The sequence below is a fragment of the Rousettus aegyptiacus genome, unplaced genomic scaffold, assembly GCF_014176215.1.
Source record: "Rousettus aegyptiacus isolate mRouAeg1 unplaced genomic scaffold, mRouAeg1.p scaffold_m13_p_4, whole genome shotgun sequence".
Classification (NCBI taxonomy): Eukaryota; Metazoa; Chordata; class Mammalia; order Chiroptera; family Pteropodidae; genus Rousettus; species Rousettus aegyptiacus.
The window spans coordinates 11270026-11558383 of NW_023416307.1; the positions used below are offsets into that span (position 1 = coordinate 11270026).

The following is a 288358-nucleotide window of genomic DNA, read 5'->3' on the forward strand; positions in this document are numbered from 1 at the left end:
AGTCCTGGATTTGATACAGTAAACAAAACATAAACAAAAATGAGGGAGAGAGAGGGATGCTGCAGAAAGAGCTACTTTCTCTAAAATTCAAAATGCACCGTAGCTTCTTAAAAGGTTGTAGGCAATCTAAAGTAAAGATATTTGTTTAACTTCATTTAACTGCTTATTTCTCAAACTTATTTGATTACAAAACTCCATTCACGTGTGCATGTAACACTTATTCATACGCATAGGGCTCTGCTGAACACGATTTCACGGTACGTGGTTTGGAAATTGTGCTAGAAGATGTTATCCTTTGTTTTTCCAAAATTATCATTCTAAAGCATCACATATTGAAAAATAGCCTTGAGTAATAAATGTAACTCACTTCTTTCTCACACTGTATTTACAGGGGTATTTAGGGTTCATCTCACAAATGCTCAATCTCCAAGTGGCTATTTAGTTCTCATAAGTAAACACAAAATGTGTCTTCCCTTTTGTAACACCATGTTAACTTCACTCAGTAGTTTTTAACTCAACTGTTGGAAAACTACCACAGCCACACCTCCAACATTCATCCCTCATTCCCTTCCCGTCGGTCTGCACTCACCTTGCTCAAGTTACTTCCTATGGATTTCTGATCCCTAAATACAAACAAGCTAAAAACAGAATTTATTATTTTCCTCATTAAAAAAAAAAATCGTAATTAATGGTGTCCAGGTACAAATCCTCCCTCCCCCAGCCCTTTCTGGCTGAGTTAACCACGAATTTTTTCACAAACTGTTTTACAGATCCCGTTGTGTACGACTATACCTGGAACCTCCGGGAAGTCCTCCTCCCTGTTCTTCCCGATCCCAGCTTTTTCATCCTCCAAACCTTTCATTGTCCAAACCTTTGCCACTGACAGACCTTTCTCCAGAACCGTAAGAGTCTGTCGCGCAAACCTGTCGTGAGTAGCAGCAGCTCACTGCTGCCCCTTCCACCTGACCCAAATCCCACGGATTCTCCAACATTAGCAGGTCCTCCCACCGCTACCGCCCGCTTACTGGTCTCCTCACAACACTCTTAACGTCGTCATGTGGTCCTCTCTTAGAACATCCTCTTTCTTTTCTCTTTGAAAGTGCCATCAAATAAATCCCTTTGGGGGAGGAGAGGGAGAACCTCTTCCTCACATCACTAATTTACCCCTCCCAGTGCTATAGGTCTGTTACGCTAATTTTCTTCTGATGAATTTATATACATATATACACAAATGCTGTAAACTGAATTGTACTTACTGATGTACGTTTTTTCACTGCCCCCCCACCCCCGCTGCCAGATATTGGTCTCACATAAATATAAGTTCTTTAAAAGGAGCAAATGTAAGTTTTTTTTTTTTTACCCTGTCCACAGTGGAAGCATAAAAAAATTGGATTGACCCGCCAATATTAAACATTTTCATTTCTAAGATTAATATTTACTTCAACCAGATATAAATTCACATGAACGAAAAATAATGTTAACTAAGGGATATGGTAAAGTTGAGTGTTTGCTTAGGGACAAAAGTTATACACTGAATGACTATGCAATTTTTGTTGGGTTGTGTGTTTGTTTTGTCATTAAGGATGCTGTTTATTTACAAAACGTGTTCGTGAATGCTCAACACTTTCCTGCTGGAATGTTTCATTTATTTTAGGTTTAGGTAACACTCTTCTCTGGCTACAGCCTTCACCTGGATTTTGAAAATTGAGTCACTCATTAAAGACATTTGAACCCTCTCCTTAAAGACACGAAAGACCATTCCCAGGTATGCTTTGTGTAGAGATAACGTGATCTAGTTACCTTGGAGTATAACCTCCTTCGGCCTCCATGTTTGCCATCAGTGCTGAATGTTGGCGAATGGCCCCAGGGCACAGCAACTCCTGGTGAGAGCTGTGGCTTCCTGCAGCTGCTCTGGGGGAGGACACTCCTTGACCATGTGTGTGATCCTCCCTTCTGCAGGTGATCTGCCCCATCTAATCCTCTCAGCATCCCCAGCAGCCTTTCCGAGCACTGTGCCATCTGTAAACATGATACATATCTTTTACATACCTGGCACATGCCCTCGGGAGTGGTCAGACTTTTGTCTAATTCGTAGTATATTTGCCTAATTCTACAGTTCCATCCCTTTCTCTCCCCTCTAGACAGCATATTGGAATACGAATGGTTAGCCTGATATAAGGGTAACTGAGTCTGCTTTCATTTAGGTTCTAAAAAAAGGAAATCACTCACAAATTTGAAACTTATTAGCAATATATTACTTAGGTATCACCTAAGTAACAGTGGGTTGAGAGTCACTGTGCAAACTGGCAGCCTCTGGCAAGGCCAAGGCAAGGTCAAAGTCAGGACTATCAAAATCAGTTACAGCTACTGTGAATTTTTGTTCTCTCAAGGAAGAAGCAATTTCTATTATAAACCTGGCACCGTTCCACGTGCCTTCCCAGTTTGTCTCCACCACCTGATGAGGGGAGTATTTTGAAAACAGGGTGTGGTAGTTTCCGTAACTATTTCCAAAACTGATAAGTAGTTGTCAAGCTTTCTCAAAGCCTGAGTGTGTCCTTTCTCATCTTGCATATGGCTGCCCTACTATCAAAGTTCTCTGTAGAAGCCAATCTTGCTACTGGTTTGATTTTCACACTTTCTACCTCCGGGGTTTTACATACGGCCTTTTCTTTCTCCTCTTGTGTTCTTCCATAAAATATAGAAATACTTTTTTTTTTTTTTTAAATTAGTCTTTGTGGAAACCTTGGAATTACCATTATTCTTCAAACAAGTTATGTAAACCAGCTGCAAATAGTAATCCCTGGCTAAACTGGTTAAACATTTAATTTTGTTATCCCATAGAGTTACTACTGGATTATACTAAACCCATTTGTAAACTATCACTTATTTGAATTTGAAGGCTGTCTTTGAAGTAGTTTTCTATAGTGATTGCAGAGGACTAATTTTAAAAATGTTTGAAAATACGTTTATCCTTCATAGATGCACTACTGCAGTAAAGACCTAGGAATGAAGCTGTAACTTAAGAAAAAAAGCAAATGAAATGTCACATCCTCTGTCTATATTCAGGTCTATTCGATGTGTGTAGTTAATGTAGATATGTTAAGTGCTAACTATTCATTTTAAAATGTCTTCATCTATTCATTAGAAAAAGAAAAAATCTTATAATATGAAAAACTGCACCTATCATTGGAAGAACAATTTTATTATGAAAAGCTTGATTGCTTTTTAGTGTAGACTTCTGTAGATATTGACGGCTGCAGTCGAGATAAAGAAATTAATAACATTCTCGTGTCTTAGAGAAGGTAGAGATGAGAGAAAATGAAATTCAAGATCTACTTCTGGTCTACAAAGAGGAATCAGTACGAGGTTCTGGAAGAAAAGAGAAGTTCATAAGCATGTGAAACTCTCTAATACGTCACAATGTCTGCCATCACAGCTACTACTCAGCAAGGAAGCATCTCTATGAAAGGTAATTCTTAACACTATTGGAAGTCTGGAATAGCCAGAGGATCCAAATATTCAAACAGGAGGCAGCTGAGGAAAGCACTCTGGTTACCTAGAAAGCATTTTGGTTTCTAAAGGACTTGAATAAAAGGTCAAAAGAATCCGCTCTTAAGGATGTAAGAATAATTTTAGGGGTTCTATTATGGACTGAATGGTGTTCCCCCCAAACCTATGTGTTGAAGTCTAACTTCAACTAGCTCAGAATGTGACTGTATTTGGGGATAGGGTTTTTAAAGAGATTATTAGCGTGGACCCTAATCCCATCTGACCAGTGTCCCTATAAGAAGACGAGATTCGAACAGGCAGAAAGAGATGCCAAGCTCTCGCTCACAGAGGAAAGACCAAGTAAAGACATAGCAAGAGGGTGGCCATCTGCAAGTCAAGGAGAGAGGCCTTAAAGGAATCCAAACCTGGTAGCACCTTGATCTTGGACTTCTACCTTCTGGAACTGTGAGAAAATTAATTTATGTTGCTTAAGCCACTCGGTCTGCAGCATTTTGTTATAGCAGCTCTAGCAAACTAATATAAGTTTAGGTTCTGATAAACTTTTCTAAAAAAAAAATGTAACAGAGCTTTTACTTTATTTTCAGAGCTGAATAATCTTTGGAGGAATACCAGCTGCTGGGGGTCATGATGTTAATACATGATCGAGAGAAAGTGAAACTCTTCAGTTTCTATTTTTTTCTATTGAACTGAGTGATCTTCCAACTGGAAAGAGCAGACAAACCATTGGTCACTGGTAATAAAGGTTAAAAATTAGTGACCGGGTTATAGAACAAGTCCTAGTTAGTTACTCCATATGAGGGCCTGGTATGGGCTAAATTAGGCCCCTCTCCCAGATTCATGTATTGAAATCCTAATCCCTCCAAATATAACTATATTTGGAGACAAGGTCTCTAAAGAGATAATTAAAATGAGGTCATTAGGGTGGACCCCAATTCAATGTGACTGATGTCCTTACAAGAAGAGATGAGGACACAGACCCACTCAGAGAAGAGACCATGTGAAGACACAGAGAGAAGACGGCCATCTGTAAACCGGCACGAGGCCTCAGAAGAAATCAACCCCGCTGATGCCTTGATCTTGGACTTCTAGTTTCCAGAATTGTGAGAAAATAAATTTCTGTTGTTTAAGTCAGCTAGTCTGTGATATTTTGTTACGGCAGCCCTCACAAACTAATACGGGGCCTATCTTCTGGCTTAGATGGTTTGGGGTCATATTTGCAGGGCACAGATAACATCCTAAACATAAGATGACAGAGAAGTGGCTCACAGTACTATGCATAAAATGGATTGGCGAGAACTGATGGTGAGTGTGACCAATTTGAGTTGACAAAATCAAATGCAATATTAGGCTGCTCACTGAGATGAGCAACAGACTACTCCATGCTGCAGTGGTCAGAGCACTCAACAAGTATTGTAAACATCCCAGAGCACATTTAGAGGAGAATGGCCAGGGTGTAGAAGGAACCAGAAACCACGCCATCTGCACAATTATTGAAGGAAGCGCCTGTGTTACCTTGCAAAGAGGGGACACTGGAAGCAGAGGCAGCATGTAAACTGCTGGCAAATATGTGAAGATCTGTGGTGTGGAAAAGACTTATTCTGCTTGGTAATGGGGGTACAAACAAGGACATCTGAGTGGGAGGTTAAAGGAGAGGGAATGAGGTAAGGACTTTATAGAAACCAAAACCACCCAAACACAGAATGCACTGTCCGAAGAGAGAGTGAACATCTCACAGGTTAGGCCATTTAAGTGTAGGCTGGGAACGTTGTGGAGATTTCAGCCAATGATGGTTGGTCCTTCCCCCAGCGTTGTTGGGTTCTAACTAGGATGACTCATTATTTCCTGCTTAGGGGATCTGCGAGATACCTCAGGGCAGAAAATGGCATTAAATGCAGAACAGAGAGAGTGGCTGAGAAGTAAAAGCCATCAGAATCTGAGTGGGGTCTAATGGGGGAAAATGTAAGGGCTGTCCATCATTCCGACAGTCAGCTGCTAATCCTCTTCCCCAGGAGAACATCTCGTCCAGGAAGTGTGTGAGAGTGGTGAGTTTCAACAGTGGAATGGAAACTGCTAAATCTGAGAACTTTTATTTGTATAGATTATAGCTCTACTTCTAGATTTTTGAATGATGTGCTCAATAAAAGTCCCTTACTCTTAAAAATTGCTTCCTCTCTTCTAGGACTGGCTTCATGAGTATGCAACCTGCGCAGTCACACAGGGCCCCGAGCTCAGAAAAGCACCATGGCTGGTTTAACATTCTGCATCCTGAACTTAAAATTCTTAATTTTGGGAAAAAAGGGCCTGGCCTTTTCATTTTGTATTGGACGCTGCAAGATGTGTAGCTGGCCCTGCTCCCTCCCCATCTCCTACTAGTCATAGTCCTCTCGAATTCAGATGCCTTAAATTGCTCATACAAACCTGGGACAAACAGGAAATTGTGGTGCTGGGTAAATGTTTGGGAAGCAACTGGATTTTGCTGCCACTTAGGCTTTTCCCTGTAGTCTCAACCTCATGTCACTTAACTTGCTGTTCCTTTGCTTTAGTTTTGGGAGAAGTTCCTTAGATTGTTTCTTGACTTATAAATGTGAATCATAACAGCAAGGGCATCACTGGCTTGCGTAGAAATTAATGACATAAGGCATCTAAAGAAATACTGCATGATAACAAATATTTGTTACTATTGGTTGAGGACTTTCAAAGGACACTTAGGAGAAAAGTAGTCCACGGCCAGGATTGGATAAGGAGTGGAGGAGGGGAGATGAAGAGATCATTTAGGGAAGCTGGCAGATACATGCTGACTTCTCAGGAAGGAAGTCACCATCTCCCTGGCTGAGCCAAGACCCCATGACCATCGTCCCTGGCTTCATTCTCTCGCACTAGCCCCACTGTGGACTGAGGCTTGGTAACCTATGTCCCTTCAGGTCAAGGGCAGGGGATACATCTGGGCTGTTCTAGATTATTCTAGACACAGCGAAGAACAAGGACGGAGTTTGAGGTCAGAAGTTCTTAGTTACTAGGGGTCGAATAGGAATCATCTCTTAGACCCCTTTTCTCTTAACTTTCACTTCACTCCCATCTCAAACGGATGTTACATCCCTGCCTGAAAAAAAAAAAAATCCCTCCTGATCGGTCCCTTCTCTTAAAAAAAAAAAAAAACAAAAAACCACCCACAAACTCAAAACAAAACAAAACAAAAGAAATACAACAGATAAAATTTAAAAACCTTTCTTTTAAGGAGAAGTAAATGGGTCGCTAGCTTCTTCTCTACGTCCAGCTCCTTTCTCCTCTGGTTTGTTCTAAAGATAGAAATTCCAGGTTGCTCCTGGCTGCTTTTGACCGGAAAAAAAGAAAAGAAAAAAAAGAGGCGTTTGCTCTATTAACAAGCAAAGAAATTCTGTTTCCTTTAAGCTTATCTTGTTCCCATTCTCTTTCAGAAACACCTCCCCCACTTATCCAAACCAAGACAAAAACAGAAATGCGGCTAAACACGCACCCAGCAGCAGCCCTTTCTGTGACATCCCTGAGAGGCCTGCGGGGTCGGATGACTCAAGCTCACGGGGACGAGCGGGGAGCGCTCTCGACTTTTCTGGAGCCCAAACGTCCTACGACTCACCTTTCCCTGCTCCTGCACCTCCCCTCTCCTGGCCCCAGGTTCTTCTCCCTCCCACTGCTCCCGGGGTCCAGGTGGCCGGCGGCCCGCCACGCGGGGTGCGGGAGTCGCGGGGGCGCTACACCTGTGGGCGCCGGGGCGCGGGCCCCCGCCGGCCGAGCGCGCGCAGCTCCCCGGCGGCTCCGCTAGGGGTCTCTCTCGGGTGCCGAGCGGGGTGGACCGGATCAGCTGACTCGCCGGGCTCCGAGCCCCGCCGCCGCGCTCCTGCTCCGTCAGTTTCCTCGGCAGCGGTGAGAGAGAGCACCCGGAGCAGTGCGATCGCGGGCGCCACCACAAACGGCGACGTTGGCGGCGGCGGCACTGGCAGAGCAAGGGCGCGGCAGATCCCACTCGAACAGCAGCGCACTCGGTGCCCCGCGCAGGGTCGCGATGCTGTCCGGTTTGACACTGGTCCTGCTGGCCGCTTGGACGGCTCGGGCGCTGGAGGTGGGTGCCGCGCTTCGGAATGGGAGGGGCACGGTGGGGAGCCAATCCCCCCAAGTCTTCAGTCCAGAGGAGCCGGGGGCAGTCGAGGGGAATCCTCTTGCCTCGGCGCCCAACGCCCCCGCTCGCGGGCGCCTCGCGCATCCCCGCCTCCGGCCCTGCCCTGCCCCGGGGACGCGCGCTCCGGCCCGCGCGCGGGGAGCGGGCCGGGCGTCCGGCTCCCGGGTCGGCGCCAGTCGGGGGCGAGAACGGGAGGTGGCGATCCCGAGCTCAGACCGTGCGTCCCGGCCGGGGGCTGGAAACTAGGGAGGCGAGGGACATCCAGATGGGGGGGAGGTGGAGGAAGCACATGGGGGGAAACCGAAAACGCAGGGTCCCTGGATTCTGTCCCCAAATCGTAGTCGCTGCCCTTCCCTTTCTCTCCGGCCCTCGGGAGGTGGAGTCAGGATCGCTCGGGAAGCTGCCCCCCACCCCCCGCTTCCCTTTGCCTTTTCCGCCCCGTTTCACCTTCCCTTCGCCGCCCCACCGCCCCTTCCCTGCCGGATCCCCCCCGCCCTCCTCTTCGCGGCGGCTCGCGGCGGCGCCCTGAGTGCGACCCCTGTCAGGGTCGCGCACCACCTTCCGCGGGCAAACTTTGTACATTTCTGCGTCTCCCTTTTGTGTAAGTTCGAGAGATGGGAGGGGTCGGAGACCCACAGCTCTCTCACGGCTCCCCTAAGCCCAGACGTCCCGGGCGTTCGCTCGCACCGTCGGCTTCTCCCGGAGAGGGGGAAGGTCCCTGGGAACAAAAGCCGCGACACCCCGCCCTCGCTAGCCCGGGGCGCGGTGGCTTGAGCCGCGCTAGTCTGTGCGCCACCGAAGCTCCCGCCCGACTCCCTGGCGCTGCGCGTCTGTCCCGGAGGGGGCTGGGGCGCTGCTGGGGCCGCCCCGGCGAAGCCGAGGGGCCCTTTAGCTTCCCATCCCCATCACCTGCAAGGCTTGCTAATTCTGTGCCAGGCTGTGAAGTCCTTGGGGAAGTGGGGTGTGCGATGCAAAGGGCAGTGGCGGGTGGTGGGGAGGCACGAGCTCTCCCCTCCTGTGCATCAAAGGAGGCGTTTGTCTGATTAAGGCGCGGCCTCCTCCCCGGCAGCGCCGGGCACTCCGGTTTAGCCCCACCCTGGGGCCGCGGGCTGCTGGGGAGGGTCCTCAGAGTCTTTTTTTTAGGGTGCAGATAAAAGGATTGTATTGAGCAAAGATTAAGACGGAGAAGATGGCGCCTCTGCAGTGCAGCAAAGAAAAGCTGTGTGGAGGCTGCAGCCTGGTGGAATCCACCCACCACTAGGTGTATAACAAGTCTTCCCCATTCATCCAACATTCAACGAAACGCCTGTGCGCTATGGCTATTTTTCTTTTTATCCAAAGATGCTTACAAGTAATTTGTGTGACAGTCGGGACAGAGGAGGTTGTATTTTGCATCACTGGATTCCCGTTAGTATTTTACCATTTGCAACCTCCCCTCCTTATTTTTTTCCCCTACCTCATGGTAGTTTTCCAAAAGAGCAATTTCCGGACAAGTGTTTTCCTGTAATTCCACTGAGGCTGTACAATCACATCCTTACAGTTTTTTTAGTCCCCAATTTACAAGGTCGTTGAACTTTTTTCCCTTCTTGTTTTTTACCTACAAGTGGCTCAGGAATCACCTTAGAGCTAGTTAAGACAAACTGTTTCAAGAGTGGAAGAATTTGGTGGTCCGTATTTTAAAAAATACACATTTAATTAAGGGAACTCTAATATTCTCTGATGACTTAAATTTACTACTACGATTATTTGTTTTTCCGATTGTCTTACTGCACATTAAAAAACACTTAAGTGATTAAAATCATTTAACCTTTATATATTTGGAGCTTTTGTCAAAACGTTAATATTTAACTTTTTCGAGCAATTATTTTAGTAAAAAGAGGCAGTGTGTAGGCAAATATGATTCAAATTATTTTTTGGCTTTTCGGTTGCGCTTTGATCTTTCTGCCATCCTTTTGGACATTTTCACTGGTTATTGTCACCTCTTTCAAAGGGTGGAGGTGAAATATGCATTAGTCCAATTTGCAGTGGTTGGTGAAAGAGGTTAACTCACTAATGAGGTTAGAGGGGAATTTATCCAGCTGCCTGAGTCCCCTGAATATATGTAATCATGAGTTGACTAACTTTTTTAAGGGTTAGAAAATAGGTCTGCTTGCAGATGCCTCTAAAAAAAGAAACAAGTAAGGGCAGTAATAATGAGGCCTCGGCTTTGGGGGGAAGCATTATTACCTGGGTTGATAATTTTGCCTGGTGTATTGATAGAGTGTGAATTTCAAAAGCTCTGCCATTTATTTATTGAAATCTATTTCCTCTTAGATTTTATTTTCCCATGTTGGGGAGCGGGGGGGGGGGAGGGGTTAACCTAATCATAATTATTTGCTTTGATAGCGGTGCTAATTCACAGACTGTAGAAACTTACCCATGCTGACTAGTGCTGTCCTTCACTATTCGGAGAGTAGGCAGATTCCTACTCTGAGAATAGTGAAGCTCAGATATGATGGTGACCTGTAAGGAGTTTCTCGCTAATCAGTGGGAAGCCATGATAACCAGCAGGGCACAAAAGCATCTCTTTTGTCACCCTAACCAGCAGAGGCGCCTGATGGCACTTGCAATGTGGTTAGTACTACAGTGAAGTACTTAAGAGAGAATAAAGATCCCTGGTTCTGATTAAGGAAATGAAAAGGAACCTGCAACTAAATAGATCACAAAGTGAAATTAGGAATGCCTGTTTGAAAAAAGTTAAAAGTAGTGTGGCCCATTGAATATTTGTTTGAAGGAAAACAGAGGTTATGCTATGGATAAAACTTTCTCCTTATTGCTAGAGGATCATTACTACGTTAAGTTACTGTTTATGGCTTACTTGAGACTCCTGTACATATACTTGGATGAAGATGAGGTTGTCAGTCTTTCTAGAAATCAGCATATCTATTATGTGCCTTTTATATGACTACTGAACTGTCACTTAGGAAGTGTAATCAAATTCTATAGAAATGCGCATTCTGTTTCTGCAAATTTCATCTAGGTAGGGATATATATTGCCTTAAGAGACTTAGAAGCATCTGTTATTGATACATTTCTTCTTTGATCCGTCATCTCATTATATCAGTTATGAATACAAAGGTAAACCTTCTGAATGTACTTTAAACGTAAAGCTCCGGGATGTAAGATTAATTTGTGTACACTTCATTACCTTCCACCCTCACTCCCCACCCAGTTCCCAGGAAGTTTGCAGAGTCAGACAGGCACGTGATTATAGATGAAAATAGAAAGCAATAAGAACCAAAAGGAAAGTACAGATTAAGTGGGGCTCCAAGTAAAAGTATTAACAGTTAAATATCTATGTTTAAGGAATAAAGGAACAATGGGATGAGATAGTTCGTTTTAAGACAGGTTTGTAATCCAGGTCTGTGGAATGGAAGTTAAGTCATTTTACAGTATTTGTTTACATGCCTCTCTCTACGTTTTCTCTTCCAGACACCTCCCCTCCCTCTTCCCCTTCTCTCACTCACTTGGTGTGGGGGGTGCAGGGGTGCATTGTCTTCATCTTTCTATTCCCTGTGCCTGGTTTAGAGCCAGGAGAGATGAAGTTCTTAATGAAATAGGACCAAGTGTGGGATTTGATTTCATTAATCTCTCCATCTGCTCATTAGGGATATTTTTATTGATTCTCTTTTGGGGCCAAGACCTGTCCTGCAGCTTTAAAGATAGCGTGGTGGCATAAGTCTTTTCTTCGCGAGGCTTCCAGTCTAGTGGGGAAGACAGACCATAAAGAAATCGTTTAAACGTATGTTCATGCACTGTGACAGAAAGGAAAGGCTTAGATAGGGTACATTCTGGAGAGGAGTAGGGAATTTGAAATAAGGAATTGAGGGGCCGAAGGTAAGGGGCTGAAAGCAGAATATGAGAGCTCCGTGTCTTCAGTAAGACCGTGACTAAGGGGAAGGATGTGATGAAAAAAGTTTACTGGGCAGCGACAAGGAGGTTGGGGAAAATAAACTTTGATTTGTTTTGTGTGTGTGTGTGTGTGTGTGTGTGTGTGTGTGTGTGTGTGTTGCTGGTGGTTTCCTACCTCTCCGTGTTGGACTCCACCGTGAAAGGGTTTCCTTCTAATGGGATCCCAGACATGTACAGGGCGGGGATCGATGCTAAATACCCTCTTCTGCAAACCCGTGGAAGTGCTGTCTCTCTGTGGCACAGCCAGAATACAGATACTCACGAGTGACTGGAGGAAGACGGAGGGGTGGCAGGTGGAGGAAACTCGAGGAGAAGGAATGAGCAGCCCCCCCACCCCGCCCCCGCCAACGTGTGAGTAGGAAGTTTAAGCAATAGAATGTCTACTTCTTAAATTTTTCTTTTGTTGTAAAAATAAAGCAAACAGTACCTAAACCCTCAAACCGACTTTGCAAATGAAATCCAACGTGAAAGGGAAAATGTTATGTAACTGTTCCTTCAGTTTAATGTAGATAGCTTAAGAAATAACCGTTTCGGTGAGGACATTAGTGTTTTCCTTTGAAAAAATATTTGGTGAATTTTCCTCCGCAGTTGAATCCTGGTTAATATATAGACTTTACTGGTACTTTTTTAGAAGTAGAAATCTACCAAAAACTGGATTAGAATGATTACTCTAGGAATAAAGTAATTTCATGGAAAAGGAAAAAAAAAAAAGGCCTGGACATGTTCATCAATTATAGTTCTATGAACAAGCGATGCTTGATAGATTAGTTTGCTGACTGTTCTAAGTGGGATGAATACAGAGGACTCAGGTTCCCATGTGTGAGGTCTTGCTTGCAATAGGAGATAAGAGGCCAGTTTATTTAGATTCAGTTTGCGTGGCTACTTTTTGAAAAAAAAACAAAAACGTATAATATGGATTTAGCTTGATCTTTGTTAGAATTATAGTATTTTATGAAAGAAGGTAGTGGTTGAAATGGGAGAAGATGAGAGGTTTTTAAAAGCCCAGCTCTGTGGAAAGTAGTAGAATTGTTCCTACATTTGTCATATTGATTTCAATACCAGTGTGATGTCCCAGTCATTTGTGAAGTTTCACATATGTGAAACTTCACATATGTTCAAGGAAGAGTAGCATCCCACACATTGGTCAGGAACTTGGACTGGGCAAGGTTGCTTGGGCTTGAATCTTGGATCTGTTTCTTTTAAGCTATTGACTGTGGGCTAACTCTGTGCCTCAGTTGTTCCTTTGTAAAATGGGATTAATAATGCTTGTAGTTGTTGAGGACAGTTAATTTATATGTAAAATGCTTGAAATGGTACATGAGTTAGTAGCTCTGTAACATGATGGCACTGTGTATTAGTTATACACTCTATATGATGATGATGAAAAATGAATATACTTAAGTCACACGTAGTTGAAAGTTAAAAATCTATGATTTTTCACTTTTCGACTAGTGCACTTAATGACCAGCTAAGACTATTGCAGGAAATCGGCAGTTTGTTCTTTGTAAGAGCAAATGAACATGATTTAAATTGAAAAATGGCATACCACAGATACAAGGTTTAGAATACATGTTATAAAATTTTATTTATTAAATACATATTTTTTATATATTTCAGTTGGCTTTTTGTAAAACGTTAAAGTAATTTGTGTTATTGGAAAATTTAACAGCATGGAAATCTGTAAAAGAAAAGCATAAGCAGTTTTTACACAAATGGGAAAGACCTATTTTAAATGTGTGCATGCTGGCAGCTTGCCAGCATAGCTAATATTGAGCTAGTTTATTTGCTGGTTCGATTATTAACTCATCTATTAGTTGACTGTCAGCTTTGTGCAAGGAGCTGTGAACAAGCTTGTTTTAGTTTTTGGGAAAACTTTCTAGAAAAACGAATAAACGAGTTTTGCCAATCTGGGCAGAAATGGAAGATTTCAAATGCCAGCAAGAGATTGGTCTTAGAATAGAAGCTTGAAATGATCTTCACCAGAGAACGAGGAAACCAAAAGGCAGACTGCTTGAGAATGCAGCATTTCTGTAAGAAATCTGTTTTCACAATAAAATGGATGATATTATAAGTTAGACAATGGCTATCGCATCTTTAAAAAGAAATATACTACTTAATTAAAAGCCTGCTTTTAAAAAAAGCATATTTTTTCTCATAAAAAAAGAGGTTCATAATTAAAGTAAGGATATTTGAGAGCATGCAAAATTGGTATTACTGTAGTTAAAGTATGTGTGACACATTAAAGAATCAGTGAATCCCAAGGAATCTATGTGGGTTTTGTTAAACCAGTTCATGTATTTATCACTGTCCTGCTCAATCAAAAATAAGTGGGTTCAAGTGGGAGGATGTGATTTTTTTCGGCCATGTTTGGAATAAACATTCTGCTCGGAACAGATACTGTGAGGAATAAATGAGATGATATCACAGTCACATATATAAGGGTGAATGAGCAGGGGCAAGGAATGAGCAAGTTAAACATGTCAGAAGAGGGAAAAGGACAATAAACTTGTTTTGTAAATGAATAAATTCTAGAATTCTGAAGTTCTTATTAGTGTGGATCTCAGTGTTTATGTCTTTTAGTTTCCAGATGGTGTCTCTATATTTTTTCTTCCCAAGTTAAGATGATTTATAGCTGAGAAATCTGATTGAGCAAGAAGAAATGTTTCTTTTTTTCTGGTACTTTATTTTGTTGATATGAAATTGTTCTTTGCCTGATTCTCTTTCTTAGAGAATCTAATAATTTGTCCTGTGCTCTCTATTTGCTTCCTTAGAAACCCACATACTATCTTCATTGAAGAATGTAAGGCATCCCTAGAGACAGATAAATTACTTTTCAGCCTTAAAAGATACTTATGAGAATAAGAGAGCTTCTATATCAAGAAATGATTTTTTGTGTGTTAGGTGAAGAAATGCATTATATCTCAGTTGAACAGATGCTTTGTTCGATTTCAAAGCTTTAATGACTGCAGTATAGTTTGATCCTGTGAAGATGCTTTACCAGAAGAAAAAGAAGAGGTTTAATCCCATCCTTGAGCTAGATTTGTGTACTTTAGACCCAACTTCTTATCTGCCCTCACTATTGGATCTATTTTCAAAACATAATTATTGTTTTTATAAATAACACCACTCAAGTTATTTTGTAATAGAATTAATAGGCACACATGAAAAGATAAACAGTTTATTAACCATACTTATTGATTTTTTTTAATCTTTCAAAAACTGAATTTACTTATAAGGTTAAGCCTTTAAAACTGATGTAATTTTAAAAAAATCTTAGCTTGACTCTTTAGAGACTAACATTAAAACCTATCATATGAAAAGTGGTATTTGAGAGCAAATATTCCCAACATTGATGCTCTTAATTGCTTATTATGTTTTTTATTAAACAAATACAGTTTCATCATTGCAGTATATTGGTTTGAAAATATAAGTGATGAGTCCTCAAGAAACTCCCTCAAAAATTTGCAGATGTGCAGACCAATCATTCTAAGAATAATTTATTCACAGCTACTTATATATTAAATTAAAATTAAAACCAAATTTTTATAGAAAAGTTAATAGTTTACGGTCATATGCAGAGGAATTTAGCTTTTTATTGGTATACCCAGAAAAGGAAATTCATGCTTTAAACATATTTCTGAGGTTCCCTGCCCTCATGGGAGCTCACATTGTGGTGGGGACAGGGGGGAAGACAAAATAAACAGGAAGTAGTGGAGGACTTGGAAATTAATAGTAAGTTGGGTAAAGGATATGCTGTGTGGAAGTCTCTTGTGGGTGTGACAGTCTATGTGGCATTCTAAGAGAGGTCACTGATCTGGTCACTATCCAGTTGTGAACTTCGCTATTTGAGGGAGAGAACTATATATTCCCTATAATATACAAACATGACTGAGGACGGGGGACCTACCTTAGAATGGTTAAATATTGAAAGCAAAAAATGGTGAGAGAGAGAAGTTAATATTGATGGTGATCACAAACTGTTTCCTATAATTCGTTTCATCACTCACCACGTTTACTATTTGATAAATATTTTCAGTGACTACTGTAGAAATTTTATATCAATAAATAATTGTTTGATTCTTGACAGTTGAGTTAATGTCTCTTAAAAATTTGTGAATGCCACCTAACACCAAGCCTAGGGAGAGAAGTAAAGCCTTTTAGATAAGATTAATTTGTTAGCCTTTTCTAGAATATTTTATTTTGAAAAGATTGTATAAATGCTGTCAATAACTTAATAATGACCAGCCATTTGCAAATCTTTATTTCAGAAATTGAGTTGGTCCACCAAAAAAATGCCATCTTAAAATACTTCATCAATCCTCTGATTGAGACACTTTCAATTGAGGGTGCCTAGAAATTATTTTGTTTGAATAAGAAATGTAGTGGAATTTAGAAAGAAAATGTTGTGTATTGGACTTAAATTGAATGGTCATCAAAATGAAAATTTTATTATTGTCTTTTTTTTAGTTTACTGCTCTTTTGCCATTTTACAGCTAATATTTACTCTTTGCTTTAATGTGAACCAGGATCAAAATTGGCCCTTTAAGAAAAAAATTGAATTCTGTTACTTCTCTTCTCTTCGAATTGTACTTTTCAAGTTCAAAGGTTTGAAGCCAATGCCACTATATGCTGTTAACTTGAGAGACAATGAAAATCTAATCGAGATCATTATGATTAGCAAAAGCTAGTGTATTCTCGGGCTTGTTTTTAATGTTTTGTATTGTTAAATCCTGTTATACCACAGAATCTAGAACATTTAAATCCAATAAAAGTTAAGTCAATTTTTGAAATCCTATAGTTGTTTTGTGTTGGCGAGGTTCTTGGCTAACTGATAGGACGTTTGAATGTGAAGGTAGTTTACGCTATTGCTGTTAGTTTGAGGACTTGTTAAGGGCTCTGCTTTCAACAGTACGTTTGTGACAAAATTGTAGCTTTGGGATCACTGCATACTAGTTCAATGAAGTATGAGAGGAAGAAATTCTCTGAGGGTAAGAGCTACGTGACTGGGGTGGCTGAAACTGAGTAGAAGCAAAAGCTGCTGGATAGAGATATCATGAAGACAGCACAAGCCTTGGGAACTGGGGACCAAGTAATTTATCAGCATGGCCATTCAGAGATGTCCAGGACAAAGGTAATGAATTCAGTGGCAGGGAGAGCATACTTAACAAACGAGATAGATTGCAGACCTATCTTGTACCCAGGCAATTCCTTTCTTTGACTATCTTTGCCATTTAAATATTTCACTTCACTTTTGGGATCTGGACTCAGGTCAAATTGGTATCATTGCAAATTTTCTGGGTCATATTATAAGGACATAGATGGGAAGTATTCGGTGTGTTGGGAATATTTCTTGTGTGCATGTGGTTTTGGTTGTACTTATTTATTTTATAAATATAGCCAATAAGGAAATGAGAAAAAAAAAATGCTAGTGTAGGATGTTTTTCCTGCAGGAAAAAAGACATTGGCCAAAATAGCATTTTAAGATTTTATTACAATATGTTGAATTATTTATACTTTTAAAAAAATTTGACACATGACCTCATTGCTTGTTTGCTCGTTCATCTGAGTGGAACACACAAAACGTAAACCTAAGCCCAGATTTATTCTTCTGTTGGCCGTTGAATGGAAGGTTCAAATGAATCATGTTTACTTGGATATTTGGATATTTGAATGATGTCTTCCTCTGTTCTGTCTCTCTCTATTCCAAGTTTTCTCACAGCATTTGTATTGACTTCTGTGATATTGACACAGATGCGTAGTTATTTTTTTAATTAAATTTATTTCAGTAATATTGGTTAATAACATGAATTTCAGCTGTACAACTTCATAATACAACATCTGTATATTCAATTGCATGTTTTTTATTCCTGTTAATTTATTATCTCACTATATTTTTCTCCCCTTACCTTGAATTTTTAAAAACTTCATTTATTTTATGGACACATACTGGATACCTTCTGTGTTTCAGTTTCAGATACTTTGGTATGTTGGTGGTGCTGTGAGCAAATAGAGAAATAACTCAGTTTGTGCCTTAAAGGATTTTGTGGTCTGATGGGGGAAGAAATAAATGCAGAAATAATTAGGCACAGTGCACCAAAATCTGCAATGGAGGAATGTACAAAGTTTTCTTAGAGAAGGTAGGCAGTATTTAAACTGGTTTTCAAGGATGAGTGGAGGGTAACTGGGATATGGTAGGGCTTTCCAGAAGGAGGGAACAGTGAAGCAATAGAGATTCAGAAGGGAAAGCCGTGGGAATGTGGATGGGAGAGATGGTGTGGAGACTGTAGGAAATTAAGAACTCTGGATGCTTCGATGAGTTTGAACTTCATTTTCTCAGCAATTGGGTACTTTAAATGTTCCTACAATGGGGGTAGCTATTGATGACAGTGGTCAGTCATTTAGGTTTAGGAGCCTTTGCGGAAGTTCTCGATGTCTGCTTGATCTTATTATTATTAGCAGGATGGTAGGACCTAGCTGCAAAGGAGGCTGGTACACATGGTCTATTAGCTGGGAGTACTGCCACCAAGAATACATTCCAGGTTCTCTTCTGAAGGATAAACAAGAGGTGGGATGTTGAGTGATAACTGTCATTCTGGGATGTAGAGGAAAATGGGTAGATTAATAACCATTCTGGACCAAAAGAAAGATTCTCTATAAGTAATTAGAGTAGGTTTCAGAGATTTGCCCACTTTTGCTTTTCTGCTAGCCAAGCATGTAGGAAGCATATCTTTAGGGAGTGGTATGGCAGGAACACCCAAGAGCTGAATCTTGACTCTGGTTGATTTATGTACCCAAGATGGTTTAAACTTGTATTTCTGGGAAATGCTTCTAATCAGAATGTTGGAAAAAAAGGATCATCCCACTGGCTCTATGGATAGTAGTGGCATTGTTGGTTTACTCTGCCTGCTGGTAAACTATCCTTCATTTGATCTTGAGACTTCTATAAAGCAACTCTGTTGTGCTTGTTCTTTGAAAGGAATAGCAGATAAAACAAGCTTAGAAAAGCATGATGATGAGAGCCTCTGGTGAGCTTCGATTTGCCCACCGCCTTCAGCTTCTTCTCTGTTGCCGCACAGGCTTTCAAATCTGTTTATGTGCCCTCCTGTGTTCAAAACAGATTAGAGAGAAATATGGAAAAGAGGAAAATAAACCTTAATATATTTACATCAGTAAAAGATGGGACTTCCATTTTAAAATTCATTACTTATCTTTTTTCTTATTCATTTCAGTTATTCTAGAAACGGTCAAATGAAGGTATTTACCAGAAAGTAGGCAATAAAATAAAGATGTGGAAAAAACCTCGAGTCCTGAGCAGGCGTGATATAGTCACCAATGTTAGGGAGTGTTTGGAGTTGATGGTACCTAAAGATTTATGTAAAATATGTCCCAATAGTTTGACGTATTGTACATGATTCCATCAAAAAGGAAATGTCCAAAATATGGTTCCTCCAAAACTACTCTTGGTTTTAGTTTGTGAATTATTTCTTTTGAACCCTTTGTACTCTTTGGTCCAGTTTGATCATCTTAAATCTTGCCATTTGTTATTTTTAATTTGGAAATGTTGAGTTGCCCGATATCACTAGAATATTAAGGGTTGAAGCCCAGTCCTTGTCTTCTGACTTCCAATCTCTTTCTTCATCAACAGTTCTTTTTCTGTTCCATGTTGCTGTGTCCACGTCAATATATACTAATGTTGTTAGGTGTTCGCTGTCAGTTGAACATTGAGACAGGATCCTAAAGAAAATCTGACCCACTGGAGAAGGCATAGCTCGATCTGGACAAGACTCTGGGGGGCAAGATAAACAAAATTACCAGGCATATCTAGAATCTTTCGATAGGAGATGATGCTGGGTTCAGTGACCAGTTTGTCCTATTTTGATGTAGCCACTATCGAAGTAGGAGTTGTGGGAAGGGCGGGGGGACCCTTTGGGAACCAAGGTATGTGATGTGACTGTGAACACTGATTGAAATGTCAGCTGCCCTCTAAAGGAAAGGTCCACGGGGCGTTCATTACTTTTCACATTTTATTGTGTGAACGAGGTCTGTTCCCTGGGAACCCTGGAATTAAGCTTCCTTTCTTTTTTCTTTTTTTTTTTTGTTTTTGGAAGGCTGCCCCACTGTGCCTATAGTTCTTATGCATTTATACTTAAAGTATGACATTTTCTGACAGCTTAAGCCCAGTGCACTTCTGCCATGTTATTTTCAGAATGTAAGCAAATGTAGAAAACTTTCCACACGGCATGATGGGTTGGGGAAGGCCGGGATTGGTGTGTTCCTGGGATCGCTGCTGGTATAAAGTATTTACAATATGGAAATGCATGATGGGTGAACTTTTAGAGTTGGTAGTTGTTTTCACTTCATTCCTAAAATGTTTATCAGCCCGGACGTTGTAGATTGCGTTAAGAGTGCTCTGAAACAGGTGAAGGTTTATTGATGTCTGATTCAGGTTTAGTGATTTTTGATATAGTGTTAGACTTGACAGTGTTTCTGTTTAAACCTAGGGCTTCTCATCTGTGGCTAGGCTCTCCCCGCAAAGGCGCTCCTGATCTTTGAGGAAAGCATGTACTATATTTTCTTCATATTCTATGATGAAAATAATTACATTTTGCAAATGCTGGGACAAGTCTTAGAGGAGTCACAGTTTATAGGAATAAGTTAAAAGTTCAAGGATATCTGTATTTCCTTTGGCAGTTGTCGATTATACATTAAAAAAATTACCTTTAAACTTAAAAAAGCCACCATAATTTTTTTTTTAAGCAGTTTCCCTATATTTTTTCATAGTAAATATAACCAAGAGAAACAGAAGTTTAGAGCTTTAAAATGTTTGGGGCTGGAGAGTCATTTTTTAAATTATATTTAAATTAGATTTTTTTTTGAACTAGAAATGTATTACAGATGCATTGTAGATAGCTTAGAGAAAATGTAAAAACATGCATAATCCTGACACCCACAGATGTCTGTTTTAGGTCATTTTTTAAAAGTATTTTTGAAATCATACTATAGGTTCCATTTTCTAGCCTACATTTTATTTCTTAACATTAAATCTCATACCATCATAAGCTCTTTGTAAATATAATGTTAGATGGATGTACGAATCTGTTTAGGGCAACGGGGGCAATAAAATTGTAGATGCGTGCTTTTGTATTTGGCATTTTCAACCTGAAGTTAGGTTGGAAATAGTGATGTAGGAAAGGACTGTGTGCAAAATACCTGTTACTATTTTTGAGTATTTATCGAATAATCTAAATTGCTGCTCTCAAGTAGTGTTTCACATGGTATTCTTTCAACTGTAATGTAGTACCTAAAATGAGATGAACAGAAACCATAGATAAATAGGAAAACCTGACCTAATCATTCACACAATCTGTCCTTTTATTTAATAGTTCCATGATCACATATGTAGGAAGAAGTTTGGCTATTAAGAAGCTGGTAGACTTGACAGGCAAATGTAGCCAAAGCTCGATGTAGACATCAGTGAAATTGTGATTTTAGTTGATGAGAGCATTCGATGGGAGCATTCATTGGGTTATGTGGTCACACAGATGTAGATGAAACATCCTACTTCCCCTTTACCCTGCCATTAAAGGCACTCCTGATTTTACGTGACTAAAAAATAAGCCATTTATTTTATGAAGTTCCCAAAGGTAAGAATCTTTAGCCATAAAGAACTAGATTTGTCTTTAAATTTAATAATGTGTGATGAGATGCTGCTTTCATAGGACCCTTGTAGGATTGTGGAGCCTGACCCATATAATTTTTGATTATTAACTGCTATTTGCATGGCCAGTTAACCAGTTTTGTATTATTATATTTCATGTTATAGGCTTTTGAAGCAAATACTGTAGCTTATTCTTTACTTATTTTAAATAAATACTTTACCATACATTTATGGTGACTGGACCCCCAGAAGCCCATACTTTCTTTCCTTCATCTTCTCGTGTCTCTATAACTTACTATTGCTCTTTGTTAAAATGGACTATAAACTCTCGGGCCTTATTGCTTTTTGGGGGCTTTTACTTTTTTTTTCTGTGAAGCTCCCCTCACCAGGTAAAAACATTAACACCAAAGAGAATTTGTTTGCCTTTTTACCTGGTAATCTGTTTCTCGTTAGTTAATTTGTATGGCCCTAGTTCTGAGCCTAACAGGGTAGAAGAAAAACGTTTTTTTTCTTCTCCTTTAAGTCCTCAAGCTAGAAAGAATAGTAGATGCAAAGGCTGTGAGGTAGGAGCATGATAAGGTGTCTGAGGAAGCACAGAAACTGTTACAATCATCTCACTAATTATGTGTACATAATTTATTAATGACGGTTCACCTGGATGAATCATTTCTAAAAACCGATGGTGTCTACTGTACTGAATTTACTCATTCTTCGGAGAGGAATGTGTGTTTTAATCAAGAGGACTTTATGGAAAACATTCTGGATTCAAAACATTTAAAAGAACCGAGTATATAGCAATTCATCTTTGCCTCTGTATTTTAAATTTTTAAGTTGGAGAAATACTTTCTTAGAGTTATTTTAGGTTTGTTGTGTTTTTTTTTTTCGGTCCCAACTGAACTTGCGTTAGAAGCTTGGCAGTCAATCACGTCATATTGTGGTTTGTTAGTTACAGAATAAACGCCTCTTTCTGGAGTATGTAAAAATAGAGGCTTTCTTAAGCTTCTGTAGTAGTAGTAGTAACAACAACAATAACAGTAATAATAATCATCAGGTATATAGGTCTTTCTAAGAGCCAGGCACTGTTGGAAATGTTTTGTATACAATCCTCAACTGCAGCCTTAAGGTAGCTGCTATTAACCTCACTTCATGTATTAGACTGGTAAAGCATCAGCTGGGAGGGAGCTCAGGAACCAGGTTCGGACTCGGTCTTCAATGTCTGTACTCCACCTACTTATCTCTTGCCCTCCAGCAAAATGCAGTGGTGGGTGGAGTTGGGCCTGTGTTTCCTCTTGGACTGGGCAGTTAGCTTCTTGAAGCAAGCCATTACAGTTGCTGCTTGATAAGAAATGAGACTAATCTATTAGGCTTCAGTCCGGACTGCCGCCCTCCTGCCCGCCCCAGCCTCTGAGCACGGATGCCTCTACATGGTGTCCCTTCCCCCTTCTTCAGCCACTCCTTCCTTCCCAATTCCATTCCTTCCCTTTCTCTCAACCCCAAGTAAAATAATCCAGACTGTAGATGTTGGAATCACTCTTGGATTTGAGCCACAGCTCCTTCAATTATTACAGGTATGACTGCAGGAAAATAACTTAACTTCCCTTAAACTTAAATTTCCACATCTACAAAGTATCTGGAAATAGGTTGGTCAGGAGAAAAATGGAATTAAAACTATGGTACAAAGCCCAGAGTCTGGCCCATAGCAGGCCCTGAAAAAATAGGGGTTCTGATTTTCATTGTAAGCCACTTCAGAACTTGACTTTCAAGTGGGCCTCACTTTACCCCTGTGAAAACGCAAAAGCTGGGGGAGAGGCCTCGTTGCCGTAGTGCTGCCCTGCCTGACTTCACCTGTCAGTGCTATCAGATGGCCGGAAGGCTTTAACATCTCAACATTTCATTGAGGACATTTGTGATCATCGGCTTATTTAAAATTCTGCATAAACTTTGTGGTCCAGTCTTTAGACTTTAAAATGTCTTTGGAACCAGAAGAAAAACCACTTGGAAAGGAATCTAAAGAATGCGTATCCAGAATGCAGAGCTCCTGCTTGTTCGAGTTCCTGCCCCTCCAAGTTCTGCCCCTCCAGTGACATTTCCTGCAGTGACCCTGCACAAGTGACAGTCTTGGCTGCTTGGACCAGCTGGAGGCAGGCACAAAATTCCTGGCTGCCGGCTTTCAAAGATTTCTGCTAATCCCTTTGAGAGCTAAGGGATTGTTTAGTACATATCAAAAGGGACTGGGAAGGAGGCAATTGAGATATCTTTGTGAAGAGACCTATTGCATCTAGTACCTGTGGAAGCTTCCGGAAACGGTAGTGCCCAGGACTTACATCTCCTGGACCTGCTCGCACATATCATTGACTGTATATTAGAAATGTGCATTTCTATTAACCTTTTATCAGTATATTTCCCTGCTCATCTCATTGAGACATTAGATTCAAGAGAAAGTCACCATGTACCTTTGGTGCTTTCGAGTGACTTAAATTTCGTTAATTCACAAAGTGTGAATTGAATGGAGCAGTCTGTTTTTTGTTTTGGGGAGGTTTTATTTTAACCTGGATGGAGGAGGGATCGAATTTATCAAGAGACCGCTGGGCATTTTGATGTGTTGATTCTCGAAGGATAGACTTTCCCCTTCTCCATTTCTTCCTACTGACCCTGTGTAAGGCCCTATCAGGTGTCAGGCTGTGCGATCCTGTTACACCCACATCCTATAGCTCCGTCCAAGTGCTTTGAGGCCGACTTAACGTGGATTAATTTAACAGTTCCTCTGTGAAAACATGATCTCTGCTGGTTGTTTCTAATAAATTGATCAAGCCATATCTTCTTTAAGAAATCACATCCTCTGTGAAGCTGTAGACTGATAAACTAAAATGTTTATGACTAAAATTAGTGTATTATATTGAAAATCTTTTGCCTCAGACTGATCAAGACATGCTCCTTTATTGAATTTGTAGTCAGGTCCTTATTTACAAAAATAAGGCCTTAGAAAAAGGGTAGTGTTCAAATATTGGAACAGTCTTTTGGCAGTTCAACCTTTCACAATAGCTAAATAAATATTTTTTACAGTGAGAAAAGAATTATTTAACATTTGTGTGCTAGCTGTATGTCAAAATGAATTTGGAGTCTGACTGCAACAGATGATGTAAAGGAGAAAACCAAGCTACAGGCTGTGAGGGAGACGGCACTGCAGAGAGAGGACATTTATAGGTATAATAGACACTTAGGAAAATTAACACAATTATTTAAAGTCATCTGGGAAAATCATTAGGTAAGAATAGCCAGGAAACAAAATCTAAAGAAAATGTAAAGGTATAAAAACTAAAACTGCATAGCACTTGCAAAGGCAAATTAGTGGGACAAAATGGAAGTCCTGAAATAGACTTGTAGGTATGTTGGAAATTAGGATAAAGATGGTTTTCCACATCGGAGGGGGGGAAAGATGGATTATTAATGAATAGTGTTGGGATACCTGTCCATAGAAGGAAGCTGGAGGATTATAGAGTCTGTGACAAAAGGCAAATTTCTTTATTCCGCAAAGTATTCTTACAAATCAATTAAAAATACTATGAACATCTTCAGAAACATGAGGAAAGCTCTTTAAAAATCTTTTATTATGAAAAAAATTAAAGCATACACAAAAGACAAAATAGTACAATATAGTATGATAAATCCCCAGGTACCTGTCACCTAGTCTTGGAAATTTTAAATTTATAACCAGTGTTATTATCTATTATTATCTTGTTTTATCTGTAAATACTGCCCCCTCATTCTCTTTTTCCTTACTGGGTTATTTTGAAATAACTTCAGTCTTATAATTTTGTCCATACATATTTCATTATGATCCTCTAAAAGAATACAAAAGAAATGGACCAAAAAAAAAAAAAGCAAAGAATTTAACAGATAATATTCAGAAAAAAATAGACATAGCTAGCAAATTTAGACAGATATGCTCAATCTCATTAGTAGTCGGGGAAATAAAAATTAAAACAGTGAGATAACATTTTTTAAACCATCTGATTGGCAGAGACTACGCAGGCCTGCCAGTGTTGGCAAGAATGTGAAGAAACATATTTTCTTGTACTGTCAGTGGTACGACAGTTTTCAAGAGCAATCGTTCAGAGCTTTGTGTGCATAACTCTCAATTTAGCAATTCTAGGAATTAGTACTATAGTACTTTGTATTAGAGTGCCCACAGATGAGGACCTTATTGGAGTACCATTTGTATCAATTAAAATTTTTTTTTCACTATTTGTACCAAACCGGAGAATTATACCATCATAAATTAAACATAGTGTTAAGTGAAAAAAGGAATTTGCAGGAAGCAGGTATCATAAATTATATTAAGGAAAATTTTATATATAAGACAAAGTTTATGTACTTAGAACATACCTGAAAGATTCAAGTAAATCTAACAAAACTTGTCTGCGGATGGTGAGACAGTGGATTGGAGGAGAGGGTTGTACATACGTACTTTTTTTCATTATCGCTTTCTGTTTTTGAATCTTTTTAACTGTAAGAAGAGACTTGAGAGGTGTCCACCACGATGTCCCACCTCATCTTGGTTATATAACTCCCCGGTTCTGTCATTCCCGGTAGGTGATCAACCAGTTTCTATACTATGGTCCCCAGAGACTTCTTTCGTCACACAAGCCATTACCATGCAAGGTTATTTAAAATACGCTTAAGAAGACACATATTTTGATGTGATATCTAGAATACTTCCAATTGTTTTTCTAAGAATGTTACTTTTATTAAGTTGAAAATAGCAAGTTTTGTTGTATTGTGAAACTAGGTCATTTCAGTGAATTTCATCTCTTTTCATGGGTAACTGATTCTCATATAAAAATTTGCTTTTGAAAGTATTAGAAATGAGAATTATTACTTCAGGCTCATTTGCCCTGCATTGAACATCAAGAAGTAACTCCTTCAATCCAAAATTTCAAGTGTTGGTGCTAGTAATATTGCTTCTCAAATCGACACCAATGCCGACTATGGAATTAACATGCTAAAGCAGGGGAAAACAATTTAATGGACATATTCTCTCCCTCACTGAACTTTATACTGTGATTTGTTATGTTTTCTGTATTTTTACCCAGAAAGTTATTGAAAAGAATTGACTGTGGTAAAATATTTGTCTTTATCTTATATTTTCTTAACAAATGGAAATTATAACTGACTCTTTAAGGTTGAATGTAAACACTCCTAAGTTAATAACAATTCTATCTCTTAGGTTCAGCGAGGCTGCATATTTTGCTCAAAATCATAGTAAGCAGCAGAGCTGAGGTTGGAGCCCAGGTACCTGATACTTGATGTAGAAGTGACCTAACCAGTGTGCATCTCTCTCTATAGCTCCATAAAGTCAAAAAGGACAATGGCCAATAATTTTTGATTTTCAAAATGTCATTATTTTAAAAAACTTCTTTGTTACTTACTTTTTGTTGAAATATTAAATATTTAACATTTAAGCATTTTTTTCTCTTTTAAAATTGATTATCTGACTCATTTTATAGATCAAAACTATTATCGGAAGTCATTCTCATTCCACATTGGTTTAAAGAAGGTTATGGCAAGTAAAGTGATATTGAATTTTTCTAAAGCTGTCTTTGACCTTGAATGAAGATATTTAAATTTCTTAAAACTTAAGTGATTTTTTAAAAAATTTGACCTCTTTTTATAAAAATCAAGTATTGACTATTTCACCATGTTTTCCTATTACTAAAATATGGGTAGCATATGTTTTTTATTATTTTTCTTAAGTGATGCTTAATGACTATCTTAATTTTGACTAAGGGAACATCTAATAGAATTGAAGGAGTTCTGCAGAAAAGTGAGTTAAGTATGACGTTTGGTGAAAATGAGCCCATGATATGGCCATTTTAGAGAACTGTTAGTTACTGCGGTAAACCAGCAGCGACATCTTAGCCTAATGCCCACTGGAGGCATTGGGCTAGTGATGTCTGGTGGTGCAGCTTTTAAAATTTCCCTTGGTCCCCTACACGTTCAGCTTGGTCACCAGCCTATTTCTCCTGTTCAGCATGGATCCTGCCAGCTTAAAGAAAGCCCCAGGGGGTGTTTATCAAGCCACTTATATCCCCAAACGTGTTATAATGAAACCTCAGCGTAATCATCTTAATGGTTGCAGAAACTCCTTTTGGTGTACCCTGTCATCCGACCAAAAACCCGATCCCACTTCTTAGCCTTCCATCTTGCAGCCTTGTCCATAGGTTACACAGTGTGACCAGGAATCACACATGTGTTCCGGGCACCCATATGGAGGGCACTAACTGGACATCGACAATTGGTTATGAGGTGTCAGCCTTCTGCAGGTCAAAGGCCTGTCACAGGTCTAGCAAAACAGCCCATTGCCTTTCTGAATTCTTGAATGTTTTATTTGTGAAACTCTTTCTGTAGTAACCGTGTATATTTTTCCTTTTCAAAAACTCACCTTACTCTTCTGTTTCTTTATCTATAGAATGGGGCTTATTAGAAAAATACTTAGGTTCTAGGGTTTCAAGGATTAAAAGAAAAAATATAGCCTGTAGGACATAGTGTATGCTCAGTAAATATTATTACTATTGCTGTAAGCCATCATCGGTGATTGGCTCATAACATTTGTCAGACATTTTCAGTGGCTCTGCTTATGTACATACTTACCTGTGTTTATAAGTGAGAGCGTGTAACCTTCCAAACCCTCTGCCATGTCCCCAAAGTAAAAGAACTGAATCATTCACAACCCTGTCTTGCAGATCAATTTTTTCAATAAAAGATTAGAAGCAGTCTTAATTTCTTTTCTTGGTTTTGTTGCTTGCTTTCTGGTAATGCGGCTGTGCCCAAAATGTAGGCAAAACCAGGAAATTATAAAATACCCTCTCAGGCTAGTCATTAAACATTAAGTTAATTTGTGGCTTCTACAGACTTCCAAGGTTCCATGTGAGAGACAAATGACATGTAATTTTCTTACGGTTTTGATTAGACTCTATTGGTATTTGCAGCTTCAGATTTAGTATCGTCATTAGCATCCCTACTTTTGCTCCTTAAACAATTTACATGCTCATTTAATTCCTACAATGTTCCTATGAGGTAGTACTACTATTTTATCCCCTAATTTACAGATGAAGAGCCCAAAACATAGCCTTTTGTCCAGGATCACAGTTAGGTGTCAGAATTAGAGTCTTTGCATTCTGATTCCAGATCCCCTAGCTTTTGTGCTCTAGAATGTCTAGTAAATGAGTTGTTTGCTTAGACTTCTAGTGTTGAAGCTGGAAAGGAACTTGAGAACCTTTAGCCCAGCCACACCTCATGATGTTTGCAATATCTGTTGCCATTCTTTCAATGGATAATTTATTTGCGTATAAACTAAAGGAAATTCAACACACCAGCGTCAAAACCCTCGTCAAAAGGTATTGTAGTCTACTACTATTTTTTTTTAAGCAGATTTTTAAGGGTGTTACGCTATCTGGCCACTTAGTAGCTATGTCAGGTATCATCTGCTTAACAGATTTCCTATGATTGATTAACTTAAAACTATTCTCATTCCGGTGCAGATGCAATAGACTGAATTTATTGAAATCTGAATTGTCATCTCCAGCTGTTTTTTAGAGGCCTGGTTTGGAGGAACCAGTGACTGGAGATTAAATTACTGGTAAACTTAGGTGGAATTCTGACCAGTAGTTCTTTAAGATCTATTCTCCTTTCCCACTTGACACTGGGCTTCATTCATATTAAGAAATTTACAAAAGGGATTTACTGCATTCAGGCTATCGCTGTCCATTGCTGCCTCTTAATTTGGCCCCAGTGCCAGTGATCTAGGCCTAAATAGCATGACCTTGCTGTGTCTAGTCGTAGTTGGGTGAATTCAGACTCCGTTGACTCATCCAGCCAAAGATGGAAGCTCTGACATGGGTCCCCTGTGGCCGCTGCACCAGTGGCTTGTTGATGGCAGGAAGCATTCCACAGCTGCTGATGTAAATGAAGATGAGTAGAACCCCAGATTCAAATGGACCAAATAGAGGACTTGGCACTGAGTTTATCAGTTTATAAGTGAGTTCTGTGAGGGAGGCACTGTTTTAAGTCTGTGTTTGGGTAAGGTGAAACTGTTCTTAGATAGTGGTATCTTTTTGTAAGTTACAGCATTATAAAAGTTTGTAACTGCCACAGTACAAATGAAGTTTCCAGATTATTTTGTACTTACTTAATTTGTTGGTCTTCGAAATACAGTTCTCTAACCAGGGTGATAATTCTCTTTGTAAAACCATGCTCTACCTGTAAATTCAGTTTAATAAAATGTTTCTCATAGAATGTGTATTGAGTTTTTAAAAACTGTGACTGCTTTTAAAATCTGGTAATTTATAGGAATTGATCATGGAGTAAGCCTGTAGCTCTCAAAGTGTGGTCTTGGGGGAGTGTTGGGGAGAGAGGTGGGTCCAGCAATCCCTTTAACAATCCCTGTAGTTGATTCTGATGAAAATTAAGTTTGAGAACCCCTAAAATGTTGACCAGGCTTTTCCAGCTTCTAGAGGAAAAAACCCTTTGTGTCTTTCACAAGGTAAAGGATGATTTTTGTGCACCATTATTTCCTAATGAGTTACCTTTGAAATGATGGTGTGTCTGCATGCTAAAAGGCACTCTTCCTCAAGATCAAGGAAGATACACCTTTAGCTTTCTATTTTCTCCTTCCCAGTTATTTGGTTTTGTGCATTAACCCACCTTTTCCCTTTACTTATTTTTCACTCTTACTTACCTTGCATCCCCATGGTTCTTGTAACTGCTGTAGCGATACTGACCAGCCTTTTCTACCATATTAAAATGTACAGACTCCATCTAAAATCATGATTCAGAGTAATACAATATATATACAAAAGTAGAAGGATCACAGTCATTTCCCCTAGCCTACGCCTACATAAAATTGCAAACACCTCATTGCTTGCCAAAAAAAAAGAAAAACACCTTTCTTTTTTTCCCCCTTTGACCAGTCAATTTGTTTTTTCAGTCACTTCTGTTTTGTGTTGCAATTGATAAGTGTTTAATAACAGATACTGTATTTTTGCTCCCAGTAAGAAACTCTCCACTGACAAATTATTTGTGAAACTGAGACAGTGTTGTTTCATAAATTCTTTTAATCCTTTGGCTTAATCTTGTATTTTGATTCTGTGACATATATATTTGTGTATACTTTACATAATCTGACAACTTTCCAAAGGGATTTTTAAAAACTTTTTTATTATGAAAAATTTCAAACATATATCTCAATCAGCTTTAACAATTGACTCTCTAACAATTCTTTATCTCTCTCTCTCTCTCTCTCCTCTCTCTCTCTTCCTTTTTGTTTTCTGCAGTATTTTAAAAGCAAGTTAAAAGCATCAGTCTTATTGTTTTACCTGTAAATGCTTCTGCACATAACTCCTAAAATGATTTGATGCAAAATTTTATAATTTTTATAAAATTTTATAGTTAGACAGAAAAAGGCCAGCAGATATTAGTATATGTTTTGGTATTAATTTAGACAATCTTTATAAAATACATTCTGGCTCTTATAAGTCTTCTAAAATATTCATTAGCGCCACAAATAATACATATCAGACAACTCTCACTAAAGAATTCCTTAGGGGAAACTTTGTTTATAAAACAAATATCTATTTTATTTCATCAGTAAAATCCTAGGGACAACGATGACTCATCCACTAAAAGAAAGAACAGAAATAGGATCCCCTTGCTTTTTTATATATCCCTGGGATGGGTTACCAGAATATTTTTATTTTGTTGCTAAGTGATTGTTTTAAAATTCTGACTCGTATTATTTATCTGTTCTAAAGTGTGCGTGTGCGCGCACGTATGTGTGTGTCTATAAATTCTATCTAGAGTTTCTAGATGAGAGGTTGCAGGCCCTAAAACATCTCTGGTTTTGGTATCTGGGGATACCCAACAGGGACGGGGACCTGCTGGGAATGTTTCCTGGTCATAATGCTCAAGCACCTGTCAGCAGCCCATCCTCCACCTACTTATTTTGTGATAGTGAAAATTATCTTACTGCAACTTGAAAATACTTGGAGTGTGATTTCTACTTTTCGTTGTAACATTTCTGATCAAAAGTATAAGGCACAGGTTTTCACTTGGATTAAAAAAAAAAAAGGAGCATAACTTTTTATTTTTTTCCAAACAAAAATATAAAATGGGTAGGTCCACAGTCTGTAAATATATTAAAAACCTCATTTGCTTTCATACTTTAAAAACCTACTCCCTTCTTTGGCCTCCCCTCAAATACTGAGGCATTGCTAAGAAACCCCAAGGTTCCTGAGGACAGTTTGAAAACCATTGGTCTAAGAGGGCTAGTTTGTGCTTTTGCAGTGGGAAGGTCGTTCTAGTCTCTACAGAGTGGAAGATAGCTTTGCATTGAAGTCAGGACCAAGACTTGAACCTAGGTTAGAAACCAGCTTTATTTGTTTCAGCAACCAACCAACCTGTGCTCTGGGTCCATTGTCTTCCTTACTGGTTACCCAAAGCTTAGATAACAGAGAGATAATCAGCACAAATTTTTATAATAGCATTTCTGAAAGAAAAAAAAATTAGATGGACTGAGGCAAATAAATTGCTCTTTAAAAATCCATATTTTAAAGTTATTTATGAGTTAAAGAAGTAAGACTTCAGTCTTATAATTCAAATTTCCATTTTTCTTAGGGGGCACAACATTGTAGTGATCTTACTGAGAGTACGTTGACTTGTCTGAGCAGTTTGCACTTGGTACGACTAAGAAATATAAAATGAAAATCTGGGGTGGTTATGAAAGAGGTCTGTATAAAGTAATTGGATTAAATTTGCATTGAATCAAGGAGAAAACTTTAGGATTTGGGCATGTTTTTTCATGGTTCTATGAGTACTAGTTAGGAAAAAGTATAAATTAAATTATTTATGTTTGGTATGTACTTGAATGTCAAAGTTACGGAAATCAAGCATCTAATGCAGCTGTTTGTTAATCCCTATTTTCTGATAGATTGGGAAGGTTTTGACTTCCTAGTGAGAAAGTCTGGTCCTGTTGCAGAGGTAATCATTTGCCTGCTTTACCTTCTTGATGAGCTAAGAATTTAAGAGGGTAATTCTAATCCCGGCTTTATCTTTGGCTTGCTATCCGATTATGCACAAAGCATAATTATAATAAGGCGTGTAATACCTCTTGCTGCCTGTTCACTAGCAATATTGTGAGTACAGGTCTCCCTTAATGATAGGAGGTGGGCACAGTTGTATATACAGAGAGATGTGATAGAATGTTAAAAATGGTGGATGATTTTGAGTAGGAATCATTGAAAGTGGAGTGGTGAAAATCTTATTTTTAATCTTGTGGATACCCCAGATATTTGGAAACATTTAGCTTATAAGGAATACTAGATATCTTTCCTCAAAGGAAATAGCCGTGATTTGGGGGGAAAATATTTGTAAATCTTTTGTTAAAAACATTTGGTGTCTTTCTGAATTTTGACTTATTCACAAGAGATTTTTACAAAGTAATTATGGAAAATAATTATCATCCCTGTTCTGGATCAAGGGGTAGGGAACTGAAGGGAATAAATTAGTAGCTCTGTATTGTCTCCTAGAATCACACTTAGAAAATTGCTGTGAAAAGCAGTGTTTTAAAGCAAATTGTTTTTAAAAGAAAAACATTCACACTTAGTGTTAACTAAGAAAGGCTGAAATTCCCATAGGAAGAATTTCAAGATTGAGTGAATAATACACACATATATATTAATTCTGCTTTAGAAAATGACCTCGATCTTATTTACCACATTGCTTGATTACCTGTTTAATTTCTGCTTTTTTAAGCTGAGTTTTAATTGATTTTCAGCCAGAGTTGTCCTATTTGCAGATATTAATAATAGTGATAGTTTCATATTTATTATTCTCAGTAATTTTCTTTAACGGCATATGTTAGGATGATACTTTTTAGAGGGTATAAAATATGGGCTAGAAACTGAAGCAAATATGTAAATAATCATAGGTGTGAAAACATTGCTTTTTCTCTATTTTAAATACTGTACTTTTTAAAACACCTTTGGAAATTCCTACAAAGGAATTTCAACATCAGTGAAGTCTGTATAAAAGGTTCAATGTCAGGTTGGAGATGTCGGAAATCAGTCATTAACCAAGTTCTAGACCAGAGCCAGGAAAAGAGATTTATTATCTATAAATAAATCATAACAGATATTTGTTTTGATGGAGGAAATTTTTCATATATTCCTTCTTATTGGTTTGCGATTAAAAGAGAGAGCATTTTCCTTTATTCTGATAGTTAATCTGTTAATAGCCAAAAAGATGTGGAACAAGATTGAACCCTGAAACCATAGTTTAGTGACTCATCTCCCTAATAATTGTAGTGAATAATTAAGATATTCAGACTTAATCAGGATTAGCATCACATAAACACTAAGACCTAAAATCAAGATGTTGTGGTATGCTAATAAAAATTGCATATGCAGCATTAATAGGTTCCTTTTGATTACTCAAGAACTGTCAGATTTTTTATCTTTGACATGGAGTTTCAGAAATGAAGTGTATATAGTGAACTCATGTAGAGTACATGAACTAAGATGATCATGTATCTATTCACTTTCTTGCATCAAATAAAGCTAAATCTTAATTCATTTTGACTTTTGGGGTCTTTGCAGTTAGAATTTAACATAGACATTCAGATAGGGTTCTGTTGTGAAGCAACATAAATTCTTTTCTTTAGAAATGGTTTTAAATTCCAGAAAACTGTATTCTGTACATCATTTACTATTTTTTTTTTAACTGAATTGAAATAACCAAATATTTGTATGTTCTTTGGGCAAACACTATGTCAGTGAATTTAAGATTTACAGTGGTAAATATACAGTGTAGATATTAAATATTTAGGGTATAGGGCAGATATCATACTATACAATGCAAATGTAAAGTTATATGGTATTTCAGGAGTAGGAGAGTTTTTATAATGTAGGGTAAAGCTAAAATTAATTTCTTAAGGAGTGAGTTTAATATCTTGGAGTTTAAAAATCTAATTATACTGGGGCCTTTTTCTTTCTGTAGATTTTAGTTTGAATGAGTTTTAGTTTGCTGAATTATCTGTTGAGCCCAAGGTAGAGATTTAATTGTAAGGCTGAGCTAAAATCAGAATTCAGGCATACGGCATACATAATATCAATTTAATTTTCTCCTTTAAACTGAGTCATTTCGGGTGAGCCTCAGATGTTAGATATGAGGTATGACTTCTTACCATGGCAAAACAATTTTATCTTGAGTTCGTTTGTAACTGTCCCTATTTACAAAATTAATCCTTTATCTAGTGGCAGAGGTAGGTCGATTAGTGGTCATATATAAACATTACGTGGGCAACTTGTTTATTTGTAGCTGTTTAACATGGTGAGGAGTTTTTGTATTGTTTTTTCTTTTTTCAGAAAACAAGATCGGGGTGGAAAAACCTATCACCATGCCCTGTGATATGGAGGCTCATTTGTAGAAATTGAGTGTTGAATTTGAGTTTCTTGGTTTCTCATTCATAAGGTTTTGAGATTCCAGACTATGCCATCTTTCAACCATATTGTGTTGTATCTAACATTTATTTTGTATACCAATATTTCTCAGTAATGAGAACAATTAGTTGGATCTCTGGTGACTTGAATTAGGTATTAGTTCAGATTAGTTGTGAATAAATTAGGCTTCATAATTCAGAGGAGCTTATTGTGATTGGGTATTTTTCTCAATTATTACTGAGTTGCTCATTTTTGTTATAAAATACTGTCCTCCTATGCTTAAATTTTACTTAATACAGTAGAAATTTTCTTATTTTCTTTTCTGTCTAAGCATGCCTCTATTACACGGTTGATATCTCTGTGAGTTTAATAATCTTTGTTTTGGCTTAATAAAAAGAATCAACAAAAGGAGTCAGTGACTGACTGACTGTATTGCTCTAGACTCAGTTGTTTTTAAGGGAAAAAAAGTTTATAGAAGCATTGTGAACTATAAAATGGTTAAATTTGCTAGAAACCTTGGTGCTCCTTGGATAAGTAGTGAAGCATTTTATTTTATGTGCCTCTTTACTACTTTATTGATAATATAAATTTGTATTACCCAGAAATAGATATCGATATACTCAAAGGAAAATAATAGAATTTATTCTTAGTAGTGAACTCTCATCTAAAATGTTTTTGGCTGTGTAAGTACAATTTTTTTTTTTCCTGCTTTGTTCTTTTCTGTGGTGGTGAGGGAGGGAGGAAGGAAGGGAAGACTTGTAAAAATACAAATTGCAAAGTACAAGTAAAATCTTTGGGTGTTAAAGCTCACATATTTGTGCAGTCCAGACTTGACACATTTAGAAACAGGAACTTGCCTGAGGCGTAATTTTAGCCAAACAGTTGAGTCATTTCTAAGTATTTTAATGTTAAAGATTCATGGAATCTTCTGAATATCTAAAACAGATTTTCTTGAGGATTTTTTGAGTTATATAAAATTTAGGGACAATTGTTAGCTGGTGTGCTCTTCAGCAGTAAGCCACTATTGTCATAATAAAGCATGTCTGCTTATGAAGAAACTCTTTGTTTTTTTTCTGCAAAGTTTTCTCTATTTGAAAAGTTAGTATGATGCTACCTCCAGGAAAACACTAAGAAACTTGGTGATCTTCAAATAGAAACTTAAAACGAGAAAGTTTTCTTTCATAGATGTTTGAAAACTTTTGGTGAAATCTAATCTGTGAATAATTAGAAGGCGTAATTATAGCTTTTTTTTTTTTCTTTTTAAACAACAATAACATTGCAGAATGGTATGCTAGTGTTCTTGGTGAATGTAACCTTCATATGAATTGTTCTGTTTCTAACTGGAAGTATACCCACTCTGCTTTTGTGTGATGTTGAACACTTTAGCTACTCTATAGAGAAAATTAACATAGCATTTTAATATATTATTTGAGGAAAACAGTATTTTAGGAATAGTGAGGTTCCGGGTATTCTACTTATTATCTTTTACTTACTTAGTGCATTTTATTTATCACTATAGATGAGCTCTCCAATATCACGAAATGTATAAAAATCTATAAAGGGCTTTCCCTTTGGGGCGGGGGGGGGGGGCGGGGAGGGGAAATTTAGTGTTAGGAGTAGAGCTGACTTTTCTCTCACTTGTGTGAAAATGGGAAACTCAGAAGTAATTGGTATTCTCTATTGTGAAATCAGTAGTAGTAACGCATGTGCTATGTTGTCCAAACAAAAGCACTACATTTTTCTGCCCTCAGGTATCTACTTTAGTTTCGAGTTAGAACATCCATGTCCTCTGCCTTTTTTTAGTTCTTGTTTACTCATTGTTTTTACTTGGTTTCACTTTATTGAATTTTGCAAATGTGATTTTTGAATCCAGGATGTGATTTAAGTGAGGGTACCTGTTATTAGTCTTTTCACATTTATTTTCCTAAGTGAAAATCTAAGTTTTCTTTTAACAAACCACTTTGATTTAACTGTATAAGTTACAAGACAAAACACCTGGAATGTTGCATTGTATTGGGACCTTATAAAGTTCTTGATTCTTAATTTTTGCATGTTTTCTAATGCTTCTAATTTGCTTTTGAAATATTTTGGGCATTTTGGGAGCACATCGTCATTCTTACCATCTCTTTTCTTGCTCTGTCTTCTACACATCATATAATTATTTTGTCTAGAGGCAAATCAGTTCTGTGGATACCTGGTGATATTCCCAGACTGCTCTTGTTCCCTTTAAAACTCTTTTTGGTTTCATTTATTTTTTACTTAAAATGTTAAATTATGCTTGATATCCATTTCAAGTATCATAACATTTTTCAGATTATTTCCCACATACATTTAATGTTCCACAATGAAAGGGTCCCATGGTCAAAATATGTTCGGAAAACCCTTGGTGTAAGAAGAAAAAAAAAACCAGGCTTCATTGTTATAAGATTTTCTCAAAGCCTCCATCAATATCCATCTTGAATGATCCATTTCCCATATGTGTTTGACAGCAGAATTTTTTTCATTACCAAGAAATAACTGTTAACATCTTTTGGAAACTGTTTCTGAAAACACTAATTTAGGAATTGAGTGAGGTATATTAATACTTTGAAAAACAGGTCTTAAACTCCACTGGGCCAATTTTAGTATATATGTTAACTTAGTATTACATTTAATAATTGTTGGCATGAGCTTGCAATAAAAACTTCTTAGGTAAGAGAAACTCACTATAAGAAATGAATCTATTACTGTGGCTAAATAGACAAACCAAATAAGTCTAAACATCTTGAAATTTGCTACATCTCCTCGATGGAGGTGTGATTCACTGGTAGCCCTAGTGGACATCAGGAACCTTGGATTAGACATTTTGAGGAGAGCTATAACTGCCATTAAACCCGCATGCATTAAAATCTCTTAGATGGTTTAAAAATATTGTGTAGACCTGGTGAGTCAGATCTGCCACAGTGAGCTTGCAGGTTGTGGCTGGGAGTGAGGACACATGGGCTGCCGTGTCATTGCTCATTTGTCTCTCCCAGAAACAACTTGGCAGGCAGGCGTCTTGCAGATAAATGAAGAAAGATGGTCTATTTCAAGTGGCATAAGACATTTTGTAAACTAGTGTGTCATAGCTAGTTTCAGCATTTTCTTCAGAGCAGAAAATCTTCTCTCAGGATTCCTAGATACACAGCAAACATCTTTGTGAGGATAGTGTTCGGGAGATTTCAAGGGCTTTACATTCATTCATTAGTTCAGTCTCTCCAGATAACATGGGAAGTTTCTTATGTTATTAAAGTTCCTTTCTTCCTGCTTAGATACAAGCCAAGTCAATATAGTTAGCTCTTTTTGAAACAGATTGCTTTCTTTCCATTTTATGTATATCATTGAATTTTATATATATTAACCTGTGAGGTAGGGTGTTGTTGTTCATTTTAGAGATTTAAAAAAATCCAAGAGTTGAAGTTAAGAAGTTCCCCAGACAGTGAGTATATGCCAGACAGAATTTGATCTTTTCCTTTTAATACCAGAGTTTATTTTGGTACCTTCAGGTGTGGGTCCCCTCAACCATCACCTCCTACAGGGACCCTCAACCATTTGTAAGTCCCGTGAGGTCTGTAGTCTATAAAAAATAGACAAGTGATGGATTAGACCAAGTTCAAAGTTGCAGTTGCAGGACATGAAGAAGTTCCTGGAAACAATTTTTATAGTCATGTCTTTTCATAGAGCTTTTGATTTATGTAGCTTGTTAACATACACTTGTTATTCTGGTAGAGCTAATAAATTATTCAAAGGGATTTTAGTGGTTTAGCCTTCTACCCCTTTGTCTAAGTCATTCATTATGAGATGATTGGCTAGAACAAGAAAGTCTTAACCCAGGGAGAGAAGATCTGGATGGATTCTATGGTTTTAGAACCCTAGTTATGAGTATGTTTTTCTTCTTTCTTGTGAATTTTGATCAAAAGCAGTTATTGTGTGTGTGTGTGCGTGTGTGTGCGCGCACATGCACGTGTTGGATAATTTACCATCAAGACTTCTTCATTGATAGAATACTGTTATAGATTGACTCATGGGTAGTTAATACAATAGTTATTTTTTTATTATTGGATACAAAATAATTATAGGACAATCCTGAGGGGGGATAGGTTTAACCAACTTAATAACTTTTGATATCTCATGTACCTTTTAAAAATACATACACACACACATATATTTGCCTCTGTGGAAGGCAAGCTATATTTTATAGAATTTATATAGTTATAATTTTCACATTATTTTATTGAATTAACCAATATAGTGTGTTCTGGGAGGAAATCTATTCAGTTCAAGCAGTATTAGAGTGCCAGTGTTCCTTTGAGTATTATCCTTGAAATATAGTGATGAGTAATACCTGAGTGTCTTGCCTTAAGGAAAAAGTTTAAGTCAGGGTTTTCCACCATTTGGGGCCAGATAATTCTGGGAGAAGTCTGGAGGAGGTTGTCCTGTGCATTGTAGGATGGTTACTAACACCTTTTGGCTCTGCCTACCAAATGTACCACCCAAGTTGTGACGATTAACTTTCCCAAGAACCTTGAACCTCTACCTAGAAGCAGTTCATAGGGCTCATAAAGCAAGGTGGCTTATAATCCACGTGGGTTAACAAGCTTTCTTGGACAGAGAACCATCGCACACCTGAACAATCCAGGAGACACTAGTGTGGGGATAAAACAACTTTTGACTGGATTGGCTGTGCTTATAAAAGACAGCAAATGTGTGTGGATATTTGAGAGTTTATCTTTGTTAGGCCAGATAGGTGTTAGGTATTCACCTATGCCATTCCCTCTTCAGAAAAAACCCATGCCTATAAAACGCCTTTTAGCAAATCTGAAAAGGTGCCTTCATTGTAATTATTTAAAATTCTTATTACTTAGAATTGTATACCATGAGCAACTGCTGTAAGGTGGGAAGCCGAAATCCCCATGCTGTAAGATGTGTGCACGTGTGTAATTACAGCTATGTACTTTTTTGGTTTATTTGAACAAATTTGTCTAAAAAGTTTTGCTTATGTAACTCCTCCAGGTTAGAGTTCTTGGTAGAACTTCAGTCTTTCCAGCACAATATAATGCCTCTCTTCCTCAAGGGGCAGGATTTAGATTGTATTACAAACTCTCTATTTTAGGGCTTTTCCCAATGTAGACGTGTCATAAAGACACCCCTGCGGTTCAGGAATGGATTAGCAACGCAAGATTCCAGATCATTCTTCCCTCAGGTTACATAGGCACAGTGTGCCACGACAGAAGAGCAGCCCTGCACAGCTCCATTAAACATCTGCCAGTTTTGAACATTAAAATAATTTTCCATCACTCAAGGCAGTGGAATGTAGATGGCTTGATCTACCATATTGGCTACGAGAACTCCCGGTGTGACGCGGGGCGCACAGCAGTAGCGGAGGAATAGGGTGTTTGCTAATAAATCAGGGAAGCGGTGACAGATGACATTATGTTTTACCTTCTTCAGTGCCACTGGGATGAAATGCCAGTTCTTAGCCGATGTATTCTGACTCCTATTGCTGTTCGCTGGAAAGGCCCTGCCAACCATTCCCCATCGCCACCTCCATCCCTTGTGTTCTCATCCTCAAAATGTACAAGCCTCAGAATCTTCTCTGCTTCCATTGTCGGCCCTTGCTGCCGTTGTTCTGCTTCTGCTACGTTAGCTCATGCTGTGGTCTTGGCTGTGTACATCTCCCCTTGTCTTGTACGCCAGGGCCCACTTCTCCACTATTTGTCGTAGGTGCAACATCTTTACAGGCCCAAGAAAATGTTTCAATTCTAATTTCTTTTAGATTAAAAGAAAAAAAATGACAATAGTAATGAATATATACTAATGAAGCCAGCCTGAATTACAGTCATCTGTACACCAACGCAGCCCTAAAATACAACTTTTAATATTTCTTTTTAGAGAGGAAAGAGTCCACGAAAGACGTCATGCACCCCTGCGTTCCCCTCATACGCAGATGGGACGCTGATCTTGCTGTCTTTGAAATGTGGCAGTTGCTCCCCTGGCTTTGGACATTTATTACAAATTCAAGGTCATTCTCATCCAGCCTCGTCTCTCCTTTCACTCCTCCTCCCTACACTCTGTACATTTTCTGTTCCCCTCTTTGGTCTGCCGACTCTATGCAAACTCCCTCTCCCTCCCCCAAATCAAACCACTCAGCACCTTTTCCAGTGAGTGGGGCCTCCTTGTTTTTGTCTCCACCACCGGATGTCCCTTGAGGTCAGGGGTTCGGGTCACACCTGCATCTCTAGTTTTGGATGTGTTCCGTATCTGGGAAATGTTTATCTTAATATAAGATATCAATCCCGAACTTTCCTGAAACTTAACCCAGGAATCAAGCGACTCTGAAACCTCGTCCATTTAAAGTGGGAAGGACAAGTGTTTGATAACCATCAGCACATGCTGTTTGCCTTAGCTATTCAACAGTTACTTTCTGTCTCTTCCTCCTAGTATTTTCAGGTGTATTTTTTTTACACTAGCCTTCGCTTAAGGTGTTAGGTTACACTGACATCTCTGAGAATCAGTTTCATGCTGCTGAAGGCTTTTAGCTGCAGGAATTTTTTAAGTGGTTAATTGGATGCTATGTGAAAGAAGTCTGGCCGCCCACACTGTTTGTGCCATTGTTGGAGTCTAGTGAACTAATCTGATTTTTTTAATGCCGCCTGTCTTGCAAAATGATGCCCCTCAGGAATGTGTTATCAGAGAGCCAGGAAATGAACATTGAAGTTTATTGAGACACACAGATCATAATCTAACCAGCTCTTTACCCCTCGTCATTTCTTCTCACTCCCCCAAGAGGAGCCCGAGGTTCTTGAACAAGTTGAGCTGTGACTCGTATTTGGTTGGGAGTTGATGGAGACAGGGGTTGTGGGCGCTGCATTTTTGCGTATTTTTTTCCTTCACATTAGGAAATGATTCTCCTGGTGCCACAATAAAAAATCTCGCAGGTATGTAAGTCGGAATTTATTTTGTATTGCTCTACGCCTTTGTCAATAATTACATTTTCTACATTCTTGTTTATTATTGTTCTTTTTCATTCCAGGCATTCCTTAATACGTCCCGTAAATATTTACTGAGTGCTTCTGTGTGGGGGAGAGAGAGGACTCAAGTTGTGAAAGAGTAAGAAGGCTCTCAGGTGGACAGTGAAGTAGTAACTCATCTCGTTTGCATTTACTTAAAATTTAAAAGGCCTGGGAATCACCGTTTCACTCACCTGAAGTGTTTAGATGTTCTTCTGTTCTTATAGCGATGACACAGATGGATACTCAGGAGTGCTAACCAGCATCCGCTGCATCCTCATAGTAACATGGTCCCACATACTTGTACCACTGTCACCTTCATCGCTTTCATGTGGATCATATCTGGACCCCCCCACAGCCCCTCAGATTCTATTCTCAGACATAAAGAAACTGCGACTCAGATGTTTTGTCACTGAAACTGACATTAGAAGTAAATGGAAGAGTAAGACTCTTGCATTTTTTTGGCTCCTGGTCTTCTTCTGTTTCTGTGACAGTTCTTTAATGTAGCAAAGAAAGTAGAAATAGAGTCTTCACTATTATCTATCTCCCCTTTGGAATTATTTTCTCCTATGTATTTTAGTTCCCAATAGTCTTTTCCGATAGGAAAGGCAATTTGAAAAATTCTTATTGTATCTTAAGGCTAAAGAGAGGGAAAGCTTCTTTGAGAAATGCCTTGGTGCCTTATTTAAGAAGGATAATCTACTAGCGCTTATCAAGCAAATAGCCTGAAACTTGAACCTTGATTATTCTTCAATATTACAACTCTGGAGGGAAAGAAATAATCTTAGCTTACACTAAAAGTGACAAGTTAACAGAATGCCATTTGAACAATGAACAGGGATGCTATTTGAAAGTTACCATAGATTTTTTTTTTCACATCAACTTAGTATTCTCTCTGAATTTCTATTATGTTTGCAAAGCAGTTTTCTGCTACACCAAAAGTCCTAGTAATTAAAACACAATTATCTGAGAGTTATAAGCAGATGGGAAAAGTAGGTACGTAAACATTATGCAACTTTGAAAGGAAATTAACCAAAGGATATAACGTAAATATCCTTTCTGCTTATCAAAAATAAATACTTCCTGTTCTTTTCCTGTAATAGTTCTATAAATATTTGAAATTAGATAAAGTTGTAAGACTATGAATTCTTTGATGCCACTTCACATATAGATATTCAAACTCTTATTCCGTATAATGTACTTATTTATAATCTTTCTTGTTCCAGCGGACTGTAGGTAACTTCTTACTATCTGTATACATAAACGTGAACATGTGTGCGTGTGTGTGTACATAGGAAAAAATAAGAACAAGGAGTGAATGTTAAGTACCTGAATTCTCTGTCTGTTTTCGTGCAGTAAATTCTTTAATTTCCTCTTACCTTTCCCACTCTCCTGATTTCCTCTCAATGTGACTCGCTTTAAAGACTTTTCAGGAACTTTTTCATAAATTTTGTTAATTATCATTCTTCCACTTATGCTCTTCCACATACCGTTGTTGATTGAAAACAATCTACTAAAGGCACAGATGGGTTGGTACCATTTTACAAAACAGAAGGTCATGAGCCTATGTTAAAACGCACAAGTGCCTTAAATTTGGCATGCATAACGGCATGCCAGCTGATCCTCAAAGTGATCCGAGCTGCTCTGCCTCAGGCTAGTAGGAAATCAGATGGAAATGACTTCCTAGAGAGTTCTGTAGGGCCAAGGTTTATATGTCTGCCCCTCATCCCTGAGAGCTGCTCTGAGATTTTAATATGCTCCAAAGGACAATATTATATCTTACTAGGATTTTTATTCAATTTTAGTACTAGAAATTATAGAGATATTAAACAGTCTGCAGTATACCAGGCCCAGATATGTAGACTAGCTTCTTCACTGCAGCCCAAGATTAGGAATCCCCTTAACCACCGCTCCCTGTTCTAGCCCTAATTGTCTCTCCACCTACTTGGTTTCACTAGAGGCCGAAGCTTGATATGATACTCTGGTAGAGGCTAAAGGGAAATAGGTGAACTTCTGAGCTGACTAAGGGTAGGGAAAGAAATATGCCCTTTTTTCCTTGTCCAAGTAGTCTGGGTATCTGTAAGATGCAAACGTGTAAGTATGGCCCTACTGTTAATGTTCTAATTAAATGGTAAAGCGGCTCCATTTTTAAACCTGCTACCTCTTCTGGAAGCTTGTTTTCCGTATATTTTTCCCTGCCTGCAGCTTGTTCAGAGACTTTTTGTTCTCTTTATGTAATGATCCTTTAGCGCTCTGTTTCTTCCATGCCATCCATTGCAAGCGAGTGAACTCCGTAGTGGGTAAATGAGAAGATGTAAAGAGGAAAAAAAAACCTGTAAAATTTGCACTAACTTGTATCTTATGTGTGTCAGCATAAGCGTTGTGCTCTAAAAGGTCACTGTAAATGCTACCGATAAAGTAAAAGTAAAAATAAAGTAAAAGTCCGTTTTAGAGCTGTGTCATTGGCTAGTGAATATGATATTACATCTGCCAGGTGATGAGTGAAGTATCACAAATGCCATAGCAATATTCATAGTCTTATATTAAGAAAAGAAAGTCTCATAACAATTTAGCTTGCAAATAATGCAAAGATAGTATACTCCAAAGCTATAAAATAAATTATATCTTTAGTTTACAACTTTTTCACTTGGCTTTTTCTATGCATGAAACCCAGGTGATGTTGAAGCTTTAATTTTGGGACTCAGTTGGTGCCACACGGGTGAAATCTGGTATGATCTTGGTATGTGGTATCACGTGACTGGAGTACTTGACCCGATAACATCCCAGAACGCTTGTGTGTCCCCATTTCTCACGCCACCCTATTCCCTGCACGTGGATCTACTTCCTAGAGTGGGCTGGGCAGCGGCCGTGTCTGGCAGGGACCTTCGCCGCTTGTGCTCCTTGCATTTTAGCAAGCACATACGGCACGGAGGACCATCATGGTAGTAGCTGGAGTGCTTGGTGATAGAATGCGCATGTCCTTTGCTGGGAGAAGTGTAATTAGAATAAGATTTTGTATTCGCACAGCCACACGTAAACACTGAACAGCAGCATGCATGGTCTCTCTGAAAGCATCAGAGTTTTCACATTTCAGGTATTTCCTTTTAAAACCATACTGAGTGGAAACAAAGTACAGTTAATAAAATAACCCGTGTGTTTAAATAAGTCTTTTGTCATTTACAGGTGTATAAAAAACAAGGAAGGAAAAAAGCTCGCGATATCAGTCAGATTTAGAGACAGCAATAATTGATTGCTATCCTCTTAAAAGTGTCAGTGCATGTGTTTGGAGCATCATCTTATTTCCTCCCATGCTTAGTGTCTAGCGTTAGGAGTCAAAACCAAGAGAGTATGGCTCATGTGCCATAGATGAGCCATTTTCTTCATTTAATCCCCACTTTGTGTAATCCATTAAACATCAAATATTTATCCTGTTTCTGGATGTAAATGTGTTAGTCTGTACCAGCTGAACTAATTGAAGTCCTGACTTTCCAAGGGTTTATAAAAAAAGACCAAGAGGTAGTGACATGTGTACAATAAGATTGGTAAAAGACTAATGGGTAATAATGTTGTGAACAAAGTTTATCGTTATGTTGTAAATTTTGTACTGGCTTCGTTCAGTCTGCTGTGTTTAGGGCAGCACTGTTCGGTAGAAATATATTGTAAGCCACATACGTAGTAAAAATTTTTCTAGGAAGTTCCAGTCAAGATGACAGAGTAGAGTTTTAAAATCAACAGGAGCGCCTTGAAAAATAAATTGATAAATTATTTTTAAAAAATTTCTAGGAGCTGCATTAAAAATAGTAAAGATAAATAATTGGACATAATTTTAGTGATATATTTTATTTAACCCAGTGATAATCATTTCAACATATAAAATTATTAAGAGGGTATTTTACAACATATCTTTCATACTAAGTCATCACAATCTCAACATTTGATCTTTAGTGTTCATAAAATTACACTCACAAAAGTAGATTTACTTACCCAAGTTGTTTTAAACAAGCTTAAAGTTTTTCAAATAGTAGAATTGAGTAATTTGTTTTTAAATTTAAATTTACAGTAATTACAATTAAATTAAATGAAAAATGGTAGTTCCTTGCATGAACCAGCTAGACTTCAATCTCTGAGAACCGCATATGGCCATTTCTCCCTCCGTGAGACAGTACAGGTCCAGAGTGCTCAACGGTGTAGTATTTGCCTTACACCATGTGTAAGGGAGGAGAGTTTTTAAGAATGCAGAGCTCTGTAAGAATGCAGAAGGGAGCAGAGGTTTTTGAACATGAATGGGACTATGGTATTTAGGTGAACAATAGAAAAGACAGAAAAATCAATTTTCCGGGAGACCAGTGCTTCACCAATGGAAATGGGGGAGTGCCCAGCTGTGAGAGTTTCACAGAATTTTAGTTGAGCACAAGGTCCTACTGCTTAAAAACTTTTGAAAGCTGTTAACCTCATCTAACTTCCCAGGAGTGACCACTTCTGAAACGAGGATAGATAGATGGTTATCCCTTTAGTTAAGTAGCTCATTGAGGCTCCTTCACAACTGGCCTCCATCACCGTTGCTTATTTTTAAGGTTTTTCCTTGGGTTTTTTCTTCAGATGTTGTTACTCTTATTTTCTTAAATTTGATAAAATTTTTAAAAAGGTAGAGATTTACTAGCCAAGGAGGGAAGCCCTCAGAAAAACCGAACCCTGCTTAAACTTGGACTTCTAACCTCCAGGAGAGAGAGAAAGAGAGAGGGAGAGAGAGAGGAAAAGGAGCAGGGGGAGGGAGGGATTTGATAAATTTTGATTTGGTAAAATTAAAATTTGATGAAATTTGTCCTGATAAAACTGTTTCCCTCCAAGGTAATCTTTCTTCAGTTTTCTAGTGTTTATCTAAACATGTGAATTCTCCATCATTCTAGATGTGATTGGACACAGCAAGATTTCCCATGATCCTCTGGGGCTCCCTATTTATAAGTGTAAGGGTGCATTATCTTTCCTTTTTTTCATTTATTTTTATCTCTTAAAACCTTTAGAACTTTTTCTTATGGAACTGCTACCCAGTTGTGCCTTTCCTGTCTTGTACTACTTCAAAAAATTATTTCAAGCAAAGTACAGAATCTTGTATATACTTAAAAAATAAAATTTGAACAAGTTCCTACCTTCTGAAATAATTTTCAGCCCTGATTCTATCACTTTACTATTAGTTATTTTTATCAAATACATGCCTGTACTAGTTTCTCTTGCTAAAATAATGCTGCAAAGCTACAACCCACCCCAAAATTCAGTGGCTTAAAATAATATCTATTTATTATAGCTCAAGGCTTGTGGATCAGCTGATCTTGGCTCAACTTGGCCAGATATGATAGGAAACAATAGAACTTCAGAAATTGAACATATATAAAATATCTCTTGTATCTAAAACAGAGAAGTAATAGAACTTGATTTCTCTGTATTGCATTATATGTTGCATGCAAATCTGCCCTAGCTGTCAGAATTAGTAGAAATTATAATGGAAAATTCCTCATTTGTATCATCAAATTCCTTTACAATGAATGCCATTCAAACTAACATTTCTGAAGAGCCCAGTTTGCAAGTCCTCCCGCTTGTTAGCAGCATAACTTAAATGCAGTCACTCTAGAATGAGATTTTAGGAAAGCACTGTCATTTGAGATTTGCTCTAATTGACCTCTACCAGTAAATTCTGTGTGTGTGTGTGTGTGTGTGTGTGTGTGTGTGTGTGTGTCGCCGCTGTTAGCACTATGACTATATACTATACTGTAACTCTATATTAGGCATCTATATGTAGATATATGCTGACTATTGAAAAATTAGAAAATACAAATTAAATAAGCTAACAGGTGATAACTGTGCATTGACAGTTGGAATGTTGGGGGTTCTTGACACCTACTATTTAAGGAAGGAACTAATTTAGGAGAAAGTTTTGCATTTGCATTTCAGGGGAGATTTGTTAGAGAGGAAGCTACCAAAAGTTACTAGATGTTAACATCTAATGATTTAAATTTAAGAATTGCAGATTATACATTTAAACTGCAGATTTGCATCCTGTTGTATTTGTACTAAAATATATATATATATATACATATATATAAAAGCCAGTTACAATGAACTACAAAATATTACTATCATGGGGGGGGGGAAGTTATTCGAAAATAATATTCAAGATTTAAAAATCAAAAAGCATGAAAATTAGCAGCTGGATTTTCTAACTGGCCTATTATGAAGAAAGCAATCATGGGCTTTGCTTATGATTAGCCAAGTTTTGAGCCTTTTTGATTATCTAAATAGATGTGGATATACCTTATTGTGGTTCTTCTCAGAGTCAAATGAGACCATGAAGGGAAAGATATAAGTAGACTCTTCGATTTTTGCCCTTAACTTTTTTCTGTGTCCGTGTTCACAAGGTCAAGGCCGTTGAGATACAGCAATATTGGGAAAGTCAAAATAGTGTAAATATTGTGATATTGTACATTTTTGTATAGTGGCTATATGAAACATGTAAAATTTACAATTAAAGGCAGAATTAAAAAGATGAAGCATTCTTACATTAATGACACAGAAAAGAATTTGTTCCCAACATAAGAGCACATTAGACATAATTATACATAGCCTAGTATGTATCATATATATATATATATATATATATGCATGCAGTTAAAATATAGAACATTACCATTTAGGAATAAATGGACATTAATTGGATCAAAAATTATTTTTTAGGCAGATAGTTTGATTGCCATCTATGAGGCTCCTTTTTTAAAATTCCAAGTTTGTATCTGTTCTAGCAGTGGACATCACTATTTCTTGGGCCTGCCTACAATTCATGCTTAAAACACTGATGATTAATTTTATGGACCTTGAATAACACTATTGCAAGAACTCTTTTGATTTCTTGCTGGGTAGTAGCAGCAAGAATTTTTTTACTAGTCTCATTTTTGAATATCTACCCTTTGAGCAGAAAGAAAAGCTTGATATCGTCAAATGACAAAACCAAAACGATTTAGCAATGAGTTATTCTTTTAGTCAGGAGTAAACAGTCCACGGGTTGGGGGAGATACAGTGCCTCACAAGCAGCAGAGCGTTGCCCCCGAGGGATTTTGGGCAAGGGTGAGTTTTACACAGCTGTACGAGACGCAACGTGAAAACAGGCGTGTGTTGGCTAGGAGGTCACGGATTTTCCTATATAGCTAACAAGTCCTGTTTTCTAGGGTAAGGTGAGCTGGTTGAAAGCTAAGTTTAAGAATTGTGATTTTCTCTATGTCAGCTTTTCTTGACGGGTTTTTCCCTTAAGTGCAGGCTGACTTAGGTTTAGATCTGCGACGTGGGCCAGGCCACTGGCACAGCCTCCATGTGGGTCCCCCTGTGAGAGTTAACTTTATCTCTGTCAACAGAGGCCATGTATTCATCGAAGAGCAATAGCTTGTCATTCGTATCTGGGTCAATAGTACCTCCCAAAGAATGTCAAATTTCAAGGAGTAAAATATATGGATTAGTTCTCTGAAAGGAATTCTTCCTTTCTTTACTCATTTTTGCGGCAAATCATTTCTAGCCTGAAATTTGAGCTCTGAAATAGTTGTGCAGCAAATAATGGATGTGGTGAACATGGCCCACTCTGCACACAGGTAAATTGAAGCCGTGTACAGTTTCGGTATAACTGCATTTCATTTTTCTGTGTGCTTCGACTAGCTTCTCCATTTTTTCTCACCGCAGATACATGCACACACACACAGACATGAGCAAAACCTTGGGAAACTGCAGTTTTCTGTTTTAATTTGAGAGTCAGCTTGGGCACGTCAATAAATCTCTTGATACCACTTTATAATTTTGTGGCCTTGGAAAAATCCTTGCCAGATCCTTTTTCTTTTCCTTAGAGTTGGGATGGATGATTTTACAGATTCTTCCAGTTCTGTGATTCTGATTTTAATTTTAGTTCTCCCCTGTTAGAGATAAAATGGGCAATTGCAGATGTTCTGGTTCTGCTTAAGATTTTTTTTTGGCATTTAAAAGAAAACTGTACAGATAGTCTTTTCCTTTGCAGCATGAAAATTTATGTTAAGCATTAAGTGATGCTTACATTCCTCTTGAAAGGGGTTCACTCTCACATCTCCAAATTGTGATTCTAGAAAAGAGTTAATTACATCGAAAAGGGAAGTTTGTTTTAAAATTAAATTTAAAAGCATTTTTTGTGGGGTACAATTGAATTGTGCTCTGGTTAAGGGAAAACTGTATTTATGGGAGAAAACCACAGATGTGATAAAAATAGCATCACTGTGTTTTTAAAAAGATGCTGTACTCGAATCTGACCGAGGAAATCGTGAACTGCTTAAAAAGTAGCAAATTCTCCACTATATGAGGCTGGCCATTCCGACCAGTGAGAAATCTGTTTAAATGCAGACACCAGATGGTTTTCATTAGCTACAAACCTTAAAATTACATAAATCCGTGATGCAACTAAGCTATGGATCTGTACCTTCTCCTTGCCAAGCGAGACTTTGCAGCCAGGGCAACAGAGAGCTCCTTGTTCCCTTTCCCTTTTAGTTGGGACTGTGTGGGGAAGAATGCTGCCAAGCCTGCTCTAGAAGGAATTTTGATCTCCTTGATGATAATAAAGAGAGAAAGAGAGAAATTTGGGCAGGGGGAGACAGGAACACTCAGTTTGAAAGACAGCAGGAGAACCTCGTTTTGCCCTTGTAAATCGCAGCTATTCTAGCTATAGGTTTCCTAGTTCTTCTATGTAGATTGGCCCAGATTAGGTGTATATGTTCATATTTGTTCATTTTAATTTCCCCTTAAGTCCTTTTAAAGACAATTTTTGGCTGATTTTGGGAGGTTTGTTTTTACTTCAGTACTCTATTTATATATTGTGACCTTAAAATATCTTTCTGGTAGCAAAAGATTGTTTTTAGAACATTTGCAGCATTTTGAGGTGTAATGGTTACATGTGTAGTTTAGAGCCTTCTGTAAATAGCCTTTTGATTTTGAGGCTTCATTGTTTTTAAGCAGTTATTTTGTTCATTGTCACTGAACACTGTTTTCCCATGGGAAAGCATCTCTAGTCTCACGATGTCAGTGGAAAGTCATTCAGTTTACAAGAATTGTCTTCATCTTCACTCTCTCAGAAATGCATGGATTACAATTGGGCAGTTACACCGGGAATCCAAGATTTTAGGTGTTGCCTTGGATTTCTGCAAAGTAACTTTAAGTTACCTTTAATAATGTTAAGATGAAAACAAAATTAAATTGTCATAGTTATTGAAGTGGTTATATTTTCCATCTACTAAAGCTTTTGTATTTCTTTTCTATTAAAAAGAGAAATGCTTTTCAAAAGTTAGAAATAATTATCTTCAAGATGACTGACGGAGTATGCATTTTCACTGGCAGCAAATAACTTACTCTAGGAGTCAAAGATTTCACTTTTAAGAGTGACTAGGACCTTGTGTATACTATATTAAGTGATTTCTTTGACGCTTCATTTAGAAAAAGCTATTTGAGTAAACCCGTTGGGCCTTGGATGGCTAAGTATTATTTCCTGTATGACCACCTTGGCTGGCGATGGTTTTCTTCTGGCTGAATGTCAAAGAGTGGACTGCTCGGAGCTACCAGGCTTTATTTGTTAAATGGGTTAGGTGAGGATCCTGTGGGTTACTTGTTTTGTTTTAATGAACAGCAGGGTTATGTTACTTAAAGCATGGAATTCTTTGCAGGTAGCCTTCTATAAGCGTAGAATAGCTTCTGGTTCAGTTTGTATCTACTAGAAAATTGCTCTGATCTTCTTCTACACACTCAGTGTTGGTTTGGGAAAGAATTTTTGCCTGATAAATGTGTTTTTGTGATTTAAGTATTAATTTGTAAATGGTCTCTGGCAATGTCAAATGTAAGAGATACATACATATAGCCAATTTTTAAAATTTCTAGTGTAATAATTTGGCCTAATTATTGAGTAATCAAAGTTCAAACTATTAAACAATCTCTACTTTAAGAAGATAGGGCATGCTAATGATCATTACTACCCTCTATCCATTTATTTTTTAAAGTAAATATTAGAGCTCAACTTGTCGAAAACCCAAAAGGAACTGAGGCATATATTTTCTAGCCTTAACTCCCATGGACAAAAATGAAGATAGTACAAAACAATTAAGGATATCCTCTAGTAACATGATAGGGCCATATTCATTTCATTTGAAGAGATATGAAAAGGATTACCATTTCGTAGTCAGCATATACAAATATGCAAACAGATGGCATCCAAAAATTATAAAGTCAAGGAGAGGGAAAGATGACAAAGGTATGGAAGAAACAAAAAGAAGTTAGAAGTGAAGATAGGAAAAAATTGAAGAAACATTTATCTAATGTGTTTGGCAGGTAGGGTGACCAGTTGTCCGAGCTTGGCAGGGGTTTTCCTTGCTTTAGCACTAAAAGGCTCACCTCCTGGAGACCCCTCATTCCCAGGGAAACTGGGATGATTGTTCATCACCATTGTCAAGGCCAAGGACTTGGCCCGTTTTATTGCTTTGTCCTCAAAAGTACATCGGTGCCTAGTATGTGTTATACACTCAGACTTACTGGATGAAGAAAGAAACGTGAGCTGCTGCCATTTTTTATTGCTATTGTTGTACCAGGTTGCCCTCTGTAGCGAAGGAGTCCAAAGAGTGAGACCACCAAGACTTTTTGAAATGCGCGAAGGACAAGTTATTGTCTTTAGGACTGCCCAATCTTTAGGACTTCCCTGTGCTGTGGATTGAAGAAATATTAGTTAGCATAGCGATGGATAATCAGAGCTAAGTAAGGAGAGCCAGGTCATTTCACTGGGACAGAGGCCAAGGGAACAGACAGCCAAAGAAGACTTCATGTATTGCCAAGAAGTTGAAAAATGACAGATAGTGAAGAAAAATCCTGTTTGGTTTCTCAGAAAGGAAGTCATATGTAACCTTTGAGAAAGCAATTTGAGTGCATTGTGGGAATGGAAATTACTTTTCAGGGGGTGTAAGAAGCAGGTTAGAAGGTGGTCACAAGGAGTGTTCTAATCACTAGCCGATTTAATTGAAAGAACTTGGAACGTGGTTCCTCAACAGGGATCAGCAAATTGGCCCACTGGTCAAATCCCAACTACTGCCTGTTTTGTTAGCAATTTATTGTAAAAACAGCCACACCTAATTTTGCATATTGTCTCAGGCTGCTTTTGCATTATTACAGCAGAGACTATATGCCTTGCAAAACCTAAAATATTTACTATCTAGCCCTTTGCAGAAAAAATTAGCTGACTTCCAGTTCCAGAGGTTAAAAAGAATGAAGGAAAGTGTTTTTTTGTCCATTTTTCTTCAAGAGGAGATCAAAGGTTGTGTGTGGATGTGTTACGGCGCTGGAGATAAGGAGCAGCATACTAGGTATTCATTGCTGTGTTAACAGTTACCTAAACTTAATGGTGTAAAACAACAAACATGTGTTATCTCAGTTTCTGTGGGTCAGGAATTTGGGAGTGTCTTCCGGGTGGTTTTGGCTCTAGGTCTCTCTCCAGGTTTCAGTCATGTCAGCTCGCCCCGAAGTCACATGAGGGCATGACTAAAGTTGTAGGAGGTTGCCAAGGTCACTCACGGTGCTGTAGACAGCCCTTGACTTCTCATGTGGGCCTCTCCACAGGGCTGCTTCAATGTCCTCACAGTGTGGCAGCTGACCTCCCGCACAGTGAGTGCTCCTGGAGATCAAGGAAGAAGCCATGCTGCCCTTGATGACCTTGCCTCCGAAATCACATGTCACTCTTGCCTTACTCTGTCTGTTGCACAGACAGACCCTGATGCATTGTGGGATGGCACCGATGAGAGTGTGAAAACGAGGCAGGCGTCATTGGGGGCCTCCGTGAAGGCTGGCCACCACAGGGAGAGAAATTGGCACTTAAGTGTTCCTTGAGGGGAGGGTGTGGAATGAAGGGCATTTGTACTGATAAAGAGGTAGAAACTAGTGGACAGATTGTGGAGTCTGAAGTAGAGAAATTTCGAGGTAGAGAAGGGGCAATTCATTTAACAAAATAATGACTAGCTGTGGTAAAAGATCCTTAATCTCTGTTGAATTAGAAAGAAGGTACCCAGATTCTGCTAAGACTGGAACTCTCTGAGACAGGAATGAGTTTGAGCAGGATGAAGTACCATTAGGATTTCAATGATGATTCCATTGCTAGATTATAAATTCCTTGAGGGCATGACTCATATTCTATTTATAAATAAATATATTACATATACATAATATAAATGTGTTACGTACCTTCTAGTTGGAAAATGAGCCTCAGTTTCTGCCTTGGAAATTGTAGGATGCGGCAAGGGAACCAAACTGTAGAGTTGAGGGGTCCCAGCAATTGCTGCTGACGATCTGATAACTGTAGCCTCATCTGGCAGCAGAGAGGCAGAATTTTGTTAATTAAATATGCCGTACAGAGTAGGACTAGAAATGTAGAAAATGTTGCCTGAAACAGGGTTTTAAAGATTTTGCCAAGGTTCGCACTCAGGTCTGTGACAGGTCTCAGCTGGATTCAGTGCAAGATTTTTTTTTTTTAAAGGACATAAGTCCTCTGTTGTGGTTGGACAAAACGCACATGAAGATGACTAGAATGGACAGATGTTCGATCTATTTTTACATTTCTGTGGGGAAAAAAATGTCAGGAAGCTCTTTAACTTAAATCTCAATGTGATTTCAGTGTTTTTATTTTTTCTTCCTGTGAACAATTTTTTAAAAAATGATACAGGTTATCATAGACTCACCCAGTTCTCTGCCGAATGACTTCTGTTGGGAGTTAACTCCTCTTGGGGTCCTCGGCAGCTGGATTTAACAAGGGAGGAATTATTTTGCTTGACGTGTCTGTTGATTCCTCAGTTTCGAATAACATTTATTCCTGGGAATTTAGTTTTCATCTCTTGCTGATTTTTTTTTTTCCTTTTGTAATGATCAGAACCTATTAAGGGAGGTAGTATAGATATTACGGAACTTGCGTGTTTTCCCTTTTAAAAATAATTACATGAAGGCAATGCTTGTGTGTAGAAGCGTTTGGAGATACAGAAGGGAACCCTTTTGCAAGTTGTTTTTGTGACATGGTGCCTTGCCTGCAGCGGGAGTAGCTAAGAGCACTTGAGAGCTTACTGCACAGCAGGTGGGCGCTCCCCTCTGCTGGCCTCCTTGCAGTGTGACTGGGAAGATGGGAAACCAGCACCCTTAAAATACACTCAAGAGTTTGAGGGTGTCCTGGGGGTAACCAATGCACGGCCAATGTGTTCAGTCACATTTGGGCATGGTAAATTCTACAGTGGTTTTTCTGTTCAAAAATTATAGTGTAGTCAGTCACTTGCTAACTAGTAATGCACGTTAACACCTCCTTAGCTCTAGGAGGTGACAGACAGCATGACCCCCAAACCTGGTCATCATGCTGGAATTGGGCTTGTTCTTTGAGTGAGCCAGTCGGAGGTTATTAATGAGACTGTGGTTTCCTCCAGAGTGATTATATTTATCTCAGAAAAACCTTTTGGTAGACACCACAAAATCTTTTGGTAGGCACCACAAAATCTGCTATGGGGAAACGTATAAGGTTTTCAATGAATACATTCCTCTCGATATTGCTAATGTCTCCATTTCAATGTTTAAAAAAAACCCCATTTTTATAGGGGGTTGGACATGTATGTAGCATACCTCATATTTAAAGGAATGCTGAAGGCAAGGCTAAGTCATAATTGAGAATTAGCAAGAATAGAACTGCTTCTGCTTCTGTGTTCCTCTTTACAGCTCTTCCCCCAACCTCTACCTTGGAACTCTGGATTTCTGTAACTAACTGAAACTTAATTTTTCCAGGTGCCCACTGATGGCAATGCCGGCCTGCTCGCGGAACCCCAGGTTGCCATGTTCTGTGGCAAACTGAACATGCACATGAATGTACAGAGTGGCAAGTGGGAGTCAGATCCATCAGGGACCAAGTCCTGCATTGGCACCAAGGAGGGCATCCTGCAGTACTGCCAGGAGGTAAGCCCCCGCCAGTGGTCCGCGTTGTGTAACGTGCTCTTATTTATTTATTTATTTTAACTATTTACGTGTTTGTATTTTATCTTACAGTGAAAATCTTTTTTTCCTAGCGATTCACTGTACCATTAACATATTTACTTGCTTTACTGTATGACTAAAGGATTTTTTTAAATTATGTCATATTACGATCGTAAAGAAACAAACTGAGTAAAATAGAAGATATCTTGACACTTCCTTTTATCTTTAGAATATATCCCGCTATGGCTTTACAGACAAGGTATTGTGTTTAAAAGTGACTAGAATTAAGTTTTTTCCTATTTATGTTACCAATTTTATATATTTTAGTCCAATCATTTCTGTTTGTGTTCAGTTCTAGTTTTCTTCTCCTTATTTTACTTTTTGAAAATGTGCAGTGTTTACTTGTTAAAACATTGAAACTCTAAAAAGTTATACTCAGAAGTTTCACCACCCATCCTCTGTTCATAAACATTTTCATTGTTCCTTATTTATTCTTCTTGCAAAACACAATACTTTTTTCTATAAGCACTGTTCTGCACTTTGCTATTTTGACTTTTATATGCTGGAAATCCTTTCCTCCTCATTGATAAAAACCTTCGTCATTCTTTCTAGTTTCCTGCTGTTATTGTACAGGGGATTCCTTCCTTATTAATTCAGTTTAAAATAACTAGAGTCTCAGGCATTTTCTCCTTCACTCACTAGACACTTATTCTAGGACACGTGGCTATTTGTGTTTTAAGAACATTTAAAGGAATTAGTCTTAGGCATTTTGGAAAAGCAAAATTCTTTACTTTCCATGAAAACGAAAGATAGGCTGGCAACATTTTTTTTTTTTTTTATTGTAATCTTTTGTGTACTAGAAAATTTCCTTTAGCTTTCTTGGATCCAAATGGATTATTTACAAACACATCCACACACATATGTATATATAATTTTATTTTGGTAGCTCTCTAAGAAAGGACAGTCTCTAAATATTAACTTTTATGTTTTGAGAAGCAAAAAAGCATCTACATTGTCACAATATATTACATACATATCAAGTGATTTTCACCTTGAAGGAGTATGAATCTGATGTGAAAAGATAATTCTCTATGCTTAAGTAGAAATCACTACTATTTAAGTGATATTTAATATCTTTTAAAAGATACTCTGCCTGCTTATTTATTAAGTTTTAATAATTTACTTTTGCCCATTTATGACATTTCTAAATTATACTCTTTAGAAATAATATTCGCATTCTACTGAAGAGTTGCTCTAGTATAATTTTGTACATAAATTATAAGTTCGATAAATTGAAATTGTGTGCATGCTTTTTGATACCATTTCACTTTTCTGGATATACATACAGATTATGCATTCCGAATGTTAAGTTAAAAATATTTTTAAAAGGCTAGAACTCAAATTTAGTTAATGACCTTGACCACATCACCTGTTTCTGTAAAATGGCTCTTTTGATGTGTGTGTCAGATTTTGCATCCAAGTTCTTCCTCTCTGTGTTTTACTTTGGAAAAGCCTGATGTTTTTGCATTTGCATGATGACCCTATAAAAATTACCCTTCTTGACCCTGACTCCCACTGCACTTAGGGAGCCCACGGATGCATGGGTACTCTTCACTTCCTGTTTTAGTCTGATTGTCTCAGGGCTAAGCCACAGAGAGATTCTTCTCTGTCCCTGACTTTGCCAGATTGCTGGTGACTATGGGTTAGGAGGGAGGTTAGTTTCTCATTTGTCTTTCAATTCTGGTATTACCTGCCTCTTCTTGGCTTACCACCCGCAGAAGTCTTGTAGAAAGATGCACACAGGCCAGAGTGTTCAGATGGATTAGACAAACATTAGACTGGAGAAGTAAAACGGCTGCCCGGGTCAGGCATTATGCGCCCTGTCAATGAATTTGGTATTCATTCCATAACAACAGGAAGTCATCGAAAGGTGCTTATTTATGTTTTTCGAAGACCCAGAATGACTATAGATTTGCATTTCAAAAAGTCACCCACCCTCTTGCTTTGTCACTCTGTCTCCATATCTAGCCCCTCATTTCCATCAGGGCTTACCCTGCAGGAAACTCATGCTGTCTAGTACAGTAACTGCTAGCCACATGTGGCCATTGAGTACTTGAAATGAGGATAATACACACTGATGTGTGCTGTATGTGTAAGAAATCATATTTCAAAGACTTACATGAAAAAAGAATGTAAAGTGTCACAATAATTTTATATTGATTTTATATCGAAATGATATTTCAATAGAAAATGTATTGTTATAAAGGTCATATATGTTACTAAATTATAAATATGTATGTTAAAATGAATTTCACCTGTTTTCTTTTTACTTTAATGTGACTGCTATGGAATTTTAAACTATATAGGGATTGTAAAATTCAATTTTATTTCCATTAAACAGTGCATCTTTGCCCCTCTACCTCATTCCACCAGCGAGCCCGGGCTGTGTTATAGTCTAAGATCCTATGATGGGACGAGCGGGAGAGGGAAGGTGAAGAGTGCCCCTCCCCCCCGTCTCACACCAGAACTTTGCTAATGTTTGGGAGTCCTGTTTGCATGAGTCCTTTTTCAATACATCTTTAAGTAAAAATATTTTAATTCAAAGTGATTATGTGAACACCTTTCTAGAGCCTAATGCTTCTTTCTTCCTAAAATGTGTATATCTCTGGGTGCAAAGGATGCAGTGATGAGTAGAACACAGGGCCTTTTCCTAAAGGAGGGTCCAAAGGGAGAGAAAGGCTTGTAAGATAATTTTAGCCATGTAAAAACTGATGATGTAATGATGGCACATGGTGACAATGGTGATGCTGCTGCTACTAACTTTTATTGACCATTAACAAAAGTGCCAGCCACCTGGCCTTTTATCCTCATGATGCCTGTGGAGAAGAATTCTGAGAAAGAACCTTGGGGAATTGCAGCATTTAAGAGGAACAAGAAGACTGCTATCAGAGGAGGGGCAGTGGCCAGAGATTTAGGATCAGAACTATGAAACGCTACATGCTGAAAGTCAAGCCAGGCTGATTTCTTCGTGTGGGAGGTGGTGAGAATTCAAGTGTGATGCTGAAGTATAGTTTTTGACAAGGCAAAATCATGACTCTTGCAAAATGAACACACATGAAAGATTTTACTCAATCCATCAATTAATGAGGTAACTTGTAAGATGTTGTAACTAGTCCAGGTTGATTTGGAGAGATTTACATTCTTTTCCCAACAAACTTTATCTACGTAGCTATGAATAGGAGTTGTTTGCTTTGTATTGCGTGGGGCAGGAAACACTTGCATTGCTCTCTTTTTCTATAATGTCTGCCCCTACAGAATCATAAAATACCTTAGTGGTAGCCTGTCGATCAGAAGAACACACTCTTTGGTAACATTCCCCTACCTCTCCCAGGCTCTGGAAGACAACACCTGCATTTTCATTGCTAGGACAACCAGCAATCCCTTTCGCCCATTTCAAAGTTTTAGACACATTTTCTTTTCTTTTTTTTTTATATATGTATAACAAAACATTCTTCTAAGTCGGCAAATAATAGGCCATAGTTGATCTTTGGCATAGCAGTTTAAATGGAATAGAAGTCAGATTGCAGTAGTTTACAGGAAGAATGACAAGAATGGATAGTGAAGAGATCTGTGGATTCTCTGAGGGTAGGCTGGAGGCCGATTGCTTGAGGGCAAGTCATGGAAAAGGGAAAGGCTTTTTTTATTTTGTGTGTGTGTGTGTGTGTGTGTGTGTGTGTGTGTGTGTGTGTGTGTGTGTGTGTTTTAAAGGGAAGGAACTTAAGCTAAAAGAAGTTTAAGCTAAACTGGAAAGGGTAGATGTCAATTGTAAGAAAACTAGGCTCAGGTATGCATGAGGTCCAGTGGATAAGTGATTGGCTGAGTCTTAGAAGAAAAGATGAGGAAGTAGTAAAGGTGGGTTAATTAGGCAGTTTCTGTTGCCAGGTGACAGAATCCCACCCAACATCTTACACAGGGAGAATGTTTTCTCCCACAGATGAGAAGGATCTCGGAGTGAGGGTAGCTTACAGAATTAAAAAAATAAAAAAGGCATCAAGAAACTAGGTCTTCAAATTTTGGAATTGAGACTGTGCTGCCTGGAATTTCTCTATTGGGATCTCTCTCATTTCTGCTGATCCTTTATGTCCTCCGCACTTTCTCCTGTTAACATGGGCTTTCTCTCCGTGGCCAGGAAAGGTGGCAGCCAGTAGCTCCAGGAGTATATTGTTCCAGCTTGGCTTCCCAAGTTCCTTCTGCCAGTATGCTTTGTAATTCCAAGGAGGTATTCTGGGTGGCCCTGCTTTTGGTCACACATCTACCTTGGGTACAAGGACTCAGTACTGGGACTAGCCTGTGACCGCCATATGGGTGCACGGCCTGTTTGATGGCCAGACCTGAGCAACATGGTGTGAGGAGAGGGGCTCTTGACAAAAAAAAAGGATGAAAGTGACATGGGGCAAAATAGAAATATAACCACAATCCAACAGGGGGCTTAGAAACACAGTGTGGATTGGAAAGGCTTTATGGGTTGGAGAGTGTGTAGCTAAGGGAATTTATAGTGCATCCTGCATTTAACTGGCTTTGAGGAAAGTATGGAGTCAGGGAGAGATGTTTACTTAGAACTTTGAAACAACATTTGCTATTTTCTATTGAATGGTGATTCTAAACTACCTAAAACTTTCCTTATTGATAGTTTAGGGTTTTCCCGCCACTTCCTACTTTGTAGGTATTCTTGTATTTTTCCTTTTATAATCAGAAATAAAGAATAATTTTTGTTTGTAGGATTGAATATTTCTGTGTTGTGGAAAATGTTTATTTTCCTTTATTCTTTTGTTTTTTAACTCCATGTTTTTATTTTAGACAGTATTGATTGATTTTTTTTGCTAGGAGAGCTACAGGAAATAATCACAATTTTTCTACCTCCTCACAGGTTTTGTAAGTTATATTCCTTTTGTATTTTTTCTTTCACATCCAAACATGTGTTTATTTGAGCCATACTGACCACCATTTCCGGGAAGCAATATCTCAAATGCCCCCACTTTTATATATTCAATATCATAATATTACAATCGGTTCTCTTGGCGTAATTCCCCTTGTTCTAAGTTCTGTCTTTAAGCGGATTCATGGTTTACAGCCAAATCTTTAACCAAAGCATCTCTATTCCTACATTATTTATCTTGATCTTTCTTTTTATTTATTTTTTATGTCTGTCACCTTATTTCCAGAAGTAGTTGTTCTTAATGAACAATGGCTTAATTAGGTATAGAATTTCAGGTTGATGAGCATTTTCGGTCAGCACTGTAAAGGTATTTATCCACTGTATTCTGTCATCTATCATTTTGCAAATCTTCTTTTTAAAAGATGCAGAAACTATTACTATTAGTTTCCATTTACAGTGCTACTCATTTACTGATTATTTTTCTTCTAATAGTGGTGAATAATATTTTTCTCTCTCTGCTCTCTCAGTCCCTCTTGTGACGAAAGCACAGATGTTTTAGAGACAGCTGGCTGAGAGGGGCAGCTGTTAGCAGTCTCTGGACCTGCGACAGGAAGAAACCAACTGAACTCATGACCGTGACCTCATTTTGACCTTTTGCTAACCAGTGTAACTCGCTTGTTTAATTTGTTTTTTCAAAGGATTGCCTCATATAAGCTGCACATTGTATCCGCTGATGCTTAGCTTAATATGATGTGTCAAATATTATTATTTTGATGAATTTTCTAGTCTGTCTTTGTAGTCTGATTTCTTCTCTTTTTATTCCTGGCTGTTGGTTTTGTTGTTTTTATTATGAATATCGTCATTTTTGCTTCCTGATTTCTTCTGTCCTACTGTGATTCAAAGGCAGAATTAGGAAGAAAAAGTAAAACTTGAGTCTTTTACCTTTATTCCTGGTGATAAGCTCTTATAACATCTAATTGGGAAGATAGCTTGAAACTTATGATTTAAATCAATGATTTGTTTAATCTGCATTTTATCGCAATCTTCCAAATTCTAAATGCCCATATAGTCCTTCCTATTTCTAGTTATAATAGTTAATGCTTCTGCCCAGGCATCATTTAAATATTTGCCTTTCTTCGTATTTCTCTTTTATTAGCACAGTCAGCACCATTAGAGGATTTTCTTTCATTCCTTCATCAAATATGTATTGAGAACTGCTATGGACTGCATGCTTGTGCCCCCCACCACCCCACATTATATATTGAAGCTATAACCTCCAATGCGATGCTATGTGGAGATGGGGCCTTTGGGAGGTAGATAGGGTTAGATGAGGTCATGAAGGTGGGCCCCTCGTGATGGTATTAAGCGCCCTTGTAGAGGAGACACAGGAGAGCTTGCCGAGAATTTAATCTCTCTCCCTGCTCACACAATTGGGTAATGTCAAGTCTTGGAGAGAAGTCAGCAGTCTGCAAGCTAGGAAGAGAGCCCTCACCAGAACCTGATCGTGCTGGCACCCAGATCTCAGACTTCCATGCTCCAGGATTGTGAGAAAATAAATTTCTGTTGTTAAAGCTATCCAGTTTATGGTAGCTTGTTAAGAATGCCTGAGCTAAGACTAGGACTTACCATGGTTTCTACAGGCATAGGGCTTATAGATCCAAGGTGTTGCTGAGAATAACTGTTTCTAGAGCTCATGCATTACATAGGATTTTATCAGAGCTTACTGACCGCTTGTGGGCAGCTTGTTATTGGCCTGGGGGTCGGAGCAGTATTAGCAGGGGCTCTGCCTCCCTCTACACTGAGAGCGCCTCCCCTCAAATGGAGTTTGTGGTTTCCTTTTGCAGGGACTGTTTCTTTCCATTGATGGAATTCCAAAGAGGTTTTTAGACGAGAGTTGAGGAATGTTGGCGCAGTGCCCAGATTTGCCCTCAATTTCTTTTTACCTGGTTCAAGTGTTGTGGAACACACTCAGTAGAGTGATAAACATATAGGTGACTTTAAATAGTTAAATATATTAATAATCACTAAGTTTGCTTTCTAAATGCATTAAGAATAATCTTTATTATTCTTTATTTGACACAGTCGTAATAGATTCCATTGTTGGTTGTCGATGAATTATGCTTTCCAGGAGGTACACCCTCCCAGGAATCTTGGTTGGACTTGAGACTCGCTTTAACTGGTAGAATGGAGAGGAGGTGACACTGGTTCAGGCCTGGGTCTGAGCCTTAAGAAGGCAAAGATGTTTCTCCGTTGTACTCTGGGAAGGCAGGCACGTGGCGAAGCCCAAGTGGAAGAGCACGGAGGTCAGTCACTAGCCTGCCTGAGCTCTCAGCCAGCTGCCCGCACCAGCCACGCAGGCAAGGCCGTGTTGGACTTTGCAGCCTTCCTCGCAGTTCTTTAGCTGACAGCACCATGTGCAGAAGAATTGCCCGGTCAACCCAAAGAACTGTGAGAAATTCTAAATGATAACACAGTAGCTAGCTGTCAAGATGACTCCCAATGATTCCTGCCTCATACCGATGTCTACATGTGGTCTCCTTTCACAATGTGCAGCGCTGACGTGTATAACCAGTAAGATGTTACAGAGGGGGTGTTTGTGATTTTTGAGGCTAGGTCATAAAAGGCATGTGGCTTCTACTTTGCCTACTTTTGCCATGGCGGAAGCCAGCCACCATGCCTTGAGGACACTCAGAGAGCATTGTGGGGATGTGCTGTGATGAGGACTGAAGTCTCCTGCCCACAGCCAGCACTAGCTTGACAGGCATGTGAATGAACCACTTGGGAGTGGATCCTGTGACCTAGTCAAGCCTTCATGTGACCGTGGCTGACATCTTCAACGCACCCTGGTAAGAGTCAGGATCCCTGAGCTAAGCTACTTCCAGATTCCTAACCCAACATAACTGTGTGAAATAAATGTTTATGGTCTGAAGCCACTAAGTTTTGGGTTAGTTTTTGTGCAATCATAGATGACCACAATAGACATTCCCTCAATTATTATTTTCCTCTTTGGTCTTTTAATAGAAAACAGTTATTTTTCCTGCATTTTATACTAGATGCAGAAAGTGCTGCCATCACAGAAACAACTTGAAAGTAACTATGTAAATTATTCATCAATTAACAGCCTAAAGTGGCCATTTGCCTTAATGAACTGTTATAATACTCAAGCACTGGCCTAAGGTATCAGGAGCTTTATAAATATAAATAGAATAAAACTAGGATAGTATTCCTCTTGAAACATTAAAACCTAAGAACAAAAATGAGAATTTTTAGCTTTTTTTTTTGTCCTCATGAATGAAATTAAAAAACAAACAAACAAAAACCCACATTGTTTTATTTAAACTAAAGGCTTTGGGATGGGAACAGAAAAAATTGGAAGTGTATTTTGATTTTTCAGCTAAAGAATCTTGTTCCTTCCCAGACTTGATTCAAGCGAATTTAGCAAATATTTATTGAGTGTGTTCAGGAGAGGCCTTTGTGTCACGTGTTGCCGAGCGGTGGCGAGACACCACTCTTAGCTCGTAAGAGGCTGATATAAATATACAGTTTGATGAATTGAAAAGAGAGTTTAGAAAAGTGAAAAGGTGGAATGAGGCTGTAAAGTAGAGGGTCCTGATTGTAAATCTGGGTATTTAGAGTCTGATTTTGAGATAAGAGCCATGAGATTGTGTTTTCTGGGCAAGATACTTTTAAAAGTATTAGCCCCTATCCAAGGGGAGGTTGGATTGTGGAGAGAAAGGAATTCAGAGCTCAAGGTGTTAGTGTGAAAAGGGGTGTCAAAGATCATGCAGCTTATCTGCCTCATTGTGTACAAGATGCTGTGATAAGGGAGTCTTTGGGGTCAAATACAGTTAAGGGGGAATTCACATCCGGCCTTTGCTCTGACACCTGAGCAACCCAGGAGAGCGGCCTCACTAAACTTAGCACATCTCCCTTTGTGTATTGTAAAAGTTAAATATAGTCACCTTAAATGAGAAATTGTATGAGTTCCAGCACCTTCCTTTCTCCTCTTTCAAGAAGAGAACTGAAAACATAGCCCCTGCTGCCCTTAGCACCTGGTGTGAGGTAGGGAGTTGGAGCAGGTGTTGGTGGCTCTGCTAACTCACACTGCAGAGCACGTCTCTGGAGGGAGTCTTGGACAGGTTCAGCCCCACGCACTGGCAGACTTCCAGCTGAGAAAGTTAGACAGGCGAGTATGCCTTACTGTATCATCTCCTCTACTGGATAATGGGTCCATTCGCCTTTTCCTAAGCATTTTCTTTTCCACAGTGAACAGTGTGTTTTCTGTTTCTTTAACTTTCTTGCTGTAAATGAACAGTTGCTCTGTCTATGAATTAACAGGATCTCCGAACAAAGCACGTCAGCGCCTGAACAAAGCAAAAACAGCCTGTTTGATGAGCCCAGACAAAGCCATTTCCTTTGCCCAACTTTCTACTCTAAAATATGTAACCGAACATGGCATTTCCAGACAGGAAGTGGTTCTCAGCCTTGTCGTTTTCATTCTACAGTAATATGGAATTAAACTTAATTTTAAGAGCAGACAATGCATGTGATCCTTTTAATCTAACCAACCTGGAGGGTATAATGGACACACAGTGCTGTGGCAGAAGCTGTGGGACACTCTTCCTTGGCCATGATGATTTTGTTGTGTGTGCAGTCCACCTTTGCAGGTTTAAAATTGACCCGCAAATTACAGGCACATACACATTGTGGTTTTGGGAAAGATCCAAAATTTCCTATTAGGTGAAACGATTTTCAAATCAACGTCCCCGGCTATGTATAAATGAGAATGTAATATTTTTTATGCATTAATGGCCTGTGTAAATATAGGGACTGCTTGCACAAATCATAGGATTTAGAGTTAAGAGATGAAATCAATTTGGATTCTTTTCATACAATTATTTAATCAAATTAATGTTTGATTCAGCATTTCTCCTTGTTACTGTCTATTTCATTCCTAAATGCATACTCAATTATTACATATTTGAAGTACTTCTATAGACTTTTATATATGACATTTTACTTGTTACAATTTTTTTCCCTGTAGTGTGTTCCCTTTTTTCTTTTTTGCTTTGTCGAGGTATACTTAGCAAGAAAATTGTAGAGTTTGGATATTTTGCCATTAAGAAACTTGGCCATAAATTGACAGAGAATGGGAATCTGGGTTACACGTGTGCACATCTGTTTGCGTTTTCACATTTATGTCCTGACCTATTTATTTTGGTGGGCCCCCCACCCCCCAGTTTGTTTTTACATCCAGCACTTTGGAGTAAGACTGACATGGAACAAGGTTCTTGGACAGTATTTTCCGACTCTGAGTATAAATGTATGTATATAACAACATATTGATACACAATGTGAGAAGCAGACGTGGGCCAGATTATTGGGAAGCAGGCCAGTGGCCTGCGGCGCGTCCCGTCCCCCGCGTTCCCAGAAGGCCGTCGCCGTGCCAGCGTAGGTGGCCCCGCCCGTGCGTCCCGTCATCGTCATCGCAGTCGCGTTTCATCAGCCGCGTGCTCGCTGCCTCTCAGAAACTCATTAAACTCTAAGCAGAGGACGTTTCGGGTCGTTTTCTAGTTCTCTTTCTCCATTAAATTAGTTGTTCCGTTTCCGACGTCCCTGATTATTGAAAGGATTTAGGTGGGAAACAGTTTGGTAGAATTTTTCTTTGTGTTATAGAAACTTTTAAAGGAGAAAATTTGTCATTTTAATTCAAGAACAGAAATGTGTTGTTTAGAACATACTCTTTTTTTTTGGTTTGTACACTGAAGTGTAAGTCGCTTAAAAGTTGTGATTGGTATAAGTCCCTGGTGCTCAGATGTGGCATCGACTTTCTCTATATTCTAGCTTCTTCAGTCTCATTTTCTGTGAAACGCAGTGCTTGCTGACAGAGGATTACATGACTTGCTACACCTAAAACACTTGCAGTCACTCCAGCATACAATAAACCCTCATTATTATATGTTTTCCTTATTCTCCTCTTGGCTATGTTCTCTGAAAACAGATTTTGGTATGTAAAAGCTTTCGGATGAAAATCTCCCATGATTCGGCCACCTCTATACCATTTTGCCATAGGGTTTTTGATTCTTCATTTTATGTATATGTTCATAAGTGCCAGCTGCAATCATGTATCTTGGTTTGGATCTTGGTTTGTTTTTATTTTTGTATTGTATTTTTTTGCACGCAGTGTCAATTTAGAGACAACGCTAGGCTAGTTTTTTACTTTTAATTCGAAATTTCAAGCATATATAAAGTAGAAAGGATAGTATACTGAATGCCCCATGTACCTGTCATTCATCTGCAGTAATTATCAAATCTAGTCACTCTTGTGTGTGGATAAGTCGGGAAGGCAAGCTCTTTCTCTTGCCTCCATCAGGCCTCATCATTTCTTGTGCAGATGTGTCGCTCGTCTCATTTGCAGAGCTGTAAATTAACTAAGGTGAATGTTATTTATTGGCTTCTGACTTACGCTTCAAATGCCCTTTTAGTAACACTATATAATTGTGTTATATATAATTTTTCAAAAAGACTTGTTTGAGAATTTACTTAAAAATTGATTTCAAAAGTTGAAAGATTAGAAAGAACCGCAAGCACGTTATTTTCTGAATTAGTAACAGTTCCTAGTACCCTGACCATTAACTGTTTTCAGCCTTTTCCTAGCCACATTTGATTTTGTGTTCTTGAAATATCCTTTGTCTTTTCAAATTTAGTTGAGTGTAAATAAGACTTTTGGCATTAATCCCTTATCCCAAGTGGCTTGTTTGCAAAAGAGACTTTGAGGGTACCCCTATTTGTTCTTAATATTGAGGAGTAGGGGGAAATTTCTGTAGGACTCTGATGACATATATCTTAAATATTTTTCTATTTCTGTATATATAACTACATTTTCTTGACTTTCTTAATATCAGTGTTTTTTCTTGCGTTGTGTTATTCGACAACTGAAATGTCATCTTATCTGAAATTAATATATTTCCAATTTGTGGGGGGAGAGAGACAGGGTTGTTTTTAGATTTTTAAAATTTAGAATAACACTGTTCTGATGGTAACCCATTTTTAAGTTATTATTCTATAGTGGGCAAAACCACTTAGGCTACTAAGTAAAACCTTCTAATATGGATCTAAGATTATTTCTACTTTCCTGTTCTCCTGGAAGTTAATACTTGGAATTGTTTCAGCTCTCTTTTTTAAAAAAGTTTATGGGCTGAAGACATTAGCTTTAACGGTAAAGCATTGTTTCTATGGCCAGAAGAGTAGGTACCTGGACCAGGCCTCAGTGAGAGCCTGATTTCTAATGTTTCCTAAACATCTTTCTCAGCCGTGTACTTATTAACATTAATCTACTCCCTCTTATATAAGATGCTGTTATTTGTATAAGTTGCCACATCAAACTTGGAGGAAAAATACTAGAAGACATGGAGATGCTTATTTTCTCAAAAGCTCATATATAATCTAACTATTGTATTATGCTATTTAGATTATTTTTATTTAAGAGCTACAATGATAATACCCACTGAGACATTAATATATACTGAATTTCCCTCTAGTAATGGATTCTGAACTTAACCAGAAATATTCATTAAATATTTTTCAGGCACTTATTGTGCTATCACAGTGTTAGCCACTGTTTAGGGAACACAAAAATGAGTCACACTGTCCCTGCCTTCAAGGAGTGTGTATTCTGATAGGGCAGGAAGGCACACAGAAGGTAGGAAGTGGTCCCTGATCAGAATAAAGGGTCAGATAAAATGCTTTGAAATCAGAGATGGAAGGGATCAGGGAGGGAGGATTAGTGAACCAACATTTAAGCTGGGCCTTTGTCTTGGGTTTTATTCAAAATAAAGCTACCAAAGTCACTCATGTTTAAAAAGAGGGGCTTACTGAAGGGAGCATGCCACGCCTCCCTGGAGTAATAGGTAATTAGGCAGTTCCTGTCTGATCCTCTGTCCTGCCTGTCTGTCTCTGTCTGGGCAACCTGGCTCTCTCATCTTAGCTTCTCTGTGTGCATCTCCCTGTTCTCCTCCGCTGCTGCTTCCAAACGCCTAGTTCCCCTTCACCTACCAGTTCTGATATGCACCAGCTCTGGCTATAACTTCTCCTGCCTGCCAGTCAGGTAGTCCCCTCATTTAGCTAGTATGTGCTGGCTCAAAACTCTTGAGGAGAAGAATGCAATTTACTTTGCTTTCCTCTGGCTCTAATCAGCTGTAGGGACAGAGCTCCAGAGTTAAGTACTCACTAATGAGTGCTCCTTCAGAGCAACGAGGGCTGGAGCATCGCAGGGGTAGGAGTAGGGGGTTGGCAGACTTCCAATAGCCTTAAACCAAAGATAGTGAACATGGGGTGCCAAAGAGAGATGATGGGGTGCCCAATTGTGTCTCCTGCCCTTCAGGAAAGTGCATTTTCAGTGGGAAGGTGGTACGGATGCGTACTTAACACAAATGCGACGCACACTGTGATAAATATAGAAAGCATTCCTGAAGTAGGAGAGGGATTCACATCATATGACACTGGCAGTGCAGGATTGGCCACATGGGGGACCCTACTGGGCTTGGGATGTGCAGTGTGGTGGAAGGTTTTAGGTGAGAGTAGTGTGTTTCGAAGCACAGGGTATATATATATTTATTCAGTGACCACTCTGGGCAGCTGTAATTTAGGAAGATATGTCGGAACTGAGGGCAGTTAGCGTTTCAAGTACCTGACATAGGCCTGGATTTGCTTCCGCTTTAAGTTTTTATTAATATAGCTTGTAGTTATCTAAAGTTTTTTTTTTTTTAACAGTAAAGAAAATACTCATAATTAGGGCTTACAGAGGGAACTTTTTAGAAAAGAAGGCCATATAAAAGTGGAGATTTTCAACTGCTTGATGTATTAGCAAATTATTAGCAGTACTTGTTGTGTTAGCAGTATGTGTATTGCATGTATTGGAAAATATGCAAACTAAAGAGCTGAAGGAACTCAGATATCTTTATTTCCTCTGTTATGATTTGAGATACAGCAAAGAAAATGTAAAACATTGAACTTACAATTCATTATGGTGAAAAGTCAGGGACGTAACAAGCCACGGACCCTTTTGCGTATCTAATGAATTTTTATTCTTGCCAAAAACTACAAGCTGTGCTATTGTTTCCACATAAAATGCTTACTTGCCCCTGGTCATATACCGAAGCTGCTTAATAAAACGTACTAGATATATAGTACTCTGAATTTTTGTCAGAGCCCTTAATATGTGTTTTTCATTGTTTTTGTTGTTGTCGTTGTTGTTGTTTTGTTGTTTGCTTTCTGGTCCGGGGTTGCTTGTGCCATGTGGTGATCACTTTACCTAACTGGCACCTGCCGTGTTTCAGAGACATGTCATTGCCTCAGTGGTTGATATTCCTCCCCTGTGTTAAATAAACACGATTTTAGGACAGCAAAATTTTATTATCTTTGGCAGATCCAAATCGTTAACTCCTTGTCTCTGAATAAAAGTATGTGAATCAGGTTGAAGTTACTGCTGTCGTTTCGTCATAGGGCAGTAGGTGAACTATGCATGGGATTTTTTCCCTAAAATCCACCATATATATATATATGTGCATATATATTCTATAATCTCCTCATCCATCTACATATCAACAGTTGTCCTCAGTGTTCAGAAGAGAGAAATTGAAACACAGGAAATAACACATATGCCCTGGATTTTTTCGTGGTGGGAAATGAAATAAATTCTGTATTGGGCTGATCACTTCGTGGAGCTCCAGTGATCTCTGGGGATGAAGCCCTGTTGCTAGAAAATGAGCAACTGAATAAATCGCTGCTCTAGTACATCAGATATTTCCACAGGAAACCAAAGGTGTGCATCGCGAACCAGAGGGCTTTTTGTTTTTTTCCTACTTAACAGTTTGTACCCTACAAACAGTTTTTTGGTTTTGAGTTGAAAAGAAAAAAAATGTGACTTGACTGCCCGCCATGCAGGGTTTATAGAAACCCCAAAGCTCCTGGGAAAATTCTCAGCAGGGCAGTATTTCTGTGAAGTGACAGCTGGAACCCCTTTAGAAAAACGCAGTAACTCACACTTTACTGCTCGTAAAGTCATGTCCCTCCAGGCGAGCTCTCTGGTGTCGTAGAGTTTATGACTTAGGAGTGCCGTACTTTTGTGATATAATAAACAAGGAAAGGTGATGGGAGACTTATATCCTGTGCAAAGGACCATTTCACCTTTCGTCACATAGGAAAAAAGCCATGGGGGTAGTAAATTTTTAGTGGCTTTTTCAAGTGGAGCATTGTCTGCGACTGAAAGGCGTACATGGTAGCGTTTCCATACTGAACGACAGAATAGACTAAAGGGAAGTGGCGATTTCCATTGGAAGCGAAGTTACTGGCATTGTTTTTGAAGAATATCCCTTCCAGTGCCCATCCCAAGATTCTGATTTAGATATCCTTTTTTTTTTCTTTAATATTCTCATAGCATGTATCGTCACCACTGAATTTATCCCACACTACACCGATCAGTGTCTGATTTTATTTTTTTAATCATTTAATTAATTTTTAGAGCCGTTTTAGATTTACAGGAAAGTCGAGAGGAAAGTCACATGATTTTCCCATAGATGCCTTACCCGCCACACACACGGCCTCCCCCTGGGTCAGCATCCCCCACCAGAGGGGCACATACTTTAGAGCTAATGGATCTACACTGACACATCATCACCTAAAGTTCACAGTTGACATCGGGGTCACTCCTGGTGTTCTTCATTCTATGAGTGTGGACAAATGTATGTATTCACCATTATGGTATCATACAGAGTAATTTACGTGCCCTAAAAAGATCCTCTGTGCTCCTCCCATTTATCTCTCCTAACCTCCTAACTCCTGGCAACTACCGATGCGTTCATCTGGGAGAGGGAATTCTCCCTTCTACTCTTCTTTAGTTGTTGTGGCCGGGCAGCTAACAAAACTGGCACAAGGCAGAATAACAGGAGACAAGCCCAAGTTTTATTACATGTACACTGGAGAATTAAAAGGATAACTCTGAGAGATGTGGAACAGGCTGTTTAAAAATATCCTCCACAAAAAGGAACAATATATTAGTGGAGATTTGACAAGGCAAGGAGCATAGGTTTTGGGGGTACGTAGGTAGTAAGGAATTTAAGTAGAATGTCGGCTTAGGGAAGTAAATTAGTAAAATTCACAAGGGTTTGTTTACAGAGGCTTCTCAGCTCTGGGTTCTCTGGTGACCGGGCTGTCTCTTTCTTAGTGTGACTGAGCCTTAGTGCTTTTATAGTAGGGAGGGCGCTTGCCATAAAAGGAGATTTATTTCCTGCATTTAGGGAGATAGAGAGGTTCCAACTTAGGCTGCCTCTCAAGTGATTTTAATTAGAAATAATTAATATGCCATTGTGGGATATTTTGGGGCTGTCTCCTTTGGGCCTCAGCATATTTAAGCTTCCTCTATGTCTCTTCATGGTTCTTTTCAATGCTGAATCATCCACCGTCTGAATATACCACAGTTTTTATCTGTTTTCTTCATGCCTTTTTTTGTTTTTTAATTGATTTATCTCAGGGTTAAGACTAGGGTGAGGTGAGTGAGGCACTCAGGAATCAAGATTAAATAATATTTTAATGCTACATTAAACAAAATCAAAATTAGTGCACAGTAAGTTCACAATGAATGGAAAGTAGCAACAGTTTAAAGATAGGCAGGATCACGGCAAGCCCTCCATGAATGTCACTGAGGATCAGAAGCCAACTTCCTCACACCCATACGCCACGCCCTGGACCTCCTCCTCTTGCTATCCAGCCTGGTGGCTCTGCCTCTGTGTCCTCCTTACGTAGACCATCTTTTCTCACAGTCCTCTTAGCATCGTGCCTAGAGATGGGGATGCCCTCCTTCCTCCACAGTTTCACTTCCGACCCGTTCTTCCCCCTGTCCTCCCTAAAACACCCCCACACACACTGTGAAGTACACCCTCTCCAACTAGACCACCCCTTCCTCTCCCTGTAGCCATCCTTCATCCTCGGTGTCTTTGAAGGACTTAGCTCTTGGCTCTTTCTGTCATGCAAACAACGGCTTCTTTTCGTGATTGATAAGTGATTTTACTCTCAACCTCAGTGATCCTTCTGCTCCTCCAGTTCCTCAGTTCCTTGAGTTTCATTCCTTTCGCCATCTTGCCTTCATCGTTCTCCATGAGCCCTTTCCTCCGATGGTCGTGTTATACTCCTTGTCATGACCAGTAACTGTAACTCCTCCAGTCTTAATTTCAACTTTCTGACTCTCATCACCTCACTTTCTTTAGCACTTTTAAGCGAAAATTGCGTAGGACTCATTCTACAGCCTTTTCATTGTGTTTCATTCCCTTCAGGTTCTCTCTTCTCTTCGCTTTAGATGTCAGAGCTCAGCGTCATAGCCATTCCCTTGCTGGATACCCACCAGTCTCTTATACTTCTCTCTCTTCATTGTATTTACCTGGCAAACCAGTACCCCCAGTGACATGCAAGATTTATCCAAGGGAAAGCACATTTTTGAAATAAATGTTTATGATTATATTTTCTTTCAAATCTCTACTTATTGTTAATAAATAAAATTGATTTGATATTTCACATGTCATTCCAAGTGCTCAGTAAATATGATTTACCAACAACTGTTATCAAAGGGCTGTAGTTAGTTATCAAGGGAAGAGATTCATGAATGCAGATCTTTATTTAAATGACAATCCTGATAACTGTTTGATAAATCGTTCTTATGTAAATCACTTTGAATAAAGAGAAGTATTTTTATATAGAAAACATGCTCTGTGTCATATCCTGCCTGTAAAATATTTTCCTAATTAGTAAGATAGGAGTGGGTTGAATTTCAGTAAAGGTAATACATCCCCAGGTATAACATTGATGTAGAAAATTATAGATTATCATCTTCATACATGTTTACTTTAAATTGAAAATGACCCCATTCTTAGAAGAAGTCCACCTCCTCCTGTTTCTATTTTATTTTTTTAAGCCTGAATAGGTGCAGTAAAATAAGTCACATCGCTTAATGTTTCGAATAAAATGATTCAGTGCTTGTCACTTGCATCTTTTTCTTTACCCTGAATTTCTTAAGCTTGATCAGCATCGGAACAGGCTCGAATGTTGGGGGATAGGATAATAGCCCTGGTGGAACAAGTCCTCGTTCATGCCGGCCCCTGACGCAGGTAACAGCTTACGCTTTTTGTGTGCTCTCCCAGGTCTACCCTGAGCTGCAGATCACCAACGTGGTAGAAGCCAACCAACCAGTGACCATCCAGAACTGGTGCAAGAGGGGCCGAAAGCAGTGCAAGACCCATGGCCACATCGTGATTCCCTACCGCTGCTTAGGTGAGCTGGCCAGCCGCGTAGCTGCTGTCGATGGCCCTGATCTTTGGGGACAAAAAAGAAAGATGCTCTGATTAGCTCAAATAGACACACTTCTTTGAGTATATTGCCACTCTGTTTTAGACTATATTTTGGACTGTTAAGGTAGCCTGTGTTCTGACAGTACAGAAGACGTATTTCTGAATTTCCTGGCACAGAGTGAATTTACCCAGTGTGTTTTTTAAAATTACAAATTCTTGGACCGATCCCAGGACGGCTGAATGAAAGTGCCGGGTGGCAGAGCCCAGGAACCTTAATTTTACCGAATTCCATAAGTGATTCTCACATACACTGACTGTCTAGCCTGGTAGAATCAAGCCTTGTGTGTTTCTTCACATAGACTCCAGGGAAGAAAGAACCTAATGTGAAATTCAGCATTTTGCTAATTTCTGAATCTCTTCCCTGCAACAACTGATTACTCTTCCTATTTGTGCAGAGCTGGGGAATCGGAGTTGAGGAACTTATTTTTTATTCTATTTTTTTTACTCACATTAAACTAGAGGAAACAGTTTGATCACTGGGGTTTAAATGTGTATTTCTCTCACCAACCGCAAATTTCACTTTACTTTTTAATTTAAAAATTGAGTTGTTTTATGTGCTGTTATATTTTTCCTGTAGAAACAGTCATACTCCATATTTAATCTGACTGGGTTATTGGTTTCTTTCTTGCTGATATTTTTTTTGTAACCAGACACTACAGGAGTCAGCAGTCTCAGGTAGCTAGCATCTACATGTTTTCCATGAGTTTATTCATCAGTAATATCGCCGTCAATAAGAACATAGAGATCTGTATATGGAGGACATAGACAAATATGGATATCCATTCTGATGACTATGTGTTAAGGCTTAAAGGAATCTTTTAAAAAGTCCCAACAGCAAACTTAGAAAGAAAGGATAACTACTGAAGGCCCTAGAGCTCTGTTTAGTACTTGGTCAAACGTGAACGCGATCATAGCATAACCGGTTACTGTTCACGCATGTCCATAATTGGAGACGTTAACAGAAAATGTTGGAAATTGGAGTGAAGAGTTCATCTGGTTGATTTACTACTCATAACGTAATTAGTGAAGAGAGTTAGAAAAGCAAATTCTTAAACATTTGATAATTCAAGAGTTTCCTTATTCTTCCTTATTCCTTGTTCTAAGTAAGTTACAAGACATCCCATCCTTTTCTGTCTGACTGGTCAGTGATTTAATAATGTGAAAATAAGTAATGCTTAAACACTAGATACAGAACTCCTAATTCAAGAAAATACATAAGGACAATTGTCCCCAGGAATCGTGTATTTCAAACTAATTTGTTACAGCAAGAGGCCATATAATTTAGCAGAAGTTAGGAAGTAGATTGCAAATTAGTTAATTAGGTGGGGCAGACCTTGTCAGTGATTTGTTTCTGTTGGTTCTCACTTGCCTTTTGTGTGAAGTGCTTCAAATACATTTCTTTAGACTCTAAGTAAGGTCCCTAGGAACAAATACTAGGTCTTTGGATGAGCACTATTGCTTATGACCCCTGATGTGACACTCAAAATTGCAGTTTTGTTTCAGAAGTGAATACACATCATTTTGCTGAAAACTTTCTGCTTCATAATTCTATTCAGAATTATTAGACTTGCCTAAAAGGTGGAATCCACGTGAAGACTGTAATTCACTACCTGGCACCACTTAGCAGTGGCAGATAAATCTTTTGACCCCAAATTGATTGGGTCCCTATTGCCAGCCACTGTCCTCATCCCTAATCCAGGTACCTCCCCATCTGTGTACAACTTTTACTCATGTGGCAAGAGTGATTTGAAACTCAAGGGAGAAAACACAGTGAAAAGGAACAAGAGATGTGTAAAATGTCTTCAGATATAAATCCGATGTCAGAAGATTCATGATAATGCTATAATTAACTGTCAGAATATTTGTTTTTATCATGATAAACTGCTATGCACCATTTAGGGAAACCTCATCCTAAGTTAGTCTCACTTCACAGGCCCAAATATTGAGAGTCAGTGAGATTGAATCTCGTCCTGTAACTCTCATAGCTTGTTTAGTGGTAGAATCAGGACCGACATTCAGGATCTTTCCATTCTTAACCCAGTGTTCCTTACAGAATTAACACAAAATTGTATTAGAGCAAATATCCGCCTGATTCACAAAGTCAAGTCGTAGAGGAAAAGCTGTGCGTTAGAGGCAATAAATAACACTTTTTAAAAAACTCACGACAGATGTTGTGTTTATAAAAGAGACAACCGTGACCTTGGGACAGGATAAATCTCTATTGGACAATGTTTTCCACTAGGTAATAGGCAACAGTCTTATAGATCACTTTATACTTGAACAAAGAATTACTGTTTAGCATTAGCGTAAGTATTTTCTAAACTCTCTTGCTGTGTCCAGATATATCCTTTAGACAGAAGAGATTATGTTACTGAAGTTAAGTCTCAGAAAGGTGCTACTTAGAAAACAAAAAATGGTCTCAAACATTAAACATATTAGAATTCGAAACAAAGCTTGAACAGAGAAAAATGCTTGTTATGTCTTGCATGTGACCTTTCTGACCTTTCCATCAGAGGTAGCATCCGGTGTTGCTCTGGGTTATTTTTCTCTAATCTGCACATTTGCCCTGGGCATACTTGCTCTACAGTATCTTGCATTCCTTATCTAGACGGAGAAAGTATATTAGGTCGCTGTTGCCATTTTCCTCCTGTGGAGCGGATGATTTCCCTTGGGAGTGAGTCGGCTCTTTCATTTCACCCTTTGCTTTTGATTGTGCTTCTGGACCCATCATATAAGATCTGTCTTAATCATATGAACATTTTATTAATTATCTCATGTGGTATTCAAGCACATCGTTATCATTACTCAAGGAGAATATTTTCTTTGCAAAGCTTTCAATCCCTTTTGATTTGAATGACCAATTTTCATTAGTGTAGATCCACTCTTGAAATTGATCCCCTTCTGCACTCGTCTCTGTCCAGCATAGGCAAGGTGTATTGCATGCAATAAATTACTGTTGATTTATGAGGGCAAAGTCGGGTTAATAGATTAATCTAAAATAATTAGAAGTTAAAGATTTACTATCTTAAATGGCATTCTGTTTCATTTTATATTCAAGATTTTCCAAACATATAGGTATGTGTTTCTAAACATATAGTAATGACCAAGAAATCAGTCAGCTGTGATCCTGTACTGGCTAGAAAATTACTGCTTGGCTTTCACCCATAGGAACATAACATTCTAACAATAAGCTTCTGCTTATTTTCTGCTTCTGTACCCCCGCTTGCACAACCGACCTGTGGGTTGACAGGTAGTGAATAGAAGAAAAATAGACCTTTGTGTTCAGACAGAATGAAGAATGAGATTTTGGGCTTTAAAAACCCTGTACCTCTACATTTCGGGGCTGCTTAATTTGGGGTCTGTGTACCCCTGGCAGACCTAGCTGGCTGAATAAAGAGTGTGTTTCCTATAACTCACTGAGTTCTGGTGGTCTGTGTGTCTATCGGGGGCTGGTGGCTACAACAATCCGATGAGAAATTGAAGATATTTAATTCCTCTTAATCTTGAATTATATTGTTTTAATACAATTTTAGGACAAGCACACTGTGTTTTTTGGTGACTGCTTTTGTGTGAATTATCTACAACTATTTTAATCTTCTTTCGTGTGAAAAAGGTGTATTTAGATATTCTGACAGATATATTGTACCAGAGTAGTTTTTTTGGATTTATACTAAACAGCAGCTCTCTTGAGACACATCATACAGCAGAAGAGTATTCAAGAATGTTACAAAGACAACCTGGGCGTAGAGGTGGGGGAACATTTTTATTATAGACTTTAAGGGTCTTGTAAATGCCTTCATGTTCCGGCACAGTAATTCAGTGTGACGGTGAATCTGTGCCTGTGGCCCCTCCAGTCTTCATTGATCTTTGCACTCTGTAGGTCCAACTACATATTAAGTCATGGGAGTTGTGTGTGCTGGGGTTATACATACATGCACGGGCATGATGCTTGGTGAACCTGGCCTCTGCACACCAGACAGATGCAGATTCTTGAAGTTTCTACATTTTTAACGTTGTTTATGTCATGCACTCATAAGGAATGACCAGAATTCCTGGATATGTCTTCAGGAGAAGGCTAGTCACCAGATTCCTTTTTATGTGATCTTCCACAAGGGACCTTTGAATATTACAAATTAGTCATACTTCAAAACTAGTATGTGGAGTCCGATTCACAACTGTATGAAAGAAAAAGTTCATGGAAAAGAAATTTTATCAATGTTTATTTCCAAACAGTGAGATTACTGATGGTTTTAATTTTATTTAAGCCCTTTTCTAGTAATTTCTATAATAAATGGGTAGCTTTTATCATTAGAAAAAGATGACTATGTAATCAGCGCATAAAATTTCCTATCATCAGATAGTGATAGTTGAAAAAATGTCAAAAGGCTTGAAAGTGCATGATCGTCGTTTGTGTCTTGTGAGCTTTAAACAGTAGGAATAACTTCTTATCGGAAAATGTTTTATTTTTAAAAACATCATGCTGCCAAATTAAAAAGAAAATGCCACCAGTCTTATTTTCAACCAAATTTAATCAGCATTAATCATTGCTAAGTTTTCAAAAAGATCCCGAATCTTGCTTAATTATTTTTTTTCAAAATTTGCATTTGGGAGCTACATTCATTTCAGGGTGGATTGTCGAATGTGAAGAAACTACATTTATCTTATAGAGTCCCTCTGAGTGGGAAAGGACTTAGAAAGTAATGCTTCTTCCCATTTCCATAAGCAGGAAAACCTGTAGAAATGATTTCCTTCTAGTTAGGTGAACCACCAAGACCAATGAGTAAACCTTCCTTCTTCTCCTGGCTCCATTGGCCCCAGTGAACTGGCTCCAATTCCAATTTGGTTTCATCTTCTCAATTTAATTATTGTACCTGCTATTCTAAGTCTTCTTTCTGAGACTTTTAACCATTTATGTTTTGTCTGAGATAAGAGTTATGGTAGCATGAATGATTTACTTAGTTACATCTTTAATTTTGTCTCTTTTTTTTTACTGGAAATATATTCAAGAGTCATTAAGTAACATGAGTCATAATGAAAAACAACAAATTTTGAAAATTTGCCTTTATGCCCTATGGGCGTTCTTTGCTGTCAGTGTTTTATTAAAACACAAAATCCATCAATGCAGGTCCCAGATGACAGGCACGAAAAAGAAATCTCAGTTCGGCATCATGTTGTTCAATTGCTTCTCAAACTCCTTGAAAAGTGAATAGCGAGGTTAGTGGGCATCTCATTTGTAGTACATGCTAAGAATTGAAATGGTGTACTTAAAATAAATCTTTCTGATTACAGAAGTAGTACACACTCATTGTAGGATGCTTACAAAATGCAGCTACTACCAAGAAATAACCAAAATCATTTCTCTTCCGTTCAGTCTATTTTTTTGCATGTATTTTTCGCTTTTATTATTTTTGACATTATGTAATTATTTTCTGTTTTGTGACCTACTTTTTTATTAAAGATTTTTATAATACTTTATTCACGAAATGAAATATTTTTGGAAAACAGTTTTCAAACCAGCATTAAACTAGACACTATAATGTGTTTATCCCTTATTTTAGGTTGTTAGTTTATTTCGTTGTGGTGGTTGTTATTGTGGGGGCTAAAAATAATAAAACTTTTCTTCACAGCTTTTAAGTTCTTCTAGCTGGGCTAATATAATCAAATTATCAGAGACAGATTAACAAGAGAATATCAAATTTTAATAACATCCGCATGGTAAATTCACATAAGCATGAAAATTCCAAAGACAGGTAAACCTGGGTGTATATGTCATTTTGGACAAAGGAGAAAAAGAGGGGGTAGGGGTCTGAGAGTTCAAAAGTGAGAATGGGCAATTCACAAGTAACCGAAGAGGAACAGAACCTTCCTGGTAGGTAAACTTTTGCTAGACAACTCAGAAACAGTGAGACTTGGTGTAGACTAGTAACCAGGCCCCTGTCTGACACCTTCCCATCCACTATTCTCAGTTCAATTTAAGCTGCTGAGGTGGACATCCTAAGATTTCATTCCTGGAGTAGATACTTTCCTCTGAGTCTCTTAGGCAGGAAAGGGAAAAGGGTCAAAGATTCTTTGTCTTATCTTAATACCCAGCTTAAAAAATCAAAGGCAAACTTTTAGTTCCCTTCATTGTAAATGATGCTGTGATAAACATCATGGCAGATACCTTTGCATTCATTTCTTTTTCATAATCAATTATTGGCTATAAATCTTCTAGTTGCTTTACTAAAATAAATGTGCCATTCAATTACATAGAAAATATGGAGAAAATTTTTAATACTGATTTGTGATCCTGAGTTTAAAGATACCCCTATATGTTGTTATGTGGGGGTTTTTTTGTTGTCATTGACAACAAATAAAAAACCTAATTTCTATATTTGTTAATAATAAAGAGGCTATTAAAGTAACTTTTTCTCTAAATTTCCATCTTGATAAACACTCGATTGACTATTCATAGAGAAATAAATTCTACAAAAATGGCCAGTAATGTATATATTCATCGAGTAAGTATTTATTGACTACGTAAATGTGCTCCATGAAGATAGGCGAAATGTGTTCCCATCTCTTTCAGAGTTGGTAGTCTAGGAATGAGTAAAGAGGAATTCTAGCTGAGGAATTTAAGGAAGACTTAGCAGGCAGTAGCATTTGAGCCAAGATTTCAAGGACTGGAGAAGAGATGGACTGTCTGAATTTTAGATATTTAGACAAAGAGTGAGCAGGGTCCTGAAGGTAGGCCCGTAAAGGGTATGTATGGAACATAGCTCATTGTTTTCAGGAAGATAAGGTAATTGGTTATGAAAGGGTAGTAGTTTTTAAATAACATCATTGTTTTCATTTATAATAGATACTATTATGTCACTATTTTTAATTTAAATTTATATCTAAAGAATTATTTTCAGGCTGGTATTGATTATATACCTCTTTTATGCATGGTACCTTTGCTTTTTGTCAACTAGAATTTTCGAGGGTAGGTCTTTTTTTTTTAAGCTAATTCAATTATTTAAAAAAGGTAAATAAAAACTCAAGACTCACCTGCTGCTCTAGTTAGTCATGTTTTGCCATTTTTATATGAAATACCAGCACTGTTCGAGTTGGACTACTAGTCATATATGTATAATGGCTCCCTCCAAGAGAAACTGGAATATAAAAATCCAAACAATTGAGATTATTATAGGCTGTCCTTACAAGAGAGTTATGACCTCCGTGTTTACTGTTACTGAACTCTGAAAAGCATATTCTGAGTTTAGTTTCTCTTATGTATTGCCTTTAGATTGTTTCCACATATAAAACAGAGAAGACAGACACTGGCATAAAAAAAGTCACGTATAACTTAGATTTCGAATGGTCACATTGTCTTCTGCTTTATTAACAAAAGACAGAAGTCCCTTTAGGTTTAATAACACATTAGCTGAATACAGTGGATAATGTCATTTTGCGTTTCTAATTTCGCCTTGTGAGTGAGTATTTGCGATTGGTACTGTCATAGTAGATCTGTGATGGTCAGAAACATGGACTTTTCACGCCAACTAGTGAACAGCTGCTTCCTGGTTACATCTGTATAATTCAATCTCAAAGTCATTAGCTTGCTGATTTAACATAAATTTCATATGAAGAACCATAACATTTCCAGCTAACCTCACACTGTGTCTATCGTCATGGACTTTTTTCTCTTTTCCTGATGTAAATGATCACAACTGAGTACGTGGGAAATTAGGAAAGTAATTATTGACTTTCATCGAAGTTCTCATTTTTCGCTGGCAACTTCTGAGCCCCTTTTTCGGGCGATGTGTTTCTTGCCGTTACTTCCTACCCTGAGCAGAGAAAGGGAACAGTTTTCCCTTTTTGTCTTTAGAACTCAGTTCTCACTCATCATATTATTTTCCAAAACAGCACACTTGAGATCCTGTCTTGATTTTGTTTACCATTCTAGTTAGTAAATAATTTTCTAAAGGACTATAGTAGAATATACAGTTTATATATGATGAAAGTTGTGCAAGATTTTTTGGAATTTAGTGTTTTGTGTTTTATGCCACATGACTAATTATAACCAAAGAATATAAAATGTACGGGAAAAACTTAGAGTGGTACACGTAGCTATTATTACTGTTCTTAGGCAGCAGTGTGGCTTAAACCCCACATAAAAATATGGAATTTCTTGCTATGAAACCCCCAATTTTCAATACATTAATTAGTGAACTATATTTTAAAAGCTATTTAAAATATGTTAGTCATAAACAAAGTCATCATAAAATATAGGAAATTTTTGATATATTTCTTTGGTTAAAAAGTCCACTTTTTTGTGGACTTAAAAATTTTCAGTATTGTGAATTAGGTATGAAATATCCTTATAATATCTCCAAATAATACTTATTAAAGTATAACTGTTTATTATGAAGAGAAGAGTTAATTATATTAAGAATACTGAAGTGAAATTAGAGAAAATAGTTTTTCTCAAGTATTTCAATACAGTTCAAAAAATAATATATATATACTTAATGAAAGACTTGACTAAAATGCACTGAGAAGAAGCAGCACGAATGCGAAAAATGTCACAAAGATGACATTGAATCTAAATCACAAGTTAAGTTGTATTTCTATTTCAGTATCAAAGGATGTCATGAAATGTTCAGATTTTAGTACTCGACACAGAACGCTCTCAGTATTTGTTTTACTGTAGAGTTTAGGGATAAATTCTGTTCTCTTTCTTTTTTTAGCACAGCAGTAACTGAGTGGCTTCATTAAACCTTCCCTCTCTTCCAGTTCCCTTGATAAATTTCAGCTCCTGCTGCTGACATGTCTCAGGAGTCTTTTTTTTTTTTTTTCCCTGCCACTGAGTCTCAGGCTTTAGCTTTGAAACCTGATGGTGAAGGGAGGTCCCAAGGTGACAGCTGTGCAGCGGACTGGAGAGCAGCCAGTCCAGAAAGGAGGAGAATGGGGAAGGTCCCCGGAGGGTGATCTCCAGGGAAAAATACTGTCACTGATGCATTACCTGATGGGCTTGCGTATACTTAGAGTGGTTTTCGAATTCTGTTGGGAAAGATACAGTACTGATGGATGCATAGATAGTGACACAAATTTTATAATGGGACAAGTATCAACTTTAGAAAAAGAAAAAAAACAAATGTTAAAAAATGACTAAAAGCTATAAGATAAAGAACGTGTCACTGCCCAGGCCCGAGCAGTATTGGCACAGCCATGATGCAGATGCTGTACACGTGATAAAACTCTACTGGACAGATAGTGAGAAGGGAAAGGAGCAGGTGGGGTCACACGTGAAATTTCACTTCCCGTAGCAGGAAGGCCTAAAGTGGAAAAATCGAGGAAAAGCTATGTAAGCACAGAGTTTAGAACTATGGGGATATACAGCAGAATAGACACCTAAGTGAGATGGCGAGTGACTCAGCACCTCTTCTCGCTGCAGAGGAATTTGTCAAGGAGATCTATGGAAAGAAGTTGAATTTAAGGTGTCCAGGCATTTTTTTAATCTAGAAAATTTCTCTTAAAATTAAAAGTTGCAAGTCAAGTTGATATTAAAGAGGTGTCCTTTTTTTAGCTGTCTGACTTTGAGTTGGATAAAACTATACTGTGATTTAACAGAGCTGAGCTTTCTGTGTCTTATATACCAACTTTAGACGATATTTGCTTTTTCTTGGGTATAACATGACTATATATATGTGCAAAATTACCTTTATACCTATTTTACAGAATTTAAGGCAGAATTTCACTCTCTTAGACACTGTAGAGGTTTGTAGTTGTGATTACTGTTCACTGCTGATCTTCTCGACTAATTTAATGGCAGGTCCCAAACTCAACGTGGTTAAAACCAGACTCCGCTTCCCCAGAAATTCTCCCCCAACCACAAATCAGTTTAAATTTTCAATCCTAATTAATAACGCACTCGATGGCATGAACTTTTTCATGTAAATGCGATGTGGGATTGCTGTAATAGTGAGTTAGGGAGATGGTGGTGTGAGCTGGAGTGTATGGTAGAAGCTTCTTGAAGGAGCCTGATATGTATTCTAAAACATAGAGAAAATGAAAAGATATGAATTAGAACATAGATATGGGGATTCCAGGGGATACTAGTTTATGTCGATAGTGTTGGTACGTAATGTTGGAAAATTAGAATGGAACTAAGATGGTTATGTAAATTTGGAATAGTATCGAAATCACTTTTTTTTTTTTTTTAATTTGGAAGGACATTAAATTAACTCGATTCGAAAAATATCTGAGCATTCATTGTGGGTTTTTTTTTTTTATCTTGAACATGTCATGAATACGCTAAAATCAAATTTAAGATATATACACTCACGTTCTTAGTCCTTTTTACAGTGTATATTCTGTGCTTCAGGATAAATCCTTTCATTGTGTCATTTCTTTTAATAGATGGTACAGTCGGATTAGAGATAAAACTGCTTATACTCTGGAGTAACATTTCCATAAACGGTAGTAACCTGGTCATATAGCTCCTCATCATCTTTGAATTTTAATAGCAACCCCCCCCCCCCCACCAAAGAGAGTGATAGGTTGGCAGAAATTTTACGATTAGTGGATCTGAGGGCCAGACGAGAGGAAAGAATAATTAGAGAGCTATATTGGGAATAAACAGTAAATGGTGCCGAACACTATGAAGGCTTTTCTGCAGCCTGTAAATTTGGAAATACACTCATATATAGTCTGAAAGGTAAGCTCTATGAAAATTGGGACTTTTGCTTTATTCACTGAAATAGCCTCTGAACTTTGAGTGTCTCTTGGCACATAGTAGGTACTTAATAAGTGCATATTGAATGAATGAATTGAGGACTTAGCGGAATATTGTGAAGAGGAAGGAAAAAATAAAAGAAGGGATAGCCTGAATACTAGAAAGGCAGAGGTCGTTAAACAGCAGTTTAACTTCCGTTAGAAGGGTCACTTAAGGTTACCACGAAAGTCGTTTACCTTACTTCTGCTGGTGTTGATCAACAGAGGAAGGGCAGATTTTATTTAACGACCAAGAAAGAGGTAACAGGAATCTTAGATCAGGAAAGAACCCAAATTTTTTTTGGATCTGGATAAAAGAACATTAAACTCTTATCTCTAGGAAGTAGTGTCTAATCTATCCTAAATGTGCCTACTTTTAAGCTGATATATACCAGAAGCATCTGTGTATAGAATAGGTAAAACATAGATTAGATTAGTTAATGATAGTTTTATTATCCTTAGCTTTTTATTCTGATGATAAAGGATTGTTTTAACAGAAACCAACTTCTAAATGTTATTTATAGTAGTAACGGATTATTTCAGATTCCTATGTTATACCTGGAGAGTTAGGGTAATATTCGTGTATGCTAACCATTAATTCCTATCATATTTAAATGCCTTTATTAAATGATGAGATGAATGTGGTATTCAGTAGATTCTTCATGAGTAGATTTTAAGTACTCTATTTCTAGAGGTTTAAATCTTTTCGTGTCAGTAAATTTGGGGGCCATCCTATTGATTTACTCATTAGTCGCCTGTATTTTCAAGACTGTTAACCCAGCTAGAGTCCCCTACATCTTTCCCTTCAGTGTTGACTGCTTTGCCGGAATACGGTACAATCTTGTTTTTCTTTATTTTTTAAAGGTTTGGCTGTCACTGAAGCTCCCATCTTCTTTATTGTGTGATATCTTTATCAGCTCTGGGCTGCAGGGGTCCTATGAGTAGGTCACATAACTCTTTCCTCTTTATTGAAAACTGGGACTTAATTGTCATTCAGAGGCGTATGATGTTCTGTATTCTCCAAGCACATAGCACATAATAGGCTCATTCATTATGCCAAGACATTATTCTATGTTTTGCTGTTTGAACAATTTGAGCTTATTTTTCTTATTCCACTTTTGTTCTCATTGTAATCTTTTAGGCAGAATTCTTTATTGAGTCTAGAATTATAGATACCAGCGCACCTGTTATCTTCTGCAGGCTCCGTGACCTCACGGCATCTCATTTTTGACTTCATAAAGACCTTTGGTCAGTAGACCCTTTGTTTTCATTTTATATATCAGTGATTTTTAGCCTCCTCATATGTCTCTATTCATTAGAGACCCCTGAACGCTCACATCGGTCCCTTGACCCTGTATCTTTAACCCCCACCGTTGCTCTACCCGTTCACAGCTGTGCCTCTCGGATGGCAGTCAGTCAGGCCTATTTCCTCTCTCTCACCTCCAGCTCTCCGCACAGTCAGCTGCTAGCGGGCATCCATCCCTTCAGCTCCAGTGAAGAAGCTCTTTGCTGCCTTTAATGTTGACATATCCATTGGACACTTTTCCGCCCTTCTTAACCTCTCAGTGGTAGCCACGTGTTGATCACGCCTTCTCCCCAAACCGTAATTATGCTGCTGCTTCTGGTTTTCTGTCCACTGACTCTCATTCTCTTTCCATGGCCCATTTTTCTGCAACCCACTCAAGAAATCCTCAATATTGGTGTTTTATAGGAGTCCTCCTGGGTTGTTCACTTTCCCACAATACACTTACTGACTAGGAAACCCTATCGCTGCAATGGTTTCCCCAAATCCTGGCTTGATGATTCCCGAGTCATTATATCCACGTCAGGCTTCCAAGCGTTTACCGGTCATGAGACTTGACTCCTAGCGTGTTGATAATCAGCCTTGTCTCTGCAGGGCAAGGACGTACAGAGTACTGCTAATAGCGTGCAGTATTTGCTCTTAGCTCACTGGACATTTCATCTAAGATGTCTGCGTTTCCTTATAAATTAAAGTGGTAAATTTGGGTTTCCTTCGTTAAACAAAGAGTATATGAGCATGGGACCCGCTTGTTCCATTTTTCTCTGTTGGTTTGTTGTACCATTTGGTATAAGAATTTGTTTTAGGCAAATGGTAAGATTGTTTTCAGGTCTTATTAAGGTCTCCTGGACCCTTGATTTCCAGATATCCATGCATAAGAATTAATTAGATTTGAATGAGCTTAATGTAGAAACCTTCCTGTTGATGCAGAAATAACACCTCATTCTGGGATAGCACCGTAATCTAGGGATTTTGTTGTAGTTTTGCTTTGCTTTTTCTGCCAGTTAATGACAACTAGTATGCAAGAATAGAATGAATCAAGCCTAAATCCCTAGGAAGTATTTATGTATGGATTTTTCCCCTTGTTTAATTAAATATAATCCTCTCAAAATTTAATTTTAAAAAGCACTTTAAAATAACTTTAAAAGTAAAAAATTCTTGCTAGCCATATAGATAGATAGAGAGGTGGGATCTCCAGGTTGGGATTAGCATTTTACACTGTGAGGAGATCTATAACTAGCTAGAGATTTATACCTGGAAGGAAGCACATTATATCATCTGAAAGCAAAACATGGAAAACTGTCCTAATGTAGGAATGTCAGATAAACAGCTGCTTAAATGAGTAAAGAATGATAAGGTGGTCTTAGCAAGTTCTCAGAAGTCCAAGAAAACACACATATTGCCTATCATTTAATTGTTATAGTCGGTGAATGTTCATTAGCACATGAGAAGTGTTATCAAAGATGTCTTTTGTACTTATTTGCTGTGACGTTGGCTTTTTAAATCATCATCCCTCTTTGCCCTAAAAGGTGGCTTCCCATTTATGGTCTTAAAAATGCACATTTTTCTAAAAACTTTTGTAAATAGCCATCTACCCTGTTATAGGAATTCAAAAGGTAAAGCTTTGGGATATCCAGACAGGTTAGATATCAACCAGAAATGAAACATCCGGAATTATTGTGTGATGGCAGGAGAGAGAAGGGAGACATGCCTTCCTTGTGGGTGACCTTGAGTCAACACTTCATCAAAATTTTAAATGGGTCACCTTCAGCTTACATAATGGAGATCCCATGGCCTGTTAGCCTCATTGCATTATTAGAAAGTCTGTTTTAGGCTGGAAAATGGCAAATCGCCTACATTTTTCCTAGACGATTCTGATAGCCAGATATTCTTAGCAAAAATCAAAGTCTTTTCCTCAGCGTTTTCCCCAAATTGCAGTATTTCCAAGTTAAAACAACCGAGGCCTTAACTATAGTTTTTCTCTAATCTACGTTTAGGTCATCTTTATAATTTTAAACGAAAGACAGAAACTCTATTATTTGGAATGAGAGCTACTCTAGAATTACCTCTCTGTGATTATAAGCCTTAATCACATACAATTTCCTCATTTATATTGGTTACATCTAAAATAAGAGATTTGTCTTCTTTGTGTGTGTCTTCTATGCACGATAGGGCCTCAACTTTTGAAAAACTAGTTAAGATTTTAGTTTGATTTAAAGGCTAGCTTCTGCATACCTGGAATGCTTGCTCTTCAAAATATTTGCTCCCTGGAGAGGTCAGCTGAAGATGGCGTTTTCAGTGACTTTGGATTGTTGACCTGGAAGATGCGGTGGTAATGGAATGGGCTTTGGCAGGGATCCACTGCCTTCTGCACGAGGAGAGCCAGGATGGGAGGGTGGGACTGACGAGTCCGAAGACGTTTGGAGCCTGAACACGCCTTCCTCGGACACCTTTGCTTGATTATTTACGAGGATTTTAAGCTGCAGCGTCCATAAATGTGCTTCGGCTTGTAGTGACACATTCGAATGATTTTGCATCTCAACAAACGCATTCCCTCTTTGCTTGGTGTGTAAAATTTGAATGACACTTGTGCTCTGTCAGAAAGGAACAGACGTTTTCATTAAAAAAATCCAGTCAAGCAGAAAGTAGCAAAGTGAGCACAAATTTTCATTTACATCCATGATTGAAGTTGCAGTGATAAAAGAAAATTGCTAGGTTCAAGAGTAGCTGTGCTTTCATTCTGTTGTATGACACAAGATTTTGTCAATACAGAAATTGTTTTTAATACTTATTGAGGAAGACACTGATCAATATTCTTAAATTGTGCATATCTTTTAATGGACCTTACATTTTCCTAGGGATGAGTTATCCTTGAACAGATTTCCAATATCCCTTTATTATCAAGTCCATTATTTATTTGTTATAATGTGGGCTTTCTGTTTTATTACTGCGGAGATTTATAGTAATTTCTGAGCTTTTACTTGTGTGTATCAGCAGATGCAAACAGATCACTCAATTGGGCCAGACCTAGTACCCATTATAAGACACTGGATGAGAAAAGTGTGGTCAGAATTTTTCAGGGGGAATCTTCTACTAAATCGTTTGTGGTAACACCTTTTGGAAGTCTTAATGTGGTAATTTCCTGCCCCAGATCCTCTTCCTTAGAAGTTCAGAAATTTAATTCTTTCAGCTCTCTCAGGAGTAATAACCCCTGGTAAATTGATTTACAACAATGAAACTAAGCCGTGTTTGCCAGTCTGAGTGGTAATCTCTGAGTCTGCAGGAGAGTGGTAGCAGAGGGATGCACAGAGTCTACTTTAGCTGGTCTCCATCCCTATCAAAAAAATCACGTGATTTTCAAAAGACTACTCAGAGCGGAGCTGGTTAATTTTTAAAATATCTTCATATTGAAAAGCTTGATGAATCGTGTATACTTATTATATTTTTATTCTATTAGATGTTGTGCCACTCTTCCCTAATGGTACAATAACAGAATTCTAATCCTTGTTTCTGTTTTAACAAAGCCTCAGGAATTTAGAGCAATGTTTTGAAACCAGTAAAAGATGTACTAAATTCCAAATACCATATCAAAATTATTTCTTTTTTTGTTAAATGCTGTGATATATATATTTTTTTCTTTTTCATTCTCTCTCATGCCCTAAATGGTTTTGCATCTTTTAAAGGATATGAATTTTTAAATTTTTCCTGAGAAGTTTTGAGTTGGAAATCCCTGCAGTACAGAATAGCATTTATCTCTCTGATCATCAGGAGGCAACCTCATTGTCTCCTCAAGGTAGACATTTCAAGTCTAGGCTATACACAAGAGCATCCAGAAGGGACACTTAAGAAGCCCTCAAGGAGCACAGTGTGGCAGTTCGGTATTAGGAGACAGGTTACCTGGGACAACAGTCTGGGCATCACGAGTACATACGGTAGCCACTGGAAAGGGCATGTAGGCAGTGAAACCTCCTCTTCTAACCTCAGTGAGTGACGAAGAGTCCAGGGACGATGAGTAGTTGTAATAGATGAAAAGGAAAAGGGAGAACGGGGAGGAATAGTTTTCCGCTCAGGAAGTTAGTGTACTGGAGTTCAGAATTTCAGAACATTTCTACATGTGACATGCTCTGAGGCCCACCTTCAGATAAAGGGACAGTTGGAGTGGAGTGGAGATATAGCCTATGGGGATAGGGACACGAATGAGTGATAAATATTTATTGAGAAAATAGAAGCATAGCATCGTGGGAAAGGGGACCTGGGTTTTACAACCACGTTGATTTATCAGTGCCACCATTTGGGCTCCCCTGAAATGTTGAATGTTAGTTCCTTTCCTTCCCTCGCTTCCACATAAGATAGGTTTTGATCCAATGAGGAGGAACGGCTTGTTGTTCTTTAGGTACAGTTCCAGGCTTTGATGGTCAGTTGGCAGTTAATTCTAATCTAGTACATTTGCTAAACATAATACTTTCTTCAGTAGGTGTCCAGCAAGGGAATGAAAATATCAGCCGAAAAATCATCACTGAGAAGAGAGGAGGTTGTTAAACCCTTCAGACCCGGGGCGGGATGACTCCCCGAAGTGGGAGACTAAGGTCCTGCACTGAGAGAGTCCTTGACTACTCTCTCTGGAAAGAATTCAAGTGCACGCCAGAGTTAAAGACAAAAGGAAAGTTTATTAGAGAAGGAGTGACACTCCACAGACAGAGCCATGGTCCCCTCTTAAAGACAGAGCATGAGAGAGATGCTGAGTGTCCAAGGAATTCAGATTAAATCCGTTTTCCTTTCTGGGGGTGGGTATGCAGCCTTAAAGGCATAGGGATGTAGTCATTAGTCATCTCAGCAGGAATCTTGCTGTGTATTCCTCATGCCTCTTCCCTGTATCATTTAGTTGTGTGTGATACATCTGACTGAGAAAGTAAGAGCAGATTTATAATCAAAATTATTAAAAGATGAGCCAATGAGAGGTAAAGATCAATCAGTTTAAGACAGAGAATGGGAGAACAAGTGCTGTTGATTGGTGGAAAGCCAGAGGAGCAGACTGAATTTAAAGGAGAAAGTGCTAGGATAGAGGGGACCGTGAACTTGGAGGCCGAGAAGAGACCGATGTGTTTTATTTGTTGCTATTGACCTTGAAAGAAGAGATGCAAAATATTGTTGGAGAAAGGTCAGACAGTAATGGGTTGGAAAGAACAGTCGGGGGCTTAAAAGTGGAGGTCCACACTCTGTTCAGAGGTTATCTGTTGAAGTGCCTCCTCCTGCCTTAATTATAGCCTACCTCGCACATGGGTTTCTGACTGTGGTAGATGGAAAAAACATGTTGTGTATTTTTACCTCTCCATGTAATTTAAGGTTTGGTAATAACTAGTGGTTCTCTTGCCTCACCATGCATCAGCCTGATTGGTATTTTGTTAGCAATTATGTGGCTTTTGAAAAGCCCCATATATAACCCTAATTAATTGCATCTTTAAAATCTATCAAGTTATAAATTTTTTAACAACTCAGAAACAAGGAAAGTATTAGGAGAAGGCAGCCAGTGAGGATACTTGTATTTTCAAGAGACAAAATAGAGAATATCGGCCTTTCAGCTCATCTCTCAGAATATTGAAGACTGAACTAGGCTAAAGATAATGTTAAGTCTAAAGGAGACAACCCTTAAATTTCTCCATCTGATTAACCACACACTTATAAATTCAAATTCTAATATGAGAACTGCAAAAAGAGAAATGAGGAAAAGAAGGGCTGTTTGAATTCTAGTGATATTCCTCTCCATGCTTAAAACGTATGGTATCCTCACAGCATGTAGAATTGTGTATACAATCTTCTCAGCATATTCCAACTTACTATTTATTTCTCTGTTTAGGTCTGCATCTTTGGATTCATATTTTCCCACATAACCTCAACCTGTCTACATTTAACTCGTCACTCCTTAAAAGATATCCCTAATCTCTGAAATGTGACATTGAGCTAGTACCGCCCAAAGGTGGCCGGCCACTCGTTGGCCTCATGAGCCCTTGAAGTGTAGCTAGTCCAAAGTGTCATGTGCTGTAAGTGTAAACTACACTCCAGGTATCGAAGAGTTAGTCTGAGGGGGGAAAGAGAAGAATGTAGACAATCGTAGCAACGATTTTTTACATTGATTGTATGTTGAAATGATAAAATTTTTAGGATATACTGGGTTAAATAAAGTATATCACTAAAATTAATTTTACCCATTTCTTTTCACGATTTTAATGTGGCTACGAGAAATTTACAACTACCTTTGTGGCCTGCGTTATATTTCCACTGGACTGTGCTCCGTGCCCTTCCGGCGCGGGACTCTGTCTCAGTTCTTTGTACCCTTCATGGAATTGGGCACAGAGTGGCCTTCAGCAATAAGAGATGATCTCTTAAAATCAAACCATGTTGTGTTAGGCTTTAATATTTATTCTTGTCCCCATCCTATATGAATCTCTGTGGCCAGGAGCTGTTGTTAGCCGCACCTTTTCATGTATGGAAAACACCACGTTTTCGGTCATTGTTTTCTCTCCTCTGGCGTCACACGTAGAGTTCTTTCTACCCATTTTGCATCTTCTATGATTTAAGAAACAGAAGACAAAACAGGAACAACTTGGCTCTTATGAACGTGTGAAGGGCATTCAGTCCTTAAGGTGGTGCCAAAGGGATAAACCTGTGGGACAGGGCCTAGGTTTACGGATGGAGGGCACGAAAGATTTGATTTTAATTTTTAAAAAGGACAAACCATGCGAAGTACCTAGATTAGTCAAATTCATAAAGACGCAGAGCAGAATGCTGGTTGCCAGGGCGTTGGAGGAGAGGGGAATGGGGAGTTGTTTCACGGGTTTAGAGTTTTGCAGAATGAAAAGAGAATGGTGGCACATGTGAATGTATTTAATACTACGGAACTGCACACTTAAAAATGGGTAAGATGGTAAATTTATGTGTATTTTACCACAAAAGAAAAAGATAAGCCACCTAAAAAGTGTTTCATAATGCAAGAACCCGTAACTTAAAAAAATAAAATCTTCGTAAGATTAGCGATAATGGATTATCTTAAGTAGGCCCTTGCTACCCGAAAGGACTCGCTTGGGAGCTTGTTAGGAGGGCAGAATCGGTCCCACCGTGCAGGCGTGTTCAATCAGAGACTGCGTTTTAATAAGATCCCCAGGTGATCCAGGTGCCCGTTAAAGCTTGCGAAGCCCTGCTCTAAGCATCATTTCTCAAAGTGCGGTCCGTGAGCCACCTGAATCAGAGTCCCCTTGAGAGGTCTGTTTTCAGGCGCATCCCAGCACGCATCCCTCAGGTCCAGGGGCCGGGGCTGGAGGGAGGAGGGGTCTGCAAGCTGATCCAGCATCCCAGGCGATGCCAAAGCACATTAGAGTTTGCGAACCGCCTGACCAGGAAAGATATAACAACCATTCTTTTCGTAATTACAGCTTTTAACTGATGTTGGAATTATTACAAATATGAGCAGCAAAAAACGCCCATTATTGATAAAATCAAGACTCTGAATAGTAATGCAGCAAAAAAAAATGCAACAGGAACAGCACCTAGAACTGAACTAATGTTGTCTTGGTTGTTGAGGAAGCCTTGATTTCTGAAGTTGTGGGGCACTGTAACAGTGTACTCGGGTGTCGTGAGCATTATGACAGAGTCCGCCCGGTTTTGTTCTTAGCCATGCATACACCGTATCAGGCAGCCCTGAGGTGACACCTCATATGTAAAAGGGAATTGAATGTTTCCATTTCTTAAGACAGTGTTAAACTTAGCAAGGAATTTCTCTTACTATCAATGTATGCATGATTATTTTTAGAAGAATTTAAATGCCACACGTCACACAAATTATGGAGTTAGAGATTTGCCAAGAACACCTAAAACCAAGCCTTGACTAGCTATTGTAAGATGGTATAGAGAAGAGAAGCCCGAGTTGGTAAGATCTATCTAACCCTAGTTCTTTTCAGCTACAGTACATTCTTTAAGTCCAGAATGTGGAAATGGAAGCAGTTATGTTCCTATTACATGAAATTTTATTTGGGAGGCTTCAGCATTTTTTTTTTTTTTACATAGACTTTACTTTTTTTAAGTTTTAGATTTACAGACAATCCGAGAGGCCAGTCCAGAGTTCACACGCACCTCCTCCCCCTCCCCGCCCCGAGTTTCTCATGGACATTAAGCGCCCTCTTCATCCTGTCATATCAAAGGCACATTTTAGCAGTGCGATATGGCACTGTTGATGTTGACCTTGATCACCCGGCCTGGGTAGTGTTCCTCAGGTTTCTCCACTGTTATACTTTTTACCCCATTCCCTACTGTACTCTCTGGAAGGAAGTCACTCTGCATAGCCCATAGTGAAGGAGTAGACAATTAAGCATCACCTCCTCAAAGGCAGTGTATCTGTGTAAATTATGTAGAATTCTTCCACACAGGAGATTTGTCTCTTTTCCACCGTTTATTTATTTACTTGCTCAGTCGTTTGGATTCATGGGTATTTGTTTTATGCTTTGAGTTACAATTCAGTACCACTCTATGTACATTATTGCCCAAATTATTCTAGCTTTGGTCATTGTGTTTCTTTGACGTACCTTGTTTTTTCCCTCAACAAGATGCTCCAGACTCATCTTGCATATTTTCTGCCCTAGTCCTAGAATTGACTGTTTCTCCAAGGAGCCCTGGGTTTTTTTTATTGGAAAATAATATTAAAAACTAAGATCTGGATGCCAGGTGTGCTCATTTCTACTAGAATGTCTTTGCCCTCAGCTGACAGCATGAGGCATTATATTTGTGTATGCTCACGCTTGTTTTATACATAACTATAAATATTTCTATAGCTAATTATCTGTATCTATATTAAGCCAAATATGAGCTCATCTTGATGTCTCCGACTCGCATGTGTTACCGCATGGATCATTCTCCCTCCTCTCTTTGCTGGTCTGTGAATTTCCACTCTCACGGCGAGGAAGCTGGCTCCCACCATTCACCATCCATTTACTTAATTGTTCAATTGCTGTACGCTTGCAAGTAGTATCAGAAGTAACTCGTACCTATGCAAGGCTTTTTAAAAGCTGCAAAATTGCCGACATTTGTTTATTTTGTTCCTGTCTTTTTCTTATATATGTCCTTTGCACCATTTTTATTATTTTAAGACCCGTGTCATTTAGAGCCTTGGTCAAAGGCTATGTCTCGTCCTCAGCCTGCCATTTATGTATATATTTGAGGCTGGGCTCCATTCTCTTTAGTGAATTAGAGAGAGGATTTTAGTGAAACTTTTAGTTTTCACTTCTTTTGCCTTTACCTTATCTTGATCCATTTAGTTTCTGCCATTTTGGCAGATAGTTCTGATCCTAAGAATGCCGTCTTTCAGTTTTCACTATTATCCTGTAATAGTTACTGTGAAATGTTGGTGATGAATCAGGCACTTCTTAAAGCAACATGTAATTCATTCACCCTCATATCCTCCTAGAAAACTCAGTAACTACCCACTCTCTGAAGCAAGAACCATGACTGTTTTATTACATGGAAAATTTGTTGAGAAGTATTTTGGCTGCTTCCATAAATGTTCTTTCCATCTCTTGAGCACAAATCCTCCCCAGAAAAATTCCCAAGCCTATTTGCTAACCTGCGGAAGTTACAAAATATTAGTGCGTAATTAGTAAATTCAAGAAAAAATGTTTGCGAAATAAGATTCTGAAATAGTAGAAGTAAAACTGCCCGAACAAACATTTGTCTACAGTTATTTTGCTATGCACATATGTAGTATACATTAATAAACACATAATGCGTGAAACTGGTGGTCGACGAATGAATACAAGAGAAAAGATGATAATAATAATAACTTATTGAGCACCTTTGTTATGAGCACTGAGCCGAGTGTTTTATGGGTATTAACTCATTTAATTAGAACAACTCTTCCTTTTACTATATTTGTGACCTGGGCTGATTATATAACTTCTCAGTCTCACATCCTTCTCTTATGAGGCATGATCATTGTAGCTGCCCCAGTGCGTGGTCTGAGGACAGTGTGAAATGATGCACACAAAGTATTTAAAGCATTGCCAGGCTCAGAGTCCAAAATTATCAGAATTATCGGCATATTATCTTTCAGAGCCAGATCTAGGCCACAGAGCATAACACGATGAAGGAAACTGAGGCTTTGCTATTTTTCAATAATTCTATTGCTAGAACATTCTTACCTCTGCTCCCCTTCCACCCCTTTCCTGAATTTTCTTTAACTCTTGAGAGACAAGGAAGAGAGGATACACCTTGGGCAGAAACCTAAAGAGCTCAGACAGTTCCAGCCAGCACGACTTTAATCCTTGTGAAATCATAGAAGCAGTGTTTTTTCGTCAGAGCTCTCAGTGCTTTAAAGAACCTATGCGTGGATCTGGAATTTTTCATCAATCTAGTCAGTGCTGCTCAAAATTTTAGCAGTCTCAGCTGTGAGAAATTTTGCTCTTTCCTCTGACACTCTTTCCCCTCTCACTTCTTCCTGTGCCGTGATTCATGGTCCTTTTGGGTTTACTCGTAGGGCTTTATACTCTTACTTCTGTCTTTCTCCTGGCATCAATCTGTCTTTTGAAAAAGCAACATAAAGAAATTTAAAAATGCGTTCCTATCTTTGAATTTTCCCGATGTGGGAGACTCTGCTATTTGCCTTTTAAATATTCATTCCCATTTCTTCCTTTCTGAAAGAGTCCCGTATTTTTTGTTCACAGTGACAGTGTGTTGAGCTGAAAATACTTTCGAGGATGCCCTTGCAGCTCAGTGTGGCCAGATAACATAGTAATGACATACAGAATGTAGACAGTGGGGAGGCTGTCCATGTGAAACAGCAAAGTGTCCTTAGGGCCTAAAACCAAACAAAAGCTTCATCCTTCTCTGTGTTCCTCCTGTTTTCTGCCTGGAACTTGGACATGAAGTCTTAAGTTTCTGTGGTCATTTCATGGCTGCAAAACATGAGGACAAAAGTCAACTTGCTCTAGTGATGGCAGTACAGATGGACAAGAATAGCCTGGTTCCCACGAGCATCACTGATTATCTGCAGCAGCCCCAGCCTCAGCAACAGACTTCACGCGAGAGAAAGAAACCCACCATGGCTCTATGCCGCTGTTCCTCATGTCTCCTGTTCTACGCATTCTCAGCCGTTTTATATGACTTGCTGTCTAACAAGTCTAGTTTTATTGTCAAAACAGCTGCATTGTAGATTATAACATTACGTTACAGTGTAAAAGTGAAACTACTTAACACACACACACACACACACACAAAGAAATTGCCGAATAAACCATTTCGACCAAAGTTTAAATGACAGTGAGTTGAATTACCATTTTTGTATGGACAGTCCAGAGACCGAGGTAATTTGAGCTAGACAGTCCTCTCAAAACCACCAAAGCCATTGGATTGAGGCCTGCAGAGGCCCAGCCTAATTCAGAATGATTGTTGGCCTTGCTAAGACTTTTTAGTCAAGAAACTAAACCCAGATCTTGTTCACTAGCTTTGAAAAGTTTCTTTCAGTTTCAGAGAGAAAGGGAAGTAGGAAGGGAAGGAAGGAGAGGGAGAGAGAGGAAGAGGGAGAGGAAAAGGAATGTAAATTGTGAATTTTTAAAACAAGGAACCAGGTCGTATGATTATCAGTAAATATGCACAATGTACATTGATGAATTTGTCCATTAGGATTAAATGGTACCAGATTTTCTAAAGTTTGGCATAAACAGGAACATGATTTCTCATTATGATACTTGTTATTTTGGTTTCTTTCCCTTGAATTTTTTTTGAGAATTTTCATTACTTGAAGGATCAAACCAAATAAACAGAAGATTTAAAAAAAATAAATAAATAAAAGTCCACACGGTTCCATATGGAAACTCCAGGTACATACAGTCAGATTTTTTTTTTAATTAAAAAACTATTTTTAGGGCAAATTCAGGTTCACAGCCCAATTGAGTGGAAAGTACAGAGTGTTTCCATATAGTCCCTATTGTGTCATAGATTTTTAAGGAAAATTCTTTTAGAATTAAAGAGAAAACATAAACCATGTGAAGCTAAGCCAATTTGTGAGAAAGGGTTCATTATACGTTTACCACTCCTCTAATTCTTTATTAAACATTTTTAACAGATTTTTGTGGTTTAATAGCTTAAAATTTCTTAAGTGTAACATTCTAATGTGTTTAATCAATTTTGAAAGTAATATAAGCAAGGCTGTAAAAACCAGAGAGTCATTGTTAAATTTTATTTTAATGTTAGAGTACAATGAGTTTTCTCTTCTGCCATTAGTCCTGAGGGCTTATTAATAAAAAAAAATACTTAACAAAGTATTAATTCTTTATAAAAGCAGTCTCATTTGCTGGGGCATATGTTTCTTGGCTATCTGCAATATTAGAAAAGTAAGAGCATCTTTACAATACAAAATGAAATGTCATTATGCAAATTAAACAATATTCAGATATCCTTACAGAAATTAATGCAGTACATGTTCTTTTGTGGAATATTAGATTTTACAGAGATAACCGTCTTTCAGTGACTTTAGCTTTGCATTAAAATCTAGTCCTCAGCAGATTGGCCTAAAGGCCAGTAAAACATGCCACATTGTTGTTTGGCAGCTAATACCCATTTTTGCCTCAAGAACTCTTTCAGGCCAAAGTTGAGAATATTCTATATCTGCTCTGGGTAGTCTCAGGAACTGATTCAAATAGCCTTGGGCCAGGCATGTAATCTTCCTAGTCATTTCTTGTAAAATAGAAAAACATCACTTAGTATTTTCAACATTTGTAAATATGGCGATACAGTTTGACTGAGCAGTACTGCGAAATGAGGCAGGCGTCTTTAGGCCATTGGTCACGTCTGGCCTCCTGTGGCCTTGGAAGTTGGGATGCTTCAGATATCATGTGTTCTTGCTAATAACTTCAGTTGATTGCTTGTCCTGAGAAGCCATGAAGAGTTTACTTGGGGAAGGTATGTTGGTTTTGGATGAGATTATTTTTTATTTTTCATTCTCTAGCTCGCCTGGATTTTAGGTTTTTTTGTTATTGTTTTATAGTATTCTATGTAAAATTTTTAAAAAATAGCGACATTTTTTATTACGTATTATTTTATTGCATTATTTTATTATGTATTTCCGAAAAATTTACATCTTAATGTTTTTCTCTGGGTCATTTGGTCATAGTCTCCTGAGGTTGGGTCACCTTAGACACATTTCTTGGCAGGCATTTCTCACCTGGCAAGTGAGTTTTATATCATAAGAGACTCATCACACCGTCATTGTGGAGCTGAGATGCAGTGATGCATTTTCTGTAACTCACAATACAGCACTGTGAGCATCATCAGTTGTGTTAAAGATTTAAGGAATGACAAGATAAGAGGCTCTTTATCCCCTATGATTTGCTTAGATTTTTATCTAAATATTATTTATTAGAGTAAATACTTAAAAATGATGAGCCATCTTGCATGTTTGAACTAAAAACAGATTAAAGCTTAAATGCCTTTATAGAGAGTTTTAAAGAGCTCCATTATGTAAAGGGAATAAAAAGAGTTTTTTTACTTTCCCCCTTCTTAGGCCCTTTATCACTTTTCATGTTGCATTTCAGAAAACTTCATGTAGCATATTATGAAAGAAAAAAATTCCTGTCTTTGCTGTTGTGTGGACAACTTGTATTTTTCTCTTACTTAGAGTCATTGGTTGGAATCTGATCTTGGCATATCGTGCCTGAAGGATTGCAGTGCCCAACTCAGAGGTTGCCCAGCTTTCGTGGTCTCACTGTGTGACTATCCTTCAGTTCACTGAAACGTTTCTCTGAAAGGCAAATTTGAACATGTAGTTCCTGTTTAAAATATCTGTTGACCAATCTTGCCTCCAAAATGGTATCCAAAACCTTAGACTCTAAGAGTGGAGTCCAGCATATTTCTCGTTTCATTTACTTCTAGACTCCCTTATCCACTTGTCTTGTGCTCTAGCCACAGTGGACTTGTGCCTCTTCAACAGATATGCTTTGCCCATTCTTTATTCTCTCTTTGCACGGGAGCTTCCCTCATTTTGAAGTACATCTGCCTGCCGTCCATCCATCCATCCGTCCATCTGTCCATCTGTCCATCCATCATGGTCGTGTTTGCTAGAACAGGGCCAGGGATCGTTTGTAGAATGTTACCTTACATCTTGGAACTTGCGTGACTTCCTGCATGGCGTACTCATCCATTTAGACTCATCTCTAATGTCTTTTCTACTTTGAGGTCATTCCCAGTGCACCCAAGCAGATTTCGTTCACTCTGTCGGCCCAGCACCTTCTTCATTTCTGTTATAGCATGGAGCCTCTTCATGCAAGATATTTATTGCCTACTATGTGCAGAATCTAGGCTAAAAGCTAGGGATACTCTAATGAACAAGACAAAAATTAGGCTCACAGCTTATGTATCATATTGTATTCATTCAACTTTCACTCTCATAAGAATGTGAGTTCTTATAGGACTTCATATAATATCTTTGTATCTGTAATACCAGCGATGCTAGAAATAATTTGTGTGATGTATGTTTTCTTTAAAAATAAAAGTCTAAGGAGTGGTTTTCATAATTGAATTAAATTACAGGTGTGTGTGTGTGTGTTACATGTATACATGTCTAACACATATGTGCATATGTAGATTTTGTTTGTTTAGGGAGTAGAAAAATGCTTAATTTCTATTAGTTTATAAACCTATTAAAGTGTCTGAGAAAGAGTGGAGGTCAATAGTTATATTGGTTGTGCTCAGATGATTTCTTAGGTATTGTTAGTCTGTATTTTTCACCTTTGCTGCAGCTCTCTGAGTAATTAACTTCACAGTCAGAGATTCCTATTCATTAAAGATTTTACTTAAAACATGTAGGAAGTATTTTAATTATCAAGGTTGGCATGGCAGAAAAACTGGGCTGCTTAAGGACATAGAACTCGGCATTCCAAAGGTACCGGTCTTCCTGGGGCTTGATCGTTTCGTTACCCAGAAAGCTGATTAACTTCTCTGTGTCCTGTTAGCCCATCCTGCCTTGATACGATCCCTGTGAAATGGCCTCTGTGATGCAGACCTAATGACACGAAGCGGTTTCTTCCTTGCAGTTGGCGAGTTTGTGAGCGATGCCCTCCTCGTCCCCGACAAGTGCAAATTCTTACACCAGGAGAGGATGGATGTTTGTGAAACCCACCTACACTGGCACACCGTCGCCAAAGAGGTAGCAGCCCATCCGTTATGTCTTAGAGCAAAGATATCCTGGGAACGTGGTTAATGACATTTTAGAGGGTATTTCGAGGCAACAACTGTGTCGATTAAGTTTTTTTCTATTATTTAAAAAAAAAAACTGTTCACAATTATTTTTAAGAAGTCAAAAATATGGTCTATTGAGTTAGATTTATTATATTTCTATGCCATGTTTTCTAAATTAGAAACTATAATCTTACACTCTCTAAACTTTAAAATCTACCTTTTCTTCAAATTATTTTTTATTTACCTATTGTTTTCTTTGTCAATGCAAAGTTTTAATAATTTAACCTTTTCCCTACTATCTGTTGGGAAATGCAGTAGTAGAACAGGGAGTAACTTGTCCAATACCAGCATGAAAGCTACAGTTAGTATTTAGTTTCCAAGTTAGGCTATCTAACTTTGTGTTAAGCGGACCATCTTATCTTCGTTTTTCCGTAGTGGGTGAGTATTAATCCTAGCCTTTGCTAACCCCTCCCTGCTTTTGGCAAAGCTGATCACAGATATTAAGACAGTTAGCATAAAATGTCACTGTTTGATATTACCATCTTCAAAATTTCTTTGTCCTTTTAATGTATTATGAAGTTTTTCTGGTAAGTCTATATAAGTATAGTTTTTGTGTGGTGAGATCAGTCTTCTAGAATTAGGCTCCTTTATCTAGCACAGTGGTTCTCAAATGGGGTCACTTTTGCTCTCCATCCTTCCTGAGGAACACGTGCCAATGTCTGGAGACATTTTTGGTTGTCACAGTTGGAAGGGGTGGTGCTATTGGCGCTTGGTGGCTAGAGGCCAGAGAGTCTGCTGAACGTTCTTCAGTAAACAGGACAGCCTCTCCTCCCGTTCTCCCCAAGAATTATCTGGCCCAAAATGTCAATAGTTTTGAGGTTGAAAAAACCCTGATTGAACTCAGTTTAACATTTGTATCATAGCCTTAAAGCTGTTTGGCAAAAAATGCCACTTAAGATTTAGCATTAATTTTGCCTTTTATAAAATAGTGTTAATAATTTACTGTAAAACAAAATTTTCTTTATATCAAAATATGTTTGGGAGGTTTAAGAGCTTATCGATCTTAAAACAAACCAGACAGTTTTAAAGCCCAGCTACCCATCTGATAACCTTATTTTTTATTGCTTCTTGAGTTTTCAAAAAATAAATTTTTGTTGCTAAGAAACAGAATGACTGTAATTCCTATGAGATCAAAATACACTCTGATATTTTCATTGTTTATGTGCATGTGTTGAATTATTAATGTTTCCTCTGTCACCAGTAAATGCTTTCAAAGCTTCATGCTAATCTAGATTTGTGCAAATTTAGCAAATCTCAGCAAAGCAAAAATATATTAAAGGAGAAATCTCTAATGACTATATTTTCAGGTTTATAGCAGAGAATAATTTCTTCTCTTCCTAGAATTGTTATTCTGGAAGTGAGCCAAGAGTTAGAATTTCTAGAATAAGTTAGGTCTAAGAAAGAGGAACTTTCAGTTATAATGGAGGCGGAAGTGAGTTGGGGGTATGCGTGGAAACGTCATTGCTTTCTGACACACTGATGAAGCCAGCAAGCAAAGATTCTCTGTTCAGACTTCCTCTACATCTTATTTCCCAATTAGTTTCCATTCCTATTGTTTTTCCTAATTTCTATAGTAGAACAACACATCCTTATTAAATAAATGATACAGTTAAAAAATAAGTATACCAAAGTAGCTCGTGCTAAAGAAACTGTTGTAAATTCCGCTCAAGGTGCAAATGATCCTATCTGTTGTAAAACTGGTTCTTGACGTATTGGGTCTGCGTGTTGATTATTACGTCTGAGATTTTCTTACAAAGAAGCACATCTGCACTACCACGCTCACCATTTTCTCCTTCCCGTTTCTAGACCTGTAGTGAGAAGAGTACCAACTTGCACGACTACGGCATGTTGCTGCCCTGCGGGATCGACAAGTTCCGTGGGGTGGAGTTCGTATGTTGCCCGCTGGCCGAGGAAAGTGACAACATTGATTCAGCTGATGCTGAAGAGGATGACTCAGACGTCTGGTGGGGTGGAGCAGATACAGACTACGCAGACGGGAGGTAAGGCGACCTTTGTGTTAGGCTCCCACCGGTGCTGAAACATTGAGCATGTAGTTTTATTTCTTCTATGAATGTATCTTTCTGTTTCCCATTAAACAGACCTCTGCCCATCCCACCAAAGTTTGCTATTATGGAAGAAAATATAACCATGCGGTCCCGTTATGGTTATGGCCTACTGTTTAATCTTAATATAATTAATTTACCATCACTAAGTTAATGGTAACTATTTTATTTTAATCTCAAGAGTTGGGATTAAAATTCCACTGATATTATAGTAGATCAATGGTAACTCTACAGAGAATTGAAAGCTGAGTGAGCGACATGGCATTTTATTTTGATCTATAATTTAGAAATATTTTAAAACAGTGTTTGAGGATTATTTCATTAATCAGCTAAATTTGAAATTTTAAGAAAGGTTTGGTTTGGTTTTCTTTTCGTTTGTTTGTTTCGTCAGTTTGTTTGTTTGCCTTTTATCCCTTTTCCTTTGGAATGAAGTCAGAGGCATCTATAAATGTTCGATAAAGTTCTTTAACGGTCTTCGATTTCATTATTGTTAAGAAATATCTTTTCACCTCTTTTTCTCTGGGATTATAATTCCATAACTTATAAAGCCTTATTTTTTATTATAAGGCAGACGTCTGCATTCGTGTTATAAAGTGATGAACCCAGAGTGTCTGGGTTAGAAAGGCCATCTGATTCAGTCACCAGTGTCATGCCCAGTCAGCCCCAAAGGTGGGGATGATGATATCACGTCTCTTTTTCCTTCAGTATTTTCTCAGATGTTCCTCAGTGTTACAGATTTCCAAACAGATTTTTTTATACTCTTATTTTGTAGAATTTAAAAAATAATTTTACAAAAACACAAATATGTTTTACAAATATATAAGGATCTAGGCACACTGAGGAGCCCTCGTTTCCTGCCATTTCTTATCACTTGGTAATGCTGGACTTCTCTTTAGTGGCTATTGCCCAGTTTTATCATGACTGTTTTTGTTAATGAAGCTCTTTTGTGTTCTTTAGTAGGCTTGGAAAAAGAAGCTAAACTTAAACAAAGAAATAAATTAAAAAGAACAAAAAGAGAGAAGGAAGAGTCAACTCTATGCTTACACTACTATTTCTTTATATTTATAAAAGTTTGAAAGTTAAATGGTTTAAATTCTACTTCTCCCAGCGCCAGAAACAGAACAGGATTTACCAGTAGGAAAGCGTCTGAGCTTTTCCTCGTAGAATTAAGTGGCTGTGTTCTGGGGCATGGCTGGTCCCCTCACCTGAGTTCCATGTGTCAAGTGCAGAAAAGTCCATTGGTTTGGGTTTCATTGCCTCTTTGTCTAAAAGTTGGAGTTGCCTAGTTCTACTTGTTTTTATAGCTTTTTGAAATTCTTCCTCAGTCATATCTAGATTTGAAAGTTTCAGTGACTTCTCGAACAAATTCTTGTCACCAGGGCTTTTACTGCGTGATGTCAGTGCAGCCGGTATTACAAAGGGAAATTTGAAGCTGGACAGCCGTTTTCTTCGTTTAGAGTCTGCTGGATACTTTATCACTCCCCATTACTGAACTGGCTTTGTACTTAATGAACCACCCAAGTAGTGATGAGTAAACCAGGGAAGCTCCATGGCTGCTATTAAAAATGCACAGAGCTAGTTGTGTATGTGTATAGCCCAGAGTCAAAGCCAGCGACCATTCATATACAAGGGACTTCTCTAACTAAAAGTGGGTCTTTTCACTTTATCCTAAGAGTGACAAGCTTTTTCCAGGCCTTCTTTCTAATTTAATTTCATTTTTTAATTTTTTTATGTCTTGTGAAACTTTTATTAGGAATAGATTTCAACATGTGTTGATCTTTTCCTCCTACACCCCTCCCGACTTACTGAGCTAATTGTGAAAGCAATTACTAGCATCAAGTCTTATGAAACCCTCTCAGAGGCCCTTTCTTTCTCCACACCCCTTCTTACCAGCCCTGGAAAGAGATCCACAGGGCTTCCGGTTCTAGCCCTGGGTTCCTCACTTATTTATTACTGTCATTCAATAACTATACCTTCTTCGATATCTGTCTTTGTTTATACCACTGTCTGTCCTCTGTTAAAATCACCAAACTATATAGGACACTAGTATTTTCTTCTTTAATACTTTTTTTTTTCTTTTAATTTACTCTGTTACCTACTATTAATGCAGCTAGACAATTTGTTATCCAAACCAGATTTGATACTGGGACTATAGTTATAAACTAAAGGACCCAGACAAACTAGGTCATGTAGTCACACTACCTATTTCTGTCTTTAGTTACATCACCGTCCGAGTTGATATCCAGTTGAAATGCTAGCTGGCTCTCTCCTAGTCACTTTCATTTATACTCCATTTCTGCTGTGTACCACACAGTCGTCACTTAGACTTTGTCATCCCTTAGGGTTTCGAGCTTTGACATTTCTCTCTGACCATGATCTTTCTGATCTTAAACCTGAAACACTCACTGGATCCTACTGAATTTTACCCTTTCCTCATAATCACCTCCCTAAACAAGGCTTTTAGTTCAGTATCCTTTTTTTTTGTCATTTCTAACCAATATGGACTTGGTTTATCAATAGATAACCATTTTTACATGTTTATTCAAATATCCTGGACTTGATACCTTTCCTATTTTCTAAACATATGTTTGTATGTCATATCTGAGAAAAATTAAGTTCTAAACTTTTTAATTGCTTCTGAGTTTTCTAAGGTTGATATATCAAGTCATGTAACTCTCCCAGTTAATTCTATTTCTTATTCATCCTGTAACATCAGCCGGGATCTTAATGTTTCTAGATGTACCTAATTATCTCTATTTGATGACCTGTCACCTTTCAGAAAGCAGTTGATGCAATGCAGTTACATCTCCTGTGGTTCTCAGCGTCATTCCCCTTCATGTTCTGCAGGTGACCTCTCACGCCCTCACTGTAATACTCTGCATGTCTGCCTCGCGGCACCTGGCATTGCGTAGTAGTTAGTCGCTCGGTACATGTTTGTTGAATAAATTAATCAGTTGTTTTTCCTGCATCTCACCATCTCCCGGTACCTTCTTTCATCCCTTTGTTTCGTATCTTTCCTTTTATGGTCATGTTGCATCTGAACTCTGGGTTACTTCCTTAACCTTTCTTGTATTTTAAAAATTTACTTAAGACTTTTTTTTAATGCAGTTTTAGGTTCACAGTAAAACTGAAGATGAGGTACAGAGATTTTCCAGTTCCTCTTACCTCTACGCATACATGCACAGCCTCCCCCATTATCCACACCCCCATCTCTGTGTTACATTTGTTACAATTGATGAACCTACAGTGACACACTGTTATCACCCAAAGTCCACAGTTACATATGGTTCAGTCTTGGTGTTGCCAATTCTAGGGTTTGAACAAATGTATAATGACATGTATCCTTCATAGTGTCATACAGAGTATTTTCACTAAAAAGGATGAAAAAGTGAAGGACAGAGGATTTTTATCTCTGGTATTCCCAAACCCCTCGGCCTTCTCTTTTGCTGGACTTTTGTTCTTACCATCCTGTCCCTTCTGAAATGTTTTTCCTTTGTTATTAAGTGATGTTACTGTACCACAAAGATATTTTGCAATTCTAAAGTGCTGCATCTTATATAACCCGTAAAATCCTATATGCTTTTTAGTGTTCACCCCAAAAGATACCATTCTTTATAATTACCCCTTGCAGTACTTTGCTTTGTCAGACTACCTTGCTTTTCCTTTGTATTCTTCTTAAGACACTCATTCATACTGTGATTCTTCTTCCAATTAATTATAGTCATATTTCTTTTTATGTGCTAGATCCTAAGTTACAGCTGCATACTAGGTAGGGCTTGCATATTGGTCTTCAAGAAATATTAGCCAAATGGAACTATTTGCTTTTTTTTTTTTTTTTTTTTCATAGCTTTTGGAATGGACTTTGTGGTCCGTAAATGGGTGTTATAGAACCTCTTGTGTTTAGTTTAGAGCAGTCTAATAGGAGTACAATGTGAACCATGTAAGTACTTTTACACTTTCTGAAAAGAAACTGGAGAATTTAATTTTAATAACGTCTTTTACTTAATCTAATATATTTAAAATACTATCATTTAATGTAGCCAGTATGAAAAAGTCATTGAGATATTCCTTTTCTGTTTGTTTCATATGAGGTCTGAGAATAGAACATTCCTTTTTGAACTAGCCACATTTCAAGTGCTTAATAGTCACAGGTGGTTAGTGGATGCTGTATTAGATGGCGTAGCTCTAAATACTTGAAATTTTAGTTACTTTTTATTTTCCATTAAGACAAATGGTTTATATAGCCCAGTATTGTATTCTAAGGTTGATCTCAAAATTTCTACTAAGTTTTATGCTTGTTCATCTTTTTAAGGTGTAAAATAATTGGTTTGAACTTAATATAACTAGGTTATCAGGTCACTGGCATCATTTCATTTTCAAGCCTCTTTTTCTGTTAGTCCTGCGGGCAGGTGTGCCCTTCCTGCTCACCTGGGAAAGCCAGCGAGCACAATGAGAGAGGTGTTGCATCGCTGACCCACACACAAGCTGGGCCCCTGCCAGCCAGAGGCTTCCCAGTTCCAGAAAACAGCCCTTCTGTGCCACCCGAAACACAGAATCAGAATAGCTATTTAACACATCTTACTTAAAATGTCCTCAAAGGGTACTGTGACAGTTTCCGAAGAGAGGAAAAAGATGGGGAACTCTGATTCACAGTTTAAGGCACTTCATTAGTTGGTAGGTAATGAGATTTGTTTTAGTAGGAGGTGTTTTCTTACTGCTAATAAGGCATTTAGAGAAACATTCTTTGTGAATGAGGTCTGTTCTATGACCTCATTGAAAAAGAAATCTTTTAAAAGATTAAATGTAGACAACTCAATTATAATTTTAAGTTCCCAAACTTGTTTGTAAATAACTCAGTATTTATTTCTCCAGTGTTATGGTGATTAAGTTACCAAGCCATCATAGAATATCTATTTATGCAATCAGTAATGTAGCTTATTTATGTTAGTATACACAGAGTCCGGAGTTACAGACCAGCCACGTACCAGTGTAGCCTTAGGAGTAAGTACCTGTACGGTGAGTTCGCCCCCAACCTGGAACTGCAGAGTTCTACCGAAAGCACATAGTCCATAGGGGTTCTTGAATTTGTAGAGCAAATGACATAAGAGAAGAACTTCTAATTCTACTATAACAGCACTTTTCCTCTTGGATGATATATTTTCTTGTTTTTAGGGCTGCAGACATTAGTGAAAGTGCTGAGAGGTAACCTAAGATATGTTCCTAGGTAATTAGATAATATTTTGTTCTTTTCCTTTTAATTAAAAAAAAAAAAAAAAGCCATTTATGATAGATCCAGATAAGTGATTTTGCATCTCACCCTGCCCTTCTTTGAGGCTTTTTGGGTGTTGTTGTTTTTTTTTTTTTTTTGTATTTTGTAGCTCAGGAGCATTTTCTTTAGTTGATTCCTTAAGGTTTCCCCGACTGTGTGTGTGTGTGTGTGTGTGTGTGTGTGTGTGTGTGTGTGTACATATGTACGTGTACCGTCCAACATTCACTTAGTCCAGTCAGCTGAATCTGCTGTGATGATCACCTCATTCCTCACTGTACAGAAAAGCCAGCCCAGCACCAAGGACTATCTGAGTACAGTGGTCCCTTTCTATTATTTTTTTTTATGTTTAAATTATTTTACAGATAACTCACAGAAGAATAAAGAGTGAGAAATAACTTAAGAAATTTTAATAAAAATTAATATAGTAAACATTTTAATTTGAATTAAAATTTAAATGAAATAAACTCCTTTTTATTCTATCTTTTCTGCTTTGTAAAATAGGGATTTCTGAAATGGACAGTATCTTTTGAATGTAACTAGCTGCTAATCAATCACCTGCCATGCATGAACCTGGAATATATCCATTGTATACTGATTCCGTATTTCAAATATATCTCTATTAGGTTATCTTATTGTTTGGTCTTTCTCTTATATATTTGCATTTATACTTGGCAATTGTAAATTATCAACATTTTTAAACCATTGAGAGCTCATAATTTTATTGAAGGGAGAACATCTGTTTTCTGTCCATAATTACAAAATGTTTAAGTTTGGATTATAAATCTCTTAGAATCACAAATCCAGTCATTTTTTCCATATCTACATTGGTTCTTTACTTCTAATCACTTTTATAGACACTCGTGCCTTTGATATTTGTCTGCTTCTGAGCTGTATCAAAAATTTTTGTTCCACAAACATAATAAAATTAGTTGCACAAACATCATAAAAGAGGAAAGAATACCATCAGTGATTGGATCCTGTTTTTTTCTGCAAAATGTTGAAGGATGTCCTCTTTCTTGTCAAATGACTAAGTGGATGAGAATATTGTGTTTCCTTTTTGTTCTTTGAAATACATTGCTTTGTTCTTTGAAATACATTATTTTCTGAGCTTGAGAAAATTCATCCGGGACATCATCATCTGCAGACTCATGGTCTGAGCTTTTACTTATGTGATCCATTTCTTCCATCTTCTGATTTGTCTAATAATTGTGAAATATCCCTTGTCAGTTTTCTCCCGTTTGCTAGCTAATGTGGAGAATGAATTTCTTTGATTTTCAGTTACATTCAATGAAAGTTTATGGATTCTCCTTCTAGGCAATTTTTTTACTATTTCATCATCATATTATTTGGACCTTAGCACAGCTGGAAATATTTAATGAGTAGCGATGAAATAATTTTTGTGGGGTGATAAAAATAAGAGAATGTAAAAAGAAAAAAAAAAACCCACAAAACCTTAGGTATATAAAAAGTTCCAGTGGATTGAGATAATAATTACAAGATAGAGTTTTATTTGATTTTTTAAAAATAAAATTTCTCTAAGAGAGAGTAAAAGAAATGTCAACCAAATGTGGTTACAAGGAGATAAAACAGTTCAAAATGAAAAAAATCAAAAAGTAGAATTATATCCAGTGGACCATGGCAGTATTCTGGGAGCTAATCGTCTATTCTGCTTATCACGAGTTTTCGTTTGTTATGAGACCTGTGTGACTTTATTCAAAAAAATACTTGGCCTAGATTTCTTCAAGGTAAGTGGTCAACAAATATTTGAGTTGAATTGACTTGGCATTCACATCAAATGCGTACACAGATGTAATTGTAATTCAGGGTTAAACCAATTGGGCTTTAAAACAAAAGCTACCAAGGAGGATCATTCCAGACAAGCAGTAATTAAGTGAAATTATATCAGGAGTCTCTAAAGCTAGAAATAGTGCAGAAAAAAAATGCTGGGAGCTCCAGAATATTTATTACAACTGCTTAGCCCCTTCACAGTAGTTAATACATGAATACCTTTGCTTTTAAAAGTGAATTAAAGTAGATTATAATAAATTGAAATTATAGGTATAAATTAAGGTAACATTCATCTCCATTTTAGTTTTTGGATAAGAGTTCATTCTTAGAATAGCTTTCTTATTTGTACCAGCAAGCATTTTTTGTTTCCTAGTATGAAATTGGAGCTTTGTTTAAAATAACAGTAGGCAAAAATTTTAGGAAGTACAAGTTATAGTCATGAGACTAGCTCAACTACATTAGCTGTTGGCAATCATTGTGTGATTTAAAAAAAAAATGAATAAATAAACATTGGTTTAGAGCACTGGTTCTCAACTATGAGTGATTTTGCTGCCTCAAGAGACCTTTGGAAATGTCTGCAGACATTTTTAGTTGTCACAGCGAGAGGGGTGAGTGCCCCTGGCATTTGATGGAGAGAGACCAGGGACACTGTTAAACATCCCACAACACAGAGGACAGCTCCACAACAAGGAAATGTCAGTAGAGCCAAGGTTGGAAAACTGGTTTAGAGCTTTATTCAGTCCTGAAAAAAAAAGGACAATTATTCTTTTTTTAAAAAAAAAATCGTCCATTCCAAAGCTTTTGCCTCACTCTGATCTCCTATGGACCAAAAAAACAAACACCCCGGGAATATGCACGTTGAATGGAACTTTTGTTCAGATGGAAATCAAAACAAAATGCCAGACCTGACTGCATGTGTGCGTGTTTCATGCTGTTGACTTGACTCCGTGTCCTGGGGACCCTGTGAGTGAGTGATGTCCGCAGTATCCTGTCCTTGGCTGCCCTGCTCGCTCCTGTAGACTCGTGCCTATGGCTTCTTTTATGGAATAATCTGTCTCATGTTTGGTCTTCCCCTACTTCTGCTTGCTTTCTAGTTTTCCCAGCATTACTGTCTTTTCCAAAGAACTCTGCCTTCTCATGATGTCCCCGAAATCAGATGGCTTCACTTTCTGTCATTTTTGCCTCCGGAGTTTGTTTCAGTCTTCATTTGCTTTTGGATCCACTTGTTCATCTGTCTGGCAGTCCACGATATTCCCTAACATCATATTGCAAATGAATCAGTTTTTTTTTTCCATCATCCTTCTTCACTATCCAACTTTGGTATCCGTACATAATAATAGGGAATATGAGAGTGCGAACGATCTTAGCCTTGGTCTCTAACGACACTTCTTTGCTCTTGATGATCTTTTCTAATTCTTTCTTTGCTTCCCTTTTTTGTCTCAGTCTTTTCTTGACCTATTGGCTACAGTCTCCATTTGATTTTATATGACCGAACCAAGGTAAACAAGATCTTTAACAATATCGGTGCCTTTATTGTCTGTTAAAAGTTGTGTGTTTCTCCTGTCGTCATGACTTTTGTCTTCTCCACGTTCAGATGCAGCCCTGCTCTGGCCCTTTCTTCAGAAGTCGTTTTAAATCACTGCTACTTATTGCCAGTAAGATGGTGTCAGCTGCATATCTTAAGTTAATGACTATTTCTTTAATTTTCGCTCCTCCTTCTGGGGCTAGCCCAGTTATGTGTGTATGGTCTGTGTACAAATTAAATAAATAGGGAGATAAAATGTGCCCTCGTCAATACCTTTGTCTATAGGACAGTAGCTTCCTGTACAAAATACAGATTACTCATCAGGACGATTAAGTGCTGAGGCACACCCATCTCTCTGAAAGCAACCCATAGTTTTTCATGATTAATGCATTCGAGGCTTTACTATAGCCTGTGAAACATAGACTGGCCTTCTGAAATTCTTTGGAGCACTCCAGTGTCCAGAGAATGCTCACAGTGAGATCTTCAGTGCTCCTTCCTTTTCTTGAACTTGAACAGCGACCATATCTTGCTTCGTATATGGTAGACACCTTCGTTGCATCACCTTGAGCATCACTTCACTTGCACAGAAAGTCAGAGCAGTGGTACCCCTTGGCATCTCCTTTTACGAAGATTGTGGACGTCCATTGAACATTTACAGTCTATGCACCATTGTTTTGTATTCCATATTTATTGATATATTCTTTTTAGGATTATTACAGATTCACGCTTTGTGGCTTAAAATAATTCCATCAGTATCCTAGTGATTGGTCGATTGATTAATTGATAACTGCATCCATAGCTTAAAATCCCATCATCACAATTTGCTCAAAAAATGGGTGTTAAGGCTTCTTATTTGTACCCAATTACTTCATGAATTCTAATCATTATGACAAATATTTTTCCTTTTATTAGTATCACAACTGTCCATTTTGACTGCAATAAATATTAGCATGTTTTCTGGGGCAAATTGGTAGTGCTTTGAAATATTTGGTGTCTTTAGAGGCATGGGAGACTATCTTCACTTAAAATATTTTTCCATTATATGTAATTAGAGAAATATTTAAACTATGATAATTTTTCAGAAGGTTTTGGGTTGGAAAAAATCACCATAACTTACCCTTATAGTAAGTTCTGTGTTTCTGTTTTTGTTTTTGTTCAAATGTATATATTTTGTTTCATTGTAGTTTAAATGTAAAATTTTCATTTTTAAATAATATTTAAGTACTTTAAAATACATTTATAATTTCTTTAATAATGTATATTTCTTCAAGTTTGCTCATCCATGTCCTCATTGTCAGACATTTTTTTTTTTTTTTTGGCTTCTTTTTTTATGTTATAGAAACCATGCTTTTGGACTCCTTAATGAATTTAGATTTTCTCCATACATAATAAATGCTCTAAGGTAGATGTCCAAAAGTAGGATTCTTGAGTTAAAAGATGTAAATCTTTTTACAGCACTTTAAGTTTATCTCAATAATTCTTATACCCATTTACAGTGAGGTATCAGGATGAATTTATCTTATAAGTTCATACCCACCTGTATTGGATGACATATTGTTGTCATTAATAATGCGGCCTCTTTCTTATGCCCCCAACCTTTCATGAAGATATAGACTAGGTTTTATTACCTTCTTACACCCTTATCTGTGCATAAGTAGTAATAATTGTAGATACTATGTAGCTTTGCTATGTACAAATCACTTTCCGAACACCTTGCATATGTTAACCCATTTAATGTTCACAGCTTTTAATGTCTATTAGTTATTTGCAGAATGATTTGTTGAGTTTTATTTGGCCTTTTCCATAACTAGGATTGGATTTGTGCTGATATAACTATACTTGAGAGTTTAACCTTTTTTCTTGTGCCAAGCGAAAATTATAGGTAGTTCAAATGCAACAGGTTGAACCCTTTTGCAGATTCTTATTTCATTAATGTAGAATTAATAGTTGATAATCTGCATTTATCTCATTCAACTACATTTCTTCCATTCTACCTGAAGAGCACGTATCCATCATAACTTGAAAGAAATGATTCATTCATTTACTTTTGAGCATAAAAAGTTTCAGACAAATAATTTTGATTGAGTATATAATATCTTTGAGGGGAGTTAAAAATGCTTGACATTTACTACTAAGACGGTATATGTTGATTCCATGATGTTTAATCTGCTCTGGTAATAAGCCCTCAGAAGAATGGAAGTGTGGAGGTAGAGTCTAAAGCTATAGATTAGGTTTTAGTATAAATGAAAAATATGAAAGAAAAAAAAAAAGTACATGTGACATATCCCTAGAAAAAGGGCCAGAATCTGTAGAGGGCTAACTTATTCCTCTTGAAAAACATCCCTTTAACCTAGAATTCCTAAAGTGAATGAGCTATTTCCCTTCACGTTCTTTCCTTTTATTTATTTGTTTGGGAGTAGGAAGCTGGGGTTCATGGAGGGACAGAGAATTTGTAGACCCTATTTCTATGTTAATAGAGGTCTGTTCTATTTACTTCTCTTAAAAAGGAAAGAAAGGCATCTTATTCATATTTATACACAGAATGTTCCACCAAAATATATCTCTTTTTTTTTGTAGAGAATGGGATTGGTATAAACATAAGGAAATATAATAAAAATTATGTTTCCTTTTGATCAATAGCTAGGCCATTTTAATGTTGTTTTCAGGTGAGTTAGTCATTATTGGAATCAAATAAGATAGAGATGGGGCTAACAATACAGCATGTAAGCCCATTATGTCAAAACTTACTATTTATTTATAATCGAAAAATAAAAAATATTTTTAAAAATAATAAAAAAAAAACCTATGTATAGAGGGGAGTGATAATCCAGTAAACCCTAAGCCAAGGTAACATGTCAAAGTAAAACTTAACAATGGTAACTGACTCTGAATTGAAGAGAGTTGTGTCCATGGCCTCACTTAAAGCTGTTGATGGAGTTCCAGTGTAAGTATCAGGAATATGGTTTCACAGTGTAACAGGAATATAGTTTCACAGTGTCTTGATCTACCTTTCCTATAAGAACCTGTGGCACAATAAATACATTGACATAGCTACAACTACTGGGAGCATTTTCTGTATCCTACACATGAGCACGATTATGAGATTTTTAAAAATTCACTTAGTAAGCCCTCTCGGGACCTGGGACTCAACTTTGTTCCAGAAACACAGAGGGTTGCTAATAACGCTGGATGCAGCCCATTTCTAGTCATTTCCCAGAAACTAGTGCAGAGACCCACACAAGCTGATGCTGGGCAGAGGAGATGAAACCTTGATCCATGATCATTATCACAGTCAGTGTGAAAAGCTCTTGTTAAGGCTTGAATTGTGAGTGGCAAACTGCTAGGTATAGTTGAAAAACAATTTAACTATGATTTGCATGTTCCAAGAACTTTTCTCAGAAAATAATCACCAGTTGGCAGTATGGTAGCATTTTACAAATACATTATTTCTCCTTTACGAAAGCTTGTGATTGAATTGTGTGAGAAGTTGTGCACGTGGTGTGTTCCAGTTAGCCTGGGATGTAGAAACCTTCATAGCCACACCTGAGCTCAGGCTGTTGTGAGAATGTGTCTATTAGTGGGTCACTACTTTTCTCTGTCTTTAAAATCAGTTGTGAGAAAGTTTGTTTTTTAGAGTGAGAGTTATTTGACTTACGTCTTATTTGGATCTCCAGAGTTAAAATCCTTTGAATATATAATAGTCTTTCAGCTGCTTTTCTGCTTGCATTTTGAGTAAGTGGTATTAACTGCTCAAAGGCGAGGGGAATAACAGCTTTAGAGGATCACAAAGTGAATCATAAAAATGATAAATTACATCCTTCAATCTTTGCCAGTGGATGAGTCAAGTGAGAATGGATTTGATGAAACAGTTTGTGGCTTTGAGACATACTGGTCACGATGCTGGGTTGGCAGCTTCTAGCGCTGTTTGAGGCTGTAACTGTATCACTGAGTCTTGTACTGAAATGAGGAAACTAATTTGAAAATGATGAATAGGAGAGTAGCAGAAGCTTGCATTTTCTCTTGAGGGAGCTGGCTGCCAGCTTTAATAATAATAAAAAAAAATGCTGAGTTTCTGTATTTAATAAGCTTGGACCACATGTATGTCAAGAAGAGAAACAAAACACTTTAACAGCCTTAACCAGATTACAGATGTATGGCCAAACCAGTGGGGTTTGTTTTGGTTTCCAACCAGGTGATGGCTGGAAGTGGAGATGACTTTGAAGTTCTGGGCTGGGTTGCTGCCGTCTGAGCTACATCCGACAGTGGCAATGATCACCATGCTCTCTAGGCGCCTAATGGCACAGGCTTCCCCACTAACAGGATATGGCTGAATGAGAAGTACCGGAGAACAGGCCCTTTGTTAAGAGTCATTTGGAAGACTGGATTATCCAGTGCTGAGAATTTTATGCCTCTGAGGCATCAAAAGGTCTCTCTTGATCATCCTAATGCCTTTTAATTAAACAGTCTAAATTTCCCGGATTACAAATATAGTAGGAAAAGAGGGAGAAAATACAAGTCCTTATGATTTTAACAGTAGTACCCCCCAAACACGAATTCCTTGTTGAAACCAACATCTGGAGATGATCTTCATTGGAAAACCCCTAGTTTAGATAGGATAAACCATTGTTCCATGTAAAGGTGGCTCTTAAAATTATAAATTGTTTTAATTTTTCTTTTGGCTTCAAAATCCACATATCAGAATATTATGCCCAAAGAGATATCCTTTACTTGAGCCATGTGGCTCATCAAATCCTGGGTAACAGTAAGTAAATCACCTGCTGGATCTTTATTTGGAAGTTAGTTTTATATAAATTGGCTCCTGGGAACTCTAAAATAAGAAGTCAAGCTGTAGTACATGATATCTCAGTCTAAACCAAGACCTAGAACTTACCACAGAGAACTCACCACAATTTTAACAAGCAGTGTCTGTTTTGGTATAAAGTCAACTACATAGAAAATAATTTAGAGGGACTCAGAATTTCCTGTGAGTAGACAGTAAACATAATCTTTCCTAAGTAGGAACTAACTGCAGCTTCTCTTTCAACCCTCCATTTTCAGAGTTTTCATGTGAAATTGTAGCTGGCGGAATTATTCTACTTAGCTGAAGCTGGTGGTCCCCCAAATTTAAATAATTTCCCTTCTTCATGATCTGTTGATATTTCTTTGTTTTGAAGTGAAGCATTAGCAGAACCATCTTAACTAGTTAAAACTCTAGAATGTATAATATTTTTAAAGTAGTTTACTGCTACCAAATAAATATAGTAGTTCAAACTAAATATTTTGAATTCAAGTTACTATTAGTAGTACTTTTTGTATTATTTTGTATATGTATGTTTTATGTTATATATTTATGTAAATTATTTTTTATAATTGAGCAAACTATATTAAACATACCTTTGGTGTTAATGACATTATTTACTTAAACTCACTTCTACTCCTCCTTCCTTCCCACACACAACATATTATATAAAGACCGGCATATTTTCGTTTTATTAAACTTAATCACTGGTCATACTTAAGCTACTGTAAATGGGTATGATTTTACTTGAATCAGATGCTATGGTTGTTTTTAATTAATAAGATTATTGTAGAAAATAAAGACATAATACATATAAAGGTTTATTGTCCTCGACCTCTTTCCCTAATTTCTTAATCGTCTACATAAACCAATATACTATTTAATATTATCTGGATGTACTTTGTGAAGAGAGCTGAAAGTATGAATTAGGAATGTTTACATGTTTTTAAGCATTCCTGGCAGTAGTGGTTCCTTAAACTCTATATTTTATTATTCTCTATGTATTTGCCATCAAGTTAAAAATACGCAAAGGGCACACAGAAAATCTGGTTGCGCTATCTTCACGCCTTTGAAGATACAATGACTGAATGGATGTTTGTTTTGTAATTTAATCCTGATTTCTACCAAACATGTTGTAAAGTAAAAATAGTTGTAAAGAGAACTGAATATTGAGCACATAATAGGCTAAATATGCTTGTGTAGTGACTGAATTGTTTTAGTAAAGTATAATGTATAACTGTGGCATAGATTGCCCAAAGATATCCAGAAGTATAGTATGGTATCTGAAGTTACTTGAAACTATATACCTATAGGAAAACACTATTTTTTGAGGGCAATAGTAATTCAAACTATATAAAGGATTTGCTATTTTAAGTATCTCCTTGTAGTAAATGACTGGAAGTTTTCTTTTGTATTTGAAACCATTGTTTACTGTTGGTTGAATCCAGCCTTCTAAAATTTTCTTAGGACCTATTGCCAGCTGGATGTGAAGAGCTGTTATAGTATTGCCAAAGTATGCAGTAGATGTATATGGCCTCTTTTTGTCACCTGCTCCAATACCTGTAGTCATGAGATCAGTGTTGTTGGGTACTAAAAATGTTAACACACATACGTATAGCTGCCAAACGAGAAAAATGATCATCATTGTGAAAATGCAATATTGCATTTATGAGCATTTAATGATAATAGCACTAATCTGTATAAAAAGACATTATGTGGAAACAGAACTACAATGTCACAGGTGTAGCCAGAATCGTTTAGGAAGCAAAGGGCTTGTTAGTAATAAGATGTCCTCAAAGGTTGAAAGTATGCTTCGAACCTAAGATTTTCATGACCCTGTTTCTTTACATCTAACATGGGAAAATTTGCAATAACCTGTATGTATAACAGTACATGTTGAACTGAAAAGTACAGTGGGCTTGTTTATAAAGCATGGATTGGAATTATAAGTGAGGACGGGACAGTGCAGGACTGATATTCCTTAGTCAAACCATCGTCCTATAGATTAGGTCACGCTGTCAGATAGAATGCTCTCCTTTAAGCATAATGGCTAATCTCCCCCTCTGGTTTGATAATCACAGCTACTATAACATGTTTTCTTTATTAATTAGGTCTTTAAAAAGTATTGTAGGTCTTGTAATCATTATAATCAATAATAATAGCTAATGATTCCTTAAGTACTTTCTGTTCTAATGAGGCTGAGGACATTATTAAAATAGGTTTTGGTAGTAAACAACTATTGTTGTGTGTGTGCGTGTGTGTGTGTTTTTATGAATTTAAGCGTATAGGAGTCCTTTTTTAGCAAAAAAAAAAAATAAAGCAAAAAATATTAGAAAATATAATTTCCCAGGATTGGAAAATTAATGTGTACTTGATTTGGGTTCTTTCAGACATTTTAAACAGAAATTCACTTGGTATTCAAATAGCAGTAAAGTGATTCTACTTTCAACTTCTATATATTTGAAGACTTTCCATTTTATATTCGAATTGTGTTTCAGAAACAGAAGAATTACGGTATCTTAAACTTCAGCTACTAATAAGTAAGAGAAGATATCTCAACGTTTTAATCTCTTACCTCCTGGAACGTGCTGTTCATTTGCTTCCTTTACATGATTGTCCCTCTTTTGAGTGTTAATGAGCTTCAAGTAGTTCTCAGGAAAATGTTATAGTTAGCTCTTATTGGAAAATGAGAGCCACAGAGTCACACACATGTGGAAGCACTTAGGTTTTATGAAAATATTTACAAGGTAGTCACAGGGTAGCAACATTGCATTTAGAGTAATCTATTGAGAGCACAACCAATCACAGGAACAGGGTGCCGAGACCACAGTTATGGCACGTCTGTGTACCGAGTCCACTTAGCGTCCAGCCTCACGTCCAGCTCACTGTCGCTGCCGAAACACACTTAGCAACTCGTGTGCATAGACGCTTCATAACAGGGTAGCCTTTCGAGCTTCCTCCCATTTGGGAATGTTCTTTACCACATTAGTAAATAGATACTCCGTCTTATCTCTCTCAAATACTGTACTAATTAGAACATCTGTGATCCTTAGCCGTGACTCCTAAATAGGACTGAATATGCTTTTACTCTGTCATTGGTATTAGTGCTCAGACAAATAAGGTAATACTTTTCCTCATAATCTCTTTATATGCCTAGTCAAAATACCAGTATAGACAGGCCCAGATGGTCTCCGGCTCAGGGATCTAAACATTCATAAGCTAGAGATGTCCGTATAAGGCCCCTTTAGATTAATCAGCCCTTAGAACCCATTCCCTTTGCTATTTCTCAGAAGCCCTTCGTTCCTGTGTAGCTTGGCTGTCATTGTCATTTCCAGCCTGTCTCTCTGGTACATTCTTTACATAAGGCTCTGAGGTTTGGTTTGGTTTTCACCTGTCTTGCCTCACTGTTTTTCTTCTTATTATTGTTGTTTTAAATCTTGTTCCTTCAATTCTGGTTATCTGTTTTGGATTATTATAGTATTTTCCTTATTTACCCGTTCTTCTTGGTTCTTAAAATCTGTGCCCTTAAGTACCAGTTTGAAGTCAAGTAGGCCAAGGTTAATTTCTCCAGGCCAGACTCTGCTAGCTTATTTTATAGGCATTTGTATCCTAATATGTCCAAAAGAGAGTTCTTAATTTTCTCACTCCTTGTTTCCTGCCTTGATTCTTTCAAAGCTGTTCTATCTCGTAATGGCCTCATACCCTTCTCTTAGGAGCCTGAGCTGAGAACCTGGGACTCGCATTGTCCCTCCCACAAATCCTGTCAATGCTGGATTCATACCTCCTCTCCATCTTATCCAGTACAGCGGTCCCCTGTCTCAGTTACCCATGGTCAACTGTGGCCCCAAATACTAAATGGAAAATCCCAGAAATAAACAATTTGTAAGTTTTAAATTTTGTGCCATTCTAAGTACCTCACTTTAATTCTTACCTGGGCATTGTATCATCTCACATCATCACAAGTATGATAAGATATTTCGAGAGAGTAGCTGCATTCACATAACTTTTATTACTACATATCGTTATAATTGTTCTGTTTTCTTATTAGTTATTGTTGTTAGTCTCTCATTATGTCTAATTTATAAATTGAACTTTAGCATAAGTATGTATATATAGGAAAAAGCACAGCATAAATAGGGTTTGGTACTATCCACAGTTTCAGGCATCCACTGGGGGTCTTGGAACGTGTCCCCTGCAGATAAGGGGACTACTGTACAAGCCTAGTGTAAACTACCAGTGCTTCTACCTGGAGTTACTGCAATTTCCTACTAATTTCTGCCCCACTCGACGCTGCCGTACACCCAGCCTTTCCCACGTGCCACCTTAAGCCGTTCCCTGTACAGCAGCCAGGCTGTGGAATGCACATACCCATGTAAAGCTGATCATGGAACTCCTCAGATGAAGATGTGCTAGTGGCTTCCAGTACCAGAGACACAGAGAAAAACCAATGAAGCCTTTGGTTGGGATGGTGAGGATACTGTTAAACGAGAACAATTACCGAACGTGTACTTTGTGCCAGGCCCTTGTCTGTATTCTTTTTAGGTATTATTAAAGAACAAAAATTCAGTCAAGTAAATTCAAAGATCGAATTGGCTTTATGGAAGGATCCAGGAATGAGGCAGTATCCTACCTAATAGAGAGCTGCTCCTAGAAGCCATAGAGTATGGAAGGCCTTTATAGGTAGACATGGGGCAGGACAAGAAAGTCAGTAGCCAAACGAAAGAAAGGATTGGTTCAGGCAAGTGTCCTTCCCTCAGGAGAGGGAAGGGGTCTTATCAGGCAGATGGCCTCAGCCTGGGGGAGGCAGGTGGTGAGGCGATGGAGGATGGAGAGGGCCTGTGATCACCTCGTTGGTAGTGACCAGGAAATTTCAGACTGACCGATTAAGATTACATTCCTGGAGAAGGTTGAAACTACATTTAGGTCAGGTATTATTAAGTCTAGGTTCCTTGTCATGGGCTTTATTAGCACAAGGGACTGACTCAATTTGGGGCCCGTGGTTTTCTCTTTAACAGTATTAATGGATTTGACCTTGCTCCTCCCCTCCTCTCCAGTGTCCCTGCCTCCTCACCTCCCAGTCTGCCATCCTGGGTGACTCCGTATCATAAAAGCGTTCCCCACTCCGAAACAGATGAATCTCTCTTTTACGGTAATGGGTTTCCCAAGGTGGGTTTCTTTTCATCTTTATCCTCTGCTTAGCTGTCTTCTTTTCAAAATGAATTTTTCTGATCATTCTTCATGAAACACCCTCCTTCCAATAGTCTCAATCTTAGCAGCCTGTTTAGTCAGTCTTGACACTATTAGAACTTTTAGTATTTTCTTTGCTTATCATCTTTCTCTCCCCCAATAGAATGTAAGCTCCCTGAAGGCGGGGACCTTACCCTTTTCTCTTTTAGAGCCTCAGATCTAGCAGATGCCTCGTGCATAGTCGACACCCGACACCCATTAACATTTGTTGAATGAATGACTTTTCTTATACTATCATTTTTGAACATGATAGAATGTACCTGATTACGCTCTTTCATGGATACTAGAAAATAGCTTCTCAGAGAGTTTTTCACATAGATTTCTGAATTTGGAAACTAACTTGAATTATGCTTGTGGGAGAAAAGGGGAAGCAGTGAGGAACGGCATAATTAGACTTGAGAAGCCTAGATTCTGTTTCTAGTTACATATGATATCGTAATGGGACATATTAGCAATGCAGAAAGTGAGTGGCCCATCTGGCCCATTATCTGTGGTCTTTGAAGAATGTAGGTCTTCGGTTTTGAAAAATAGACCCCCCAAAATATGCAGTGTCGTTTACTTAATGGAAATAGAAAGCAGTGCCTCCCAGATCTCTGTATTTGTGACCCAGATTTCTAGTCCTTCATTTGCAGCTGTGCGCTGGGGGCCTCTACAGCAGCATCTTACAGCATCTGAAAATTGATCGTCAACGCTGAAGCCATTAACTCCATTCCTCACCACCCATTCTTCCTGCTGCATCCCCCGTTACCGTTAGTAACCGTTCTCCATCCTGTCTCTCCATCTCAAAGCATCCGCTTCATCCTCTCACTGACCCCCTTCATCCAGACGGTCGCCAGTTCTGTCGTGTTATTTTCTCAAAGCTCTCACTTCCCTCATCCTGCTTGGCCAGGCTTCTCGAGAGCCTTTTCCTTCTCCCACCTGTCACGCCTCCACCTATCTGTTCTTCATACTTCTGCCAGCTCATACTTGTGGAAATACAACTAATCTTGCCACTCTTCGGCTTAAAGCTTTTCTGGTAGGCTCTGAATCACTCGCAGAATAAGGACAAACTCCTGGCCTTTAAAACCGGGCTCTTTGTAATACACCCATGGCCACATTGTGCTCACCTCTCCGTGCGCACTGTGCCCACCCCCATCCGCACCGAGCTGTTTGCACATCCTGCAGATGCCTCGTGTTTCTGCAGGGCCCCTTTGCCGTTGCCCTCTCTGTGGATGTTTCTTCATTCATTCATCGGTTCCCAGTTCACCTGTTACCTCCGCAACCCATTGTTCATTCACAGGCCCTGTTAACAGGTGTCCTTTCTTTTTAATCCATTACAGTTAATGGGCACGTCTCTCACGATACTGCTTTATGCATGTTTGCATGTCCATTTCTGTAGGGCTCTGTGGCTGTGGGCAGCCATTGGAAATTTACTAGGCATAGTGCCTAATAAAGGCCGTCAGAGATGGTTTTTCTGAAAGAATAAAACATTGTATATGAGAAAACAAATGATTTTTTTGATATTATTTTCGATACCTAATAACATTAAAAAGAAAAAATTTATGTTATAAATATAAACTTAAGCCGTAGTCTAATTACAGCAAGTAGGGACAGTATTTAGCTCTTACCATGTGCTTGACACAGCATCTCCTGAGGGAGACCATGCTATCTATCATTCCACGTTAAAGATGAAGAGACTAAGTCACAGCAGAGGAAGTCACTTGCCCACAGCCACCTCAGAATAGGTAGCTTCCGAAAATGTGGCTTTACGTTCCATACTGTACCCCCGCTCTAGGACCCAGAGAGCGAGAACATCCATGTGACTTCAATATATTAAAGTATCGTTTTCTTTGAGAAAAGGAAAAGAATTCGCAAAAATGGTACCAGTTGTTTGGCCTAAAAAATAATGCACTCCACCTTCATTTCCGCCCCCTGCCATATTGTACAAGGAGTTTCCATACTTGATATTCAACTCTACAGATTTCTCAGACATCAACTACAGATACTTAAAAATATATATATTCTTACCAAGGAAAGGAAGTGGACTTGTTGGAAGAGGGAAAAGTTGGCTCACTAATGAAAACTGAACTAAAAATTTTACCTCTCCAAACGTGCTTTCCCATCATATTCTGGCGAATCCAAGACTTTTGCGATGGTTAGCAGGCCATGTCTGCCCTCACCTTGTGTATTAACCTTTACCACACAATTGAAAATACTTCTTCTAAGCCCTCAGAACAAAGAGGCAAGGGAGCCTTGTGACTCATTTTCTCCGAGGGATAAATGGCACTTGGTACCATTCGAGAATGGGGGCAGATGTTATCTATGTCGTCCTGGGAATGGGGCCCTACCTGAGACAAGGTGGCTGCACTTCTGTAGCGTGCTAGAAGGAGAAACACAGCTTGTCATTGTTGCTCCCAGGTAAAAGCTACTTGTGTTTTCAGTGGAGAGATGAGGGGAGCCCACAGAAGCAGGCAGCTTCTCTCCTTCCTAAAGAATGGTCCTTCACAAGGGGTCCCCCAAAAAAACAGTAAGGCTGGTGTTTGTGGCTTTTCTAGAATGCATTGTAGCCTTTTCATATACAGACTATATGTAGCTTTAAATGAGTCCCCATGGGGAAAGATGCTAGGCACACAGCTTTTGCTGAAATGACCCCTTATCAGAGCATCTTCTCTTATAATGTCTTCAAAAATGATAACAGTCCTCCCAGCTCCCCACTCCAGCACACCTTATCTAGCTTTCCTGCTTTCGTTTTCTCCACAGCACTCGTCGCTCACGATGTGCTTGTATCACACCTTTGCTTTGGTTTCCCGGATCTCTTCTCCCCCCACCCCACCCCCCGAATAGCCTATAGCGCCATATTCCCGAAGGGGCAGGGAATTTTGTCTGTTTTAGTCCCAGCAATAACTTCAATGCGTGGAACAGACCCTCTGGAACCTAGACACATTCAAATATGTTAAGTGGCTAAAAATCTTGTATTTCTATCTCTTCACCCAAAATATATACCGATCAACTATGCTTAGCAGCAGCCAAGTTTTTACATATCAGAATTTGATCACATAAAGTTTTCTGGCATGGCATCTTAGGAAACAAGATTTTGTTTCACATATCAAAATTTTAAGATGACTCCGAAACTTTTTATCACCCGAGGTACTTCTCTTTAATCTTAGTTGATTCATATAGCTGTCAGGGAAAGAACTTATTTTTTATTGTAAATGGTTTTTCTTGCCTCCAAGATAGTCTTTTTACAAAAAAGCAATTTAGCTTTTTTATTATAATTATATTCCACACATAATATTTCTTAAGTCTTGTCAGAATATCATTTTCTCCCTTCTAACAAACTTTTTTTGATTTAAAGTAAAGTTCAGACAGCAAGTATACTAAGTACTTTGGTCTCTATCTCTAAAATCTAAGGACATATTTCTGCAGAGCTCAAATGACAGCATCTCCCATGCAAAATTAATAATAATTTTTTCAGTAGCAGATACTGGTCTCATAGTCAGATTTTCCCTCAGCTCCAAATTGGCCCTCGTGGCTTGTTTTTTTTTTTTTTTTTCACACCAGACTATCCAGCTCCAGGCTCTGTATCCTACATCGTTAAGGCTGAGGGTTCAGAACAGACCTTTTTATAGTTTACGTCTGACATGTCGGAGAAGCTGTACCAGTTTTCCTGTACACTGCCTCATCCTTTGATTCATCTCACGTCCCTGGGGAATTATTTATATTTTCAATGTTTTCCTTTCCATCGTTGGAATACTCTTCCTTCTATGAATGTGTACTGACAGTAGGTAAAAGAGAAATTCTTTTTCAGACATTCTTTCCTGGTGTTCCTGGTTTACACAAAGCCTGGTGATACATCTCTTATCCCTTTGTTTATGTCAGTCCTGTACTTTAGAAATTCACTAAATCAAACAGGACGGGGTTTGTAAGTCCGTATGAAGAGAAGTTGCTTTAATACTAAAGTCTCAGTTTTATGATCTCCTGTAAGTTTTCCTTCGTGCCCAGCACATTTTAGCGAATAGTTAGTTTTATTCTAGAAATTGGCAGGAACCTTAGTAGCCCGTACACACACGACTTTAAAACTGGATTCCACAGCGTTGTGTCCGTAACGTTGTGCCGCGTGGCACTAGGATTCTGAAAACACAATCTGTAGCACCGTTTTGTTTTTACCTTAGAGATGAAATAATTTTGCATCGTCTTTCTTAAGATCTTTTTTAGGACCACCTCATCACTTATTCTTTTATGTTTTCTAATAAAGAAGAAAATCAAACTGTATGCAATTGTCATAGAATATATTCAATTCCGAATGTTCTGGAGGAATATTTCAGGGGTATTTGGTCATGATGGCATTCACGATAAAATGATAACACATTTTTTTTCTAGCATACTCTCTGTGCCCGGTACTGTGCGTGTGGCCTTTGTCGTATGTCTTACATGGTACTCACCGTGGGTCAGCTGCTGTTCTAAGTGCATTACACATATAAACCCATTTGTTCCTCATCACACCTCTATGAGTGACCGTATCTAAGCTTGCCTTTTCACTGATGAGATTCAGGAGGGCCAGAGAGGTTAAGTAACTTCCTCAAGGTCACCGGGCCAGGATTCGAATTCAGTGAGTCTGGCCCCAGAGTTCACACTTCTGCCACAAGAGCTGCTGCCTCCTTGGACCCTGCATTCTGTTGGCTGTGAAGGAGGCAAGAGGCAGGCTCAGCACTGTTCTTGGACATCCTAGAGGTCTTTCACTTAGTTTCATTATATCTCTTTTGTTTCAGATCAGGACAAGGCATCGCCACACATTCTTCCCATTCTCACCCCACCCCACTGTCTGCCATAGGCCAGAGGTCAGCAAACTGTCTATAAAGGGCCAGATAATAAACATTTTAGGCTCTGCAGGCTATATACCGTCTCTGTTAAATCTTTTCTTTTTACAATTTTTTAAAATATAAAACCGCCCATACTTAAGTTACAGGATTTACAAAAATAAGTCAGAGACCATAGCTCGCCACCCCTCGCCCCATGCCTGTGCTCATTTGTCCCTCTTTGAGCACTCTCCGTGTTCTCGTCGGCTGGTTCCATTTCCTCCGTCCCACCACAGGGCCTTTGCACATGTTCTGTCCACTCTGCCTGGTGCAGAGCTGTCTGCAGCTCCCAGACTTCATCACCTTTGGGCCTTCCCTAGCTCACATTACAGCCATCCCTTCCTCATGGATGCCTCTCGGTACACTCAAAATCTGGCCTTGAATAATCATTGTCATAGTAGCGATTTTACATTTCTGTGAGCGATGCCATCATTATCTTTTTGGCCATTAGCTGCATGAGCTGCCCTCGCCCAGCTCCTACCACGAGGTCCCTAACCAGCCTCCCAGCGTCCATACCTGTCTCCCTGCAGTCCACTCTCCACCCAGCACCTGAGCTGCCTTTACGACTTAAATCCGATTCCCCCCCATGGCGCACAAGTAAACGTGCATGCCCCGCCTGCCTGTCCCCACCACCTTAACTTGCACTCGTCCCTCTTGCTCCCTCCTACGCTCACTGGCTTTTTGCCGTGGGCTTTTCTCGATCATGCTAAGCTCGGCTGGTCCTCATGCCAGGGTTTCTCTTGCTCTTCCTCCTGCCTTAACGCCCCCACCCTGACTTTCAGCATTCCATGTCTTGGTTCCCATGGCCCTTTCTCTGTGGCCTTCTCTGACCAGCCTATTTGAAATGCTACCCATATCCCACACACACATCTGTCTCCTTTTTTATTTGCTCATATTGTGCCTCCCCCACCAAAATGTATGTTCGGGGAGATAAGAGGCTTTGTCATGCTCAGTCATCCACCCTAGCGTCTGGAATTGCACCTGGCGCTTGATAAAAGCACAATAAATATTGTTAATTGAATGACGGGTGTATGGCATAGAGAGACACTTAATAGCATGGTTTGATGGATGGGAGAATTCATGTGTTACCAATTTTTTTTTTTTTTTTGCTTAGTAGCAATCGATGCATATCCCTTTCAACTCAAATGCTTAACTATCCATTGACTAAAGTAAAAATATCTGAATACCCCGTGTCTGCAGTTTAGCCTACCTCACTGTTAAAACTCAGCGCCTGTGGGGAACTCTGCAGTCAGGCTTTGTGTACTTGTTATTCCTCATTGTGCTTTTGTTCATCATATGGATACCTCTGCCTCATCCTCACACCCACTTTTCATGTCCTATCGGCTCAAACCTCTAGCACACCAGAATCACTTTTCCTTTGACTTTCCAAAGCATTTATTATGCAGTCTGTCTGTTATTGATATAGTAATTCGTGTAGATTCTCTTGCCCAGAATAGGCATTCATTAAATGTGTAAGAATGATGTTACATCTTAATTTCAGGTTACGGTTGTAACCTGTAGCTCGCCTTTAATTGCCTGAGTCGTGTGTTTTTGGTGTCTCAGTATTGTCCTTCTCATCCTGAAGTAGGAGCCTATAACCCGGGCCTGGGGTAGGCCTTGTCTGCAAGGAATACCTGGAACCACAGAGAATACACTTCTTTTATATTTTCTCATATTTTTTTTTTGGCATCTTCTGCTTTTCTTAATTCAACAGCAATGATTCCAGAAACTTTCCTCTGGGACACTCTGTCTTACCCAGCCATTGTATCCTCCGGGTTAAACTGGCAGCTATAGGAACTGGGGCAAAGAGGGAAAGAGCTGTTTGCCTTTTTTGCTTTACTTTCTCTCTCTATTTCTGACTCCAGGAGACTCTTCCCCTTTCTAGATCAGCACTTAAGTGTCTGAGCATCTTCCTGTCGACGACGCTGGCCCCTCGGGTACCCCCTGCTTGGTTATTGCGATGCTCACAGCTGCTCTGTTTTCTCTCCCCTCATCACTGCAGTAGTTCAGGTCTCATGATTGTCCAATTCACATAAACCATGGGAATCAAAACTTTCTCTTTGCCATTTCCTCTCCTTTGTCCTACAAAGGGGAAGGGGGCGGGGGAGGAGTTAGTCTGAGCAGAGTTTATCAACGGAGACAGCTTTTTTAGAGAATTGGAATGGTGAAATGTTTTTGCATGACTTAAACAAAAAGCAGATAAAACTGCAATGTGAATCAAAAGCTTTCAGTATCTAAAGGGACTGAGAAGGCAACTATGAGTGGAATTCTATCAAGGGCAGCCTTAATTTAGAAATACGAGGAGAGTCACCTTTGTGATGTAGTACATATTCTTCACCTCCTAAAGTCTTAAATACTGATGAATAAAATTTTATCGTCACTGATTTATTTCCTGATAGTAACATCCCTTTGACCCTGTGACCCCCTTATTAAATTCAAGTACTTCTGAGATGGTCAGCATTTTCAGATAACTCCCTTATTCTTTAGAAGTGTTTCTCATGAGTGGAATTTAAAAGCCATAAAGGTCATTTACTATAAATTGACAGACGCTAAAGTGTGTGACTGTGTTAGGAATATTCCACTGTTTTCCCTAGGGGTTATCTCGTTGTGAGTTGTTTGATTGTTTAGAAGGAAATTGCTTTATGACTCTCAGCCTGGCTCGTCCATAAACTGGGCCCACCTTGCATTTTCTTGCACTGTGATCAGCTTTCCAAACTCAGTCACCTTAGCCACATGCCAGAACAAAGCTTTCCAGCAATAGAAGTGAAGGAGGAAAAGTAATTTTCCCCCTTTTCTGTCTTTCCTGCTGTTTACAAAAACTGAAATTAGAAGTTGTAATGTTGGCATGTTTGGCATTCTTTGGGAAGAGGCGACATCATTAAAACATAACTGTGTTTGAATAGTGTTCAAATAAATAATTGGATTCGTGGACATCTAAATTTAATTCCAGAAATCAAAGCTATGGTAATAAGAACTGGACCTGAGTTCTCTTAGGCCTGGTAATTTAATTCCTCTGCCAGCTGAACTATTCTGTGTCTCTGTTCCTTGTTATTATGCCAGTAAATTGCTCAGGCAGATGTGGTGATGGATGATGGGCATCAAGTCTTTCACTGTTGTTCATGGCTAGACGCATACCGGAATGCAGATCGCTTTAAACGCAGCTGTTTTTGTAAGCATGTTTTCCGATTGGAGCTTTAAGTGCAATATTCAAGTCATAAGAGAGGAGGTGAGGGAGGTTCACAGGGCTACCCAAGGTCATGTTTTCACCGTCCCACCTGGAACCACAATGCTGTCTTAACCCCGGGTCACATACTTGGATCCTGTCACTCCATTCATGCTTGAAGACAGCATTCACACTTCATGGTTTAAGAATACTGGTTTGATTTGATTTTTTTCCCCTGGTTTTATCTGAATTTTCCACTTAATTTAGAGAGCTAACTAGTGTTGGTGCCTATGATTTGATTCGCTGCAGAAGAGAGCTCACGCAATAAATTGGCTGATGACATGCACTGGGCCATCTTTATTCTGTTTACAAGTCGTACAACATGGAGATTCTGTAGAAAAATAAGACAGAAATATACTAGGGCATCTGAGCAACTGTTAAGTTTAGGATTCTTTTGAGATGTCGGTTCAAGCAGTAGACGCTTGTGCAGGAATTTAGGCAATTAAGAAATCAGTGATTGACACCCCAATTATCTCTTAAGCAGATGAAGGCTTATACCATCTGATTATCGATGCCAATGTTTTCTCCTTTTCTTCCTTACCTATTTCTTGTGGCAGTCAGATTTCAAACGTATTAGGGAACCAGAACAGATTTCCATGGTGTAGGAAATGTTAAAATAATAGAATAATGTCTTCTGTATTAACATGTCATTTATTAACACACTAATACTTAATTATTATCTGTTATTCTGTTTAATACATTTCTCCTTATTCTTTTTTTAGCCACATGCTTCACCATCTTTTAATGTGTTCGTTTATTACCCCTTGCATCATATTTAATCAGAATTAGAAAGACGTTCTGCTGGGGGCCATACATATTATTATAGACCTTTCATATATAAAAGTTCTTTAAATTCTAAATAAGGAAATTCTGTCTTGTGCTATATTCGTCTCTTCACATAAAGCTTTTCCTTTTTCACCCTCGACGAAATTAGTTGTGGCTGTTCTGTCAGACCTTCCGTTTTTGAAAACCTTTCACCATCTTCCTGTCTGTCTCCCTAGATCATGGAAGCCTGTTCTCTTTTCCCTAATATGTCTGGAATCTGATTTCCTCTCCCATGCGCAACTCACACTCGCATTCCAGAGCTTCAGGTAGTATCTGACACAGACTCTCCAGGTCCCTTGCCCTTCTTCATCAGCATGCTTCTTGTAGGCAGGTATCAACACTGGGGTACTAATTCTCTGCTGTCTCTTTTCTGGGGAAATTTAATAAATGTCAAATGGCCATCCTCAATCCTGTTCCTTTGGTGCTTGTCAAATAAGACCCGTGGCAGATTCTCTGATATGTTGAAATCTTCTACCACATCTGGATCTTTTTCCTGTATCGGTTTTGTTATTCGATCAAATAAGAACTATCTACTTCTCCTATCTGGCCGGATGGTATGCAGTATACTTTCACTATTTAACTGTCTTATTATTTCCTGTTTTCACTTATCATTTTTCAAATGCTCTCGGCCATGTCTACTCTGTCAGGAGATTACCACAAGAATATCTTACTGGGACTTTTAATTTTGTTCCAGACATGCCCATCTTCTGCCATCTCAATTTTCTGATTTATTAGTCACCATCGTGTATCACTACGTACATATTTAATACTGTACATACTATTTCTGATCTCCGTCCCACTTATACTGTGACCTGCCAGCTACCCCTTACCATTATTCTCAATATTGCATATTTCTCTTGCTCTCAGAATGTTGCCCCCTGACCACCAGCGTCAGCATTACCTGGGAACTCATTAGAAATGCACATGCTCAGGCCCCATCCCAGACCTACTAAATCAAAGACTCTGGGCATGTTGCTCAGAGATCTGTGCTCAATAAGCTTTCGAGAAGATTCTGATACTCAGTAAAATTTAAAAACATTGAAATACGTGGCATTCTACAATGCTTACACAATTAGTAAGACTAGGAGCATGACTGTATAGTTTCGGTAGGCATTGCTGTCACTGGGTATTACAGATTTTTTTAAGCCAGTTTCTTCTTCCTCCTCAGTTTCCAGTTTAAACTCTCAATATCAAGATCTGAACCAATTTCTACCTACTCTTCTTGAGTATTTACTATGCAGATGCTATATAGTATTTTCATATACATTATGAGAAGTCATCCCCATAAAACAATAAACTCTGCTTTTGTATCCTCCACCCCTGTGTTTAGTAGACTTTATTTTGTACAGAAGTTTTAGGCTTATAGACAGACAATATGAGCTGGAATTAAAGAGAGCTCCCCTCTACCCCTCTTTGCCAGCCCCTCCACCCCATTTTCTCTGTTATTAACATTTTGTACTAGTATGGTACATGTGATCCAGTACTGATGCGTTATTATTAACTGAAGTTCCTGGGTTTACATTAGAGTTCTCTCTTTGTGTTCTCTCGGTTTTGACAAATGCATGATGTCGTATGTCCACTGTTAACCATGATCTTACTGCCTGAAAAATCCCCTGAGCTTAGCCTCTTCTCTCTTTCTCACCCTGAACTCCTGGCAACCAGTGACCTTTCCGTGGTCTCCATGATGTTGCCTTTTCCAGAATGTCATATAGTTGGAATCGTTGCATTCTGCTTTTGCAACTGCATAAACTAAGAGCTATGAGCCAGAGTGAGAAGTTGCAGACCTCCCGTGCTGAGATCGAGCTTTGCTGGCTTCATGCCTCATGCGCGTTGTTAGTTTGGCACCATGTCCCCTTTCAAATTCCCAGAGTTCCTTGTCGTCGACTTTTTTTTTTTCCCTTTCTTGAAATGTGTTTCAATGACTATCCCTGTGACTTCTCTTTCCTGCTCCAGTGAAGACAAAGTCGTGGAAGTCACGGAAGAGGAGGAAGTGGCTGATGTGGAGGAGGAAGAAGTGGAGGACGGCGAGGATGATGAGGATGGCGAGGAGGCAGACGAAGAGGCCGAGGAACCCTACGAAGAGGCCACGGAGAGGACCACCAGCATCGCCACCACCACCACCACCACCACGGAGTCTGTGGAAGAGGTGGTCCGAGGTAACCCACTGTTGACTGGGGTGTTCTTTCGTAGGGAAGAGGAAAACATTATAGCAGAACTCAGGATTTCTATCCAGTTTGCTACTGCTGCCTCCCCAACCAAAAAGTACGACTCAAAATGACAATTCTTGTGCTTGTGTTGAACTCTATTTGGTTAACAAGCAGTCCAACAGTTCATTTCAAATCGTGGGAAGTCCTGATTATACCGTCTGTTCTGTACCTCGCGCATGCTGCTCAGCAAATCCCAACTAGTTGTGCAGAACGCCACCTGACCAGGTGTCATCTCTTTTGACAAAGGCTGATTTAGTCAGGTGACCTTCTTGGTACTCCGCTGGAAGTGGGCATGTGTTATACGCTATTACTTGTTGCCTCTTTTGCCAGCTAGGCGGTGAGCTTTTTGAAGGCAAGGACTGGATTTTACTTAGTGTCCTGCAGAGTGCCTACCTTACAGAAAGTTCCATTAATTCTTAGTTGAGCAAGTAGTTGCAATTAGAATTCGTTAAAGAAGAAGAAGGATATTTGCTGAGTATCGCATTATTTTTTACTGTGAAATTCAACTTTGGTCGATATGCATTGTCTTTATTTTATTGGGGGCAGTGACAGTGCCTTCTCTTTGAGAGGTAGATAATAGTGTCAATACCTTAAACTTTTCCTTTTCCGTTTAATTAACACTCCTATTGGGAATGTCGTGAACTGAATGAACTAAAAAATTTCTCTTTCGTCTCAGTGAAATAAAAGCAAAGCATTGATATTACAGTGAACAAGCGAATATCATGGTAGCAACTAGAGAATTCTTGGGTTGACTTTCTTAAAGGAATTTATGTTTTATAGGTAGCAAAAAGTAGTCCTAGAATTAGATGGAATGAATATGAAGGCAGTTATTGAGTGTCAGTGTACTGCAAATACTTTTAAAGACTACCCACTAATGTTACAACAGTGTAAGTCTCTCACATTTTATTAAGGTAAAATTATTTTAGCTCTGTTGTTAAATTGGAGGAAAAAAATGGGATACTTTCTCTGCCTCAAGGAGATTCCTAATGATCACCGTAGTATTGTCTCTTCATTGCACTTTTATAACTTTATTGAGGTACAATTTACATATAAAATTCACTCATTTTAAGCGTAATTCAGTGGCTTTAATAAATTTACCACATTGTGTGACTATCACCATAATCTAATCTTAGAACATTTCATCACCCCAATAAGCTCTCTCATACCCATTCACAGTTAATCCTTGTTCTCATTAGCAGCCCTGAGCAACAACTATCTTCTTTATGTCTTTACAGATTTGCCTTTTCTAGACATTTAATGCAAGTGGGATTATACATGGTCTTTTGGTGTCTCTCTCCTTTAACTTAACATAGTGTTTCTGAGGTTCTGCATTTCTTTAACTTATAGTTTTTAAAACTGAGATTATTCAGAGTTGAATGCTCAGAGTTAGCTTAAAATTCATTTTAAGTATCAAATATCCTTTTAAAAAAAAAAAGAAAGCTACAGTACAAGATGGGTGTTTATCATTCCCTACTTAACGACAACTTCTTATTCAATTTAGCACATAAGTGCTTGTGTAAGTAGATATACATTTAAGTGATGTATACTTTGAGCCACTGTTTTTAAATAGCTGTGGAATCATTTCCCAGGGTATTTTCATATGCTCAGTAAGACCATCTGTGGAAGATCTGGCCAAAAGAGCTTGTTAGCTTCTATTTTCCTAGCAAGGAAAGAAAATTTTCAGGGCTTTTCCTTTTGAAACCTAAAAGGCATGTGGCCACAAAATACAGCAGCTAGTCATCTGCAGTGGGATTGAAGTTCTTGTGATCTTCATCAGATAGCTATTTACATAATAATTCACGTTCATGTATTCGGCATTAGCTTTGGAGCCCCTGTTAAGTTTAAGCCATTTGCTAAGCTCAGTGGAGTAAATGATGAGAACACAAAGGGTAGCTGAGCCTCATGGATGTTAAAATCTAGTAGGAAATATAAGTCAAAGAAATACAATCAATCGTCTGTATTGTAGAAAGTATGGGCCCAGAGCCTACCTCAGAGGAAGAGATTGATCTTAGAAGGGTGTGTGGAAGAGATGGCATTTGAAGTAGAACTGGAAGTGCTGGTGGCGGGTCCACCGATGGATTTTTGTTATAGGGTAGTTCAGAGTTGGTGGGAACAGCAAGACCAGTACGGTGCCGTCAGAAGGTAGTTGGCATGCTTGGGAGACTGTCGGTCCGATATAAACAAAGCAGACATCTTACGTAGTAGAGTTACAGGAAATTAGGTTGAGACTAAAATGTGGAGACTGTCAAGCCAGGCTGGCAAGTATGGACATTAACTGAGCGTGATCAGTTCAGGACCTGCTATGTGTTGAGATTTTTTTAGTAGAAACAAAGAGATTTTGCTTTGATGTTTAAGGGGGCCGAGGGAAACAGGAAGGAACATAACCCATATAATTTCAAAGTGAGGATGCCAGTGATAACCTTAAGCCCATATTCCACACCAAGACAGAATTCTCTTGAGATAATCAGAGGATTATGTCATGTTCTAAGTTAACAGTTCTTTTTGCTTCGGTTTTTCTGTAAATGTAGCATTTTTAGATATTAAGATAGAAATTGCAGGGCATGTATGTTATAGTACTTTCTGTAGAAAGACAAAGGCAATTAAAAGAGGATTTAGTTATCATAAAAATCTCCAGGCTAGAGACTCAAAAAGAAACTTGCTTTAAGAGATACCAAGTTAATAATTCGATTGCGAGAAGACAATGAAAGTGACCTTCTAAAAGCAAGTATCTGGTCATGTAGAGGTATCAACTGTTAATGCCAGAAATAGAAGAGCCTTTAATGGGAATTCATCCATTCCTGAAATGGACAAAAGCTGTAATCAAGGCACATCTTTCTGCAAAAGGGGGCCTAAGAGGAGAAATAGGTTATGGTGTCCACATTGTGTCCATGCCAGAGAGCTTTCTGCATTCCCAGCTCGTTCTAATAAAGTCGGCGTTTTCGATGGCAGCATTAAAGGACCAGCTACATAGAGCCTTTTCCCTCCACGAAGCCCTTTTTCCATCTTTCTTTGGCGTAGAAGGTGAGCATGAGGAGCAAAAGCAATGCCACAGGTGATCGTTAACTTCGTAAAGCTCGAAGTACAAGTAGCTTGCTCCTGTGCTGAAAATAACAATCGGAAGTGACTAGCAAAGAAGAGATATTGAAAATAGACTTAAAATCTAGTTTTCGATGTTAAAGTTTCAGTGCCCGAGACAAAACGTGATTTGTAGCCGTACTTAATAAGAAAGTTGTTTCCTCATTACTATGTAGCTACTTCATTGTTTCTTCATTGGTATATCGCTACTAATACAAGTCTTTAATGTGCTTTATTAAAAAAAAAATACTTTTCTACAATCGAAAAGAAATGGACAGAGAGAAGAAAAATGTGGGATGTTTCAGCATAGCCATACAATTTCCAGCCATTTTGTGTTAGAATGGATGATGCCGCAGCAGAAGCTGTCAGTTCCATGTTTCTTAGTGCGGTAGGGAAAGGCGGCGTTTGGAAGTAAGCACGCCGCAGCAGCATCCACCCGGCTCTAAGAGTTCCTGTTTTGGGTTGTTAAGAAAAACTCGGATATCGATCTAAGGGAATATACTAATACCAATTAGAATAAAACCACATTTAGACACTTGCTCCTAAATTTTTTGTGTTTTTAGCAGTGACTACACTGCATAAACCCAAGATGTCAGGGTAGTTCCTAACCCACCCACGAGTTCTAAACTCTGATTAAACATGAGTGTGGTACTAAATGATGTACGCTTTGATTTATTCTGGCCAGGTTTGTCCATCCAGAGTAACTCTGTTTTTTCCCTTATGTTCTATTGTTTGGCAAATACTCATTATGCCCCCAGCTGATTGGTGGGCACTTTGCAGCTGTGGAATATGTAATGGAGAGTTGACTGTTCCTGGGTTGTGGCAGATTGGGCTGGAATTCGTGCATTTTCAGAATCACCACTGCCTTTGCCCTTTTGGATAGTGGTTCTGTCTTTTAAGCTTTGTAACTATGCTGTGTGGTAGAAATTTTACTTCTCCATTTAAATCCAAGGCAACTAAGGCCAAGAGAAATTTTCTTTCAATTTCTCACGGCCACAAAGCTGATATGTAGTGAGGATTTGGATCCACAACATTTTGACTAATGTCAAAATTTCCCTTTTCCATTTGTTTGTGCACGGTATTTCCATTTAACCTGTGTTACCTTGTAAATGTGTATGCTTTCTCTATAGACATATATTCATCTTACTGTTATTACACACTGAGCATTTAGTAAACTTTAGCATTCTGATTTAAATCATCATCATCAGGGGTCAGCAAACCCCATTTGTTTACATATAATCCATGGCTGCTTTCAGGCTACAGGGACAGAGTGGAGTAGTTGCAGAAGCCGCCATATGGCCTGCAAAGCTGAGAATATTTACTATCTGGGCCTTTATAGAAAATCTCTGCTGTTGATCATTAGAAAAAAAACTAGGACGTGCTTTTTATTTCAGATACTACCATTCCAGGTTTGTTTCATTAAGATAGTTTTATTACGGTTAGAAGAGGCAGACTAGTATAGACAGTATTTATGAGAGAATTTTTAATAATTGTATGACCTTGCTCCAGATAAGTAACCTTGGTAAGTCTGTCTGTGTCCTATGTATAGTGTAGATGCTGATATGATGTTGCATGTTTATTGTACAACTTACTTTAGATGGTCCGTGTTAGGTACTTACCATAATGCTTGGCCCGTGGTACTTTAGTTAATTTTACAAGAATAGGCTACCCAGAGTTAAAGCCTAGCTCTACAGCCTACTAACTGTAGAGAATCGTACCAATCCAATAACCTTTAAGTCCCATAGCTTCCCTCTGTAAAATAGGGCTAAATAATACCTATCTCGTTTTAATCGTCTTGTGAGGATTAAATGAAGTAATCCATTGGAAAATGCTTACGTTGCCGGTAGACAATAAGTGCTCAGTTAACAAGGTGCTGTGGTTGTCATAGTTCTAGGGCATCATTCTGATCCTCCAGAAAACTATTTCTTACTAGTAACGAGGCATGCTAAAGGTAAGCCAGCAGATGGCATCTTAATTATAAATGGCATAAGTGCGACATATCTATACCTATTGGTATAAAAGAAGCGATATTTACAGACATATTAAGAATGAAAAACAACTCAATCTGTTTCTGGGTCAAAATACTTTTGTGAATATATATTGTATGTTAAAATACCTGTAGATACATTTTATATCTGGCTGAAAATTGAACCAAGATAGTATGAAACACCACAGCATTTCAAGGTAGTGTTTCATTTCTTAGGGGTATTTTGAACCTCTTGGAAGTTCATCAGTTTAATAGACAGAGACACTGTCATAGGTGACTTTTTAAGCATCGCCTATGATGATGAAGTTTGAAACCTTGCTCTAAATGTTCCCTTGCCTTGAGCTAGGACTAAGCTCCACAGATTAAATGGTTGTTCTTCTTCCTCTGGTAACCATTGATCTGGGAGAAGCACCATGTGATTTGCTGCTGTACATTCCGCCAAGCATCCATCAGGCACTCCTAGGGACTTACCTGCCATTGCACTGGTTGCCGGGGGCGCAGGGATATGAACAAGGTGGCTCGCTCAGGTTGCTTCCAGCCATCCCTGCACAGTCACTCCTGGGGACAAACAAGTCTCTGTGATCTGGCGGGGAAGGAACTTCGGTGGCATGGCAAATAGAAAGTGCTCAGCCTAGAGACAGAAGCTTCAACTAAGGCATTGCCGAGAAGTTGACATTTAAGTGACTTTAATGGAACATAAGGAATTTGCCAGTAACCAAATAGAACGACTCCAAGAAATATCATAAATCATTGTTCTCAAGGGTAAAGAGGAAAAAAGCTTAGCCCAGTTCTCACATCTCTGATGTTACCTGTCTGTAATGGATGTGACCCTCACAAAGTACCCTTATAATTCACTAATAGGATTCTTGCTTATCATTCCTATTTAACTTTTCACAAAGTTTGGGGGAAGCTGTGAACTCGACTTGCTGCAGACATGAAAATGTACCCACATACGTGTATCGGAGGCCATAGAGCAGCATGCTACCTCAAAATGAACTCAAAACGCCATGGAGAGTTTGAAAACAGGGCAAAGGGATGATGGCTCCTTTCGAGAGGAAGCCTTTACCTCTTTGTTGTGACCAAGGGTGAGTAAAAGCTGGACCAGAATGTAGCATCCTTTCTAATGATGTCAAGAGAACTAATGTCAGAACCAGGCACAGATGTGACAGGTGACAGCCTGTGAACTTGTGCCCCATGGCACAGCAGCCATGTTTGACGTACTCTTGGTAGAGGCTGAGCGAAGCAGGGCACTGACAAGCTTCTTTCTATATAGTTTCATGGTCCCAATTTAAGAAAGGCCACTCAGATAGTTAGGGTATTTAAAATTTGAGAGTGAGGAACAGAGACGTATAAGAAATTGTGTGGATACATTTATTATTTTCTTTTTAGTAGCAAATTTATTAAGATGTAATTTGCATATCAAATTATAGAATCAATGGTTTAATATGTTCACAACAATCTGTATTGTCACAAAGAAAACTATATTTTTCAACTTCATTTTGCTTGAAATGTTACATGGGCGGCAATGTTTAGTTACTTCTCATCCACAAATTCTACCCTGTTTCATTGTGTCAAGGTGCTTTAATTTAATGTTTGAATAGTGGAAATAAAATGCTAAAGGCATTTTAATATGATTATGCCTGAATTTTTGAAAAATAGAAAAACATTTTCAGTCCAATTCAATTAAAAGCCAGAAACTGGATTTTTTAAAAAAATCTTAGTCTTTCTCATGTTTCCGCCTAACTCAATTGCTATTCAGAAAACAAAGAAGTGCCTTAGATACATCAATGGTATATACATCTATACAATGCAGAGTTGGCAATTAAGAAAAATAAGTAAAACCTAATATGAGAAATCTACCGAATGAGAGAGCGTTTGTTGAAACATGTGAGTCTTTCTAACAGGCACATCTCTTTACTAATCCATGTCTGGCTGAGTAGGGGTTCAGAGTTCCTTGGGCAAGGACAGAGTTGTGGATTTTAATGGAAATCTTTAGTTTCCCTGTAGAAAAACATGTTCTGGAGTTTTTAATCACCAAGACCATACATAAATTTAAGAAAAATAGAGAGATAACCCCACCCTCATAGTTACAGCCTGGTTTCTCTTAGCCTCAAACTATTTTGCCCTCCGAAAAATCCATCTTTGGTTGCCATGTGTGACCTTTTGTGATTATGTCAGTGGAAGAGGGAGAAGGCAAGGGGAGACCGAATGTCATAGAAAATTGATGTTGGAAAAAACCCTCCATCCTTCATTACTGCAGCCCACATTTTAAAAAATTAGGAGACCCTTAAAATGGTAAAAGGAGTTTAAAACAGGAGAATCGTTAAAGGTACAATATATTTAGTTTATAATGGTGGGACTATTCGGGTGTTTAACTATGAAGGTGACGTTATCGCTTTCTCTTAAGTTTATATGTGTTCTTGGCGAATATAATTTTCGAGACAGAATATGAAAGTAATAAAAGAATGTGGCTGTAGATTTCATGTTGCTTACATGTGGCTTTAGGTTCCTGATGTTTCACGAGAGGAGCAGAGAAAGACCTGCTGGCCAAGTCGCGTGACTGTATCTGTTCTGGAATTTAGTAGCATTTGTGGCCCAGGATCTCTGAGGTGCTGGTGATGGCTGCGCAATAGCCTCAGTCTCATGAGTGGGCAAAATTACTAAAATGCAACATGAAGCCTCTGATGCGTGCTTGGCCGGTGGCCGGGCTTCTCAGCATCAGTGTTATTGATATTTTGGACCAGACAGGTCTTTGTTGTGGGGACCGTCCTGTTCTTTGTAGGCTGCTTAGCAGGATCCCTGGCCTCTACCCACTAGATGCCCGTGGTACCACCCTCCCCTAGTTTTGAAAACCAAAATTATGTCTAGTCATCACGAGCTGTCCCCCTGGGAATGCATAGGAGACAGATCTCTCTCTCTGCAGACCCTTGGGCTGTCTATCAAAATCTACAGTGATGTGTAGCTTTGAATATCAGAGCAGAGAAAATATCCCTACAATACTGTGTCTCATCTTAATGTCAGCTCTAACACCCAACTCAGTGCTTTGCACATGGTAGGTGGCCAATGAACAATGTCACTTGAGAATAAGTAAAATAAACAAGAGATATGCTAAAATGAAGTTGATTCTCAGTATGTTAAAACCAGATATGTAATACGATGTATGTAGTGTAATCTCATCACTTATATTTTAGAGACAGATCAGCTTACAGCGTTTATTTTTTTTTTAAATATTGCATATGTGTATTTGCCATGTAGGCACTGAGGGGTGGAGGAAAACTGCTTTTCTAGTTTTGTTTTTCAGTCTTCCAAAAGAGATTTACTCTCCCCTGGTGCACTATTTTAAAATAGCAGGTGGTGGTTAGCATTCATGTAGCAATCAGGGCTACTGCTGTTGTCAGCTGGATGCTGCCCATCTTTCCTGCTGGATACTGAGGTAGGAAACCAGTTAAAATGGCAAGGTGGACACACTCAGTCTCTCCCAGGAAAGGATGCGGAAGGACAGGACCATCCTTCTAACCCCTGACTCTCATGTCTAGAAGCATCTTTTTTTTGCAATAACAGAAATACCGCATAATTCTTCCTTTACAGAGAAGTGGTATACAGGAGATAAATTCCAAGCCCAGCTATCTTTCCTTGAGTATCTGTCAGCTTTCTTGATTATTTTTCCCCGTAAAATCAAATGCTTTGATATTTCCAATGTTCTGGTACATTAAAAGAACAGTATTACTTAAATTCAGATTTCTGCGAAGTCATAGACTTAAATATGAGTAAGAAAATTGTTATATTGGTATTGAATTTAAGGCAGAAGTATTAAAGCTGCTTTAATGTTGCTTAAGACAGAACTTTAAGGCAAAGTTACGTGTGTATATATATATATCTTACAACTCCGCCACCATATGTTATATTCCTCACTTCCCAAATATATGTGCACTTCTTTTAATAAGCAAGTTTTTCCTAATCTTTTCCCTCTGGTCCTTTTAGAAAGATTGAATCTTATACACCTACTTTTGACATTTCAGCTGCACAGAAAAGACGGTTGGTCGTGGTGCTTCTCAAACACCGATATCCGTGCACGTCACCCGAGGCGGGTGTTAGACACAGAGGATGAGCCAGTAGGTGTGGAGTGGGTCCTGTGTCCCAGGTGATGGTGGCCCTGCTGGTCCTGGGACTGCCGTTTCAGGAGCGATCTCTCGTAGCGTTTCATGACCTCCATTCTGGGCCAGTTTAGGAGGTCGAGGCAGGGAGTAAGAAACTGAAAGGGAAAATCATCCTTTTCAATGTTGTTATTGTTCTTACGTTATCATCAGATGTCACCAAGTGTGAAAGAATCCTGATATGATTTCCCAGCGAGCAGTTTTATAAAAATTCAATTGTCAAGACACCAAGCAAATTAGAAAACTCTTAGAATTTCCCTATTTAATTGTTACCAGTTTCACGTGTGCTCTATTTCTTCTCATCCATGTGGTATAGCTAGCCAATACCCTGCTAGCCGGTAAAAACTGATTAGTAAAGTACTGAGAAATTTTGTGACCCACGGCCATCAGGAGCTTGGAATACCAGTGGTTGGAAGTATTGACTTCACAAAAATCAGCAAACACTATAAATCAGGGTGCTTAGGGTTATTTTTGCTTGTTTGGTTTTCTGTAGACAACCAGTTTCCCAGCATACCCCGCCTCACTTCCTCTTATTTACAGCAAAGGACATGACATCTTGACTTGTCCAGAGTTTGGAGCTTCTTGTCATATTGTATTGTGCTTCAAACTAGCCACACCGCTTAGAGAAAAATAAGTATTCCCATAACAAACAGGAAACAAAGGTAAGAAAAGTCACAGGGGTGCCCTTTTGTGGATGCTTGCCAAGGAATACCGATTAGCGTAAATTCTTTAGAAAGACATCTCCTTCCTGTGGCGTTTTATGAGTAATCTCCTATCGTGGAGGGATATGAGAATCGGGTCAGGTGTAATTGGAGTGACAGATGTATTGGATAGCCTTAGAGAATCAACACAATTCAGTAAAAGGCAAGTCAACTGCAGATATCTTCTAGAGACTTCCGTGACAAATTAGCACCCGTCATTTCATACTGAGTCAGTGATTTCATTACCAGCACAGCTGTTCCCATCACTTGTTTATTTATTTCAACCGGTATGTGAGGCTTACATGAGATTTAACGTAAGACTTTAGTTGAAGCTTGCGTGCCTAATATTACGTGCCTCAATTTAGTAAAATGTGATTAATGAGTAATAAAATCTGATCATTTATTGCCCTGATCAGAGTAATTGTCTATTGGACATGTGTTTCAATGACTACTTGGCTCATATTTGTAAGCACATTATAAATTTTCTTTTTCACTATAAGTGCATATAATATGGTTGTGAAAAATATATTCTTTAAAAATAGCTAGTTTTCTAGCATGTTGACTTTTTAAATTTTTCTTCCATAGGAATAAAACACAATTTTTCTACTTATTCTTTAACAGAATAGAAAATCGGTTCTGATAACTTGGGCTCATAAAGTGTCACCCAATAGTAATATTTAGAATTGTAGCAATAACTTAACCAGGCCAAAAACTAAAAGTTGATATAACTGGCATTGAAGTCATTTATTTTCATTTTTAATGATTGAATGATTAGGCAGATATGTCAACATTTTTTTGAAATATTAAATATAAGCATGCTTAGTAGATTTCAATAGGTCTGTCATTGTTATTTTATTGTTAATATTAAATAGCTGATTTATTACGAGGTCAAATTATATTTGTCTTCTATCATTTACCCTTTCTATTTTAAAATTGCAAGATATGTAACTTTTAATTCAAGAAAAGTAGATCTATTTGTACTGTGTATGAACTTTAATTGTGCATATATTCTAGCAGCATATGGAGAAATTATGCTACATAATTTTTATTTTACAATATTGGAATATACAATTCCTAGCTCTATTTCATAATTTTATTTATTTATTTATTTATTTATTTATTTATTTGGGCGAGGCAACCTCATAGTTGACCTCATAGACTGCAAAGATCTTGTCAGCTTGCAATCCCTTATTTTTTTATTTTTTACACCTATAGCACCTGGTCTTCCTAAGTGGTCTCCCATCCAAGTACTAACCAGGCCTGACCCTGTTTTAGCTTCTGAGATCAGACGGTATCCGGCTTGTTCAGGGTAGCATGGCCGTAGACGTCCTAGTTCTATAAATAACTCTAGTTTGATTTGTTAGTTTGCTTATTCAAGTAGTTACATTTTCAAAAATTTGTAAATTTAAACTCCGTACATTCCGCGTAATAAACACTTTTATTTTACATGCATTCTTATAATATGCAAGTAATAGAAATCCATTTATTAAAAATCAAATAATAAAAGGCTTTACTTTATTCCAATATTATTCTTCAGTTGGTGCTTTATTTAAAGCTAATTATTTACTAATCTGTTAACTTTGCTTTTTTAAGAAGGTATTATAATTATTGTATGTTTGAAAGTGAGAATTTTTCTCCCCCTTTTCACAGCCATCTTTATGCTGAATTTTTAAAATAGTGTAAAATTAGCATTCTAACTTTGGTTGTGCACTAAAAAAAAAAATTGCTCCAATTTCAAATCCATTCAGAGTTAATTTTTTGTGGTTAAGCATTTTTTCGAACAGCGAATTACATAATCATTTATGTAATGCAGAGCCCTAGCTCCGCTTCTATCTTGTGTTTGTAGAATATTGATTTTTAGAAAATGGAGTTTAGTGTTGAAACCAGCTCAAACCGCAGCAAGGTCTACCTCACAATTTCCCATTGCTAGAAAGGAATTTAAAGGAAAGTTTCTCAAACTGAGACTTGCAGCCCTTTGATGGGATTACTCTGAAATGATAAGCGATTCAAGGAAAGAGACATGATTAGAATTCTATGGGGAATTGAACTACCAGCATTCCTCACAAGCATAAAAAAATGCACACGGCCTTTATTTCAGCACATAAAACTTTCATACTGCTTTGTGGACACTAGCATTTCAGTTTATTAAGTGGTCTTTGTTTTGAAGAGTGAGTATAGATGTTATAAAAAAAAAGAAATTAACCTTTCCTGCCAGCAGAATTCAGCTAAATGACTATTAGGAAACTATCTGTGACCTTAAAAGTTTAAGAATTAAATATGAATAAACAAAAATTTTTATTCCTTAGATGTCTATTTAAGTCTGTGCCTATTTTTCTAGCTAACTTTAAACATTCTCTTTCAGAAATATTCCAGCTTCTACTATTCTGGGAAAATTTTCTCCTACATTATTATCTGTAATATGTACTTTGAATAGATATAAAGGTGAATTGGAATTCGAAAAATAAATATAGCAGATGATTTCAAAATGTGTTCTTCTTTATTTTACATGAAAAGAGAATGGAGGTTTTGAAAAGAGACTAAAGATGAGAAAAGGAAAATGCAGTTTTAATTTTCAGGTGAACTATTTCAGGTTACAGTAATAAAAGGTCTAATTTTACATGCTCTACATTTAGTGGATGATAATTATAAATAATTTTCCACCGAGTGGTTATAATAATCAATATGAAACACGTTTTCCACACTACATTTTTTTTAGTGATTGCTATAGAATAGGAAGGAAAAAATTTTTCCATTCAAAAGGAAATAATGTAAACATAAGTATTTAAAGGCTCTTGAGATTTCTTTTTCTCTGAATTTAGTCATGCAGCTTATAAATGATACGTTTCAGGATTCAATGCTTTAACATTCTTCTGCTTTCTTAGAATCTTGATTGGCAATGGTAATTTCCCATTGCTAGAAAGGAATTTAAAGGAAAGTTTCTCAAACTGAGACTTACAGCCCTTTGATGGAATTACTCTGAAATGATAGATTCGAGAAAAGAAACATGATTAGAATTCTATGGCAAATTGAACTACCAGCATTCCTCTTATGTTTTTTAATGTGGGGTTTTTTGTTTTTTGTTTTTTCATATTTTGGAAGATACTTACAGCTTCATATGCAGTGAAAGAATCAGTACCAAGATATCCTGGATAGCCTTCGCCCAGTATTCCCTATCTATGGCGCAATATCACAACTGTGAAGCTGACACTGATCACTGAACCCTTCCTCAGCCCTAGCTGTTCCTTTCTTCAGTGAGTTATCTTCAGACTCCAAAGTACCTTCGGAGGTCTTCTCCTTTCTACTAAATAACATCTCTCTAAAAACATTAGCATGCTACTTCCCTAGTACTACTCCATCCTCACCCCTCAGTCTCTCCCAGACTTAGCAAAGGGTCTCTTTTTAACTATACAGATAATTTTTCTGAAATGATGAAAGGCTAGAGAAACATTTAGAGCGATCAAACACGCATGCCCTGTGGTAGAGTAGGAATATAGTTATGAGTGAGAGACTGAGTGTGATCCATTCCACTCAGCCCTGTCTGGATTCAGCGTTACTCCTTGAGGAGGGTGATGCTCTAGTTAGAATCAGAAGGAAAATGATGGGAAATGCCAGGTTAATGGTTCACCAATGATGCTGATGATCGGAAGGATTGTAACGAGATACCCATCCTTGCTTGACCGAGCTCACTCTGGCATGGGGCAGCTGGGTGTCTTCTTCCAGGGCAGCAGATCAGAACCAGATGGATATGGTGGACGTCTTTGAGAGATTCCTAAGTGACAGAGACACAGTCTCACACCTGTTCTTCTAGGCTCACAAATGTCTACTCCCCAATACGTTATGTATTTAACATTAGATTATAATAATACTCTAATTATACCAGCTGTGACCATATGATGTTACATATTTTATATGTGAACACCGGAAATTGATCGCTATTCCCCACCATGTCCAAATAGTATGAAACTACTTGGGTCCATTCTGAGTCAGTTTAGCAGACCCGATAATGGCTGGAGAGCCAACAAAATGTCCCCAAATGGAGATTACATCACTCTTTTCCTTGCCTTTTTAGATTGATGGATTAAGATTCTTATCGGAGACTCCCAACAAGAATTGTAGGCACCTCATGTAGTTCTTTCTTTTTATTTAATTGGCATGTAAATGGATTTCGAATCTTGAATACTTTTCTTGTTGATTGGGGCTCCACAAATTATCAATAACAAAGAGTTTCAGAGCCATTTAGAATGATACAGAAGAAAAATAAAATGAATATAATTTAGAAAATGAGTGTGCCATTATGTTTCACGCTTGATGTAGGAAAATGTCAATGTATTGTAATGTCATTTAAGTTCTGGACTGGGAGGTTTTGCCAATTTCAGAAGAAATTGTGACTGGGTTACACAAGGGCAGAATATCTATTATGGATTATATCCTTTGATAATCATTCTTCTGTACCGTTACTTAACTTGCACCCACCTGAAACTCTACGACTTTCATTTAGAGCATAGGAGATATGAGATGTGTTTCCTGTCCCTGCAGAGCTATGACGTTTACTATGAGGTCTGTGGCAGGCAGACAAATGTCAGAAGACACACATTTGGTATGCTAAGAGGTATAAAACATGAGAATCAGCTTGAATTGTTGAGGCCCAGTGAGTTGTGTTGCCCATGCTCCTGTGACTTAGGGTCATTCATTCTGTGCCTCCGTTGATAGCAGTGGCCGCTAGTCACTCCAGGGCCAACTATAGCCATAGTGTAGGCTCAGAAGACATCGTTGCCTTGTAGTCTCTTTGGAATTAGTACAGCCTGAGGAAGAGACGAATGAAAAGTGTCGTCGTGTCTTAGAAATAGAAATAGCACGTTACATGAACATGTCTGATTGGTGAGGGAGAGAGAGAGAAGGAACGAAAAGCCAACCTGTAAGTGTTTATTACTACTGAAGATGAGGTCCGGGAGTGGGGATAGCCGATGGCTGTAGTTGGCAGATACCCTGTATCTGGGGCTTGGTTTTTAGTTCTGCAGCCCGGAAGATGCTTTGTCAGTAACTCAGAGGTGATCAGACCCCTGAAAACTAAGTGAGAATGCTAGTCCTTTCACTTAGGAGGATAAATCAATTGCCTGGTAGGTGGGATACTTATATCAACATGTGGCAGATTTTCATCGTACTGGAGAATTCTTTGCAGAAAGCAAACAAAAAACTCATAGCTTGGCAAGCATGGACTTTCAAAGCAACAGAACTGAATGGAATGACTTTAAGGTGGGTGACATCGAACCTGATGTTCTTGGAGCCAGGTGTTCCATCTGAAAATCACCCAAAGAGAGAGCCAGAATTATCTTAGATATCTTCTGTTAATGCCGAGCATTCCCCCAGCGGAGAGGTCGACACTCGGTGCTGGCTGCCCCCGTCATAACGGCAGCAGCTTCCGGGTTTGCCATCACCTCTTTGCCTTGGTTGTAGAGAGCGATGAGTGGTGTGTACAGGGAAGTAAAATACTAGTTCTCATTTACAGCGACGCTGTGGATCTTTGTCTGTGAATGATTCATTAGGGTCAGTCTGTTGAATATTCCTAATATTTGGAAGCTCTGGGGTTTGCATGGCTTTTATCTCTTAGAAGAAGGGTGCTTTCCCCTGGTGTGTTAATAAAACTAACAATAAGCTAGACATCTGTGGGTACTAAGGCATTAGCCTACATAGGTCAGGGCACAAACCCAGCTGGAGAATAGTTTTACTTCTTACAAAAGTGAATATACATGGGAGGTAGATTTCTTATTCTAATCACGCTAAAACGGAATTAGACAGGTTAACACTTTGGGTTAATCAGGGATTATGAAACTGTTCTTGGGGAGGGCGGTAAAGCATGTTGACGGGTAAACATGCATGTTTTTATGTAAAACAATACATGATATGTATTAACAAATTAGAGTTGGTTGACTCTGTTTTATTTTTGGGGACATTATTATGTAAAGGACAGATAAATATACAAATAAAATTGTTTTTAAATCAGAGATAATTTAATCAACTTTAAGTCACATTCACAGATATTACATAATGCTTTCAAATAAAGACAGCGGACAGGCTGGCTCTCTTTGAAAACTGGATCACATGTAAAATATTGTAATTATTTTGTATTTCAAGTCAAAGCAAGCACTTACTAAAGATAATTAGATATTTGTGAGTTAAGTTTTTGCATCCTAAGCAAACACAATCCTTTAATCTTTAAAATTAATTCAAAGTTATTTTAAAAGAAATGTTTGGTTTTTTTTTATAGCGAAGAAATGTTTTGATGTGCAGACACTTTGAGACATTTACTATTAATCTAAAAGCAGCTAAAAGATCTGTTCACCTCTAGCTAGAATCCTTTTATTACTACCAAGAGCTACACTCATGAAACCAGATGTGAATGCACTGCTTTGTTCCTAAGGTAATCTTGATGTCCTGCTAGTTCATTAAATTCCTCTGTGAGTGTTTGGCAGATGCTGCCTAATAAACCCAGCATAAGTCACACTGGGAAGACCGATGCGTTAGGAAAGTAAACGTGTGTACGTGAACAGCAAGCCGGTACCTTTTCATGCTAAATGTGGTTCCCCACATCTCCTCTGATTAGAGGTGTGCTCTGAACAAGCCGAGACGGGGCCATGCCGAGCAATGATCTCCCGCTGGTACTTTGATGTGACTGAAGGGAAGTGCGCCCCGTTCTTTTACGGCGGATGTGGCGGCAACCGAAACAACTTTGACACAGAGGAGTACTGCATGGCCGTGTGTGGCAGCGTCAGTAAGTGGACCTTCCTCAAGCCTGGCCACCTTTCATCTTTCTCGCCACTGACTATGCTCCCTGTAACAGATTGGTTTTCCTGATTCTCGGGGCTGAGTCTGTTGCTACCACTAACCCTGTGTCTGTCAGCCTCTCTGATTGCCGGGCATCTCCTCCAGTATGTTCGATCATGGGCACACATCTCGTCTCTCTCTCTCTCTAGTAGAGCATGGCCATGGGTGTGTTCTCTTACTAGCTGTGGTGCATATGGCTTGCAGTCTCTGGGGACCTTGGAGTGCTTCCCTTTAAGCCCAGCTGGAGTGGCTCTTTTGTCTTCTGAGCTGTTTTCTGCAAATGTGTACATATGTGTTTGTCCGTGTACATGTGTGTTTGGGTCCATGCTTGTGCACTCCATGTGCAAATAAGGGTTACCACTGGAAGCCAGGCTGATGACGCTTCGGTTGCATGGATGGGTAAGGCATATTTGCTGTGATGAGAACCTTTAAGTTATCTCATAACATGAGACTTGTGGTGGCGAGGGAATGTGACCGAATTGGACACCTGCACTTCCAATGCCAGGGGGGTAGACATGTCGCTGTGGCCCCTGAGCTCACACGTGGACAGTTGCAATGCCAAGTTTTCATGTCTTCTCTTAGAATTAGAAGAAAACTCAACGTTAGAAATTTCCAGTGACAGAAGGCTCAGGGAGTATAATTTTCAAAGCCTTTTCTCTTGAACTTGAAGCTTTTCATAACTCTGAGAGAGAAACAGATGAAGTCTGGGTGACTTAAATGTGAGTTGAAACTTCTTCCACGAAGGTAGTTCTCAGGAAGTAATACACCAGACATATGGGACTTTTGTTCTTCACAGTCTTCCACATGAAATTCCCAATTATACTTACTTTTTGTTCATGAGTAGGAAGTTTTAACTATTCAAAAAATAATTATTCAACTTGAATTCAATAATTGTATACCTTTTTTGTTTTTTGGTTTTTTGGGGGGGGAAAGGGACGGTCCTGCCTTTTATCCCATGTTTTGTGAAGGCGGCAGTCACCATTTCCTGCTTGGGATTCTTAGGGATTATATAAATGGTTCTCCAGTGGGATCATAGGATTAAGCTAACAACAACAGGACCTGCACCAATAAGACCAGCTGTTGTGAAGCCCAGTATCTGAGTGGAATCTGATGGAATAGTTCCTGTTGGTCTCTTTTGTGAGAGATGACTCCACTTCTGTCCTGTGTGAACAGGTGTAAGAACGGGTAACCCCAAGGGCATCTATCCTGGCTAGGATTGGATGATTGCACCTTCTAGCTCAAAAGACTCCTTTCTTCCCTTTCAAACAAAGAAGTTAATTAGGTCAGGTAACAGGGGACACAATGGGGGATTCTGTTGCCTGGAGCCTCTGGAACAAAGGGCTTTTGTTAGTGATTATAACTGGTTTAGCCGCTGGGGGAGATTTTCTGGCAGATTTCCAGCTTTTTTCTCCCTTCCCCTTGAGATGGATTTAATTTTTTGGAGTAATAAATATGTATGTATATAATATATAAGAAAGAGGGTTTTTAAAACTTATCATCAGTGATTGATATGCCTCAAGAGTTAGAAATTATCCCTCCCCAAAATACCTTATGACAGCTCCTACGCACACCCTCTTCATTTGGTCAATTTGATTTGACTCAGACTGGGAGCAAGCAGCAGGTACCACAGGTCAGTTGGAGCTTCTGAAGGTGCCCTGGATGGCACACATTTTCCTGAGAGATTTGCAAAAGGTAGGTGCTCCCCACAAGATATGACGGATAAGACAGGCAGTTCTTAGTTTTAGGGAAGTGGGTTACATAGTAATCTATCAAGAAAGCAAACAGGAGAGGCTGAAGATCAGCTAGAAAGGTGGTCAGACGAGTGGAAAGTAAAGCCTCAGCTGTAGCCGGAGCTGATAGCTGGAGGCTGCCCTGTGAACAGGTGAAATGATGGAGATGCTGGGAAGGGTGGATCAGTGGGAATTGGTGGTGGGAGCATAGGAGCAAGAAATGCTTCAACAGGGGACCTGTACTGCCACAGACAAAATACCCAGCATTCGAAGATGTCTTTGTGGAAATATGTTTATATCTTTACTTTGGTTCCACTCTGGGGCCAAAAAACCTAGGTTATCTGTTTAGTTTTTGTTTTTAATTCAATGATTTTGTTTTTTTATTTGGTCGGTGGAATTCTTTGAGTGAGTTTCAGCCTTCATTCCCATGTTTCTGTTTTTGTTTTTAGTTATGTTCTTTTATTTTCTCCATAGTGTCCCAAAGTTTACTCAAGACCACCCAGGAACCTCTCCCCCAAGATCCTGTTAAACGTATGTTGTAATTTATTTCAGGGGAGGGGAGGTGGGACGGAGGAGTACATTGCATGGCCGGATTATAACTCCAGCATCATTGCCCTCTCTCTTTGCATGGTTCTGTTTCTTGAACACCTGTCTTTTAATAAGATGTTTATTTTCATTGTCTTCCTTGTCGTCATGTCTAATTTTGCTGGAAAACTTCAGATGTCGAGTTAAGGGCATCGACTAAGTTGCTTCTATATCTAATATTTCTTTTTTATTTAGGATTCTGCAAAATGTCTTATATACAGCATTACTATTGTGTTTTATTTGGCATCTCTGTTTTATTTCCTAAAGCTGACAAGATGCCATGATTTAACAAAAGGCCATGTTTATGAGTGACTTGTTCCCCAGAACAATATTTAATTTTGCATGCATTGTACTAACTACAGGGGCTAATGTGTATGCACTGGCTTCAATTGTATGTGTTTTAAGACAGCTGTTATACTTAGGAAGTGAAAAACTATCTCTTCTTCCTCTCCCTGAATGCACAACTAGTGGGACAGAGGTGCCAAATTTCTCATTTTATCATTAAGAGAAAAAGAGCTTCCTATTAAGAAATGTTCTGTCAACCTCCCTTACAAGGCCTGTGCTTTGTGATGATGTTCAATTGGTGTATCATTCTAGCTTGATTTAAAAACATGGTGTCAAAAATGTCTCATTTTTATATTTGGATTATATCCAGAAATAGATTTATGCAGTATTAGGTTAGTGATGACATATGCTGTCAATGCTCGTGGTTGCTAGGAGAAGGGACACAATTTCAGATGTAGCTTAGATACAATGAAAATTAGCATATATTATCTGTATTCTAAAAAACTTAGTCTCAAAATTGATAAAACCAATTATCTTATTTTTAAGATCAATTTTAGTTGGAGAATCATGTAATTTACAAAAGATTTTATCGTAGACCGTAAAGTTTTTTAATGGCTTCCACTAGATTTAAATGTATTCAAATTACATATAACTTTTGAAGGATGTGGTTGTTACTACCACAATAAACATATTTCCTATGATTGTGAAAAAGCATTCTTTTTAAGAACATGGGAAGTATGGCAGGTAAGTAGACATATAGAGGATTAGGAAAAAATCTAGATATTACACTGTAAGATTGATAATACATTGATCTGCATCGTGTATTGCATTTTACCAGGCATTTTCATGGATCATTTATTTCTCCAAGGAACACTTGGTGGGCGTTTTCCTCATTTCCTTTGCACACATGAGAAAATGAAGCTTAAAGAGTTTAGTAGTGCTTTATCTCCAGCCATCAGACATGCATGGCAGGACCACGTTTGAAATCAAATGATACTGTGGCCATGCTCCATAGTCCAAGTGGCCAAGTATTTGGTTCTGACATTGTTTTCTAGATTAGAAAAATTACACTTGAGGTTCAGAAGCACATTTTTAGAATCCAGAAGCTGGTAGAAATAGGCGATTATTAAAAACATATTTTCTAAATGCCATGAATATAGCACACATCCATAAATTAAAATGTCTTTCCTACCCTTTTACAAAACAACAATTATTTTTACTTTATTTTGCCATTTTAGCATGTAAAACAATCGTGTTTTCTCATTTTTATTAATTAATGGAAATGAACATCATCATTTCATAAACTTATTTTCATGAGGTACTTGCGTCCTTACCTCTTCCAAAGAGACATTGAAAATCTTTTGTAATTTTCTCTTTCCCAGTGACTGTTCTCTGTCTGCAGGTCTTGTGTTTGGAATCCTGATACCTTTTCATTCTAGGAGAGTGAAGTATGACTTTGGCAGTTAAATTTTCTTATCTACCTACAGAGACTATTCAATCACAGCAAGTGAAGGGTTTTGCAGTGGTAGTACAAACAGACTGGGAAAGCATATAATTTCTAGTTATTTATAGCCTGTGCGGCTCTGCTGTCTTATTTATAGCAAAGCTGCACATTTGAATCAAAAAAGTCATGGTCATCTGGAGGTCAAATGCAGATAGCAGCCTGGAGTTGGAGAAAGTGAGCCCAACTGGAGAGGTGAGCGGGCCCCTTTGAGCCGGCAACTTATACTTGGCTCCCTCACCGACTGAAGGCTGATTGGAAGATATCTCTTTTCCCAGAGATGGTTGTTTTTACAGGTTTCTCGGTCTCAGTTGCTTCCAGTGAAATAATAAATGTGAAATGAGAGCGAAAGGCTCTTTAGTTAAACCGATTACGAGGTGGTTCATATGAAGAAATGTGTGATACTCTACATTCATAAACACAGTAATTTTCCTGTCAAGACTAATTATAATTGGGCATTTCTAGATTTTAAATAGTTGTCATAAAAACAGATTTCGAGCATTCCAATATTAAGGGACACTGATTTATTTATTTTTTTATTTTGTGTTTATCAAAGATAGAAATCCAAGCTATCAACAGAAAGGATAGTGACATGAGGCTAAGAGCTTTCATTTTTGTCATAAACTTATGGATAACCCATTTGGGATAAAGAAGCTTGTGAAACCTGAGTCGTTCTTGACATTACTTTAGTGTCTGCCCATTTGGTCTTAGGACAGTGCAAAAGTGTCACATTTGATCTGCCCAGTGCAAATTTTGTGAACAGTAACATTACCTACATTAATATTTATTAATCAGTTTACATTTCAAACGGAGAGTATGATCGTTTTTTTCCCTAGCATTCGCCCCGTCAGATTGCATCTCAAAAGGTAAACAAACTGACTACTTCATGTCACTTCATCTCAGGGAGCATCATGTCGATTTTTAGTCAGCTGACTGCACCAAGAGGTCACACCAAAGAGAATGACAAATTACCCATTTGGCTCTTTTCCTTGCAGTGACTTTTGATGCAAACAGTATCTACGCCAAGGTCTCTTGTCTTTGATGCTATTGACATCTTGGGCCAGATAGTTCATTGCTGGGCAGGCTCTCCTGTACATGGAGAATATTTAGCAGCACCCCTCTACCCACTAGACGCTGGTAACCCCAACTGTGATCATTAAAAACATCTTTAGACTTCGACAGTTGTGCCCTGCAGGTAATAAAATCACCCCCCGATAAGAACCTCCCATCTAGGGTGGTGGTGAGCCCACATCTGATTCAGAGATAGAACTAGGCTGCTCTAAACAGGTCTGCTCTCCAGAGACTTGAAGGCATGTTAAGTGTTAGAATGTCTGAAGCCTCCAGTTCTCAACAGATGTTTATGAAATTGAATTTGTTAGACCACTGTCCTAGCTCTGGATATTTGCAAGTTAGGTAGAAGTTGCTGTTCTGACTGTAGTATTTTAGTTAGATGTCTCAGTTTTTCCGCTCTTACTAGAGAAGCAGGGACTAAACTAGCAAACCCTGGGTTGGAAATGCATGTTCACCATGCACCACTTCATCCTCCTCTCTCTCTCTGCGTCATCCTTATTTCCCAGAATCCCAGCATATGCTAGAGGACGACCATCTGTAGAGATGACACAGAGCCTTGACACACAGGTTACTTGGCGTGTGGGATGGATCTTGGGATCAAGTTTATGGCCGTAGGGTTTCTGTCAGACGGGGAAAGAGGCGAAGAGTGATTTCTTCTCATATCTAAATGGCCCATGTATAAAAGAATATACTAGTCTACTTCCAGAGGATATAAGAAAAATTGGAACATATCAAATCAGGCCAAACCAGCATCCTCAAGTTCTAAGGCCTCAGAAGTGCACAGTTTGCAAACTGTACATAACTCACTATGCGGCCTTTGAGTGGCACGTGCCACCTTCGCCCCAGAGCTGTTTATCCTGTCACAACATCAAGGCCATTTTGTCTTCGGCCAGACTTGAACCATTGTTCTTAATCTATATATTGTTCTTAAGCTGTACTTATTCTTCCGATTGTGAAATAGCAACTATTAGTTCCCATTACCACTTTCCCTAATGCTAATGGAACTGTGATATTTTAATGAAACTGCCAACTAGTATTAAAAACAATTAAAAGCATCAAAAGATGTAGTGGCATATTAAATTACAGGTCCCATCAGTGCCAGTGAAATCTATTAGGTCAACAAGTATGAGCAGTTACATCTTTGGTATCCAGAACCGATTAGCATATTTTAAAAAAAAAAAAAAAAGGCCTGTTCCTTCAAGCTGTCGTAGTAAAACCCTAATATTGAAAATAATTGATCTGCTTAGCAAACCAGCATTTAAAAATTTAAAAAAAAAAAGTTTATTTACTCAGAACAGTAAAAAATGCTCATTATTGCGTTCTCTATTCTTTAGCTATTTCCAAAGAAGAGTAATTGAATAAAGTGTCACCAAACTTTCCTGTAAAAGGCCAGACAGAATTTTAGGTTGTTGTAGGCCATATGGTCTCTGTCATAAGTACTCAGCTCGACAATTATAGATTGAAAGCAGCCACAGACAATAGATAAGTGAATAGATACAGCTGTGTCCAATGAAACGTTATTTACAAAAAGAGACAGCAGGCCAATCCCTGGTTTAATAAAGCTGTTACTTTTGAGCCCAGGATGTGCTGGTGATGAGCTAGGTATTTTGAGGAACACCAGCAAAGTAAACCAAACACCCTGCTTTTAATAACCTGGCAGTTTCGTTGATGGGATGAGACCCAAATATGTGATGGAATTAAATGACAATATAAAGCAAAATATACAAGTATAGGGACAGCTCGATGTGGAAAGCTGGAATAAAATGAAATCAGTTTTATCCTTAAGACCTCTCCATAGAGGTTAACAATTTCATCTGGCTTTCACTGCTACAATTGCTGTGAAAGTGGACAATATTGAAGATCTTGGCTTTTTAAACTCATCTTCTGAGTGTGAAGCAACTGCGACAGGTCATTCCTTTATGATCTGCTGTTAACGAAGTTGAAAATTATTTCCAACAAATTGGAAAAAAAAACAATAACCGAAGGTTAAGAAATTCTGGGTGCCAGTTATTATCGCTTTTGCTTCGCATATTTTTTAGATTGAGACTCAAGGGCGCTTTTAAATTTTGGTGCACGGCGTTAAGTAGGATGTAGATATTAATTAAAATAACATAGGCATTCATTCTTTCACACTCATTTCACGTATTTGAGAAAATTCTCGTGTCAGTACATGTCCATAAGACATAAAAAAGAAATGTCGCTTGACTAGAGTAAACGCAGCACAGATTACATTTTTATCACCTTGTGTCTACGCAATGCATCGATAGTCTGCCAACTGTGATTGCACTGGCTGTAAAAAAAGTGCGATGCAAGGGCATGTCAGGGAGAAGTGCTTTTGTTCTTTTTTTTTTTTTTGTCTTTAGAGAGAGTCTGGTACCACATTTAAGGATCACAAATGTTTTTTTCCCCCGCTTTATAAATAGTTCCTCTAACTCGGACTCAGTAGGGGTGATAAATATTTGAGTTTAGCATGTGTTAGGGATTTTAGCTGTTTTAGAATTAGAGAAATGAAGCCTTTTTTTTTTTTTTTTTTTTTAAGCTGAGGTGGCAGTCTGCAAAGCTCTGCCATGTTTTGAGATTAAATTTTCACATAAAATCCTTCTTTATAGGTTTGTATTTTACCTATATATAAATTATCCTGTCTGCATATAAATTATCCTCACTGCCACCTCTCATGTAAATCATAGCCATTTCAAGTGACAGTATTGCTAGCTCTGTATAAAATAGCATTTTCAGTGATAAGGCAGTGACTTATATAGGTCTTAATTTACTTTCATCTTCTGTTGTCAATGCTGTAGAAATAAATTGCCTTCCTGCTGACAAAAGGCGACTAATCAAATTTTCTCGTTAGAATCGAATGTTAGTAGATTGACTAAATGCCATTTATGGGCCCCTGTCAAGGAAAACATTTGCCCCGTAGTCTGGTATAGGTGGTCACAGTTATTATTGTTTGAAAGTGGAATTATTTCTGTTTTTTCATTCTGAGCCCATTACAGCTGTAAAATTATGTGTCACCCTAGAGGTTGAAGAAACAAACAAATATCAGAATGATTGGGGCAACTTTTTATGACGTCTCTGGTTTTTCCCCACATTCTTGCTGCCTTTAGTATGAATATGAAATGGAGTACCATGCAGCAATTATGAAATCAGAACTAAAAGGAGTATTTGGTGCCTGTACGGTTAAATCGGATGGTGTGTCTGATACAGAGGTCCTCCTAGTGGGCAAGAGGAATGGTTTCTACCTCATTCTGAAGGATCTATACCAGTTTTCACCCTGTTTTGAAGTAACTTTCCCTATAATTACCAAGTTTTCCCAGGGGAAACACAAGGACGGAAATGTTTCCTCGGCATTGTGTCCCTGAGGATGGTGGCGTATTTGGGGACAGGAACTTTGGGTACAACACTAGGGTTCATTAATAAGCTAGAAGCAGATCTTTTCCCCACCCCACCCCCCAAAAAAACAATAGACCTCTGGCAGGTACACAGAAAAGACATTACAATGTGAAGTGGAAGTCTTGTGACCAGCCTTGACGCATCATTTTAAAACCTGAAATGAACCCTCACACATGTGAAAAGAGTCCCTCCCTTAGCGTTTGCTCGTCTGTAGTTTAGGTGGCAGTGTTTTGTGGTTAGAGAGAGAAACAAATTTGATCTTTCCTGTGTGGGGGGGAGTGGGGGTGAGGAAAGGGGTCCTTCCCCTTCCATGAGAACCCCTCACCACCTCCCTGCTACCTTTCCAAGCCACGTCATCTTTATGTTTTACTCTTTAAAGATCTCCTTCCTTCTGCTTGGTCCCTTAGCCGACAGAGTGATCACATCACATTTTCCCCCTCAAAACAACCCACCCGGGCTCCTCACAGCCCGACGGTGGCTTCAGGCCCTACATGACCCACACCTGTTTTTATTCTGCCTCTTTCTACTCTCTCTCTTGCTTCTTTAGCCCTGGCCACATCGACCTTGCTCATCCCGGAATTTTCCAGACACACTCACCTCTTAGTGACTTTTTGTTAGTTTCTTCATCTGCCTGCCATGTTTTTCCAGCAGGTAACTAGAAAGTGGGACCTCGGCTCCTTGTGTAAATATCACCTTCTCAGGTAGACCCAGCTTGGCCACCTATTTACTGCTGTGGTCTCCCCCTGTCCCCCCAAAACCCTTTCCCCCAGCACCCCTGATTCTTCTCAGCCCTGCTCTATTTTTCTTTTTCTCCATAATACAAATCACATTTTAACAATGTGATTTTGGGGTTTTTTTTTTTTGAGGTGGTTGTTTCTCTCTCTAGAACATAATTCGACAAGAACAAGGACCTTTGTTTGCTCATCAGTTTCTCCCATTTGATTTGCCTCTCAGCGTAGAAGATGCAATATTTTTTGAATGAAGGAATAAAGAATGAGCAGGCACTTTCAACGCAGCACAGTCTACGTCTGAGGCCCTGTCTCAGCTTCTTAGATACCTCTGAGCTCCCAGGGTTGCAAAAAGAAAAGGGGATGAGGCTTATATCAAAGGCATCACTCATCCAGAATGCCACCGAGCTTTTGGAAGCAGGATATTTACCTCGAAGCAGTAACGGGTTATAAATTAGAACCGCTTTTCTGTTGTATTTTTTTCATTGAGTATTTCGTGTAGACTCCCGTGCTCGGTATTAAAAAGTACATATCGTACTATACTATAAAAGGCTGTTAAGAGACTAAATTGATATGAAGGTCATTCAAAAGTTAAAAACACTTGCTGCTTATGATTTGGCAGCTAGAGGTCAAAACTTACAGCTAAAGATCTTGAGTTTTAAGTCTAGTTTTCTGGGGAAAAGTGACTATATCCAGCAAGCTTGCTTGCAGAAGGTATGGATGAGCATGTTGGAGCAGGGGCGTGGGGCTAAAAGATTATACAGATTCAGGATCTATGGGATCTTTCGTGTGACCCGTTTCATAATCCCGCTTCTGAACACTGGTTGGAGGTCATTTACCAGATAGCCCGCCAGGCAGGAACAGCTGTTTGATAGAAAATAGGCCGACAGTTGATACAGCAAAACATACTTTGGGCCAATTCTTGTTGTTCATTAACCAAAACAAACCCTTTCCAGTGCTCCAGACATGTCAATGGGTTAGCCCTTTACTTCTCTAAATATTAACTTTATAGCTTTTTCATGGTTTATTTAATCCAAAATTCAGATTTATTCGTGCGCATCTGGGCATATATGTTAAATGATAGTATTTCTCCTCTGTGCAGTATATTCAATAGGGTCATTTTTTATTCTCCCCACATCTTGAATGAGAACACATGTAAAGTGCCCAGCACAGTAGACGCTAATGAATGGAGGCTTTATTATTTGGCCAGCTTGGAAATCTGAGCTCATATCACAGTACCTAAGTGAACTCAGAGGTGTCTGAACAGTATAAACTAGTTTGTGGTAGCTTAAAAAAATAAGTAAACAAATAAGATCAGTTTTTTTCCACTTTCTAAGTGGTTAAAGTGAGCAGTGTTTTAAGCGAACTATGAGACACAGCGCCCTGTTCCTATGTCCCCTGGATATTTCTCAAGCCTCTTCTTTTCCAAAAAGAAGCACCTTGAAAGGGAAGAGACAGGGCACAGATTTTCCTGTCCCTGTCACCATTTCTGTTACTATGTCTCTGGCCTGCCATGGACTTTATCACAGAAGAGCAGCCAGTCCTGGTATGACAATGTCTTTTGGGATGTAGGAATATTAGAGAAATAGAAGATGAGCTCTCGGTAAACACTCCTCTTTAAAATGGTGTCCTCTTCTTCTTCACCAACTGCAGGGTAGTGATAATGAAATTCTAACTTCATTTAAAAATATCAAGATGTATCATCATTATTCTTTACTGGACAGAGCTCTGGTTTGCTGGTTGGTGTGAGTATAGGAAAATTTCACTCACACTAATTGAGATGGAGTGTTAGCATGAGTGATTAAAAGTTTGAATTAAAGTCCTCAACTGAAGGAAGTAACAAGTCACTAACCAGGATTTGCTTGAAGAGAAATTATTTCTTGATTCAATGTAATAAAAATGTAACACAGTCTTTGTATTTAGTTCTATGTGTCTAAAAACAGTTTAATATTTGAAACAGTCTTAATCTTGTTAAATGTACCTCACACGCTCATCTCTATATTATTCTTTTAGTTTTTGTATTATAAAACGTATTTCAATTTAGGCTGCTGAAATTACAGACTAATGAGACTCACATTTTAGTGGTTACCTCCTTATATAATAGTAGACAATATTGGCAAACCGAGCTGGAGAACCTTTTTACTTATATAGCAACTTTTATAATGCCACTTTTACTAACGTAGTGTCATGGTGTGGTTTGGAGGTTATAGCCAGTGGCTCTCCTGATCAGGGAATATAGCCCCAAACATTTTTATACTTTTTCATTTATTCAAAATGTAAAACAGAGTTTGCCTAATTTTCTCATTCTACCGGATCGTGCTACGCCTTTAAAAGAACTTTAACTTGCTCTCATTTGAGCTGTACCAGTAATGATGAGAAAATGACTAAAACCATGGGAACCAAATTTAAATGCTAACTACCATTTCCATTTCGAGTCGGGAAATGATTAATTTAAAAATATTTGCAAAGCGACTGGCTTAAGCTTATGCAGAAAAGCATTTATCTTTGATTTTTTATTTTTTACAAAAAGGATTTTAAATTATTTTTCAGTCTTAATCAAGGACTCATTTTCAATAACATCAGCCTTTTAATCATGTTATACTGAAGATTTTTAAGAAAAATCCATCTTTTTCTGTAGATGGTACTTCTTGATCCTGTGTATAATTTACCTTCAGTGGATTTGAAATAAAAGCAGCTTATTTTTCTATGGTTAGCATGAGCTCTACGATTAGAACTGGGGTGTAATAAGCAAAGGAGGGAGGAAGGGCCCTAACACGAATGAGCGCCCGTGCGCCCCCCTCTCGGCAGGGTGATGAATGCATGGTGTGGCTTCTCATTTTCCCAGCGTCCCTGGTTCAGGGGCGTGATAGATGAGGAAACTGAAACATAGAGTCCTCGAGTCCCCTGCCCTGGGCGCGAGTGTAAGAAAGACTGCAATCAAGGTGCGCCCTTTATAGCAAAGCTCCCATTCTCCCCTTCTTCTTTCCTTTTGCCACCGAAATACTCTCACCCAGAAACTGGGGGCAGGTGTTTTTTCAGCATGTCTGCCCTGTGCCATTCCCAGACAAATCGACTCAAAATCCCCTGATGCTCGGGAGGAAACAATGTTTGAAGTAGAAGGGAAGAAATCAGAACGAATGTTTCTCTTTAAAGTTAAGGATGGTATTTAATTATGTAACAAAAAAGCCTCTGGTTTTGGTTCAAATCTCAGGGCCACTGGATTATTAACATTCCAGTTGTTTTCTTGAAGACATTTATCTTAGAGTTTAGTTTCAAAATGACGTAGCCATAAATTCTTATCATTCAAGTCCTCTTTGGGATATTATATCTCAAATATAATTTGAGAAGATTAGTGAAGGGGAATATTTAGAACATTGGTGATATTTGAATTATCTTTTGAATAGAACACATAAATTGATTTGACCTGAGAACATAGTGCAAACACCCAATTTCACTTTTTTCTGGCTGACATGGTTTCTTCTTTAAATCAAAATCTTTTTTTCTTTTCATTTTTTAAAAAAATAAGCTCATAAATGCTCTGAATTCTCACTAGTCATTACCGATCTTTTGGAAAACTGTATAGGCATTATAATTGACTCGACTCGCAAGTTAAGACATTTTCCTTTTACAGTACACTCAATTTTATGGGTATTTATGTTTCCACGTGATATAACAGTGTATGTTGAAATTCAGTAATATTACTCACCAGTATTAGTGGAATTCAAAATTGAAATCACTTTCTTCTTGACAACTAGTTTAATGAATCAGTTGACTATTGCCAAATTTGTGAATGTAGAAAGGTCCTTTTCTGATTTCAAAAATACATTTATTGACGTTCATGAGTGTTCTGGTAGTGTGTCAAATATTTTCTCACAAAAGATGGCTTTGTAATCAAATCCTACACTGAAATACATAGTGTAGGATTTAACCTTTACTCTGAGGTGTTGTTATTCTGCATTGGGCTAATTTTGAGATTTCTTTGGTTTCTGTAGGAATTTTAAGATGTGGTATTGATGATACCATCATTTAGTTTTAAGATTACAAAGGTTAATCTAGCAAAGCACATGTCTGTGTTAAATACCAACTGTCTTTATATCTGCTTGTTTTGCAAATAGTTTTAAATATAATGCTGTAATCACGAAATGAACTGTTTTCAAGATTTTCCTTCACCTTGTACTTGAAAGAGTTGAAACCCATTTTTACCGTGCCACAAACTGTCTCATAATATTCTCTTAAACAGCATTAACATCTTATGTGTGCTTCTTTACTAAATTCTTTGTTCTGGAATGAACGAAAGTATGGTTTTCTTAGAAACGATTGGATATTTTGTTTCTCAAACCTCTTTCCTTTCTACTTTATAGTTCCTACAACAGCAGCCAGCACCCCTGATGCTGTTGACAAGTATCTCGAGACCCCAGGAGATGAGAATGAACATGCCCATTTCCAAAAGGCCAAAGAGAGGCTGGAGGCCAAGCACCGAGAGAGAATGTCCCAGGTAAATGTGACTCTTCCATGCTTCAGCCCTACCTCTGCCTCGGAGTCTCTGCAGAGGTCAGATGGCAGCTGAATGTCTATGGTTGGCTGGGAGTCTTTAATTTTATCCTTAAAGACATGGAGTCTTAATTTGAAATGTTTGCCGTAGGGTGCTGATCTGGGGTATTTTTGCATCATCCTTGAACATGCCACCTAAGAAAGATCGATATATAATAAATATACTGGGATTTTGTTTACTCAAATTCAACTATGTCTACAAAATTCTCAGTGGTTTTATTACTCTGTATATGTAGTACCTATAACCATCATGTTGTCATTTGAAATCCCTTAAAATGTTATTTAGGAAAAACGAAGAATATTTTTACATTAAATACCTGGTTATTGTAACTTTGAAACTCTTAGTTCGTACAAAGCTAATTTATTTGGACTATAGAAACTTAAAACTAAAGTGGACCATAATGATCATTTCATCTAGTCCCAGACATGATAGGTAACGTAACAGTAGTTCAAGAGAGTGGCTTATCATTTCTTGTTTCTGAAGCTCTCAGAGGCTTCCCACTGCCCTCAAAATCTGTATCAGCGAAGTCCTCAAAAAAGAGCAATAACAAAAATAAATACTGAATTCTCAGCTTGGTGTTTCCAGTGCCTCCTCCCACACCCCAACTTCCTACACCCCAACTCCTGCTTCCTCTTTACCTCAACTGCTCTCGCCATAGTACTGGCAGGATAGAACTGCTCTTCTCATCTGGCCTCTCTGCTCAGCCCATCTCAGGCTTCCTGCTGCTCCAAGCACTGGCTTCCAGAAATGCCCTGCCATTCTTCCTCACGTTGGCAGATCTCACCCATTCCTTCTACCCCACGTAGTCCTCAAAATGGGACAAGCAGCCATTGCTCTTACTTTTCATTCAACTCTCCATGTTTGCTCCCCAGTTTTATTAGCGATTTTTGATATGTGTCTTCTCTCTTCAGCTGGATTGTAAACTTTTAGTCCCTGTAAGTTTATATAAGTTACCTAAGTACGCTGCTTTTCTTTCTTTAACTCACTTAAATCCTGAATTGTTTTTCCCAGGGAATTTTGATTGTTTTGATCCTATTAAGATGCCTGATTTCAAATACTCAACTCATTTCAGATATTATTGATCTCTCCTAGAATAGTATTTTATTTTAGCATTCCTGTTTAACCTATGACTTAGTTCATATAGGTTTTGATAGAATCTCTTCATCTTTTAGTCATTGGCTATATCCGAGATATCCTTTAAGATATAACTTATCCTGGAGCAGAGCTGCTGCCATCTGCTAGATTCCAGTGGCTATAAGAAAGTGAGATGCCTGAGATCAGTGTTTATCTTCATAATCTATGGCACTGAATTCTGGGGACTGTTTGACTTTGAACTTGCCTGCCTCTTAAATCTCTACATATTAGTTATCATTTTCTCTGCACGAAACTGCCAAGTCTTTGAAGATCCATAAATCCAGATGATACTGATACTTTTGTGCATGTAGTGGAAAATTGCTTCAAAAGACTCTATGGAGCAACCACAAAGTCCAGATCTTGAGAATTTTTAATTAAAGAAATTTAGTTTTTTTAATTATTATTTTTTTATTTCAGTTTTGGTTATTTTCTTAGAAATATAGGATTGGAGAGGTGTTTTCTTATGTTGTTGTGGCTCATGATAGCTCTAAACTGGTAGATTTCTGTTGCTATGTGTTATAAATAGTATCTAGCAAATATAAGATGTCAAACAGTTTCTCTAAATTTATTTCTAAGATAAGCATCAATATCTTAGGAATAGCCCTTTTTCCTGTTACCAAGTATAAATAAAAAGAGCTCACCTGCTAGATGTGCCATTTTATGATGTCTAGTTGGGCCACAGGGGACAAAACCGTGGTCTTTAGAGTCACAGAGATCTTGGTATATATCCTTCCTTCTCCGCTTTTTTTTTTTTTTTCCTGCATGACCTTGAGCGTATTATTTAACCATGTCCAAAAATAGGGAGGGCTGTGCCTAATTTTACAGGCTGTTGTAAGGAATCACTTAAATGCGATGGATTTTGTAAAACATGTGATACAGGATGTGATATTTGGCAAGTCAGCAGTTACGTTGTCTCTTACCTGTGTACCTGGGCGGAAGTCGTTGTTCAGAGGGAGATGCTAAGCCTACAGTATGAGTTTATCTCTTAGTAAGCGGACCTGGTGTCATGATGTAGGAGAATTGTTTTGTTCGTGATGGTGTGAGACATTATTAAATTTCTCTGAAAATCAAAATTTTATTTCATTTCTATAAGGATGCTTATTTTCAGTTGATTGGCTAAATTAATGTCCTCAATTATTCTATGAATTTCCCTGCTCAAAGCTGAAAGTTCAGGTTCTAAATATCCAAAGTGAGATGATAGAAATATAAATATAAGCTGGGAAATCAATTATTCACATTCCAGTAAAATATTTGATTTCTCAAACTTATTTTGAGGTTCCTGCCTGAAGAATTCATGGTAGGATAAACCACCACTGTGAACATTCTCGAAGCAAGAAATCGATATATTTTTATTGCATGGCTTATCTCACTCATAAAGCACTGGTAGTCTTCAGGAGTCCCCTCCCCACAGGTGCCCTCCATTAATTCTAGGAGACACCAAGGCATCTGTGACAATATGTTTCTTTTCTTCTGTGTTCTGTTCTTGCTCATAGCAGTGGGGTATTTTTCCCAATTTTACTGTGAACTTTTTAGGTCATTTTTTTAGTATGCTCATCAACTATAGTAGAGAATTTATTCCATCCAGTTTTCTCCATAATTTAATGAAAACAACATAGGGAAACTTGTCTTGTATCTTAACACAACAAATTAATGCTAATAAACAATAAAGTATCTAATTAAAAACCCATGTGGTGATTCGATGTGGTGTTATCTTATAGAATTTCCCTATCAATATTTATTTTAGCCTCTTTTTTTTGCCATCTTGATGGACATCAGAAAAAATCAATTCTTTAGGGATAAACACCTCTAAATAATAGGCTCTTATAGTACAGAAATCAAGTTGTCCCATGGTTTGGAATTCCACAAAGAATGCAAGAAAACATCTGTCAACAGACCAGTCTTTTGCTTACTCCATCTTTCTGTTCTTTACTTTACCTAGCTCAGATATGAATTGTGTTTTAAAAATAATAATAATAAAAGGCTACTTGACAGCGAGTAATACACTTGAAAAGGAAAAGGCATCCGTAGGTGGTAAGGCTCAAACACATTTTTCCCCCCAACAGCGTGCACAACTGTAGACTGTAATTTTCTCTTTGCATTCAGATGAATTGGTGAACTTGTACTGAGGAAATCCTGGGTGAACGAACATTCGAGATGAGAGGAGGACATTTTTTTCCTATGAAATGGATTAGCCTGGTCATTAAATCAGTGTTGCTTGCCAAGAATACTTTTTGCTACATTCACAACATTATAATGTGTACTCTTGGAATTTCTGGGGAGATTTACGACATTCTTCACCATTTATGATGTGGGTTGGCAAGCGAAGGGCTCTGATCACCCATCAGGTCTTCGGTGGGGTGGATCTCAGGATTTCTGGACACAGGTCTTCTTCCTAAAGTCTCCTTTTCCTTCCTCTGGCATGAATGTCTTCTTGGCATTATGTTCACGGCATGTGTACACAGGCGCAAAATGTTATATATGCTTTTTCCCAGCCATCCCATTTGAAAAATAGGCATTTTGAAATTTTATAACTTGCTTTCACAAAAGACTAAAACCAAAGTGTTCAACTTAATGTTGGAAAACCTTGTTCAGGAAATAGATGCCTTTTATGAATCATCAACATCTGTGCACATCCAAGAAAAGGACTTCTATCCATTTGTCAGGAAAAGAAAAAAGATCAACTTTGGAAAATATACAAACATTTTTGTTCACTGTGCTACTATGATAGATTACAGCTTAGTGTGAGGTCAAATAGAGATAAGACTAGAACATGATCATTGTTTAAAATGTCCAAACTAGAGGGAAAACATAACCTGTCATTAAATCTATATTTGAAAAGAAAACTGATGATTTTAAATTTAAATGTTTTCTTACTTTGTAGGTCATGAGGGAATGGGAAGAAGCAGAACGTCAAGCAAAGAACTTGCCTAAAGCTGACAAAAAAGCAGTGATTCAGGTAAAAACCTGAGCCCATTCTCTGCCCAGCCGCACATGCCAGCAGCCTGTTTGTTGAGTGCCTACAACTTTCCCATCGTTCGCTGGAGCCTCATGTGTGATAGTTCATGCTCTCATCAACTTGGACTATTGCTAATCATTGTCTAGTAATAGAGTTGCTTAAACTCTGTCTTATTATTTGCTCCTAATTAGCTCAACTTATAATTCATTTCCTTGAAACTCATAGTGTTACTTGCAGTCTGCTCTCGATAATATATCTTTTTTTGGTTGCCATAATCTTCTGCCGTTTCTTCCTCTAGCAAAAAAAAAAATTATGTGATAATTAGAATTTTGCCTGGAGCTCCTCTCAGAATTACCTTAAGTAAAGATGAGATTATCGTGGTCATTTTCTTAAATTAAAAAACTTTGAGTAGGAGGGGAATTTTTTTTTTTTTTTAACATGCGATGCAATTTAGAGTTTCAAGAGCACATAAATTCATCCTACATTATGGTCAGTCAAATCAGTTTTCAGGGGCCGTGTATAATAATGATTTACAATAAGAAATTGAGTTTGAGGATGGAGTGCAAGCGAGAGCGGTAACCCATACAACATGGTGAGTTAGTCACACTGTTGGAATGACTGTGAGATCGTTGGTTAAAACGAAATTTGGTATCCCTTTTAAAAGACCCGAATTTGCTGCCCCATCCTCCTTGTTCGGTTCCCGAGTGACATGAGCGTGTGTTTGCAATGGCAGCATTTCCAGGAGAAAGTGGAATCTCTGGAGCAAGAAGCAGCCAACGAGAGACAGCAGTTGGTGGAGACACACATGGCCAGAGTGGAAGCCATGCTCAATGACCGCCGCCGCCTGGCTCTGGAGAACTACATCACCGCCCTGCAGGCCGTTCCGCCTCGGGTAGGTCTTGCCTCGCAGCCTGCAGAAGGCCACAGACAGACAGTCGGCTTGGGGGGCACTGAGGACTGAGCCCCTAAGAGAGAAATCTGGAGAAGTGCTCTGAGCACTGTTATTCACAGGTTCAACCTTGGTCCGTTCCATCTTGAAGGATAAAGGGTCACAGGGTAACTGTCTCCAACAGAACCCTCTCAGCACAATAGACATTTTTTCCACAGAGGGGTCAGGAGCTCCAAGTTGCAAGGACTGACTTGAGTCGATGAACTTGGGGTGGCGGCCATTCATAGCATAGTTGAAATCAGGGAAGCTCAGAAACTAGAAGGCCTTTAGACATAACCTAGCCCAGCACCCTCATCATATGCAATATAACTGATGAGGTCAGGAAAAGTTTGATTATGATGTGTCATGATATATTTTAATCTGCCATTAATCCCATCTGGCTATTTTTTATTGTATACAATATAGTTTTCTTATCTAGAAGTTTAATCTGGGTTTTTGTTTGTTTTTTCCGTATCTTAACTTTTTGAACTTATGAAATGCATGATAGTAACTTTTAATATTATTGATTGCTACTTCTGACCTCTGTGCCAGCTTTTGGGTTAATTTCGATTGCCTTTTCTTCGTTACGTGTCATTTTTCTGCAGCCTTTCATGCCTAGTAATTTTTTTTATTGGCTGTCAGCATTGTGAATTTTACCTTGTTGAGTGCTGGGTATCTTTGTATACATATAATTATTCTTGAGCTAATGTAGTTAAATTACTTGAAAACACTTTGATTCTTTTGAGATTTGCTTTGAAGATTCGTAATGTGGGATCAGAACAGTTATCGGCCTGAGGCTAGTTGTCCCCAAAACCGAGGCAAGATCCTTCTTTGTAATTTACCATGATGTTGTGCTTTCCAAACTTGGTGGTGGAAGCTATTCCTGACCCTGCGTGAACATCAACACTGTCACCTCTAATCCTTTCAGATAGCTTCCTTTTCCATGGCCTTCGTTAGTTCCTTTCACGTGCATGCACTGATTATTAGTCGACTGCATTCTCGAGGGGTATCGTCTGCAAAGCTTTGGGTTCTCTCTGACCGACTCCCTCCTCTCTAGTACTCTTTACTGTAACTGGTAGTCTCACTCCATACCTCCAGCTCTGGGAGTCCGCCAGGCTCTGCGTGGTCCCCTTTCCTGGAGGCATAGCCTGGAAACTCAAGGCAACCAGCTTGGGCAATTATAGAACTCACCTCATTTGTTTCCCTTTTCTCATTATTCACTGTCCTTCATCTGATGCCTGATATTTTGCAGAAGTATACATAGTTCTCTATATTTTGTCCATTTTTTGGTTGTTACAGGTGGAAAGGTAAATCCGGTTCCCATTTCTTGATCTTGGCTGAAACTGGTCGTCTCCATGCACATTATATAACTAAACCAAAAAGCCACCAACTTGCACCGATTCTCCTTATTTTGAGATTTTTCTTTCCAAAGTTACAGAAATCTCTGAAGAAGCATAAAGTAGCTTCTGGTGCTCTTCCAGACAGCGAGATAGTACTGACCCTGTTCCACCGATGACATCACCGAGATGGAGTGGCTGGTCCAGGGTGACACCACCAGTAATGGATAGGGTGGAGCTGTGAATCACAGCTGACCACTGCGGTGCCTTCTCACTAGACCATGCTTCCTCTCAGAACAAAAAGCTTTTGAAAAAGAATAATTCACATTAGCATTTTTATTTTCTATTCAGGAAAAAAAAAAAAAAAATCTCTGTCCCAGCACTGCTCAGTAGAATTTTGTTTATGTCTCTTTGGAGAAGTTCCTTGATTATTCTCTTTTCCTGGAAGACTCGGTTTTGGGGGCAGGACTTTCGGGATCGTTTGCCAAAGCAGAACAGGGTGGTGGGTGTTGAGACCGGAATCTTATTAGGTGACCTTTAGTGAAGCATTCTAGCTGCAAGTCCAATCTCTGAAGTAAGACCTTAGCTAAGTGGTCATTGATAGAGCTAAACACAAAGTGAGGACCGAATGGAGTCCTGAACAAATGCATCCTTCAAATCTCAGTCCCATCAGCATCAACAGGAAAGACGGTGACACGAAGAATGTTTGCCTGAAGTTCAGTGTTATCAAGCAGGATAATTTTAGATTGGTCATAATCGTGCTTGTTCTGGGCCTGGTGATCACTTTATGTTGTATTAGACAACATGTTTACTTGAAATTAAAATTAAAAACTGGATTAAGAGGAACTGTTTTATTATAAAAAAAAAAAATGTAGATGTTGATTGAGCCAAGGATTCCTATTACATTCTTACCTAGAAATGCATCAAACACTCCCAGGTAATCAAAACGGGGGGCTGCAGAGTCGCAGGCCTGCGATCGTGGTATTACCTACCATTTTTCTTAAGTTACTTTCTTTGAGTGTTCCATTCAAATATTAACGTACAGCTTGATATGGCACTTAACTCTGTATTTTGGAAATTGCGAGAAAATTCTAAATCCCTTTTTTGAAGATTTTCATATATTGCTGTTGAAAGACATAAATCAAAAGCTCTCCAATTATTGTCTGCAGAAGGTCACATTTTGAATTGTAGCCATAAATAAATATTTCTGAAATCTCCCTCATACTTAACGTAGTGCCTGGAAAATATGAACTATTTGGTAATTGTTTATTGAATATAAGGAAATGCATAAGTCACTGTTTTTTTCCTATAGATTCTGTAGCTGATAGCACCTTCAGAATAATTATCCCTTTAATCCTGACCACATTCTACCATGTAGTCCCAGATTTTGCAAACATGGGAATCTGAAACATGTTTCCCCCCCCGCCCAGTGTCTTTGAAACTGCGATTTAATGAATACCCCTCATCTCTATTTTTTATTCCACAGTGGAAGTCTTACATGATGATGTTTTGTTCAGCAGAATTTCTTGTTCTACCATGAATTTCATATGCAAGTTGCCGTGTCTGTGTGTGCTTTTTAATTAGTTATGTGCCTGCCGGTCAATACGCTGAATGGCCAATCTATAAGTGCATTGTTTGAATCATATTTAGAATTATATATATATATTTTTTTCAAATATTAACAATAATTTAAAAAAAATTATTTTCCCCAGGAATAAAAATAGAATACAAGTGTGTCTTTACGCTCGGGATAAACTCTTAATCTGTAGAGGGCTGGTGACTCTTCTAAGGACCAGCCCCTTCAATTGACCCACTTTTCTAAGAGTTTCCATGGAAAATCAAGATTTTTTTTTTTTGAGAAAGTTAAATTCCTTTTAACGTTGCATCATGCATGGCTAAACTCTCATCACCTTTGGGAGCCTTCCGGCTTCCAGACTTAAGTTTAAATTGTCAACACTTAACAAGTTGTCCGCAGTCCTGTGCTTCTGTCTTTGTACTGTATCGGAGCCGACATTCAGCACTCACGACTCGTGAAACATGAGCTGACTGCTGTCTGAGCCTCCCGTCTTGTAACTGTCAGGGTACCACCTCATAGAAAGAGAGAAGATGATGATATTGCCTGACCGTCTAACCCTCTCTGTAATATGGAGCGACGTTAGACTTAAGTAGAATCCTGAATAGTTAAACCAAAGGCTGGATGGGAATTTCTATTTAAAATAAATTTTCCATTTTAGGCTTAGGTCTGGAAAAACTTAGGAGCTCCTAATTAGTAAGAATTGAAATGTTTTTAAAGATGAGAGATGAATGGCCAAACCTTTCTTTGTAATTCTGAGGGTTTTGACATCTTTATGGATTCTTAGTCTAAATCTTTCGTCAGACATCCTAATTATTATCCTGCCTTTAACAAATTTTAAGCGTTTTTCTATGTGGGAGTGAGAATTAGGAGACATTTTCACATATGAAAATTCCTCTTCATCTGTGCCAGTATGCCAAAATGTTTTGGTTTTTTTCCAGCTTCTCATGATTACAGTCATCTTATACGTACTAAAATTAATTTCATGTTTATATCTGATACTTTACACTCAGACTCTCAACATCTGAGAGAAAAAATTGGGGGGCAGTTTCTTTAGCACCTGCATCTGCCCCTCCCCCCCCCATTTCTGATTAGTTCAGCCAAATGTTTAATTTTTTTCTAGACTCCTAAAAACCTCTCCCTAGAATTCTTTGGGAGAACATTAATGTAATGATTTGTGGGATTTATTAAGGAGCATGGTTTTGTCCCTAAGTTAAGATTTCACGCAACACTATTTGGTGAATTCTAACAGCAGGACAATCAATGTTAAATAAGAAGCAATCACTGGGGAAAATAAAGGACAGCTTTTAAATGGGCCTGTTGTGACAGGCAAACTAATGGTGGCGGAGGGAGGTTCCCAGGAAATCGATCTTTATCCAACATGAATGTTGGTGTAACTACGTTTCGTAAAGCAAAAAGGAAGTTGAGGTTCTAAACTTGACTATTTTAGTTATTATATAATATTGCTAACCACCCTTCTCCCAATGACCCTTTATTTTCTGCTAATCAGTTTTGGTTAACAAAAAACATAGCGCAGCAGCATTCATAGAATATACGTAGATAGCATGTATCTCCAAAGTAAACATGATACATCTACACCTCAATATAGTGGGTGGTAAATAAGTTAAAAATTATTTGCCGAGTTCTTATTAATATGTGAAGGCACTGAGAGGGGTGAGTACTAAGATGTTTAAGTCATCCTACCCTCATGTTTTTATTGTAATCAAAATTTTGTAAAGCTGATCAGAATGTACTTTTAAGTTAAAAGACTGGTAGTTGAAAATCATCTTTGAGAAATGTAAATAACTATACTATACCTCATATTTATTATTCGTTCATTATTTATTTTAAGTTGAGACTTGTGAAAATTGACGAGCACAAAGGGACTCATTAACTTGAGAGCTTTTAAGGACAGACCCGTAACAAACAGAGGAGGCTAAGAAAAATAAGGAAATTAGCATACAATGAACAAAATCCTAAAAACTGTATTATTGAGTGGTTTGCATGCTAGTTCAGTAATGCCTCTCAGTATTACCTCCTTACCTTGCTTGATTCTTTACCAAGCTTAATAGATCTTGCTAAAGACCAGTGGGCAGTATGTAACCAGAGACACTAGTGTTTTCTCTTTTTAATTGAATTAAGTTAAACAGAAAATTAAGTATGTAAGAAACGCATTAGCTTGAAAGCCATCCTGTGCCTCTGAGACCATATTCATCACCTAGATTCCCTGCAGAGCAGAACCCCATTTGTCACTGCCTCCGTCAGAGGCTGTCAAAACATAGAGCACCACAGTGTCGTATTTCATTCCTACAAAGGCTTCATGTATATATTTACGTGGTTTTGTCTATTTTCACTTAATCTTTGAGTATAAAAACATAAATATTTAATTTTTTAAATAAATGCACGGCACATTATTTAATAATCCAGTGTTTACTCAGCTGTCTGGCATCACAGACATCTGCCCTATGGAGCAGAGAGATAGCAACAAGCAGTCTTCCCCCGGAAACATGTACACACACACACAGAATGACGTGTGGGCTTCTAAGAGCGCCCTCATTTTGGGAAGCTCGTCCATGAATCTGTTTAAGGGTCCTAGTAATATTTGGATTTGTATAAGCTTTATCTTGAGTTTCCTTATATTAATATTTCTAGTATGTCAAGGCACTGTAGTTAGGGAGAGTATGAGGAAGGGGTGAAATTAAAAGAAATATTAATGTGCATATCTTGGAACATAGTAACCAATTAGAGGAAGCAAAAATGCCAAAATCCACATATGAATATGCAAAATTAAAGCATGTCATTATAACTTTCTATTCAGAAGTCAAGAATATGTCACATGTGGCATTTGTCAGATGGTCAGACCCATCTGACAAACTTTTCCAAAGGTCTGTGGTACTTTAGAACATCTTCTGTTTACGATTTCTTCCGTGACACTGTGGGCTTTGCCTTCTGGGTTGCATTAATAATCCTATCCACCCTCAAGACTTCAACATGTTTTACTGCTGGAGTAAACAAGAATTGAAGACATACAAGTCCAAACAATTTCTGGCCCTTCTTTGCTCTCAGGTCAGCTGATCTAAGTTGGTCCAAAAGCATAAATCCTGAGATTTGAGTCAGGTCCTAAATTTTGGTTCTTTATGCTGTCTTCAGTAATTTATAGCTGTGGTCTGTGTAACTAAAAGAAAAACTATTACCTCTACTGTCAGTACCCTTACACCAAATGTGTGGGGTTTTGTTCTCTCACATTAAATAATTCTGATACTACCCAGAGTTAGCGTAGATCCCGTAAGTTTAGGGCTCAGCCTCAGAAAACCGTCCCTCATTTCAGAAGCCAGTCACGAGTCCCAGGTCATCGCCTGTCTTCTGACCTAAAAACTATGAACCAGGGTTTCCACTTCTTCCTTGGGTTGATAATTTACTAGAACAAGTCACAGAACTCTGATAAATGCTTTACTTAAATGTTAGTGATATGTTATAAAAGATAGAAGTCAGGAGCAGCCAGCTGGAAGAGACGCACAGGCAAGGTATGGGGGAGGGGATGTGGAGCGTGCGTCCCCTCGGGCACGGCATCTGCACAGCACCCCACTGTAGTCACCAACAGATAATACATTTCATAACAGAAGATGCGCCTGTCACTTTTATCACTCAGGAAATTACAAGAGTTTTTGGAACTCTATGTCAAGAGCTGGGGGCAGAGACCAAATATATAATTTCCTATTATGTTGCAGTAATCAAAATAAGTTATTTCTGAGAATTAGCAAAGTGTCCTAAAAAAATAATGAAACCTGTCATCTTTGACAGGTCACTAATTTGTGAGTAACAGGATTAGAACCACCCTTATTTTCTGCATTTTATAGTAGACCACAGTAAGCACCTGTCTTTTAATTCCCAGCTTTGCCATATGTAGAACCTGCAACTTGGAACAGGTGATGTATGCTCCCTCCTCCACCTGCAAATTGGGGTTAACTGTTCTACTATCAACCTTATTCTAGCTTCTATTCACCATAATTAGAAAAACAAAAGGAGTAATTGAAGGTTGAGATGAAATCATAAAGTAGAAAAATATCTTCCTTCCTAAGAAGAGAAAGGATAGAATACATTTTAGGATAGAATGTATGGAGATTTGGGTACCCTGTACCTTTTAGGAAGTCATCTGCTTCCAGAGGATGGAGGGAAGGGATGCGATGACCTTGGCTTTGCCTGGGTGCTTCTGTGCAGTTAAGGCGCAAAGCCAGAGCCAGGTAGTAATCTGAATGTGCTTTAGGAAGCAACGCAGCTAATGCCTCCACGTTCTCAAACCTTGAGGAACTCTGGACGGGGGCAGAATCCAGAGTCTGCCATTTCTCCAGTTGCTTCCTCGAGACTTCTATATACGTCTCTATTCAACTTGGCATGGAATTGTGTTTTGCCTTCTTATTCTTATTTTAAACTACGGAAATTATGTCAGTGCCATGCTGAAAAAAAAGGAATGTAGGTGAATTTTGCAGTGGACTCTAAAAATTTAGCTCAACTCCTAGGCTTAAAGATGAAACAGGTGTAATTCAAAGGTCCCCGTGCAAGCTTCTCCGAATGTTTGGGGCGTTATTTTGTTTCTGAGGGGGAGTGTTTTGTGGGGGGCTGTTTTTGTTTTGTTTTCAGAATTTCTTTCTTGCAGCAGTGCGGGTACACGTGAAATGCTGAGGGCCAATGTGGCAAAGCAAACTCAATGGAGACCATCTCAAGCAGAAAGGGTCTTAACTCTCTTAAGTGTTTTTTTAAAACCTGTACAGAGAGGTTTTGTACATTTTATTTATATGCTCAAGATTTCTTGAAATCCGAGGTGTAGAACTGTGAAAATAAGGGCTCCGAACCTATTTTTGAAAACAAGAGGGAATTGCTTTTTCGTGGTAGGTAATTAACTTCCCCAGGCACAAGGCAGGAAACCACGAGGGTGCAATTTAATGCTGTAGGAGAGGGCTTTCTGAATGACCTCCCTGCCCCCCATGATCTGGAACGGTTAGGGTGCTCCCCATGAAGTGACTCATTTACTTCCTTCTCCTTGGCAGGATTACGCCCAGGGCTTTTCAAGGCTCTTGACAGACAGACCATTCCTTCCCATTTATTGGGAAATGGTTTAAGTGTCTTCTGATAAGATGCCAGATTTCTGAATCAAGCATAAAATGACAGAGGGGGACAATGGAGCTAATAGTCGTGTTTTTATATACCTCCCACGTGAACCATGGAATGAAACGCTTCACATTCAGACGTGACTGGCATTGACTCAGTCAAATGTGTGTGATTGATCCTAGGTTCAGGGGCAGCAAATTTATGAGAATGCACAAAAGAACCAAGTGAAAAAGGCGCAGTACATCTGAGAAGTGGTGAAATTAATTTTTAAAAAATTGCTCCTCATAAGGAAAGGCCATGAAATTTCTTTCAGAATTATCTACATGAACCTGAAATGAAAACCCAAGCCACAAGAAGACATGCTATGTTCTGAAATTAATGAAGTGAATCTTCTTGTTGACACTAGTATGAAAATGCTGTAGAATCGATTAAGTGTTTGCAGAGAAGAGTTCCCCCATTAAAACAACTCCCTGAAGCCCACTGGACGGATAGATTAAGTGTAGTTTAAAATCACTACGTTCCATGAAAATTGGGAATGCATCTGTTCTTAGTAGAGAGAAGGTTATTTTCAACTGAGATACCGTGAAGGATATATTTTGCTACTGGAACTACTTGTGAAATTATATTTAGTTTTAGGTTATCTGTTAATTTAATTAAATCTTTTTTTTTTTTTTTAGCCACAAATTGTGCCAGGAACTGTGCCAGCAGCTAGAGATGTGTTTTACTCTTGCTCCAAAACAGGAAAATGGTTATTGTTCCCGAATGTAAATCTTCAGGTTAAGTCTATTTTCAAGTCACGTCTGATCCATTTTAGTAATGTCTGCTCTTAGTCCTTTAAGAAATTTATTTTTGAAATGAGTTTTTTCAAATGCATCATGATTGTGAGGTGAAGTCTGTGCAAACTGAAAAGTGTCACATCAGATGCAAATAGAAAATTGGTAATTATGCATAAACGCTCTTTCAGAAACAATAAGTGACAAAAAGGATTGGATTTAATTAGTACCCTAGGGCAGATTTTTACCTTTTATCTGTTTTTTGCTATAAATTTTAATGATAAGATTTGGCATTTAATGCCAATATAACTAGATTTTAGTAGTAATACCTAGAATATCTAAATTGTGAAGAGAAATATAGCAGGAGAAAAATGTAATTAGAAGTTATAAAAGATTTCAAGACTTGAGAATGATTGAAATTGTACACATAAAATTTAAAAACATGTTTCTTAAACTCGACTTACTATCAGTATCTTTATGATGAGCTACTAAATTCTTATGCTTTTTTTTTTTTAATCATATGGATTATCCTGTCTTAAATATAAGTATAGCGACAATAGTAATAGCTAACTTACTTTAAGGGAATATATTTCTATAGGGATACCAGGTATTTTGTTCCTGTCATTTCTGTATGAGTGTTTCTGTGTTTTTAAATTGAAATTTTAAGAAATTCATCTTTATCCTAGAATGAAGAAATAAAACTCTCTGAACAAACAAGATTCCCTTTTATTTTGCAAGAGATGATACAGATCTAGAGGTAACTAATTTTAAGCCTTTGGAATCTGTATTCTGGCTAAAAGTTGTAAAGCCAGTTATTTCTTTATTTAAATGAAATATGCAGGAATCAAATACCAAAAGTAGAGCTCTTTTTTTAACCTAAATAAAAATATAAAAGTATAGGGAAATGTTATCAGTTTTTCTTAACAAAAAATAGTATTTTCTGAAGTGTAGACCAACGCCATTTTATTTGATATGATTTATCTGCCTACTCCAACATAAGAGCTAATCCAATTTTTATATTTTTCATTTCTAAACATAATTCTTAGAAATGTGTTTGCATGATTAAATCAACCAAGCAGAACCCTATAATTCATTTATCGAGTGACATGATAAGTTCCCAATCGTCTCATGTCCTGAGGTGTAGACATCAGAGAGAATAGGCTTATGTTTATCTAGATGCACACACAGTGTGTGTCTGAGCTCACATAAACAAGGATGAGGTCATCACTCACCCTGGGCTTTTAGGGCTCATTGTCCTCGCAGGATCTTTGTTCCCTGGGAGAGAGAGCAAAAGCCATGCTGAGGCCTGGGGAACCGTGGGATCCTGGGGTGCTCCTGTTTCACTGTTGCCCTGTAGGGATTTCGAGGGGGAAAGTTAGGAGTACACTTCTGAAGCATGTAAAGAAATGTCAGTACTAAATGAGATAAGCAATATGAAACATGCGGAACACATTTACCACTTAATTATCCGTCTTAATAAAAGATAAGGATGGGTTTAGAGCTAAAATCCATGAATGTCACAAAAGCCTCACTTTTAACTAATACCTTGAATCATTTTCCAGTAATCCTAAACAGATCAACAGAGGACCTTCCTAGCTTGCTATTTCTCCTCCCTGCATCTGACGCATTACCTAGAGTGGAGCGGAATGTCAAAAACCAAGGACAGTAATGGAGAAATTGAACAAGCTAAATCTGGATGGCTTTCTGCACAATTAAGAGGGTGGATATTAGCATGTCTTAGAATATTATCAGAGCTTTAAAGAACTAGAAATACAGGCAAAGACTCTCAGAACATACTCTTTCCTAAACACGTAATTATTTCTGTTTTCAACACTGTACATTACTTTGTGAAACTGTCTTTGGCTTGGTCCATTTTAGAGATTCCTTGACAGGCAGGATCACTGGTGATTAGGAGAATGGGCCCTTGACAGAGAGTTGGACTACCTGTTCTTGCTCCAGCACCAACAAGTTCTGTAGCTGGCTGTGTAACCAGCTGTGTAGCCCTTGACATCCTTTGTGCCTTGTTCGCTTCACCTATGAAGTGAGGTGAGCAGCTGTACCTGTCATAGGGTTGATAGGAAGATTAGATGAGTTACTATGCATAAAGCACACAGAACGCGATTTAACAGAAAGAGAAGACGGGGAGGGGTTTGTGGCAAGTAGTGAGTAGGAGAAATAGAAGCGTGTAAACCTGCTGTATACTAAGCTTTATGCTCGGTAACTAACACAGGACATTTCTAATACTCGTCTGCTCTATATGAAAGATTAAATTCGCCTAAATTGCAGAGATGAGAAGATTGACACTTGCAGACTCATTCATTTTAAACTTGATGGTAACATTAATAATTGGCCCACGGGCATAGGTGCTGTTCCTGGTGGTAGCGGAAGACAAAGGAGACCCAGATGTTAGTTAAGGTAAATTACCTCCCCATTCTCTAATTTGGGGTTTGACTTAACGCGGTAACGCCGAGGCCAGTTCAGAGCCGTTACATCCTGGTGCACACGCTTGGTCGTGACAGTCCTTATGGAAACCTTCAGAGGTGACTATCTGCAAAAATAAAAAGTTATGATGACAAGTAATTCTCATTGTTTAATTGAAATGTTTTTAAATATGAGCTCTTTTTAAAAAAAAAAAAACATTCCTTCAAAATAGTAAATTTTTTTCAAGACAAAAAAAGTGAAATAGAGCAATTAAGAGAGCACATTAAGCCAGTCAGCTGCATAAATAAGGAGCGGGGACATCGCGGAGACATGCAATTAGTTGCAACCCTTTCTGTCTCCAACTTTGGAAGTATAATTGCAATAGAACCAGAGGGAGTTTTTAGGCCCTGGTTTTAAATAACAAGCAAGCATCAAGGGTATATAACATCCTAATTGGACAAATCCCGCACATAAAATATCACTCCTAGTCAATAAGTGAACCTTTAACTTCTGATCTTTTAAAAATTATCTTTTTTCAAATTAGTATGTGTAAATCTATAATCTTTTCAATATATGTGTTATCAATGTAATTATCTCTTACTACTTTTATTCTTCTTTTAAGATTTAAAAGACCATTCTCTGACTTGTAGATTCGAGCAGATTTCACAGTGCAAATGAGAATTATAATGATCTGTGGCCAGAAGCCATGTTTCAAACTACGATGTCTGCCTTTTTTGAGATGATGGAAGAGTACATTTCTTCTAGGGTAAAAGAAATAATAAGGCAGATGAGGGTAGCTTTATTTTCTTTTTATTGTCTTTATTTGTTTTTATAAGTATAGTGATGTTACCTGTGGAGGGCATTAAGCAAGCTACCGTGTATTGCATGCATGATTCTTTAAAGAAAGACCCAATCTGGTCTTCAAAGATCTCACAGTTGAGGAGGACAGTCAGAAACATGAATAATTTAACAGATTGTGTTAAGTACGATGATGGGGACCTGCATAGCATTTCATGGGAGCACAGAGAAAGGCCACCTCCACCCACATGTCAGGGAGGTGGCCACTAAGTTAATCAACACAAGGAGAAGGGGAGGCACATCTCATAAAAAATTGCAGCCTCCACCTCCCGCCCCTCCCTGCACCCCCATGCCTGGGAATAAATTCCGTACTTCCAATCAATTTTTAAAGTGCCCACAATAAGTTAATAATAACTAGGTTTACTCAGCTGGCCAAAATCCTGTTTCTGACATGAACTTTCATAAGTAATTATCTTGTTTTAATGAAGAAGAAATGTGTATCTTTAGAAATCATTTTGCAAAATCACATAGTAGAATGCATATAGCAGTGGAATTGTTGAAGACAAAAACAATGAATGTTTTCAAGTAAGATTGGAATAAAAATGAAATGGAAACAATTAGGGAAAAAAATAGAAGCACTTAAAGAGAAATTTAATTGTTGCTGGAAGAATCAGCATCTGATGGTGTAGAAAGAATTTAATTAAATTTCAAAGCAAAATAACTACAGTTTCACATTGGCCTTTCTCCTAGGAAAATATACTGTCTCTTAGAGCTTATCAGTTATTTCTTGGCCTACAAATTAGTAGTGGTTAAGTTGCCTGTTGTTTTTCTCATATTGATTATTATACTGTTATATGTTACTTATAGTGGGATTATTCGTGCAAGATTACTGCTAAGATAACCACTGAGACTCTGCATGGTCTTGTATGCCCCTGTAATATTTGGGTGGGAAAAGAGAAGGACCGAACCTAAATCTGACGGATCCAAAATCAACTCCTGTTTAACATCAGAATGTTGCTATTTAAAAAGAAAATCCTGGTTAAGGAGGACAGTCATCATATCTATCAAATAGTAAGTGATTTTGTAGAAATGAAAAGTGACAGATCAACTCAGTAGTTACGCATTAAGGAAGAAATGTGGATGTGGTTCCATAGTGTTACTGTTAGCACGTCTGCCTTACACACAGAAGGTCCTAGGTTCATGCCCCAGTGGAGCCACGGTCCATGGTCTACAGCCATGCCATCTGGAACAAGCCCGATGTCTGATCTTGGAAGCTAAGCAGGGGCAGACCTGGTTAGTACTTGGATGAGAGACCACCTAGGAAGACCAGGTGCTATAGGCATAAATAATAATTTAAAAAAAAAAAAAAAAAACAGGATTGATGTTGAGAAAGGAGAGCTGCAGAAAGACGACTCGCAATGCTTTGAGACCGTGGGATGAATGAGTGGACTCTCTGACCCAAAGCCATTGGAAGGGGCAATAGTTTGCACACACCCCCAATTTTTTTTTCATTTGTTTCCCCCACAGCCTCGTCATGTATTCAACATGCTGAAGAAGTATGTCCGTGCTGAGCAGAAAGACAGGCAGCACACCCTAAAGCACTTCGAACATGTACGCATGGTGGATCCAAAGAAAGCTGCCCAGATCCGGTCCCAGGTAAGTGTGGAGCATGGGCATCATCTGTGGCTTTGACAATCCAGGGTTCTTGTGTGGCTTTGACAATCCAGGGTTCTTGGTCTTTGGGTCAGATCTTTAGTAATTCCCAGAGTAGCTACAGGTGTCATGTTGCTACAGCAACCAGTCTTCAATACCTGGTAAATCCCAAAGGCTTGTCTTAGAGCAACATGTGTTTTGGCACTTTCTGAATTATGAAAATAATAGACAATATAAAAATATTAAGCGTTTACTGTTACTGATGCTTAAAGAGACCATGTAAATCTCTAATGATTGGAAATGAAGAAAACGAAAGGTATATACACTAAGACCTCTAAAATTGGTTCAAGTAGACTGTAGTTGGCAATCAGAAATCACAGTGCTTGGATATAATGTGAGCCTGGATGAAGCCCTGCAATGTAATAATATGTTTTATATTCCTCCATTCCCAGAGGTTGACAACTGGCATCTGCTTCTAGAAATCTGACATTTTACATTTCTTTTAATAGAAGAATTTAAAATATATTTTTTTCATGAACTATCTAGTCAAATTAAAATATGTTCCTATTTATTTGCAAATTTACAAAGGAATATATTTAGGACATCAGAGATTATTTAGGGACTTCAGTATTAGGAATCAGAGTTGAATGAAGTGATCTTTTTAAATGGCTTTATATAGGAAATTTAAAGCAGCTCCAAGAACCAAAATAGGGGAAAAAGAAAAATAAGGATGCCCTCTCAGGTTAAAAGTTTCAGCAATGTTTTGTTTTATTTTAAAGTTTGTATCTGTCCGCAGTGCTTGGTAAGGAAAATAACTATTCCTTACTCCAGAGAAGGCTTACTCGGAGCTGTCATTCTTTGATGCAGGTTATGACCCACCTCCGTGTGATTTACGAGCGCATGAACCAGTCTCTCTCCCTGCTCTACAATGTGCCCGCAGTGGCCGAGGAGATTCAGGATGAAGTTGGTGAGTAGGCTGTTCTTTTAATACTGTGCATATACACACATTTTTCTCCTGTAGGAGAAAATCAAGGAAGTGAGTTCATCTCCACCAGTGTTCGGATATGCGAAAGGAAAGAGAGCAGATTCCCTTTTACATGAAATTCTTGGGAGATAAAACCTGCTCTCACCTTAGCAATTATGTCAGGTTCTAATGATCCATACTACAAAAGTAGGGGATATAACTTGACTTATGATATATTTGTGTAATAATGAGCCATTTATTGGATTATACTTGTCACTCATTTTCTTTTAATTTTGTCAGTCTTATAAATATCACCTTAAGATGTTTTGGTACTTTACAGTAATAAAGACAATTCTTCCTCTCTTAATTCTTAATTATGGTAACCTAGGGACGGCATGATATCCCCATTTTTACAGATGAAGGAATTCAAACTTAATATTTAAAACAGTCACTAGCCTAACATCACATGTACTCTAAGTAGCATAGCAAAAGCGATGTTCAGTAACTCACATCTTTGTTTGATACCTTCCCCCATCCCCCATACTAAACCAGGGGTATTGTCTGAACCACAATGCTGTTTAAACTTAATTAAAAGTTGTACCCACCACCTTTCCTTAAACTTCATTTTGAAATAATCGTCCACTCATCAGAAGCTAGAAACATGAGACAGAGAAGTCCAGTGTGTACATAACCCACTTCCCTCAATAGTAACATCTCCCATAACTATAATACGTTGTCAAAACCAGGAGATTGAGATGTGTACCCACCGTCTTTTATGCCCCGAGTTTTCCTAGTAACATCTTTACTATTTCGTATGAGTAAATTCATCTATATCTGTTTCTCTTGGGAAAAGAACACATAATTCTTCACAAAGTCCTAAAATGCCCATATTTGTTTAACTTTACCTTATACAAGCACATAGATGGCAATTACGCTAGTGAATCTTTCAATGTAAAAGAAATGCATGTAACCCTGTCAGCAAATAAGTAGTAGTATGTGATAGAGCCCTCTCCATAACGAACCCTGTCCTTTGTTAATTGGGTTGAAAATATAGGAAGGTTCTTTAAAATCAGAACGCCTGGGATGTTGGAGACGGGTAGACCCATGTCAGAAATTCTTCCTTTCGATCACCGGAAACACCACGTGGCTTGCGTTTTCCATTTCTTCCCAAAGCTGTTGTACTCTTTCTTCCCTCACTTAGTAGCACCTCGTGAATGTTGTTTGTATTACTGTCAGGTATTCGGCACGTATCAGGTGGAGGCGGTCTGTTCGGCACTGTATATTAACAGACGAAAATGAGTGTACTGCAGGGTACACACTTGGAAAAGAAACTTTAATATGTCATCTAAGCTTTTGTTCCAAAGGGCAGACTCATTGTTGGGCAAGATCTTGGGAGGATAGTCAGTAGTTTTTAGTCTACATTACTATGAGTTGAAGACAGGATTTCCAATTAACTTTTCACTTAAGAGTCTTTAAGAAACGAATATTCTTGTTAAATGTATTTGGAGGATAGAAATTTATAAGGAACCTTTAAAATACTGTATATTAAATAAGGAGAAGAAAGTCTTCCAATAATTTATAGGAGAGACGAAAATCAAAGAAATCATCACATTCTTAATGAACTGAAGCTCAGATCTTCTAGGTGAATGAATTTGTGCCTTTTAGCTCTCTGAACAAGCTCATTTGCATATGTGACTTTAGTTAAGGTATTGTCGGTAATGCCACACTATAAAGGAAGAGCCATCATTGAGGATTAGAAAGTTGATAACCAGTAATAATTCACTCTCACACAGGAATTATGGTCAACTCTAATTAAATTATCAGCCCTTTTTATTCAGCAAGATAGTACTGAAAACAGTGGCCACTAATGAGTCATACTTCCACAGAACAGATGGAGATTCAGATATCTTGAGTGTTGCAAAATGCCTAAGAATAGGGTAACACAGTAAACTTTAAATCCCAGTAACAGGGAGGATACTCAGATAATTAGAATCATGGAATTTTTTTCTTTAAAAAAAAAAATCTCAACTACAAAGTTGGGTTAAAATCATGTTATTTTTAATATTTTTGTCATTCTAAATACACTAAACACCAAATCCTGAAAGGTAATCTTTTTGAAAATCCTTCTTGCCTCCATTTTTAAATGGCTGTTTCCTATAAAAAGAGAATCTTGCATTAACGAACTTCCATTAATTAGATGTGTGTGCCATTTGAGCATCTAACACCAAAGTTAAAGAAGCGAGCTCCCTGCCTTTTCTTGTTGAGATTGGTTGTCTTATAGTTGTTCTTCATTTGAAGAGATATTTAAAAATAACTCACTTTCGAAGTAGGATTGTAGGTGAGACAAGATTGGCCATAGGTGCTAGTTGTTTAAGCTGAGTGGTACATATCGAGAAGTTCTTTGTAGTATTCTTTCTACTTTTATAAATGTTTGAAATTTTCCACAAGGAAGTTGTTGGTTTTTAGCTCACTTTCTAAGTAGGATCTTCACAGCTTTCTCCCCGTTTATATGTCGTACATTTAATAGTTTCTGATTAAATGCCTTGTCATTAGTGCGATTTGCGTTTTTCTGCCTTTTTGTTGTAATCAAACTTTAGATTTGGAGTCAGTCCAGTGCAAATAAGAAGGATGCTAAAATTCAGAGCTGCTGGCAAAAGGACAGGATCTAAAAGTGCCTGTATATGCAAGCCTTTAAAAAGTTTATCCCTGTAAATGTAGGCATTTAGGATGTGTTTAATGTAGTAAAACATCTGTACAGAAATATAGTAGTTTAATTAAATGAAGGTAACAGGTGCTCTTGAGTGAAGGGTTTCCACCGTCTAAGGAACTGCCAGTATCTTTAATGACATAGGAATATCTGCTTCAGTCAATTTCTGTTTCTGTTACAGTAGAATTCTCTATTATGGATGAAAATGGAGAAGAAGCTAGCCATACTAGAAAGAAGCTAGCCACACTTGAAAGTAAGAATTGACATCAAATTTGTGAGAACAATAAAGTGTAAAGGATGCGTCATGCCAGTGAATGCTGGCCCTTTGGGATCTTTTTACCCATTGTGCTTTGCTGAAGAATTCTATCTGTTTATGCTACTTTACTGTTAACTGCAGTAAATACTAAATTCGTAAGTCTAACAACAGCCTGCTACTGAGTCCCAGTGTCATATTCCAGTGTTTTTTACTACACATTTTTCAAACTTTAGTCAAGATGCAAAAAGAACTCAGTTTGTTCCCCTTGAAATTTACTTGTTTTACAGTCTCAGTAATGAGTTCTTCCTCTTGTCCCATACTTAATCCATGGCAACTTCCTCCCCGTCTCCCACGATTTATCAGTCTCAAGTCCTGTATGTTCCGCATCCTGTATTCACTTGGAACTCCCGCTCTGTACATCCACCGCCTAAGCTCAGAGCCTTATCTGTCCCTCATGAGTTTCACTAGACTCCAAACTCTAGTCATCCTGCCCCTTATCTCACCGCGGCCCCTCAGACTCAAATTCTTTCTCTTCAGAGCCACCTCAGTTCCCCGCCAAAATACAGATAAAACCTGCATGTGGCCCTTCCTTGCTTGGAAAGTGGCATCCTTCAATGCTTAACTGAAGTAGCCATGCTCCTATAAACTCTTGACTAATTTGCACAGAGGATGAGAGAGAAGAGCTGGCGTTTGAGTGACGGCCATATAGCAAAGTAATGAGAATCTGTTCCTGATGATGTATGTTGATGGTCCAAGTTCTTTATGAAAGTTCATCTTTGATGTCCAGGGCCACCACATGTAGATGTGGCAGGTGGTTTGGGGAAAAAATGTGGACTGACATTCATTCTACCATCCATTTACAGGACATCTGGCCCTGGGCCGTGTCCATTTGAAGTGGAACTTTCTTGTAATTCACACAAATGCCGAAGTGAGCGTGACAACACTGGTGATTTCAGTGCTAGCACCCCCAGTCTACACCTGAAGAAACTGAACCTTAGAGAGGGGTCACTAACTTGCCCTTAACAGATAGTAAAGTGATGAAACTGGAATTGAAGCCAAGGTCTGTACGAGTCCGAAATTCACGCTCCCTCTGCTTCTGCTCAACCTGTTTCTAAAACACTACGTATCTACCTCTAATGCCATACTCTACTTAGCATTTAATTTTGTTTTTATATATACACCAACCCCTTTGTCCTGTGAGCTCTTGCAGGCCGTGTTTTTGGTTGTCTTTGCATCCTCAGATTGAGCAGAGGACCTGGTACTTGTAGGTTTTGGTAATCAGACAAGATTGAAGCGCAGTTTTCCAGGCAGCAAAGGTAGACGCTCCTTAACTTGGGTTGGTCAGGTGGACTCCTCCATCCCTCAAAAGACCTGCCCTGAGCTCCTTCCTTAGCCCCTAGCATAGCACCGCACTTTTTTTTTTCTCAGCCTCAGTTTTCTTCTAAAGCTATAATTGATCAAGCTGACGAAATGGGTGCAATTGGCAAAGCTATCAAAATAGAGTAAAGCCGAGTTCTAAAGACTATAATTAATAACGTTTTACAGCATTGTCCTATATCATATCCATGGCACTCTGCTATATGGTTATGTGCTGAAGTTAAATACTTTGACAACTCATTAATAAATGTATGTTGTCTGGTTTGACTGTCTTGTCAACCACACTGTAAGGCTATTTATTCAATGTGCTTCACTAATAAATGTGAATTATCAAAATTGCCCTGTTAGTTTTATAAAAGCTTGCCTATGCGCAGGTTCCCAGGCACAGTCATTTATTACTATTTTTTAAAAAAGAAAAGTTATTTGCATGCCAATTTTGAAGTTTCTTGCAAAGAAAGGCTTCAGGCATTGTAGAGGGGGAAAAATCCCTTTATTCATTTAAAAAAAGCTGTTTAGGACTTTTTTTTTATTCAGCAGATGATAGAATTATTATTCTAAGGAAAATATGCCTCTTCAGTGTTCGTGTTCTGTTTTAATCATCTTTTAACACTTCAAAAGGGCAGAATCCCTTCGTTTCTACTATTCAGCTCAACCTTTGCTTCGTTAAATTGCTCTTTCAAAATGATTGGACATTTTTGCCCTTTGTAATCTTCTTTAAATCTATGCTAAAAGGATGCTGTTCTACTCTTTCTATTGGCATGGAGGTTATTTATCAAAGTGCTTCATTTTGCAGCTACCTCAAGGCTAAAAATACTGTAGCTCTCAATTCAGAGATGGCTATTTCAGAGAATGCCTTAATGACCAATTTATGAGAAAGGCAGTAGGAAGGAAAAGAGGAAGGAAGGAATAATTGTTTCCTACTCCGTTTTTTTTTTCTTTTAGCATTCAAAATTAATAAAAACATGAGTTATTATAAACCAGATGTTTGAAGGATCTCTGGCAGAACAAATCCCTGGTGAATGGGGTAAGATTGAAATGTGTGGCAGGAGATCAAGAAATTTGTGCTAATGAAAGAATGCTTATAACTGTTTATTACGATTTTTCTGTGGCCTCTTGATAAAATATTCTCCTCTTTGGGAAAAACAGCATGCTGATTTCAGAGACAGTGTTTCCATTCTCTGTTCCTAATAAACCTACCGATTTGGGGATTTAATGAATTCCAAGTAGTCTATGTTTAAAATAGAATATTTACAGCACTTGCCAGACCAACAAAATGGAACATTCGTTACTACTGAGAATTTTAAGTATCCTTATGTATAATTGTTAGTCAAGGGAGGGCAAGAAGAAAAGGAATCGTCAATGTGAAGAGAGAGAGCTCTTAACTTATTCTGCTCTTATGCTTTATTTTTCTTAAAAAATTACTTTTAAACATGTTTAGATTTTTCTCTTTTACAGCTGATCTAAGTATTTGGAAACAAGAACATTTATTTGTATTATAAATTACCAAAGGTGTGTTCCTCCTCTGGTTTTACAATAGTCTCAGTACTCCTTGCCATATATAACCCAGTATTGCTACCTGAATTACAGGTGTGACTAATAATTTTTGCCTACCTGTAAATGCATATCTTTGTCCCCCTCTGCTCAGCAAATAGTTAATTCTTCCAAAATAGAACCACTTATTCAATTTATCTTTTTAAATTAAGGTATACTTGACATATAACACTGTATTAGTTTCATACACACCATAACAATTCAATATTTTTATACATTGTGAAATGATCACAATAAGTCTTGTTAACATCCATCACCACACAGTTAAATTTAAAAAAAAAATTTTCTTGTTACGAAAACTTTGAAGATCTACTGTTAGCAACTTCCAAATATGCAATACAGTACTGTTACTATAGTTACCATGATTTATAGCTGGAATTTCGTACCTTTCAATCCTCTTCACCTGTTTTGCTCACCCTCCCCATATGGCAACCACCAATCTGTTCTCTGTATCTGTGAGCTTGGTTTTCGTTTGTTTCTGTTGTTTTTTAGATTCAATATTTAAGTGAAATCAAAATTTATCTTTCTCTGTCCGACTTATTTTACTTAGTGTAATGCCCTCAAGGTCTGTCTATGTTGTCACGAATGGCAAGATCTCATTTTTTTTTTTATGGCTGAGTAGTATTCCACTGTATATGTATACTATATCCACTGTATCTATCTATCTATATCTGTATATACGTTACCTGTTTGGTTGTTCTGATGGCATGGCTATTGTAAACAATGCCGCAGTGAACATGGAGGCGCGTATATCTTTTCGTATTATGTTTTCCTTTTCTTCAGATAAACTCCCAGAAGTGGAATTGCTGGATGGTCTAATGCTTCTGTTTTTAATTTTTTAAGGAACTTCTGTGGTGTTTTTCATAGTGGCTGCATCAATTTACATTCCCACTAGCAGCGTACAAGGGTTCAGTTTTCTCTACATCCTTGCCAGGCTTGCATCTTATGGTTTTGATTCGCATTTCCCTGACCATTAGTGATGTTAAAGATCTTTCCATGTGCCTGCCTGTTGGCCATCTCTGTGTCTTCTTTGGGAAACTGTCTGTTCAAATCTTCTGCCCGTTTTTTCGCTGGATTGTCTGGGTTTTTTGCTGTTGATTTGTATGAGTTATTTTATATATTTTAAATATTAACCCCCTATCAGATATCTGATTTGCAAATATTTTCTCCAATTCAATAGGTTGCCTTTTATTTGGTTGATGATTTCCTTTGCTGTGCAGAAGCTTTTTAGTTTAAGGTGGTTTCACTTGTTTATTTTTGCTTTTATTGCCTTTGCTTTTGAAGTCAGATCCAAAAATCATCTCCAAGACTAATGTCAAGGTTGCTTACCACCTATATTTTCTTCTAGGAGTTTTATGGTGTTAGATCTTATATTCAAGTCTTTAACTTATTTTGAGTTAATTTTTGTGTATCGTTTAAGTAGTCCAGTTTCATTCTTTTGCATGTAGCTATTCAGTTTTCCAAAAACCATTTATCAAAGAGTGTATATTATTGGCTCCTTTGTTTTATAAACTAATTGACAATATATGCACGAGTTTCTTTTTGGGCTCTATTTCGTTCCATTGATCTATATGTCTGTTTTTATGCTACTACTATACTGTTTTGATGACTATAGCTTTGTAGAATAGTTTGAAATCAGGAAGCGTGATGACCCCAATTTTGTTCTTTTTTCCTCAAGAGTGCTTTTGGCCTTTTGGAGTCTTTTGTAGTTACATAAAACCCTGTCATTTTATCAATGAGAAAATGAAAATGCATTGCCAAGTGAGTCTACATATAAGCATTTTGATCTTCAAAATTAGAAAGTATATTACGACAGTAGCACCTAAGTTTTATGATGTTTTGACTGCAATGTTGATTTGGACCTGTCTACACCAGTTGAGTTCATACCTCAGACCCAGCTGGTCTGTAAACAGTCATAGGAGGTTACAGCCCTTAAGCATTTAACTAGCCTGTAGTAGCTAGTTTAATGCTTTGTATGCATTTAGCTTTCTACACTTTTTTTGGATATGATATGTAAGCTTTTTCTTTCTTAAGAGTTTAATTATTGAATCTATAGATAAAAAATATATGTGTCATCCAGATCAGTTTGGGAAGTATTGCTATTGTAATCTTTTAAATGAAATTTCAAAAACACCGTAACTATTTGAACATATATCCACAATGAGGTGATTCCATTTGACCCCATTTTGGAGAGTTAATGTTTAGAAGTAGCAGGAAAATTGATTTAGCACACCGTCACCTTTTACCCTAAATTTTGATGAGATTCGAGCAAATTTCTTTGTGAACTTTTCCTTAAATCGTGACCGTGACACATCAGTATTTCGTCTGTTTTCATGCCATTCTCATGTGTGTGTGTTTCGGGGTGGGGGGCATCTCTACCAAGTGAGCGAAGCCCAAGGGAGTGCCTCCCACACCAAGCTCTGTTGATTCTATGATGATTCACTGTGGTTCCAGAGCCATTGGGTTTTTTTGGTTTGTTTTTTTTGTTGTTGTTTTGTTTTGTTTTGTTTTTATTAACTCTCTAGCTTTTATGCATGGCCCCGTAATTTGAATCAAAATCCAAAAAGAAATCCTAACTAAAATGATTGGGGAGTGAAGTCAGACCACAGTGGTGGCTGCTAGACTACTTCCTGGCATGGAACCCTACAGCAGATGTGTCCTGATTTTATTTTTGTAGAGTCTTGGGAACAACCAATGATTTTAGACTGGGACGAGGGCTGGTAATTTTTTCACAAGCAGCTGCCTTCAAGGTTCGTATTTAAAAACAGGAGAATAAAAATCATAGTAGTATTTGCCACCCTTAATATAGAGGTGCATTCGAATTGAGACTAATTTGGAAATATAGTTCTACAGAAACTAACTGGGAATGAGATGATGAATGTGTTCACATGCGAGACATTTTGGAAGGAATGTTAACTCGCATCTTGCTGTTCAACTTCAGCAAATTTTGCAACGTATTTCCAAGTAAGCCCCGTTCTATCACGTATCCTATATGTATACTATGGGTTACTTTAGGAAGTAAGTCACAGATGGTAGAGTATAATAGCTCGTCAAAAATAGATGAGCAGTCTGTTGACCTAGCCCAAATTATAAGGCATGTGTCCAAAGGAATGTTGACACAATAGAAATCAAAATACTATACAGAAAGAGTCTTTTTGGACTTGGAAACAGGTGGTCAAAAGACCGAGACTAGAGTGTTCCTTAATTTCAACTACTGTTGACAGATCCATTGACCTAAAACAGTGGGTTTAAAGAAGCTTATTTAATGTGTTTTAACTTTTATAAACATCCATGTACATGTTCTCACGAAAGCATGAGTTAAATCTTACTTCTTTGAAACAGCAAATGACCGCTCGTATTGTCGTGTGCATGTCTCTGTATCTTTGCTCTTGGTTTAGGTAGCATTTAGATAAGTCTGCCCAACCCTTGCAAGTAAATAGAGGAACTATGTATTCAGTTTACTCTTTAACACTGCACTTGATAGTTGTTCCTAAGGCCAGCAGAGACAGGATCTTAGAGAAAGAAGGAAGGACAGCTGCAAGTTTCCTACTTCTCAGAAGCAATAGCCTGAGCCAGCCTGGCTTTGGCAAACTCTTCATTTCTTCTCTTTCTGAGGCTGTAATAGTGAAGCGAAACCCTGAGGCTATAGTTTCTGAAGCTTTGCCAAGTTATGAAAGAACTTCCTGGGGCGTGAGCAGGGGAGAGCTGAGAGTACAAAAGGGGAACGTATCATATTAACGATTATGTTCATTAGCATTTCATACTGTTTTTATGTAGGAAACTCTAGAAGCAAACCAAATTTCATATTCTAGGTTTGGGGTGGGGGGTATGGGAAGGTTGAGAGAGAGTGTTCTGTTTGAAATTCTAAATTAATTTCTCTTTTGCAAAAACTTGACTTCGTTTTGTTGATGATTACTGAGCCTTGAAAGAATTAAAATGGATTTGCTTTCAAATGATTTGATATTGTTGCCAAACATGCCCCTTTTGATGGTGCATACACTGTAAGAAAAGTATCATATGTAGCTGGACTTGAAAACATTAATCATTTATAAAGTGACCTTTCTCTGTTACATTAAAACTTTTTTTGCATAGTGACTAAACAGAATAGTAGATGCTTCTTGCTATTGATGAGTTTCTAGAAATACCAATAAGTAATTTTCTAACATTTATATATATGAAACTTTGTTAATAGTTATACTTACAATTTTTAATTAGTATTATTTTCTAAATAAAGAGACAAGTAACTATATCATTGCCACTGAGTTACCACAAGGTAAATTTCTTAGTTCTCACTCACCACTCTATTAATTTGTAAAAGAGTATTATAGAGTCTCAAAAGTGTGTGTGTGTGTGTGTGTGTGTGTGTGTGTGTGTGTGTGTAATGCGGTACTTGCTTTGGCAGCACATATACTAAAATTGGATGATACAGGAAAGATTAATTTGGCTCCTGTGCAAGTATGAGATGCAAATTCATGAAGCAGCCCATGTTTTTTTTATTACAATTATATGAGGTATCTAGAGTAATAAATTCATAGAGACTGAAAATAGAACGGTGGTCGTCAGGGCCTGGAGTGGCGGAAGAGGGAATGGGCAGTTAGTTTTTAATGCGTACAGAGTTTCAGTTTGGGGAGGTAAAGTTCTGGAGACAGATGGTGGCAGTGGTTGTACAACATTATGACTGTAGTTAATGCCACTAAACTACATGTCTAAAAATGGTTCAGATATAAGGTCTATGTTTTATATATTGCCTCAGTAAACGTGTGTGTGTGTGTGTGTGTGTGTGTGTGTGTGTGTGTACTTCTGTCATTTGCCATTGTGAATAGCAAGAGGATCCAAGAATTAATCAAGGGCGTTGGATCTTCAATAGCTATTTCCTAAATGCCTACCATATTTTAGATTCTGTGCTTGTCATCAGATATATTGCAGGTGTAGGGCACAATCTTTCCTACTTAATTAACTTAGAATCTGCTTGGGGAAGCTTTGGATAAACACATTTGAGGGAGAGACTGCTTTCATTAAGCTGAGGGATGTTGACTGCTGTGTCTCTTGGCATTTGGTTCTGCCATCTGACAGCCATTGTTGACTTGCATCATCACTCACTGAAGATTATTGAGAAGGAGGAACCCCAGTTCTGACTGGTTCAACCGTGTCATTTGCTCTGCTCAGAGAGACTGTGATGTACCCAAGGGTTTTCGTGTTACATTTGCATTCTGTATTTTCTTAGAAATCAAAAGGCAACAACATGTCTCTTTCTATATGGTTATTGCCATGAGATTTTTCTGTGCGGGACAAGCAGAGATTTCTCTGAAAGCAGAAGGCAATAATCCTCAGCCAGGTCTTAACCGTTGTTGAGGGATCAGACATGAGGGGTTTAGCTCTGTGAATTGTCAGTGACTGCAGCCCTTCAAATCACATTCATCATTAGTGTGTCTCTCCCAAGCCAGGACAGGGGATCATCTTATGATTTTGTTTATTTGTTGCCACTCAAACGTATTTTTTAAAAAAGGGAATAAGAGAGGAAAGAAAAAGAATTTATTGAAAAATTTTGTGGATATTTTTCCTAAGTTTATGTTATATTATTACTCAGTTGTCTTCTTTTTGATGACCGACTTTATTTCTTTTCTTTTTTAAAAAAATTCATTTGATCCTCAAAATAACCCTGGACAGACAAAGCAGATAGGCACTCCTTTTGCTCTTCGTGAGCCTGACTTTTGAGGAAAGCTGATATTTTCTCCACAGCCCGAGACACATGTATTTTTGCCATTCGCTCTGTCTTCAGTGCCCATGCCCAGTCTTGGCGTGTTGACATCTCAATCGGGTTTCAAAACCCCAATTCGCACATCACCTCCCTCTTTAAATCTTTGATTAACACAAAGCATCTGTCCTCAGATCATATATTTTATAGATTATGTGTCTACTATTGCTTTGTTGCGTGCATGTCAACTAATTTTCACATACTACATTGTAAGCTCTTTAAGGGTAGAAATTAAATCTCGTGTGCATTTGTGTTTCCTGAAACAAATTATTAAGTGTAAGTACTTACAAATACCTTTCTTCAAGGAACTCTTTCACGAGAGCAGTGGCTCTCCAAGTGTGGTCCTTGGACCAGCGGTATCAACATCCTCTGTGAACTTGTTGGAAATACACATTGTCTGGTCCCACCCTTGACCTCCTGAATCAGCAGCATAGGGGATCAGTGGTCTCTTTTAACGAGCTGTCCAGGTGACTCTGATGCATGCTAAACTTTGAGAATTACTGATTTAGGGCATATTTAACTTATGATAGTTAAGAAAAAGGTGAAGATCTAGTCTAGCACCCCACTAAACCAATTAGATTTACCACTACGGTTATGTTCTTAAATCCACATGATAAAAACTACATGCCACCAAGAAAAAAAAATATATGTGTAAGGTGAAATAAAACACAACAGCTCCAATTTACTGAAAGAGATACATAATTGTAATCATAGACGAAAAGATGCACAACCTCTTGTGATTGAATAGTACAAATCAAAACATAACTTTTTAAAATTATCAAGTTGCTCATTTAAAAACTTTGTCATACTCTGCCATGACAAGAGTAAGTGACAGAGAACTTTCATAAGCTACAAATCAGTGTATGCATATGACTGTTCGACTCTACCTAATAATTAAAATGTGCAGTCTTTTCTAATTAGCACCGTATTTCTGTGGCTATCTTGGCATATCTGTGGGAAAAAGACACTTCCACTCGCTACGTGATACTCCTCAGTACTGTTTACGTCTTGTTTCGATAAGCATTCCTACCTTTAAGGTAACTATTAAAAAAAAAAAAGATGAGTAATGTACAACAGACTCAGCTTCCCCTTTAGTTTATATTTCTCTCAGTTTCCCTACAATTACAGAGAACTTGCAATGCGCGATATTGGCTGGAAATGCAACATTTCCAAAACATAAGTGAAAACCGTCTAAGCCACCTGTCTAGGTGAGCAGGCAAGGTGACAGACCGTCTGTTTTCTTCTTCAAAGATTTTACCCTGTAACCCTGGAGCTCTCAATTTCTCTGTAATTCTGGTAAAAAGTAAGGAGATAATTTCTAGTATACTATTGCTGTCTTACCTTCCTATTTGTTAGATTTGTTGATGGCAGTCAAAACAAGTTCTAGAAGTTCTTAGCCGTTTTTTTTTGTTTTGTTTTGTTTTGTTTTGTTTTGTTTTAATACTGAGAACGAACACTTGGAGCAAGCCAAGGAAATTGAATTTAATACTGAGAACGAACACTTGGAGCAAGCCAATGAAATGGATAGTGCTATTAATAGAAATAGCCCCTCAATTTTCTAAGTATCAAACTTGAATAGTTTCCAAACTGCTATTGGTAATGTCAGTTATTATGAGAAAAAGGGGGAAAAAAGAAGTTGTTTCAAGAAAAATAGGGATAGGCGGAAGCTACAGGAATTTTCTTTTTAATCCAGTTGTAGGCCCTGCTAGAATGTATTTAGAGTTCATAGGCTAAGTCTCTGATTCATTTCCCCCACTTTCCTTTTGGCAGAAAACCAATTTCTCGACACTTGAGTGCCTTCTTTCCATCTTAAGGGACAAGCCTTCTTACACCTGAAGTACCTCCTTCAGGTATAAAAAGAGAAATCAAGACAAGACTATCTGTGGATGTACTAAAATACGGTTATCCGCCCCCCACCCACCCACTCACACACACACAAAGAAGGCCCAAATGCCCTGTGTCGATTAATGTGGCATCTGTGTTTAAGTGAAAAAAAATTGTTATGAAAACATGAGGGAGACCTCACTTTCCAGATCTCTTTGATGTGAGATGAAGAGATGGGGTCTTTCCCCCCTTCGGTGTGGACCGGTATCCATGCTGTTGCTTACATCTCTTTCAGGGAGCAGGAAAGTGGACTCGAACCTGTCAGTTTTCAGATTAAGGATTCTGGGTGATTATGTGGCTCGACCAAAATCAGAGGCTGTGAATGTGCTATAAAAATGGTCAGGGTCCAAGGGAGTGCAACATGCCTTGCCAGACCCCCTCAAAAAATCAAAGCATGTCTTCAAATACTCGAGGGTGAAAAAATATAATGCCTTTTCTTTAAAGAAAAAAAAAGTTGTATTAGAGCAGAATCATGGAGGGCTGAACGCGAATACTTTCGTTTTATATAAGACTTTGTGAATCTGGGCGTAGGTCCTTGGAACAGGGGAGGCTGATGGGATTGATCGATTGTCTCCAGTCACACGTAAGCCTTCTTCACTGCCCTGTGCCTTTGTGCCATCAGCCAGCAGACAGCGAAGAGTATCTGGCCTTGGCTGATGCCTTCGGTTTAGTTACATGAAGCCCTTAGATGCGAAAGGCACCTGAGAGCTCATCTGAAATTCTCCCGCGGAAAAATGCACTCCGCATGGAAATTGTCCTTCTGGAAGCCATTCTTTGTTTCTTAATGTGTTTGGGGGGCAAGCGAAGCACGGTAATTGGGAGGAATTCTTATTTCAAATACAGATTCCATTGGAATGGAATATACAATGGAATATTACTCACTCATAAAAAAGAATGAAATTTTACCATTTGCAGCGACACGGATGGACCTAGAGAGTATTATGCTAAGTGAAATAAGTCACACAGAGAAAGACAAATATTGTATGATTTCACTAACATGTGGAATCTAAAGAACAAAATAAAATGGAAACAGACTCGTAGATACAGAAAACAGACTGGTATTTGCTTGATGGGAGGGGAGTAGAGGGCTCGGTGAAAAGGCAAAGGGATTAAGAAGTACAAAATAACTTTATGTGTAGTACCAGGTGGATACTAGACCATTGGGGGAATTGCTTCGTAAATTATATAAATGTCTAACCATTTTGCTGTACACCTGATACAAATATAAAATAATACTGAATATCATCTCTAATTGAAAAAAGAGAGAAAAAAACTATAAAAAAAATACAGAGTCAGGCAGACAGAAATCTGCATTTTCCTTATCTTCCCCAGGTGATCTTAAATATTCAGAAGTTTTCAAAATAACGATTATGTATAAGGACTGTTGTAGACTTAAATTGTTTAGGTTGGTCTGGAAAAAAGAATGGCAGTTATTGTCATTGAAAATTAATATATCCTGATAAATGAGCTATGTAGGTTTCTAGTGGTGCTTTTTTTCCAATGCTGCGATTATATAAAATATTACAGTGAATATTAACCTTGAAGTTCAGCTAAATTGAGAATTTATTTAGGTGTGACCTAGTGGATGGCTATTTTATTTATCCAAGTTAAGATTTCTTCTTAGGTATGAAAAGGGATTGACATAAAGTGCTTATTAACTTCGATTGACTTTAAATATCTAAAAGGAATAAATAATACAAGCATAGGGCAGACTTCAGTCGGAAAGTGCCACCCTTCCTAACAGTTTCCCTCTTTGCTATTTTGTTTGTTCCTTTCAGAAATCGTAAACCTGCTACTCTATTTACCAAAGTCATTTTCTCCCTCTTTAGATTCTTCACTTTTTTACTTGAAGAAGTTATCCATTTCAGCTCTCTTTAATTCCACAGTGACACTATTTTAATAAGAGATGAAAGGGGAAATTGACAAAATAACACCTGGAATTGTCAGCCTTATAACAAACAGTAAAAGCTTAATTTTGGAGGATTGTCACAGAGCCTAATATCAGCTCAGAAAGTTTGGTGCCTTCTTAGAGAATTGACAAAACAATGACCAAGGAAAGGCATCCTGAGTACCAACTGCAGGTGCCAGACCCAGGAGGCACTGGCTCTGTTAAGCAATAGTACACGTATTTCGTAGATTTCACAGGAAAACAAATTATATTTCTCTGCTTCTTAAAGTGTCTTATATAGTGACTTGGCACGGAAATCATGTATCATCTCCTCTTTTGTTCCCTCGAAACAAATAGACCACAGAACTGAAAATGTCCCAGACAATCCGTCATTTGGATTTTTCCTTCTGCCCGTAGTGAAGGAAGGTAGCAGAGAAAAGCACTTGGGAATTTTCTTGGCAAATGGCCATAAAATGTGAAGAAAATGAAAAGCCTCAAAGGTCAAACCTCGAATTGAGCCAAATCTGAAATAGATCACTTTCTTATGATTTCTGTGAAAGGGGCAGGACATGAAATTCACTGCACATCCCTGCTGACTCATTGGTAATTTATACTATAGTACTTTTCTTATCTTCAGCTATTATATTTTCAAAAAAAAAAAAAAAGAAGAAGAAGAAAAAAAAAGAAGAAAAATCTTTCAGAAAAAGCTATTCTGACCTTTGATCTTTCTTTTATCTGGTTATAACTAGGTGGGTGTCTTAGTCAGCTCTGGCTGCCATATCAGAATACCCTAAATGGGGTGGCTTAAGCAGCAGAAGTGTTTTTTCCCCCACGGTTCTGCAGACTGGAAGTCCAAGATCAAGGTCTTCGCAGGTTGGGTTTCTCCTGAGGCCTCTCTCCTTGGCTTGCAGACGGCCGCCCTCTGCTGCGTCCTCACGTGCCCTTTTCTCTGTGCGTGAGTGAGAGAGATCTCTGTCATCTCTTTCTCTTCCAGTTCCCTTATGACTTGTTTAATGAATTACCTCTTTAAATGTCCTACCTCCAAATACAGTCACATGGCTGGTTAGAGCTTCAGCATGAATTGGGATATGTGTGTGTGACACAGTTCAGCCCGTAACAGTTGGCTGCATCATGCTTTTGGGTACCCCCTCTTCAGTGTTCCTTAGCCATCATCGATTTAGTGCACATGGGTTCTTTATCCTAAGAAGTCAGAGGAGGCCATGAAAGCTATTTTTCTTGCTTCTGTACCATAAGTCATTGGAAACAGGTTTCGCTTCAGCAGCCTTCACTCTGCCTTCATGAACTTCAGATATAAGACCTCTTTGGTAGATAAAGCATGTATTTGACATAGAGAGACTTGATGGATTTTTAAAATTTGTTTTTTTACTAGTTTATCTATACTCTTAGGCTACTGGAGAATTGTTTTTTGTTAAGATCAACTTATCATATATGAACCGGAAAGTGAAATTGGTATGCCACACTTTATAGACAACTCCAGCTGATCCAAGTTAATTGGGTTTAGTTGCTGGGATGTAGATGTGACAACAGATTCAGTTCTGGCGTTAGAGATGGTCATGTCATCATCGCCATGGAGTTAGTAAAACCTTAAACTGGCTAGGCATCGGCCATGCGTCTTCCTCATCTTCTGGCTTCTTAACGAGGATTTGGCATAACCTTATGTTTCCAAGGTGTTTGAACCGGAGGTCCTTCCACTTCCTTGCTGAGCTTAAGAGTTGACACTGGTATCCAAAGTTCCCATGGTCTCGTCAGGATAAGACGCACAGCCGCTGATGGTCCAGAAGGGGAAGTGGGCGGTGTTCCCTGCGGAAGGGTGTTGCAGGAGAGGAGCTGAGAGCTGAAACAAAGGAACCATCTATTCTCCACTAAACCACTTCTGGGGTTCAGAGAGAAAGCATCTCTGCACTGATGAGGCTAAATTAAGCTATTAGATTACAGAGCTCTGTGTTCTTCAACCCTATCTACCTATCCCAGCCTTGACTAAAGAGCTCACTAAGACAGTGCATCCTACTCTAGAGTGTTCATTATAGCCAGAAATGGTTATCATAAATGGTTAATATTCACTTATGGACAGTGGATTCGTTTCCTCAGGCTTCCCTAAGAAATTACTACAAACCGGACGGCCTAAAACAAGTTTATTCATTCTCTCATCATTCTGCAGGCTAGAAGTCCAAAATCAAGGGATCCACAGGCCCGTGCTCCCTCTGAAGGCTCTAAAGGAGAATCTATTCCATTCCTTTCTCTCGTTTCTGGTGCTACCTGTAACCCTTGGTGTTTCTCTGGCTTGCACATACGTCACTCCCAGCTCTCTGCCTCCATCTTCAAATGGTGGTCTCCCCTTTGTCTCTGCCTCAGTGTCTTCCCCAGATCAAAAGCCCATCTTGCTCCAGTAGGGTCCACCCTCCTCCATATTCGATTATGGTCCTATCTCATTCTAGTACGACCTCATCTTTACTTGATTACATCTGCAAAGATCCTATTTCTAAATAAGGTCACATTCGCAGGTACTGGGGATTAGAACTTCAACATATCTTCTAGGGGAACACAATTAAACTCATAACAAGCAGTTTTATTTTTTCTTTCCTTGGACTTCTACGAATTTGAAAAATGGTTCAGTTTTCTTTCTGAAACATTATCAAATTTAAGTCCAAGAACTGCTTGTCTTGAATTCATGACCTCTTCGTTTAAAAAAAAATAATTTCCATATTTAATTGGTACAAATCATGAAAGCCTTTAAATGCTTTGCATTTGCTTGAGGCTGATTAATGAGTAAATTTGTAAACCGTGGCTGTTTTAATTAGCCAGGGTTAATTAATGTTTACCGCACTTGGAAGATGAAAAGACATGTATAAATGCACCATAATGTGAATCATTTTTTAATTTGTTGTTGAAGCTTAAAATGTATTTGAATGAAGATCGCTTACATCACACTGAAAAAAAAAAAAACGGATATTGAAGCTCTATAGGAATGAGTAGAGAAGGCTCTAAATTTAAAGGTGAATTAATTATATATTATTGAAAGTGATGGTGTTGAATACTGTGTATTCAGAGAAAGGCAGTTATATTTTAATCTGATTATATAAAAAGGAAAGAATAGAAATCTCAGATATATTCATATAATATATCATGATTTAAGATGAAGTCTGCGTTTGAGGTTGGTTTTTTATCACACTATTAAGATTTATCGTTGTCAAGACTGTTTTAGAGAATGGGTCTGTGGCCTGCAGCCTCAATCAGGTTTTCAAACTTTTCATCTCAAGCCTGGACTTTCGCACCTTCCTGATGGACTGTAAGCACACCCTCGCCCCACTGAGCTGGCCCTGGTGGAGCGGACCATGTGGGCGGACGGAGAGGGGAGGAATCACGCGTGCCACAGCAAGGAGCCAGCAAGGAGCCCGCTGGAAGTTAGACAGCAGGGAGCTCAGCTGGGGCTGAGCAGGACGCCCCCCACGGCCACCCCCATTACATTCGGAATCTCAGGACTCGGGTCACTGTGCGGGTCACTGTGCGGATGAGGCAGGGAGAGAAAGGAGGGGGGCGCAGGGCGCACGGGGACGCCCCCTTCCCGATACTTCTGAAAGGGCAGAGGTTTCTAGTTCCTGTACAGATGGGAATTCTAGAAAGCAAATTGTCGTATAGCTGATCAATATGAGCAAAGGGGGAAGAACCTGGAGCAGGGCTCCCTCCCCCAAGGGGCCGGGGCTCGCCCCAGCGGCCGGCCGGGTGGCCTCACTGCGCGGCTGGAGCCCGGGAACATGTAGAAAGGGGTGCCCCAGCGCCCAGCGGAAACAGTGGACCCCACCGCTCTCACCCCGTGAACATCTAAGAAGAGTCTGGTTTGTGGTTTGGGGGGACTTTTGGGGGTTCGTTTTGTTTTGTTTTTGTTAGTTCCGATTTGAGACTTTTTGGACCAGGGTAGAGGTGTAAACAGGTTAACTGTGCTGAGATTAACGTAACTTTCAAGCAACTTTTTTAAAGAAAGGAAATTACTTAGAAGTCCATGTAAACTTTTAACCAGAAAAGCGTGAGCGGCTTGGATGAGGTCTAGTGCGGAGACTGGGAAGCGTGGAGGGTGGAAACAGTCCGGAAGGGAAGACGGGGCCAGAGCCCCCCCTACGGGCCGAGAGGGCACGTCATGGAGAGCAGCTGCCTCACGGGTTATCCATCCTTGGCGGGGACGTGGCCGTCTGGGGTGATTTCCCAACACGTTTGATGGAACACGGCTTCTGGCACCTGGATTCGCGGTTCGTGAGGTGACTCAACGCAGAGCCGGCCTCGGCGATCCCGCCCCATCCCACCTCGTCGTTGTCTGAAGGGAGCGCGCGTGTCCAGAGTCAAATCAGCAAAAATGTTGGCTCTGCTTTCCTTTCCATCTCTTACACGCAGTTTTCTCCTTTGTTCTTGCAGACTAAACAAAATTAAGGTCGCTTTTGTTTATCATCTCATGGATGCTAATATTGAAATGATTTAAGAAAAAAAAAAGAACTCTGCTCCTCATAGCTCTTAACCATGGCCACCAGTTCGATGATACTAGTGAGCGCTACAGTTAGACACTAAAGAATTTTCAGCCAGGACATGGCACTTTATTGTAGGTGGAACTATTATCTAGCAGAATTCAATGTACAATAAATCCCTTTTAAGGACTTTAATGTAGCCTCTCCCCCCCCCCACCAAATACCTGCAAAATTCTGCTTGAATCTGGAAAACGCCCATTTTCATTCCAGTGCTTCGCTGTGGGTTGTTTCGGCATAGACGTGAGCTCTGCAGGCCACGTTTCGGGTGGCTTCGGTGTAGACGTGAGCTCTACAGGCCCACATTTCAGTTGGATTTGGCATAGACGTGAGCTCTGCAGGCCGCATTTCAGGTAGCTTTGGCGTAGACGTGAGCTCTGCAGGACGCGTTTCGGGTGGCTTTGGCGTAGACGTGAGCTCTGCAGGCCATGTTTCTGGTGGCTCCAGGTCTTCTGCGCCACTATGTACCAGAAGATTGCAAACTCAACATATCTGAGCAAAACCTGTACTTCTGCCCCATATTTGCAAAACTCAGGTCCAGAATAAAAATGTTACCCGCCCCCGGTAACATCTCTACCCTGTCCCAGTCACCGCCTCCCCCTGCACGCCCCCTTACCGTCAAAGTGACACTGTAGTCCTTTCCGAAATGTCTTTCTCACTGTATCACCTAGTGTACGACCATAACCACTATCTCCTTCCCTGTGCTTTAATGTCGACGTGTCTTAAGTATCTTATAATACTCAGGTACCCCCATCCTCCCCTTTTTTTTAATTTACTTATTAATTAATGAACAGCTGGGCACTCAACCTATAGAATTTCCACAGTCTGGATTTTGCTCATTGCATACTTCTCGTACAGGTCAGCGTATTCCTCTGCCTTCTGTATCCCACAAACAAAGTTTTGGCTTCTGTTGAAGCTGCTTGCTTTTCACTTCCCTTGTGTCTCAACTCTTGACAAGCTCGTCCTCTGTGTCTTGGTACATGCACTCATATCTGCTAGGGCAGCAGTCTCTCTTCTTCCTCAGCAAATCTGTAATGTCATTATTCCCAGCCCAAAACTCCCAGCTTGTTTTCTTCTTGCTCTGTCTGTACTGTTTACTACAGAACCTGTGTGGGAATTATTTATATACATCTTTTCTCTGGACCAATCAGCTCTGAGGAAAAAGAAATCGCCTTAGTGATTCCCTGCACTGACCCGGAATATGCTAGATGGTTGGATTGCTGAACAGTCGAATGAATGAATGAACGAATGAATGAATGAGCTGATTAATTAATAAAATAATGGTTTTATTTTTCTTGGCTCCAGATTATTTTCCTTAAAGTGAGTCCCTTCAGCTTCTCTCACTCCTCTGCACTGTTAATGCTTCCCTGAAGACACTTCCCATCCATCTCCGAGCCCCAAATGCCAGGCACTTTGCATCACTAGGCTCTGTCTCTCCATGGAGATCACATGAATCAGCTAATGCAAAAGAGAAAGGACCGTTGCTTTTCTAGAATTGTGCACTACAGAGCAAGTTTTGTGTTAAAGAAAACAGACAGGCCAGTATGCAGAAGAGCATAGAGGGTTTTTTAATCTGCATAAATAAACATTCCAAAGGAGCAGTCATGTATACAAAGGGGATATGACTGCAGGAGCAGGAGCTCGCCCCCTTGTGATGATGTGTAGATCTGTTTGTGTGTTTGTCTGTTTATATTTGTGCTTGTCTAATCCACATTTGCCTATTCCCCTTATAATTATCAACATAAATCTTTAAGCTCTTTGAGTGAAATTACATATGGATGCTAAAATTTTTACTTTCTACCATGATCTAAGCAGCCTTGCTAACCAATTCTTTACATCCTTCTAAATCAAGCATTTATCAGATGTGAATTAATTAGATGTGCACTTTCTTCATGGCATGGCAGAGAATGATTGCTAACTGTTGAGACGGGCACTGTTTCCCATTCTTTTGGGATTTTTTGGCCCACCCCAGACACAGCTTATCATATATAGTAAAGGTCTGGCCTTTATCGGATGTCAAGGTGGTGTTTTCATTTCTGCCTTCTCTCTGTTAATTGGTGCAGAGTTCAGGTGGAGAAAGGGGGACATTATCAGTTGATGCCCAGATACCCCAACACCAGCAGTGAAGGCTCCAGGGGACCATGGGCTCAGATTGTATACAGTCACCCAAATGATTTTGCCTTTATAAAAATGTATGCAAGAGCAGTAAAACTGTCATTCGAATATTTTTTTTTTTTAAGTAATCTTTCTCATTTTACTTTCTTGTGCTCACGAAAAGCATGGGCAGTTTTTTTTAAAATGAAATGTGATATTGACCCAGAGAAACCTCAGGTTTTATTTCATTTTTTTGGTTTACTCTATACCTGAGAATTTATTCAGAAGTAAAGCAAACAAAACCTGTACCACCTCTGCAGAACAACCCTCGTGAGTCCATCTCTGTGTCCTCAGACCTGATACTTCTAATCCCAGGGGCCCGTGCATGCTTCGGTAACCTCAGAAGACGTATTCTCATCAACCACAGTCAGAAAAATTAGATTGTAAAGTGATGACGGGGAGAGATGAAATAATTCTGTAAAGAATCAAACTATTAAGAAGAAAACATCATTCCCGGTTTTCTCTGGTAGTAGGACTGCAAATGAATTGTTGTTATTTCTTTTGTTTTCTCCATTTCTTGCACTGAATTTATGTTACTCTTGCAATTAGTACCAACTGTTACATTTTTATGTAAAGTAGGAATCACAGCGAAGTTCTCTCACTTATGCTGCAGGGGTTCGGTTCTTAAAGACAGGTTTGAAGAGAGAATGCCACATAATCATAATTTGAAACTCCTTGAGTTTAGCCGTAAATATACACACATCTCTCAATAGCCAGTGAAGAGACAGCTGGTTCCTGGATTGAAGACCACATGAAATAATTCACCCATAGTTAAGGGATGTGAGGCATAAAAAAAATCATACTCATCTTTACTGTAGTTTGCATAGGATGTGTAGTTTGTGTCTGCTTACATGAATGGTCATACATGCATCTTCACTATATGTTGGCCAGAGGAAAACATCCTGATACACACAGATTAAAGCTGGCACTATAATTTTAGTGTCACAGTACCGAACTTTTTATTTTAATATAATTCCAGACTTAAAGTTCTGAAAATATTGCATAAAATGCCAGTTTTTGAAAGTACCTTGCAGACATATTGGCCCCTAATACATAAATTCTTCACTGTGTCTCCTGAAAACAAGGACATTTATTTATACATGTGAATTATAACCTCGATGTAGCCTACTGTCAGGTTCTTCCTGTAATAAACCAACTTGGTTTTAAGTGTGAACTTTAGACGATTTTTTCCCCTCGGGATTACTTAGGCTTCCAACTCCCCAGGCTGAGGACCAAGACTCCTAATATAGTCAGGAATAAGATCAGGACATTGGCACAAGTTTACCTGTGGAAGGAATCATCAAGGAGGAACTCTTTAATCTGTTTTTAGATTGCCCGGGAGCCTGACTGACTTTTACCTTGATTTTCTGACTGATGCCCTTGGTAGATTTAAGTTGTTTAATCTATGTTGCTTACAAGTCAAAAGGAAATATGTCTTAAATGAAAAGAGACTCTTTTCCGAACCCTCAGTCTTACACCAGACAAGTGATACTTCAGGAAAATGTCATTCGCCATAAGGAATAGCCTCACAAGTGATGGGTAGCTTGTGTGTGTGTATCCTCTCCAGGGACAGTTTGTTGCCCTAAGTGGACAAAGCATACTCCATTTAAAATCTGTGTCCAAGAAGCTACTAAAGCAAAAAAAAAAAAAAAAAAAAAACCAGATTCAGAGTCTGAGTTTTAAGACTATGACAGATTTTCAAGATTGATAGTGTGGCTAAAAATAAGAGGACTTGACCCAATTTTCTGGAGGTCAAAATAAAAACTAGATTTGTGGATCAGCATTGCTTTGTGATAATATGTGTCTATAATATTTTTCCCAAAGTTGGAAAATGTGGCAGAATCATACAGGACTCTTTCATATTTGGTCATAGAAGTAGTCTCTTCCATGCTATTTGAGATGACTGAGTATGCAGAATCAATCCCAACCGTTTAAATAGCTCAAGATCCAAAGGAGCTTAAATTACTTAAATTTGGCTCAGAATTGGTGAAACCTAATGACAAGACAGTTCATGGAGCTATCATTTATGCCTGTCTTCCAAGAAAGGGTACTCTAAAGAAGTAGGAGATAAGTGTTCAAGGGGACATCTCTGATGTCAAAATGGGAGTGACAGGTACGGGCCCACTTAGGTGAGGGAGCACTGCGTGGTTGTATAGTGGGAACCACCTGGCTTTTCAGCTCTGCTCTATTCTCAGGAAGCTCTGTGACTTTGGACTGTGGCTAAAACCTCTTACCTTGGTTTCCTCATATGAAAAAAAAGTATCATTGAATTTTTCACTTTCTAATTCTATCCAAAATAATGTATGCAAAACAGGATGCTTGTCGTGATAGACGTGTATATATTTCTATAATCTTGGTTACTAGCCAGAGTTCTCCGTAAAGTGGAATTTTGATGGAATAGTGGGAAGGTTGCGGTAGGAATGGGAATGCTTGAATTCCGATCTCAGTTCTGCCATTTGATGACTTTAAATGTATTTCTCAAGGTCGACGTCACAATTTGTCCAACTGTCAGTGGGGGTAGTAATCCCCCACTATACAGATTGTAGTAGACATCAGATGAGCTAATGGCCACAAAAAGGAAGGTGTCACTGGTGCCGTTGACCTCAAGCCATCGAGATGTCATAGCATGATGCAATTCCATCGCAGTAGGGCTATCCCTCCAATCATACACTGATCAAATGTCTTACTGTGTAATAATCACTTGGCGCCCATGTAAGTTCTCCCATAAATCAGCATTTCAAACAGCGTCTGCTCCATGCCTAGAAGTAAATTTGCTCGCCAGCGAGGGCTAGTCCTCAGTAGTGGTGGGGAACACAGCAGTGAGGTGTGTCCTCTGGTGCCTTCTACATCCTTAAGTACATTCTTTTTCTCAGATCTGAATAACACTGACCTGTTTCCTACTCTGGCTCTCTAGTTCCTAAAGTAATGCTTTCCTACTCTGGCTCTTAAAGTAATTTCCTGCCTGACAAATGGTCTGGCAAAAAAGGAGATTTATAAGTGCTTTCTTGTGGCTTTTTGGTTCAGAAATGTCATCATGAATGATAGCTTCAAGGCAAAAGAGTGGATTGGGTTCTCTGAACCTGACGTGGAAGTGATATAGAGTAAGCTTTCTCCTGGCAATGCTGTTTCTTAGCCACACTCATCTTTCACACCTTGTTTGTCTTTTGTGAAGAGGAGAGCCGAGGCCATTGTGAGGTGTGATGCCTTTGGACAACTCGTGCTGGCGGTCGGACTATCATGTGCATAAGAATCACCTGGGCATCTGGTTTACCTGCCGATTCTGTTAGACTGTCCTCCACCCTCTCCTAATTTTACGGATGAGGAGTGCAAGGCCGAGGGAGTTTCAGAGGCCACGGTGATGTGGGATATAATGAACAGTGTGGCAGTTTTATGCTGGACCAAGAATCAGACATGCACAGAACTGTGATTGAAAATTAAATCTGATCTCATAGTCCCGATGTGGGCAAAATGCCTAGAATGGATGATAGATTTATAGGAGAGCTTCTTGATAGGGAAAAAATTACATCCCTTTTGTATATACTTCCAGGGCAGCTGTGGCAGTTGATGGGGGGGAGGTGTGCTTTGTACAGAGCTGTAATCCTCAGTCCTTTCAGATGCATGAGTAATTATTAGTTTAAAAGATAAAAACTGGTCATATGAGAATCCCCTGTTAGATAATATTGAAAGGAAATTTACATTTGAGGGAAAGCCTGCTGATAAATACGTATTATTCTATCGGGAACCAGAGAATCAGAAAATAGAAGAACAATCATAACAGCAGCGTTGCTTCGATGATACGAAAGGAAAAGCAGCAAGTCTAGAGCAACTCGGGGTCACACCAGACCCCAGATCAGACCTTTGATAGCTGAGTGTTACACTGGACAAGGCCAAGGTTAAACCTCCTTTATGTGAAGGAAATTGTCCTCCTCAGCCCAAATGTGTTTTTTTAAAGCATGGAAGATGTAGTCCAGTAATTACAGCCGAAGGTTATAAAAGAGAACTGGTTTAATGTTTATAAACTTTATTTTCTTGAAACCTAAAATATGGCAGTTAAATTTTTAGGAGTTTGGCTAATGGATTATTAATTAAAAGAATATTATGCAAGTTGTCTAGAATATATCTGTTTCTCATTTAGGAGTTCTTTTGTGAGGCCATTTCTTTCAATAATCTGTTGCTTCTACAAAGACAAAATATTTTAGTCATTTGAAGATGAAATCGCAATTGGGTATCTTTTGATGTCACTTTCTTTAAAATATTTTAGGTATTTTCAGTGATAGCTAAGTGATGAGGTATTTTTGTTTCGTTCTCTTCACTATTAAGTATGCCTAATATACATTCTCAACCAAGGCCAAGGTGATGGGGGACTTGCTGTATGTTTAATATTTGAAATTAAATACCTCCGTTATTTTTAAACTGTAGATTAAATATTACCATCATTGAACTCGGTTAAATATTTCCACTTTTAATTGCAAGGCACATGTGCCTGGGTATTATAGAAGAAAACATTCAACTCCAGAGGTAACTGCTACAATTTCGGGTAAAAACAAATAGCTTTTAGAAAAAATAAAAGACGGTTGGGGAAAAAATGTGCCTACTCTTACAGTTTAATACAGCAGTTGGCAAATGTAAATGCTTAAAAGCCTCGGAAATCCCCAGTATATATGCCATCAAAGCATTGTAATAAAATATTACAATAAAAGATAATCCGTCAAGGCCACCAGCATAGAAGTGTGGTTTCTGTGTGATTAGTCTCACCCCAGAATTCAAAGATAAAGTCCCACTCAGAATGAGCAATGACATAATCATATTTGGCTCTGGATTTTTTATCACAGAAGGAACTGCCCAGGGCCAATTGTGTTAGCTATTGGTAAAATCCTGAGCCCTTAATAACATCAAGAGGTTGCTGGCTGCCTTAGACGGTTCATGATCACAAAATTGAATCCGACGCCAGCTAATGGAAATCCATCATTTCTACCCTCTTTTTGTTCCTTAAAACCACACCGACTTCATTGTTCCAAGTGAGATAACCAAAGGTGGTGGTTTCTAAATCCCCTGTATTTGACATGGGAACATGGATTTCTGCTATTTTGTACCCCCGCTTCCCCCCCAAAAAAGCCCAAGTGCTTTCATGCTGCCAAAAAAATGTAATATTTCTTGAATTTTTCACTCTCTCATTTCCTGAAAATGAGTATAATAAACCAAGAAAATTAACCATCATGGGGCTCAAGATTTTAATGGCCATTTGGAGGAAATTTCCTGCCAATAGTATAAGAGACAAAAAAAGAAAAGAGATACTACGATTTGCCACAACCTGAAATGCCCTGGATATTTTATGAGGTGCAGATGTAAGACACGACAGTTCCCCACTCTACCTTTTTTACTGCCATGGGCTGAGATGGGTACAGATCTCACTCCAGCTCCCAGAGAAATGCCTGTTGGAGGGGACAAAAGCAATGACCATTCCGTAGGGCTAGTGGTGTTTAAGTCAACTTGCAGCCCTGTTAGAGTGGAAGACATGAAACAGATATATTGCCTGGTTCCTGCATTTGCTCGGTAAATGAGAATTTCCAGTGATGAGACTGAGAGCGAGCTGCCCGCCCCTCTGGTACTATGGAGGCTGGAGCGGCGGGGGCTCAGCGTGGGAGAGGTTGGTGTTGTGCGGCCCAGAACCCGGAGGTCAGCACTGGTACAGGCCGTGGGATCTTGAAGAGATTCGTTCACGTCTCCCAGCATTAGTCTCCTGTCCTGTGGAGATAACAGTGCCTACCTCAGAAAGTTATCGAGAGGAGAATCACCGAGGAAGGGAACATTCGAGCTGGGCTTTGAAGAGTTTATATAGTTTAGGTAAGCAGAGATGGGCTTCTCAGATAGCAGACAGATAGCAGTGGTGTCCTGGTGGGACCACATGGTCCCGCTGGGGGATAATCCAAGACATCAAGCCTTCCGGTCTGAGAGGGAGGCGGTGTTCCCATGCTGACAGCAATCCCATGTGGGTTTTCCCCCGACACCACCAAGCAATTCTCCCACATCAACTGAGTGTCCCACGAGTCAACCCAATTCCGACTCTACCTACCTGGAGATAGCGTCAGATCCCACAGGGTAAGGGCTCAGTCCCACAAGACTGCCCATCCTCTCCTCCCTCCCCAGCCCCCAGCCAATTGCAAGTCCAGTCTGTCACCCAGGCTTCTGAGGACCAGCTATAAATCAGAGGTTCCAATCATACCTTCTCAAGATTAATTTGCTAGAGTGGCTCACAGAACACAGAGAAACATTTTACTTACTAGATTACCAGTTTACTGGCTAAGAAGTTGAGTGCAATGGGAGGAGCCCAGGAAAAGATCTGGGTAACAGACGACAGTAAAGATTAGAGTAGAGAAAGCAATGAGGCCATCACAATTATCCTGGCAAAAGTCACAGTGGTTTAATGGAGATGGTAGGGGGAAGGGGATGTGAGAAATGAATAAGAGGGGATATTCAGAAGTGGAATTTAAAAAGGAGTTGTCAGAGAAATACAGAATCACAGATGGCTCCGAAGGTTTCAGACCTGTGGCTGGGAGAATAGTTCTGCCATGATTAGAAAGTGGGAATGCAGGCAGGAGATCCAGGGGCCTTCGGTGTACATATTAAGGTCGTGGGAGATCTAAATTAGTAGATTCTGAGAACTGTCATATAAACTACAGTAGGAGGGAGAAGTCAGAGCTGGAAAATACATTTCATATTCTTCCAAAGGTAGGAGATCCTCACAGTTTTAAGAGTGCATGGGATCTACAAAGGGAAGAATTGCAGGGAGCAATGGAAAGAGATACAGAAAGAAAATAATAGTTTCTAAGAGATTAGACAAAAGGAACAAAAAGGGTTATTCAGAGAAGTCAGAGGGAATAAGCTTAGTACTGTGTATACAAAACAGAAAACATCTCCCCATGGTGAAGGAGGGTAAGTCACAACCAAGAACAACACAGCACCAGGTGGGCCAAGACTGCATCATGGTGAAGGTCGTTCCCTCTCAGATGGACACACGAGCACCAGTAATTATTCCCGAAGACCATTCTTTAGTCTTGTAAGTGCTCAACAGTCAAAAGTATAAGATTTATATAAAAGAAATCCCCACTTAAGTTATTAAAGCAGACATTGGCTAAGTTATTAGCCATTACCTGTGACTCTGTAAGACATGAAAAAGTTGGAAGAAATCTAATGGGGGCCTTTTATCTGTATGGAAAAGGTCATCGCAAGCATCAAATATTGGATTTTAGAATGGCGCCACAGCAAATAGATATATAACTCAAATTAGGCTTCAAAAGAACTGATTTGCTTGGGATTTCATCATTTAAAATAATATCTTGCAATAAAACTGACTCCATAGAAGGATATTAATTTTATGCTTTAATGCTATTCTGTCAAATTGTTTTAATAGATATATTCGAATAGAATTTTAATTTTTCAGATCAAATTTTTGTCTATTCGAAAGAGAATGTGAATGTTGATAATAAAATGTTACAAATCAAATTTAAATCCTGATTTTATTTTCTTCAGTTTCTGCAGTAATAATAATGATCGGTTTGAAATATATAATATTGTAAAATATATTATATATGGAAATATATAATATTGCAAAATCTTGTCAGAGGTATATAATTGGAAAATAAGATGTTCTGATTAGTCTAATGTTGTTAATAGCATATATGCTATTTATGAGTGTCTAGTTTTAAAAAATATATCACAGAGAAAAACCTGATGAATCTTTGGCGCCATAATAGGAGATTCACACATTCTGTGATGCCCTGTTTTTAAAGCAATAATTACATTCGATACAGGGTTATAATCCAAGCTCGTTTTCCTATAAAAATGCCTTCCAATAATGAATGTATAATTTGGTAATTTTTACTAGTCTACAAGAACTTCAGATAAATCAATTATGTTCCATAAAGTTGATTTCATTCAATTCATTTTAAAAAGGGGTAACTGGTAGCATTTTTTGAGAAGAGAAGCAGCAGAGGAGAAAGGCAGGGTCCTTGCCTTGAGATCACATGAGAAACGGTGGGAGGCAGGGATGTTTAGGAAGAGGGATCTTTCTCCTCTCCCAGAGAAGAGGAGGCTGGAGCAGAGCTCGATGTGTGCAAGGGACTGTTTCCTTGTCACCTCAGAACATAGATCGTGCAGCATGAAGGGAGCCTTGGAGGAAGGCAGACTTGTTCAAGGCAAAACAATGAGAGCTGTTAAAGAACAAAGCAGGCTGACCATCCATTGGGCTTCTCTTGTCCTTACATGTGTTCAGGGAGAGACTAGGAATTCCGTGGGTATGTCCTACAGCTTGGAAGAAATTGTACCTTGCATACTGCCACCACTCCACAGCAGACACCTCACCAAAGCACACTTGATTCCCCTGTGATCATATTTACTAGGAGAATCTAACTGTCAGAGGAAGAAATGGCAATTTGGCTCTCCAAGTCTTTGACCACTAGAATGGGGCTCAGAGCATAAGCCTGGGTCTAAGCCATTCTCCCTGGGCTTAGATCCTGCCCTGGGCACTTGATTGCTGTGACTTTGCGCAAGTGGCTTAACTGCCATGTGCCTCAGCTTTCACACATCTATAAGATGGAGATGATAATGGTACCCACCGCAAGGCTCACAGTGAGATCATACATGACATTGCCTCGTTTTAGATGAGCTGCTGCAGAAAGAGCAGAACTACTCGGATGATGTCTTGGCCAACATGATCAGCGAACCAAGAATCAGTTATGGGAATGACGCCCTCATGCCGTCTTTGACCGAAACCAAAACCACGGTGGAGCTTCTTCCCGTGAATGGAGAGTTCAGCCTGGACGATCTCCAGCCCTGGCATCCTTTTGCGGTCGACTCTGTGCCAGCCAATACAGAAAACGAAGGTAAGAGGCCCGGGAGGGAACAAGGACATTCTGGTATATATATATACAGCTCTCTAATGCTCTCAAAGGGGGACTCTTCATATGGATTTTAAAAAATACTCTCTCACTGCAAGGTATTTTGTTGCTTCTAGAATGAAGGCACAACATTCAATTTGTGTTTATGAGACAGTGGCCTACAACGCCCACCTTCATGATGAAACTGTAGAAATCACAGGTTACAAAGTGAAAAGAGGCATTTCGATGGGGCCTCCGTGTAAACAGAGACTTGAAAGGCACCAAAATAGTCTTCATTGGTTATTTATTCTAGTGTATTAAATTTCAGATTGCATTCAGTGTTAAAAGCAAAGATAGAGAACCACTTATAAATGAAATGTGATTTTTCTTAAGAGGTCCACAGTTTTGTATTTAGAAAGTTATTTATAAGGTAGCTGTCAAAATCAAGATGCATGTTGATCTAAATGTTTTTTCCTATGATAGTTCAGAGAAGTAAGATTTTCTCTATCAACAGAGTTGCACAATGGATGATGGGGATCTCTTAGCAGAAACTTTGAAATAATATGTTTTTAGGAGAGAGCATCTTGTAGGGATTTTTTTTTTAATTCCATATCAATTGTACATGTTTAGAAATACAAAATTTCAAACACAAGAATACCTTGATTTCGAGATACTAATAGCATGTTTTTCAAGAACACAACAGGATTTTACATGTGGTTTTCTCTGTTAAAGTAGTAACTTTTAATAGTGGTAATATTTGTACTATGGGTAACTCAGCATGCAGTCAGTTACTCCTTAGACTAAATCTAAACCTAGTATTGGACTTTAAGTGCACTGGAGAATCTTTTTATTTTTTTTAAAGGACCATTGCAGAAAATCTTCACATAGACTGTTTTCATAATGCAAGTTATCACCCCAAATTTGTTTTATTAATTTGAAAAAGGGTGCCTTATAGTAATCATACCAAATACAAACAGCAATATTGTTTACGACAGAAAAATAATTAAGACTTCACCATTTATCAAAATAATTCTTACATAGAGGAGGAAAGAATTAAAGACTTTAGTTATCGAAAAGACTAGGGTAACTGTCTTATTAAATTGTAATAGAGTGCGAGTTGTGTCATTTTTCATAAGTAGATACATTACGGCCATTTAAAATCCTCATCATTCAGTCTCTAATGAGAATTGTTTGTGAAAAATGTCCAGTTTCATTTGTAAATGGAATGTACCCAAGATTTTCTCTTTTCTTTTAAAGCCTTGGGTTATTTAATTGAGGGAGAAATCAGTAAAATGTCGGAAGTCTGAGAAACTCTCTTTGGTAGGAAATTACAGTTGTTATTGGCCTTGATACCAAATAGTGTTAAATGTTTATTTGTCATTTATGTCCAAGTCTCAGCTTTTTATGAAGAAATTGAAATACATATAGATTATACCACATTTATAAAGAATTTATCAGTTTCTCCTAATTTAAGACCTTTTTATGTCCTTCAAATATATACTTTCTATAAATGAAATGTTCCTAGTTAATATATTCCATTATTTATCGATTTCAGAAAAGTAGGATAAAAGATACTTCAGCACCTACCTAAATCATTTTTATAAACACACACAAATAATAGAGACTAGAAATTATAATTTGTTTATAGTACAGTTTATAGAAAGAGATTTAGGAAGCCAAAGTAAGCTAAATTAGCAGCAGAGTAAAATGAACTTACAGAAATAACTGTTTATATTTTTTGTAATACATGGTATTTTTCTTAAATGTTGCGAATCCTTTAGCAATGTGGACAGTACCAAGTTTCACAAAAAAGAAGACACTCAAGCCCCATTAATGTTAACTTTTCAAATTTAGTGAGTACAGGGAAATACAATGAGCCTGGTGCCACATAGAACAGTCCAGAGACAGGTAAACATCATGTATCATCTTAGAAGGTGTTACATTTTCTGAATTTCAAATTTTCCCTTTACTTTATCACTCTATCAGATTTTGAGAACTTAACCTAGTTATATGTGACTATCAGCCTGCATATGTCCTTGGTGTATTTAATGAGGTCAGTTTAACTTGGCATTTATCACATTAGTAGCATAAATAATACCAACAGTTAATTAATCTGCCTTTGTATTCCCTAAGCATTTTATCTTGACTTATATGTGTTCCTATGCATGTATACGATCTCCATTAAAAATTATATGCATTCTATTAAGCATGCCGCTTATATTAAATTTTTTTAAGGGTAGCCAAAAAGGATTGTTCCTTTTAGTAGAAATAATAGGGGGAAACCGTGTCACCACAACAGCTCCCTAAAATCCAAATATCGTTGCCATCATCAACACGTCCACTATTTCCTTAGGTTTCCTCCCCTTAATGATCCCCCCGAATCAAATAAGAAATGGAGAAGTCTTGGTCCAAATTGAGAGGCAAGCTCTGATCTCTCCCTCCCTGCTCCTCTTGCCAAATAAGCCAGAGAAAGGAGATTGGATTAATTTTACTGAATTCCCTCAAAGTGATCGCCTTTTGGAAGGCCAAGAACAATACAGTTTGGAGCTACTCCAGCACCAAACTAAACACTTCTGATCAGAAGGTGACTCCAGAGCCACCTGTAGCCATTGGGCTCAGATTCCTTAAATAGCACACATTGCAGCATGGGTCCTTGGCAACAATGTCCCTGTGCACCAGTGGGAGAAAAAATACACATACTCACACACACACTCACACTCACACACTCTGGGCCCCGGCGTATTGCCAAGATGCCCTGTTTGGACAGTTTGGACGATCCTTAGATTGAGTGCGTCTGGATTCTTGACCCAGACGTAGCTGTTGAATGCCTCAGCCTCATCCCAGGAGCTGATACTGCTGTTAAATAAAGATGTTACTGATAAATAGCCACATCATACATAAAGGTATTGGAGGCAATAATATTTAAGACCATAGAGCTTATGTTCTGGTTCTGTCATCAGACCCAATGGACACCCCTTTTATAACATTTTGAAAAGCCTCCTTAATGAGGAGTCAAAGTAAAATGGACTGACAAGGTTTAGAGGGAAAATCAATATAAGGGATATAATTTTCAGTAAGTGTTTCAAAATGTAAGTGTTCAGGCTCCAGTGCTAGTGGAAACAATGGCATGGTCAGCTATTTGTCCTTTGTGGATGTGACAAATACAGATCCAGACTGACAGGATGGTCGATTCCATGATTTAAGTTCTAGGAGCAGCAGCGACGTGATTTTCCAAAATAGCAAATAACTCTTGAGAAAGCTCTAAATAAAACAATCTTCCCTCAATTTACCCAGTGGTTAGCTCCTGGAATAACCAGGTTACAGTAAGAACCATGCAATAAAGTGCATAAAACCGAATGAGGTTCTGGACTAACATAAGCATATATATAAGAAATCACACAGGAGGAAGAAAGAAATCCATTTTTATTTATGTGAGATTGCCCTGCACCCGCCATCTCACATCCCTGGTCCCTAAGCACTAAAAGCCCTCTCCAGCGACAACCAAAAACATCTCCCCATTTCCCACCATCCCACAGGACAAGACTGCCCCTCACTTCCAAGTAATGTAGGTCAGAGTTTAAGTTCCAGTCTGCGGTATGGGCAAGTTACAGCACCTCTCTACTGGCATCCTAACCTGTAAAATAAAGTTGATGATAATTCCTAACTCAAAGATAAGGTATGAGCATGAAATGATATAGTAGGTAAAGCTCTTAACAACGTGCCTACAACGTAATACATGTTTAATTATAGATTCCACCCCGCCTCCCCCGCAAATAGAACTGTGATCTAATTGGAGAATTTTTATCAACTTGTCTCAAGGAGAATTGCTCTATGGTCCAAACGGTATATTCTTAAAATTAATGAATATGACAAGATATATAATGATATAGTCCTAGAATCTTCTTTCTCCCCAGCCCATCTCCCTGTTCTCTCTCTTCCCCATGGCCCTGTTTCTTGTTCATCTTAGAAACATGTGCTCACACACAGACCTTTTGAAAATACCTACAATTCTCAAAGGATTTCCTTTCATTGTTCATCCAAGCCTTATCATCACAGCTTCAGACACTTAGAAAAATCTGTTGTTTTTCTTAAGAATAATCAGTCAAGTCCACAGAGAGGCTTAGACACCCAGGCATTCTTTTAATTTACATTGAAAAAAAAGTAGACGTATCACAAACACAGTTTCCAATATTTTACGCTCTTCTACTAGCTGAGATTTGTCTAAAGAGATTTGTATTCTGGTGTTTTTCCGATCCACAATTCCTAACTGTCTAAACTGCAGTGAAGCTGTTGTTTATAACACTGTTTTTCTCATGGATCGTGAAATCATCTGGCTGAAAGCATTTGTGTTAACAGCATTTGTGTTTCTTGTGCTTTTTCATGGCTGCCTGAGCAAGCCAGCCACAAAGATCAATACGGAGTGCAGTGGTCACCGGAAGGTCTTTATGGCCAATGGTCAGCTTCTTTGTATAGAGTACAAACATAAAATACTCCTGTACTCGTAAAGAGGCACAACAGGTCTTATGAGACAGTGTATGTAATTGCAAATGAAGTTGCCCTGTGATGTATTTTTACTTAGCCATAAAAAAAAAAAAAAAAAACAAGGAGCAAGTCACTGTCAGTGGTGACATTGAGATTAAATAAAATCTTTCATTAAACCTGTAAAGTTTAATGAGGCCGGTCCTTTTCAGGTCTCTCTCATCTATGTGTAAAACTGATTTCCTGCCGGATTCTCCATCACCTGAGGCCTGATGAGGAGCTTGTGCTAGGCAGCATTTAGCTTAGGATGGGTCTGTTACAAGGAACGCCAAAACTAACAAACTCAGAAGGCCTAGAATTTCAATCATTCTGTTTCTCTCCCCTTGTGGGAAAGGATTTGATTCAAAGCTGCCGAAGGCAAGGGAAATAACACATTTCTGCTGGTTTTATTTTAACTCTTTAAGATGATCTGTGTCTTATTTTTTATTTACTAAACAACCAATGGTAAAATATTTTGAATACTATATTGAAGTTACCTTCTGGTGTAATGAGTTAATAGTCTATTTGAAAAGTTAGAAAACATTCATGGTATATTGGGAAATAATGTACTATTTTGTCTTGTCACTATATGTTCTTTTTTTGCAGTAATGTGTTATCTTTTTAAAAATGTGTTGCTGTCTGCTCACTGAACACGAGTTACTTTTTTTTTTTAATATTAATTCATAATCAACCGCAAACTATTAAAGCAAGCAGGGGTTTAAGTCACTAAAACTATTACTGTTTTATCTTCCTAAAAATGGGAAAAGGTTTTATTAGTTTTTGAATAAAACATGCACATTGGAAGAAAAAACAAAAAAGCAGAGAAACTTGTAGGAACGATCACCTCCCCCACAAATAACTAATGATAGCTTTTTGTGGTAATGTCTTTCAGACTTTTTTTCTATGCACATTTAGTACTTTTCAGTATTCCTTCATGTAATTGTGGAATAGTCCTTAATCATTTACAAGGTTTTTCCGCAAGTGTGTGCACATTTGAGCCCTGGAAAAACCTGTTGACTTGAGACAAAAACCAAGAATCAGAAAAAATGTGGCCTGCCCAGGATCACAGAAAATAAGTGGTGGCTTTAAAGTGGGCCCTAGAACTGGACCAGCTCCTCAGGCTGCATTTATATCGCAGATTCACATGTCTCCCTCTGAGTCACGCATGGTTTCTGACGATTTAACCTTCAATGAATGCGATCCCCACTTTGTCTCTTTTTTGCTCCGCAAGTGTGCTTTCGTACGTTCTTCAACCGTAGCACCATTTGGGGCCCTGTGAAGAAGCCCTCAAAAAGTACAGTTATTTTTCAGTTGGCTCCCATTTTACAAGGAGGAATACAACCCCTTACTGTTATGTGGTCGCAGATGGGGGGAAAAAAGATGAAATATAGAGAAACTGCATTGTTCAAGTGTACGTGTGAGTCACAGATGGAAGGAAGTATGTCTTAATCTAATACATGAATAAAGTGCTAGAGGTTAGTCCTCACAGCAAGAGTTGTTATAGAATATTTCATAAATAAGATATTTAATAAATTGTTTTTAATATTCAACAGTTTCTGAAACACATTTAAAAAGTTTTTATTCCTCACTACAATTAGAAGATACAGATGTTCTTATTTGTATTTTACATATGAAAAAAAACAGCCTCAGAAGCGGTCACTTGCCCAAAGCCACCTACCTACATTGTAAATGTTGGGTGTAACTGCCTCCACCCTCCTTTCTCTACCAGGATGCCTGTCCACATAAGAAGGGACCAAATCATGTTTCTTTTTTGATTCATCCAAATGTCTTAATATTCTCAGAAACATTATTTTCTCATATTTCGAAGACTTGGCATGCTGTTACTTTTCCCTCTCTATCCCTGCCAACGTGTGGCATTCAAAATTGGTTTGGGTTTTTAATCCCACCTTTGCATGCCTGGGCCATGCATATCAGTAAGCTGTACGCTCTTACTGAAATCACTGATGCAAAAGCCATCCACCCCATCAAGCACACCTCATCTTCCCAGAGACACCTCTGCTCACTTTTCCTTACCTTCTGGCCTTTTCTGTTTCCCAGGCTTTACCAAAGGGGCTTTTCCCCTTTCTCTTCTTCATTTGCTCCATGTCCATTTATTAATCCTAAAAGCTTCGTTTCTCTCCCCTGCCTGTTTCTTCGAAGACCAGTGTTCAAGTTCAACTTATTATTTTCTGAGAATCAGAAGCACTTTGGAAATTATAGCTGATGGTAAACAGAACCGTTGTGACTCTTGCACTGCTTTCTTTGGGCCAGACCCAGAATACTCACAAAGGGAAAATTGTGAAAGTCAACAAACATGAAAGGAAGTATTCACATTTCACACATTTCAACTATATGTCACTATTAAATAGAAACCAGCCTTGAGAGAGAGAAAGAGAGACACAGAGAGAGAGAGAGACTGAGTTTCTGGTTTTACCTATTTTACCCTCAAACTGGGAAAAGATTCGATTCACTAAGTAGCAGATTATGTGGTGAAACTTTCCTGTCCCGATAAATTCATATTTGCATTAGCCCCCCGGGGGATTCAATGGAGTCCTTTTGTAGTTAATTAACTGGAAAATAAGATAAGATTGGACAGTGGTAAAAGGAGGTATCTTTAAGATTTTCTGCTGGGCTGGGTATAATAGATTTTATTTCTAATCAAAAGCCAAGAAACTATCTCCAAACTCGCTGACAGGAAAATCCAACCCCCCCCCCCCACCCCCGGCCCCTCTTCTTTGATGTCGCCTGATGTCGCCGCGCATCCTGGCGAGCGCTTTTATGAGGAAACTAAGGAGCGGGCCTGGCACATCAATAAGCGACACGCCTTTTGAAGTGGCGCCCCTCCCGCTCCCCGATGCTCTGAATTAACTCGCTGTGGTTCTTTTCCAGCTGCTCCTATTTTTATAACTTGTGTATTGCACATGCTTTTCCCTGCTCTGTGTTCAGGAGCCACGACTTAACCATCTCGATTTGTCTTGTTTGCTTTCCGTGTCTCTTGCTTCCTGCGCCCAGTCGAGCCTGTCGACGCCCGCCCCGCCGCCGACCGAGGACTGACCACTCGACCAGGTACAGCCCGGTTACCTTCTCCCTCCCAGCACCTTGCGCTTGCGCCTGAGCAGACGACAGCCCCGTTCTTCGTTAGTAGCCTCTGTAAGATGCAAATGCCCACATTGAGAAACGGGATTTGAAACCGCCATGGAAAACCACACTTTTTAAAATTCTCCTTTGCTTTTTTTCCTTACACATCATTTCTCGATCCCCCCACCCCTTTCTGAGCTTTTCCTTTCAAACAATAAAAGACAGCCCTTTTTCTTCATCTTTTTTTTAAGTGGAAAGGATTATATAGAGTCTGTCTGTCCTCAGAAATGGAAACCTGCGTGGCTGCAGACTCTGGTGGCGCCTTGTTTACGGCGACGAACAGCTAGCTCCTCGATGCTTCCCTTCTCGCCTGGGCTCTGGAGGGTGCTTTTCTACCGAAACGGGCCTCAAACTTCAATCCGTTCCTCGAGGGAGACGTGACTTTCTAAAAATATTAGAATTGGAGTATCTCTGTGGCCCAGAAATATGTACATTTTCTCTTTCGTGTGTTGTGTGTACTTATGCTCAATGAGTGGCTAAAACGACACAACAGATGTACGCGCATAATTTTCCATACGAGTCCTTTATTTTTCATTCTGCCTAAAATCCCCATTAATACCGAAATGGACGCTGCTTTTTTTTTTTTTTTTTTTTTTTGCAGTTTCCCAAGCATTAAGAAGAAACATTTTTCCACTCTTCTTTCTGTATTTAGCCTCTGTCTCAAATTTAGTTTTAAGGATAATGTCCCGCCACAACAGAAGCACAAAGATGCCTGATTTTGACTCCATACACAACCTCACCCAACTGACAGCAGCCAGAATTTTCAAAAAGAGGGAAAAAAAAATACTGAATTGACAAATCTATATATTTTGGGGAGATTTGGCTTCACTTCTGACAATGCATACCTTTTCCACATTTATTTTCTTCTTTGTCCTCATAATGTCCCCATGCAGTAATCAAGGAACAGGAAATCAACTTTGTTTGAAGATACTAGTGCACAGAGGTCCCTGGGTGGTAAATAGTCAGCGTGGGCCAGGAGCAGACCCTGCCCATCTCTCTGCCAGCACAGGCTCCGGCCGCTTCTCTCCCCAGCCACAGTCATTGGTGAGAACTCAGAGTCTGACCTGTGGTGTCTTCATACCTCTGTGCCATGATTAACAAGGCAGGAGAGACAGCAGAGCAACACATCTTGACAGCTCATCTCGTTGATTTTACGAATCTCTGACTGTAGGGCTTTTCAGGGGAGCTTAAGTTATAGTAAGTCAGACATAGCCTCGGCTCTCCTGATGCCTTCCTTATTGTCACTGCCACACAAATGAATTTCAGGGAGCCAGCAGGTGACACTCCCATTCTGTGGGGCCCAAGGCTGACGGTCAGTTTCATTCTAACTGCAACCAAGACCTGCCCAAGTTGGTCATTTGCTTCAGGCCTTTTTTTCATGGCACTTCCTACTTTATTTTTAAAGGAAGAGATGCTTTTCGACCACAAGCGTAAAACACGAAAAGTATTCATTTACCCAATTTTATTAAGTTCCTGGATTGGGCAAGCTGGGCCCATATATTCTTTTTTTTTTCTTTTTTTTCTTTTCTTTTTTTTTGGGGGGGGGGGCATCAGAACGGGCCCATACGTTCTTATTGAAATATCCAGAAAGTGGGGACACCACTAAGGTCTGGGTTTTGTTTTTTTTCCGTTTTTAAAAACTCCAACATGAGAAGGAATTTTCCATTTTTGCCCAACAGAAACATATTGTTTTAAGGGAAGAGCTAGAGAATAGTTAGAGGTACTATGTAGATGGAAGGAAGCTGTATCTAAAGTCTTTGTTGTAACAACAGCAGCATTTCATTTTGATACTTTGCAAAGATCGATGTACATTTAGAAAGATTAGATGGAATTAGAAAAGTAAGGAAATTCAAAGTACGTGAGGTATAAACCAGGATGTCGACGATATGAGCAGACGGAGCCCTAACGAAAGGACGTGTTAGCCAGGCACTGGCCAGAGATGAGCCTTGAGCCACAATTTGAACAATATCAGAATTGGAATATCTCCTTGGCCCAGAAATACTTCCATTTTCTCTTTTGCGGGTTGGGTATACTTATTCTCAATGAGTGGCTAAAACGGTACGAAGGTTTTGAGGCATATTAATTGGCAAAGAAGAATGGAATAGTTCTGTACAGGCAAGGGAATGGCTTAAGCCAAGCTCCCTTTCTTGTCCTACATAGAAGAAGGCCATAGCCAGGAAGGAATGCTGGGATGTGAGGTGAGGAAGGTTCTAGCGAAGGTATGTTTATGAATAGCTGTATCTGCTGGATATGTATTACAACATATACCTGCTCTCTATTTTTGTGCTTACAGCGAGTCTTTCAAGAATTTGGACCAATTTCCCCGTTTTGTAGCATTAGTTTTGGTTTTTGCGTCATCACGCTTTATAATTCTGCATATTGGAGTCTAATGTGTGAATTATATCTTTAGACTTTCCAAACTTAGAAACCCTTCCCGGGGTTGTCACATCATATCATTCAGTTGATGGCATTGTTTTTGAATAATCACTGTTGTCACTCTGAAACAAGTAAAGAAAGGGTCTTTGTGTAATCGTGACTGAGGAAAATGACTTCTCCTTGACTTTCATATCTGAAGTACCAGATAGGAAACTGTAACTTCTAGAATGTAGTCAGGTACAGAATACAGTGACATCAGTGGTGATTTCTGAGCATAGTGGCCGTGACAGCCACTCCCCTTGGCTTATTTCCAGAGAAAAAAATAGATGCCAAAGGACAAGTTACACCATTTGTCCAGAATAAAGAAAAGAAACACATTAGCCGCCTCTTCACAGGGGTGGAAAACAACCCTCTGCACTCTAAGTTACTGCCACCCTCTCCAGTCCTAACCAAGGAAGCCAGGCCCCTGACCTCCCGCCACGTAGGGGCCTCGTGAAGGGTGTGCCTCCTTCCTCCCTCACAGCAGGCTGCCCTCACTCACCATGACTTAGGGGACTGGAGTCACGCCAGGGCTTAAAAGGGAAGCAACACGACTCAGCACGTCAGGTGAGCCTATAAACAGAGGTCCCTGCGATTTATTTAAATCTGCTCATCGTGTTTCATTACGTGCGATATCAATTTATTATCAATGGCGTTTCCCTAGTGCAAGCTTATTCATTCCTCTCCCCTTTTAGTGAGATTTGCTTAATATGTAGAGAATCTTTTCACGAAACAACTACACGTGCTGTACAAAAATGAACTAGCAAGAGCTTTTTCTGCTGAGAGCCTCATAAACTGTTGAGCTATAATTAACTGTTGTTCTGAACGTGAATTTGGACTTTTTTTTTTTTTTTGGACCATGAAAAATATTCTTGGTATCCTTACAGAAGTAGTGTGGGCTTTTAAAATTTTGAGTGGAGAGCTCATTCTTTTTTTTTTTTTTTTTATGTGATTCTTTGGTCTCACATATATAAAAGAAAAGATTATTCAAGAGAGTTTTCTTAAAATCTCAGAAATATACTTTTAGCTATTGCATTGCTAGACAGAAAGGAGGAGGTATGAGGAAATCAGTGTGATTCTACAAGGATCTCGGATTTAAAAGGGCCAGTTGAAAGATAAAAATATACCATCGTTAAGAAATAAAAGCATGTTAGAGTCGCAGCTCAATAAAAGTTAGTGTCAAAAAGATTAGAGGCCAAATGAGGTAAAACTTAGGAGAAAATACTAATAATTTAAAGCAAGAAGATAAGACTGGTGAGCCCAGTAGCTCTCAGGACAGGGGCAGGAAGAGGGCCAGTTAAAAGATGAGAGAGAAGGGGAAACTCTCCACTTCAATTGTGCTTTTGTCTTTTATGTTTATAGTAAAGAGAATGACCTTAAGGTCAAAGGAAATTAAAACTCGAGATAAGTTTTTGTCTTGTTCATTTGTTGCTTTCAGTTTTATAGCCTACTTATGAGTGAAATCATGTGGTTCTCAACTTTTTCTGACTTATTTAGCTTAGCAGTTTTATCTCAAGATCCATTTATGTTGTCACATAAAACCGAAAGCAGTAAACAACAGGACAAACAAAAACTCATAGACACAGACAACAGTTTAGTGGTTACTAGAGGAAGAAGGGGAAAGGAGGAGGTATATAAGGGTCAAGGGGATCAATCAAATATATGGTGACTGAAGGAAATTTGACTTTGAGTGGACAATATACAGATCCAATATACAGATGCAATATACAGATGACGTATTATTGAATTGTATACTTGAAACCTATATAATGTTATTAACCAGTGTCACTCCAGTAAATCTAATTAAAAACCCAAGATAGGTCAAAACGAGAAAGGAGAGCACTAGCCCCTTGTATTAGTTATCTATTGCTGTGTAACAAATAACCCCATAACTGAGCAGCGTCAAACAAGAGTTCAGTTTCTTGTAATAGCTGGAATGCTCAGAATGTCAAGCATGGTTCAGCTGGTGCTTCTGGCTCAGGTGCTCATGAGGTTGCAGTCGAGACATCCGCCAGAGCCTCCGTCATCTGAGCTCTTGAAGCTTGACTGGGGCTGGTGAGTCTTTTTCCCAAGTGGTTTCTCCACCTGGCTATTGGCAGACCTCAGTACCCCACCACATGAACCTTTTTATAAGGCTAGTTGAATGTCGTCATTCAAGCAAATGGCTTTCCTCAGACTGAGAAAGGATGAAAAGGAAGTTTGCAGTGCCCTGTATGACCTAGTCTCAGAAGTCATCCGCCATCACTGTCGCCATATTCTATTCATTAGAAGCAAGTCATGACATCAGTCCACACTCAAGGAAAGGGAGTTAAGTCCCTCTTCTTGAAGAGAGGAGTGTCAACAAATTTTTGGATACATTTTAAAATTACCTCCCCTCTTTACCCAGAGTTCAAAGTCCTTATAATCCTGACAAATCACAGGCCGAGAGAACTCAAGGGTGAAATCATAGAACCCGTTCTCCAAGGTCAGGGAAGACAGGGATAAGAAGCGTAGTTCTGACAAGCAAGAAGTCTACAAGCCAGGTGTGGCCTGATGTCAGGTCCATTTTTGGACAGGTCGTGAATTGGAAGCTTTATGAGCATCTGGACAAGGCCTCAGTGATATGTCTGAGCCAGCCTGGGTTCCCGAGGTCTTGTCCCATTGTCCTTTCCTTTTTGTATAGACTGTGCCGTTAGACTGGCATATGAGATGCTGTGGACAGTGCGCTTTTCTGTTTCAGCCAGGTGTGCGACAAGTTTCACAGCAGACAAGATGGTAAGGGTGTCTAAACAAAAAGCAAGAAATTAGATCCCATGAGAGCTGAAAGAACCGGGGATGTGTAGCCTGAGTAAGAGGGAACCAGGGGCATGATGATGCCCCTCCTTGAGCCTCTGACCTGTTCAAGGCTATAATGCAGAAAGGAGGATTCAGCTTGCGCTGTGCTGAGCAGGCTCAGAGAAGTGGATCTGGGCTCAGTGTGAGACAGGCTTTGCTAGTAGGCGAAGTGAGGTCTTCCTTCCTCTTCGTCCAAGCAGGAGCTGAGAGTTGGCCCATAGTTGGGAACGCCAGAGAGATGATTTTAAAAGCCCTTCTCATCCTAAAGTTCTGACTTTTGTTGCCCGAATACTACACTGTAAAAACTTACATTTTGTACTTACTGTTATTTGAAAAATGAAATCCATTATGACAATTAGTGTAAGAAACACATAAGAATTTATAGAGAAGGAGTCAGTAAGTCCCAAAGCAGCTTTTCAAAAATTATATATACTTTATTCAGCAAATGAACCAGTTACGCGATGTATCTATAACTAAATCACTTAACTAAATAAACAATAGGATTTTTACAATACTTCGCTGCATAGATACAGGAACGTAATTTATTTGCGATTGGAACAAAGCCTCAAAGTAACAGTTTCGTTCTACCAGGTAATTAATGCTCATTTTTAAAGGCTTTTGTTATTTTTTTTCTGAAGGCACGGGAGCACATGAAAAAAAGACCTACAAGAGGCTAAACAATAAGCCCCTAAACCAAGCCCAACATGTTCCAGGAACAAATTCCAGGCCAACTGCTACCCCCCCCTTCCCCCCCGCCAACAACTAGCATTAAATTTCTGTATTTCCCTGTTTAAAAAAAAAAATTATAGCATGTGCTTAAAGGCAGTAGACACCTTAACTTCAGATTTCTTTAATCTTTAATCTCTTTTTTTGTTTAAAATAAGTAGTGCTTAAGGATTTAAATATAGGGTGTCATTTTTCTTCAAAAAAGTCATTAATCTCTTTTCATCTAACTTTAGGCCTAGAAAGAAGTTTGGGGTAGGCTTGTTGCTACGTTATTACAGATAAAACGAATGGATTGTCCCGTGTGTTTTAATTATGCTGTAACACTTATGGTACAATGCAGGTTCAGGGTTGACAAATATCAAGACAGAAGAGATCTCTGAAGTGAAGATGGATGCAGAGTTTCGACATGACTCAGGATATGAAGTTCATCATCAAAAATTGGTATGTAAAGTGATTTACCTCTTCCTGCCACTCTGTCTTGCCAAAAGACTTAACGCTTGTTCATCCTGTGCCACGAATCCAGTTAAGGAAAAGATAAAACCAAAAATAGAACACCTGCTTGCAGGATCATCATGAAGACACGAATAAAGGAAAAAGTTTCTTTATATATAGTATTCTTTGTGTCTGGATGGCAGCTAAGCCCACGCAAGGCTTAAAGTAGAATTAATGTCTGTTATAGCAGCTATTTAAATTAACTTCCATTCTGGTTTTTAGGAAAACGGGCTTATGGTAGATTTATTTGAAGGATCAAAACCTCAAAAGCGTGCAAACGCCCCTTAGTTTCACAAAACACTTCTTATGGTCCTTGTCTTAAGTTGTGCACATTTGTAACTCTCTCCATTCTGCGTCTGCACCGCTCACTCTCGTCCTTCCTTCCCATCTCCTCCGCAGCTCCTGCATTTTAAGTTCTCTGCAGGGTCAGGACCTTGGGTAGGATTTTGGGGTCTCTATCGAGGCGAGTGGAGGCAGGAGGTGAGCAGGACTGCAGGATGTTCCCAGCTTGGCTGTTGGTTGAAAGGCTGAGCAAGGAAGACAGGAGCTTACCTCTCAGACGAAATCAACCCCCCACCTTTTTTGTTTCTAAACGTTAGAATTGGAGTAAATCAAAAAGCAACCATCTCCTTTGCAGGCAGCTCTAGTCCTTATATCAAATCTAATCCTTTATCAGAAGTTTCTGATAATTGAAATCCTGCATGATGTTAGGGTTCCTTCCATCTTATCAGTAAGGACAGTCGGAGTTTAATTAATAAAGAAGATAATTTTATTGCACGTGCAGTGGTGAACAAGAAATGGTAATAAAATTTTCATAATAATAATATCTGAGAAGTACTCGCTCTCAGGCACTTATTTTTGTTTTAGTTTTGTGTCTTATCTCTTTCAAGGAGGAGCTATCTTTGCAAAACTTACAAATAAAACTTCTAAATATAAGTTTTTATACTACAAAAGAAATGCCTTCAAAGTATTATTTATCCTTCTTTTTCACTCTAAATAATTGGAGCAAATCAAAAACTGGCTTGAGATATAGATTTGTTCAACTCCCATAATCTTTTTTTTTGGGTAAAGAGCATTTAACTTTTTGGAGCTTGGTTTTCATTGGCGAGTTAATCCAGAATCAGTTGTAGAATCAGGGACACCCTTGATCTGGCCGATGAGGTTAAAGTTAAACCTGGGGCAACTGCCTCAGAGGTGTGAACTCCTGGAGCACAGAGCTGAAGATTAATGTGCTGATTTGCATTTTCTGGTGCCCATGTCATAAAAGTCCATCACCGAAATTACACTAACTCCTATAATGCGACAGTGACTAATGGCGACGGCAGCAATTGGGAGAATCAGCTCCCTCTACTGAACTAGTTGATAAGATAATGCACTGTAATTAGTGAAATGAATATTACAAAATTACAGTAGTTTCTTAGAGACATAGGAAGATGTCCAGACTTGCATTTATTCCTGATTACCTCATACTTGTATCATTAGCTAATTAATGATTTGCTTTTTATAGATGTGTTGAGCCAGCATATTTGTATAGAAAGGGGGATAATTATGAACCGTTTCTAATTTTGTTGCAAATATACCATGAGTAAAACTCTTAGAAATTTGCTTTATCTGCTGTATATTATAATTGCCTGTTCAGATTGCTAGAGTGTTAGTTTTAGTTATGAAAATTGGTCATTTTACTATCTTGAGATTATATTAAAAGAATATTTAGACAAGTATTTTCATTCATTTATACAACAGATGTGGTATATGTTTAGTAGTTGTTCTTTGTATATACTGCATGAGATCATCTCTTTATATAACAAGATATAAAAGTTGTAGTGTGCTTTGTAATTCCATTTAAGTAGGTAAATTTGAAAAAATAATCACTTGCTTTTATAAACAGTATGAAGGAATATAGTACAATAAATTTATCATACTGAATACATTTCTTCTTTACGATGACCCCAATTCTTTTTATACTTAATCTAAATAAAGAGCAAGAATAAGCAACATTTTTAATTGAAATTCTGGAGATAACATAGTAAGAAAACATGGGGTATGTGTGACTTCAGATTTTAACCTGTTGCCTACTACTTCCCTTTAAAATAATTATCTTTTACACTCTATGCTCCTCAAGGTTAATTAGTGTCCTACTGAATTACTGTGGCTAGAACGCAGGTAACAAGATGTCTTTTTTCTTCCGTTTTACTCCTTTGTTTCGGAATGCTTATTCCTACATATCCTTGTCCCTCTAAGGAAATTCAGGCATCTGTAGGCTTGAAAAGCACCTAAGGCATAGTTGTCATGCATCAGGTCTCCCACTTTTAAACCTGCTGTGACTGGGGAAATGCCAGCTTCCTTTTATACTCACGATTCATGCCTTTACAGCTCTTGACAGATCCAAGAGCTACCAAATTTCCTCTCACCACATTTTCCACTCATCAAAGAGTTTCAGGTCTCTCTTGGCTTCTGTTTTGCCCCTCTAGAGGCATTCTGGGAAAGTAGACTTCCCAGAATAGGAGAAGCCACATCGTTCTATAGTCTACGAATGTTGTTCTTGGGAAGCACAGTGTTCGATTTTTTTGTTTTTTGCATCAGATAGAGGAATGACCAGCGTTACTAAAACTTTTCACATACCTCATCCAAATGACTCCTGAAGTTACAATCTCTTCTCTTGATTTGTTTTCAAGGTGTTCTTTGCGGAAGACGTGGGTTCAAACAAAGGTGCAATCATTGGACTCATGGTGGGCGGTGTTGTCATAGCAACAGTGATTGTCATCACCTTGGTGATGCTGAAGAAGAAACAGTACACATCCATCCATCATGGTGTGGTGGAGGTAGGTAAACTTGGCAGCATGTTTGCAGGTGGGAGTTAAAGAAAGACTACAAGGGGGTATTACCTTGGCGTTAGACTAAGGACCATCCAAGTATCTCTTTGAAAAACAAGCCATGTTCCTGTATGGACCTCAAGTTGCAGCTCTTTTTGCTTTGATTTTTAGTCATCTGACTTATAAATATTATGATCAGGGCATAGGGGTCGTGAGCTGCTACACCAACTTCTTATAATTTGTAATGAAATACCGAAATAATATTAATGATAATGCCTGGCTTAAAAAAAAATTGTGATTACCCTCAAACATTCTTTTTAAAAGAAGAAAAAAATAGACGTTAGAAATGAAAAAGAAAGTTGGAAGCTGCTTTTTCAAAAAAAAAAAAAAAAACCTAAACACATTTATTCCCAGATGTTTTGTGTCTTTAGTAGTTTAACCTCTAATTGAAACTAGGTTAACAGTGAATAATAATTTTCAGTAAAGAGTCATAACTTTAAAGTTTTGCAGAAAATCACATTGTACAGCGAAGCAGAACATACAAGGTTATTCAAGATGTTCTTCGCCCTGTTTCCCTGCACCTCTCCCACCTGAAATATCTTAGTTTCCAGCTCTTAGGACGGAGAGAAGACTCACCAGTGACCGTCACAGTTACTGCACGATTTTGCTTCCTCGAGACTCACAGGCCAGTCTGACTGACGTGACCGCGTTCGGCACAGAAGCAGTGGGTTATACTAACGTAAGAGCAAGCTACGAGCTGCTCAGAGATGACTTTTTAAACCTGTGATACAAAATGTCGAAACATAAAGTTTGCAAATAAGTTCCTTTCATGTATTTAACATATAGTCAGGGACAAGGAACCTCATGGCACTTGTAATTTCTTAAGAAACAATTAGAAAAAGTGAATTAATGCATCTTGAGAGGTGCCGAGTATTTAGAGCTGAAAGAGACCTCAGTGATCATTCAAAATGATCTCATTTTGCAGATGAGAAAAGAGACTCAGACAGATGTGTTCGTCCAGGGACAAATTAAGTCAGTCCAAAGTCCAAGTACACAATCCCCCACATCCTTTCCATTGATTTTTTACATCAGAGGAAAGTCCAGATATTCCTAGCAAGTTAAACTTCTCATGAACTCCCAGGAAACATGCTCCAAACCATTCTTGATTATAAGGGAGGAGGAGCCGTTTAAATATTTTAAATTTGTGTCGAAGCCATAAACCTCATTTTGTTCAGCACTTAAAATCTCCAGGCTACTTGTTTACAGGAGTTGCTGACGGAAATTGGTTTTCGAGTCTTGTTTTCCTTGTCTACTTGGGTGCGGGAATGTGCTAAAGAGCTGTGAAATGAATGAGCCCAGGAAACAGCAAGACATAAGAGAACTCAGTGATTGGCAAACAAGGGCGTGAGCACATAAAATGAGCAGTGACGTCAAGTTTGGAGTATTGCTTTTTCATAATAGTATTTCTGAGCTTGGATCCTTTGAAACAGTGTAAGACATATTATTATTATTATTAGCCTCAGTTTATCTCATTTCTACTCCAGTTTTTATTTAAATTTTAATTCCACGTTTGGCAAATAAAAACATTTTCAGAAGCCCCCATTCGTTTCTTTAATATCACCGTATGTTTTATTTGCCTTGGACCGATGACTCCCATCCAAGAGGCAGCTTCTTTTTTATCAAAGTATCTGTCTTTGGTGCCAAAAGCCAAAAAAGCCTAGACAGTGAGTTCTCCTCACTCAGGGTCATTGATAGGTTCTGCAACTTGAAGCAAAGCCAATTTTACCAATAGTCGAATGGATAGAAACAAGAGTCGAATTACTGCGGTCTGTCATCAACACAATGAAACAACGCTGAACAAAACTACTGTATAGATTTGCTCGAGCTACCCTAAGGATGCCACCGACAGGGCGGCCGAAACAATAAAAATTTATCGTTTCCATTCCAGAGGCTAGATAGACTTCTGGGATCGAGGCGTCGGCAGGTCTGGTTTCTTCTGGGGCCTCTCTGGGTGTCTCGTGTCCTCATTCTGTGTAAGGACACCAGTATTACTGGATGGGGACCCATTTAACCTGACGACTTCATTTAACCTGATTGACCTCTTTAAAGACCCTGTCTCCAAATGCAGTCAATGTTGTGTGTCCTACTGTGAGGCCCAGGGGTTAGAACTTGTGTGAATTTGAGGGGGGATGCAGTTCAGCCCACAACAGAGCCCAGGGATGCCGGGTTGGAAAGAGGCCTCTTGCTGGGGCTGTCTGCCATGATCGGGCAGGAGACCTGTCAGGTACTTATTTTAAAAGGACACCAAACCTAGGGACACAGACTTTCCAAGTAGCTAGCTGGAATTGGAGTGTTTAACAATTTTTCCTGAATTTTTCCTGAATCAGACATGCAGGCAATTCTGAGAACCACCCATATATAGTATAGTATTAACACTTCTTCCTTTTAGTTGTCTGTCTGGGGAGTATTTCTTGTCTCCAAGATAACTAGTTATCTATGGTTATACCTTTTAAGCTTTCTTATATCTACCTCGGTTAAATGTTTCTTTTGATGACCAAGAAAAGCCTCCTTGGATTTGAAATATCAGAGAAGAAGCTGACACTTCAGTACATTCTTTAAAAAAAAAGAACGTAAGTTTTAAGCCAAGAGGCATCCTGAAAGGAGCAAAATGGGGATGAGGGGCAGTCAGTCATTCGCTCTTCTGTCGATGTTCCCTTTGCCAGCTCCTTGAGAACAGGTAGGAGCCCCGCAGGAGTGAGCACCTCCCCTTCGTTTTGTTTCTTGAGCAATGCTTTGTTGAGCTCCATGCTGAGCTGTGGACAGCGGTACTGGACCAGAACTTCACCTAAGGTGCTGTTCACCATCCCTGCCCGCAAGAAGGTGCTAGTCTTGCTGGGCTGGTCGAACTTGGACACACAGCTGCAACCCAGCCTGCGTGCCACGGCAGTCTCACCTGTCCCAGGTGATGGCGAGTGCCATGGGGTTTTAGGGCCCCTTCCTCTCGGAGCACGCCAAAGCCTCCATTCAATGGGAATGACTCTACAGCCATTCTCTGCCTGTATCTCAGCAGGCTCTCAACACCCAAGTACCTGGAAGTAAGTTTATTTCCAGCTCTGATTAGCCTGCCTCGTTAATGAGTAACCCTCCTTCACTAAGAACAAACAGGAGTAAATGAGTCTTTCCAGTTGGACTGGCTTGAGTCTGTCAGGACAGAATACGGTTGTACTTCACACCATCCATGTGGTCGCCAGGAAGTCTCTCCTTCTGAGAGTGAAAGGTTCTGGCAGAAGGTCACAGAGGTGTAGAAATGAGGACAAGCCTAGTAGTCTTATTAATAGAGTTGCTGCCCGCTGGGAATGAGCAGTTGCTAGTTTTCTTTGTAAAAATTAAGCAATAAACATTGATTTAATGATTTTCTTAGCCACGAGGCCAGAGATTCATTCTGTAAGCCATTAACCATGCTCTCCCAAGGAGATAACTGTGCATTTCTTGTGCTTCAACCCATGGGTGGCACGATCGTCCTCGGTCACACGGCTTCCCAAAATGCCCACCCTCTCTGGTGGCCGAAGAGCCTGACCCAGCCAGGCTGCATTTTAGTAGCAGATGGGACTTTACTACACTGATGTTGGTTGACACTGGATACTTGAAAATCTATATATTGTAGCTTTTTCCACTCTTCCACTCTCTATTAAAAATGAAAACCTCATTTTTAATAAATGAGGGGATGGGAGGAGGGAGGGTTAGGACAGAGGTAGTTTAAGGGCACAAACTTGCAACGAGCAGTAAATATGTCCTAGAGATCTCATGCATAGTATCGTGAGTGTAGACAACAATATTGTATTGTCATCAGACTTGTTAAGACACTAGAACTTAATTATGCCAACCACGAAAAAAGAAAGGGTAATTCTCTAACGTGTTTGAGGTCCTAATTATCACTACATTAACGGTCCTGTTACATTGCATAAACATCAAATGAACGTGTATGCCTTAAATGTACATAATGTTGTATGTCAAATATATTTCAATTTTAAAAATTTAGGGGAGAGGATGGCACAAATTCTCTCAATTATAGGGTGGAAATTTTTTTTTCACAGATCTAATAGCAAAATACCAGCGGTCTCCCCAGAACCCCCAGTCACCCCCTTAATGATCTGAATGAGGAGCGCTGCTCCTGTAGCTTTTTATGGAGTGATGGCACATGACTTTTTCTAATGAACGTGCCATCATGCTTGGACACGCGATAAAAATGCTGCATCCATAGGAGTCCTTTTTCCCTGGCAAGGAGTCAACCCCCCAGGATGGAGGTGCCTAGCAACCCCTGAAATAGGTGTCGTGGAGCAGCTGGACAGAACGTTGAGATGGGAAGGGAAGATCAGAAGGGAATGAGGCTGGGCTCGACATCCATACATGGTGTGTCGCAGACAGCAGGGGGAGGAACCGGAAGGTCAAAGGAAAGCATCAGAAGCGATGAGGGAGGCCAGCACGGGAGCCCTACAGCCTGCTTGAAGAAGTGCTCGGCGCAGGCATTAAGCATAACTACTTGGAAAGAGATGGAGTTATAATGAAGGAAGGGACCTAGACACACTTGAGCAGGAAGCCAACACTGGGAGGCCACCAAGAGGGACAAATGGGGATTTAAAAACCTGGTTGCTGTTTTTCTTCCCATGTTACTGACTCCTTTGATTTTCTAACCCTCTGTCGCTATTATGTGCCCTTTATTTTATCCTCCTTTCCTTATTCACCTAGATGAACTGAAATGGAAAATCTTAGCAGTCAAGATTCTGTTGTTTGGTCTGACTCAACGCCATGCATTAAAGGGACAGCCACCTGCCCGCATCCTTCTGGTTGCTGTCCAGAATAAAATTAAAGTGTGTTCACTGGCTTAAAGTACCTACACTAGAGATAGCCCTGGATACAAGAAAAGTAGACCAAAACAGAATTTTATCTCTATAGTGTGATAGCAGAGCTATGAATTCCTCTGGATATAGTGCAGGGATAAATGGATCCAAAGAGTCAAGTTCAGAGAGAAAGACATAGGAAGACATTAGCCAGAGGGTCTTCGAAAGGTCCTTCCCAAGGCTATGTTCAGACAAGGCAGTCAGGCTGTTTGGGCTCAGCACTTTACAGTGTGGAGCCAGGTGAGGCCAAGCTGTGTGCACGGCTGTCGTGAAGACGTCAGGTCAATGATTGCTGCCGGTGGGCGGATGGAGATCCTGTCTGTGACGTCACTGTTCTTTTCTTTCCGGAACAAGCACCGCTGGCTCCACCTTCCCCCAGCTCTGCTTTAAGGGAGATAATACTGGGGTGCAGCCTTCGTGGGGCAGCCCGCGCAGGGCTGGCAGCTTCTCTGTGAGTGATAGTCGCTGGGCCCTGCTGGAGAGGAAAGTCCCCCTAACCCGATGCGCTTCCCTTAGAGTTAGATCATCCACGAACGTGAGTTTTCGGTGTTGCGCTCTTCGCTTTCGGGGAGTCGGGTATAAAAAGCTACGATCGAAACCCCTTCGGTGCCATGTCGTGAAGATAATCCTTGCTCCTGTAGCTGCCGAGCCCTCTGAGGTCCGAGGGCCACGCCGTCCTCTGCAGGAACGGCGAAACATGTCCTGCCCTGCCAGCGGCCAAAGGTAGAGGATTCGCAGGTAGAAACGAGGCCATGGAAGGCAGGGCAGTGGGAGGCCCGGCTCGCACGCCCCGAGCCTCGGTGTCCGGCAGGGCTCTCTCTTAAGCGTTTGACTTCGGACTTCGAAGAGGAGACAGACTGGGATTTGCCCGGAGTGTCCTCTGCCCTTGATGAATGCAGATGACTGTCGGCCGCCAGTGTGAGGATTGATGTGGCTCCTGGAGGAGATGCAACTACAATATTTCGACAGTCAAGCAGCGTTGTGGCTTTTTTGGTTTTTTCCTACACTCAGAAACATAGCAGGTTTGTGCTTGATCGCCCCAGCGAGATTTTTTTTTTTTTTTTAGCCTCGTCATTCTTTGAAATCTCAGTTAAGAGATGGCACAGAGCAAAGAGAGGCCCAAGTCCGAATAGCGTACTGCAGCAGACAGGCTGTTTTCTGGCAGGCGGGCGCGGAGTAAATGACGTCTCTGTGGGTGCTCACCTTTAATGATGGTGCTCTCACAAGTCCGAGGCTGTTACACAATTGCCAGTTAAAGCAGGGTGACCTCATTTGTTGACAACAGACCAGATCAAAGGAAGCGGAAAGGATGGGGAATAGTCTGGGATGATTCCCATGAGGACAGTGGCGCTGAGCGTCCTTTTGAACAATGCCTTCTGAGTATTGACCCTGGGCAGAGAGCTTGTTGGTGGCTTTGCTCTACAGGAAAACGCCCAGGCCTGTCGCTGGAAGAATCTGAGGACTCGCTGAGGGGAAATTCAGGCAGGTCTGACAAGACAGTAGAACGAGAGTGTTCCGTGGGCGGGAACTTAAGAATCGGAACACCTAAAGGGCCAGCGTGAGGGAGCCCTATACTTTCCTGTTCCAGCTGCCCTGGGAGTAGCTGGGATGGCAGTTTCATCTCGTGCCCAGACGAAAAGGAGTCGATCAGCCTGGGAGGCAGAGTCGAACTCGGTGACCATGGGAAGCCAGATCATATTGACAAATCTTTATTTTAGTTTCATTGAGACATGGTTGACATACAACATTGTATCAGTTTTTGGGTGATTGGATATATATGGTATATATTTCAAAATGATTATCACAGTAAATTTAGTCAACATCCATCACTTCACATAGTTAGGAGTTTTTTCTTTGATGAGATGTTTTAAGGCCTGTTCTCTTAGCATCTTTCAAATACATAGTACAGTATTATCAACAGCAGTCGCCAAGCTGTACATTACGTCCCCGTAACTTGTATAACTAGAAGTTTGTATCTTTTGACCACATTCACCCATTTCCCACCCCCCACGCCCCACCCCCACCTCCTGTCTCTCTGGCAACTACCAAACTGTTCTGTGCCTATGAGTCTAGGTGGTGATGGTGGTGGTTGTCTTTCAGATTCCACATATAATTGATCTCATCCTGTTTTTTTCTGTCTCTGACTTATTTCGCTTTGCATAATGCCCTCGAGGCTCATCCACGTTATTACAAATGGCAGGACTTCCTTCTTTTTCGTGGCTGAGTAACATTCCTTGTGTGTGCACACGCATACCACATTCTGTTTATCCATTCAGCTGTCGGACACAGGTTGTTTACACGTCTTGGCTATTGTAAATAATGCCGCAGTGAGCGTGGGGGTGCAGATATCTTTGGCATTGTGATTTCGTTTCTGTGACGTTGCTGGAGCATACGGCGGTTCTATTTTTAGTTTACTGGAGAATCTTCCTACTGTTTTCCACAGTGACGGCACCAGCCTTTTAGTCTGAATTGCTCATTAGACCGCATGGTCTAGTCATGGTGTCATAACAAGCTCTGTCTCTAAACCTGACGCCTCGGAGCCAGTGCTTCTGCCCCGGTGTTTGCCCCGTGTTGGGTCGCAGTGTGTGGTCAGAACCATGCCAGATCGGTGTGTTGGCGAGGCAGGAACCGAGTGAGGAGCATCTTCCCAACTACACCCCAACTTTTCTTTAGAAAAATCTGATTAAATTTGTATCAGTGTTCCTCATCTTCCAGTGGTTTTGCAGAAGATAATTTTTTTTTTTTAATAACAGAACTAAACTTTTATTCCTTCAGGAAAGAGTGCCTCTCTTCTGGGCACTGCGGCAGGTACAGCACATACACGAGAAACCTGCACGGCAAAGGTAGAAACACCTTCCCCAGCGTGCAGAGAGTAATTGCTCCCAAAGGCTCTGTCATAACAGCGACCCTAAGGGGAAGTTTGGCGGGGGGGGGGGGTGATGGACATGACAAGTTTACAACTGCTGGCCTGCTCTTAGAGAGAAAGCACTACATCAACAGCGATTGTCTATTTTTAAACCTTTAGCTGAACATAATTCTGCAGTATCTTACAGCTTGCTTTAAAAAAATAATAATAATAATCCGTAATCTAGAAAAGCATGTCCTTGCTATATTTTTCCTTTTTTTCTGTGCCAAATAATAACCTCTTCGATATACATATTTTTTTTTAATTAAAAGAGTCTCAGGTCTCTCTTCAATATATTAAAATTAGCAAAAATGAGCACATTTAAAAAACGCAGGGAGATGATTGACATGCAGTCCAGATGCGAGTGTCTGGCAGTATACTTTGCTGAATTTCTCTTCATGATACTCCTGGATTTTTTTTTTTCCTTGTTTACCCCCACACTTTCAAGTAAAGCATTCTTCCACCGTGGTTTTTTTGTCCTTTATTGAACCAACAGGGAGGAAAAATATATTTTCCGTTCTAGATGTACATCCAGTTACTACTGATTTGGGGAAGCAACCAATGAGCACTTTGCAAGCCTGGCCGGCACGTCAAGGTTTTCAGCGCCACCTGGTGGCTATCGGGAGCATCTGCGTAACTGTTGGGCACAGGGGTTTTGCTCCAGATATCGACGTGCAGAAGAAAATAGTGGGTGCCCTATCGTCGTGGCCGAAGCAGAGTGCCGTGCACCTCATCTCCTTACAGCTTGCCAGCGCGCACTCTTTTAAAAGACCGTTGGGGGTTTTTTAACTCAGTTGTCCTCGTGTTCGCTTCCCAGGTCGACGCTGCCGTGACGCCAGAGGAACGCCACCTCTCCAAGATGCAGCAGAACGGCTACGAAAACCCGACTTACAAGTTCTTTGAGCAGATGCAGAACTAGACCACCGCCGCAGCAGCCTCTGAAGTTGGACAGCAAAACCATTGCTTCACTACTACCCATCGGTGTTCACTTCTAGAATAACGTGGAAAGAAACAGACCCTTTCGTTTTATTATTTACTCATCATCGCCTTTCAACAGCTGTGCTGTAACACAAGTAGATGCCTGAACTTGAATTAATACACAAATCAGCAATGTATTCTCTCTCTTTACATTTTGGTCTCTACATTATTAATGGGTTTTGTGTCCTGTAAAGAATTTAGCTGTATCAAACCTAGTGCATGATTAGATTCTCTCCTGATTATTTATCACGTAGCCCCTTAGCCAGTTGTATATTATTCTTGTGGTTTGTGACCCAATTAAGTCCTACTTGAAATATGCTTTAAGAATCGATGGGGGATGCTTCGTGTGAACGTGGGAGTTTAGCTGCTTCTCTTGCCTAAGTATTCTTTTCCTGATCACTATGCATTTTAAAGTTAAACATTTTTAAGTATTCCAAATGATTTAGAGAATTTTTTCCATGATTGCATTTTACTGTACAGATTGCTGCTTCTGCTATATTTGTGATATAGGAATTTATTCCTTTGTGCCTGTTTTATGTGCACACATTAGGCATTCAGAATTGAAATTTTTTTGGTCCCCGGGTCTTTGGATCTTTGATAAAGAAAAGAATCCCTGTTCAGTGTAAGCACTTTTATTGATGGGGGGTGGGGGAGGGGGAGTGCTTTGCCAGTCTCAAATTACCAAGAATTCTCCCAAAAATTTTCTGCAGGATGATTGTACAGTCATTGCTTATGACCATGATAGCTTTCTACACTGTATTACATAAATAAATTAAATAAAATAATCCTGGGCAAGAGTTTTCTTTGAAGAATGATGATGGACAGTCAATATTCAAAGTTATTTTATGTAGAGGAAAAAAAGAGGCAGATTCCGTTTCCTCTCGCCAGTCTAAAACATTTTATTCGTGATACCAAAAGATGGAAGGACAAGGGGCAAAATCAGGGAATGGGGAAAGCATGCCTGGACAGACCCTCCTTTAAGATGTGTCTTCAATTTGTATAAAACGGTGTTTTCATGTAAATAAATACATTCTTGGAGGAGTGCCATTGTGCTGGTGTGAATGATTCCATGGTGACAGCCTGTGGATTATTTAGTCATCTAGAGGCTAGTGAGGACCTTCATGGAGCCTAATGGCGGGCATCCATACCTGTTGTGTCTCGGTTGCAAGTTTGAGAGAGAAATTGGCGTGAATGTGCATCGCCCAGTGCTAGTAAAATGTTGCATGGACCTAACTCACAGTTTTTATTCAGCTCCAAGTATTTTACTGCCATATCTTGGTCCTGAAGCTTTTCTCTATCTTAGTCTATTCAGGCTGCTCTAACAAAATCTCACAGGCCGCGTAGCTTATAAACAACAGAAATTTATTTTTCACAGTTCTGGAGACTGGAATCCCGAGATCAGGGTATCAGTGTGGTCAGGTGGGGCTCTTCCAGGTTGCAGACTTCCTGTGTCCCCACATTCTGAGGGGGTGGGGACCTTTCTGGGGCCTTTTATCAGGCACCAATCCTAGTCATGAGGATTCTACCCCCCATGAGCTAATCACCCCCAAGGCCCCACCTCCGAATGCCATCACATTGAGCATTAGGATTTCAACATAGGAATTGGGGGGAAGGAGGGGGAAGAGGTTACACAAACACTCAGACCATAACAGCCCTGAATAAGATATGAAGAATATTTTATTTTCAGGGAAATAAACATATTGAGACCAACCGATAGCTTTCTGAAAAGCAGGATTTTTGAACCCTGGCGCTGTTGACATTTTATAGGGAATAATTTCTTGTTTGGAGGGGACGGCACTGTCCCGAGCACTGCAGGGTGCTGAGCAGCATTCCCGGGGGGCTCTGCCCACTAGATGCCAGTAGCACTTCCTGGTTATGATCATCAAAAATGTCTCCAGATGTTGCCAAATGTCCCGGGGCGGGGGCGGGGATGACCCTCATTTGAGAACTACCGCTGTATGTTTTAACACAATGTCATATGTACATGGTGTTTATTATGCCAGAGGTCTAAGAACACGTCTACTCGTGTTTACAGTGTTGCGCTTGTTGGTACCAGGTGAATGTGAGACTCAGCCAGCACATTTTAGCTTTAGATTGCAACCTTTTAAACTAAAACACTAAGCACAGAAAATCAATCAAGATCATTTCACCGTGTCACTATGCAAGATGAGCAGGCTCAATTAAAACTCTTCTGAGCCTGTCCTATCTTCATGAGAACAAAATAGTCATCTCCCTCATGCTATTAAGGGCAATTAGATATGACTGAAGATGTGTAACCTGTGACAAGACATATGTGTAAACTACCGTTTCATTTTGCCTGACCCAAAGAGAGGTAGCTGATGGAGTAAAACTAGCCCAGAGATAATAGTATATTTCCAATGACACTAATAAAATCCAACTTTCTTAATCATATAGGATGTTTCTCCCAGGCCAGCCTTCAATCCCACCAACTGTAAATTTTAGCTCTCATCATGTCAGAGCCAATGAAAAAAATAAATTTAACCACATACATATATAAGATTTATGAAAAGAAAAGGTAATGCCTTATAACCTTGGCTCTCAAACTGCGGTCTATTGAAAGGATACTCCAGATACTATTGTATTATGATCAAGCTGGATATTCTTTCATACGTTCAAGGGCCATTTTATACCTCCGTGAGTTTTCTGTTTGTCTTTCCCTCTGGGCTTGAACTCCACGTTGCCATCAGGCTTGCGACCCCTGCCGTCTTACTGTTTCCATTGGCCCGATGAATCTGTGTCTACTCCTGTATTTTCAGCTTTGCGTTTTAAGCGCGTGTCTTGCATACGGCACAGAGTTGGGTTCTTGCTATAGGAGCCAATTTGAAAATCTGTTAACGGGCAAGCTAAGCCCATGCAGTTTTCTGGCGTGACTGCGATGTTTACGCTCCATCCTGTCATATCTCCTGCTGTAATTACCGAGCGCATCGTTATACTCACTGTGTCTCTGTGGGGGGAGGGCTCTCGGTACGCACATGCGTGTGTGTCTTATAGGGAACTTTTTTATTCTGATGATTGCTTTTGTACTAATGCTTTCTGTAGTGCTCTTAATTTTTTTTTTCTTAACCTTCGCCTGTCTTTTCTAAATGACACTCTTTGACGCCTACCTACCACCTCCCTCCCTGTACAGCAGTCAGTGGTCTTACTCTCCCTCTTTTCTCTCTCTTCTCCCATTTTCTCAGTTGCATTTGTTCTATTTTACATGAATTTACATGTTTTTCTACAACCATGAACACACTATTTTCGTCTAAGCTCTGCAGTTGAATACGTGAAATGTTCCCCTTCAGACAGACGACTTTTGGTTGGCGAAGCTCACCCTCCAGTGTCTGCCAGAGCCCATGTGTTCAGCGTTCCTGGAGTCTATCACCTTGAAACTTGAAGGGCAGTTTGTTTTTTCCTTAAGTTGCTTGAAAATGCTGCTCTGTGCCATTTCCTTGCATCCATGTTATTTTTGAGAAATCTGAGGCCAGTCTATAATTCACTTTCCTCTGTAAATTTTTTTTCATTTTTTTGCCTAAGGGTCTGAGTATTTTCTTTGTCTTTAAAGTCTTAAATTTTATAAAGCTATGTCACAGAATTGGTTATTCGGGGACAATTTTCCTAGCCCTTTCAATGTGTAGATTCAGTTCATTTATTTCTGGAAATTTCTCTTAGATTAGAATTTTATATTCTGTTCCCTTTTTTTTTTTTATTCTTCAGAGACAAGAATAATGTGAACTCCCAGCTTCCTTTGCCTCGTTTCCATTTCAACCTCTTTCTGATCCTTTTTATTTTCTTTATCTCATTTTCATTCTCTTGGTGGTTTTCTTTCTTTTATTTGGCACCCTTTATTAAGTTTGTATTGTAACCCTTTGGGCACCTTGTAATCTGTTCTCCTTACTCGTAGGGCTATGTGATTTTCTTCTATTTCTTTCCTGAGTTCCTTCAGCTCTCGTTTCATTTCTTTCTGGTTTTTTCTTAATTTCTCTACTTAGTTTTCGTGTTTCTGGTTCACAGTATTTTCCATATCACCAAATGCATGCTGGAGAATATTTAATTAATAAGGAGTGTTGTGTTACAGTTTTCCTCCACTTCATGGTGGTTTTGAGTGGGAGAGCGGGTGAAGTGGTCACTTCACCAACAGAGAATTTTTTTTAGTCACAACTTCAGACTTTACAGTCGTTATGGAAATAGTCAGCTCTTTTCTGTTCCCCATCACTTCATGGGCAGGGTGCCTAGTGGAGGCTCATTCCTCTGTAGGATCCTTCATTTTGCTCCTTATTTCCTTCTTTTCCTCACTGCCTGTCTCCCCTCTTCAAATATCCTGCTCTGCCCCAGAAGCCCTGCCTCTCCAAGCCTGGCCCCTGCACTGCACACTTTCGCACGGGGGCCTCTCTGTAGCCAGGGCTGAAATACCAAGTCCCCTTCTCTATTCACTATTCTTGTAGGTGGTGCTTCATCTAATCTTTTCAGGATGGTTTCGTCTGTTTTTTCTCCAAATCCTCTTTTTTCCCCCGGATTTTCAGGCTCCTTCCTTCCGATTTCTGTGCCCATTGGCTTTGTGGTGGCTGCAGCAGGCCAGCAGGGGGCACTCTGTTGAGATTTGTGTTGTGTTTCCTCTGCCTACAATTCACAGGTTGCAGTTTCTCGTCCTCTTAGTAATGCTGAAGAAGGAGACTTAACCATCATTACTAGCAAATCCCCTCACGAATATGTTTTTTAAAGCTCCCCAGGTGATGTCAATATGCAGCCAGGGTGCATATTAACACTCGTATCACAGTGTGCTCTTGTATTTATATACATTGTCTCAGAAGTTCTTTTACTTCCTGCCTGTGACTGTCATTTGCCTCCTACCTGAGTCCTTCATGGGCTCCTAGTCTTTGGATCTGTGTTTCCCAAAGCCCTCGCTCATTCACCTGCCTCAAAATTACCTGTAAGCTTTGCAAAAAGAAAAAAGAAAAAAAAATGCAATTTTCTGGACGTAATGAGCTAATCTCGGGAGACCTAGGATTCTGTATTTGGAGTAAGCCCCGCCCCCATGGTTCTGTAAGTCAGGAAGGTCTTAAGAACTGCTGCTTTGTATGTTGGTGGACCCCAAACTTTCAGCCTTCAGTTTCCTCTTGCATAGACCAATTCCAAGTAATCTCAACTACATGGAAAACATTAGTTATAACTACAAAGCGAAAGCTCAAACTAGACTTTTTCCTTGAGTTTCAGGCCCAGATTCCTATTTTTAATAGCATGCATTGTGGTTATAATTATAAAATGTGGCAGAAAAGGGATTCACCCATAATCTCACCATTTAGACAGACGTGCTGTTACTACTTTACCAGATACACTTCAGGAATATAACTAGTGATCTATACACCAGCATACGTGCATTTATCTCGCTTGCCTTCTTTCCGTACCTTGTAGACCACATCCCACTTTTCTACTCACTTTACTATGTGCCTGTTCTCATGTCACTTAAAAGTGCTCTAAAATAATCATTTTAATGACTTCATAAGGATTTTCATCTTTTTCATCACATAATGTTTGAGTCACTATCTTTTACCACAAATTATTGTTCCGTTTAGTTTTTTGGGGATTTTTTCATTGTTTTTTAAAGATAGTTTAGCATCTTCTTGCAGACATTCGAACTGGGTTCTGCCTCAATGGGGCCTCAGTTTCTTCACTTATAAAACAAGATCAAAATAAATAAATATTTTTTTAAAAAAATAAGATAAAGTACTTTTTAATAAAAGTATTTTATACAGTGGTCATGACAATTAAATTTGTTAACATACATTTAGGACATTGTCTGATACGTAGTAAATGGGATATACGTGTTAGTTCCTCAGGAGAGTGACCAAGTAATAGAACGGTATTTTTAATACTTATCTCTTCATCCATAATACCACATTGATTTTGAAAAAAAAAAAAAAAAAAACGAAGTCTCACTCCCATTAGTAATGAATGTATGTGCCTTCTCAAAGTACCACGGGACTAAGAGGGACCTCGGTAATGTCATGTATCGCCAAGCTGAAATAAAGAGAGACTAATTTGGGCCAAACTGGGTAACCACACTATTTTCCCATTAGGCCGGTCGCTCAGGAATAACTCTCTTGCAGAGGATTCTTGAAAGGTCCCTGAACCCATTCTCATTTATTCCCACTCCCTTATCCACAAATACGAGGGTCCTACGGTGGTGCAATCTTCTGCATATATGAAATATTGCAGCACAAATAACTTATGTAATTCCCTTGCCTTCATTATATATATTTACTTTGTGGAATACATTTGAAGATCAAATCAGAATATGAAGCTCCACTGTGGCTATTAAAGCAACGAAGTCTGGCCTCCGACTTCTCCGGCAACTAACGGACTATGAGGCTAACTAGCACGGGATGCCTTGTTTCTAACTGCGCTCTCTTTGAAAAGTTTCAAAGTAACTTCCAAAGCAAATGACTTTAATTGCCAATAAGTTTTCTTGAATAACCAAGTATTCTTGGAGAACCCCTTTTACATATACTCCAGAGCCCTTGCTCATTCACCTGCCTCAAATACTACAATTTTTAACCACCCTGAACTGACTTTTTCCTAAGCTGAACTGTTTCTCCAAACTGAGAAGCTTACTTAGTGATCTCGTTTTCCTCCTCCAGTTTGTGACATGCTTCATCTTAGGTCATTCGTTCATGGAAGACAGTTATGGAGTTCTTACTCTATGCATTTAGATAATGCCTAGGACTGGGGGATACGGTGGTTTAAAGAAAAAAAAAGATGTTCTACTCTCAAGATACTCTCAAGACCTCACAAGTTAAGTCTCCAAGTAACCATTGCTACCCCAAACAGTGACTGCACACAAACTTTAATTAAGCCACAAATGTGCGGTCTGGGTGGCGATCAGTAGGGAAGGCTCGTGTCTGCTCCCTATAGAACAGGAAAACTCAACTGGAAAATGGAGAATCTGCCTCCAAGACGGCACACCCACGTGACTGGTGAGTCAGTGCCAGCCGTCAGCTTGGAGTTCGGCTGGGAGGCTCATTTCCTCTCTCCATGTGCTTCTTCTTCCTGTGGCCTGGGCTTTTCATAGCATGGCGGCAGGGTTCCAAGGGCGAATGTCCCAAAAGAGAGGGCAGAAAATGCATTGCCCTTTAGGCCCTAGTTTCGGAAGTTCATGACATCGCTTCTGCCATACCCAGGTCATCGAGACCGTCACGAGGGTCTGCCCAGATAAGGAAAGTGGACATAGACTCTACCTCTTGATGAGAAGCATGTCAGAGAATTTGTGGACATGTTTTAAAACCACCACATTAAGAAATATGTATATATATATTCTATTAGAATAAGTATAGGTGACAGCCATTCCTCTTTCTTTTTCTGTCTTAACATAATTAACTAGTAATGAAAGACTGCTTAAGGTACACAAGGATGTGGCTTAATTCCCTTGGGTAGGGCAATTTCTTTTTACATTTTCCCCTCTAGACCTGTCCCCTGAACTCCAGGTTCCCTGCTGCCTACTGGTATCTCCATTCATATATTTAAAAGACTTCGCACTCTCAACAAGTTTTACATTGAACTTCAGATGTCCTGCTCCTCCTTTAGCTTTCCCTTCTCAATAAATGACAGCTCCATCCTCCAGCTGATTAGACCGAAAATCACAACTCGCTGGCTATGTATCTTATTTCTTTGTCTCCTTTAGGTCATTGATCAAATGTCATCATTTTGATGGCGTTGTTCCTAACTGTGCTGGTTAAAATTAAACTCCCTCCCTGCTCCCAGCATTTCCTACATCTCTTGCTTCCAACATTTTTCCTCTCAACACCATGTCACGTTCATTTGCTTCTTGCCCTCTTCTCACAATAAAAAGTCCATACAGGCAGGATTTTTTTTTTTTTTTTTTTTTGGTTTGTCTTGTTCACTGATGAATCCTTAGTGCTTAGAACAGAGCCTCACACATGGTGATTGTTCAGTGAGTATTTGCTGAGTGAACGAATGAATTCATGTTTCACATTTCAGCAACTAGCACAGAGAAAAGATCGAGGAGGAGGAGGAGAAATGGGAGGAAAGGAAATGGCTTACTCAAATATTATACAAAAACTAGAGAGAACCAACAGAGCTGTGCATCTTGTCTTCCTGAGATCCAGTCATAGACTAAATTGTTTTAAATATTCTTCATAGTATGTTGGCTGGGCCTAAATAAAATGTCTAAGCTTATACCCACTTGCTATGGTAGCTTCCTCCCAGTGAGCATGAGGGAAATGGGCTGGAAGGATCTGGCAGAGAAAACAGGCTTGGGATAAGCTTGTGTGGCAAAAAGCAAGCCCCTAAATTGCTTCGTCATTTTTATTCATTCTTCTAAACCAGAGGGTATTATCTATAACCAGCAACGCTTTCATATCAAGTGAGAGAGCTCCAACAAGATAAGAAAAGCAATCGTTTGATGAAAATTACACCTATTACCAAGCGGAGAATTTTACTTCCACTTAGAAATTATGATAAAAGCTTTGGTGAATTGCACCATGAAATATAGATACTAAATGGGAGAGAGAAAAATGAAAAACTCAGAGCAATAGAAACACCTCAGGAGTATTCAACCGAAGGCACGTACACCGTGGAATCTTTAATAAGCTTCAGGAAGGGAAGAAGCAAAATTGTCCACAAAGAAATGGGCCTAAGTGAAATAAGTTTCTGGAAATGACATTTTGCCATTTTCAGTGTATTTTTCTAATTGTGTATTTGGTGTCTCCCGGCTCATTTTAAGCTTTGGCTACTCATAAAAGCTCTGTGTATATGGAAGGCAGAGTGTCCTTCCAACAGAAAGATAATTTAAAAACACTGGACTCAGAGAGATCTCAGCTCTGTCCTTGGTGAGCTGGCCCTGACAGAGGCCAACATGCCTGCAGGACCCAGGGATCCTTCTGAGAGTCTCTGAAAATGTTTCTGGCTAAAGATTTTGTATCTTTACCTCCAAGAAAAACAGACCATTACACTTGACTTTGTGGCTGATTTAAAAACGTGAATGAAAAATTAGTCCTTAGATTCCCAACCTACCTGTCACACTCTAGTTACCAAAATTTTGCCCAAATATTTAAAATCAAAAAACTGTTTTTATTAACTTCTTATGTTTTTCAATTACGTTATATTAGTTTCAGGTATACAACATAGTTATTAAACATTGATATAACTTATGAAGTGATCACCCCAATAAATCAGACACTACATGTCGTTATTACAATATTATTGACCATATTCCCTACACTGTACTTTACATCCCTATAACTGTTTTCATAACTGGCAATTGGTACATCTTAATCCTTTCTCCGTTTTTTACCCAACCCCTAAACTTTGCTCCATCTGGCAATCATCGAAATGTTCTCTGTATCTATGAGTCTGTTTTTGTTTTGCTTGTTCATTTATTTTGTTTTTAAGATTCCACAATATAAATGAAACCATAAGGTATTTGTCTTTCTCTGACATTTACTTCACTTAGCATTATTCCTTCTAGGTCCATCCATGTCTCCGCAAACGGCAAGATTTCATTCTTTTTTATGGCTGAGTAATATTCCTTTGTGTCTAAGCACCACGTTTTCTTTATCCAGTCATTTATCAGTGGCCACTTGGGTTGCTTTTATATCTTGGCTATTGTAAATCATGCTGTAATGAACATAGGGGTACATATGTAAGATCGAAGAATATTAAAGGTAAAACCACATTAGAGATCACGGAAATGCATTCCTTTATATACTGAACAGGAAACTGGAGCTCAGCAATGTGAGACGACTTTCCTGCAGCTCCCAGTGCATGTGATCAGGACTGCTCAGTTCTCGCCTGCCCCCCACCCCCCACCAGCTCTCACAGGAGCCCATTTCCTTTCCCCCTATGACTCCATATTAGGGCTTATAAATAGCAAAAACTCCAGTCTTCATGCTCCTGTGTAGAGAAAAGCCCAGTTCTTCCTTACTGTGTGTTTCTCGACCACGAGTGTTCCTTACTACTCACATACAACGCCTCACTTCTGACACTTCTGGTCACCAAATGCGTGGAGGTTTTTTCCCAAGCCAAGTAAATCTCTGTGATACCAGCTGGGTGTCCTTCCATTCAATTCCATTCTGACCCTATATACTCAGAGACGGCATCAGATCCCGCAGATTAAGGGCTGTTTTATAAGGCTGTTCCCCACCCCGACACACCCACACTCTTCAGAGGCCAGTCTGGAAGAGAGGAGAAGGGATTTTAAAATTCCAAGCTTCTAATCATGCCTAGATCTTTCTGGTGACCAGCCCCCATCCATGTCACCTCAATAGAACAAAAGATGATCCTAGTGCTCTGATTACTAAGGAAATTATACGGTTTTCAGGAGCTCTATGTTAGGAACCAGGGCCAGGCATATGTGTTACCTCATAGCTTATTATAGCGTCCCTTACAACAAAGTCTTAGTTCCACCAAAACTTGGCCGTCTCCTCTATGCAGTTCCAAGCCTCACCTTCTTCACCCCTGCCCAGTGGTTTGTGCAGTGGGGTCGGGAAACTTTTCCAACAGCATTGAGGGTAATCTCACCAGGAGAGATGACCCATGTGGGAGAGAGAGCCCAAAAGTACCATCTGGCTTTTCTCCCACGTACCGTGTGGGAGGTGTGTGCTACCTCTCACAGCTGTAAAGGTTGGGCTGCCAAGGCCAAATCCATCTTAAATGCCACAGTCAATTATATTGCCACAGCCAAATATAAGTACATTATGTATGGCTTTCAAAATACCTCAGAAAAAAAAGATTAACTTCAAAGTGCTAACAAGGTAAAATAGAAACTTGCCCCTCAATGTAATTATCCTACATTATCTTCACACTGTGAAGTTCCCTACCCCGTCCCTAACAGAGTTAACTACGTAAACATAATTTCATTGGGTCAAGAGACTAAGCTTGTGCTCCCAGTTTTCACTGTGATGTATAACAGGGCGTGAAATTGTTGAAAGGGCCATAGAGGCCAGCTTCGGAACTCAAAATTGCTAATGATAATTTACTAAAAGGAATTAAACACACACACACACACACACACACACACACACACTCACACACAGGCACTTTCTGATTCTAACAATTTCGTTGTCTAAAAGGCAAAAACCTCAGGAACAAACAGATAAGGGAAAAAAAATACATACCACAGAAGTATTCATCCCCCCCTTTTTTTTCCAGAAGAAGGTTAAAGGAATAATTTTGTTGTCTCAGTTAAAATAAAGCTGCAGGCACACAGCGGTTGTCTCTCGTTTGCCCCTGCATTGTGGAGAGGGGCTTACGCTCTTAGCCTTTCAGGTGCCAAGACTGGAAGGAAGCTCTTTCCATCGGTCATCTAGAAGGATGGAGGCAACCCCGCGGCAGCAGACTCCCAAAAGCCTCCGTCAGAGGCTCATTTTCATCCCATCACGTGCTTTTGTGGAGAAGAAACAATTAGCATGCTCTCACTCAGAGAGCTAGAGGGAATTTTTTCTTTTTCCCCGTTCTAAACAGTAGACAAAATTCTAACATCAGAAAACTCTAAGAAAAAGCATAAACAAAACCAACCAAAAAAAAAAAATGAAAACACAGATGTTTTATTCAAACACAACACCATAGTCGTATATAAAACACCCCAGAACTAAGGTCCAAAAATGCTTCATTGCCTTATGATGCAAACTGCTCTGGCACCATCGTCATTATATCTACATTTCACTAAACTAATTTCAACGCTATCACTGTGGCATCTGACCATTCATTTTTTTATTGTTTGTACTAATGGGTTTGCTGAGTGGTAGATTAGTTGCATTTTAATGCCTAGAGGCTAAAAGATGAAGAAAATATTACGGTGACAGTAACGGATGAGAAAGCACCCTGCTGCTTGCCGTTTTGTTTTACTGTATATTGCCTTTGCTGGTTTAACCATTCTAGCAATAATAGACTTCAATTCCACAGAGACATTTCCCAAACAACCCAATGTCTCTTGCATAATATTTTCCCTATACCACCCCCTAAATCTCTCCCCAAATTTCCTAAGATTACAGATGTCTGGCAAATGAATGTGGTTTCTACACCCAGATCTATTTGATTTTCATTTGTAGGAGTGGATAAACATAGGGCAAGAAAATAACATGACACAATAAAAATAACTCTTGGGTAAAGGTGGCAAAGCTTTGAAGGAAACAGAAGATTCTGGGCTTGCAGACTGGCCAAGACTTAAAGAACATCCATCCCTCCACTCTGGCTGCCAGGAAGGCAGTGGGGGTAGGGGGGAGGCTTTTGGGGGCCAGGACTGTGAGTCCCTCTGTCTTAGCATGACAAAACACTGGGTCTTACCCACACAACCAGAATTATGCATCCTGTCACGGAAAGAAAGCAAAACTTGGCAGCCAGGAATGGCCTCATTAGACCACGTCTTTTATCTCCCTGTGGCAGAATGGAGTCTTCAGAAAACAATACAGGTGCCACAGACATTGCAAAAGTTAATGGAGTAATTATCTGTTCTCAACTTCTAGCATGGAACCCTTGTAGATTAAATTAAGATGGGCCAAGGCTCAAGTCACCTCCGCTGGACACAACCCAGTGATTTCTAACTACTTTGCCGGCAGGGAGGGCCTGATGGGTATTTAAACAACCCAGACAACAGACCGCAAAGGATTTCTCTCCCTCCCCAGCCCTCTTTTCTTTTTTGGAGTAAGGAGCGGGTAGTATGGTAAGTAGAAAGATCTTTGAGATGCCACATGTGATTCTTGTAAATAAATCTTATCCAATCTAAATAGCAAGTTGATCCTTGAACTTAACACATTTGGCTTTTTCCTTCATTTCTTCAACCAAGAAAACCAAGGCACTTTCTGCCAACAAACCTCTGTAAGCAAGAAAAGTCGATAGAAAACTTCTAATGGATTTTTCTTGCACTCCACAATGACAGACTTCAGGAAGGATTTGTCTATGGTCATGTTTGCCACTGATGTGGGAATAGCTGAGGTGGACTGGCACTGACCCCAAACCAACAGCTCCCTGTAAGATGCCACATACACTCCCATAACACACACACACACACACACACACACACGCGCAGAGCAAAGCAAGGCTGAAGTACACTGACGAGAACCCCTGAGCTAGCAATGTGACCTTTCCTATAAATCTGGTTTAAAAAAAAAAAAAAAAAATTAGTCACCATATCTAAGCATTATGAAAATCACTAAAACCAAATGCAGGCTAGAGTTTGAAACCATCTTGAAATAAATGTTCAGGTTGAACATATTGTCCTCGTGATATATCTTTGCATTTTCATCATAAAGGAATGATATTAACTGGAATGGGATGAACCACATAGTAAGCAGATAGTTTGCACGGGCAGGTGAGCAAGATTCAGATTATTAATATGAGCCCCCGACAAAGTGATGCTGAGAGTTCTTAATACAGAAACAACAAGCCAGCATTCTGAGCTCCGGGATAAAATGATGGCATGTGGCATCACGAAGCCCAAGCCTGGTGAGAAAGGAGAATCCAGCTAAAAGCAGAGGCGGGAGGATGAGCCCATCCCCCAGAGTTGCCTATTACGAGTAGATTCCTTTTCTTTCTTTCTTTCCTTCTTTCTTTCTTTCTTCTTTCTTTCTTTCTTTCTTTCTTTCTTTCTTTCTTTCTTTCTTTCTTTCTTTCTTTCTTTCTTTCTTTCTTTTGTGGAGAAATGGAGAATTAATGAGATGACATAGAAAGTATACAATGGTACCATCATCCAGAACGTTATTTTAAATTAGAAATCGCACTTCATCCCTGATTTTGATAAGTGTGCCGTCGTCATAGGTAAGATGTTAGCATGGGTGAAAGGTACATGGAGTGCTCTGTTCTATTTTTGTACCTTTTCGTAAGTCTAAAATTATTTCAAAGTATAATATCTAAGAACAGTATTATATGGCACAAGACTTTTAAAAGAAGTTGGCAGAAATGTATAAAAGTCCAGAGTCTATGTGACCTTCTATCTTTTTTGGGTGGTTATCAAGATAAGCCTTGTGGCCCCTGTCATCATTCATAAAAAGTTAAATGCTCTCGTGGGGACTCAGTATCTGTTGCCAATGAAAACCTTGAGGTGTTGCGATTTAAATCAACATAAATTGACGTGAAATATAAACTAAGAAAGGAGCAGTTCATCAAGAAATTTACCAGAAAACCCAGAGACTGAGAAAAAAAAAAAAGTTAAGTTCTTTATTAGCAAGTATTTTATTAGCAGCCTCACAGGGGGAAATAAATTTGGCCAAAAATGGAAGGAAATGGATATCTTTGGGCTCCTATACTTCTCGCATGGTTTTTGTAATTCACTTCTGATCAGCCTGCTTATTTTTAAACACCTCTCCATTTTCCCCTCAATTCACTAATTTTGAATTTTTATTAATGTTTACCATCTCTATAACATGGCAATAATGTTAAAACAATTTTCACAAAGCACTTTAACATATGCTTTTTAATTTTCTGTACTATGAGTTTTTTATCATTTACACTATATCTTTTAACATTTGATTTTTAAAATCAAAAATTGATAAATCGTATTTGTTAAAACAATGACACGATATTCTAAATACTCTTATACAGATATATTATGTTCCTTGGCAGTCTCAATTTTCTAATTATCAAAAGTTTACAACTATCACTAAATGCATGTTGTCGCCCCAAACTGTGGCACTAAAAGTCATTTGGGAACAGGAGGGGAAGCGAGTGTAGAGGTTGGAGAAAAAAAATTTTTTTTCTTTTATAACATTTTCCAAAACCTTGAAAGGCAGACAGATCGTTACATTTTTATTGGAACATATGTAGGCAATAAACGAATAACTGGATGAATAAATGAAATTTCAAAAGATTTGAAACAAGGAGTCACTCCAGGGGCAACAAGAAGAAGGGCTGACTGAACCGCTTAGTCTTGTCCAGTTAAATGAAAAGAAGCTTGCGGAAAATTGACAAATGAGCAGATATTACAAGACACAGCAAAAAATACATATCTTCTTCAGCAACATGAGCCAATGGATGAAATTAAAAGTGGAGAAACTGCCAATCAGCCAAATATTTGCAAAACCAGAGTCTCTAGCCATTTGAATATTCTGCTTAATTAACCTTAATCAGATTTGGATTAACAATTTTTTCCAAAATCACCAATATTTCATTCTTATTAAATAAAATTTAGTCTTTGTTTACCTATTTAATAGAACACTGAGATCTTACAATGCCTTTGTGTGATTCGTTTCTTCATTTAACACATATTTATTGAGTACTTGCTATGTTTGGGGTACAGGGGATGGAGCAGTGACCCAAATAGATAAATGCCTGCCTCCGTGGACTTTACGTTCAAGTGTTAGTATGGTAAATGTCAGTTATCACACAGTTGTTCAGAGGTGGCTTGTAATTTCAGTTCATGGACCACTTGAAAATTAGTTGAAAACTGTAGGCCTCCCCCTTTAAAAAATAAATAACCAAAGGAAAAAAAATTATGAACGTAACCATGCGATTTAGCATTTCTCAGTATCAACTGTGAATATTGTCACCACGCCCTCTGAGATTTCAAAGCTTTTGATCTGTTTTTTTGAGCCCTGAACCTGTAATTCCTGGATTTATGAAAAGAAGATGTCGACAGATAAACATTGGGCTACTTGGTTAATTTCAGATTATTTCAAAGAACCGCGAAGCTGTCTCTTGGCATGCTGATGTGTGTGTGCCATAACTAATCACAGTAATCCACTGAGCTTTGTTTTTTTTGAGTCATATCATTGAATCGGTGGGTACATCCCACTGATTGTTGATGCCGTGGCACACCGAACTGGGGTAAATTCTGTTCTATTAAACAAAGTCATGCTTTTTAACAGAAAGCAATTATAAATCGCACCTAGAGAACATTGACTTCAGCCAAAAGAAGAAAATGCATCATTCAATTAGCTTTTAGGAGAGCCACGTATAGGAGGCATATCTTTGGGTTACTAAATATGTCGTTTTTAGCAAAAGAAATTAGGGCAGGCAACATTCAGATGAAAGGCTAATTAAGAAGCACACTTGTTTGCTGAGCTGTTTTGTCATGAAATTAGGCACTCAGATTTCCATAACCCAGGAAAAAGAAATGTATTCACCACTAAATCAAATTTATTCCCACTAAAAATCCATTTACATTTTAAAGTGATGTAAAGACAAATGATGATCTTTCCATGGACTCTGTAACTTCACCCTGAGTCGGATTCCCTCCATGAGAATATAAATCAATCCCAGATGCCCATGGGAGATGAAAGGATGAAGTAGAAGTGAAGATTACCAAATACCAAGCTAAATATAGACTTTTCAACTAGTCTGCAAATCACTTTTTACCATAGCAATTGCAAGCAAGCATTTTTGTCATGCTCAGCACAAAATGGCACTGCAAAATAGTTAACCGCCTCTGTCCCCATTTCTCTGTGGGGTCACTAACTTAAAAGCTACTGCTCCCTGGCTCAGATTTTGAAGAGTAAGTAAGTCTTTAGAAGTGTCGACTACTCTAAGTATGTCTTTGACGCCAAGTGTTGTCTGAACTGTGGTGGCCACGAAAAGAAAAAAAATCAGAAAAAAAAAAGGAAGATAAGTAAGGAGGAAAGAAAGGAGGGAAGGAATAAAAAAGGAGAGAGAGGAGGATGCTTCCTGATCTATATTTATGGTAAGTTGTCATTTTTCCTATCCTAAATAAAGGATGCGACTGGCCTAACTGAGCTGAAAATTCTGTTACTTTTTATAAAAATTGCCGCTTGATGATTCGTATAACTAAAACAAAGTCCTGTCATGTCATTTTTTTTTTAGAAACTCTCTAACAGTCCATCTATAACATTCCTCATTAGACTTTTTTTTTTTTTTTAATGTCCACAGCACCTGGTCTTCCTAGGTGGTCTCCCATCCAAATAAATAAAAAACAAAAAATAAGGGATTGTAAACTGACAAGGTTCTTGCAATCTGTGTGGTCAACCCTGCTTAGCTTCTGAGATCAGACGAGATCAGGTGCGTTCAAGGCGCCATGGCTGTAGTCATTAGACTTCTTGACCCTCGTTTTTAGAGCACGTTTCTTTGGTTCAGATGCATCATTCAAGGCTTAGGTAATGCTTAATAGGCGCCATGCCAAACTCTTCTGTTTGATCCAAGTGTGATGATTTAATGGCTTCACAAAAATATATTCTGATCCCAGCCTCCCCAGGCACACAGACTTTTTAAACAAATAATATTTTCATACTTGGAGAAGAATAACAACAGAGCTTTTAAAATATTGAATTTCCTTCCTTGTCATCCTAGCTGAAAGCTCTCTTAATTCTTCATAAAGGTTTTAAAGGAAATAAGCAAGTATAAATCACCTACCTGATTAAACTTAACCTTCACACACTTAGTGGACTGCAGGCAGTGGTCTCTTAGGATTCGTTTGTATATTTCCCCTGAAGAGGCTAGTGAATAATGTGCCAGTGGAGGACAGGCAGAAAGCTGGTATGCTAGCCCTACTGGACGACCTTAAGAAACCCTTAGCCTTTGCTTTCAGATTCTGCATCTCTAAAGCACGGAAAATAAACTCCCAGAAGTTTTCTGGAAAAGAGGCAGAGAGGTGACTTGGAGCAGAAGCACAGATTCCTGCTAAGGCCATCAGAGGCAGGAAGTTGAAGATCAAAAGGGGTTGGTTGCTCACAAGCTACAGCCAGGCAGAACTAAATTCCAGTTGCGGCTTATCATTGTTAATGTGAAATGTAAGTTTAAACTCAACCAGTATAACATCATTTTTCCAAATAAAGTTGTCCATCTTGATTAAAAATAGAAAATAAATGAGTTATAACAGTTATAGTCATTAAAAACAGAGTTTCTCAAACAACACTACTAACATTTGGGGACCAGATAATTCCTGGTTGGAGGTACCATTCTGTGTTTTCTAACGTTGGGCAGTATCTCTGGCCTCTATTCACTCAATGCTAATAGCACTTCCCACCCCTAGTCCCAACGATCAAAAACGTCTCCACGCACGGGAAAATATCCCCTAGGAAGGCAGAATCATCCCTGGTTGAAACCACAGGTTTTGTTTCTGTTTTAAAGATAAGGAGCCACTTAGAATACTTTTAAAAAGTATTCCTTTTGTTTTTACATAGAACTCTCAGGTCCAAATTTCTGATGCTTTGATTTAGTTCCCCTGAGGATACCTAAAGCTTCTCTTGTGGGAGCCTATCACTTTAAGAGAGTCTCCCAACCCTCTGGGAATATGTTAATTTCGCCAGGCTTGAATGTTTGCAGAGGCGAGGCTGTTCCTTGGGCAGAGATCACGTGTTTCTTATTTACGATACATACCAACTCCTAGCATGCTGTTAGCACATAGTATGCTCTCAATACTGGATGGATGGATGGATGGATGGATGGATGGATGGATGGATGGATGGATGATGGATGGATGAAAAAGTATAATAAGAAAGAAACCCACCTGGGGAGATAAGAATTTATTTTCTTGAAGTGTATCTAGGTATATATCACATCTCCTTTACCTACATCAGCGTCTTAGTGAATGTGCCTAACTCTAAAAGAAAATTTCACCAACCTTCCAAAGCAGTACTTAAAGGACCAGAAGTCACTGTGATATTTTGGGTCTGTTATCCGTTCTGCAATAAATCATCCTGCTAGGTTGAGAATTAAATCAGCCATGGCCTTAGTCTGGGAAAGTAAGGCACGCCAGTAGGCACACGAATAAATATACCAAGGTGTAAGAATCTCTTCTACAACTGGCATTACTCTGTTCATTCCCTCTACTATTTGGGGACAAAGAGCTTAAAGTGGGTCAGCAGTCTGTGTGATGAAGATGCAAGCCTCTCAGGAAAAGCTCTCGGCTCAGACTACACTTGAGGTTCCAGGGCAGCCTGCGGTCTATAAACGCAAATTCCCTTTCCACAGCAGTAATTTAATCTGCCGTGGTCTATTGTGGTTGGCCAAGTTTGCCTAAATTACCCCTTCTGTGACGTTGAAACTTGACCTTGCAGATTTGTTTTCGGAAAATTCTTTTTGTAGTCTGAAGTCAGTTGGTTTCCAGTTTATAGATATCATCTTTATATTATATAAATAAACAGACTTCTGAGAAAATATCCCTAGTGTCAGTGGGCTCAGACTTTTTCTGAAAGAACAACATTGGGGCCTGTGGGGGACTAGGGATGGGCCATTCCTAATGTTTCGATTTTGCGGGAGGTGTTTCTATTGCTATGAAGTAAGTAGACTATCCTTACTGGCTTCCAATTACCATGGCCCCTTCGCTAATGGGTCCTGCCAACACCTCATCTCTTCGGTGAGGAAAAGCCATTCACACCAGGACTGTTTGGCTCCCATTGACAAATGTCCTAGAAATCACTCTCTTTCTAACTCGGGGGAGAGATTGCTCATGCCTGTTTTAAATGGCACCCTGTGCCCAGCAAGCTAAGAGAAGAAAAGGAGTTAATCGCCCCCTTCGTGGATCAAAATTGAGCACTGAGGCAGAGATGGTAAAAAAGGAAAGCTTTTAGAGCGTCGGGTAGGTAAAGAAAAATAATTTAAACATTTAATCGTGTTGCCTGCTGCCTTGAGCAGAAGCCCAGGGCTTCGTGACCCAGCTGTGTCTCCAATTCTCTCTGTGCACTGTGCCCCGAAGCTCAAAGATAAGTAAGACCAGGAGAACGGCCCCTGATCCTCAGAGATTTAAAATCCAGATGTGCCATTGGGGAGATATAACTACGCGAGGATAACAACAGGCAGAATATGAGGACATAATTACCCAAACAGCTCTAAGATCCAGTGAAATGAGAAAACATTTATTTTGTGGGGACTAAAGAATGACTTCATGGCAGGTAACATGAATCTGGAAGAATGGATTGGATTTTCCCAGGAAGAGATGAAGAGATGTGTATGGGAGGGAGGACTGTATTCATGTGATACGGTAAATGAGCAAAGGACAGATGTACGAAAGTGCTCAGGAATGGCAAAGAGAACAGGAAGAAGTCTATTTCTTATTTGGAGGTTGCATCATTCCGAGTCCATTCAGGGGAGAAAAATCTCAGCAGCTATTTCGACGGTGAGAAGTTAATATAAAGAATAGTAAACTACTAGGAAATTCTGAACTAAGTAAGTGAAAAGGCTGAGCCATATTGAACCCTGAGGCAAAAGAAAAAATTGTGCGCCCCTATATACACGATTTCATGTATTTTTTAAAAGGCGAATTTTTCCAGAACATTAAAGTAGTTGATCAAATATTGAAAAATTGGAAACTATTGAAATTCACAATCTATGCTTGAGTTTAAATAATTCATTTATACCAAATCCTAACTTATTATAACATAAGCAGAAGCTAATACAAAATTATTCAAGATCATGGTGTATGGTGGAAACAAGCAGTCCAGTGTTAACACCACCAATGCCATAGACCATCTATTATGTGTCAGACATTTTACTGTTTTATAGAAATTATTTTATCTTTTAGTTTTATTTCCATTTTCAAATGGGGAAACTAAGTCATAGAATATTAATTAAATTTGCTCATAGATGAAACCACCAGAATACAGCTACAGACATTGGACTCCAGAGCCTTTGCTCTTAGTCGCCAGCCACATTGCCTCTCACCGAATGGAAAATAAACATGAAGCCAGAGATACGGAAGTCAGGTCCTGGAGGCCATCCTAACGTCCACAGACTTAAGTGGGACTGCTAAAGCATTTTAAACAGCATCGGTTTTGTATTTTAGATGGATCACATTGGTCTGAGCCCAGTTTTGAGGCTGGATTTTAAATATACAAACAGGAATCGGAGAAACCAATTAGGAAGCTAAAGCAAGGATTTAATGAGCAATGAGTAGAGTTCTGATGTTGAGTTGAAAACAGGGAACATATTTAAGACACTAGAGATACTTATAACGCTAATGATTAGATTTGGATGATGGAAAACAAGGAAGAACATTGGACTCCCAGGTAGTTTTTGGATGGCTAGTAGGGGAGAGCGCCATCCACTGATAGAAACATCGCAAGTACCAGAAAAGGAAGCATCTGGTGCATTAGATTAGTTACTTTCAACATCTGAATTTTCCGAAGCTTTGAGCATATGCGGAAACATACGGTAAGCCACATCCATATATTCTTGGCTATTGAGTGCCACCTAAGAAATTTTAACTCAATTTTCCTGGAAGTGAGGATTCAAGTAAAATTTTTAAAGAAAATGCTATGACTGTAACTTGATTGAAAGAACCCTGAATCTAGTCCTCCCTTGATAGAAACTCATGCAGTATCTCAGGCCTCTAAAATCTCTAACAAGTTCCTTAAGAAAAATGTATCTTGAGACCAATTTTAAATAATTTCCAACACACAGTTCTACTGAACTAGTGAGTATCAAGCTACAAAGATTCTTACTGGAACTGTGAAAAGTCTAACATTTCCCTCCTTTCTAGCCAACAAGTTATCCTGCCACAATTTTATAGGCGTACGCAGAAGACGCAAGACTCCTGGGTCGGAGAGAGAGGACTCTATTACTCATAGCAACAGGGGTAACTAGAGTATCAGCATTTGTGCCAGTTTCCCAAGACTGAGTTTCCACAGGACAATGTGAAGGGAGCCAGACAACACCTATTTAAGCGATGGAGTGTGTTACAGGTAGAGGAACACCAGACATAGGGAACCCACATATTTTACAATAAGCATTAAACAAATTTGCTCCTTTGCTCCAGAGTGGGCTAGTTGTTTTATCTTCCCGGGCAAAGCAAACCTTTCCAAAGGGAAATACTATCTCCAGCTTTCAACACAAACATCCTAGAAAATATGGACTGAAACGAAGGCAGCTCTGCTCAAGACATGTAGGAATGAGAGAGATGTATGAAGATGTGTCTCCCCACAACGAAATGTTTTCACTATTTTCAATTCTTGGATTTGCTTAGCAAGTGCGTGACATAAAAGATTTTAAGGACCTAAAAATACAGAAAAAGAATTAAGGTGGATCAACAAATAGAATGTGTAGCAATAGCTAAAATAAAGAAACTAGGTAGATCAAACTCACTGACAAGCTGAGGGGCAATCACAAATGCAGAATCCAACGAACCACCCTTGCAGTGTGTTGGGAAGTGAGGCAGAGGGAGCCAAGAACAGACTGCAGAACAGATGCCACTTATCTCCAGAAGAAAGAACAAAAGAATCTCAAGGATGATTCATTTGCTGGTTGGGATTGACATTTGTGGTTCTGTCTGCAGCAGAAGAGTATACCAGAAATTGGAGACCAGTGATTCATATCTTGGCTGCAAAGATACTGCATTAAATTGGGGGATTAGAAGAGGTTTTAACGAGAGGTAATAATCCCATTTTGTATTCACACTTGACTGTCTGTAAGAGTTTTTACATATATTACCTTATATGCTTTCAATCAGCCAGAGATCAACATAATAAGAGGACACAAGAGGCTCACAGGGAGCTGAGAAAGGAAGTTTCGCCCTCTCTGTTTAGCAAGCTTCAAACTTGTGCTGAGAATGAGGTTGCTAGGCAACCACTAACTTCTATAGGCTTTGGAGCTAGATGTTCTTGCTCTCTAGCAGAAAGAACTATCAGAATGAAGGCACAGGACAGAGAAAAATGATTTTCTTGTCGATGGTGGTGAACTTGCCTATAATGTGAGGGTCATTTGTCATTGGGTCAGCTCCAAGGAAAGTCATGGATCCAAGGCACACCTCTTACATATCGAATTTTGTAGGGTTTTTTATTTTTTAAGCTTATCTAGACAGCTATAAAATTCATTTTGCCTTTCAGAAATTATCGGTTAATCAAAGGTAATTACAGCGTAACCTCTGAAGAAAGCTGTGTGACAATGTTGATGTGATATAAGGTAAAAGAGTTCGACTCCTTCTTGATCTACCCAGGTTTTTTTTTATTACAGTAGAAAAGAACAGGGAGAGAAAGAAAACAAAAGGTCAAGGCCCTCTGGGCCACGGATTGTTTAAGAAAATAATAAGACGAGTGAATATTAAAGTAATTCAAAACTCTATCCACATATATTAAATTTAGCCCAGTTACATGATTTTTTTCCCCCTGAGTAGCACTCAGCAGCTTGTACACACACAAAGGAAAAAGGGATGGTTTTCTGGAGCCGTAGATTTATTAAACTGGTTGTACTAAATGGAGAGAAGGATAAATCATTTGGGTGCAAATTCAAAGGAGTGATTATAATAATGAACTCAAACATCTAGGCTGGGTAAAGAGGAAAGTGAAACCAGGAAGTGATAAAGAAAGAGAGTCAATGAATTGCATCCTTATGGCATATAGCAAAATTGGTCACAACTCCTTGCATCTCCTTCTATCAAGAGGTGGAATTTAATTTCTCACTCTATAAATCTGGGCGGGCATTATGCCTTGCTTCAATCCACAGAGTACAGCAGAAGTGATAAGTTCCAAGCCTAGACCTCTAAAGCCTTGAATGCTTTTTCTTTTGTTGCTTTTGGAACTCTTCGAATTACATATAAACCAGTCCAAGCTGGCCTGAAGAGAAGCCACATGGAAAGAGACTTTGGTCATCCCAGTAGTCCCAGTTAACTCGGTTGAGGCCATCAAAAACTAGTCATCTCTAGCCACCCCAACTGCTGACCACAGATACATGAGGGAACACAGCCAAGAGATCAGCTGAGCCAGGCCAAGAATTGGAAAATTCCTTGCTGAGCCCAGCCCAGCCCAGATTGTCAACATAGAGAATCATGAGCTGAATAAATGGGTTTTTGTTTTAAGCCACTACATTTTGGAAGCACTGGTTATGTAGCAAAAGCTTACTTTTACATCTTAATGAAAGGAAAGAATTATTTCCATGGAGTTTTTAAAGCAAATTAGCTATGATTATCAGCAGTTGTAGTTGAAGAATAAGATGTCTGAACTTGTAACGTTCACAGTGATTTTTCTGTTGAAGACAAAGTCCAAACTGCGATTATTCTTGGCCATGTGGCTAAGAAATAGTGGGTGAAAAAGTCTTTGGGAGTGGGGAGGTAAAATAACTTAGAGGTTAGAGTGATTGATGGCATATCAGCTTCACCAAAAATGATTATAGAAGGAGGAATAGAGAAGAAGTTTCGGTGTCAAGGACAAAAAACATTATTGAACAACCAAAGTGAGAGCAAAGTCAGAGTGGCTGGTAAACCAGCCAGATGCCACCGGCTGAAAGGGTCTGGGGTTTCATAAGTGGGCAGTGGAGTGATGGCCTGAAGTCAACACTGGAGAGCAAGAGGACACTCGCTGACTTGGACACTGAGCCCCTTTCTCCTATCTCGTGTTACCTGTTAGGTTTCTATACCATTTTTAATGAAGAAAAGATTCTACTGCAAAAGAAAGAAAGAAAGAAAGAAAGAAAGAAAGAAAGAAAGAAAGAAAGAAAGAAAGAAAGAAAGAAAGAAAGAAAGAAAGAAAGGAAGGCAACAAAATAGGAACATGAAAACTGATAATAATAATAATAATAATAATAATAATAATAATAATAATAATAATAAAGCCCCCAAAACACACTGAAGCTTGCTTATATAATTGAGAAACAATAGATCGAAATAGGGCTGCAAATTTAGTGTTGCACTCAGATTCTAGACAAGGCACACGCCCAGATGTAATGCAGTGATGAGAAAACACATTGTCTCCAGAGCAATGACCTGGAAAACCCAGCTCCCTTCTCATTTCCAGCGAACATTTGACAGAAAAACCTTGAGAGGCAGTTTTTTCCCCCCAGAGATTGATCAAGCAGGAGAAAGGAAACATGGAGGAGCACTAGGAGACAAAGTCCCCAAGTAGGAGGTGTTAAATGGGAGAGAAGCAGAGAGGCATCCACAAAAATGGCTTCAAAAATTCAAAAACATTAATGCTGTGTAGAATGGTTGATTAACCAAGTGCTAAATCACTCACCCACAAACCCAAATCCCTCTGTATCCAAGCGAGGAAGCCGAAATACAAATTACTCACTCTTGACAAAGAGGCAACAGCCTGTCATTCAAAAAGAAACAGTGACATCAGATGAATCTGGCCCCTAGATGGGCCAAACATTGATTCTTACAGATGGCCCCTTGCCAAAGAAGGACCGACCCACGAAGCTACCTGAGTCATTGTGCTGAGATTCATTCACTTTCCAGAAACACCTCCAGCCCAGGAAAGGACATTGAAATGCCCAGATGGCCCCCTTTCATTCCAGTCTGAGCAACTCTGTCAAAGCTGGGGCTAAAATTCAGTCATTCATCCAATTTATTTAAAAACCTGCCAGGCACTGAGATAAATGTTGCCGTTGCAAAGATGAATGACTCGGTCCAGGAGCTCGAGGACCTCGGTGGGGAAAGCATTTGGCTCGTACTACGACAGAGGGCTGAGCAGAGGATGGGCGATGGGTCCCTGCAGTCAGAGAGACCTGGATTCCATTTCTAGAGCTGCCACTTCTGAACTGTACACACCTTGCTTCAATCTCCTCCTTGCAAACAGACCATTCGTCCTTTGCTAGTGCACAGAAGGTTCTCACTCAGGACTGACCTGAAAGCATTGTAATTACTAAAACAGAAAAAAAAGAGGGCGAGCTTTTTATTCGTTACTGCTGTATACAATGCACTAAAACGCAGAAAATGGTCATGTAACTTGTTCCTCTCCCTACCTTTAGAGGTTCTGCTCTTAGTCTGTACTTAGCAGCTGCCAAGATGCACAGTGAAAAGAGATTAAACTCTCTCTATGGATTCGAACAGCAAATACACAGTAGGCATCGCTAACAGTAGTGCCATAGCATAAAACTACACCACCGGGGGTAACGCCAGGATAATTGGCCAGCACTTTGCTCTGTGCTTTCTTTCTCACAAGCCTTCGAGGTGTGTTAATGCAACTGTATCCTAACTCTGTGGCTTAAGGAATCTGCAATTGAATTCTGCTTAAATTAAGGCTGTTTGCTTCCTTTGTCACATCAAAGTGTGGAAGAAAACTCCCAGAGGACAAGTTTCAAAAATTCCCTCATTGCAAATCTCTCCAGGAGAAGCTAAGAGAGGATCTCAATAAGCAACTGTAATGAACAGTGGCCTCTGGACATACTGTCAGAAATCTCATCTTCTGATGACACCTACCCCTGCTCACTCTCGGTTCATTATTTCTCAGTCTCCAATGATGACAGAATTGAATTTCAAGGGCTCTCTGAGCAAGTCATGCGGGCAGGGAATAGGTAATAAGATCCCAAGGCACTGGCTCTCTCAGGAGCTGCTAATCCTATTCAGAAGAGAGTGAAGGGACCCCTGGACCGAGTAGAAGAAGCAGGTTCTGTCAGAGCTGGCCGTTTTGTGCTGTGGGCTGTGGACAAGTCCCCACTTTGCTCTCTGCCTGCCTTGGCTGTACCACTAACGAAATGGAACCACTCCCAACTGCCTTCTCCCCTCCTTACAGGAGGGGTCATGTTTGTTGGGTCTTGGGTTTCAATAGGCTAACTTAAACTAAAAAGGGCAAGTTGTTGGTAACGTCCATGGGTAACAAATCTGGGCTTCAGAAGAGGATAAGACAGAGAACAGTGAGGAACTCAAATGATTTTCTCCATCGCTCTGACTTGCTCACCTCTGCCTCTCTGTGTTTACTCCATTCCGTCCTCCTTCTAAAGACCTGCCTTCTTTGCTCCAGCATGCACAAGCCGAGGTAGATGTTTCATAAAGTTAATGAAGTTTAAAGATCTCTCATCTGCAGGATGTGTGTGTGTGTTTCTTGAATAGGACCCCTACGTTGCATTTGCTTCAGAAATCTGCTTCTGCTCCTGCCCACGAAGTGCGTGTTGCCATAGCACAGCTTACACATTTCATGCTTTACGTACCTTTCATTTATGATACACGGGCCCAACTTTAAGTGGTCCTCCTACCTGGTGCCTAAAAGAAGCTGGCTAGACAGTGTTTTTTGTTGCTGTTGATTTTTTTTGTTTGTTTTGTTTTTTATGAATAGATTTTATTTTTAGAGCAGTTTTACAGAGTTTTAGGTTTACAGAGAAAGTGGGCAAAAAGAAGCGAGAGTTCCCACACCCCCCTCCCTCCCACACACAGTTCCCCTGTTATTAACATCTTGCATTGACGTGGTGCATCTGTTATAACTGATGAACCAAAATCCATTATTATTATTAACTAAAATTCATAGTTTACATTAGAGATCACTCTTTGTGTTGAATAAACAGTTTTTTGAGTCTCCTTTCCAAGATCCTAGATAAAAAAAAAAAAAATCCAATAGGCTTTGCTGAGTAGGTGTTCACTACAGCCAAGGGGTGAGACCGTGGGGTCTGCTGACCACTTTGCAGGGCTGAGAGCAGGTTCTGTGAGGTGAGAGTGTGGCTGTGGCTGTGTAAACGATAAGGCAGGGTGCGTGCTGGCCTGGCGGGACCTGCTATGGGAAAATAAACCAAATTATATAGGAGAAAAGGATTGGCAATCTCTATAAGGAGAGAATCTGAATAAATATTACCTATAGGAGATGTTATAGCCACATGGAATTCTCTCGCAATGCATTCGAAAGAACTTTTCTTCTGCTGTCTGTTTCTGTCTGAATGGGTCAAAAACTATTTCTAAGAATTCATGAGATTCCTGCTTGATGCCCTTCTTAATATCTTTAGATTTGCTGTTTAAAATCAAAGGTCAACCAGCTAAAGAAAATGACTGCTACGATTCTCTGCTCAGACTGGGGGAGGGTGGATCTAAGAAAGCAAAACCTGAGCATAGTGTGAGATTTGAGTTGGCTCTCACTCTACCCAGTGCCAGAATGACTCAGCAGGGCAGTTTTGGACAAAGACTCCTACCTTTTTGATCAGAAGACATGTAACTGCCCGTTGGCATACATTTTGCTCCCCGTGGTAGAGAATGGTCTCCCAAAGATGTCCACATCCTAATCCCTAGAATCTGTGAGTATGTGAATTAACTGGCCAGGGGGAATTAAGGTTTCAGAGGGAATTAAGGTTGCTAATTAACTGGGCTCCAGGTAAGATTATCCTGGGTTACCTGGGTGGGCACAGTGTAATCACAAGAGTCATTAAGAGTGGAAGAAGGAGGCAGAAGAAGTCAGTGTCAGGGTGAGGAGTTATGAGAACATCTCAGCCAGCCATCACGGGCTTCCTCAAAGAGAGGGAGGGAGACATGAGCCAAGGAATGCAGGCAGCCTCCGGAAGCTGGAATGGGCAAGAAAACAGATTCTCCTCAAGAGCCTTCCATGAAGGCAACCATGCCAATAATCCGAGTTAAACCCAGTGAGACTCACTTCCTCACCTCCGGAAGACAATAAATTTGTGTTGTTTTAATCCACAAATGTGTGGTACTCTGTCATAGCAGCAAAGAAACACTAAGACATTCCCCAGCATTCTGCTGTTCCTACAACTGGTTTGTTCTCGGGAGTTGACGCAATAAGAACCCAGAGGGCAGAATCACCTCAGAGCCTACATCCTCCGTCACTTCCACAGTTTCCATCCCGTTACTCCACGCACGCCAAGCCTTCAGAAGATGCGAGCAGAGCGGAGTCATCTCTTCCATCTCAATGCAGATCATCAGCAGACGGGACTGTGGAAAGCACTAACTAATTCCATTACTTGCCGGTCTTGTCCGCTTCCCAAAATGTTTTCATTGGAATCTCTGAGCACTGATATAAGGGGAAAGGATTGATACTGAAAAGTCTCCTTTCAAGGGACTGCTTAGCCATTCTGCCAATGTGCTGGAATTTAGCAAACTGAATTATTTATGATAGCTGGCACAATGAAAAAGTATTAGTCTAGCCAGCTCCAAAACATGCAGGTCCCTAGTGAAAGAAATTCAGTTCGAGAAAGAGTTCTGTGTGCTGTGGCATCTTTGAGCCTCAGGAAAATAGTAGCACAGATATAAAACAATATGAGAATGTAAAAATAAATAAATAAATAAATAAATAAATAAATAAATAAATAAATAAATAAATAAAACAAAATAATGCCAAAAGAAACCTAATATAATGCATAACACTGAGAGCCAAATCATTCTAATAGTGAGGAAAGAAAATAAAACAGTTTATTTTTAAAGACCTTAAAACTCTGAATAGTATTTACCATGTAAATCACACAAATACAAAAGGCTGAATTGGGCAAATTTCCTAAAATAAGCAGCATAAGTTCTGAGATTCCCAGGTACCATGGGGGGTCCCCAGAAACGTGCCTTTGTAACCTCAGTGCACACAGAAGAGCAGTCCGAGAATGCAGATGCCACCCTCCTAAGGCACAGCGTGTTGAAAGCCACCACAGTTTCGACGGACTTTTGGTGGTTCATGGAATTTTAAGAGTTCTTTCCACTGGGCTTTCCAGTTCGTAGGCCAGACTGGCCCGTTCTGTGGACAGGGCGAGTGCCGTTGGTTTTAGGCAGAGTAAGCTTGTCTGTTTTCCACTACCAAAAAAATTCAGAGTATAAGAAATCTGTGGGATTTTTCATTTTCCCAGAGAGATCCCAGCTTTGACCAAAGCTTGAATACACAAAAGTCGTGATTTGTTACTCAGTATACCGAGTGCACTCCTTGTATGCTAAGTATGGACTCTCCTGCTGAGCTCACCTGAATTCCTGTGTCTCAACAACCCTCTGTTGTTGGTTGAATGGAGTCTCCCAAAAAGATATGCTGACGTCCTAACTTCTGGTACAAGAGGGTGGCAGATTCGGAACTAGGGTCTTTGCAGATGTAATCAAACTGGGTTGGGATGGGCCCAAGTTCCCATGCCTGGTGTCCTTATAAGAAGGCCACGTGAAGACACAGAGGACACAGAGGCGCACAGGAAGAACACCATGAGGTGAAGGAGGCAGAGTGTGGCGTGGCCCCGTTGCCGGCCACGGCATGCTGAGGACTGTCGGCCACCGCCAGCAGCTAAGAGAGAGGCAGAGCCTCCACAAAGAACCCGCCTTGCTAACCTGCTGATTTCAGACTTCCGATTGCCGTACCTTGGAAGAATATATTTCTGTAGTTTCTAGCGACCCAGTCTGTGATCATTTGTTATGGCGGTCATTGGAAACTAATACACTTTCTATTAGGGAATGCTTCAAAATTTGTTTAAAGTTGGTTTCTGGTCATTTCCAGCAAAGCCTTCAGAAGAAATTATTATCGGTACTCTCAGCGAAGGTAGAGCTCTCTTACGTAATTGCTGATGAACCAGTAAGGTGGCGGATACGCCACATGTGGGTTCTTACGCCAACGCACACGGGGTAGAGGCCAGAGGAACGACTATGGGCCGACCACACCGACTGGTTCTTACCACGCCCACGAGGCCTCCTGCTTCAGATCACGTACGTTATATGTACAATAAATTATACAGAGACATTTCTGAGCACCATGGATTTGTGAGATTATTATGCGCTCATGGCATGCCATGTATTGATGCATATCATCAATATTCACGCACGAGACAGTTACCGAGGTTGAAATTGGGTAAGAATAATCCAAGTATTTAAAAATAAAACAAAGTTCACTCCTTTAATATTTTATATTAACCCTACTCTGGTAGTTATTAGAACTTGGTTTGCATATTTATCTTTGGGGGACTCTGGGTTATACTAATCTGTCCTTTCCAAGGATCTTATTGAAATACGTGGCCCTGAGCTTGTAAGGAGGACACAAAGAGAAGAAGAGATGAATCTTTGCAAGTTCTTTAGATGCCAGGTTAGCAAATCTGAAGAGAGAGACAGACTCCACCCAGCACCAAGCGGGTCAGAGGTCAGCCCCATCTCAGAGGACAGCAGGAGGATCCAAAGGCGCTTCGAACACTTGTCTTGAAACAACACTTCCTCAGAAGGCTTTTCCTGTCATCGCTGGTGCCAAAAACTCGGCAAAGACACCTCTGTGGACCCAGATTTGCTCAACATTGAGCCCATAAATTGTCCCCATATGCAGCGCATGGTCTCGAGTCAGCCCAGACCTCTGTCCTCAGTGACAGTTGCTCACTCCCAGTGCTGTGTGGCATAACCAAATAGCTCATTTTTAAAAAAAAAAAAATTTTTTGGTCTAATCTCTCTTTTAGTTAGGAAAACTTTCTCCCCCTTTCAAAGAAATTTTTCTTCAAAGAGAAACTCCCCATCTCCCCATCTCTTGTTTACTCCTCAATCCATGGCAAGCTGGCTTTCCAAAAAACTCTATTCTGATCGTTCCACAAAAGCTCTCATCAACACTGGCAAAGCTTCCTTAGCTGCCAAACAGAAAGGGCGGTTTGAGTTGGGATCTGTCTTGACTCCACTGAGGCATTTCGTCACCTTCTCTGGGCGATTTCTCCTGCCATGGCTTCTGAGGCACCACTTTCTTTGTTCTGACAAAGTCCGTCTTGTGTCTCTCTTTGATATCTGTGTCTTGAGCAATTTCATTCTGACTCTCCTCTCTTTCTATAAACTCTTCCTGGTGGTTCTTCTCTAAACCCTTGGCTTTAATCAAATCTAATCAGACTAATTACATCTCTCCCATTAGCTCCAGACCCATATGTCACCAGTTGTCAGCTGGACACATCCACAGAAATATCCAACATGGAACTCAAAAATCCCCACACCAAAACGATAGTTCCCACTTGATGTTTTCCTGTGGTTCCTATCTCAGAAACTATTCCAGGTAATGAGGATAAGGCAAGGAATGAAATACCCTACCTTTATGCCTACCCTTAAGGGGTTTTATTCTAGTCGAGGGAAATGAATAATGAATAAATGACTACACATGCAGATTATCAGGTGGGGGAAAGTGCTGGGGAGCGGGGAATGGAGCAGGGAGAGCAGACAAGAGTGGTAGAGAGGCGTGTTTTATGCGGATGCTGAGGGCAGTCCTTGCCTATCAGATGCTATTTGAGCAGAGAGCTGACGAATGAGGGATGCAGCCAGGTGAGTTTCTTGGAGAAGACTATTCCAGGAAGAGCAGAAAGCCAGAGCAGAGTTCCTGAGAGGAGAGAGTGTCAGGTGGTTCAGGTGGTTTGACCTGGAAGACTATTTGTTCTGAGAGGTTGGGGATGAGTAAGCAAGGAGAGAATTGTAGTGCAAAAGGTCAGACGGCCAGCACAAAGCCCCGAAAGGCAGGTCCCATAGGCTAGAGCAGGACTTTGTTTTGTTTTGTTTTGAAGTTTATTTATTTATTTATTTTATTATTTTTTTTTTTAGATGAGGCGACCCTTGGTTGACCGCACAGATTGCAAGAAACTTGTCGGCTTACAATCCTTTATTTTTTATTTTTTATTTATTTTTTATGCCTATAGCACCTGGCCTTCCTAGGTGGTCTCCCATCCAAGTACTAACCAGGCCCCACTTTGTTTAGCTTCCAAGATCAGACAGGATCAGGCTTGTTCAGGATGGCATGGCCGTAAACTAGAGCAGGACTTTGGATTTTATTTGTATTGACACCAGAAGCCATTATAGATATGCTCCAACCTATGCTTTAAAATTATTATTCTGCCTGCCAAATGGTGAACAAACTGCATGGGGTCCAGACGGGGTCCAGTCAGGAAATAGAAACCACCTTCTTCTAGGTATTTCAGGAGGACTCTGTTTGTAGCAAAAAAAAAAGAGGTGGGAGTCTATTTTATTTCCTCTTACTTCTCAGTCTCTTTCTAATGACCCTCATTGTCAGAACTAGCAGGAAGTCAGGAAGCAAAGGAGAAGGGCCATTTGTGCAAAGCAGAATCCCGAGAGCAGTTTGTATCACTTAGGGATGAAATAAAATGCACACCCAGGAGAAATCCAATACTAGTGGCTTAAATAAATAAAGGCTAATTTTTTTTCAATAGGAAAAAATTGAAATTGACAAAATTTCTATGTCATCTGTGGCCATGAGCATCGGATCGGTTATTTAACAGTGTCAGAATGTGTGTTTTGGGGATTCTCTGGGCTGCTATAGTTCCAGGTATCACGTTCAGAGTACCTAGAAGGAGGAAGGGTACCACCAGCTCCAAGACCCTTACTCGTAATTCTTCTGACCTCTCATTGACTAGAATCATGTCCAATGGCCACTCCCAACTGCAAAGTAGACTGAGGAAGTGACTGCTAGTTCTCCAGCTTCTCCAGTGGGTGTGAGAACCAGTTGTTGAGTTAGTAGTGACCATCATATGATCTTAGGGGTTCAAGCTTTTGAATCGAAGAGTAAAGGATGCTGTGAATGACTCAGTGAATAACGTTGCTAAAAGAAGATGCTTCTTAAGTAAACAAAGCTCCTACTTGTCTCTGTCCAATGAAGTAGACTCTAACAGCCACATGTGGTTACTGAGTAGTTGAAATGTAGCCAGTCCACATTCAGGTATTCTATACACGTGACATACACACCAGATCCCAAATTTGTAATACCATAAAAAAATTTTTTTAATATCCCATCAGTGATTTATGTTAATTATATGTTGAAATAATATTTTGGATATGTTATAAAATCTGATTTCACTTGTTCCTTTTTATTTTGTTTAATATGGCTGCTAAAGACATATGTGCTCACATTATATTTCTATGAAACAGTGTTGCTCTAGATAATTAATAGGCCCTTTCTTTCTCTAAGGAGAGTTCCTAACTTCCTTCATCGAAGTCAATTTTTCCTCTCTTGAGGTGCTGACTGCCATGTTTTCTAAATCTGGGAAGATCTTACCAAAAATGCATCTTCTATGACCTTTGTTGGTCTGATAGCTCAAAAAGGTATCTTCCAGTGTTGGGTTGAAAAAACTCCTTTCACAAGAAATTAACCATGATCATTTTATATATTTCAAGCTAAAATAGATAAAACAATTATAAAAGTGCTTAATTCAAGGAAAAGATTCAGCGAGGTATTAAATTATTCAATGTCAGTTACATCTCGAGGCTATCAAATGAGACAATTTGAATAACTGGTGAAAAAGAGATGCCAATTGAACTTAATTATTAACTGTTTTTTCATTGAATGCAAGGAATCATGAGATTCTAATTTGCTACAAGTTTTTCCAAAACTTCACATTAACAATTTTCTTCAGTGACCCTGGCGAGAAAATGGATGAGTTGGAACATGAAATCTATAGTCAAACTGTGGTAAGCAGAATAATAACCCCTCAAAAATGTTTATGTCCCAATCCCCAGAATTTGTTAATATGTTATTTATATAGCAAAGGAACCTTACAAGTATGATTACATCAATAATTTTGAAATGAGATTACCCTGGATTATTTGGGTAGGCCCAGTCTAATCTTGTAGAACTTTTCCCAGGTGAAACCAGAGAAAGATGTGACTACAGAAAAAGGGACCAAGTGATGTGACATTGATAGCTTTGAAGATGGAGCAAGAGGCCGTGAGCCAAGGAGTATGTGTGGCCTCTGAAACCTGGAAAAATGCAAAGAAATAGATTCTCTTCAAGAGCTTCTGGAAAGGAACCTAGCCCCGATGCCACCTTGATGTTAGCTCAGTGTGACCCATGTCATGTCACACTTCTAACTGCTAGAACTATACAACAAATTTGTGTTGTTTTAAGACATGAAGTTCGTGGTAATTTGTTCTATCAACAACAGAAAACTAAAATACAACCTAAAGAGATAAACATTGAAAGAATAATGAAAGCATTGATTTCTGAGAATATGGTTCTCCATGAAACAGTTTACCTTCTCGAAATTCTCACCAGCCTCTATTCTAGCTATCAGAAGCTGGAAGTAATAGAGCAACCAGTTTATGAGAAATTATTCTATTGAAATGTTCTTCTTTGCCCATTGTCCCTCCCCCAATGAACACACAAATGCACACATTAGAACCCTTATTAACATTTCCCAGAAGATTAAAAACAAATTTTCGTCTCTTGTTGTTTACTCTTTTCAAATAATATACAGCATGAAAGTTAGAGGAAGAATTATCTTTTTACTTTCACGTTTATGTCCTATTTTTACTATCTTGCAGATTGGTTTCTTTTGCCTTACAATTTTACTTAGTTTCTTACTTACATTACAGCATTCTATCCATTCCCCTCAAATTTACTGTACTGAAACTACTGTGACTTTCTCAATATCTTTTGTCTATGTAAGGAAATAGATCCATGCAAGAGAATTTTTCTGTCAATAATAGAAAAAAAGAGAAAGCTATTTACTCTGTATTTAAACTAGATGAGGTGAAGCAAAATCATAAGTGATGAACTACTATCCTCTTCATAAGCAAAAGTTTATTGGAAAATTCAGCTCTGTGCTGACAATAAGAATCACAGATAACTTGGCAAACATAATCAGGGGGAAATGGTAAGGAAATATCCATCTGTCATCAAAGTTCCCTTCAAAATTCCTTTTTCAGATTTGCAGGAAGACTCGAGAATCTTTAGGGTATCTCTGACTAATGTAACAGAAAGTGCTTAAATCTTCAGTCATTAAATGAGATCAGGTCAAATAATGCAAAGCTCAGGCATATAAGTGTGGGGATTCCAGCAGTTCGCCTATAATCCTGAGGAGTCTCCGACCAGACTCCTGCTTCTATCTGCTCCTCCATCACGTCTGACCCTCTGATTCTGCCTCCTGATGTTACTTTAGGTCACTCTGATCTGCCTTTCTCCCGAACCCCAAAATGTGACCCCCTAACAAAAGGCTAGAATGTGTGAAGAAATAGTATTGCTAAAAAACAAAAAAACAAAAAAACAAAAAACATACAACAGCCCCAAAATGGAATCATTTATGCTAAACCAAATCTAGATTTAACTTCTTCCAGAAATGGAATCTTAAGCCATCAGCACTAGTTAGGTCATCTGCCTGATACTCCCTGCCATTCCCTAAAGGAAAGTAACCTTGCAATAACCTCCTGCTTTTTTGTCTCGTATAATTTCCTTGTTCATACTCCCTTCTGTCTTTCTTTTTGTACAGCTCCTTGGAGCTCTTTTCTACCTGCTAGATTGGTTGCTACCCAAAATGAACCAACTTTTGCTCAAATAAACTCATAAAATGTTAAATCTGCTTCAGCTTATCTTTTATTCATTCAAATGAGAATAATTTGCAACAGGTGGAATCAGGCAGCACCATCCTAAAGTCGACTTGCCAATCTCCTACTCCAGGGACTCTCTCTCTCTGGCTGACTATCTCCGTTAACCTCCATTCTTCTCCTGGAGAGGAATTTTCCATCCAAATGGCTAACCTTGTAATCAGTTCTTTGTAGACATGCTTACCACATAGGCTGAAGGGCATGGTGACCTTGAGATCAACTGAAGACTCACCCTCCCCTGTCCTTGTTCTGTCTGGATGTACCCCCTTTGCTTATTTGCTATAACTGCCCATAGCTCGTAGCAACTCCCGCACTCTGTAACCACCTGAGACAAATTGGAAAATTCAGCTCTGTGCTGACAACTATAACTGTGTGAATAAGTCCTATAAAAGCAAAGTTACCCCCGAGTTTGAGGCCCAGATCTTCAGAGCGTTAGCTTCTCTGGGACCACTGGTGTAATAAACCTGAGTTCTCCAACTCTCCGAGAGGTACTTGGTTTCTTGCCAGTCTGATTTTTCTGCAATGCCATCACGTCGCTTCAGCCTATATCTCCTTGTCTTCCCTAATTTCCAGGCATCTCAAACCACTCCTTCTGAAGCCTGGTCAAAGAAAGGTCAAACAGCAGTTGCCATCTTCAGTCATTCCCTCCATCCCCAAAAAGGACACCATTTTAGTTTGTCACGCAGAACAGTTTAGCTCCCTTTGTTACTTTCTCTCTAATCCAAATGGATCCGAGTCATTTTGTTTTATAACCAAAGGGTCCAGTAAGTAGTTTTTGTAAGCCAAAGGATAAAATTTTCCATGAGTTCAATTCCGCTATCCCTACAAAATAAAAAATGTGACTAGTCAGTTGAGGTTTTACTTTAATAATAACATTTTTCTTCCTACTGCAAGATAGAATATATTTCTCCATCTCTTTTTGTGGTGTCAGCCCACAAATAGCCACATTAACATAGGATGTTGGTTTCAACAAAATGCTATCGCAGCACATTGGAAAGTGGCCCTGACCATCCAGCGGGGGACAAAAGCGCTTTTAACAGGAGGAAAGCACTGGGTTAGAAACTGATTGCATGTTATACCCTGGGATGGTGCCAAGAAAGGCAACTCAAAGTGAAATTTTCCTTTACTTCAGTATCACATGGAAATGGCAGCTTCTGAGTATATCCAGAATTTCTTAATTTCCCTTTACAAGTTTGGCTTTTGTTTTCTGAGACCACTGGATTAGAATAACCTGTGCTCGTTAAAAGTGTGGGTTACTGCCTGGGGCCTCCCTGTCCGTACGAATCAGAATTTTCAGAGCCAGGACCCAGGAATATGTGTTTTTAAAAAACCAGTGTGACTTTTATGGTCAGCCAAGCTTAAGAATTGTATCCAGAGTAAAGTTGCTTCGATACAGAGATTAAACCATTAAGCATTCCAGTAAACATTTGGTATTCCTCACGTTCATAGTTCCCTAAGATAAAAACAAAAACAAAAAAAAAAAAAACAAAAAAACACAAAACAAAAAAAACCACACACACACATAGCAGTCAAAATAAAGAGTAACTTTAAAGTGGAGAACTCTGACAAAAACGTTCTCAGCCAGGTGACCAAGGCTAATGTCAACAGCGGTAAGCTATGCTGTTAATATATGCCTTGATATGATATGATATCATACCATATCATAACATATACACCTCTACAGTCTTCACTTCGAAATCCATAACCCCCCTTTAATCATGAGAAAAACTTCAGACAAATCTCAGTTGAGCGATGTTCTACAAAATATCTAATTGATACTCTTCAAAACTGTCAAGGTTATCAAAAACAAGAAAAATTTGAGAACCGTCACAGCCAAGAGGGAGCCTCAGAAGACATGATGACTGAATGTAATGTGGTTTCCTGGGCACGATTCTTGGAACAGAAAAAAAATTAGGGAAAAACTAAAGAAACCTAAAGATAGTATGGACTTTCTTTAATAATAAGTTAACATTGATTCACTCATTGTGACCAATGTATCATATTGATATAAAATGCTAATAACAGGAGAAGCTGAGCGTGAGATGCATAGAAACTCCCTGTACTACCTTCACAGCTTTTCTATGTATTTAAATCTGTTCTTAAATTAAAAGTTTATTTAAAACATATTTAAAAATGAGAGTCAAGACAAAGAAGATTGATCTATGCTGGTATTCCTTCTAAAACCTGACTTCCCAGTCTATCAATCAAAACTCCATTCCGCACAGGTTAATAATCATTAAGATGAAGAAATTGATCAAATGAGTAAAATCAAGGTGTATACAACCAATAGGTTTCGTTCCTCTATATTACATACACGCAGGGCTTTCATGTTGTGTCATTTTGGGGGATCTATTCACACAAAGTGGGAGCATGGGAAAACTGTTCTCACAGAACTGTAAGGCAGGAAAGACTTTACCTTCCTAGGTCCAATAGCTGGGCCTATGAAATAAACTGACAACACGTAGATTAGCAGGAGAAAAGGTTTATAAATATATCTAGGTTTATAAATACATCAACTTTTAGTATTATGTGTATGGAGGCATCACAAGGAAAAAAAAGTGAACCCCCTTCCCCCAAAAAAGGGTGATATTCAAGATATAAGCTCTTTTTTGAGAGCTTATATGCTGTCTTAATAGTGGGAAGAGAGTGATGGAAGTCACTTAAAGGAGAGTAAAGAATTTTTAGGAAAAATGAATGGGGTCTTAGAAAAATAGACGGGAGATATGGTAGTTTGTGACAAAGTTAATCAGGTGTGGTGTCTAACTTCTCGACTCCTCCTTTGTGATAAGAGCCAATCTCTCCTTGTTGACGGGACTCCCAAAGTAGGGATTTATGACGGAGGCTTTTGGAAACCCTGTCTTTAAGTAGATAACGGGAAAGCGTCTCTCGACATTTGCTGTTTTTCAAAGGCCTTCAGTGCAAAATAATCAATACACCAAAGCAGCATATTTTGGGGTAGCATGTCCTTCAGAGGACAATGGGAGTATCTCTGGAATCGTTCTAACTGCTGCCCCGTTCACACATTACAAATGGAAATTATCAACTCGGTGAAGCCTCTAGTGGATAAAATGTACAGGGAAGATGAGTACATTTAAGTAGGGGGTCACTGGTGTGCTATGTTTATTTCTCGAGTGACTCCACCAAGAATAAAATAAAGATCCAACGTCTCCCCTCCCGACATCATTAATCTTCTTTACTTATGAATGAATATTTTATTCACCTCCACTGACTGGAAACTTCGTCTCTCCATCAGTCATTATTTACTATTCTCTTTCCCCCTCACTTTTTAGATAACTCAGTCTCCTCCGACTGAGATCTCACTTCTCACCACTCAGGTCAAAAAGAAAGATAAAGAGAGAGAAGGGAGAAAAGCCCCCGAGGGTTTTTCACCCCCAACCCCGAGTGAGCAGGGCAGTGAGTTAGGGCAAGTGCATGTTGGCTTACTTGCAAGAATCTGTTGTTAAATTTACGGAAATTTTGTAAATTGGTTGTTAAAATATTAGTAGCTTTATATCATCATAGTGGGAGTATTTATACTTGAAAATCAACAAACACTACAAATCGGGGCTTCTTTTACTTTTCCAGCAGGTCCCACTGCATTTTCTTTCATGAATGTATCGACAGACCTCAGAGCCCTGCTCTCCTCAGACCCTTATAAGGGCCTGCAGGGTTTTCCTCTACAATGTAGAAGACAGGGTTGTTTGTTTGTTTGTTTGTTTTCTTAAAGACCCATTGTCTTGGAAAACAACTTAGCTCGACCTTAGTCAAGGTAGTTTAGTCTCAAAAAACTGAGTTCTAGTTATCATAGCTCAAAAAAAGAGATAACGGTTGGGATGGTAATTGAAAAGACAGAAGAATCTAGATAGACCAAGGCATGAAGTACACAGTCCAAAGTTTGGGTCCTCTGGAAAGCCAGCAGGACTCCACCACTGGGAGTCCAGTCTGTGGTACAATCAACCACAGCTGGGGAATCTCTTGGTATGTGTGGTTGTCCCTTGCCTTACAAGGCCCAAGTTCGCAAAGGCTAGCACTGTGGCCAGTACAACTGCCTATCGGGTTCATGGCTTATTGTCTTCCCTACAATTCTGGGTCAAAATAAATGCCTTTTTTTAAATTTAACTGTTTGCAATGAAATTCAAAAAATGTGTCCAAAAAGCTGAGTTTTCCCTTGAGCGACAGGAATGAGAAGAAAGAATCTATCAAATCACACCATTCTTTTGAGTGGGTTGGGAATGGTTAGAATATGAAGAGATTTCACTTCAGGAATCATATAGCCCCTAGTATATGATAGGAAACATGGGGTTAGACAGTTATGATAAAAGGCTTATCAAGTATCAGTCTTCTAGGAATGCATCACTTAATAAGCATCTTGTGATCTAATTGGAAATAAAACTTAATAATAACAGAGTTTGTAGCATGCTATAGATCCAGCCCTGGGAACCTCAAAAAAGCCAGATTAAGTTTAGAGCTTAATTACCCTGCAGATGGCTCTTGACTTCCAGGGCTCTTTGTTGCCCCCTGACCTCTCATTCTAATTTTCTGTCTGCTCCAGAAAGCCACTTTCTGCTTAGGTAGAGACTGGAAGCATCATTACTTTCAAAGATAGCAAGTGGAGGGTGGAGAGAAGTGTGGTTCTTAATTTCACTTTTAAGAAAAAAAAATGCATTTCTGGCTCCCTAAATGAAGAATCTAGAAACATCCCAGGACCAAGTGCATCTATCCCAGCCAGCAGAAGTAGGACAGCTGATCGGGGTGAGTTCGACATCCACCAACATCCCTTTCCTCACCTTGCAAATATGCCTGCAATTTAAGAAAAACAGAAAGTAAACTCTGAGAGGGGAATCATAAGTCATTGTAGCAAATGAATTGAATTCTTGACTGGAGACTTCCCAAAGGCAGAGAGATTCCGATACACATATGGATATATTTTTATTTTTATTTTCATTCTTTAGTTATAAGCATAAAGGGAATCGTGAAGAGCATCGCTGTGAAAATTATGGATTTACAGTCAATCTCGTCAACGTCTAACATTTCAAAAATAATGTTATAAGCAATTTTCATTGAGGGAAACAGCTAGTGTGAAAACACACTTCCATCATCTAAACTGTAGTGGTTACGAGACTTCCCCGTCTCCCTCTAGAACCTGCTGAGGTCTTTTTGTGAACATAAACAGCCAGCTGCTCCTAATCTCTAAATTACAGAGTTTAAGGAAAACAAGAAATAAATAGGGCAAGAAGGCAAGGTAAAAGCCTTGTCATCAGTCACTCCATGTACTCATTCGATTGCTATTAAGTCACTCACAATCATCTCTGAGTAGCAGTGTTTACTAGACACTGTTGTTTGACACTAGGGATATAAAAAAGATACGTTCCCTGCTAACAGTCTTGGAGAAGAAGTTATAACTAACATTTATATACTGCTTTCTAGTTTCAAGGTTGTTCTAAGCATTTCATAATTTTGAACTCTTTTAATGAACCCTATAAAGTAGGTACTATTATTTTCCATGTTAGAGATGAGGAAACTGAGGCATAGAGAGCTCATAATAGTAATCACATAATCTAACTAGTGAATAGACAACTTGAAACCAATCTAAGATTCTGCTTGTCTGGAGAGCCCTGTCTACTATACCGGTCAGCATCCTGTCCAGTTTTTCTGCTCGTTACGCCACCTCAACCAGTTGTTTTCTGGGAAGTTTTAGAATAAAATCTAGAAGTGTTTAAGAGAGTAAAGCTCACAGTATTAATAATTTTTGTATCGTGCTGAAAAAAAATACTTCTAGTGTTTGATACTTACAAATTTATGATGCTTAATTGAATTTGGCCTGTCACAGAAACAGTTCAGTCTTGTGATTTTAACTTAAAACATGTAATTGATTAAGTGGTCTGAATTCATAATTTTAATGAGTTAAATGAAAATGAGAAAAAGAATTCAAAAGAATGAGAAAAATTCTTAATGAGGTTATGACAATGATGTTATAAAAGGATTTAGGATACATCATATTAATAAATTTTAATTATTAGAGTTATAAAAATTTAAGTACTTCAGAAGGTTCATTTGTCAGATAATTGAAATGTTTAAAAAGGTAATCAAATGTTTAAACTGCAGTTTAAATTGTCTAAGAAAGTCTAAGTTTGTAAATGACACCAAGTATTAAAGCCCCTGTATTAGTTTCTAGAGCTGCTATAACGAATTATCATACACTTAGTGGCTTAAAACAACAGAAGTTTCTTGTCTCTTAGTTCTGGAGGCTAGCAGCCTAAAATAAAGGTGTCAACAGGGCCACGATCCCTCTGAAGTTTCTAGCAGAGAATCCTTCCTTGCCTCTTCCAGCTTCTCGTGGTTCCCAGCTCTCCCTGGCTTGTGCTAGCATCACTCTAATCTCTGCCTCCATCTTTACATGGCCTTCTCTGTGTATCCCCGTCTGTCTTACAAAGACAGTATCATGTATTTAGGGCCCACCCTAATTCTGCGTGATCTCATCCTTATCCTCACTTAAATTTCACCTGCAGAGATCTTATGTCCAAATAAGGTCACGTTCTGAGGTTCCAGGTAACCTGGACCTTATTTGGAAATAATTCCTCCAGGGCGGAGGAAGATGATGCTCCCTTAAAAATAATCGTTAAAATGTTAGCAGTAAAATAATAAGATTCGTAATCTAAAAATGACTAAGAACTAGGTCTTTGGAACTGTTTCTTTAATGAACTGATTATTCATTTGAAAACCAAGGTAACCTCTGAATAATACATTCCACACGCCAGTCACTCTCAAGGTCACCAAACACCCACGTTAACACAAAAGAATCCTTTTATTAAAAAGACTCTGGCGAGGTAGCTTTTCTCATTCTTATTCTGCTCTAACATTTCTCTTTGAAGAGACAAGAGTCTCTGCCTGACATTCACACAAACTAATAAGAAATCTTGGGCAGAATGGACACCTGTCACAGTAAAGCAGCTTTAAAAAAAGAATTCTATATCACAGGCCAGAAGGATGTCCAAAACACCAAGATGACATGGCACTGACGAACTCAGCTGCAAGACACAGTCTCGCGTGGAGCCAAAACTCTTCTTTAGCTAATTCCAGGAAAAGAGACCACCACCACAACATAATTCATCAGGTGTTTGTTTTTGTTTTTTTGTTTTTTGTTTTTGTTTTTGTTTTTTGTTTGTTTGTTGCTATTTTTAGGAGTCTTTGGAAAACAGAACTACAAGGCAGAAATGATTTTCAGATAAAAACATCTTGGCTAGTTCCAGCCTATCTTTCGAAGGCCAGATGATCCTGAGTAGAAAGGAACTACTTTCAGACTTTTCGGATGATGGCTCAAGGTGGAAGGCTGTAAGTCTGAGGTCTGCCCACTAAGAAGACTTCAGAACTTTATTACATGTTGGAGACAACTTACAGCACAACTCTAGAGGAAATGGTGCGCAACACGTCTTTCTCCAGGCTCAGGTCTGCAACACGGCCAGGCAGGTAATAAGGACGTTTCTGTCAGGAGGAGAGATTCGGCACCACACAGAAGCTCCACTGAGCTTAGCTTTACAAACACCAAGAAAAGCAAAGGGACCAACAGCAACAGTTCCTGGTGATTGAATTTCTGAAGGAAGTCTACAGAAAACAGTAGCGTTCGATCTAAGAAGTAAGCTTCTTTTTTAAGATGCACCGCATGTGGCTTTTCAAATGTAGGACTTTTGCAGACAACTATGGTACTTCTCTACTAAAATCCTCACTCTTTGAGGACACTGGATGACAATTTCCTTGATGTAGTTACAAGTTATCTCTTTAGAAACATTATGGTTATTTATAAAACAGGCTCAAAAAAGAAGCACTCTTGAAACTGGAATTCTCCTCCAAAGATCTCAAAGCACTTATACTAGTTGCCGAAATAGATTGTAGGCTGGGGGTGGAGAGAAGGAGAAAATACAGAAAATAGAAACTTTGATATATAACGGGGAAGAATTTTCTAGACATAGAAAAAAAATAAGATGCTATAAATAAATTGAAACGCAAATAGTAAACTAAAATGTGTTTTCAAATAATAAAGCAAAGAATAATAGAAACAGTTAACAGTATTAGTTCATAAAGAGCTTAAAATCAATGAGGAAATATTGATGGGCCATCACAATTTGGCAAAAGAACTTGAACAGTCATTTCCCAAAAGGAAAAAAAGGCCAAAGACATGTGAGTCAATATTTAATATTATTAATCGTCAGAGCCATCTATAACAAAAACCATTTTCAGCTCTCAACAGGCACCAATTTAATGTGCGTACATCACTTATCGAGCAGTATTCTAAGCTTTACATCTGCCATTCGCTTAATCCTTGCAAACTCAATATTAGTGGGTATTATTATTATCCCCATTTTACAAATGAGGAAACCGAGCCACAGAAATACAAATGAGTGTATCGTGGTCACGGGACTAGTAGTTAGCTGAGCTGGCTCTGAGCCCAGTGTGCTGGTTACCTGGCATGTTTTTAATCATTAGGCTGCACTGCAATAGGCCAAATGTTTGTGTCCTTCCCCACCCCCCCAAATTTACATGTTGAAATTCTAACCCCCAACATGGTGGTATTAGAAGATGGGCGTTTGGGAGGTAATTAGGTCATGAGCAGGGAACCCCCACAAATGGGATTAGTGCTCTTATAAAAGGGACCCCAGAGAGCTCTCTCGCCTTCTCTGTGACATGTGAAGAATGCGAAGTCAGCAGTCCACGACCCAGAAGAGGGTCCTCGTGGGAACTTGACGGTGCTGGCGCCCTGCCTTCCAGCCCCCAGAACTGCGCGAAATACAAGCGTGTTGTTTCTAAGCCGCCCGGTCTGTGACACTCTGGCATAACAGCCCGAACCGAGCAACACAGAACTGCGAGGCGCAGTGAAACCGGCAAGCGCAATTGCTAGACCAGGTACAGCTGGCAGATGGAGCAGTGGCGTCGTGTGTAAGTCCTGGAATATTTTTGTGTGGAATACGATTTTTTTAAAAAAGGAGTTGGGGGGCGTGGAGTGAAAGCCTTGATGACAATGAATTACAGACAAGTGGAACGGCCCTCACTGGCAACCATGGCACCAGGAGCGAACGCAGACGAAGGGGTCTCTACGCAGAGCTAGGGCGCTGGCAAAGCCGGCGCTGCAGAAGCACAAGAAAGGGAAGGACTGAATGCGTGTCACAGTCGGTGGCCTCGCCTTCTCCGTGACTTTGGATACGAAGTCGCTGGCAGAAAGAAGAGTTGTGGGAAGGGGCAGGAGAGAGGATGTCTGATGCAATCACTGCGTGGCTTGCAGTGGGGAAGAAGAGATGAAGCTAAATTTCTCTGGGAGGCAGAAAGATGAACTTTCCGCTAGGCGATGGGAATTTTCGGTGGGCTGTGGTTTGGTGGTAAGTTACGTCAGCCTCTGGTGTCGTTCTGGATTCAGAAGTTGGATTGAACACAGAGGCAAGGATCCAAGGTTTAGAGCTGATGGGAAGTCAAGAAAGAAAGAAAGCAAAAAAAAAAAAAAAAAAGGGGGGGGAGGCTTGCAGAGAACTCTGACACCATGCTGGACTATTACAAGATAATTCAGGGTGAATGTCAGCATGTACCCACAAAGACCTTACACAAACCCTGAAGCCTCACATTTGGGAGTCATTTCAATAGGAATTTCTTGAGCAGCTCACTGAAAATGTTAGGGAACAAATCAATATTCTTACAGAAAGCCAGGCATTTAGGAAAAGAAAATGGAAGAAAATTTCTTACTGTTTTCTCATTGCCTTTATCAGAATCTGGGAAGCCGGCTTTCTCTTACGAGATGGGGAAAGAGCATTGCCTGCTTCCTCCAATACTAACTACAGATATGGTAAACAACAAAAATAAGATGCGGAACATTTCCATCACCCTAAGCAGTTTTCTCATGCCCCCTTGCAGTCGATTTATGTCCATTCATGTCCCCTCCCTCTCTCCTGATGTGCTTTCCACGATTATAGTTTGTCCGTTTTAGAAATTCATATAAATGAGCCTTATAGGAAGTACTCTCTTACTATGGCTTTTTTCACTCAGCATAATGTTTTATAAATTCATCCATTTGAGTGTATTAGTAGTTCATTCCTTTTTGCTGCCCAAAAGTGTTCCATCATATGAATATCATGATTAGTTGATTCATTTACTTGTTGATGGGGACCTGAGCCTTTTCTTGTTTGGGGCTATTAATTAAGCTACTGTGAGCCTTTGTGTACAAGTCACTTTGAGGATATGTTTTCATTCCTCTTGGGTCGATGTGTAGCAGTGGGAATTGCCAGGTCTTATGTAAAGCATATATTTAACTTTATATAGGAAAGTGCCAAATCGTTTTCCAAAGTGGCTGTAACATGCTGTTTTAAAACTATTTTTTAATTGTGGTAAAATATATGTAACACACAACTTACCATATTAACCGTTTTTAAGTGTGTTACAGTTCAGCAGTGCTAAGTTCATTCACGATGTCGTGACTCCAATCTCCTGAACACTTCTCACTCTGCTCAACTGAGACTCAATGCATTAAACGACTCCCCATTCCTTCCTCCCCCAGCCCCTGGCAAATGCCTTTTTACTTCCTGTCTCTATGAATTTGACTTCCTGTTTCTGTGAATTTGAAAATTCTAAAGTCCTAGGTTTCATCCATTTTACCTTCCTTTTTAAGACTGAATACTATTCCATTGTATATATATACCATATTTATTTATTCATTGATTGATGGACACTTGGGTTGCTTCTTCTTTTGGGCTATTGTAAATTGTGCTAAGAACATGAGTATACAAATATCTCTTCAAAACCCTGATGTTAATTCTTTTGGCTATATAGCCAGAAGAGGAATTGCTAGATCATACAGTAAAAATATTTTTAATTTTTAAGGGAACCACCATACTGTCAGCTGTATTAGTTGTATCATTTTACATTCCCACCAACAGTGCACAAGAATTTCAATTTCTCCACATCTTTGTTAACATCTGTCATTTTCTTTCTTTTTTTGTTTTTGATATAGCCATCCCATGGGTACGAGGTGGTATCTTATTGTGGTTTTCATTTGCTTTTCCCTAATGATTAGTGATGTTGAGCATCTTTTGATGTACTTGTTGGAAATTTGTGTATCTTTTTTGGAGAAACGTCTATTCAAGTTGTTTGCCCACTTTTTAATTGGACCAAAGATGGCAGTTGGTAGATTTCAGCCAGTGCTGGGATTTCATTATTAAAATATGCGAGAAAGAAAAAAAGCAAAGGGTTGAGGGCTTTGCATGGATTTTCCATAATGTCGTTTAAGGGACTAAGAGAGGCATGAAAACAGAAAGAGGCTGAAAGACAGTGAAAAGTTTGTTGTCAATGAAATGGAGATCTTAATAAGATTGACTCTGGAGTTTATTAGAATAAGTGAGCTTGAAATGCAGGCCATAGTGGCGTGAGTGTGAAAGGCCCAAAATGGAGGTTTTGAATGTGGTCATTTGTTGATAAGGTTAAGTATGACCACGACACGGTGGTTCAAGTCAAGGAACTGAGGGGCCATGGTGTTGGCTGGGACATTTACAGAGGTTTCATTTAATGTTTTATTATGAAAAACTTACAACGTATACAAAGCAGAGAGAAGGGTATAATAAACCTTCATGTATACATCACTGATCTTCAACAGTTATCAGCTCATGGCTAATCTTCCTTTCATTGGAAGCAAATCCAGATACCCCATCTTTATATCTGTACATATGTCAAAATGCATCTGTAAAAAAAACAACTCTTTAAAAAATATATTTTCATGCTCAATTATTACATTTAAAACAAATAAGAATAACTACATTATATTTTCGAATATCCCATCAATCACGTGGGTGGTTGAAGTTACTAGTCATCATGACAGGAGTCTATGTGGAGATCAAGGTCGACAGCCAGGAGTTGGTTCCCAAGACATGAGGAAGAGTGACAGCAGTAAGGAAGGGGGCAGAATATCGAGTCAGGTAGCCTAAGCCTCAAAGATGCAAGTGAATCCCACCCCACCCCCCGGCACCTCCAAGGAAGGTGGAGAAACGGTTTGGGAATGGCGGTGAGAAGCAAAGAGGAAATCTTTAAGTCTCATCTTCTCTCTCTGAGATACAAAGACTGTGTGAATCGGATATAGTCTCCACTTGAGAGAGGTGGAGGAAGAAGAGTTGTCACAGGAAGAGCCAGGTTTCAGGTGAATTCAGGAAAGGAAAGCAACATTTATCAGAGAGGATGCGTGTATGAGGACCTGCTGATTGCAGACCTGGAGGGCACAGTGAAACATGGACATAGGTGTAGAGGATCACGTTAGATTTATGGGGGAGATGTTCTGAACAATGTGTGTCACGATGAGGGTACATTTCCAGTTTTCCCAAGACTGTCCCAGTTTATATCTGTCACCCAACATGCAATTTAGT

At 39.0% G+C, this 288358-nt stretch overlaps 1 protein-coding gene, 1 non-coding gene and 2 pseudogenes across 7 annotated transcripts; 2 read left to right on the plus strand and 2 right to left on the minus strand.

Moving 5' to 3' along the window:
• The first annotated feature begins 7376 nt into the window (after window positions 1-7376).
• On the plus strand, window positions 7377-241179 carry LOC107498323 (amyloid beta precursor protein). Of its 6 annotated transcripts, XM_016121311.2 has the most exons (18): window positions 7378-7606; window positions 55627-55794; window positions 73939-74068; window positions 101251-101363; window positions 103262-103455; window positions 132982-133184; window positions 149754-149921; window positions 152179-152235; window positions 163629-163762; window positions 167835-167909; window positions 168643-168801; window positions 182373-182501; window positions 183366-183465; window positions 214224-214445; window positions 221970-222023; window positions 228391-228491; window positions 231218-231364; window positions 239976-241179. In XM_016121311.2, the coding sequence occupies exons 1-18, from the start codon at window positions 7550-7552 to the stop codon at window positions 240075-240077; spliced, it is 2313 nt and encodes a 770-aa protein (XP_015976797.1). In that variant the 5' UTR covers window positions 7378-7549; the 3' UTR covers window positions 240078-241179. The 6 variants fall into 6 exon arrangements, with proteins under 6 accessions (XP_015976801.1, XP_015976803.1, XP_015976797.1 ...); XM_016121312.2 differs by lacking the exon at window positions 221970-222023; XM_016121313.2 differs by lacking the exon at window positions 152179-152235.
• Window positions 144359-144478, minus strand: LOC118601859 (annotated as a pseudogene).
• LOC118602329 lies at window positions 193740-193845 on the plus strand. Its single transcript, XR_004950673.1, has one exon. It is a non-coding gene; the product is annotated as a U6 spliceosomal RNA (small nuclear RNA).
• Window positions 241180-272269: 31090 nt separating the features above from the next.
• On the minus strand, window positions 272270-272388 carry LOC118601959 (annotated as a pseudogene).
• Between the last annotated feature and the right edge of the window lie 15970 nt (window positions 272389-288358).

What these genes read in the sequence shown, in the direction of transcription:
- LOC107498323 (XM_016121311.2), top strand. Translation starts at nt 7,550, where the DNA reads ATGCTGTCCGGTTTGACACTGGTCCTGCTGGCCGCTTGGACGGCTCGG. An exon ending in TGTGGAAGAGGTGGTCCGAG is followed by an intron (nt 133,185 to 149,753) that starts GTAACCCACTGT and finishes TCCTCTGATTAG; the next exon opens with AGGTGTGCTCTGAACAAGCC. An exon ending in AAGTTCATCATCAAAAATTG is followed by an intron (nt 228,492 to 231,217) that starts GTATGTAAAGTG and finishes TTTGTTTTCAAG; the next exon opens with GTGTTCTTTGCGGAAGACGT.